The 288,358-nt window shown below is 42.7% G+C and overlaps 4 protein-coding genes across 8 annotated transcripts in view; 3 read left to right on the top strand and 1 right to left on the bottom strand.

Annotated features, from left to right (window-relative positions):
• The window catches only part of camk1da (calcium/calmodulin-dependent protein kinase 1Da), a 423,644-nt gene extending 401,642 nt beyond the window's left edge, over positions 1 to 22,002 (top strand). The window contains exons 9-11 of the mRNA XM_059654830.1: positions 13,958 to 14,045; positions 16,235 to 16,373; positions 19,208 to 22,002. Of these exons, the coding sequence (XP_059510813.1) occupies positions 13,958 to 14,045; positions 16,235 to 16,373; positions 19,208 to 19,335 (355 nt within the window). The 3' untranslated portion in view covers positions 19,336 to 22,002. The remainder of the gene's footprint in view (positions 1 to 13,957; positions 14,046 to 16,234; positions 16,374 to 19,207) is intronic.
• A 75,365-nt stretch (positions 22,003 to 97,367) lies between these two features.
• ccdc3a (coiled-coil domain containing 3a) lies at positions 97,368 to 173,553 on the bottom strand. The gene is made up of 3 exons (XM_048554330.2): positions 172,921 to 173,553; positions 166,046 to 166,223; positions 97,368 to 98,277 (listed from the first exon to the last, which is right to left on the bottom strand). The coding sequence occupies exons 1-3, from the start codon at positions 173,277 to 173,279 to the stop codon at positions 98,008 to 98,010; spliced, it is 807 nt and encodes a 268-aa protein (XP_048410287.1). The 5' UTR covers positions 173,280 to 173,553; the 3' UTR covers positions 97,368 to 98,007.
• An 8,602-nt stretch (positions 173,554 to 182,155) lies between these two features.
• optn (optineurin) lies at positions 182,156 to 224,373 on the top strand. Of its 2 annotated transcripts, XM_048553933.2 has the most exons (15): positions 182,156 to 182,202; positions 185,252 to 185,423; positions 188,671 to 188,864; positions 189,911 to 190,081; positions 190,830 to 190,906; positions 194,433 to 194,567; positions 195,065 to 195,260; positions 196,926 to 197,041; positions 203,341 to 203,511; positions 204,110 to 204,203; positions 212,340 to 212,474; positions 212,919 to 213,071; positions 215,006 to 215,148; positions 221,186 to 221,268; positions 222,769 to 224,373. In XM_048553933.2, exons 1-15 carry the CDS (start codon positions 182,194 to 182,196, stop codon positions 222,888 to 222,890), a joined length of 1,971 nt encoding a protein of 656 aa, XP_048409890.1. In that variant the 5' UTR covers positions 182,156 to 182,193; the 3' UTR covers positions 222,891 to 224,373. The 2 variants fall into 2 exon arrangements, with proteins under 2 accessions (XP_048409890.1, XP_048409892.1); XM_048553935.2 differs by lacking the exon at positions 212,340 to 212,474.
• A 6,213-nt stretch (positions 224,374 to 230,586) lies between these two features.
• Positions 230,587 to 287,716, top strand: mcm10 (minichromosome maintenance 10 replication initiation factor). Of its 4 annotated transcripts, none has more exons than XM_048553707.1 (20): positions 230,587 to 230,647; positions 234,135 to 234,185; positions 234,522 to 234,839; positions 235,818 to 235,943; positions 237,050 to 237,190; positions 241,986 to 242,178; positions 244,736 to 244,901; positions 248,300 to 248,467; positions 250,448 to 250,564; positions 253,170 to 253,366; positions 255,991 to 256,088; positions 257,811 to 257,927; positions 258,122 to 258,248; positions 258,762 to 258,990; positions 260,065 to 260,209; positions 267,382 to 267,500; positions 271,640 to 271,753; positions 277,423 to 277,568; positions 284,954 to 284,996; positions 287,133 to 287,716. In XM_048553707.1, exons 2-20 carry the CDS (start codon positions 234,179 to 234,181, stop codon positions 287,214 to 287,216), a joined length of 2,655 nt encoding a protein of 884 aa, XP_048409664.1. In that variant the 5' UTR covers positions 230,587 to 230,647; positions 234,135 to 234,178; the 3' UTR covers positions 287,217 to 287,716. The 4 variants fall into 4 exon arrangements, with proteins under 4 accessions (XP_048409664.1, XP_048409665.1, XP_059510812.1 ...); XM_048553708.2 differs by lacking the exon at positions 230,587 to 230,647 and adding an exon at positions 231,896 to 232,232; XM_048553709.1 differs by lacking the exon at positions 230,587 to 230,647 and adding an exon at positions 232,542 to 232,562.
• The last annotated feature ends 642 nt before the right edge of the window (positions 287,717 to 288,358 follow it).

Here is a 288,358-nt window from a genome sequence, read left to right as displayed (position 1 = left end):
ACACTTGCCTTCATTGCTCAGGCCTTTGAGTGTAGGAGTTGGGACATCATGTTGAGGCTGTACAGGACATTGGGGAGGCCTCTTCTGGAATACTGTTTACCAATTCTGGTTTCCCTGTTGTAGGAAGGATATTATTAAGCTGGAGAGGACTCAGAAGAGATTTACCAGGGTGTTGCTGGGTATGGAAGGTTTGAGTTGGAAGGAAAGGTTGCATAGGCCGGGCCTTTTTTCACCGGGACATAGGAGGTTGAGAGGCGACCTTACAGAAGTTTATAAGATAATGGTGGGTTTAGATAGAGTTGATGGTACTTGTCTTCTCCTGAGGATGGGAGCATTTCAAGACTGAGGGCACATTTTTAAGGCAAGAGGAGAAAGATTTAAATAAGACATGAGAGGCATTTTTTCACACAGAAGGTGGTTTGTGTGTGGAATGAACTTCCCGAGGAAGTGGTGGATGCTGGTCCAAGTGCAACATTTAAAAGACACTTACATGAACAGGAAAGATTTGGAGGGAGACAACAAAGTGTGAAGCTGGATGAACACAGCAGGCCAAGCAGCATCTCAGGAGCACAAAAGTTGACATTTCGAGCCTAGACTCTTCATCAGAAATGGGGCACGGGAAGGGGATTCTAAATAGGGAGAGAGGGGGAGGCGGATCGAAGATGGATAGAGGAGAAGATAGGTGGAGAGGAGACAGACAAGTTAAAGAGGCAGGGATGGAGCCAGTAAAGGTGAGTGTAGAAGGGGAGGTTGGGAGGGGATAGGTCAAGGGGGTGGGATGAGGTTAGTAGGAAGGAAATGGGAGTGCAGCTTGAGGTGGGAGGAGGGGCAAATGAGACGAAGAACAGGTTAGGGAGGCGGGGACGGGCTGGGCTGGCATGTGGGGTGAGGGGAGATTTTGAAGCTAGTGAAATCCACATTGATGCCATTGGGCTGCAGGGTTCCCAAGCGGAATATGAGTTGCTGTTCCTGCAACTTTTGGGTGGCATCGTTGAGGCACTGCAGGATGGACATGTCATCTAAGGAATGTGAGGGGGAGTTGAAATGACAACCATTTTAACTCCCCCTCCCATTCCCTAGATGACTATTTCAACTCCCCCTCCCATTCTTTAGATGACATGTCCATCATGGGCCTCATGCAGTGCCACAACGATGCTACCCGAAGGTTGCAGGAACAGCAACTCATATTCCGCTTGGGAAATATTGAGACCGATGGTATCAATGTGGATTTCACCAGCTTCAAAATCTCCCCTCCCCTCACTGCATCCCAAAGCCAGCCCAGCTCATCCCCGCCTCCCTAACCTGTCCTTCCTCCCACCTATCCCCTCCTCCCAGCTCAAGCTGCACCTCCATTCCCTACCTACTAACCTCATCCCACCCCTTGACCTATCCGTCCTCCCCGGACTGACCTATCCCCTCCCTACCTCCCCACCTACATTCACCTTTACAGGCTCCATCCCCGCCCCTTTAACTTGTCTGTCTCCTCTCCACCTATCTTCTCCTCTCTCCATCTTCGATCGGCCTCCCCCTCTCTCCCTATTTATGTCAGAATCCCCTTCCCCTCCCCGTTTTCTGATGAAGGGTCTAGGCCCAAAACGTCAGCTTTTGTGCTCCTGAGATGCTGCTTGGCCTGCTGTGTACATCCAGCTTCACACTTTGTTATCTCGGATTCTGCAGCATCTGCAGTTCCTATTATCTCTGATACTAGATTTGGAGGGAAATGGGCCGGGAGCATGCACATGGGGCCATTTTAGTTGGGGATATATTCGGCATGGTTTAGTTGAACCGAAGGGTCTGTTTCTGTGCTATATGACTCTATGACTCTATAAATGTGTGAAATATTGGAACAAATGGGATGTTGTTACATTTTCCCTGAGTACATTCAATATTAATACAGAGAACTGGGCTTATCTTATGAAGAGAGGTTAACTGAGCTCGGACTTTTTTCATTGGAGAAAAGGAGGAGGAGAGGGGACCTAATTGAGGTATACAAGATAATGAGAGGGATAGATAGAGTTGATAGCCAGAGACTATTTCCCAGGGCAGAAATGGCTAACACGAGGGGTCATAGTTTTAAGCTGGTTGGAGGAAAGTATAGAGGGGATGTCAGAGGCAGGTTCTTTACACAGAGTTGTGAGAGCATGGAATGCGTTGCCAGCAGCAGTTGTGGAAGCAAGGTCATTGGGGACATTTAAGTGACTGCTGGACATGCATATGGTCACAGAAATTTGAGGGTGCATGCATGAGGATCAATGGTCGGCACAACATCGTGGGCTGAAGGGCCTGTTCTGTGCTGTACTGTTCTATGTTCTATGTTCTATGTTCTAAATGTACATTGTTTGATCTTTTCTGTTATTTATGTAGAAGCCACTCCACTCGGAGGAAAGCTTAACCCAACTCACGAATACAGAGCAGGTTCCACAACACCGAAGCAATTCTTTATCCTGATGATTTGGTTGTTTGAGATTTGTGCTTACAACATTTATCATTGATTATGTGGGCATGCTTTGTTGTGAACGACATATCCTCCATCATCACCCTCCACGCAGACAGCTTCAACACCGTGAGCTCAATACCTAATTAATTCAGTGACAGCTTATTCTGATGCTACTTCGCCTTCACAGCACTCGATCCTGATTACTCTGCTTCTGACTGTGCAGGCACAAAAAAATTCAGCAAATCAGTAGAGGCGCACGTTGCCAGAATTGGATGTAACGTAAGCCTCGCTCGCGCTACCAGATATCTCCAGTGCTTAGCTTGGCGTCAGCTACCGGAGGATTGAGTGGGTTTTTAATTGGGATCTTCAGGCGCTGCTACTGTGTGAATGTGACAGAAACTGGGGCTACAGAGGCTAAGAAACCACATAATTGAACAGGGAGAACATTTAGCTTCTTGTGGTTTGGTTAGGAATCAGCTGTTGTTAATTTTCTCTGTGTTACAATGGATGTGCACAAGAATACTTTCTGCACCTGCACTAAGGACTAAATTATTGCCTTAGTTCTACTCTTTCCACTATTTCTGAGTAACAGACTGTGATAGAAATCATTTATGTTGAGCACTGGGTCATAGGTCACCTCATATCTTTACTGATCCCAGAGTTATTGCTGAATGAAAAAAAAATAAGGAGTTTTGATGCTGACAAAAAGTAGCAGCTCAGAACCTGTTACATCTTGAACTTTTCCCAGTTCTGATGATAGGACATCGACGTTAAACCTTTTGCAGGAGTTTTATGGCGAAATGCATTGGGAGAAGGAAGAACGTGGGACTAGAGTCTCCTGCTGAGATCCTAGCATGGCCCAGATTCTCAACCACTTGCCAAGAGGTCAGATCTGGGATAGCTACCTGCCTATAAACAGCAGGTAACTTATTGAACCAAATAAAGGAGGTATTAAAGCCCAATTTCCAGTTCAAAGGCAAGACCTTTGGAGTGACAGAAATATTGGCTGAGAACAGGCATGCTGCTAGTGGCAGAGGACAGACAAGATTTCTTCAAAACTTCTTGGCAACCTTTGGGTGATCAAGCTATTAATATTCAACATGGTCAGACTAAATTCCCGTGTGTTAACGCAGAGCTGATTTCTGGACAATTTAGGATTTGTCCATTAAGATACTAGCAACCAAATGTTCAGATTCCCAGAGGATCTTACGTGATTGACACTTCGAGAATGTCCCCATTAGATTTGGAATGGAGACACAGTCTCAGATGAAGGGACAAATTTCCCAAGCAAACATTTCTTTTCTAAAGGGATCCGAATCTTTGGAATTCTCTCCCCACCCCCTGGAGAGTTGTAAATGTTTGGTGTGGACGGGAAGGGTTGAGAGGAAGGGTCTAGGTCCGAAACATCAGCTTTTGTGCTCCTGAGATGCTGCTTGGCCTGCTGTGTTCATCCAGCCTCACATTTTGTTGTCAAGGGTTGAGAGGGATATGGGCCAAATGCAGGGAATTGGAACTAGCTGAGTGGGCACTATGGTCAGCGTGGACCAGTTTGGGCCGAAGGGCCTGTTTCCATGCTGTATTACTCTATAAGCCTATGACTATAATTAGGTCCTTCCTGAAATGTGGTGACCAAAAATGCACACAATTTTCCAAGTGTGGCTTCATCACTGTCTCATACAGTTTCATCATGATATCTCTACTTTTGTATTGCACACCCTGCCAATGGAAGAGAGCCTCTGTTATAACCTTACCTATCTGTACTGCTGCCTTTAGGCACCTGTGCACATGCACACCAAAACCTCCTACTTCATCTACCCGTCTCAGTATATTCCCTTTCTTTAAATTTGACAGATTTATAGTCACGTGCAGTGAATGTACAATGACAGTGGGAAGTGTGTACCATTGCTGTACATACATGCTGCCATTCACATTAATTTGAAATAAGACACGAAAAGAAATATAACTTAAGATAGCCCAACTTTCCTTTCCACTGCCACAGTCCCACTCCGGGCTTTCCAGCCTTCACCATGCCACTGCCAGTGTCTCGCTCTGGGCTGCCTCACCGTCCCACTATCACCGTCATTGTCTCACCGTCCCCACTCCCACCATCACTGTCTCACCGTCCCCGCTCTCACTGTCACTGCCTCACCGACCTCACTCTCACTGTCACTGCCTCACCGGCCCCACTCTCACCGTCACTGTCTCACCGGTTCCACTCTCACCGTCACTGCCTCACCGGCCCCACTCTCACCGTCACTGTCTCACCGTCCCCCCTCTCACCGTCACTGCCTCACTGGCCCCACTCTCACCGTCACTGTCTCCCTGTCCCCACTCTTACTGTCACTGTCTCACTGTCCCCACTCTCACCGTCACTGCCTCACCGACCCCACTCTCACCGTCACTGCCTCACCGACCACACTCTCACCGTCACTGCCTCACCATCCCCACTCTCACCGTCACTGCCTCACCGGCCCCACTCTCACCGTCACTGTCTCACCGGTTCCACTCTCACCGTCACTGTCTCACCGTCCCCCCTCTCACCGTCACTGCCTCACTGGCCCCACTCTCACCGTCACTGTCTCCCTGTCCCCACTCTCACTGTCACTGTCTCACTGTCCCCACTCTCACCGTCACTGCCTCACCGACCCCACTCTCACCGTCACTGCCTCACCGACCACACTCTCACCGTCACTGCCTCACCATCCCCACTCTCACCGTCACTGCCTCACCGACCACACTCTCACCGTCACTGCCTCACCATCCCCACTCTCGCCGTCACTGCCTCACCGTCCCCGCTCTCACCGTCACTGTCTCACCGTCCCCACTCTCACCGTCAATGTCTCACCATCCCCACTCTCACTGTCACTGCCTCACCGTCCCCACTCTCACCGTCACTGCCTCACCGTCCCCCCCTCACCGTCACTGCCTCACTGGCCCCACTCTCACCGTCACTGCCTCACCGACCCCACTCTCACCGTCACTGCCTCACCGTCCCCCCTCTCACCGTCACTGCCTCACCATCCCCACTCTAGCCGTCACTGTCTCACCGTCCCCACTTTCACCGTCAATGTCTCACCGTCCCCACTCACACCGTCACTGCCTCACCGTCCCCACTCTCACCGTCACTGCCTCACCGTCCCCACTTTCACCGTCAATGTCTCACCGTCCCCACTCGCACCGTCACTGCCTCACCGTCCCCACTCTCACCGTCACTGCCTCACCGGCCCCACTCTCACCGTCACTGCCTCACCATCCCCACTCTCGCCGTCACTGCCTCACCGTCCCCGCTCTCACCGTCACTGTCTCACCATCCCCACTCTCACTGTCACTGCCTCACCGTCCCCACTCTCACTGTCTCTGCCTCACCGTCCCCCCCTCACCGTCACTGCCTCACTGGCCCCACTCTCACCGTCACTGCCTCACCGACCCCACTCTCACCGTCACTGCCTCACCGTCCCCACTCTCACCGTCACTGCCTCACCGTCCACCCCTCACCGTCACTGTATCACCGTCCCCACTTTCACCGTCAATGTCTCACTGTCCCCACTCGCACCATCACTGCCTCACCGTCCCCACTCTCACCGTCACTGCCTCACCGGCCCCACTCTCACCGTCACTGCCTCACCGATCCCACTCTCACCGTCACTGCCTCACCATCCCCACTCTCACCGTCACTGCCTCACCATCCCCACTCTCGCCGTCACTGCCTCACCATCCCCGCTCTCACCATCACTGTCTCACCGTCCCCACTCTCACCGTCACTGTCTCACCGTCCCCACTTTCACCGTCAATGTCTCACCGTCCCCACTCGCACCGTCACTGCCTCACCGTCCCCACTCTCACCATCACTGCCTCACCGGCCCCACTCTCACCGTCACTGCCTCACCGTCCCCCCTCTCACCGTCACTGCCTCACCACCCCCCCTCTCACCGTCTCCGCTCTCACCGTCATTGTCTCACCGATCCACTCTCACCGTCACTGCCTCACTGGAGCCAACGTCGACTGTGACCTTATTTGGACAGTAGAGCAGGCTCTGTGGCAAAATGATGTCGACTTCAGCTCATGTTTCTCATGTCATAGAGTCATAGAGCTGTACAACACGGGAACAAGCCCTTCGGCCCAACTTGGCCGTGCAAACCAGAAATCCTGAATTAATCTTGTCCCATATTCCAGCATTTGGCCCTATCCCTCAAAACTCCTCTTTTTCACGTACCCATCCAGATGCCTTTTAAATGTTCTAACTATACCAACCACCACCAGCAGGTCATTCCATACAGACCATCCTCTGCGTGCAAAAGTTGCTCCTCAGGCCCAGTTTAAATCCCCTCTCACTTAAACCTATGCCCTCCAGTTTTAGGCCACACTATCTGGCGAAAAGACCTCGATTATTCACTCTATCCATGCCCCACATGATTACATTAACCTCTGCGAGGTCACCCCTTGGCCTTCGATTCAGGAAATATAGCCCCGGCCTGTTCAGCTTCTCTCTGTACCTCAAACCCTCCAACCCCAGCAACATCCTTGTAAATCTCTTCTGAATCCTTTCAGGCCTCACAACAAATCCTTCCCACAGCAGGGAGACCAGAACTGAATGCAGTAATTCAGAAGCGGCGTAACCAATTTTGTGTCATTGTGGAACCAATGCCTGGCATGGGATAAGGAAGCAAGATGTTGACAGTGGCAGTTTTGTGAGATCGGTTAATGTTTCAGGCAGATTCTGGCAACGGGGACAGAATGTTAACTCGGTGGGTATACAATGAAAGGCTATTGGGCGGGCATGAGCTTCTCTACTCTCCCTTTTCTGCTCCCAAAGGCATTGAGGTTTGTGCTATTATAGGAGAGACTAGGACCCAACAGCAGAGGCTGAGAATGAGGGGAAGGGTCTCTAGAGCTGCGATGTGGATTAGTTTCTTCACCGCAGGGTGTTAACCCGTGACACTCATTGCCACCGACTGCAATGGAGGTCAAGTCATTGAGTATCTTTGAGTCAGAAATAGATAGGTCCTTGATTAGTAAGAGGATCAAAAGTTATGGCAAGAAGGCAGGAGGATGGGGTTGAAAAACATATCAGCCAGGACCAAAAGACAGAGCAGACTTGATGGGTTGAACAGCCTAATTCTGCTCCCTTTTCCTGATGGTCCAAACAACTGCCCACCTGAAATAGGCAGAAGGAAGGAGGCAAGCAAGTTAAAGTGGTGTGCCCAGGAGACTGATTACTGGCTGGAATAAGTGCCAGGATGAAGATTAATTTGGGAATGTGGGCGTTGATGGGAATGTGACTGGAGTCACGCAGCAGGAACTGAGATTTGTTTTATTTCCGCTTCTTTGGGCCCCACAATATAAATGTCAGAAAGTGAGCCAACAGTAACCACACCATCCCCTCTCTCATTTAAAGTGATTTGCAACTAGTGAGGGTCTGGAATGCACAGCCTGGAAATTTAGGGGAGGCAGGTCAACGGAGGTATTCAGGAGGTGCATTGGAGGATTAACAGGATATAAATTGTGTTTGGTGGGGGGTATGGAGATATTTGCACTAGGTATGAGAGATAATAGGAACTGCAGATGCTGGAGAATCTGAGATCACAAGGTGTGGACCTGGATGAACACAGCAGGCCAAGCAGCATCTTAGGAGCACTAAAGGTGACGTTTTGGGCCGAGTCCCTTTGTCAGAAATGGGTGAGGGGAAGGGGGTTCTGAAATAAATAGTGAGAGAGGGGGAGGCGGATTGAAGATGGATAGAGGAGAAGATATGTGGAGAGGAGACAGACAAGTTAAAAGAGGCGGGGATGGAGCCTGTAGAGGCGAGTGTAGGTGGGGAGGTAGGGAGGGGGTAGGTCATTCCGGGAGGGATGGACAGGTCAGGGGGCCGGGATGAGGTTAGTCGGAAGGAAATGGAGGTGGGGCTTGAGGTGAGAGGAGGGGATAGATGGGTGGAAGGACAGGTTAGGGAGGTGAGCACAAGCTGGGCTGGTTTTGGGATGCAGTGGGGGAAGGGGATATTTTGAAGCTTGTGAAGTCCACATTGATACCATTGGGCTGCAGGGTTCCCAAGCAGAATATGAGGTGCTGTGTCTGCAACCTCCGGGTAGCATCATTATGGCAGTGCAGGAGGGCCATGATGGACATGTCGACTGAGGAATGAGAGGGGGAGTTAAAATGGCTTGTGACTGGGAGGTGCAGTTGTTTAGTGTGAACCGAGCGTAGGTGTTCTGCAAAGCGGTCCCCAAGCCTCCGCTTGGTTTCGCCAATGTAGAGGAGGCCACACCGGGTACAGCGGATGCAGTAATGATGCTCAATTTAAGAAGCAGTGTGGGTACAGTGGACTGAATTGCCTCTTTCAGTGCATTAATGCTTCCATGATTCATGAGGAGTCAGTGGGCAACCAATTGGGTCCTACTTCCAGCATTCAACCTGTACATTGCGCTCAATCCATTTATATAGCACTTCTTGGGTTTTCAAAGCCACTGGACACCTCAAAGTGCTTTGTGACCAGCAAAGTATTTTTGGATTATTGTACCCACAATTTGTGCACAGCAAAACTCCCCCAAATAACAAAGTGGTAATATCCAGGTAACCAGCATTTCGAAAGTTGATGAACAGCTAAATAGTGACCAGGATACCTGCGAGATCTTCTCTGTTCCTCTCCTATGTGCTTGATCAGAATCAGATTACTGATCTCCTGGGATACAGATGTGAGTCCTGTGTATGATTCGTCTGTTTCCAACTGAGCATCTGGAAAACAAATTGAACAGGCAAACTCTTTGATGTATTTATTTAAAACTCTGTAATGTTACTCTGTTGTTTGATTTCCTCTTCCAGAACCTCCTCCCAGAAGAGTACAACATATAGTCCCTCTATTTCTGGAGGGAACCAAGCCAAAAGTGACCAAATAAAATTCTTAGCGAGCTAAGGATGAGAAACGCAGAACATTGATTTCAGGTCCAACAGGGCAAGAGACCATCGATTTATCACAGTGAGGGGTTCAATTAAAATAGATGCCAGGAAGTATTCCCTTGCACACAGGCCATTTAACCAATTTTCCTGAGAATTTCAGGTATGATATTGACGCATGTTTAATGCACAACACACAAAAGAAAACCAACAGCATCTGGTTCTTGTATTGAAGGAAAAAGGTTTTCGTTCCGTTTGTCCATGAGTCCATTTAAGGAGCTGGAGAAATGAAATACTTTTCAATAGACGCACTTGAAACTGATCCCTACCCCATGGAGTAAATCTGAGATGAACAGCATTGTGTTAAGGAAATATGTTTGCGATGAGAAGTTTTAATCATATGAAAACAATTAGAGATAACAATAGAAGACCTTATCCAAATATTATTTTTCACATGTTGTACTTGTTGGCTGATATTTAAGATTTAATTTCTGCCAAGCTCCAGTTGTTTATATTTTAGAAACAAAGCCATGTTGAAGTTCAGTGGTTTGTTCCAATAGAAAATAGTAGGAGGACCAGGCTATTCGGCCCTCCGAATATTCCACCATTCAGTACCATCATAAGCCCATAAGACATAGGAGCAGACATTACTGCTGATCATCCAACTCAGACCCTCGTTCCCGCTTTCTCCCCTTTTCTCCCTTTAGACTATATCTAATTCTTTCTTGAAAACATTTAGTGTTTTGGCCTCAACCGTTTCCTGTGGCAGAGAATTCCACAAGTTTCTGATTCCCTGGGTGAAGAAAACTTTTCAAAAGACACAAAGCTGAGAGCCCAGCTAAAGCAAGAGGGAAGACAGGTAGGAGGGTTACCAGCATAGTCAGCTGTCCAGCCAAAGCGTTGGGTTTGAGAAAGCTTTTCAGAGCAAACAACACACGAAGGGCCACTCATCCCAAAACGTTAACTCTGATTTCTCTCCACAGCTGCTGGCTTTTCCAGCAATTTCTGATTTTGTTTCCATTGTAGAAATCTTGCCTCAGGATTGAACATTTTCAATCTGTGAAAATCTTGACTTTTTGGAAACTTTGGCAACGTGATGAAGAAACTGAGATTTTATGTGTGAACAAACTCACTCTCGAATACTGGAGCTTGCTTTTTGACATTATTCATCCCACTTTATCATTGTAAGGAAGTGCAGCTAATGAATCAGAAATGACAGAACAGTGTGAATGGAACATTAAGAGATATTAATCATGAATACTGGAATGGCATACACATAGATATAACGTACAGGCAAGAAATGAAGGCTTGTTGAACGTGTCTTTATTTCGAGAGGAAGAAGCTGCCAGGTTATGGAGACAGAACAGGGAAGTGTGACTAATTGGGATAACACTTTCAAACTGTAATGAATATAATGAGCAAGATGGCTTTGTCTGTGACCTATCTCATACACAATTAGTCCTGGACTTGACAGTGATCCTCACATCCCGGAATGTATCATTAAACAAATATGAAGAGCCATCTTTGGGGCTGGCTGACTTTCACAGGCAGGATTACTTTATCAAAGTGTGCAATAAAGGAATCTGATTATCAGGACTAAATTTGGTGAATGTTTACATGCTAATAAATAGTCTTTCTGTCTTTTCTCCCATCATCGTTCTTAAAGAGTTTTGAGTGTCAGCAATGACAACCTGTCCCATTCTGTCACCTTTCACCTAATTTATGTTCCAAGTGCATATCATGAAGGTGGCTCAGTGATTAGCACTGCTGCCTCTCAGCGCCAGGGACCCGGGTTCGATTCCATCCTCAAGCGAATGACTGTGTGGAGCTTGCACATTCTCCCCATGTCTGTGTGGGTTCCCTCCGGGTGCTCCCGGCCTCCCCCCACGGCCCAAAGATGTGCAGGCTAGGTGCATTAGCCATGCTTGATTGCCAGTAGTGCTCAGGGATGTGCAGGCAAGATGGGTTAGCAGGGTTAGGTTGGGGGATGGTCTGGGCGGGATGCTCTTCAGAGGGTTGGTGGGGGCTTGATGAGCTGAATAGCCTGCTCCTACACTGTAGGGATTCTATGATTATATGCAATGAGCAGGAGGATCTCATTTATCACAGAAATATCCTGAAATCCTAAAACATTTCCAGTATTATTTCTACCGTGGAATGCCAGAATTGTAACAGTGCGGAATATGGCTATTCAGCCCATTGCATTTGTGCTGGCTCAACTAAGTAAACAATTAAGTTCAAGTCATATCCCAACTTCTCACCGTAATTAGGTTAACATTCATTCGGTTTGCTCTTGATAATCATTTAACATAGGCAAGGAAGCCTCCTGCTGATTACCACGTACTGTCCCCCCTCAGCTGATGAATAACATTCCTGCATGCTGAACAACACTTGGAGGAATCACTGAGGATGGCAAGGATGCAAAATGTACTCTGGGTAGGGGATTTCAATGCCCACCGCCAAGAGTGGTTCAGCAGCAGTACTACTGATGGAGCTGGTCGGGTCCTAAAGGACACAGCTGCTAGACTGGGTCTGCGGCAGGCAGTGAGGGAACCAACAAGAGGGAAAAACATACTCGACCTCATCCTTACCAATCTGCCAGCTGCATTTACATCTATCCATGACAGTATCGGTGAGAGTGACCATCGCACAGTCCTTGTGGAGACGAAGTCCCGCCTTCACATTGAGAGCAACCTCCATCATGTTGTGTGGCTCTATCCCCGTGCTAAATGGGACAGACTTCGAACAGATCTAGCAACTCAAAACTGGGCATCTATGAGGCGCTGTGGGCCATCAACAGCAGCAGAATTGTACTCCAGCACAATCTGTAACCACATGGCCCAGGATATCCTCCACTCAACCAGTACCATCAGGCCAGGGGATCAACCCTGGATCAAAGGAGGGTGCAGGAGAGCATGCTAGGAGCAGCACCAGGCAAACCTGAGGATGAGGTGTCAACCTGGTGAAGCTACCAAACAGGACTTGCACACCAAACTGCAAAAGCAGCATGTGATAGACAGAGCTAAGCAACAGATCAGATTTAAGCTCTCTAGTCCTGCCTCTTCCAGTTGTGAATGGTGATGGGCAATGAAACAACTCACTGGAGGAGGAGGCCCCACAAATATCCCCATCCTCAATGATGGAAAATCCCAGCACATCAGTGCAAAAGATAAGGCTGAAGCATTCACAGTAATCTTCAGCCAGAAGTGCCAAGTGGATGATCCATCTCGGTCTCCTCCAGTGTCCCCAGAATTACAGGTACCAGTCTTCAAGCAATTTGATTCACTCCACGTGATATCAAGAAACGGTTGGAGACACTGGATACAGCAAAGGCTATGGGCCCTGACAACATCCCAGCAATAGCACTGAAGACGTGCTCCAGAACTTGCCACTCCCCTAGCCAAGCTGTTCCAGTACAGTTACAACACTGGCATCTACCCAACAATATAGAAAATTACCCAAGTTTGTCCCATACATAAAAAGCAGGACAAATCCAGCCTTTTCTGATGAAGGGTCCAGGCCTGAAACATCAGCTTTTATGTTCCTAAGATGCTGCTCAGCCTGCTGTGTTCATCCAGTTTCACATTTTGTTATCTTGGATTCTCCAGCATCTGCAGTTCCCATTATCACTGATCACAAATCCAACCCGGCCAGTTACCGCCCCATCAGTCTCCTCTCAATCTCAATAAAGCGATGGAAGATGTCGCTAACAGCACTATCAAGCAGCACCTGCTCAGCAATAACCTGCTCAGTGACGCCCAGTTTGGGTTCCACCAGGGCCACTCAGCGTCTGATCTCATTACAGCCTTGGTTCAAAAGAGCTGAATTCCAGAAGTGAGGTGAGAGTGACAGCTCTGGAAATTAAGGCTGCACTTGATCAAGTGTGGCATCATGGAGCCCTGGCAAAACTGGAATCAATGGGAACTGGGGGGTAAACGCTGCTGTGGCTGGAGTCATACCTGACACCGAGGAAGATGGTTATGGCTGTTGGAGGTCAGTCATCTCATCCACAAACAAAACAAAGGATTTGACACAAATATTATGAGTAACGAGATAGAGTGAGCGAAAACAATTTCTGTAGATTAGCTTTTAAAATGTCAAGGAATGGAGAGTCTTCCTTTCTGACTGTCATTTAGTTTTAGTAATGATGATACAATGTGGTCTGCACAGCAATAGTTGACCTTCATTTCAAGTAGTTGGTCGGATGGACCTGGGCCCTTTTTTTGAATTAGAATTCTTTCTTTTGAGTCTTTAAGTTTTTTTGACGACTCGTTTAGACAGAAAGGAGAGAGAGAGAGGTATTCCTGTCTGCAGGTTTCTGAATATCTCTAGCAACACTGTAATCACAAGTCTTAACAAATCACAGCTTGACCAATCTGAAGGCTTTCAGTAGACAAACTATCCTCAGCTTAAAGGCTCCTGGTACCAGTGTTATATTGTACCAACCTCACTCCTCCAGAAAGTAATGTAGTCTTCAAAAGGGTATTCCATACAATCCCACTTGATTTTCAAGTTGCAGTATGAACCCTCCTAGTACTTCTGGCAGCTCCTATTTTTCCAGTTTACAGTCGGAAGTGTGGTCCTTTACGGAACCTCTTTCACGAATACCCGATGCTGATTGTTTTGCAGGATTGCTGGAGACACAGCGTTGAACAAGAACATTCACGAGTCCGTCAGTGCACAAATCCGAAAGAACTTTGCTAAAAGCAAGTGGAGGGTAAGTTGCTCCTTTTCCCACAAAGCAATGCAATGGTTATAACACAGCTGCTGTTTGGTTTAAAAGTTACAAATGGCGCCACATGGAATGCTGTCCCATTTTATACCTTCCCAGCTTTCAGACTTTGGTCCATACATTAAAATTCAACAGATGAATGGTCCAATCAATGTAGGACAACGAGGTCATTTCAAAAAGAGATGTTTGTCATGATTCAGGATTCTCCAGCACCTTGTGTTTTCCTGTGAGCACGTTGATGATTGTTAAAACAGATTGTGTTACCCAATAACTAATCCATTCATCTTTTCTTGACTACTGCCCGGTAATGGCAGGATCCAGGCCTGTCAGTGAAACGCTGATAAGGGCGAGATCTCGACAGGATGGTGGATAAAATGCACAAATACGTCCCCTGTTTATTCAGGAAGTGAAAATTGTTCACAACAACCCCAGCTTTCACCTCTCTAGTGCCTTCAGCACAATACAATGTCCCAAGACATTTCATGGGAGCATTGTAGAGCATGGCAGCATGGTGGCTCAGTGGTTAGCACTGCTGCATCACAGTGCCAGAGCCTTGGGTTCATTCTAGCCTCACTCTGTCTGTGTGAAGTTTGCACATTCTCCCCATGTCTGTGTGGGTTTCCTCCAGGCGCCCCTGTTTCCTCCCACAGTCCAACGATGTGCAAGCTGGGTGAATTGGCAACAGGAAATTGCCCATAATAACCCATCATGTGCAGTCTAGGTGGGTTAGCCACGGGAAATGCAGAGTTACGGGCATAGGATAGTTCTTCAACAGGGCTGTGCGGACTTGATGGGCTGAATGGCATGCTTCTGCATTGTAGGGATTCTATGATTCAGTGATACCAGTGATGGATGAATTAAGCATTTGATTATTTTGTCGAGGTTGAAACAGCAGAGAGCCTTTTTACAAGTGTGGTAGAGCAGAGAAATCAGTGAGTCAATCCTGTATCAGGCTTCCTTGAAGGCAAATCATAAGTGCCCTTCAGCTGAGACAAGGATTTGTCTGTTTGAGAGGAACTATAGGTGCAGATAAAAGAGAAGCCAAACCAGGACTTGCTGGCAAAACTCAGCAGTCTCTCAGCATCTGTGGAAGAACACAGAGTTAACATTTTGAATTGACTGAAATTTTTCTTCATTGAGATCTGATGAAGAGCCCCTGGACATGAAACATCAACTCTGCTTTATCTCTGTCTCCACAGAAGCTGCCAGACCTGCTGAGTTTCTCCAATGATTTCTGTTTCTGTTTCAGATACCCAGCACCTGAGTCGGCTAAACTGTCTGCATATTAACACGGCTGAAATCTGTGTTGTTTCATTCTAAATGCATTCAAAACATTGGCATCTTTTGATTATTTGGGTTCTGTTTTTAAGTTCCTGCTTTAGACTGACTGGAATAAACTGCAATGAGTTTGTGATAGACCAGGGAAAATGAAACAATGCCGTTTGCTACATTTTAGGTTTCCTGGTTTTTCCTCCGTCTCTTATCATCATTACCCTGTTTCGTCTGAGAAGGTCATTTTGTTCATTCATTGGATGGGAGTGTCACTGAAGACTGGCATTTATTGCCCATTTTTAGTTGCCCTTGACAAGGTGGTTATGAGCTGCCTTCTTGAACCACTGCAGCCTGTGTGGTGTCGGGACACCCATAGCGCTCTTAGAAGGGGAGTTCTAGGATTACCATCTGGTCAGTATGATTGGAACCAGTGAAAGCGATGGTTACAGTGATGCCATTTCCAGTCAGGATGGTGTGTGGCTCAGCGAGGAACCTGCATGTGCTGTTGCTCCCATGAATCTGCTACTCTTGACCTTCTAGATGGTACTGATCAAATTTGGAACGTGCAATCAAAGGATTCTTTGTGAACTTTTGCAGACTATCTGGTAGATAGCACACACTGTTGCTACTGAGTATCAGTAATGGAGGGAGTGAACATTTAAGGCAATACAATCAAAATTATTAATTGATTTATTCAGCAATTTTATGGAACAATTTATAGTGTAAATCTTCAGAATTATTCATGTGCTTTATGATGGATTTTCTAATGGAATACCTTCTCTGGTCTCTATCATTTGTACTTTATTCCATGTCACTCTAAATTAAATGTACTGTTTCGGAAAATTGGACCCAAACAGTTTCCTTTCTGTATATTACGGAACTAAATGTGAACTTGATTGCAGCAAGCGTTTAATGCCACAGCTGTTATAAGACACATGAGAAGGCTGCACCTGGGCAGCAGTCAGGATGGATCGAATCTGAATACACAAACCAACCGCACGCCCAGCAATCCACTGCCAGATGTCACATCTCGTAAAGAGTGTAAGTACAAAGAGTTACATTTATCCGAGGGGGAGGGAAAGGAGACAGCTTTTTCCAGACTTACTGAATGCACCAAACCTGGAGCAGCATCCTGAGAAAACATCCTGGGGGTTTCGACCTCCCAAAGTTTTTCAGTTTCCCAAAATACGTTTAGACCCCTGATGAAGAGTTATCTAGAACAAAACTTTAGCTTACTGTCTCTCTATGGATGCTGCCTAACCCATTGTGATCTTGATGTTTTTAGTAGATTTAGACAAGACTGTACAAAAAAAGAATCATTTTCCAACTCTGTATGGCCAATGGGCATCTCATTCACAGAGAGGGCACAGAAACTATTTGGGGGGGCACTGCATCCAAAACTTTGTTTCCCATGGGCATTAAGTGGTGAGAGAACAGCGTGCCAACACTGCTGAGCACATTTAAATTCACAACTCACATTCCTGCTGGTTTGGATCCTTGCTGCCAGAGAATAGTCATGAAATCAGCCCTTTAGCATACAGTGGGTGCAATCTCCTTAAAACACTGCTACAGCCTTTCTGCTTCTGTTCTGTCACCAGTATTGGAGCAGATCCACTTATTCTCACGTGACAGCCTTAAAACAAATACTTTACCAATCATCTCGTTTCACCTTGTATGCATGTCACTAACTGCAGCCAGGAAGCGAAACATTTAATAGAAAGGCAACACATACACAGAGATTTATTTTTAATTGCACGTAAGATAACTTATAGGCTGCTCGAGTCAGTAAAGACACTATCATACCAATCACATTGCATATACATACAAAATTCCTTCTGATCTGACATGGTAACATTCTTCCAGCCATGGACCCTTCAAAACCCATTCAATCACAAAAAAATTCACAGAAAGATCACAGCAGGGAAGGAGAGCATGAGTTCACTGTGCTAGCTCTCTGCACGAACAATTTAACTTCCCCACTCCCTGCATTTTCTCTCTTGCTGCTGTTTAAATTTCCCTTGGTCTTGTCCAAATTCCCACCTGAAAGCTTCAGTTGGACTCAGCTCCACCACACTCTCAGGCAGTGTATTCCAGATTCAAATCACTTGCTGCCTAAAGAGTTTTGTCCTCGTGCCATCTTTGTATCATTTTACACCCATCTTTAACCAATGCTCTCTGGTTCTCAACACATCCATCAATAGAAACAGATTAACTATTCCGAAACCCTTCAAGTTATTAAATCCTTTGATTAAGTATCCACATAGCCCTCCTGCACTTACCTGTAATTTCTGCTTCTTCCAATGCTTCTTGAGCTCCCTCCTAGATATGAGTATGGAATCTATCCATCTCCCCATCAGATGGTGTATTCCAAATCCTAGCCACCCATCTGCAGAAGCACTTCTCCTTTGTGTTGCCTCTAGTTCTTTTGATATTGATGTTACATCTGTGTAATCATCCTTTGGCAACCATTTCCCTCTCCTTACCGTGTATGAACCTTTGTAGCTTCAAGCATTTCCGATGCGACTTCTCTTAGTTTTCTCTGCTCTGCAGCCGGAGAGCAACAGCCTGATTAAACACCTCATTCCTGAAACAGTTTGAAAAATTTATCTTCTATGTTCTCTCCAAAACCTTCACATCCTGATAATTTCACTGGTTTCGTAGATAATTGATTTTTGTGTGAACTGTGAGAAAACCATGTCAATCTTATTACAGTTTTTGTCAGATTATGAGTTATTAAATGTTGCTATTGCAACAAAGTTCACAAAGATAGAAATTGTGGAAAGACTCAGCAGGTCTGGCAGCATCTGTAGAGAAATATCAGAGTTAACGTTTCAGATCAAGTGATCCTTCCTGTAGTTTTTGAAACAAGGAAGGTACCAGAAGTGAACATTTCAGTCCTCTTCTCCCAAAGTCTGCAATTTTTACCAAATCAAAATTTGACGTAGAGACATAGCACTCTGCTAGCTCAATCACTCTTGCAAAGGAGCAGCATAGATCTAAAAGGACCCAATGACCTCTTTCTGTGCTGCATCTATTCGGTTCTGTGTGTCATTGACCATAACACATCTCTCTAGTGATGACTTTTTGATCTGCTCTCTGTGTGCAAGTAAAGATGGTTTTATTTACAATTGTTAGAAGTTTCCTTCAAATTTACCGCATCATTCTTATGGATTTCTGACAATGTAAATATCAATTGTATCCTTTGAACAAATAATCAAGGATTTTTTGAGGCTGTTAAAGTTAACCATAGGAATATAGGAACAGGGTGGGCCATTCATCCTCGAACCTGTTTTGCTTTTCAGTGGGAACATTGCGAATCTGTGACGCAATTCCATGTACCTGCCTTTAGCCATTATTCCTTAATGCCTTTGCTTAACAAAAATGTATTTATCTCAGATTTAAAATGATCAATGGATCCGACATCCCCTGCCATTTTTGGAAGAGAGTTCCAAACCTCTGCCACCTTCTATGTGTAGAAATGGTCCCGAACATCTGGAGAAGGCATCTGAATAAGTGCATGATTAGAAGAGTTGAGAATGATATGGTCAAGTGGGACTTGGTTAATTTAGGATATCTGGTTGGCATGAACAAATTGGACCTCAAGGTTTCGTTTCTGTGTGGTACATCACTATGACGTAATCTCTCCTGAGCTGTCTGATCCTAATTCTCAGACTATGTCCCTAGTTCTAGAATTGCCGGTCAGTGAAAACAGTTTGTCTTCCTGTATTTTTCTGTTAATATCTTGAAGACTTGAATCAGCAACGATAGGTGTGTTAATTTTTAAACTGAGTGCTGATGCTAATTGTTGTTCTCTCAATGCTTACATCTGCCTTTGTCTTATTGTTTTCTTCTCTGCCCTGATGGGTTTCCTGTAGGTGTGTCTGCATCCACTGCCTGCAGTATAGTGTCATCTGTGTCTTCTCCTTCTGGGATATCTCCATTAGGATCAGAGGGGAGAGCAAGATCGACTTCAGTAACCACAGTGCACACTGGGAGCAAATGACAAGCTCCTTCAACAGATTCAAAAGTGGGAAACAACATCACTGTGATGCAGCCCAGAATTCAAATGATTTCACCCTGTCATGTGCACTGAAGCCTAGAGGGATCCCAGGAAAGATTTTTAAAGGCCATATTTTATACTGTAACTCTTATACAATACATGTATCATAAACATTGAGCCATGTGCTGATGGATTTAACAGTATCTGGTGCTGTGCATATGAGTCTAGCAATGCTTTGTTTCACTTTGTATAAATTCAGCAGTTGAAAAAGAATCATTTTCCCAGTAATTGTGCAAAATGTTCCTCCAAAGTAGCATCATTTCTCCAGGATGTATGTTTTCTGAGGAATGAGACATTGACTGGACTGCACAACTCATTGCTTATTTATTGTACCATTGCCGACTGCTTTATTTTACATGGAGCTGCTTCCTTTTACAGAAAGTGCAGAGCCCCTTATACTGTACCAGTGCGATAGACAGCATGGAGCTGACAGAACCGATAACAGAAATGCTGTGATATTAACCTATCGGGGTTTAAAATGTTGTATACTAAAACATTTTTGTCCTAAAACGGACAAGGACTTTTAACTATTTCAGGGCTAGAATCAAACGCCATGCTTGCTACTTCCAGCTTTGGTGAATGTCTCTAGTTGTACATAAAGGAAGTCATCTTTAGTTGAGTTTGTAGATTATCTGCTGACACAGCATTGTTATATCGCATCTTTTTAATCATGTCTTTCTGTTTCCAGTTAAAGTTTTTGTAGCAACCTTCGGTACAATTTGGTTTGTCTGAGACAGACGAATCCTAATCAAATTAGATAGATAGATAGACATATTGAAAAGTATGGTACCACAAGGCTTACTTACACCTTTCTTGTTAAAAATTTCTTGCAGACAGAAAGGTAATAGAAACTAGCTAAACAACATTAACACCTCATTAAAAAATAAATAGACAAATGTTTAAAGCATCCCCAAGGAAAGCATTGACCTGTTAAATCTTAATCTGTTTAAATTATTTCAGTATTTTAATAATACTTTTCAATTCCAGGACATTCCCTGAACCATGTGGCAAGATTCTTTGGCATAGGGTTTCATTTTTATACTTCTGGTGGGTCTGGAACGTTTTAAAAGCTGTTGTAGCTTTCTTTTTGGCTGACACAGAACGTGGTTATTAAATGATATCAGAGACGTAAAGATGTACATATTTCTGCGAGTAGTTTATCTTAAGGGGACATGGAGAAATCTTTGATAATTTTGCTTCAACAAGAAAAAAAAGTACTCAACAACATAGCCTCAAAATTAGTCCTGGTGAACGCATAAAAAGTCAGACGTGTTTATATAACATTCTTCTGTCTACTACTGAAATCAAAATGTTATCATCATAGTCCTGCTCTTATTAGAGAGAGAGAGAACTGGTGACGGTTAAACTTGAGGGGCACCATGCCTCAGGTGAGGGGAAAGGCTCAGATGGCGTGTCTTTCATGGTAACTTCAGCTGGCGCAGCAATTGAACACACCCTGTTGATGCTATTGTACATTGCATATCAGCCACCTAAGCGAATCAACTTCCTATTCAAGCTGATAAAGTACTCTCTAACATTTCAATATTAGACCATCATTCATCAATATTTATCAGCATTTTCAGGATGGCCTGACAGAAGATTGAGTATTGCTGCTGCAGTGGTCGCAGATTTCTCGCTCGTGGGATGTGGGCATCGCTGGCTGGGCCAGAGTTCATTACTCTAGTTGCCCCTTGAGAAGGTGGGAGTGAGCTGCCAACTTGAACCCCTGCAGTCCTTGTGCCGTGGTTTGACCCACAATACCCTTAGGGTAGGGAATTCCAGGATTTTGACCCGGCAACTCTGAAGGAACGGCAATATATTTCCAAGTCAGGATGGTGAGTGGATTGGAAGGGAACTCGCAGGTGGTGGTGTTCCCATGTATCTGCTGCCCTTGTCCTTCTAGATGGAAGTGATCATGGGTTTGGAAGGTGCTGCCTGAGGATCTTTGGTGAATTCCTGCAGTGCATCTTGTAGATAGTACACACTGCTGCTACTGAGCGTCGGTGGTGGGGGGAGTGGATGTTTGTGGATGTGGTGCCAATCTTGCAGCTGCTTTACCCTGGATGGTGTCGAGCTTCTTGAGTGTTGTTGGGGCTGCACCCATCCAGGCAAATGGAGAGTGTTCCATCACACTCCTGACTTGTGCCTTTTAGATGGTTGACAGGCTTTGAGGAGTCAGGAGGTGAGTTACTCACCACAGTATTCCTAGTCTCTGACCTGCTCTCGCAGCCACTGTGTTTGTGTGGTGAATCCAGTTGAGTTTCTAGTTAATGGTAACCCCCAGGATGTTGACAGTGCGGGATTCTGTGATGGTAACACCATTGAATGTCAAGGGGCAGTGATTAGATTGTCTCTTATTAGAGATGGTCACTGTCTAGTATTTGTGTGGTGCTCCAGAACTTTAACCTGCTATATCCAGAAACGTTTGGGAATCGTAGCACAATGGCTAGGTAATTCAGATTGTTGACCTTAAGACAAGAATTCAAACCCACCATGAAATTTCAGTTGAATTCAGTAAATAAATTTGGAACAGCCAACTAGAATCAGTGACAGTAGGAACTGCAGATGCTGGAGAATCTGCGATAACAAGGTGTAGAGCTGGATGAACACAGCAGGCCAAGCAGCAGCAGAGGAGCAGGAAAGCTGACTTTGCGGGGCTAGACCCTTCTTCAGAAAAAATGAAGAATTGAAATGAAGAAATGAATGAATTTTTCTGAAGAAGGGTCTAGGCCCACAACGTCAGCTTTCCTGCTCCTCTGATGCTGCTTGGCCTGCTGTGTTCATCCAGCTCTACACCTTGTTATCTCTAAATTTGAATCAGTGATGATAGCTTTGCAACTAATGGATCATTATTAAAACACAACCAATTCACTTCAGGGCTGTAATCCTCTCTCACGTGTACGTGGTTAACTCTTGTATCAGAGATAATAGGAACTGCAGATGCTGGGGAATCCAAGATAACAAGCTATTTCCTACTCCTAAGATGCTGCTTGGCCTGCTGTGTTCATCCAGCCGTGCACCTTGTTATCTGTGGTTAACTCCTGTCTGCCCTCTGAAATGGCCTCATAAACCATTTCTAGCTGTATTCAAGAACAAAGTTTACCAGCCCTTTCTTGAGAACAGTTAGTGAAGTGTGATAAATGCTGGCCTTTCCTTTGAAGCCAACATCCTGTGAGTTAAGAATGAATAAAAGAAAGTACATGCCACCTACTTGTCGCCCGTGATGGACTTCCTGATGCCAGTCCTAAAAATGCCTTTGATTATTTGAATTCTTATTCACTTGTCCCACTCTCACTGTTGAGTTCAAGGTCTCATTCCATTCATAGAACATAGAACACAGAATGTAGAAGTGTACAGCACAGGAGCAGGCCCTTTGGCCCATGATGCTGTGCCGAACATGACACCAAATGAAACTGATCCCTTCTGCCTGCCCTTGGTCCATATCCCTCCATTCCTTGCGTATTCATGTGCTTGTCTAGAGGTCACCTAAGCACCATTTTCCTGTGTACATTGCCAAGGTCAGTTCCCAGTTGCATTTCTTTAAAAAATGTAAAACCATGTTTCTCTAGCTGATCCTTATGGGCTAATGATCTTATTCCGGCAATTAACATTGTGGCGCCCCCCCCCCCCCTCAGATTGACTTCCTCCATACAGTTGAGTATGCTATTCACTTTGTAACTACGGGTTCCACAGCGGTTAGATTGTTGACCATTGAATTGATTAAAACTCTACTACATCTTTCGGCTCCATACTCAGCACATTTCATACCATTCATGTTGTACTTACGTCAGCTGATTCTTTTTTCCTCTCTTCCTGTGTGCAGTATTACACATGTGTCTGCGTTATACTTCATCAGCCATAATTCTGCCAAACTACATATTTTGTCTAACTCAGTTTATAATTCCCAAGCTGCCCCTTCAGAAACAGCCGAGCGACCTAGTTAGCCATCCTGTGTTGCTGTCTGTATCTGAATAGTTTGCATTCAGCAACATCCCAACCTCTAGGACACGCAACTTGCTAACTGTTCCTTTTTTTATCTACCCTTTATGACAGCTACCCACCACCGTCTACTTTATAGCTAATCCCTCCTCCATTCTCAGACTTGGTTTGAAGCGAAGTACTTACATTTATACGGAATTTATTTCTCTCAATAACATGTTCAAACTCATTGTACAATGCACTGGAGATGTTACTTACTCAAAAGAGCCAAAGAGGCTAGCCAGACAGAATCATAGCCCCAAACCTGCTGTTCCTGGATTGGGATGGGAGAGGGGAAAGTCACACTTTGCAGCATGATGGATTTCACAGTATTAACAGTGGGAACATTTGCTGGATGCACATAGGAAATTAATGTCTGCAACAAATTCATTGCCGTGAAAAGTGATTCTTTAAAAGCAAGTTGTTAACTTGTCATTTACTGGAAGGGTTCAAAAACCAGATGGTATAATTCAATAACATAGGACATTTGTTATAGAAAAGAAAATTGCGGAGTGTCATTACACCAGGGCAATATTCCTGTAAAATCAGTTACTGGGGAGGATCATTGAAGCAGACATTATTGGTTCAAGAAACAAGTTGGCATGTTACTGTGGGGAGAATGAATTGATGGCTATGGCAAGATGCTGAGTGGGTGGGATTGTGACCATTTGAAAGTAGCTAGGCTCTTATCTATCATAAAAATTCTTGTGCTGTAAGACATTAGCACAGTAATCAGTTACTGTGATGTGACTGCCTTGTTGTTAAATACACTTTCAAGTCCTCTTAAAATAACCTTTCTTGACAATTTCTGGCAGCGGAAATGGTAAAACTTTGCCCACCAATATTTTCTTTGGACCATTAGCTTTGGACAAGTTGCAGATGACCTCAGTATGATGGAGTCTCAATATCCCTGGGAAACCATTGAATCAACGAGGGACAGAGAGCAAGCTCCTGCTTTCTCCGTCGAAGGAAAATTTGTGCTCAAAGATAACACACGGCTCCCCATTACATTTCAACCACCTATAGTATCTTATATGGCTAAGATCAAACAGTGCACGCTGTCAGTGTATTACCCAATCAATACAAATTTTAGAACTGATTGAGATTTAACTGTGAATTGAAGCCTGTGTGCAAATGCATGTTGCACTGCATTGCATGAATGGATGGGGTGTTAGAACGTTAGCTACCTACCCCTTCATTAACCTGTTGATTTTTTTCCCCCCAAAACCCATTATCAGAGCAAAGTGTCAAAAAGGTGGCTGAATGAGTTCTAAACAATAGTTGACGTTCAGAAATGCAAAGACAATATCTCCCATGCAATTGACTTGCTGCCCATGAATTGTAATGTTGCTTGACATGAAGCATCCTGTGTGTTTCTTTAACTGAAAAAAAAGACTATCAGCTGGTAATAGAGTAGGCAGAATCCATCACTAAATGATCTAGTAGGATTTTTCAAATCTTTCAGATTGGTGAAAGAATAGGTGAGAACTTTGGTGTGCGAGTGAGTCACACGATAGTGAGAGAGGTATGTAGGACATTGGGGGAAGCAGCGCAGGGAAGTTTTGTTTCCCTAATAAACAATTCTTGGGCTTGTCCCATTATCCATTTATCGGGTAGTTTCATATTGGCCTTGTAGCAAGTTACTGGCATGTGCCATCCTGGCTTGGGAGTAACAATCCTTGCCATAGGCAGCTCAAAGGAAATGACAATGAAGGGATGAAAAAAAAGCAACTAAAACAGCTTACTTTGGAAATTGGAAATTTAAAAACTCTCATTGAATTGTACAACAACGTGCAGGATGTGCAGTTTTACACATTGGAATGAGCAATGAGAGGATTTGTTGAAGTTTTCAATGGAGATTTTCTTAGCAATTTAATAATTTCGTAACAATCAAGCAATCCCCATGCAAAATTTAACTGAGGGAAATTCTAATTGCAGGCATTCACCTTCAGTAACTATAAGATTATCAAGTTTGTGGGCATGTTTTAAAAGCTTCAAAATATACTCTTTAAGCCCGGGAATGTCTGTGTGGCAAATATTACTGCAAGTTTCTCAGTCAGTACATTTTTTTTCACTATATTTTGTCCAATATGTACTTGTAATGTGCATGTAATGAATTGATTGCAAAAGTTTACACCTTCCCTAATAATTCTGATCATTCTAATAATTCTGGTAATGGTTTAGCAGATTGAATATGGGGCCTGTATAGCAAGTGACTTGCCCAGGTTCTCTGCCTTTGACAATCATGTATACATAATTTAAATTTCTAATGTATTGGGAATAATGCAAATAAATTGTTTCCCTGGAATAAATTAAGTTTTGATCGTCATAACTATAATTGTCTGGTGTGCTGATTGTAATTGTTTGTGGCATAAATTGTTGAATGAGTTGTTAAGCTAAGGGCATAAATGTTTTCTTAAATTGGCATAAAAGAGCAGTAAGAAAATGGAAGAGAATTCTCCCAGGTGTCTGGGATAGTATTTATTTATCACTGAAGCAGATTATTATTAAATTATATATCAAGTCATTATTAAATTGGCTTTTATGGGAGATTGCTGTGTACAACTTGGTTGCTAACTTTTAACCATTACTAAGAAGACTACACTTCAAAATTATTTCTTTGACTGTGAATTGCCTTGTGGAATCAATGGTCGTGAAAAGCGCTATGTAAATGCAAGTAAGGTTCATTCTTTCTTCCCTTATTAACTTTTGATGATGCGTTTCACATGCTTTCCTGATTTCTGATGACTAAAGGCCTTAATTCCTACAGTCACAAATCCCACACCTATATAATGTGTGTATATGTTTATACAATACATAAATACCTAATGACAGCTGTATGTGTCTCTTAAGGATGTGATAATGGGAACTGCAGATGCTGGAGAATCCAAGATAATAAAGTGTGAAGCTGGATGAACACAGCAGGCCAAGCAGCATCTCAGGAGCACAAAAGCTGACATTTCGGGCCTAGACCCTTCATCAGAGAGCTCACACTTCACACTTTATTATCTTGTGTCTCTTAAGGATTGTGATTGTAAAATATGACCTTAAAGAAAATAATGGTCCTACAAAAGCTTACGTGAAGCTGACTCCCGCACTGCATTTCTTTGTCCTGCAAATTATCTTTGAAGTCAGAGGTTCAGTCCACATGACCACCGAGCAGCTCTCTCCAAGTATATTTCTACTTGACCAATGAGAGGATAAAAGTTCAAAAGCAGCAGAGCATTTAAGACGGGATTTGGAAGGTTTGACCTAAAGTTGATTGTATCTTGGTAAATGCACCAGGTAGGTAGCCGAACGAGATTCCACCTGCAGAGAAAAAGAACCATGGAGTGAAGGGATCTCCCGTACCTGTGCATGTGACTAGCTGTGCAGCAGTGACAGGAATATTTCTAGAGCTTGTACACTTTTCTTCACTAAATCCCAACATGTAATAGTTCCACGCAAGTTAACAGTGCACTCACTCACCTAGAGATGAGCTCTTTTCAAGAAGAAGTTAGATACAGTTCCTAGGGCTAAAGGGATCAAACAGAATGGGGGTAAAGCTGGAACAGGAGACTAAGAGATAGCAAGAACTGCAGATACTGAAGTCAAAGGCAAAACAGTGTGGAGCTGGAGGGACACAGCAGCCCAGGCAGCATCAGAGGAGCAGGAAGGTCAACGTTTCAAGTCAGGACCCTTCACCAGAAGTAGAGACTGAGTTGGATGATCAGCCATCATAATATTGAAAGGTTGGAAGGGCTGAACAGCCCACTCCCACTCCTGTTTTCTTTGCTTGTTATTCCCATCACACAGTGACACCATCTACTCCAGTTTTACTTTACAATAGCAGTTGGAAGAAGTTATGGAGTCTATGAACAGGAAAAGGCCAAAAGGCCCATCTGTCATGTTTGACTACCAAGGGACCATGGCTGACCTATGACCTAACTCTGTGCAGCTAGTCACATGCACAGGTACGGGAGATCCCTTCACTCCATGGTTCTTTTTCTCTGCAGGTGGAATCAATGGCTTTTGTTCCCCATCCCGTAATGCCATTGGTTAGCAGAAATCTATCAATCTCAGTTTTAAAATAAACAATTGATCCAGCATCAATTGCAGTTCAAAAAGATTTTTAAACGTCTACCAGCCTGTGTGAGCAGGGCTGGCATCTAATTTCACCATAAAGCCATGGACTGTGCCTCCCCCCACCTCAGTTCGACATTCTGCTGACCAGCAGAAACAATTTCCGTCTATCAACCCTACCTGTTCACCATAAAATCCTGAAAATCAAATTATCACATTTCCAACTAATTTTCAGGTGAAATAATTCTACATTGTTTCATTTCTCCTTGCTATTAGCCCATTCATTCTGTAAACCTACACTGCACTTTCTAAGTCGAAAATGCTCTATAGAACAGCTCATAGTAACTCTTTGTGTGGTCTAATCAGCGACTTGTCTCACTGGAGAATGTCTTCACTGTAAACACCATTGCATTCAATTCATCCAAACATCTCACTATTCTTCAAATTATTTTCCATATCTGTTCATGACATTTGAGTTATCTATTTCTCTGGACTCTAGAGTCTCTCTCTTCTATACTTCTCAGCACTTTGAAGATTTGGTGAAGGAATGTTCATTCCAGATTTCAGCTATCCTGTGCTCTGCTATCAAACACCATTTAATTATCATTATAAGCAAAATAGACCAGCTGTAGACATTTCTCTGAACATTCTTCCAGAGTACTCAGGTACATTCAAATCTTAAATAGTACCAATTGTGTCCAAAATAGTGAAACCTACAAAAGGCTAATACAGCTCCTATTAGGCTGTCATTTCATTTCAGCGTACACCAAAAGATGTAGAAACAGAAGTAGGCCATTTGGCCCATCAAGTCTGCTCCGCCAATCCACAAGATCATGGCTGTTCTGCTAATCCTCAACTCCACTCTCCTATCTTTTCCCCATACCCTTACTGAGTAAAAGTATATCTATGATAGATAATGGGAACTGCAGATGCTGGAGAATTCCAAGATAATAAAATGTGAGGCTGGATGAACACAGCAGGCCAAGCAGCATCTCAGGAGCACAAAAGCTGACGTTTCGGGCCTAGACCCTTCATCAGAAAGGAAGGGTCTAGGCCCGAAACGTCAGCTTTTGTGCTCCTGAGATGCTGCTTGGCCTGCTGTGTTCATCCAGCCTCACATTTTATTATCTTAAAAGTATATCTATCTCAGCTTTGAATAAACTTAACAGCACAGCCTCTACAACTCTCTGCGAAAACGAATTCCATGCATTCACTACACTCTTCCTCATCTTGTCCTAAATGAGTGATCACTTAGTCTGAGACTTGCTTGCTCCATAATGCACTAATACTTATACAAATATAAAATGCTTTGATCTTTGAGGCCTACAGCTTTTAATTTCAATGTGGAATTGTACCACATCGGGAGTACATCCGGTTCAGCCCCCATCTCATGAGACCTTTGCATTTCTGCATGTTATTATTGTAACTAGGGCATGAGGTATTTTGGGAAAACCTGCTTGCAAATTGGGAGTGTGAAACCAGGTCACAAGCCCTTCACAATTGTCCAGAGGTCTCCAGACATGTTATCACTGACTAGCACAACAGAAGCAGGCTCGGTAATCACCTGTCTCTATACTGCGTGGAGGGGTTTGTCGACATGAATTACCTGTTGTATTTGCCTCCCAAACAATAAGGGCTATGTTATTGGAAATATATTTAACCATTGTCCATGAGGAGCCCATGGTATCTCTGTATGTTAGAGAGAGAAAAGTGGTTCCATAGCTTACGTATGATTGTGTGGAGCGGTTCCACTTACATCAACAACTGGTTAACAAAGTGTGGAGCTGGATGGACACAGCAGGCCCAGCAGCATCTCAGGAGCACAAAAGCTGACGTTTCAGGCCTAGACCCTTCATCAGAGAGGGGGATGGGGAGAGGGTTCTGGAATAAATAGGGAGAGAGGGGGAGGCGGATAGAGAGGAGACAGACAAATTAAAGAGACGGAGTTGGAGCCTGTAGAGGTGAGGATAGGTCGGGAGGTAGGGAGGGGATAGGTCAGTCCAGGGAGGACGGACAGGTCAAGTGGGCAGGGTGAGGTTAGTAGGTAGGAGATGGGGGTGTGGCTTGAGGTAGGAGGAGGGGATAGGTGAGAGGAAGAACAGGTTAGGGGGGCGGGGAAGAACTGGGCTGGTTTTGGGATGCGGTGGGGGAAGGGGAGATTTTGAAGCTGGTGAAGTCCACATTGATACCATTGGGCTGCAGGGTTCCCAAGCGGAATATGAGTTGCTGTTCCTGCAACCTTCGAGTGGCATCATTGTGGCACTGCAGGAGGCCCATGATGGACACGTCATCTAAAGAATGGGAGGGGGAGTGGAAATGGGTGGCGCAGTTGTTTATTGCCAACCGAGTGGAGGAGTTCTGCAAAGCAACGTCAACAAAACCTCATCCCACCTCCTTGACCTGTCCGTCTTCCCTGGACTGACCTATCCCCTCCCTACCTCCCCACCTACACCCTCTCCACCTATCTTCTTTACTCTCCATCTTCGGTCCGCCTCCCCCTCTCTCCCTATTTATTCCAGTTCCCTCCCCCCCTCCCCCTCTCTGATGAAGGGTCTAGGCCCGAAACGTCAGCTTTTGTGCTCCTGAGATGCTGCTTGGCCTGCTGTGTTCATCCAGCTTCACACTTTGTTATCAACAAAAGGTTAATTGTTTTTATTCATTCACAGGATGTGGGTGTTACTGTCTAGGCCAACAGTTAATGCACATCACTAATTGCCCAGAGGGCAGTTAAGAGCTGACCACAGTAAAGATGGAGAGCAAGGGCTATCACAGCTATTCTAGAGACTGATCCCTATCCTTTTGGCATCATTGTGCACCTCATAAGCCACCCAGATGACAGAGCTAACCACTCAGCAAGAATTGTAATTAGTTAACTGAAATAATTGACACACCCTGAGTTCATTAAAGTGTTATACAAAGGCAAGTAATTTGTTTTTTTCTTCTCTCATATAATGCCTCCTCAAAACACCAGCTGTCACTCACTCAGTCAACAGATATTCACTCACCATTGCCCAGCCATTTCCTTAAATTAAATTCATTTGTGATTCTCTCTGCCCTCACAAATGCTCGCCCTGTGAGGATTACCTGATCATTTCTTTGTGCAGACAAAGTGCCATGCTTACTCTGAAAACACTTGGAGGTGAAAGTTACGTTTTCAATTATTTTACAGAAGGTCACTGAACAATACAAAACCAATTTCTCATTCTCATACTGCCTTTTGTTTTGGACTAAATTGTCAACAAGATCAATTTGACACATATAATCCCTCATTATTTTATGGCATTCAGTCAGTGCCATCAAAAATTTTACACATGGCTTCAGTTTGGTGTCCAGAATTTGGAAACAAGTATTTCATGTTTCAGTAAAACTTTGGTAAAATGTTAGGTTCAATGTAAATTCTAATTAATCATGGCCTTCTTTATCCCTTCAGTTGCTGCTTTGTAACCAGCAATGAACAGAACTTAAACAGCTGAACTGCCAGGGACCGTGGTGAGAGAGATCCTCATGCGAGAGGAGAAGGAATGAAAAGAGACAGTCACCACCTCGGACTGGTGATGAGGTGGTATTAGTGGAGGCCTAGGAGCAACTTGACATGGATAAGTGTGAGGTTATTCATTTTGGTTGGAGAAATAGAAAGGCAACATTACCTAAATGAAGCGAAACTTCAGAGTGTTTCAGTGCAGAAGGACCTGGGTGTTCTTGTGTATGAATCACAGAAAGTTAGTATGCAGGTAATAAGGAAGCCAATGGAAAATCGACATTTATTGCAAAAGGAATGGAGTATTAAAATATAAATATAAAAATAGGGATGTGTTGCTGCAACTGGAGTATTGCACACAATTCTGGTCCCCCTTATTTGAGCAGGGATGTAGCTGTATTACAGGCAGTTCGGAGAAGGGTCACTTGATTGATTTCAGAGGTGAGGGTTTTGCCTTATGAAGAGAGATTGAACAGTTCAGGACAATATTGTCTGGAGTTTAGAAGAATTAGAGGAGATCTAATTGAAGTAAATGCTAAAGGCAATTGACAAAGTTGACATGGAGAGGATGTTTTCTCATGTGGGGCAAGCTAGAACAAGAGGTCATCGTTTGAGGATAAAGGGTAGCAGATTTAAAACAGAGATAAGGAGGAATTACTTCCCTCAAAATGTTGTGAACCTGTGGAATTCATTTCCCAGAGTGCTGTGGATACTGGGACAGCGAGTAAAATTAAGGAGGAAGTTTAATTAGTGATAGGGTGAAAGATTATGGGGAGCAGGCTGGAGAGTGGAGTTAACACCAAGATGGTAAAATGTGAGGCTGGATGAACACAGCAGGCCAAGCAGCATCTCAGGAGCACAAAAGCTGACGTTTCGGGCCTAGACCCTTCATCTCTGCACCTCCCAGTCGCAAACCATTTCCACTCCCCCTCCCATTCTCTTGATGACATGTCCATCATGGGCCTCCTGCAGTGCCACAATGATGCCACCCGAAGGTTGCAGGAACAGCAACTCATATTCCGCCTTGGAACCCTGCAGCCATATGGTATCAATGTGGACTTCACCAGTTTCAAAATCTCCCCTTCCCCTACTGCATCCCTAAACCAGCCCAGTTCATCCCCTCCTCCCACTGCACCACACAACCAGCCCAGCTCTTCCCCCCCACCCACTGCATCCCAAAACCAGTCCAACCTGTCTCTGCCTCCCTAACCGGTTCTTCCTCTCACCCATCCCTTCCTCCCACCCCAAGCCGCACCCCCAGCTACCTACTAACCTCATCCCACCTCCTTGACCTGTCCGTCTTCCCTGGACTGACCTATCCCCTCCCTACCTCCCCACCTACACCCTCTCCACCTATCTTCTTTACTCTCCATCTTCGGTCCGCCTCCCCCTCTCTCCCTATTTATTCCAGTTCCCTCCCCCCATCCCCCTCTCTGATGAAGGGTCTAGGCCCTAAACGTCAGCTTTTGTGCTCCTGAGATGCTGCTTGGCCTGCTGTGTTCATCCAGCCTCACATTTTATTATCTTGGAATCTCCAGCATCTGCAGTTCCCATTATCTCTTTAACACCAAGATGGGATCAGCCACATTGGTATCAAGTGGCTCAGCAGGCCCAAGGGGCTGGATGGCCTCCTCTTGCATTTAGTCCTTATGTTATTGCTGAATGGGTTGCTACACTGGCCCCCGGTAATTTCATTCCGGAAATGTCAGGCAGTGTTTGTCCTTGCGTAGAGGAGACATGACCAGTGCTGTCACCTCCCTCACATGTTTGTTAACTCCAAATAAAGTAGAAAGCATATTCAGAGATAAAATGATTAGATCAGGACTGTCATTTATAAAAGAGAGAATAATCAACAGTCTTGAGACAATGATACTCTCAGAAAAGCTAGAAATTAAACACCACATAGAAGGCAATTCTCATTTCAGTGTAACAATTAAGATTGCTAAAACTGACCCATTCCATAACTAAAGAGAACCAAACACTCCCGACTATGGAAATCAATAAAACCAGGTACCACTGGGAACGCACTGCAGTTTCTATTGGAGAAAGGGAGTTAATGCTTTGTGTTGTTTATGATACTGTTTCAGACATTGAAGAGACCAGGATTGGAGGAATCTGACTTTTTTTGGAGGGTACAAGGACTGGAGAAGGAGTGCAGTACTAGGACTGCAGGAGTGGGGAGATGATGGAGGGCTTTGAAAGCAGGAATGAGAATTATAAAAGTGGGGCACTGCTGGGTGAGGAGCCAATGTGGGTCAGAGGAGTGCTATATTGTCACAAGGATATGACCTACTTTTAAAATGCCATTTCTAATTTTCCATCCACTGCCTAGGCTTGTAAAAAAAACTGAGACTCTCCACAAATAATTCTGTTCTTTAAAGCAGAGAATGCTAGACATTGCATATCACACAATTTGACATCCCACCAAGTGGGATGAGAACAGTGAAGCCCCTGGAGAGTGTGAAATGCCTCATTTCATATCGATTCACACTGATATTTTTCAAATTATTCTGAGATGAAATATCAAGATGCAATTATCGGTTTTGAAGGAATAACTGCTGCAGATACAAACTGAAATGTATTAGCAGAGTACAAAAAAGGGTCTTAGTGAACAGAAGAGTGAAGACAATGCTGAGATGAAGACGTGGTGTGAAATTGTGTACATGTGTCTTTCTCTCAGGGGGGATATGATGCCTAGTTCTGCAAGACCATTCGTGAGAGAAAACCATCTGCAAACTGGGATCATTTGTAACAGGAAAATGTACACCATTCAAAAAATACATTCAGGAGAGAGCAGAGAAACAAAACAAGCACATTGAGGCCAGCCAAGAAGCAGGTCACCACGAACACCTCTGCAGCAGGTGGCAGTTGGACCTAAGTCAGCCTGAACAGATTGGAAAATATTTTACATGGTTTACTTTTAACTTGCATGGACTGAAAACCTTTAGACAGATCTACCCTCTTGTACACGTGTGAAATTGTGTGTGTGTGTGTGTGTGTGTGTGTGTGTGTGTGGAGGTGTGTGGGGGGTGTGTGTGTGTGTCTGTGTGTACACGTGTGCATGTGCATATGTGTGTGTGCGAATGTGCATGTATGTGCGTGTGTGTATGTGTGTGCATCTGTGCATGTGCGTGTGTGTCTGTGTGTATGCATGTGTGCATGTATGTGTGTGTGTGTGTGTGTGCGTGTGTGTCTGTGTGTATGCATGTGTGCATGTATGTGTGTGTGTGTGTCTGTGTGTATGCACGTGTGCATGTATGTGTGTGTGTGTCTGTGTGTCTGTGTGTATGCATGTGTGCATGTATGTGTGTGTGTGCGTGTGTGTGTGTCTGTGTGTATGCATGTGTGCGTATATGTGTGTGTGTGTGTCTGTGTGTATGCATGTGTGCATGTATGTGTGTGTGTGTCTGTGTGTATGCATGTGTGCATGTATGTGTGTGTGTGTGTATGCATGTGTGCATGTATGTGTGTGTGTGTGTGTGTGTATGCATGTGTGCATGTATGTGTGTTTGTGTGTGTGTGTGTGTATGCATGTGTGCATGTATGTGTGTTTGTGTGTGTGTGTGTGTGTGTGTGTGTGTGTGTGTGTGTGTGTGTGTTTGTGTGTGTGTGTGTGTGTGTGTGTGTCTGTGTTTATGGGAGAGTGTGGACATGGTCCTAGTTTAATGTGTGAACTGCATGATTGGTGCAGTGTTGCCTAGTCTTTGTTAGCTTGAGAAAAATAGTTTCAATGAATTTATCTTGATTTTCATTCAACTAAAGAAACCTGACTCAGTAAAATCTTCATAAACTTATAGATAAGCAATAACATCCTTACCAAATTGGCAAAATATTTCCTCTCTATATTCTAAAGTGAAGAAATCATCTGCGGTCACATGGGGAATGGGAGAATGGAGTCACTTTAACCCTGCTCACCTGGTCATAACAATATGAACTGGAGTCCAGAGATAATGGGAACTGCAGATGCTGGAGAATTCCAAGATAATAAAATGTGAGGCTGGATGAACACAGCAGGCCAAGCAGCTTCTCAGGAGCACAAAAGCTGACGTTTCGGGCCTAGACCCTTCATCAGAGAGGGGGATGGGGAGAGGGAACTGGAATAAATAGGGAGAGAGGGGGAGGCGGACCGAAGATGGAGAGTAAAGAAGATAGGTGGAGAGAGTATAGGTGGGGAGGTAGGGAGGGGATAGGTCAGATCAGGGAGGACGGACAGGTCAAGGAGGCCTCATCCCTCTCCCTTGACCTGTCTGTCCTCCCTGGACTGACCTATCCCCTCCCTAACTCCCCACCTACACTCACCTTTACTGACTCCAACACTGTCTGTCTCCTCTCCACCTATCCTCTCTTTTATCCATCTTCTATCCACCTCCCCATTTCTCCCTATTTATTTCAGAATCCCCTTCTCCTCCCCCATTTCGGAAGAAGGGTCTAGACCCGAAACGTCAGCTTTCCTGCTCCTCTGATGCTGCTTGGCCTGCTGTGTTCATCCAGCTCTACACCTTGTTATCTCAGATTTTCCAGCATCTGCAGTTCCTACTGTCTTCTTAATCCTCTGCTGCGTTTGTTTCCTAGGAAGCTGTACTTCAAACAGTTTTTGCTGAATGTGTTGCACTAATTTTAAATGTATTTATATTTATCATTGAATAAAACAAAAATAGCTAATTTTGCAGTACCGTAGAGAGAATGCAAAATAAATGTCAGACATAAATCAATATTGAACACACCCTTTGGCACTGGGCTGTTTATGAAGAATTTTATATAAAAATGTTCTAAGTCTACTACAAGAAATCAGCAATTAAACAAACAGTTTTGTCAGAAAATGACACAAGAGTTTACCAAGAGAAAGACCATCATAGCATGTTGAACAGGGAACAATTACATTCTATTTCCACATGCTAACGGTATCTAGTAAAGTCAAAAATTGAACAATTAAATTTAAATTATAAAACAGGGAAACAAAAATAAGTCAACAGAATTCAATTCTGTGGCTAAGTACACAGAACAAGTCAATAATATCTCAACATTTCTAAAGCTCATCTTTAAGTTTTGCTGTGTCAGTATAGGAAGCAATCCCTGTGCTCAGCCAGGCTAGAATAAACAAATTATAGTCTTTTAAATAAAAAGAACCACCAGTCAAAACAAGCTCAAAGCTTATTTCAAAATGGAAAGAACTGTGGATGCTGTAAATGAGAGACAAAAACAGAAATTGCTGGAAAAGCTCAGCAGGCCTGGCAGCCTCTGCGGAGAGAAATCAGAGTTAACATTTTGGATCGAGTTTCTCTATTCCAGGTTTCATAATATTCACGAGTATTTCCTTATGAGGAAAGGCTAGACAGGCTGGGCCTGTACCTTCTGGAGTTTAGAACAGTCCGAGGGAACTTCATTGAAACTCGATATAAGATCCTGAGTCGGCCCACAAGAGTTGGACAAAAAGGTTTGTTTCCATGTTTGTGACTCTGATGCCATGATTGTGTGGATGTGCAACGGATGTTTCCCCTTGTGGAAGAATCTAGAACTATGGGTCGCTGTTTAAGAACAAGGTGGGACGCTTTTAAAACAGGGATGAGGAAACTTTTTTTTCTCTCAGAGGATTGTGAGCCTTTGGAATTCCCTTCCTCAAACGGCAGTGACATGGGTCAGTTCCTGTGTCTAGTTTATCCTGCAACAACCTGACAACCTCTAACTTGAGGGATTTACCGTCAATAAATTAACACATTTTCAATAAAAATGCGACAGTCCTTAATAATAATCAGGAAATTGGTGGGTTGTTGTAAACACTCATCTGGTTTGCTTCAGGGACCCAAATCTGCTGCCAGTACTCGGTCTGTCTTAGGCCTGACTCCAGACCCAGAGCAATTAGGCTGGCCCTTGACTGTCCTCTGAAATGGCCAAGCCATTCAAATTTTTTAAAGCGCTTCTTTATTATTTAGTTTCATTTACTTACTGTTTTTCTTTCTTCTTTCTTTGTTATAATAATATTATTAAGCTGGAGCGGGGTTCGGAAGAGATTTATCAGGATGTTGCCAGGAATGAAGGGTTTGAGTTAAAAGGAGAGACTGGGTAGGCTGGGAAATTTTTCACTGGAGCGTAGGAGGCTGAGGGGTGACCTAATAGATGTTTATAAAATCATGAGGGGCATGGATAGGGTGAATGGTGGGTGTCTGTTCCCTAGGGTGGGGGATGTCAAGAGTAGGAAGCATATTTTTAAGATGAGAGGTCAAAGAAAAAATCACAGTTGACCCTTCCTTAGAACTCACCAGATCCGAAACATTAACTCTGATTTTTTTCTTCACAGATACCACCAGACCTGTTGAGCTTTTCCAGCAACTTCAGTTTTTGTCCCTGACTTCAGCTGGTTGCTGACTGTGAGGAGCCTCCATGTTGCTGTGCACCCAGCAATATCTCCAGGCACGCGCCACTTCCCCTCTTCCCCAGACATTGGCATCTGACATTCACCAACCCTTCACAGCCAATGGGCAAGCTCTCTGATGAACCTGCAGGTGGTAGTATCATACACTCGGGAAGCAGAGAGCCGCATTGCAGGGTGCACCAGCGACTGGCATTGTCAGACGAGGAGACTGTGCACACAGCGACTGGCACCCAGCTCACAGGTTAGGTCTGGCCACACCTCAAGGCTGATCTCTGGCTTTCTGGGTGCCTACCTGCACACATCCCTGCCTTGCCCCACTTTGCCCTACCGTGCCTCTCCAGCCACAAAACGAGGTGGCACACCTTGCCACCCAGTAGACATTGTTCAAGGGACACGCAGCAGGGATGCATGTTGCTCACCAGATACCCAGTAAGTGGCAAATTGTTCAAGGAATGGCACGGGGTAAGGTGAGGATAGAATCGAAGGAGGAGCTGCCATGGGGTGGGGTAGGTAGTTAATGAAAAGTGTTTGGCAAGACAACATGAGAAATGTCACAGCATGAATTCCTCCAAACAACTTAAGCCAAAAAAGTAAGATTCAGGCCAAAGTATTTAATTCCCATTGTGTAAATGCATCCTCCACTTCCCCACAGCGTCAGGTTTATTCTGTCAGTGCAAGAGTACAGGCTTGATCCTGTGGGATAGTTTGGAAGACCCTGGTGAAAACTATGCTGCCCCAACCTGCTTTCAATTAGCATAGCAACCACATGCATTCATGGCAGTGTCTCTGAACCCTCCCACTCAGTCATTACATGGTGGTTTCACCACCATTTACACCATCGCACTGAGCTCAGCACATTCACCAACCACAGCGAATATCAAGGCCAACAATCTATTTAATTTCATTAACAAGCCAGACTCTGAACTCCGCTAAAGATAATCACAAACAAGATTCAACGTTTTTTGATGTTTCCATTTATTATCTTGCCTTTATTAGCTTCTTCGGTGGAAGGTGTTTTCTCCCAGCCCGGGGCCCAGTGAAAGGGAGGTTGCCAGCTCAGCATGGTGGTCTCAGCTTGGCGTGGCGGTCTCTAGGTTCAGCGGTCTTGTCCCAGCACACAGTCCTGGTTAGTGTGGAGGTCCTCTTCGGCAGCTGCTTCCGGGTATTCCAGCAGCCTGACATGGCGCTTGCATCCAGTCCCAGAGTGAACGTCCCATCGGAGCATGGAGGTCCCATCCCAGCATGGAGGGCCCATTGCAGAGTGGAGGTCCCATCCCAGCATGGAGGTCCCATCCCAGTGTGCAGGTTCCATTCCAGCATGGAGGTCCCATCACAGAGTGGAGGTCCCATCACAGAGTGGAGGTCCCATCCCAGGGCGTAGGTCCCATCCCAGTGTGGAGGTCCCAGCCCAGCGTGGAGGTCCCCGCCCAGCATGGAGGTCTCAGACCAGCGTGGAGTTCCCAGCCCAGCATGGATGTCCCATCCAAGGTTATAGGTCCCATCCCAGCGTGGAGGTCCCATCCCGGCATGTAGGTCCCATCCCGGTACGGATGACGCATCCCGGCACGGAGGTCCCATCCCGGCGTGGAGGTTCCATCCCAGCATGGAGGTCCCAGCCTACATGGATGTCCCATCCGGGCATGGAGGTCCCAGCCCAGCGTGGAGGTCCCAGCCCACATGGAGGTCCCATCCAGGCATGGAGGTCCCAGCCCACATGGAGGCCCCAGCCCAGCATGGAGGTCCCAGCCCACATGGAGGTCTTGTATTCCAGCCTGGAATGGCATGTTCCTATTGTGATGGCCTTGCCCTGGAGGGACGGTCTCGGCTTGGCATGGGGGTCTCATCGACATGGAAGTCTTCTTTGGCAGCAGCACTTTCCGGGTATTCCAGCATTCATCATCTTAATTCAACTTTTCCCAAACTGCAATTGATCTGAGATGAACTATCCCTTAATTTTTACATTTCTGTTCTTATCTCTGACTTATGTCATTAATACAGGTGTATGGCAACTTATAGAACTTTTCTCTGTACTTTTTTTGTAAAAATATATATGACAAAATAAATTGCTATTCTATTCTAGTCTAATCAGAGATAGAATTAAGTATAATAGTGTTTGTGCCATCTGCTACAAGTGGATTAAGATGTAAAGATCGTGTCTTTTTGTTTTGTGCCTCTTTTTTGATTATGGCTGGAATGGGGAAGGATTGCTTTTAAGTCAGTGTTTTGAAGGATTGCTGCATGTTTTGGAACTGAAGTCACCTGACCCTCATAGCAAGCAGTGTGTAAATAGGTGCTCGAACAAGCATCAGCTAAAGGTGGTTGGAGATAAACTGGAGCCGAGGGGTTCTGTGTTCCGGTTCAGCTGGGTCCCAACAAGAAGTTGATTGGTCTGTGGACAAGAGACCAGTTACCAATGACAACAGCCTTTTGCTTGGCAACAGCCATGTGATTGGTTCTGAGGGAACTGAGCAGCTTGGGGCTGGGAACAAGATACAGAGATGAGTTTTGATCTCCACCAGCATGGGAGCTGTCCCTCTCTTCTCTGCAGTCAAAGCCCATTTCAAATCTGAAGAAAACCAGTTCATCTTTGCTTCAGCAGTTGTTGTAAACTGTGACTTAAAGCTAACAATTCAATAAGTGAACTAGCCACCCTGTGTGCCTTTCAAACCAGTGGACTCATTCACCTTAGTGTTTTAATTTGTAGTGTTATGTGCCAATATCTTATAACTTCAGAATCCATGGTAAAGAAACTGGAGTCTGTAAAGCAGAACCCAAAAGAGCTGAGTTTGGCGTATAATTTACCCCAGGCTTCAGTCTCTGCATTGGCCGGTGTCGGGAAATGAATGAAAACTTTGTTTTGCTGTGTTTTATATTTCACTAGCTGTCTTCTATATCTAAGTTCATTTTACCCGATTTATATTATGTAATAAGCTTCTGTTCTGTTGTTAACAAAAAATCTGAAGACTCATGTAAGTGGGGGACTCAATTACTAGGGGTCATGAGTTCAAAGTGAGAGGAGGAAAGTTTAAGGGAGATATGCGTGGAAAGTTCTTTACACAGAGGGTGGTGGGTGCCTGGAACGTGTTGCCAGTGGAGGTGGTAGACGCAGACACGTTAGCATCTTTTAAGATATATTTGGACAGGTACATGGATGGGCAGGGAGCAAATGGACACAGGCTGTTAGAAAATAGATGACAGGTTAGACAGAGGATCTTGATCGGCGCAGGCTTGGAGGGCCGAAGGACCTGTTCCTGTGCTGTAGGTTTCTTTGTTCTTTGTTTAAATACATTTCAGTGACTAACCAGCACAATGACCAACGTATAAAGGAAAACACATCTGATCTATCAAGTCAGCATTCATTCCAGCATACGTCTTTTTATGACTGTTATGGAGTCATAACAGCGGAGCATTAAGTATAGCACAAGCATGATGTGGAATTAAGTTGGATTTGTACAACATAGAATTGAATTGAATTCACTTTAATGTCACATGTACTCCAATGAGTACAGTGTACAGTTTATAAGTCACTATTTTCCGCACCATTTTCAGTACAAATGTACCTGGGTACAGAATAGAGAAATGGAGAAAAAAATGTTACATTACAGCTGTACACAGTAAATCCATAGGTCAGGAAAAAAAACGGGAAGCAAAGTTAAAAAGACAAACATCACAGTCTCTCCCCAAAGGCTGTCTGCAGCTGACCAATGCAGGGGACCTGCACATTTTCTGAACACCAGCTGCTGCCACACTCCCTCACCGAGCCGCAAACCCCTGGGCCACTGGCGTGCCCACCTCGGGCTGCTGGTGTCTCCACCAACCGAGCTTCAGCAGCTCGGAGTCAGAGGCCGAGGCTGGGTGTCTGAGGCTGAGGGAAGGGAGGAGAGAGGGGCGGAGAGAGGGGGAAAAAACGGGAAAAGAACAGGTAGAGGAGATAACACAGTGTGGAGCTGGGTCAACGCAGCAGGCCAGGCAGCATCAGAGGAGCAGGAAAGCTGATGTTTCAGGTCGGAATCCTTCTTCAGAATTGGGGAAGGGAACGGGATTCTAAAATAAATAGAGAGAGGCGGCAGTGATGGAAGGTGGATTAAGGAGAAGATAGGTGGAGAGGAGACAGGAAGGTCAAGGAGGTGGAGATGGAGCCAGTAAAGGTGAGTGTAGGTGGGGAGTTAGGGAGGAGTTAGGTCAGTCCAGGGAGGACGGACAGGTCAAGGGGGCGGGATGAAGCTGGTAGGTAGGAGGTGGAGGTGGGGGTTGAGGTGAAAGGAGCAGATAGGTGGGAGAAAAGACGGACAGGTCAAGAAGGCGGAGAAGATCTAGGTTAGTTTTTGGGGGGCAAGGGGAGATTTTGAAGCTGGTGAAGTCCACATTGATACCATATGCCTGCAGGGTTCCCAAGCGGAATATGAGTTGCTGTTCCTGCAACCTTCGGGTGGCATCATTGTGGCACTGCAGGAGGCCCATGATGGACATGTCATCAAGAGAATGGGAGGGGGAGTGGAAATGGTTTGCGACTGGGGGAGGTGCAGTTGTTTATTGCGAACCGAGCGGAGGTGTTCTGCAAAGTGGTCCCCAAGCCTCCGCTTGGTTTCCCCAATGTAGAGGAAGCCACACCGGGTACAGTGGATGCAGTATACCATATTGGCAGATGTGCAGGTGAACCTCTGCTTAATGTGGAAAGTCTTCTTGGGGCCTGCGATAGGGGTGAGGGAGGAGGTGTGGGGACAAGTGTAGCATTTCCTGCGGTTGCAGGGGAAGGTGCCGGGTGTGGTGGGGTTGGAGGGGAGTGTGGAGCGGACAAGGGAGTCACGGAAAAAATTGGCCCTCCAGGAAGCAGATAAGGATGGGGAGGGAAAAATGTCTTTGGAGTGGGGTCAGATTGCAGATGGCGGAAGTGTTGGAGGATGATGCGTTGGAGATGTGGTTGAGGGCGTTTTTTTACCACTGTGGGGGGTAAGTTGTGGTCCTTGAAAAAGGAGGACATCTGGGATATCCGGGAGTGGAATGCCTCATCTCGGGAGCGGATGCGGCGGAGGCGAAGGAATTGGGAATAGGGGATGGCATTTTTGCAGGAAGGTGGGTGAGAAGAGATGTATTCTAGGTAGCTGTGGGAGTTGGCGGGCTTGAAATGGATATCGGTTTCCAGGTGGATGCCAGAGATAGGGACAGAGAGGTCCAGGAAGGAGAGAGAGGTGTCAGAGATGGTCCAGGTGAACTTAAGGTTGGGGTGGAAGGTGTTGGTGAAGTGGATGAACTGTTTGAGCTCCTTGTGGGAGCACAAGGCGTTGCCAATACAGTCATCAATGTAACGGAGGAAGAGGTGGGGTTTAGAGCCAGTGTGGCTTTGGAAGAGGGATTGTTTCACATAACCTGTAAAGAGGCAGGCATAGCTTGGGCTCATGCGGGTACCCATGGCCACCCCTTTTGTCTGTAGGAAGTGGGAGGAATTGAAAGAGAAGTTGTTGAGGGTGAGGACGAGTTCAGCTAGGCGGATGAGGGTGTCACTTGAGGGGGACTGGTCTGGCCTGTGGACAGGAAGAGCGGATGGCCTTTAGGCCATCTGCATGGGGAATGCAGGTGTATAGATGAGGTGTCGGGGACCAGGGAATCAGAAATTTTGGAGGTGGAGGGCATGCGTGGTGTCACGGATGTAGGTGGGGAGTTCCTGGACCAAGGGGGAGAAAATGGAGTCAAGATAATTGAAGATGAGTTCGGTGGGGCAGGAGCAGGCAGAGACAATGGGTCAACCAGGTTAGTTGGGTTTGTGGATTTTGGAAAGGAGACATCCATTGCCTCCACATTTCCACCCCTCTCCCCCACTCCAACCTCTTCCCCCATAGAACATGCAGCCCTCTGCTCCAAACCTAACCTCATCATAAAGCGCATGGACAAGGGTGGCGCAGTGGTAGTATGGCGCACTGACCTCTACATCACCAAGACCAGGCGCCAGCTCTCCGACACCTCCTCCTACCACCCCCTTGATCATGACCCCACCTCCAAGCACCAAACCATCATCTCAAAACCAGCCATGACCTCATCACATCAGGTGACCTCCCAACCACAGCCTCCAACCTCATTGTTCCCCAACCCCGCACCGCCCACTTCTATCTCCTTCCCAAAATCCTCAAACCTGACTGCCCTGGTCAACCTATTGTCTCCACTACCAAGGATATATTTCCCTCTCCACCCTTACCTGCCTTCTGGGGTGTCCGTTTTCCCCGTGACTCCCTTGGCAGCTCCACACTCCCCAGTAGCCCCACCACCACCAGCACTTTTCCCTGTAACCGCAGGAAGTGCTACACATGCCCCTACACCTCCCCCATTACCCGCATCCCAGGCCCTAAGAAGACTTTCCACATCAAACAGATGTTCACCTGCACATCTGTCAATGTGGTATACTGTATCTGCTGTTCCTGATGTGGCCTCCTCTACATCGGGGAAACCAAGCAGAGGTTTGGAGACCGCTTTGTGGAACACCTACGCTCAGTTTGCCATAAACATCTGCACTTCCCTGTCACGAACCATTTCAACTCCCCCTCTCATTCCTCAGACAACATGTCCATCCTGCAGTGCCACAATGATGCCACCCAAAGGTTGCAGGAACAGCATCTCATATTTCGCTTGGGAATGCTGCAGCCCAATGGTATCAATGTGGACTTCACAAGCTTCAAAATCTCCCCTTACCCCACCGCATCCCAAAACCAGCCCAGCTAGTCCCCGCCTTCCTAACCAGTCCTTCTTCTCACCTATCCCCTCCTCCACCTCAAACCCCACCCCCACCTCCTACCTACCAGCCTCATCCCGCCCCCTTGACCTGTCCATCCTTCCTGGACCGACCTTGCCCCTCCCTACCTCCCCACCTACACTCACCTTTACTGGCTCCAACCCCACTTCTTTGACCTGTCTACCACCTATCTTCTCCTCTATCCATCTTCTATCCACCTCCCCTTCTCTCCCTATTTATTTCAGAATCCCCTTCCCCTCCTCCATTTCTGAAGATGGGCCCTGTCCCAAAACATCAGCCTTCCTGCTCCTCTGATGATGCTTGGCCTGTTGTGTTCATCCAGCTCTACACTGCGTTACCTCTGACTCCAACATTGGCAGTTCCTACTATCTCCAGGTAGGACACAGGAGCTCTGGCTGGAGCATCATACTCCACTGCCATCTTACCAGGTAATGCCAATTGATCCAGGTAGTCTGTGTCATTACACTTGTTTATATCTTCTTTCCAAAGATTTGTTTGATTACTGGCAGCGACTTGTACATCATTTATCTGGCACAAGTTCCTGCAAGTCACTCTTGCAGGAGGGTTGGAAAGTAACCTGTAGTAAGATCACGAGCAGAGCAGAACAAAGGCTTGAAGCAGATTCCATGATTATTTCTGAAATGCTAAAGCTTTTGCAGTCGCACTACAATGCTTGCTATTTGTGGAAAAGCCTGCCTTAGACATTTGACAAAGCTTTAAATACCATCCCTCCCACCCCATTGCATCTGAAGATAGGTCACCAAGGCTTGGAACGTTCATATTCTCTCCGCAGATGCTGCCAGACCAGTTGTGTTTTTCTCCAGCCCTTTCTGCTTTTGATTGGTTCCGATTTCTAGTATCCACATTTCTTTGTTTTATTATCCATCCCGGATAATTCAAAGACTCTATCAGTCACTGCTCTTACACAGCGCCCCATGTGCCCAAATCTTAGTGGATTGAGAATCAGTCTTTTCAGTCACATGGAGCCCTACCGCTGAAACTCACAAACCTGAGGGGGTTCAAACCCCGAACCAAAGGATAGCAAATTACAGCAATTACAATATCATGTGCTGCTCACGCCTGAGCCTGAAATCCTTTGGTGTTGTCCATCATTCCCACTATCTCTGAAGGAAGAAATTTTCTCTTTATAAATACAGACTGCACTTCTCTCAAATATTAGTTCAAGAGACTGGTTTCAGTTCATTTTATTTCCTGTGTACCCCTACAGGACAGAACACTGGAAGCTGTTTGAGCTAAACTGCAATGAACAATTTGTTAACAATGAGCTGAACTGCTCTGACATACGACAAACATCTGATAATCATACAATCCAATTTCAGCAGTCAGCACATCATTTCAATTTTAAGTGCAGAAAATTCATCCACTTGTAACAGAAATTTAATTAAGTTGTATTCTACACTGTCTATTTTCACCGTAATAACCAATGTTGAATTACTTGTTAGTGCTTTAGTTTCTAATGACTGGACAGCAATTTTAAAATGGCAGGTTTTTAAGTTTTATTCAAATGTTCATCACAACTGTGCAGAAAAATACATTAAAAACTGGTGCTTCTGTGGAAAGACTTCACCATAAACATATTAGCATAAGGAGCACAGGGTCTCAGTGCACTGGTATCATATTGTTATCTCTGGTTGGGTACCTTAGCTAAATTATTTACAGATAAATAGAATCCCTACAGTGTGGAAGCAGGGCATTTGGCCCATCAAGTCCACACTGACCCTCTGAAAAGCATCGCGCCCAAACCCAACTCTATGCAATCCTTGTAACCCTGCATTCCCCATGGTTAACCCACCCAACCGTCATATCTCTGAACACTATGGAACAATTTAGCATGGCCAATCCACCCTAAACTGCACAGCTTTGGACTGTGGGAGGAAACGAGAGCCCCCGGACGAAATCCACGCAGACACGGGGAGAATGTGCAAACTCCACACACAGTCACCCGAGGCTGGAATCAAACCCAGGAACCTGACGCTGTGAGGCAACAGTGCTAGCCACTGAGCCACTTAAGAGAAAGTAGTGCCCCTCTCTAGGATAGTCAATAACTTTTCACTCTCCTTTGTTCCCTTATCTCTCCTTTTCGTGGATTCAGGATTTGTGAGGCAGTGGGCATATCATCTTGAAACCCAGGCTGACGCTTGAGGAGATGAGTTTGAATCCCACCACAGCAAGTGGTGAAATTTAGATTCAATAAACCTAGCAGTCTAATGGGGGATAGCAACCACTGCTGGCTGCTGTAAAATTCCACCTGGTTCACTGATGCCTTATAGGGAAGGAAGTCTGCCCAACTTATCTGGTCTGGACTGTAAGTGACTCGTTGGCCAACATCAATGTAGTTGACTCCTAACAGTTCTCGGTAAATGCTACTGGGGAGACAATCAATTCAAGGGCAATTAGAGGTAGGCAACAAATGCTGGCCTTGCCGATGATGCCCACACCTCATACAAGAAGCAAAGCAACAATGACGGTACACTTTCGAAAAAGGCAGATGCAACTCTAACATTTGCCTTTGTTATTAGCCAGTGGACAAATCAGAGAAAAGAGATTCATTTCGCACTTCTGTTATGGACCAAGAGCAACCAAGGATAGACAATCATTGCTGGCCTAGGTAGCAACATTTGAATCCCATGAGTGAATTGTTAGAATCTCAATGATTTTTCAATTTCTTTTGCTATTCCTTTACCTATTGTGGTGGAGCTGTGATCTAGGAAATGTGAGCTAAAGATGATTTTTGGACTGTGGATAACACCTTCTGCTAAAAGGAAAACAGACCAAACAAACGTCTGTTTATTTGTGAGACCAGGTCGAGAAATTTATTGCTCGTTGGTTCCTGATCAAAAAGTTCTGCAGGTACTTCATTCCTGGAGAAAGAGCATGAAGTTTAAACAGAGGGCAGAAGCTGGCTGCTAACAACATTAGTATCTGGGAATTGGTTCCAACCAGTCTGGAAAATACGTTGTGCTCAGGCAGATGACTGATGTTGCATGGTGGCCGAAGTTGGAACTGATATGTCAATTGTGTTTTCTTTGATAAAACGTGTTTGGCAGTTGATGCTACAGTATGAAGATTTGAAAGCTTCTTGCCTAACCTCCCATAAGCGGCTCTTGGAAGCTCAGAGAACAGAAAACTAAGTTATTCATATTACTGCCTTTATCTGAGTCAATTGTACAGGTGACCGTGATTGACATCTTCATGTAATCAACCAAGAAACCATTATCTCTGCCCATGGAACAACATATTGTGAAAACCATTTGAGCAATCTGGCCAGCTTTATTACTTTCCTTTATCTATCGCTTACTTACATTTGTTTTTCTGTGTGAATGGGCCTGAAAATAAAGGTTGTTGGATTTAAAGAACACATCAGTTAGATTACTTTGGTCTTTAGTTTTTTCTTTGATAAAGTTACTGTGTTGTTAATAAATTGCCACTGTTTTTTGTTTACATTACAGACTAGTGTCGAGAATTGATTATTCACAGAGGCTGGGATTGGTTATTCAACACAACAAAATGTGAGGCTGGATGAACACAGCAGGCCAAGCAGCATCTCAGGAGCACAAAAGCTGATGTTTCGGGCCTAGACCCTTCATCAGAGATGCTGCTTGGCCTGCTGTGTTCATCCAGCCTCACATTTTGTTGTCTTGGATTCTCCAGCATCTGCAGTTCCCATTATCTCTTGGTTATTCAACAGTCTGATTAGGAACCATTGAAGTCAGGTCTGGGGGGTTTTGACGACTTTACCTTTACTATATTGCAAATACAGAATTAAAAAGACTGATTTGGATTAGCTGCGTATCTCTATGTCATAACAAATTTTTTTAAAAGACTCAGATGCAACAAATATAGATTCAAATTTACTTTAGGCACTAGGTACATGTCCCTGAACTGACTTATAATTGACAAGGCTTTTCTCACAGAGGGTAGAAATGCACCGAATTTATATGATAACAATTGCACCCTGGAAGGGTTAATGCCTCCAGTTCTTATGCCATGAAGCACCACTTGCTCCACCTAAGCCCCTTGTCTCTCCGGGAATTGGACTAGGAGCGAATGGATAGCCCTTTCGATGAGTTCTGGGATGAAGATTCCAGGGCCAGGATCACCCGTTAAAAACATGTTAATGGATCCCGGAATCCAACAGTGAAGAAGCTCATATAACCCTCCCCACCTGCCCCCTTCTACAGCAGTGAGTGCGGTATTCAGATCCTAAAATGTGCAGCGGACAGTTTGAAAATATTTAAGTGAAGGGGTAGGTGGGAGGGAGTGGGTGGTAGGGAAACAAGTGGGGAAGGTACCAGTTGATGAATTGGGTAGAGCGCTAACTGTGGATCTGGTACTTGGATGAATTCATAGCTCGGTTAGAGGGAGGGTTCAAGGTTGAGTATCTGGTGTTGGGGAGGGAGAGGTTTGTTGGGTTTGCAGGAACGTAGATTCTGTCTGAGTCAATTTGGGGTGGGTGTCATGTAAATGGGGGTCATGTAAATGGGAGTGTCTTGTTGAAGGGGGTGTCAAGTCTGACAGGGCTGGGCATGGTGGGGGTATTTTTCAGGAGCATTGGGTTCAGGGTCTGGAGGTGGAAGGGGTAAGGAGGCTGGGGAGTGTGGCTGGAAAGGGTCAGTTGTAAATCAGAGGATCATTTTAACAGTTGGTGAGGACTTTGAGCAGGTATTAAATCCTCCAACCTTCCCTATCCAAGTGTTAAGCTTTAATGAGATAGAACCCTTGGAATTGTCTGGCTTTCAGAAACTTTTTCAGAGGGTTCCTGTTGCAGGAGAATGGTCCGTCATTGTGCTCCTGAGATGCTGCTTGGCCTGCTGTGTTCATCCAGCCTCATATTTTATTATCTTGGATTCTCCAGCATCTGCAGTTCCCATTATCTCTGATATCAGGAATTCTGCAGTGTCCCAACAAGTATCTCCAATAAATACTGATTTAACAACACTCTGGCAATCTGAATATCTGCAGCAATGTTTGTGAGTTGGGTCTGGAACATAATACAGTTTGTCATCTCTATACATTAGTCAGGGATAGTGAACAGAGCAGAACAGGCAAAATACAGCAAAATTGAAGTCACGATTGCATAGTTAGATAAAGCAGGGGTAGCCTAATTATAATTGATACAGGACTGGATTCCATGCACAAAATTACAGCATTCCCATGGCATTACAAACCTCTGTTCAGCTGCTGTATGATCTTTTACTGGTGTAATAAATCAAAGAACTGCAGATGCTGGAAATCTGAAATAAGAACAGAAATTGCTGGGGAAATTCAGTGGGTCTGGCAACATCTATGGAGAGAAAGCAGAATTAGCCCTTTGAGTCCAGTGACCCATTCTGAAGAGGGGTCACTGGGCTCGAAACATGAACTCTCTTTTTCTGTTGACTGATGATGCCAGACCTATGATTTTTACCGCTAATTCCTGTTCTTTTATCATATTAGGTCTTTAGCTTTCCAAACTTTCCACTTGAAACTTTGGAGCATGAAGAAATAAACAATAGCAAGCAGTCTTTATCACAACACTGTTAAGAACATAATTACGAATATCCTTAAATATCTTTCTGGTAATAAACTGGTGGAATTTATATGGTTAATGCTTGTGTTGCCAGCTCATCGTCTGTGAATGTTTCTGAGGTTCCCCAGAGATTGCAACCTGACACGTGGAGAACATTAAGGCACCAAATTGCCCATATGCATCTGTCATCACATTTATAATGTGCAAATGTGCATATTGACCCTATTCAACATCTAACAGCGCTGTTTGTCAGTCAGGTTCATATGTTTACATCATGTCGAGGGGAGGCAATGGCCTCGTGGTGTTATCGCTGGATTTGAATCCCACCATGGCAGATTTTGAATTCAGTAAAAATATATCTGGAAGTAAGAGTCTAATGATGACCATGAATCTGTTGCTGACTTGGAAAAACCCATCTGGTTCACTAATGTCCTTTAGGGAAAGAAACTGCCATCCTTACCTGGTCTGGCCTATGTGTGACTCCAAACCCACAATGTGGTTGACTCTCACTGCCTCCTGGGCAATTAGGAATGGACAATAAATGATGCCTAAAAAAGAGATGCCCTCATCCCATGGATGAATAAAAATGTTTGCATTGACAGTGTGGAGTGGCCCTGTTATACATTTGAGATCCAGATGCAGGTAGCTATGAACATATTAGAACACAACTATTTTCTCTGATCCCATGAATGAGCAACATATTCCATTCAAATAGCATAAACTTAGCACCCATTTTAACATTTCTTTCTCTCTTTAGTTTTCTTTTGTTCTTTCCCACATGTTAATGCTATTTTAGAATATTTATTTATATTTATCTTTAATGTTCCCCCCTGAGATTTTTCTTCCTCATTGCTGCCCACAAGCTGTTACATTCTGCCCTTCAAAAAGAGATAGAAGGGTCCACTGGTCAGCTCCGGCAAATTCAGGAAATCTGAATCAAAAACAAACAAAGATGCAGATCGGAGTTAAAATTGGACTTATTGCTCATAAGGTTTTCTCTGCTTCCGTCGCCACAAATGCAGCCTGACCAGCTGAGTATTCCTGGCATTTTCTCTTTTTAACACATCTGCCTTCAGTTCCCTGAATGATCACCCGCGAAGTGACATCTACTCAGTTATTATTGAGAGAGATGAGGAAAGAGTGAGAGAGAAACATTGCTCTTCTGTCACAGTGACCTGATCTGGAATGTGGAAAGTTTAGAGATTTAGGGCAAATAAAGTTAAGTTCACTGAAGCAATATGCATTGAGAGGTTCCCACCAGCGAGTGACCGACCCAGTCATTTTAAATGCTTTTTGTGCCTTCAACTTAAGTTGCTTCAAGATTACTCAATGCTCCTCATAGTTATTCCAAAATATGTTCAGGAATCTTTTGGAAATTGATGCACATAAGGTCAAAAGGAACAAAACATAAACATCCTATTTCAAAAGAAGTCTTGAAAGATGGGAGGCTCAGATTAATGAGTACACCAGTCAGTCTGCTAAACTCCACCAAGTGTTCACCATAAACTATTGCGCTGAAGCTTCAACAATTCCAGCTGTTTGGTTGCTTCTTGACCAAGCTTCTGACAGATACTTTGAATGAGTTCACTGAACTCATATCCTACAGTGCTCACTCCCCAAATTTGTAAAGGCAATGCTTAACCATGTCGTCTCCAGCAACCCACAACTTGAAATGTTCAGGTTAACCTCTATTAGTTGACTTTGTGATGTTGGGGGACGATGGGTTTTGGTCTGTAACCAATGACATTGAGGCCAATCCTTGACATGAATGTTTCCATGTCCTAATGCTTCCGGCCCACTTTAAGTTACATTCTATGTTTTTGATTAGCTGGCACTTCTTTAGCCCTGTCAATGCCACAGAGAGTAGTGGCACTGCCAGAATGCATTTTTTATTCATTCACATGGTGAGGGCATCACTGGCTAGGCAGCATCTATTGTCCGTCCCTTAATGTCCAGAGGACCGTTCAGAATCGATCACATTGCAATGGGTCTAGAGTCATTTGTTTGCCAGGCCAGTTAAGGATGGCAGTTCCCATCCCTAAAGGACACTAGTGAACCACTTGGGTCTTCCCAACAATTGACAGTAGATTCCTGATCATGGTTTTAATTCCAGATTTTTCTTAAAAATTGAATTCAAATTCCACCATCTGCTGCAGCGGGATTCAAACCTGGATCCACAGAACATTACTGGATTAGCAATAATACCACTAGGCCATTACCTCCCCACCTACTGCTAGCCCCTTGAGTTCTCTGCACAAAGAGACCAGGACAAGTGTAACCACAAGGGTTTTCAGGGCGAAGGGTGGAGGGGAAGCACCAGTAGGAGGACAGGCTATCACATTGGAAAGGCAGGGGTGTGAACAATGCACCTGGGCTGGGTGCAGATCTCGCTCGGTGGGGATGTATGGCATAATCGATTCTTGCCTCAACCAGCACTCTAACACAGACATTTCACTATTTCAACTTATGTTTCAATTTTTTATATTCATTCACAGGATGTGGGCATTGCTGGTGAGTCCAGTGTCTTTTTGCCCATTCCTATTTGCCCAGAGGGCAGTTAAGAGTCAACCACAATGCAATGGTTCACATGTAGACCAGACCAAGCAAGGTCAGCAGATTTCCTTCCCTGATTTCCTTTCCTTAGTGAACCAGGTGGGATTTTCCAAGAATTGGCAATGGTTTTGTGGTTATCGTTAGATTCAGAATTCAATTCTAAGAAAGCAAATTACCTGGGAAATTATTTTGTGATGATTTCTGATTGCATCAAGTCTGCCATGTTGTGACAGTGAACATATTTCAATATTTCATCAGTCGTAGAGCATTTGGGGATGTGCTGAAGTCAGGTAAGTATTGAAATGCAATATTCTTCTTAAAAACAACAATCATTTAATTGACTGCCTATGAAGCAAAAGGTCTTCAGCAGAGATTTATACAAACTGCCATCTTTAGTCGCTCAGGTGCCAGACTACAAAACTCCTGAGTGATATTGTTGGGGTAATATAAACTTGGTCAGTTAGTGTACGGATCGTCTGATTGCTGTAACTAGAACAAGCTGCGCTTCATCCAGGATGATGTTAACACATTACTTTACAAGTCAAGGAATGCAAACTTAAACAGGAGCAGACCCTTCAAGTATTAATGCATTTCATGTGCACTGGGTGTATTTCAGTTTCATTGGATCCAATGTCAGATCTGGACATTTAATTTATTCTCCTAAAGCATTAAAATGACAGATTAACTGGGAAACCATGGTCTGAGATATGGTGCCAATTGGGATTTACAGCTTTGAAGGGGCTTATCTCATTCCTGGTTGATCTATGGATCCTGGATAAGAGTTGCGAGCAATTCTGTTCAATTGGTTCTTCTGCTGGATTGACAAATCGGTTCTCCCTATTGAGATTAACCATTCCTCTGTCCCATGGTGAAGAATATTTAGAGAGGGCTACTTCTGGGAGCAATGGCAAAGCCATGAGATAGCACAAAGCAAAAACAAAGCATACGCAGAGACAATGAATGAAAACTGGACAGGCTGTTGAGGAGAATCGGAAACAAATAGCTGCCAGGCAACAGCAGGGGAATGGGATTGGCTGGACTTGCTAACGTGGATGATTCTTACATTTTTCTTTCTCTTTCTGGTAAGATGGCAGTAGAGTAGCGCTTCTGAGCCCAGGTCTCGTCCACTCAATCCACTTTACTTTTCGTTTCTTTTCTTTCTTTATTTAACATCTTTTCTCATTTTGTTTTACTAATCTCTTTTTAAGGAACTTGATTGTGGCAAAGGCATCAGCAGTGAGGGGGCCCAGCAGCGCAAACTCGAGAGGGCCCAGCAGCGCAAACCCAAGAGGGCCCAGCAGCACAAACTCGAGTGGGCCCAGCAGCGCAAACTTGAGAGGGCCCAGCAGCGCAAACTCGAGTGGGCCCAGCAGCACAAACTCGAGAGGTCCCAGCAGCGCAAACTCAAGAGAACCCAGCAGCACAAACTCGAGAAGGCCCAGCAGCGCAAACTCGAGTGGGCCCAGCAGCGCAAACTCAAGTGAACCCAGCAGTGCAAACTCGAGTGGGCCCAGCAGCGTAAACTCGAGTGGGCCCAGCAGCGCAAACTCAAGTGGGCCCAGCAGCGCAAACTCAAGTGAACCCAGCAGTGCAAACTCGAGTGGGCCCAGCAGCGCAAATTCGAGAGGGCCCAGCAGCGCAAACTCGAGTGGGCCCAGCAGCGCAAACTCGAGTGAACACAGCAGCGCAAACTCGAGTGGGCCCAGCAGCGCAAACTCAAGTGAACCCAGCAGCGCAAACTCGAGTGGGCCCAGCAGCACAAACTCGAGTGGGCCCAGCATCGCAAACTCGAGTGGGCCCAGCAGTGCAAATTCGAGAGGGCCCAGCAGCGCAAACTCGAGTGGGCCCAGCAGCGCAAACTCGAGTGGGCCCAGCAGTGCAAATTCGAGAGGGCCCAGCAGTGCAAACTCAAGAGGGCCCAGCAGCGCAAACCCGAGTGGGCCCAGCAGCGCAAACTCGAGTGGGCCCAGCAGCGCAAACTCAAGTGAACCCAGCAGCGCAAACTCGAGAGGGCCCAGCAGCGCAATCTCAAGAGGGGCCAGCAGCACAAACTTGAGTAGGCCCAGCAGCACAGATTGGAGTGGGCCCAGCAGCATAGAATCAAGTGGGCCCAGCAGCACAGATTCGAGTGGGCCCAGCCATGCAGCCGTGCTGGGGGCAAGTTTGAGTTTTGGTGGTTTCTAAATCATTGAGACTGTCCTAGCGTCGACTCGTGGCTGAAGTGGAGGAGGCGAGTTTGTGCCCAGCACGAGACCCAGCACCATCAACAGTGGCTGCATTTGCAAAGTGGATCAAAGTGGACTCCTGGCAGCTGCAGAGCTAAGTTTGGACTGGCAAGAGCATCAGAGCCATCTGTATTGGCAAGGTCCATGGAAGACTCAAAGTGGCAATGGGGTGTCAGTGTGGGCAAGATGGTGCTAAAGACTGGCCCATGGTGGAGCACCTAACCAGAAGAACTGTAAGGTTGAACACATTTTCTTTATTTCTTCATATTTCTGCCATTCTGTTCTATGTTTTGGTTTATTTTTCTGTGTTTTAATATGGTGCTGGAGAGTGGCTGTGTTTCACTGTGTTTTGTACCATGATAATAAATAAATCAAATCAAATAAAATCAAATAAACCAAACCAAATTTTAATCCTCTATGATACAGTAGCTACCACCTGTTCACAGCTCACCATAAAGCAACGGAAGTAATTGTTATGCTACTGTACTTGATAAAGAGGAACATTGTCTTGAGAAATGATACAAGCTTTGCAGATATAGTGTTCTCCCAAGCAACTAATCATCTAAAGGCAGGCGTAGTATTCTTGAAGTTCAAGGGGCTTTTATCAGCTCAAATTTTAGGGCCAGGAAGGGAAGGTAATTGACCTTAATAGGTAAAGATTAGAGGGAAGCTGAAGTATACAGTATCTGACAGGAATTCCAGCTAGACTTTTATCAGAAAATCTCTTTTACAAAGGCCCTTTTCTGTGCATGATTGCATGCTTCAGAACAAGCATCCTACTACTCCCAAGGCCTCCAGACAAGCCACTCACTGTGTTTATAAGAATCTGTCCTGCCATTTCATGTAAAATTGATCTCTTGCTCTTTGGTACTGTAATGAATCATTGTGCTTTCACAGATTCCTACGATTTCAGGATTGACATGCAATGATGAGTTATCCTTCCTCTGGACGAGTGTTGTGCCCCAGAGATTTCTTTGTCATAGATAAAACACTGATTGATTTGGGAGATTGGGATTTTATTTTAGCAACCGGGCATTTCTCTATGCAGAGAACCAAAGGGGGAATGAGTTAGAAGAAAATTAGGGAACAAAAGCAAGAAAATGAGGGTAGGGGAAGATTCATGTGAATGTCATGTACAATCAAAGCAGAGCAAAGGTGTACTGAAGGTCAGAGTAAGTAATATAGACTGCAGAAATATAGCTAAAAGAAACATTAAATGTTCATCATTTTTGGTTCTGATTAAAGTGAACATTTCAGCTTTAAGGTTTAGTTATAGTTGTAGACATTGCACTATATATTTATATTATATTGTAATAGTCATATTCACAGATCTTTAATTGATCACTGCCCATCACCAGCACTTACAGAGCATTTGTTATTGCACCCAGCTCATGTTACTTATTGCTTGTTATTTATTGCAGTTTCTAATATAGTAATTACGTATGTGCTCCTTTGTAATGTGCAGATTAGAACTTCCCTCCCTAATGACATTGTGGGTTTAATTACGCCACATTTTGTCCCAGCCAGTAACTCTTATATCCCATGCACTTTTCCAGACTGTACTACCTTGATAGGTTAGTAAATTGTCTGTAAACTCATGTTAAGAAATCAGATGCAACCATGATTCCTAAAAGCACTTTCACTGCAAGTCCTACTCAATCATACGTGTCTCATTATTAAAGAGAAAGATTTTCCAAAAACTAACTAATGAACACATGTTTTCAAATGCCTGTGCTTTTCCAAAGAATTCCGTACAAAATATTCACTACTGGATATGAATCTTCCTCTGATTGTTAAGGTTCCGCTTTGAGGATTGGAAAGACCAGGCTAAAACAGTGAGTTCTTCCTTCATTGCTGCAGCATCTTGGCTGAGCTTGGAGGTGGCTTCGCGTGCTTTAGACACATCGCAATCTGACCTGAGAGTGTTTCGCTTTGTTAAACTAGAATGGATTCTCATGATTTAACTGTGTTACCCTTTAAGTATTAACCACAAGCTAACCAGTGAAACCTCCCAGCCATACTCCGCAGGAATTATACCACATCAGGAAGCCCGATTTTAATGGAATTACAGCTGCTCCAGAAGCTGATAAAAGCCTTATGGAACTTTTATTAATTACTATTTAATCACACAAATGATGCACTTTAATTTAAGTCAATCTGCCTAAGACATAACTGAAAGAGCTAGGCTTTTTTTCACAGGAACGGAAAACAGTGGCTTAACAGCAACAACAATACATTGCAATTTATCGTAATTTTAACATACTGAAACTTGCTAAAATGCCTCACATGAGCATGGTGAAATAAATTTGGACACATACCAGGCTACATAATGGGACGCTGCATCAGATGGCTGCTAGCTTGGTTAAAGAGTTAGATGGATTTGAAAACAAGGATAAGAATCGTAGAACCAAGATGTTGTTTGACTGGCAGACAATGTAGGTGAGGGGAATAAGGTTTGCTGTGAATTTATGTACGGACAGCAGGGTTTTCGAGATTTTTAAGTTTATGGAGGGTAGAATCTAAGAGGTCAGCCAGGAGCATGTTGGAATTGACAAGTGAGGAGGTAGTGGAGGTATAGATGATTGAATATCAATTTTGCACTTTCACGAACTGAAGTGACAGCTTGTGGTAGTAAAAACTGCTGATGATGGAGTCAGAGATAATACAGCGTGGAGCTGGATGAACACAGCGGGTAGGGCAGCATCAGAGGAGCAGGAAGGCGGCTGTTCAGGTTGGGACATTTCTGAAGAAGGGTCCCGACCCAAAACGTCAACTTTCCTGCTCCTCTGATGCTGCCTGGCCTGTTGCGTTCCTCCAGCTCCACGCTGACAGCTGCAGAAGTTGCTTTATTCATATATCTGTCACACAGGCTTTTAAAAAGGAACATGCTACACATCAGAGCATTGTTTCATGACATCGTCCTGGTGGTTGTCAGTCCCAGGATTGACCTCTGCTCTATGCACATGGAATGATGAAGCGGCTTTCTTGCTGAGCTGTGGGGTTGGTAGGTTCAGTTGGTTCTGCAGTGGTTTGTGACGCCATACAGCATGGGTTCAATTCCCACAACCGTCTGAGTCATCATGAAGGACTATTCCCTCAACCTGTCTGTGATGTTGATCTTCAGATTAAACCACCGGTTGTCTCTATCACCTCAACGAGAAAACATCCACGTGGCAGCTTTACTTTAGGTTTTGCTAAATTCCTGCCAATTCCACTCATGAAGATGTCAATGAAATCGGAGAATTGTAGCTAAGAGGAGGGATTGGAGAAGTTGAGGTTGTTTTTTCCTTGGAGCTGAGAAGGCTGAGGGGTGACATGAGTAAGCATGAACTCTAAGGAACAGAGATGGGGTAGATAGGGCGACCCTGTCTCCCTTGGCAGAGAGTTCAAAAACCGGGAGTCATTGATTCAAGTTAAGTGGCAGAAAGCTTTGGTGAGACTGTGAGGAAACATGTTTTTACACAGAGGGTGCTGAAGGCTTTGAAGTCACTGCCTGAGGTAGTTATGGGGGTAGAGACCCTAAACTCTTTTAAAATGTACCTGGATCTGCAGTTTAAGTGCCGTAAGATGCTGGGCTATAGGCCGTGTGCAGGAATGTGGGATTAGGAAGGGCACCTGGGTGTCTTTGGGTCAGCACGGACATGATAGGCCAAATGATCCCTTCTATGCTGTATCGTTTCTATGTTTCTAAATTGAAAAGCCTTCTCCCAGGACTCTGTGCTGTTGGTTTGCCACCGATTCAGCAGGGGGAAGATTCCTTTCATGGGAATAGTTAAGAAAAGGTAGAAGTAGAAAATACTGCAGATGTTGGAAATCTGAAGTTCAAACAGAAACTTCTGGAAATAGTCAGTCAGCCCAGTAGCCTCAGTGGGAATGGAATCTGTGATAATGGCCTGGATCTTTGTAGAGGAGATGGTAAGGTGAAGTCGGGTAAATATTTTTCTTTATTCATTCATGGGATGAGGGAGCCACTGACCAGGCAGCATCTACTGCCCATCCCTAATTGCCCAGAAGGCAGTTTGGAGTCAACCACATTGCCTTGGGACTGGAATCACACATAGGCCAGAGCAGGTAAGGATGGCAGATTTCCTTCACTAAAGGACGTTAGTGAACCAGATGGGTTTTTCCTGACAATCAACAATGGATTCATGGTAATCATTAGATTCTTAATTCCAGATATTTTTTATTGAATTGAAATACCATCACGTGCCGTGGTGGGGTTTGAACCCGGATCCCCAGAACATTAACTGGGTCTCTGGATTAACAGTCCAGCAATAATACCAGTAGGCCACTGCCTCCCCCATTTTTCCTGGAGCATTGGAGGCTGAGGGGTGACCTTATTGAGGTTTATAAAATCATGAGGGGCATGCAGAGGATGAATAGACAAGGTCTTTACCCCAGGGTGGGGGAGTCCAAAACTACAGGGAATGGTTTTAAGGAGAGAGGGGAAAGATTTCAAAGGGACCCAGGGGGCAACTTTTACACACAGAGGGTGGTGGGTATATGGAACGAGCTGCCAGAGGAAGTGGTGGAGGCTGGTACAGTTACAACATTTAAAAGGCATCTGGATGGGTACATGAATAGGAAGGGTTTAGAGGGATATGGGCCAGAAGCTGGCAAATGGGACTGGAATAATTTAGGATATCTGGTCAGCATGGATGAGTTGGACCGAAAGTTTTGTTTCTGTGCTGTGCAGCTCTATGACTCTATGGTTCAGCAGACGGCCATCTTTAAAAGGTCCCTGGCCACCATATCTTCATTTGGGGCCTTTGAGAGTAGAATGGTGTCATCAGAAAACCCCAAAATGTGGCAGATGCTGAGGCCCAGTTTTAAATTCATTATTAATGTGTTATTACTCCCGGCAACACCTTTACCAGTGTCCACTTGCCTACCAATCAAAACCCTCCTTTCAAGCAGTTAAAATGTTGGTTTTCCCCTTGAATTTGATTCTTGCAAATTGTCCTGATCAGTGCAAGAAAAAGAACTTTGGGAAAAAAACTCAGCAATATTTAAAAGTAGAAACTGTAAGAAATATTCAGCAGGTCCCACTGTGTTTGTGAAGGAAACAGGGTTAACAGTTAGAGTTGAACATGATACTTTTTCAGAGGTTCCCCTCAGTTTTAACAATAAAATTTTAAAAATTGTATCAAAGAAACATTTTTGTGTGTTTCAACAGATACCAACTAACTTTCCGCTAGATACTTAACAAGTGCGAAAATAATACACTTCCACGGCTCACATTAATAGATGTTAAACACATAAATATGCATTAAAGAGTGTTATTGATTCATGCTTAATAATATCAGTTATTCCCCTCTCCTAAGCATTACTCTCAAACAAGCCTGCAGATATGTTAGAGAATCCCTACAGTGTGGAACCAGGCCGTTCAGCCCATTGAGTCAGCACCGTTCCTCCGAACAGCATCCCACCCCCATATTTCGCATGCCTAACCTACCTAGCCTGCACACTCCTGGACACTATAGCCTCTCTAGCTCTCCTGCACATCTGTGGGCTGTGGGAGGAACCTTATGCAGACACAGGGAGAAGGTGCAAACTCCACACAGAGAGTCACCCGAGGCTGGAATTGAACCCTGGTCCCCGCTGCCATGAGCATAGAACATGGAACATAGAACAGTACAGAATCGTACAGGCCCTTCGGCCCACAATGTTGTGCCAACCTATTATCCTACTAAGATGAAACTACCCTGCATACCCTACATTTTACTATCCTCCATGTGCCTATCCAAGAGTCGTTAAAAGCCTCTAAAGTATCTGATTCTACTATCATTGCCGGCAGCACATTCCATGCACCCACCACTCTCTGTATAAAGAACCTACCTCTGACATCTCCCCTATACCTTCCTCCAATCACCTTAAAACTATGTCCCCTTGTAATAATCATTTCTTCCCTGGGAAAAAGTCTCTGGCTATCCACTCTATCTATGCCTCTCATCACCGTATAAACCACTGCCAAGTCATCTCTCATCCTTATTCACTCCAATGAAAAAAGCCCTAGCTCCCTCAACCTTTCTTCATAAGACCTGCCCTCCGGTCCAGGCAGCAGCTATGCTAACTATTGAGCCACTGTAGCAAGGATCTCCAGCACAGCAAGGTGGTAATCCATGGAAAGATAGCAAAGGCATTACATTGATAACCAGGAGGTATTGTTATGCAAAACCTGTGTGAAGATTGGCAGTAATAATTGAAAACAGAACAATACTAGGTACAGAAATTGCTGGAGAAACTCAGCAGGTCTGGCAGCATCTGTCAAAAGACTTTAAGGAGTGGCCTGAACCCTTTCCAATGTGAATTCAACAGTACACACTGCTGTCAGCGTGCTCCAGTGATGATGGGAGATGATGTCGGAGTGCTGTCATTATGATCCTAACAACATTCCCTTTATGATCACCGTGACAGGATATTTGACTAAAAGCGAAATATTGCGGATGCTGGAAATCTGAAACAAACACAGAGACTGCTGGAGAAACTCAGCAGGTCTGGCAGCATCGGCTGAGACCGAGTTAATGTTTCGAGTCCAATGTGACTGACAAAAGGAATCAAAAGAACTGTGGATGCTGTAAATCAGAGACAAAAACATAAGTTTCTGGAAAAACTCAGCAGGTCTGGCAGCATCCGTGGAGAGAAATCAGAGTTAACGTTTTGGGTCGAGTCTGAGGAAGGGTCACTCAGCCCAAAACATTAGCTCTGATTTCTCTCCACAGATTGCTGCCAGTCTCACTGACCTTTTCCAGCAATTTCTATGTATGATTCAGACGAGGATTCATACATAACTTGAAACATTAACTCTGTCTCTAGCTCCACAGATACTACTAGGCATGCTGAGTTTCTTCAGCATTCTTGTGTTCATTTCACATTGCTTTCAGCATTACTTAGTGGACTTCACTTAATGAATGAGCAGCATCTAGTCTCTGCTTTTGCCTTCAGCTACACAAGAAAAGAGCTGAAATGTAGGTTTATCATTGAGTCTCCCTATTGTCTGTGGCACAATTTCAGTCCGAGGCTTTGTCACCCTCAGGTTGCACTTTGATGATTAAAATAAAACCACAAATCATTCTTCCTGCAGAAGTCTAGAATGGTAAACATAAAGAGTAACGCCATGTTTGGCGAAGGAACAGTGTATCTTGGCTCACATCTGTACGTGGATTCATTGAAAAGATGGCTAACATCATACCAACGGACAGAATGGCCTTCCCCATGGTTAACAATCTCACCAAGAAACTGTGCTCTGACAGATATGGGAATATCAACGTTCAGCTCTCCACCCTCCCCCAGTTACAGAGCAGAGCACAGACACAGTGTTGGAAAACCTGACCAGCATGTCAGATTTCATTCATGTGTTAACAACATATGTGAAATGGCAACATATCAATTTCTCAAAAATGTTAAAATACAGCTTGGCCCACTGGACTTTAATTTAAAAAGTATGTACTCCCATGTCACATCACAAGTGATGAATCAAAATTCCCATATTTACATTAATGTAAATGATTTATCCATAACCTAGCTATAGCTGAAATTTGACATAATGGCTTTGTCATCATAACTAATGGAGAGATGGAATTTATCAGCATCAGCACAGCAACATCAGAGGGAGAGATGTGCAATTGGACAGATGTACGAATGTTTGATTAGGAGCATGTTTAGGTCATTCAGCCTGTTCCTTCAGTCTGATGGCTGATCTGACTGTAAGCTCAATTCTGCATTCCCACTGACCCCTGATAACCTTTCACTTCTTGTTTACCAAGAATCTATCCGTCTCCGACTTAAAAATATCTCAGGATTCTGCTTCCCCCACCTTCTCAGGAAGGGAGTTCCAAAGACTAAGAAATCTCGCCCAATCTCCTTTTCAAAAGGGCAACCTCTGATTGTTTTTTAGGAGTGACTCGTAGTTCTAGGTTCTGCCAAAATTGGAAACATCATCTCCTCACGCACCCCTCAGGATCTTATATGTTGTAATTAAGTCACCTGCATTCCAATATTCTTTAAGTAAAGTCAATTTAAAAATAGATGAGTGAGGCGAATGTGATGTAACAAAGTGTAGGGCTGGATGAACACAACAGGTCAAGCAACATCAGAGGAGCAGGAAAGCTGACATTTCGGGTCTAGACCCTGCTTTCTGTAGGGTCCCAAAACGTCAGCTTTCCTGCTCCTCTGTTGCTGCTCAGCTGAGTTCATCCAGCTCTACGCCTTGTTATCTCTGATTCTCCAGCATGTGCAGCTCCTACTATCTCCTGAGCGAGGTGAAAGTGCTTTTTAAGAAAAGTTTTGGGAAGTACAACGGATTTGTAGGTGATCACAGAATGAAAGGAAAACTGCAATGGCTGGAAGTACGATCAATATATATTCGCCGGGCAGTTCAACAGCGATATCCATAGGCTCTCTACAACGTTGTAGGTGTGAAGATAGGATGCACATCTGCAACACCATAACCTGCTCACTCTTCATACTTATTTATAAAATGTCAATATCATCTGGTGAAAGCAAGTTATTAACAATATAACCTGGGAGGTACAGAATTCGGGAATTGAATTAAAATAAGAGAGGCAAGGAGAGAAAGCACTCAAAAAATCCCTTAAAATGGCAATCTTCCTGAAAGAAAATAATAAAAGTACTGTACATATTGATAGATTAGAAAGAAGGGAGATAGAGTCATAGAGTCATGGAGTCACAGCACAGGAACAGTTCCTTCGGTCCAACCAGTCCATGCCAAACATATTCCCAATGAAACTAGTCCCACCTGCCTGCTCCTGGCCCATATCCCTCCAAATCTCCCCTATTCATGTACTTATCCAAATGCCTTTTAAATGTTGTAGCCTTACTCATATCCACCACTTCCTCAGGAAGCTCATTCCACACACAAAACCCCCCTGTGTTAAACATTTTCCCTTCATGTCTTTTTTAAATCACTCACATCTCACTTTAAAAATAGGCCCCCAGTCTTGAAATCTCCCGTCCTAGGGAAAAGGCACCTATAAAAACAAAGTTGCTGGAAAAGCCTGGGATGTTAAGTAACATCAAGGCTGAGATTGGGACATCTTTAATCAGCCAGGGAATTGAGGGTTATTGGTAAAAGGAAAATGAGGTCGAGGATTATCAGATCACAAATGATCTCCTTGAATGGCAGACCACATTCAATGGGCTGAATGGCCTACTTCTGCTCCTTGATCTCATATGGTCTTATAAAACAAAATGGTGGCTGACAGCAGAACAATAAGTGGATAGGCTATCACGGGCCTAAAAGTAAAAGAACTCACAAGTTTATAAAATTGGGATTCTAAATTTCTAAAAGAAAAAGGCAAGCTTTCCACTAAACCTGGGAAATGATACATAATCTGTTCCCTATGGCAGTTCTCAAAAGCAAACTAGAGGATGTACTGTAGACCCCTGTCAGCACACCATTCCCAAGCTGAGACGAAAGGTTGTGTTGTAGCATTTGGCTAACCTTGTAGTACAACAGAATTGTTATCTCTCATGCATTCATTGAGAACCTAATGATTTTTGTTGACAGGGAAATGAGAATATATTTTCCCCATTACACATTGATTTTTGATCTCTCATGCTGAGGGGTTGCCAAAATACAGAGCTTTAATAAGGAGCTGTCATTCAAAGACAACGTAATATTTGCAAAGCCTTTACTCGCGGTAACTTGAACAGTCCAAGGATCTACAGTTGGACGCCATCACCAACTCACAATGCAAGGAAACAGAAAAGAAAAACAAAGCCATGAAATTACTGTCAGTGGTAACAACTGATGAATTCTTTATGTGACATTCCTGTGTCTGGCGATCATGGCGATAGCTTTTATGTACATCGTAATGTCTGAAAGACGAAAAAATGGTTGGCATTGACCCAGTAAAATAAATATTTTAACACCTGCATTTTCTAAAGGCGATGGAGGAATATTATGTGGATGTGCTAAGTGTTTGTCCATTATTATTTGCTGAGAATTCAAGTTTGTTATCAATGATAAATTTGAATTTGAAAGCTATGTAAGTGTAGACATCAAGATTTGTTTTGTAAGATTTTTGACTTAGTGAATATTTAACTCTGCCACCAGGCATTGTGGTTTATAATAGCTAATAACTGACTATTTCAGCTGTTAGGGAGACAAGTGTTTACTGAAAGAGTTTAGGCTCTGCCAAAGCGTAAAATCACTTGGATTGAATAATTAATATCACTTTCTTTCCATTGTTTTTTATTCTTTAAAAAAATTCCTCCACTGCTCTTCCTTTTATTTCTTTGTTATGAAGAGGATGATTCACTTGAATTTGCTCTTAGATCATTGCAAGTCAAGTATGGAATTAGACTGGATAACGCTTTTGTAACCAGAGCTGAAGTGAAGGGCAGCATTTCTCCTTCTGTAATGTAAATATTTGTAATTCTCTGAGCAATTGTACAGTATAGTTCTGCAATTGTCTACAGCCCTTCAGTACTTCACAACATGTGGTTCACTCATGTCCCTTCGGGAAGGAAATCTGCCATCTTTAATGGATCTGGTCTACAAGTGACTCCATCAATGAGGCTGTCTCCCGACTGCCCTCTGGCTAATTAGGGCTGGGCAGAAAATGACATCGATGTCCCTCTGCCCTGGACAAATACATAAAAAAACACAAGTACTTCTGCTTTGTGTGCCTACATCGATAGAAGTATAAATAGCTCTGGACAGGCATTGTGTTGGACTGGAGTGGACAAGGTCAGAAACCAGGTTCTGGTCCAACAGGTTTATTTGAAAACACAAGCTTTGGGAGCCTCACTCCTCCTTCAGGTATTAGTGAGAGAACTGGTATCAGACACAGAATTTATAAGCAAAAGACCAAAGGGTCACATCGCTGATGCTTACAGTTCTTTAGAAATGCGGTGTCTGTGTCAATATGAGTGATCCTGCTTGATTTACATAAGACCATAAGACCATAAGACATAGAAGTGGAAGTAAGGCCATTCGGCCCATCAAGTCCACACCGCCATTTAAATCATGGCTGATGGGCATTTCAACTCCACTTCCCTGCACTCTCCCCGTAGCCCTTGATTCTTTCTGAGATCAAGAATTTGTCGATCTCTGTCTTGAAGACATTTAATGTCCCGGCCTCCACTGCGCTCGTGGCAATGAATTCCACAAGCCCACCACTCTCTGGCTGAAGAAATGTCGTCTCATTTCAGTTTTAAATTTACCCCCTCTAATTTTAAGTCTGTGCCCACGGGTCCTAGTCTCCCCGCTTAATGGAAACAACTTCCCAGCATCCACCCCTTCTAAACCATACATTATCTTGTAAGTTTCTATTAGATCTCCCCTCAACCTTCTAAACTCTAATGAGTACAATCCCAGGATCCTTAGCCGTTCATCATACGTTAAACCTACCATTCCAGGGATCATCCGTGTGAATCTCCGTTGGACACACTCCAGGGCTAGTATGTCCTTCCTGAGGTGTGGGGCCCAAAATTGGACACAGTATTCTAAATGGGGCCTAACTAAAGCTTTATAAAGTCTCAGAAGCACATCGCTGCTTTTATATTCCAACCCTCTTGAGATACATTGAAGCTTTGTTTTAAAAATTCTTCCATTGGTATTTATTGTCCATAGTTCAATTTTGTCAACAAGAAGCTGGGTGGGCTGTGAGAATTCATCACCCTCTACCCCTTAGTTTTTAAGCTATTGGTCGATAAGGCAATTCTTCCCTTGTGTGTTTTTTAAAAGATTCATCTCAGCAGAGTTGTCATTCTCCTGAGTGTGTCTGAATGTGTTTGTTTGGGATGAAATTCTGGCCTAAAGTTTGGAAATGAATCAGCATTATCACTTTTTTAAGAATACGTTTTATAATAAATGAATTATTTTGATGTTATTGAAGCAGCCTGTTGAAAATCACTTTAATTATAGATAACCGTCCCACTTATACAAATGGTGTGAATTATGGCATAGTGAAACTTGATTATCCAAGCACTCTTCCCATCTTGGTTGCAGCAGGAATTGATAAAGATAGTTTGACAAGCTGCCAAGGTATTTAAATCTCCTGCCTTTAAATATTGGAAAAGAGAACTCTTCAGTGTTAAAAAAAGTCAACGTTTGATATTTCACTCAGTTGGTGTACACACGGGTTATTATTACAGGGTTAGTGCTGCAGGATTAATTTCACAAAACAATTATTATTGCAGTGCGCTTTTTTTAAAATCAATTGGAGTGTTACTTTTTCTAAAATAGTGAAGTTATCAATGCACACTTAAGAGCTTTAGTTAATCTCTGCATTACCCTTGGTGAATCCTGACTAAGTTGATATGGTTTGAATAAGGGTTAAAGGTGGTATGTGAGGAGCATACAATGAACAGATCTGGAGCTAAGTTGACATAGGGAATTAAAAGGGTAAGTTCGGATGCATAGAGGGGCACAGATTGTCATTGAAGCTGTGAGGGACCCTGGGGTTGTGTTGGAGGCATGAGGTGCCATGGATAAGTGTGGAATAGAGAGGGGACACGCTGGTTTTTGTCTTATTCTTTTCTCTCGTGGTTTCAGCAAGGTGCCAGAACACAGAGGCCAGACTTCTGCCCAGCCATCTCTACACCCAACATGTTTCTGAGGTCAGTATCCACATCTCATATTTTAACCCAAAACGTTCTGTTGCACCCCACACCTGCCCCCAGACTGAGAAACCAAACTGCCAGCATACTATCTACTGGGCCATGTCTACAATCAGGATTTTACATTTTGAAGAGTTTCTGAGAACTAAGGACAGTTAGTTGGGAATTGCATTGAGGCTTTGCAGAGTGGAACATGCTGTACTGAAGGAAGCTAAAACCCCCTGCATTTTTCTGCCATTTGCACTTTGAAATGGCTTGCTCTCAGATTGTGTGCCTGGACTTAGAATAAATACTTTAAACATTAAGAGTTTTACAACTGTATCGAAGTAACAAAAGGATATGCTGTATGGAGACAAGTTGAATTTTATTGTGATTTTTGAAATTATCGATTATCACATCAAAATGTTTTGTCATGTGCTTTTACAAATTGAATAAATTCACTTGTTTCCTAGTCATAGAATCATAGATGACTGAATGGTGGCTCAGTGGTTAGCACTTCTGCCTCACAGGGCTTATCAATTCCAGTCTCATGCAACTGTCTACATGGAATTTGCATGTTCTCCTTCTGTCTGTGTGGGTTTTCCCCAGATGCCCTAGACTGCTCCCACAGTCCAAAGATATGCAGGTTAAATTGTGCAGGCTGGGTGGATTGACGATGGGGAATATAGGCTGGGTCTGGGTGGGATATTCGTCAGAGAGTCAGTGTGGACTTGATGGGTTGAATGGCCTGCTTCCACACTGTAGGGATACTCTGGTCATTCTTCTAATGCTGTCTGGACAAACTGGACACAGTGTTCACCTTATTTCAACGGTAATGAATTGGCTACATGCCTGTAAAGGCCATCTGACAGATGTGAAAGGCTCCATTATAAATGTATGTTATACTTTCAAAGTAAAAGCATCCTGAATTTTTCCCTTTCTCAATCTCTGTTTTATTTCTACTTCTTCCAATAACCCCATAGATTGCTTTTCTTTCTGATTTTATAATCACTGACTGATTGTCTCTTATTTTTTTCCTCGCCCTTGGCTATGTCCCCACACACCATCTAAAGTGATGAGGGGTATTTGTGTTTTGTCGCTGAACAGCATTGAATGAAACCAATAACCTGCTGCCACATTTCTGCTTTCTGGTTAGTTTCACTCATGTCAGGCCTGTCATTTTCCCCACTGCACAGCCGAGTAAATCCCTGTTTCTGACATCCAGCTGAGTTTCACTGGGAAATGTTAGCCCGTGATGAGGGTTAATAACAGATGCAGATTTACATCCCTTTGGTACATCTGTCTTGCAAAATAAATGGGGTGCTCTCCCAATTTGTTCAGGCATCGCAGCACGTATAAATTTGTTTGTTCGCTAAGCTTCAATGTCTGCTTTTCTTCCTTGTATCTGATCCTTTTCACATCCTTTTCACTAACCCCAATGCAGTCAGCATAGGCCACGACTCACACCCTTCACACTGTCACTTTGGACTCAAGCGAATCAACTGGCAAGAGATACATACACTCAGTGAGCAGGGGGCAGAAAACATTCGTTAGAAAAAGAGCTCAGAAAATTTGGGAAGCTGTAGCATCTTTTATGGCTAAAAATGGTGAGAGCAACAAGATTGGTAATGTTTGCTCACCAACACAAATTAATCCATTCTCCAGTTTTATTTCCTGTTGAATTACTGCGTTATCAGAGCTGCTATGAAAGGTAACAATGATGAGCAACTTGGTACTCAATGTAAAAACGGCTGATTTGTCCATTCCAAAGGAAACCACAATACTACCACCAGCATTAACACAAACTCCAACCACATCGAGCATTACCGGGTCGCAGTGAAGGAGAGACACTCCTGCCTGAAAAGCATAAGCACTTGAATTTGTGTAGCACCTTTCACTACCACAGAGAATCCAAAAGCACATTGTAGCCAATGAGGTGCAGGCACTGTTGCAATGAAGGAGACAGAGCAGCTACGATGAACATAGCAAACTCCCACAAACAATAATGCCATAATTATATGCGGTGATGTTCACTTCCCATAAAGTAATTTTTAAAAAGTATTATCTCCGCTGGAAACATCCAAAGTATTCTTACCAGCAGTATGTGGTATGCCTGGTGGCAATTGTTGTCATGAAATTAAGCTGTGAATTTTCCATCTTTATTTAGGGGCTGACAGCTAACTGATAGTGCAGAACAGGTCAGAGAATGGATCATGTAGACTGCTTTACAACAAATTTAGATTTACAGGGAGGTGACATTCATCTGGAATTGCTTGAAGGATACAATAACTCAACGGATTCTCGACAGTATCCCCTTTAGTCAATCAGTGGAGGTTTTCTGAAATATAAAATAGTTCAGTCTATTTCATAATCTCTTGAACATAAATTTCCGCCTGCAAACCCTGTAATGCCAGAAGCTGTTTGCAGAACATTACTCACAAAGTTTACCATCAAGCTGAGCAGGCAGTACCATTGCTCTCCAGGATAACCTAAAATTCTAATCAGAGAGGATGTCGCCTAGTCTTAAAATAATGTGAAACAAGCCAGCTGGATGGTCAGGAGGGTAAATCAAGGCAGTGCTATTGGAATCTGCGAGGAGAGAAGTTATTTCTGCCACTGTAACAGGGATGGCAAAACTATGCACCTCGGCCCTCTGTTTTTTGTTACACATCTCCAAGATTTTTCAGATCATTTTTCTCCCTCTTGTATTCGCAGACATACCATTTCCCATGTCGCCTAAGGTATTTTTCAATCATTTTGTTCTAAAGTCTTTCATTTCCTAAATGGTTACATTTCTGATAAGTTTTCCACCAGTTTTTAATTCCTGCCAAGTCTTCAAAGATACTTTTGCCGATCATTAAATCCTTCATATCTGTATGGAGTCAGTATTCTTGCTTTTTCCTTCCTTCTCGCCTATCCTCTCATCTTTTATTCTCTCCCATCCTATTTGCAGTTATTCAATTGTTTTCCAGGGGCTAGTTGCAACATTGACCTAACTGTGCTCTTTACTGCGACCGATGGGCTATGCAACTTCAGCTTTTCACTCCATTTCTCCAACATGTTACTTTTTATTAGGCTGTAATATTCGTGAGCAGGCACATCTCAACCACTGTGAGCAGTTTTGGCCTTCCTAGAGACGGATGTACTGGGAACCCAGGGTTGCAAACAGGTTCTGGTTGAATATTTATTTTATTCGTTCATGAGATGAGGGCATCGCTGGCTAGGAATGCCTAGACCTAAATGCCCAGAGGGCAGTTAGGAGTGAACCATGTTGGTATGGGCCTGGAGTCTCATGTAAAAGGCCTAAGTAAAGATGGCAGATTTCCCTTTTTGAAAGGCATTGTTGAGCCAGATGCATTTCTTTCTCCCCCAACAATCAGCAACAGATTCACAATCGTTATTAGAGTCTTATCTTCAGTTTTTTTCATTGAATTCAAATTCAACCAGCTGCCATGAAGGGATTCGAACCCAGGTCTCCAGAATATTACCTGTGTTTCTGGGTTAACTGTCCAGTGATAATACCACTAGGCTGTCATCTGCCCTGTGCACAAGGTTCACAAGTCAATTTGTACACATCAGAATGCAATGCAGAACAATGTAAGGTCGCTGCTCTTAAATACAGAAAACATTCGTAGATTGGATGTTTAAATTACATCCCTGTAAGACATCATATTCGTCATAATTCAGACATTTGTAAATCAGTGATTTCCCTAGACAAGGTACAAAAAAGGTTCACTAGACTCCTGGAATGAGAAGATGATCCTATGAGGAGACATCAGTTTGACTGGACCTACATTCCTTAGGACAATGAGAGGAGGCCTCACTGAAACATTGAAAGGGCTTATTCTGACAGATGCTGAAAGAATGTTTCCTGTGCTGGGAATCTAGGACACAAGGTCAAAACTCAGAATGAGGGGATGACTGAGCTGAGGAGACATATCTTCATTGAGTGGGATGTGAATCTTTGCAGAAAGCTACAGATCCTCTGCTGCTGAGCATTTTGAAGGAGAGGATTTTTAAAGCGAGATGGAGATGGTGTGGGAAGGTAACATTCAAGCCGAAGATCAGACAGTATCTTGAACGACAAGGGGACTTGAGGAAGCCAAGCGTCACCGTCCAGCTCCTAGTACTTGTGTTCTTATGATCAGGAAACCTAAGGTTAAAGATTAGGATACAATGATCCTGTGATGCTGAGGGTTTCCAACAGGAGTTTGCTTGGTCAATGCAGCAGATGGATTTTTCCCAAAGTAGTTTTCGCAGTAAACAAAGAACAATGTAAGCTATGTTTAGTTCGAATGAAATAAGAGACAGAAAATTAAAAGAAAAATGGAACTCCACACTTGTGAAACTAAGTTTATGAACCAAGAGAATGACAGCAAAATGGACTATTATTTAAACAGGGAAAAATTGCAGCATGCTGCTGTGCAGAGGGACCTGGGTGTCCTTGTGCATGAATCACAGAAGGTTGGTTTGCAGGTACAGCAGGTTATTAAGAAGGCAAATGGAATATTGTTCCCCCACTGTTAGAGGGATGGAACTGGAAAACAGGATAGTTATGCTGCAGCTGTACAGGGTGCTGGTAAGGCCACACCTAGAGTACTGTGTACAGTATTGATCTCTTTATTTGAGAAAGGATGGACAAGGTGCAGAAAAGATGCACTAGGTTGATTTCCGAATTGAGAGGGTTGGCTTATGAGGAATGGTTGAGTAGACTGGAACTATACTCATTGGAATTTAGAAGAATCACAGGGGGATCATATAGGAACATATACAATTATGAAGGAAATAGCTAAGACAGAGGCAGGGAGGTTGTTTCCACTGGTGGGTGAAACTAGAACTAGGGGGCATAGCCTCAAAATAAGGGGGAGCAGATTTAGGGCTGAATCTTCATCCAAAGGGTTGTGAACTTGTGGAATTCCCTGACCAGTGAAGCAGGTGAGTCTTCCTCATTGAATGCTTTTCAGGCACAGTAGGTTTTTGAACCATAAAGGAATTCAGAGTTATGGTGAGCGGGCAGGTTGGTGAAGCTGAGTCCACGAAAAGATCAGCCATAATCTTATTGAATGACGGAGAAGGCTCGATGAACCAGATGGCCCACTCCTGCTGCTATTTCTTATGTTCCTATGTTTAGCAGTACTTATCACTTACTACATGTTAAAAATTTACTTACTGCTGAATGCACCTATCCTTATCTTTTTCCTGTTCTCTTTAGTGGGAAACTAATAGACAGATACTTCAACTTTACACCATTGTATTGACTTTTGTACAGCTTTCAGATTTCACATTTAATCGCATGAGTGTGGATACCAGAAATCAGTGGTCCTGATTATTACCTCCCCACTTATAATGCGTGCTGTTAGCCTCACACTACACAAATTCCAAGCTACTTCAATTTTGAATCATACCTAGTATAATATTACAGCTATTGTATGTTGGATCTAATTAGTTTAGAATCTGCCTGCGATGGGTAAACAGAATAGATTTCACAACTGCATCCAAGGTTATCGAGCTGCTGCAAACAGGCGTGGTTCAAAAACATGGATTTAAAATTCTAAACTGTCCAAATTGAGTTTAAGTCTCAATGATAGATATTGATTCATCTTCCCCAGAACTTCTGTAGCTTCCAGACAATCATGGCTTCTCCAACATTGAATATTCACTGGTTTCCAAGCCCCACTGTTTATTCACAGTGTGTAGCTTCACTTGATCTATCACCCCCTGCCAGATCTTTCACCGTTAAAACATGCCTCCAGTCAGCCTGAAACTTGACATCTATTTCTAGATGAAAATCACTCACGCAGAGCTCTGATTCTTCACTGTCCCAAAGCAAGTGTGGCATTTTTCAAGACAAATTGAAATTTCTGGAAATTCTCAATAGTAGTATTGATATCCGAATTGAGAGGGTTGGCTTATGAGGAATGGTTGAGTAGACTGGAACTATACTCATTGGAATTTAGAAGAATCACAGGGGGATCTTTTAGGAACATATAAAATCATGAAGGGAATAGACAAGACAGAGGCCGGGAGGTTGTTTCCACTGGTGGGTGAAACTAGAACCAGGGGCATAGCCTCAAAATAAGGGGGAGCAGATTTAGGGCTGAATCTTCATCCAAAGGGTTGTGAATCTGTGGAATTCCCTGACCAGTGAAACAGTTGAGGCTTCCTCATTGAATGTTTTTAAGGAAAAGTAGATTTTTTGAACAACAAAGGAATTAAGAGTTATGGTGAGTGGGCAGGTTAGTGGAGCTGAGTCCACGAAAAGGTCAGCCATAATCTTATTGAATGGTGGAGAAGGATCGACGAACCAGATGGCCCACTCCTGCTGCTATTTCTTATGTTCCTATTTTTAGCAGTACTTAACGGTAGGACATTCAGAGAGAGAAGGCCAATTAATGTTTTAGATTCTTCATTTTATTTCATCAGACCTGGAGAAATGATAGTGTTGTAACAGGTTTTAGGCAAGTACAGATCGAGGCAAGGAATGAAGGCAGTTGGAGGGGAGAACAAAAAGATGGGGGAAGATAGGAAAGATTATCTTTCGAGAATGGACAGCATGATACTTCTTAATAGTATTTTATGATTTTATTTTCCTTGCATTCTAATACATCTCCAGTGAATCTAAGCCATTATATATTCACTATACCTGACTAATCAGCAATAATGAGGGAAATACTTTAAACTGTCAGTCTATACAGTTAAAAGAACTCCGAGCAAATGTTTGAGTACCATTCTGACAGAGAGATCTAATGGCTTTGCTGACTCAAGCCATAATAAATGTTAGCAATTTTGCATTAATGTCTTTCTTGGCTTGATCTGATATCCTGCGGTCTGTTCAATTTAATATGCTATAAATCCTCAAGCTGTATGATATGATCTTTGTTTTGCTGGCGCTTAATCTTTATGCAAGGCTAAAGCAAAATATTATGGGCCCTGGAAATCTGAAGGATAAACAGAAAATGCTGGAAGTACCCAGCATCTGTGGAGAATTTTTTTTTGGTTCTATGCACTGGACATTGTGGAAAACATTGCAAGGTTTCAGCATGGAAAGAAGGAGAAGTAAAAGTGAGGAGAAAGAAGAAAAGGGTGGTCAGTGTCAGGGGAGCAGTTAGAGTCAACATTTAACGTCCTAAAATACAACAAAGAACTGTGGATGCTGGAAATCTGGAGCCGAAACAGTCATTGCTGAAGAGATTGACCTGGTCTGGCAGCATCTGTGGGAAGAAAGCAGGGTTTACCCTTTCAAGTCTGGTATGATGTTGTTAAACTTGAAAGGGCGCAGTAAAGATTTACAAAGATGTAGCTAGGAATAGCTGATTTGAGCTACAGGGAGAGGGTGAGTAGGCTGGGGTTCTTTTCCATGGAGAGTCAGGGGTTAAGGGGTGACCTAAGAGAGGTTTATAAAATCAGGAGGGCCATGGACAGGGAGAATAGCCAAGGTCTTTTCCCCAGGGTAAGGGAGTCCGAAGCTAGAGGGCATAGGTATAAGGTGAGAGGGTCAAGATTTAAAAGGAGCCTAAGGGGCAACTTTTTCACACAGAGAATAGTTGGCGTATGGAATAAGCTGCCAGAGGATGGAGTGGTGGCTGGTATAATTACAACATTTAAAAGGCATCTGGATGGGTACGTGAATGGGAAGGGGTTAGAGGGATATGGCCCAAAAACTGACAAATGAGACTAAATAAATTTAGGATACCTGGTCAGCATGGACGAGTTGGACAAAAGGGTCTGTCACCATGCAGTACATCTTTAGGATTCTATGTCTGTTCTCCAGAAGAAAAGTCACATTAGAATGGAGATGTTCACTTTGTTTCTTTCTCCGCATATGCCACCAGAACTGCTGAGTTTCATTTCCACTAAATGCCTTCCTAAAAGTCGCAAGGGTGATGGTGCCAGGTAAGAGGAGATGGTGACGCATAAAGGAGCAGAAGTAGGGGGTGGAGAGGTGTAAATGGGCAAAGACCAGATGTAATACTGTATACAGAACATATTTAAACTGAAAGATCCTTCAATCCTTGCTCTTACAGGAGACTTCATGCTCAGTTGAACTGCAATGTGCTATTTGTGTCGCTCTTTTATAATGGAGGTTAAATGCTGACTGAATTCTAAAGATCAGTTGTTGTTGCAGTAAAATAAGAGCTGATCCAGTTGTAACATACTTGCATGTAATTTTCAAAACAGCTCCTGTTTAGAACTTTCCCATCTCTCAGGGTTACCCCAGTGCGGCAGTGCTGAGCCAGGGAGATGCTTGGTCAGGACTGGATTATCTGTCACTGGCAAATCTCGTACCAATTACATGTCACCCCTGTTTTATGAAATGGAAGAGCATCACACATTTGACAGTAGACGCCAATTCTTCAGAAAAGTGGAGTTGGACTTTCAGTCAGTGACATACCAAGTAATGCAGAACAGTTGGGAGAAGGTGGATCACACATCCTCTCCCCCAGCAGTCAGTTCCTGTATTCTGGAATTTAAAGACAAAATTGCACAGACATCCACATTGAAATCTGCTGAGGAAGGTTAAGTCCAGAAGGCAAACGCGTGGACTGGAGCTTATGAACAAGAAATGCCGGCCCAGCCTGCAATGCCCACAATTCATGAGTGAACTAACAAAAGTGTGAGCTAAATGTGGTGGGTGGCTGGACCTTAGACATAAAAGTAGATGTAGGCCATTCAGCCCACTGAGTCTGCTTCATCATTCAATGAGATTATGCCTGATCTGATCATCCTCAGATGCATTTCCCTCCCATTTCCCCATAATCCTCATTTCCCCTATTGCTTACAAATCTGTCTGTCTCAGCTTTGAATATACTTAATGACCCAGACTCTACAGCCCTCTACAGTAAAGAATTCTACAGATTTTGTCCCCTTCAAGAGAGCAAACTGTTCCTCATTTCAGTCTTAAATGCACAACCCCTTATTATGACCCCAGTCATAGACTCTGCTACAAGGGGAAACCATCTTTCCACACCTTCTCAGCCCAGTCTCCAAAAGAATCTTACATGTTTCAATCAGATCACCTCCTATTCTTCTAAATTCCAACTAGTACAGGCCCAATCTTCTCAATCTCCCCTCATAAGATTCCCCTCCATACTGGGAATTAGCCTAGTGAACTTTCTCTGGACTGCCTCCAAAGCGAGTATATCTTTCCCTAGATAAGGGACTTAAACTGTTCACAGTATTCCAGCTGTGATCTGACTAGTGCCTTGTAAAGTTTTAAAAACACTTGCCTGCTTTTATATTCTATTTGCTGTGAGGAAAAAAAGGACAACGTTTCATTTGCCTTCTCTATTACCTGCTGAACTTTGAGACAGGTTTTTTGTGATTTGGGGTCTTTGCTCATTCGTTTAACCTGTCAATACCCCTCTGCAGAATCTTTGGGTCATACTCACCCATTACCTTTACACATTCATGTAACATCTGCAAGCTGTACATTCATTCATTTACCTCGCTCAAGTCACTAATTTATGGTGGGAATAATTGTGGTCCCCGCATTGATCCCTGGTGCGCTCCACTAGTTACATGAGTTGCCAGCCTGAAAAGTTCCCCATTTATGCCAAATCTCTGTTTTCTATTAGTTGGCCGGTCCTCTATCCAACCTAATATACTCCCACAAATATCATAGCTGCTACCTTATTACATAGCCTAATGTGTGGTACCTTATCAAATGGGCTTCTGATAATTCAAATGTATTACATCTATTCCTTTCCCATTTATCTGCCATACATGTTCCTTCCTCAAAAAATTTTAGTAATTTTTTCAGGCAAGATTTCCCCTTCATCAATACTCGGTCTGCTTGATGATATTATGTATTTCTCAATAACTGCTCTTATGCTGTTTATAATTGATTCTAGTGTTTTTCCAGTAGCGGAGGCTAAGCTAACTAGTCTGTTATCCACATTCTGATCACTTATCCTGCAATATCAACACCCTTTCTCCTTCAGCACTCCAACACTAACCCCCCACCACCCAACTACTAAATTAATGCTGAGCCCCTCCACACATCACATCAGCTCTGTTGAAGAGTCCTCTAGACTCAAAATGTTAGTTTGGTCTCTCTCCATGGATGCTGCTGGGCCTGCTGTGGTTGCCAGTATTTTTTGTTTTCAGTTCAGATTCCCGCATCTGCAGTAATTTGCTCCCACCTGGCCTGTTATCTGTCTTTTGTTTCTTTTCTTTCTAAAATAAATGTGTTACTTGGCAGTATTCCAGTCCTCCGGGACTTTTCCCGAAACTAAGGATTTTTGGAAAATTATTACCAGTATACCTAATACGTCTGTAGCTACTTCCTTCAAATCCTAGGATCTAACCCATCAGGGCAATGAGAGTGTGTTAATCTTTAGCCCCCAGTATTCACTCCAGCACCTCTTCTCTAGTGATCATTATTACATTAATTTCCTCTCATCCTATTGTTCCATGAAAACTTAGTCATTTCGGGATACTACTTACATCATCTACTTAAAGACTGATGCAAAGTATTTATTCCTCTCCTCTGCCATTCCCTGGTTCCCCATTCTGATTTCCCCAGCTTCATTCTCTAAGGGGCCAATGTTCACTCTGGCTTCTCTCTCCCTTTTTACATATTTAAAGAAACTCTTGCTGCCTGTCTTGATATTACTTGCCAGTTTAACTTCAAAGTTTATTTTCTCCTTTTTTTGGTTTTCTTTCATTCTTAAAACTTTCCTAAATCTCTGAAATTTCCCTGAATATTTAATTCTCCTTATGTGCATGTCTCCATAATGTCTACAAGATCATACCCATTAACCTGTATTTGTACCGTGAATTCAATTATTCTGCTCTGAATACTACACACACTCCAGTTTAAAAAAGTTTATTTTGCCTTTTACCATTGTTTCCCCCTTTGATCTTATTTACTGATGCTTTTCTATGTTTGTATACTCTTTCCCTTCTTGTTCTACTCTGGGCACCATAATCTAAGGCTCAGTGTTTAACTCTGCTGCCTCACAGAGCCGGAGATCCAGGTTCAATTCACCCTCAAGCGACAGTGTGTGTGGATTTTTTTTGCACATTCTCCCCGTATCTGTGCGGGTTTCCTCTCAAAGTCCAAAGGTGCACAGCTTAGGTGGATTGGCCGTGCTAAATTGCACACTGTGTGCAGGGATGTGCTGGTTACGTGGATTGGCCGTGGGTTATAGGGTAGCAGTGTGGGTGTGGATGGAATGCTTTTCGGAGGAGCAGTGTGGAATCAGTGGACCGAATGGCTTGCTTCCAGTCAGTAAGGATTCTATAATTCTATGGCCCCTTAACGAAGCCACATCCTCTTGCTTTGTAAACCTACATTTCTGCTCTCCCCCCTCCCCCCAAAACCACTATGGTGCTGTACACCATTTTTATATCAGATTTGAGGCAATCTGTAGCTCATGAGGGACGAAATCCATTCTGTTTGAACTCTGATTCTGTTTAATGTATGATTTACATATCACAGCCAAGTTACATCAACACTTGTATCATCAAGTGCCAAACAAAAAAGGCCCAGAACTCCCTCTCCAGGAAAAATGCAAAGAGCTGTTTTAACCTCTTCAGGCTTGTTATATTGTATACTAAACTATTTGCTCTCATTTGTCAGCCAAGACATTAGGACAGTATGGGGCAGCGATATTCTTAATCCCACTCCATCAGTGAATAACAAGAGACATGTTCCCACACTGCCTTTTACCCAAATGATCTCAGTAATGACCTTATCCTCGGCTAAACATTTGGGCAATAATTTACTGTATAATCCTCAAGCATGGCCAAATACTTTAGTTCCTGCTTAGGTACTGAGCTAAGCATTACTGATACTATTTATTTAATTCTATTTACCAACCGGAAGCTGCTCTTCACAATGTTGTGTCACAGTGTTTAACTATTTATTCCATGCCTTCCCACTGCTGCGTTAAAGTGAGTGAGGTGTTGGGAGTCAGGTTGGAATAATAGCCTGATATCCTCTAACATCAAGCATCGGGACCTTTCATTCCAATGATAAAGGAAGCTGTGCTGAGGTGAGAATTACCCAGGCAGTGCTGGATGACTGAATCATTGGATTTAAGTGCATTCAAAGATTTACTAAGGAGTGGACTATTTTACACCTTGACAAGTCTGATGGAGTATTGCAATAACAAAAGTACAGCTGAACTAATGGCTCTCAGGTCATGCACATTACCTTAAATCCCTCCTTCTTCTGCCACAGATCAATGGGAGAAGACCAGAAGGCAACTTACTCACATTATGACAAAATGAGTTAATATCATGGAATGCAACACCAATACCTTGTTATTGAATTAAAACAGGAATAGGATTGAGTCAAAGCAGCACTGTCAGTCTTTTTTTGATAGTATTTTTCTTTGTAAATAGTTACCTTGTGCCTAGGATGGTGCCAGGGAAGGTGAGTTTGTACTTTTCACTATACTCCTGTATTTCTGTACACATGACAATGAACTTACTTCTAATTCTAACTCTTAATTCAGAACACTTCTCATCTTCAGCAGGAGGGCTGTTGACACTGTGTCATTAAGTCTACTCAAGGTCAAGATAGATTTTTAATCAGTAAGGGAACTGAGGATATGGGGATAAGGCAGCAGAGTGGAGCTGAGGATTATCAGATCAGCCATGATCTCACTGAATGGTGGCGAAGACATGAGTGAGAGGAAAGGAGAATATCTTGTTTCTTGAAGTCTCCTTGGTCTGAGGCAGACCCTCAGGATCAAGGGTGATGAGCTCCCCCTACTGGATGGAGGGATCTGAGCTGTTTGGTCAGGCCCATGCACCATCTACAGGTTGCCACTTGCAGAGTGAAGGGTGTTTGAAAGTCACATAGACAGGCTTGTGGCAGGTTTTTGTGCTCCCTCCATCACCCCAATATCAGCTCCACAAGTTGTTGACAAAGACCTGTGCAGTGTTTAGGGGTTTTCCAAAAAGAAGCTTCTCCATTTTGACTATTGAACTCCCATGAGTTGAAGGGAAATGTTTAACCCTCAAGGTCACCCTGAGGACTTCCCTAAATCATTTTCACTGCCCTCTGTAACTGATTTCTTAGGAGATCATTTGCTACAGGAATCTAATGTTTCGTAGGAATCTGAACAAGATGTTTGAAATCTGTCTCATTATTGAGGGAATCAAGGACCATGTGGAAAAGGCAGGGAAGTAGTGTTGAGGATTATCAGTGCAGCCATGATCTCACTGAGCAGCAGAGAGATGGGCCAAATGGCCTGCTTCGACTTTTACATTTTATCATCTTATGGTCTTCCGTTTTGACCAGTGAGGCTGGTTTCAAGTGATTTTCAAGTAATTTTGCAACATTGTATTTTTACATCTCAGAACTATTATGCCCTTCCCACTATTTTTCAATCACGGCTGCGTATGTCACTGGAAGACACAACATTTGCTGCACATCCCTAATTCCCCTGGAACTGAGTGTCTTACTCAGCCATTCCCGAGGGCAGTTACCTGCTGTGTGCCTGTTGTCACTTGTTCACCAGCCTGGGCAAACATGGCAATTCTCCTTCCTGAAGCTACAGCAACAAACTGATGGGTGTTGTCACAACTGATGACCGCTTTCTCATTGCTTCCAGTTCCCGAATTATTGAATTGAATTGGAATCCCAGTTACTGCCATGATAGGTCTCTCATTGCCTCCTAGTGCAGGCACAGTGATCAGAAATCGCTGAGCAATCTGCTCTGACATCTGTGCATCCTACCTAAAACAAGAATCAGGAGACCATTCAGCCCTTTGAGCCTGCTTAGCCATTTGAGAAAAATTTGATCTGAGCATGTGCTCAGCTCCAGCATCCTTCCTATTACATCTTAGCTCTTGACTTCCTCATAGATCAAGAACCCTTCAGATAAGATGGTTGTGTAAGATCATCCTGCAACACTCAGAGAAGGAACAAGACTGTTGGCCAAGACATTGTGGGTTCACTCAGTGAATATTATGCTAAAAATACATGAGCAGATTACTCAACCTCACTGCCTTTTATGGAATGTTATTGAGTTGGGGTGGACTGCCTTCTCAATCTTCAGACTGTTCAACAGCACAAATAGCTCTGTCTTAATGTATTCATTTCTTCATCTGCCCTCAACTTAGTTTCATAATACTGCACAATGTGGCCAAACAATAAACATTCCATTTACATCTGGGGACACAGTCCTGATTTATATTGTTAAACGGATTGTCGTTTTTTTTATATAAAGGACTGCTGTGCACCAAATCCAAATTTACAGTTGATTTATTGTTGGTTTACCAGTAATATTTATGTGGCAATTCAAAGTAAATTGATTCCAGTCACATTTCCATGTATTCGCTCAACAGTTTTATTATCGCAGAGGATCCACTTTGTAAAATAAGAGTGTGCTAATTCTGGTTATTTTTAGTATGCTAAAAGCAGTCAGCGATTGGAACTAGCACTGATATTGGATATTGGTGTTGACTCCATTAGGTTGGTTTCTGGCTCCTGACTGCCAAAGCAAGTCATCTTCACCCAGCTCAAGGAACACATTCAAACAGGAGGAAGCAAAAGGAAGCATTTCACAGACTCCCCAAAGACTTCCATCCAGACATGCAGCTTAGATATCAACGTACACAATAAACCAATTGGAGGAAGCTCCTGCATGAAGGGACGCAGTTCTCTGAGATGATCTGGTGACAACAGGAAGTACAGGGATAGTAGGAACTGCAGATGCTGGAGAATCTGAGATAACAAGGTGTAGAGCTGGATGAACACAGCATCAGAGGAGCAGGAAGGCTGACTTTTCGGGCCGAGACCCATTTTCAGAAAATCATAGGTAGCTCTGCTATAACACGTGTTTCCTTAATGCCAATTGGCTGGAACACATTGATGAATAGTGGATGCTATTTGGATAACACGAGCTCTCTGTTGTACAGGTGTAGCAATTTTCTACAGCACAGGGGTACACAACAATACAACAATTGTGTTACAGGAGAAGTGTCTGAACAGGAAAGGAACTGGAGAAAGAAATGCCAACAAATCTCAAGGACCAGTTCCACCTCCCGAAAACAGCTGCCGAAGGTGTGGTGAGGGATGTGGCTCTAGGATCAGGCTCATCAGCCACAGAACCCCAGGACCAGTGACACCGAATGCCCTCAGTGGGACATCAGGCTCGTTTGAGAGTGATTGCCAATGAGAGTAACAAATGTTGTTGAAAGAAAATGTTCTCAAGAAGAGTCATACTCAACTCAAAATGTTAACTCTGTTGCTCTCTCCTCAGATGCTGCCAGAACTGCTGAGTTTTTCCAGAATTCTCTGCCTGTTTCAGATATTGCTGTCATTGTTGAAAACAACCCAGCCAGTGCCAAAACCAGTCCTCATACCTAACATGCACTGTCTGACCTAAAACGTCACCTCCTCTTTACACTGATAGAACCTTTAGTGCTCTAAGGGCAGTGACTCGAAAGAAATTCAGGGATTTACATATACATATTAATCAATTAAAACCTTTAACTAATTAAAGATTCAACAGCACCTTAGGCTTGTTTAATACATCCTCATCTGTTGATTGACCCTTTGATCTTTTACTTATGTCTTCAAGGCAGAGATTGATCATTTCTTGATATCGCAAGGAATTACAGGCTCTGGGGAGAGTGCGGGTAAGTGGAGTTGAAATACCCATCAGCCATGATTAAATGGCGGAGTGGACTCGATGGGCCGAATGGCCTTACTTCCTCTCCTATGTCTTATGGTCTTATAAATTCTGTGTTCTGTGTCCTGTGTGCTTCGTTCTCACTTCACCTGATGAAGAGACTGAGTCTCCGAAAGCTTGTGTTTTCAAATTGGACTATAACCTGGTGTCGTGGGATTTCAAAACTCGTCCCAGCATTTCCAATGAGAGATTATAGATTCAGGGAAAGATTACAGCAAACGAGAAGGCTATTTGACCTATTATGTATGTGCCAGCCGTCTGCAAGAGCATTTGAGCTAATCCCACTCCTTTAGGGTATTCCCTGCAGTTTTCCCCTCTCATTTGTTTATTCAATTCCATTTTGACAGTAATGATTGGATCTGTCTCTGTCACACTCTCAGGCATTGCATTCCTGATCCTAGCCACTCTCTGAAAGAAAACTGTTCCCTGTGTCACTATTGGCACTTTTTCCAATTAACTGGTTCTCCATCAGGAATAGTTTCTTCCTATCCTGCCTGCAGGGTCCAAAGTGGAAAATGAGGTGTTGTTCTTCCAGCTTGCATTGAGCTTCGCTGGAACGCTGCAGCAAGCCTGATGTAGAGATGTTGACCAGGGAGCAGGGTGGTGCGTTAACGTGGCAGGCAGCTGGAAGCGCAGAGTCTTTTTTGCGAGCAGAATGTAGATGTCCAGTGAAGTGGTCACGCAGTTACATTTCATTTCCCCACTGTGTAGGAGACCACGTTCTGAGCAGCACAATGATATACAGCATCCGCAGTTCTTTCAGTTTATAGAAGGTAATGGCCATGCTGGGAACAATCCCGAACCCCAAGCTAATGCTCTGGGCAAGTGGCTTTGAGTGTCTCCAAAGCAGATGATGGAATTTGAATCAATTTTTAAAATCTGGAATAAATCTGGGAATGGCACGGTGGCTCAGTGGTTAGCACTGCTACTTCACAGCATCAGGGACCCGGGTTCAATTCACAGCCTCAGGCAACTGTCTGTGGAGGAGTTTGCACATTTTCCCTGGGCTTGCATACCTCCCCGGTTTCCTCTCACAGTCCAAAGATGTGCAGGCTCGGTAGATTGGCCATGCTAAATTGCGCTGCAGTATTCAAGGATGTGCAGGCTAGGTAGATTTGAATGTTTCACTGAAACCCACAGCTGTCTCACTCCCTGGTTGTTTGACTCTCTGTTTCTGTTCTCCTTCATTTCCTCCATCTCTGCTCCCAGACCCCAATTCTTCTGCTAACCTTGAACCTTTAACCATTTTATAGCGAAGCAGTTGCACAGGTTGGAGATTTACTTCACATTGTCTATCCAAACTTCACATTCTCTGTAGTTTATGTGGTACCTTGATAGATTATGCGAAGCTCAATTTTAACGAGGGCTGATGACTTGAAGGGTTACTATTTCACAATAGCAAAATGGCAAAACAGAAAGCCAGTCAGATTGTAGAAGACAGAGGGATAAAATTAACCAAGAGTGACAGACAGATGGGTTCAGAATACCCTAACTCCAGGTTATAGTCCAACAGGTTTATTTCAAATTAGGATTGATGTCTCCACTAATGGACATCGTATTGAGTTGCCCATGTTGGACTGGAGTGGACAATGTCAGAAATCACACAACACCAGGCTATCGTCAAAAGAGGTTTTTGTTGAAAACCCTCATTCCTCCTTCAGGTGATAGTGAGAGAGGTCAGTAGCAGACACAGAGTTTATAAATAAAAGATCAAAGGGCCACACCACTGATGAGGATGTACTAAACAAACCTAAGATGTTGTTAAATCTTTAATCAGTTCAAAGGTTTTAATTGATTCATATGTGTATGGAAATCCCCAAATTCCTTTCGTCTCACTGCCCTGAGAGAACTAAAGGTTTCTGTCAGTGTAACAAAGAGGTAACATTTTAGGTCAGACAATGTGTGTTAGGTGTGAGGCCTTGTTTAGAACCTGTTTGTGTTTTAGTTTAGAGTCAGACTGGCTTGATTTCTAAAGTAGGAATATAAAATAAAATGTATCCGCAAATACAAATTCACCCTATAGATACATGTGCTGTTTGTGCACGTGTGTGTGTGTGTGTGTGTGTGTGTGTGTGTGTGTGTGTGTGTGTGTGTGTGTGTGTGTGTGTGTGTGTGTGTGTGTGTGTGTGTTTGTGTGTGTGTGTGTGTATGTGCACGCATTGGTGGGAGAGAGAGAGTGTGTATGTTCACATGTGTGTATGCATGCGTATGTGCGTGAGTGTGTACATGTGGCAGAGTGTGTGTGTGTGTGTGTGTGTGTGTGTGTGTGTGTGTTTGTGTGTGTGTGTGAGAGTGTGTGTATACAAGTGTATGAGTGTGTTTGTGAGTGAGTGTGTGTCGGGGTGTGGTGGGAGCAGAGATGGGAAGAGAGTACCAAAGAACTTGGGAACGGAGAGTGACAGGTGAATTGGGAGCAGAGAGTGAGGGAGAGAACAGGAAAAGGGAGTTATGGAGAGACTGGGAACAGAGAGTGACAAGAGAGATGGGAATGGGGAGTGAAGAAGAGATAGAAAAACAATAACAGAGAGATAGAAACATAGAGTGACAGGAGACTCAGAACAGAGAGTGATAGAGAGACCTGGAACCGAAAGGAAGATGGTCAAAGGAGAAGAAAGGTGATGGAGCAGGAAGGAGTCCACAGCAGACAGCAGGAGAGCTGATCTTGTATTTAAATAAAATGTGACCTAAATGTTTTGCCTTATATGGCAGTTAGCCTTCTTGTTTACCTTCTTTTAGAAACTTTTAAATTCTTTGCCTCAAGCACCACAATCAAGGCTCTCCTGTTTATTCTCGATATCATCATTAATTCTTAAACTCTATGCATCGAACAATCTCAAGGACCCAATTAGGAGTTGGGCTGGTGAGGCAGTAAAATCATATTCCACAGCTGGTTGCCATGTGTTCCCTTTATACCCTGTTTGGTTCTCCAAATATTTTGTGGATCAAGAGGTTCTTTTGCACTGGATAACTTTTATACCAGAGCTCCAAGAGTAAACAGAATGCCCACCCAGATCAGAGAGTACAGGAAATTTGTTCTTACCTTCACCCTTAAGGGGTCTATAAGACCAGAATCTGATTTCCTCTTGGATTTTAGGATGAGTGTGTTTGGTTAACAATTAGACCTGCTGCAGTGACACTTGGGAAGAGGTTGGAGGATTGGTAGAAGTTTAGGGTGAGCTAAGATGAGACCAAGGGGAAGTAGCTAATGCTGAACTGGTTGCTTTCATAGAGTCCCTACAGTGTGGAAACAGGCCGTTCGGCCGAAAAAGTCCACACTGACCCACAGAGCATCCCACCCAATCTCTAACACTATGGGCAATTTAGCATGGCCAATCCACTTAGCCTGCTCATCTATGGACTGTGGGAGGAAACTGGAGCTCCCAGAGGAAACCCACACAAACACGGGGAAAATGTGCAAACTCCACACAGATAGTCACCTGAGAGTAGATTCGAAGCCACTTCCCTGGTACTGTGAGGCAATGGTGCTAACCACTGAGCCACTAAATATTCATTTTGTTCCAGAACATATCACCATTTTTCAAAAAGACAATTGCTAGTTCTGATGGGTACATTCAGAGATTCTTTTCACCCAGCAACTCTGGCCACAGTTTGGCTAAGGTGTTCAGAATCTGAAGTCTGCCATCCTCTTTGGAATTATGTCCAGGAGATGCCACCTACTATGTTTGCTAGTTTTGATTTCTTATTCTGTTTAGTATTTGTCTGCTTGATACCACAGGGAGAGTGAACATTAGTCCACAGGCACACTGAGGGGCAGACATGCATTTGGTCCTATTCATGAACGATAGCCCGGACTGGTAAACAGTTGGAATCTGAAAATGTTGCAAGTACAATAAAATGCAACAAGGTATTAACTAGCTGAAACAGCTTGGAGATGATGAGTAGCTGATTTCTATTTTTTAAAAAATCACACGTAGGATGTAAATATCTCTAGCCAGACCGGTATTCATTGAGAGTCAAACATGTTGCTGTGGGTCTGGAGTTACATGTAGGCCAGACCAGGTAAGGGTGGCAATTTCCTTCCCTAAATGGCATTAGTGAACCAGACAGTTTTCCCAACAACCATTTTATGGTCATCATTAGACTCTGAATTTCAAATCTTTACTGAATTCAAATTCCACCGTCTGCCAGGGCAGGATGTAAATGCCAGCCCCCAGGAAACTAGCAGACTTTCTGGATAATACTGCTGGACTGTTGCTAAGGACACCAACCTCTGGCTGTAGTACAGGTGGCTTCCTTCAGAACTAAAGTGATCAAACTGAATTAAGACATCCACCTCTCAGATCTAACCAGAAGAGGCTTGCTGAGTAAACAATATGAAGAACATTAAATTACCACAACTATTTACACATTACATGTGTATGATCTGCACTAAATCAGAGACTGCTCAGAGAACACCAGCCCCAGGTCTGTCTCTAACAACCTCCTTTCTTACTCAGACCAAGCTGATGGGATATCCACACAGTGGATGGTCCTTACTGCGCTCCATGAAGTATTAACTCTTTTAGACACATAAACAACATCTGCTTCAGGCTCAGAGATAATGGGAACTGCAGATGCTGGAGATTCCAAGATAATAAAATGTGAGGCTGGATGAACACAGCAGGCCAAGCAGCATCTCAGGAGCACAAAAGCTGATGTTTCGGGCCTCTCTGATGAAGGGTCTAGGCCCGAAACGTCAGCTTTTGTGCTCCTGAGATGCTGCTTGGCCTGCTGTGTTCATCCAGCCTCACATTTTATTATCTGCTTCAGGCTGTTGTGGCATAGTGGTAGTGTCCCTGCCTCTCATCCAGAAGGCCTGGGTTCAAGTCCTAGCTACTCTAGCGAGTTACATAGAACATAGAACAGTACAGCACAGAACAGGCCCTTCAGCCCACAATGTTGTGCCGACCATTGATCCTCATGTATGCACCCTCAAATTTCTGTGACCATATACATGTCCAGCAGTCTCTTAAATGACCCCAATGGCCTTGCTTCCACAACTGCTGCTGCTGGAGTTGATTTGAAAATATCTACAACATCTCTCCAAAGTGTCATTTCCCTCAAAATTATGATAACATACATTTGTTCAACTATTTACAGACACCAGTATCCCATCTCCCCAGCCTATTGAATTTTACAAGTTCAAGTGGTCTGGAAGCTTCACCATTCTGCTGCAACGATTTCGCTTTGGATGAGGAAGAACATCATTTGCTTAGTAGCAGATATTCCTGTCAGTCTGTCTTCCTGAAGGGCTGATGGTTCTCTGCTGTTCCCAGGCTAGCCATTTGGTTCATCCTAATAAATAATTTGTGCAGATATTAACCTAAGTGGATGAGGAATCCCTAGAATGACTACATAGTGATATTAACAAGTTTCATCCCACCATCAGACTTACCATGGACTACTCTTCAGAATCAGTCTCATTCATACATCTCCTTCAAGGAAAGACATCTCAGTACCTACCTCTACCGCAAGCCCACGGATAACTTCATGATGCTGCACTTCTCTAGATTCCACCCTGAACATCTTAAAGAAACCATCCCCTAAGGAAAACCCCTGCTCAGATGAGGAGGAACGCGATGGACAGCTAAAGATATTGAAGGACACTCTTAAAAGAACAGGATACAATGCTCAACTCATAGATCACCAGTTCTGATGTGCCACAATGAAAAACTGCAACGACCTGCTCAGAAGACAGACACAGGATATAACCAATAGGGTACGCTTCATATTCCAGTACTTCCTCAGAGCGGAGAAACTAAGCTATTTTCTTTACAGCCTTCAACATGTCATCGATGATGACGAGCATCTCACCAAAGTCATCCCCACGCCTCCACTTCTCACCTTCAAATAACCACCAAACCTTAAACAGACCATCGTCCACAGCAAACCACCCAGACTTCAGGGCAACATCGACCACACAACCGAGTCATGGCAACCTCTGTAAGATCGTGGACATGGATACTACCATCACAAGTGGGGACACCACCCACCAGGTGCACGGCAGGTCGTCATGTGACGTGGCCAACGTTGTCTATCTCACCCTCTGCAGACAAGGATGCCCCGAGGCATGGTATATCGGCATAGCCATGCCGATGCTACGAAGACGGATGAATGGAATCACCAGACAGGAATGTTCCCTCCCAGTTGCGGAACACTTCAGCAGTAAAGGGCATTCAGCCTCCAATCTTTGGGTACGTGTCCTCCAAGGCGGTCTTTGAGATAGACAACGACACAGAAACGCTGAGCGGAGGCTGATAGCCAAGTTCTGTAACCATGACAACGGCTTCAACCGTGCCCTTGCGTTCATGTTGAACTACGTGACCCCACTGCACTGCTCTATTTCCGGAAAACCTTCCTTACTGCCCTGTTTGGTCACCATCACCTGGATAAAGTATTATGATCTCACTACCTTAATTAGCTTGTACTGTTTTGGATTCCTTGTTATTTTAGTTAGACCCTCAGCATGGGACTCATACCTATCGCGTTATTCCAGCCATTTAGTTTGTCATCAGCACCAGCTTATTTTTAATTTTTTGTAATTATCTCTCTGCCTCATTTAATTGGATTGTACGTCATCCTTTTGCTGGTTATTCAGCTGTTGACACTTTACTCACACTGTCTAACACTTTGGATCACCACAGGGACTTGTTATTCCACACTCCACTCACACCATTTGTATGATCTTTTGATCACTCTGCCCATAAATTCTGGGTCTGTGTGTGCTTCTCTCTCACTACACCTGACAAAGGGACTCTGCTCCAAAAGCTTGTGATTTCAAATAAACTTGTAGGACTGTAATCTGGTTTTATGTGACTTTTGACCTTCTCAGGCCACCCAGGCTGATAGTGCTGTTAAGAAGGCGTGCAGTGTGTTAGGTTTTATTGGTAGAGGGATTGAGTTTCAGAGACACAGGTCATGTTGCAGCTGTACAAAACTCTGGTGCGGCCGCACTTGGAGTATTGCGTACAGTTCTGGTCACCGCATTATAAGAAGGATGTGGAAGCTTTGGAAAGGGTGCAGAGAAGATTTACTAGGATGTTGCCTGGTCTGGAGGGAAGGTCTTATGAGGAAAGGCTGAGGGACTTGAGGCTGTTTTCGTTAGAGAGAAGACGGTTAAGAGGTGTCTTAATAGAGACATACAAGATGATCAGAGGATTAGATAGGGTGGACAGTCAGAGCCTTTTTTCTCGGATGGTGATGGCTAGCACAAGGGGATGTAACTTTAAATTGAGGGGTGAAAGATATAGGACAGATGTCAGACGTAGTTTCTTTACTCAGAAAGCAGTAAGGGCGTGGAATGCCCTGCCTGTAACAGTAGCAGACTCGCCAACTTTAAGATCATTTAAATGGTCACTGGATAAACATATGGATGATAATGGAATAGTGTAGGTTAGATGGGCTTCAGATTGGTTTCAAAGGTCAGCGCAACATCGAGGGCTGAAGGCCCTGTACAGCGCTGTAATGTTCTATGTTCTATGTTCTATGTTCTATGTTCTCCAACATGGAAACATCTCCCCTGTTAAGCCCTCTAAGAATTGTGTTTGTTTCAATAAGGTCACCCTCATTCTTCTAAATTCCAAGTACATGCCCAACCGACTCAGCTTTTCCTCACAGAAAATCCCTCCATATCTGGGATCAGCCAAGTGAAACTTATCCAAAATAAAACCAGAAGTTGCTGGAAAAGATCAGCAGTTCTGGCAGCATCTTTGAAGGAGAAAACCGAGTTAACGTTTCGGGTCCAGTGACCCTTCCTCAGAACCTTTCCTCTGAACCTTCTCTGGGCTGCCTCCAATGTCAGAATATCTTTCTTTTGATAAGAGACGCAAAACTGCTTTCATCAGCTTTCTGCCTATCACATCTCTGAAGATGCTCTGCCAGTCTGGGGTAAGGGGCGGACCTATGGTCTAACTTTGCTGGCCGGATATCAGAACTATCCTCAAAAGTTGCTTACCATGTTCTGGCTCACCATTAGACTGTGGTACTGAACTGAGCTCATAACATGCTCAAAGTGATTGGAGTATTTGCAAATGATAGCTGATGTTTGAAATGACCACATCAAGGATGCTGTACGCAGAAAAAAAATCTCAGGTAGGACTCAGATAACTGCTTCCTTGCTGGTGGTGTGTAAACTCTTAACCTGGATTCATTGGGAGAAATCACTGCTAGGTCAAAATTCTGGAATTCCCTCCCTAATGGCATCGTGGGTCAACCCACAGCAGGAGGACTGCAGTGGTTCAAGAAGGCAGCCCACCCCCACCTTCCCAAGGGGCAACTAGGAACAGAGCTATAAATGCTGCTCCAGCCAGCGATGCCCACACCCCACAAAATGAAGTTTAAAAATTAACACTTCCCATCAAAAATGGGTCAACATGCACATATTCTCAGGGTCTGGTATATTTGGTGTGTATCAGCAGTTCTGTGTGTTCTTTGTTGCTCTTGCTGACCTAAGTTAGTTCCCAGTCTAGCAACACCTTGGTTTTAAAATGCTCATTTCTGTCTTCAAATCTGTCCATAAGAATGCAATTTACTCCAGCCCCCTGACCCTCTGGAGACACCGACAATCCAATAATTCTAGCGTTTTGAGCATCCCTAGTTGTAGTTGCTTCACCATTGATGACACAGCATCATTTGAGGAAGCTCCTAGTTCTAAATTCCCTCCACAACCCTCTGCACCTCTCTTTAGGGCACATCTTAAAAACCTGAACTTATGGCCAAGCTTTTGATCATGTGACATCATCTCCTTTCATGACCCAGTGTTATGTTTTGTTTTACAACGCTCCTGTGAAACTTCTGGATAGACTTTAATACGTGGAAAGCGCTATACAAATACTTGTTTTCAATGTTGTTCATCGATCATACAGCAGTGGGAAAGTGTTATTAACAATTCCCCCTGCACTTAACACTTTGTATTTGCTACATTATATCTCATAATAAAACAATAAGAAATAGGGACAGAAGTAAGTCATTTGGCCCCTGAAGCCTACTCTGCCATTCGCTAGGACCATGACCCTCAAGACATTCCCCACATCCACCTCCCTGCCCTTTCCCATTAAACCTCGATTCCCCAACTGATCAAGAATCTGTCTCAGCCTTAAGCATACACCAGGGCTCTGCCCGCAAAGCTTTCTGTGGCAAGGAGTTCCAAAGACCCTCAATGCTCAGGGAAGACATTCCTCCCCATCTCTGTCCTAAACTGGCACCATTTTGTCCTGAGATTATGCCCTCTGGTCCCAAACTCATATCCCCTTCCATGTGGACAAGTAGAACTGCCATTTCAGACAGTCCTGGCCAGTTAAATGCCAAAGTAAGTTTGTATTTAGAATTCTCTACAGGGATGTTCAGTCCTCATATACAGCTCTGGATCTGTTGGGGGAAATGAAAAAAGAGTGAAATCTGGTCTTCCCCTTTGCAGATTGTTCAAACATGACCCAACCAAGGACTAGCCAGGCTGGTACCCATGCGAGGTGAGCAGGCTGACATCATCCTATGCTACCTGCAGAGGAGAACTACCTGGAGACTTTGGATGACAGGAAGTGCACTTGTTGTGAAGCTGAGGGCTTGTCTGTGATTTGCGGCTAAAATACAGCAGCCAACATTTATACAGCAGGTTCACCCTCTTAAAGTGCCAGCAAGGCACTTCACAGCAGCAGCATCAAACTGAGCTGAGTATTAAGCCAGATGAGAGAGAGAATGGTATACAGTGAGTCCCTGATTTACAAATATCCAACTTACACACACTCGTACTTACAAATGCAATCTCATTCGCGGTGTAACTTTAAAGATCCAACAGACATTTTACAAACAGCTCCTTTTTATTGTCTTGCACATTGTTATGACTTGCGAACAAGTTTACCTGCAGATGTGCTCCAGAACAAAACCCAGCCGCAGCCCAGGGACTAAGATAATAAAACGTGAGGCTGGATGAACACAGCAGGCCAAGCAGCATCTCAGGAGCACAAAAGCTGATGTTTTGGGCCTAGACCCTTCATCAGAGAGGGGGATGGGGGGAAGGAACTGGAATAAATAGGGAGAGAGGGGGAGGCGGACTGAAGATGGAGAGTAAAGAAGATAGGTGGAGAGAGTATAGGTGGGGAGGTAGGGAGGGGATAGGTCAGTCCAGGGAAGACAGACAGGTCAAGGAGGTGGGATGAGGTTAGTAGGTAGATGGGGGTGCGGCTTGGGGTGGGAGGAAGGGATGGGTGAGAGGAAGAACCGGTTAGGGAGGCAGTGACAGGTTGGACTGGTTTTGGGATGCAGTGGGTGGGGGGGAAGAGCTGGGCTGGTTGTGTGGTGCAGTGGGGGTAGGGGACGAACTGGGCTGGTTTAGGGATGCAGTTGGGGAAGATTGAAACTGGTGAAGTCCACATTGATACCATTAGGCTGCAGGGTTCCCAGGCGGAATATGGACTGCCTGGATAATAAAACAAAGAACCGCAGGATCTGAAACAAGAACTGAAATTTGTGGGGAAACTTAGCAGCATCTGTGGGGAGTGAAAAGATTTAAATAAAGAGTTACAAGACTCAAACTGCTAACAGCGTTTCTCTCCCCACAGATACTGTCAGACTTAGAACATAGAACATAGAACATAGAACAGTACAGCACAGAACAGGCCCTTCAGCCCACAATGTTGTGCCGACCATTGATCCTCATGTATGCACCCTCAAATTTCTGTGACCATATACATGTCCAGCAGTCTCTTAAATGACCCCAATGACCTTGCTTCCACAACTGCTGCTGGCAACGCATTCCATGCTCTCACAACTCTCTGCGTAAAGAACCTGCCTCTGACATCCCCTCTATACTTTCCACCAACCAGCTTAAAACTATGACCCCTCGTGCTAGCCATTTCTGCCCTGGGAAATAGTCTCTGGCTATCAACTCTATCTATGCCTCTCATTATCTTGTATACCTCAATTAGGTCCCCTCTCCTCCTCCTTTTCTCCAATGAAAAGAGACCGAGCTCAGTCAACCTCTCTTCATAAGATAAGCCCTCCAGTCCAGGCAGCATCCTGGTAAACCTCCTCTGAACCCTCTCCAAAGCATCCACATCTTTCCTATAATAGGGCGCCCAGAACTGGACGCAGTATTCCAAGTGCAGTCTAACCAAAGTTTTATAGAGCTGCAACAAGATCTCACGACTCTTAAACTCAATCCCCCTGTTAATGAAAGCCAAAACACCATATGCTTTCTTAACAACCCTGTCCACTTGGGTGGCCATTTTAAGGGATCTATGTATCTGCACACCAAGATCCCTCTGTTCCTCCACGCTGCCAAGAATCCTATCCTTAATCCTGTACTCAGCTTTCAAATTCGACCTTCCAAAATGCATCACCTCGCATTTATCCAGGTTGAACTCCATCTGCCACCTCTCAGCCCATCTCTGCATCCTGTCAATGTCCCGCTGCAGCCTACAACAGCCCTCTACACTGTCAACGACACCTCCGACCTTTGTGTCGTCTGCAAACTTGCAGACCCATCCTTCAAATCCCTCGTCCAAGTCATTAATAAAAATTACAAACAGTAGAGGCCCAAGGACAGAGCCCTGTGGAACCCCACTCACCACTGACTTCCAGGCAGAATATTTTCCTTCTACTACCACTCGCTGTCTTCTGTTGGCCAGCCAATTCTGTATCCAAGCAGCTAAGTTCCCCTGTATCCCATTCCTCCTGACCTTCTGAATGAGCCTTCCATGGGGAACCTTATCAAATGCCTTACTGAAGTCCATATACACCACATCCACAGCTCGACCCTCATCAACCTTTCTAGTCACATCCTCAAAAAACTCGATAAGGTTTGTAAGGCATGACCTACCCCTCACAAAGCCGTGTTGACTGTATTTGATCAAGCCATGCTCTTCCAGATGGTCATAAATCTTATCCCTCAGAATCCTTTCTAACACCTTGCAGACGACAGACGTGAGACTTACCGGTCTATAATTGCCGGGGATTTCCCGATTTCCTTTCTTGAAGAGAGGAATTACATTTGCCTCTCTCCAGTCCTCAGGTACGACTCCAGTGGAGAGCGAGGATGCAAAGATCTTCGCAAGTGGCGAAGCAATTGCATTTCTCGCTTCCCAAAGCAGCCGAGGACAAATCTGATCCGGGCCTGGCGACTTGTCAATCTTAATGTTTGACAAAATTTTCAGCACATCAGCTTCCTCTATCTCTATCCATTCCAGCATGCACACCTGCTCTTCAAAGGTTTCATTCACTACAAAGTTGGTTTCTTTCGTAAAGACAGAAGCAAAAAACTCATTTAGGGCTTCCCCTACCTCCTCAGGCTCCACACACAAGTTCCCTATGCTATCCCTGATCGGCCCTACTCTTTCTTTGACCATTCTCTTATTCCTCACAAAAGTGTAAAATGCCTTTGTGTTTTCCCGGATTCCTTCTGCCAAGCCTTTCTCGTGCCCCCTCCTGGCTCTCCTCAGACCATTTTTGAGCTCCTTCCTTGCCTGCATGTAATCCTCTCTAGCTGATCTTGACCCTAGCTTCCTCCACCTTATGTAAGCTACCTTCTTCCTTTTCACTAGAAGCTCCACCGCTCTCGTCATCCAAGGTTCCTTAATCTTACCCCTTCTTGCCTGTCTCAGAGGGACATATTTACTCATCACTCCCAACAACTGTTCCTTAAACCATCTCTACATGTCTATAGTTCCCTTACCATGGAACAACTGCTCCCAGTCCATGCTTCCTAACTTGCTGAATTTCTCCAGCAAAGTCTGTAGCTGAGATAGAGATGGCCAAAAGTTTGAACAAAGTGGGTAGGTTAAAGGTGGAGAGTGAGTTAGGGTGACAGGTCTAGAGGTTCAGCAACTTGGCAGCTGAATGCAAGGTCATGGCGGAGTTCAAAAATAAGGAAAAGAATATTCAAGTTGAGGCATTGCCACTAGGGGAACCAATGCAGGTCAGTGACAGGCATTTACTGTGAGTTAGGATACAGGCAGCAAAGTTTTAATGTGAACTGACAATGTTCTCTGTTTAAATAAAATTACAGGTCTAAATAATGTCGACAAAGTGAATTTTAACCTCCATCCCATTAGAGTAGAATGATCCCATGTTCTCCGAAGTTCAGTAGAACAGGAGATCTCATTGACAAACAGGAGGCTGGAAGAACACAGCAGGCATGGCAGCATTTTGAGGAAAGGAGCTGTCAACGTTCCGGGTACTCTTCCTGAGGAAGGGTAATACCCGAAACATCGACTGCTTCTTTCCTCCGGATACTGCCTGGCCTGCTGTGCTCTTCCAGCCTCCTGTTTGTCTACCCAGGAGATCTCATTGAAACCTATAACACTAAAAAAGCATTTGGCAATGGGAGTAGAGAGATTGATTGCACTGGTCAGTGAGTCTAGACTGACGCTGAATGTCAGAACCAGGATGTGGGCTAAGCCCCTTAGGACTGAGATGAGGAAAACTTAATCTATTGTGAATCTTTGGAATTCATTACGCCCACAGAGCTAAAGATGTTCAGTTGTGGAATATATTCAAGATGGAAATCAATAGATCTTTGGATACTTGGGGAGGACAAGAAGGTATAGGAGCCAAAAAAAAAAGGCAATTCAGCCCATTGAGTCTGCTCCACCATTCAATCATGGCTGGTCAAATCAAGTGATATGGGGAAAATGGAGAGAATGAGGAGCTGACGACTAGAATTAGGAATGATCAGATTAACTAATGGAGCAGGGTCAAGGGACCCAATGGGCTGCTCCTGATTCTAAACATGTGTGGTACAATTCGGAAGCACAATAAGTATTAATAAAGTTTCAACACACAATCTTACACAGCAGGTTCAGACAGCAATAGTCTCAATGGTCATCATCTGATCAAAGTGTAGAGTAATAGGAATCATATTGGATGCATCCGATATAACTAGGCTGACCAAAGATTAGAAAGAAACCATGGCAACAGAAGAGTTAACGGTACATCTTGTTTAAAGTCAAATGATCACTCAAACAGTGTGTGCTATTTTCTGGGAATTTTTGGGCAAGAGGATATGAGCATGCTCAGGTAGGCCAGCATTTATCGCCCATTCTTAACTGCCTTAAAGGCAACTTTCTCATTGTGTGACATGTTTCGATATCATGGACACATTAGAGCAGCTGATGACACTAAAAGGAGGAAACAATTTTGTATTCTATAAAATACGTGCTTTGTATTACATTAGCAGAAAATTCATAATAGATGATGTCTTATTGATTAAAAAAAATTCACAGTGACCACTTTATTGGACTTCGCCATATGGAAATTGGAATTGAGATGGTGGGGGAAATTCAAATATTACCTTGACAGATCTTTCAACCTCAATTTGGCTTCCACTTCGAGTGAACCATTATTAGGAAGTAATCACAACAGGAACCCTTTGAAGTTTGCTAAGGAATTTTGTGCATGGATTGTAGAACACCAGGCCAGCAATTAGACCACACAACCAAACATCAAAGTTGAGCAGCTGTCAAAGCAAATAGTTTCAACAGTTTAATCATTTTTGTTCTCTGACAACATGTAGAAGCCATTTTACTTTCAATACTTTTGTTCCAGCCAAGAAAAACGTCACGCTGTTATACTGGCAGTCCTTATATTGTCAAAGGAGAGTTGAAATAATCTGTAATCTTTGAAACACTTTGTCATTAGTCAAGGAGATTGATGTGCTCGATTACAATTCGAATAACTGTAATCACAAAGGCGTAATTAATCTTATCCAAAAACTGAGAGATTTTCTATGTTTGTTCTTTATAGACTTTCCAGACTTGGTATGGTTGGCTTAAAGTAAGAAATCAAAATCATGATCCACCACCAGAAGCAAAATAATTAGCAATGTATATGTTTTTATTGAGATATGTAGAAAACATCCTACAAGTAGATCAGAAATCAGATAAAGGCCATAGTTGTGAAACTGTCTAAACTTAGTTACACTTGCTAATGTACAAGATAACTTCACCATTAAAGGCTTCAAAATTCATATTGCGTGTAAATGTGTCAAGAAGTTTACAGAGGACTCAAGAATAGCCGTGCTTTCTGCAGCTTCACTGTCATACTGTTGTCCACACAAAGGAACCCTGTGTTTCAAAAGCATTAAACAAATGGATATTGTCTGCACTTTACATACCAACAATGGTGCTGCTAAGTATGGGGTCATTTATTCCTCAATTACAAGAATAAACACAAATAATTCTCAAAAGGCATCAGTGCAGCAAAAGCAAGAAATACTCAGCACATATTGACCTAAGTAAAATAGTGATTAATACTGTGCGCAATAACAAGTCCTGGTTTTCCATTCCTCTCCTTAAAGAAAGTGATGAGGTTATAAACTATTCATAGCTGGCTGAAGGGTCTCCTAGTGGCCTTTGGTGACCATCGCTGACATGTGTACAGTGATTGAGCTATCTGAAGTGCCCAGCACCTCCCGTGTTAGCTCGCTGAGTAATGTACGAGGCAAGCGAAAGTAGGTGTAACAAATTCAATGCCCTGTGCTCTGCCCAAATGTTATGCTCTCAGAGTTGGAGTCGGGTTTGACATAATGCGGGGTTGCTGTTTTCTCCAGCAGTTTTTTGTTCAGTTGCTCCATGCGACGGCTGTTCTTCTTCACCTGCCGCAGGGTGCGTTTCACTCTCTTAACCTTATCTTTCAGCTGCCTGTTGCGGTTCTCCAGCATGGCGACCCGGCTGATCAATTTCTTCACCCGGTCTTCCTCTTCAAAAAGTGCCTTCTGCACCGTAGAACACATGAGCTGCAAAAGGAGCACAAGTTTAATGCTATTTCTTTATTTGTAATCTCTTCCTTGGCACTTAGAGAACTATATAACCGTGGTGGAACTCGGCCTTCACAAATAGTCAGTGTGCTGGAGTTTAGGAGAATGAGAGGCAATCTTATTAAAACATACATAATTCTTAGAGGGATTGACAGGGTAGAAGTGGAGGGGTTATTACTCCTTTGTGGGAGAGTCTAGGACCAGATGGCATAACCTCAGATGAGGGGTCGCATATTTAAGACAGAAATGAGGAGGAGTTTCTTCTCTCACAAAGTAGTGAATCTGTGGAATTCTTTACCGCGGAGAGCTGTTGAGGCTGAGTTGTTCAGTATATTTAAGGTATATTTAACCAGTAAGGGAATCAAGGGTTATGAAGAAAATGCAAGAAAGTGGAGTTGAGGATTATAAAACCAGCTGTAGTCTCATTGAGCAGAGCAGATTTGACGGGCTGAATGGCCAGTGACAATTCCTACGTATCAGGCTACGATCGTATAAACAAGGTCTAGAGTAGGCCACTTGGCTCATCGAGCCCGCACTGCTACTCTGTAAGAACATGGCTGATCTAGTTTTAACGTTACTTCTACAAACCCTTCATATCCCCAATGATCTTTCGTTCCCTTGGAACTCAACAATCTCTCTGCCTCTGTCTTCAAAATATTTAAAGATTCTCCATCTACTGCCTTTTGAGGAAGGGAACCCTTGGAGAAAAAAAAGTTTCCTCAACTGTTTAAAATGGACACTTCCCCCCCCCCAAACTTATTTTTAAACAGTGACCCTAATTTTAGATCCTTCTAGAAGAGGAAACATCCCCTCCATACCCACCCAGTCAAGTCCCCTTTGGGTCTTACAAGTTGCTATTAAGTCACCTCAGAGATGTTGATTGGTTCGCTGAGCTGACTGGTTTTCGTGCAAACACTTTGTCCGCCTTCTAGGTGATATCTTCAGCGCTGTGTGGCCTCCATTGAAGTGCTGGTGTTCTGTCCCGAGCTGAACTTATATGGCCTGGTCCGTCATGGTGGGTAGTTCTGTTTCCGGTTTAGTTCCGTACTGGTAAGTAGATGGGGTCTATTTCAGCATGTTTGTTTATGATACCAGTGCTTGAAAACCAGGCTTCCAGAAATTCTTGCGCTTGTCTTTGCTTTGTTTGTCCTAGTACTGCTACATTGTCCCAGTTAAACTGATGCCCTGCTATGTTGGAGTGAGTGGAAACAAGGGAGAGTTGGTCGCGCCATTTTGCTGCGAGTTGGTGCTTGTGTATCCTGGTGACGAGTTTCCTGCCCGTCAGTCCAATGTAACGCTTCTTGCAGTTGCTGCATGGTATTTTATAAATCACATTTGTCCTGCTCATTGTGGGTATGGGGCCTTTCATCAATGACAGTAGCTGGCAAAGTGTTGGTTAGTGCCCTATCCTTATTCTAAGACAAGCACGAGAGTTCCTGGAGGCCTGGTTTTCAACCACCAGTACCATAAACAAACATGTTGAAATAGACCCCATCTCATACCACTACAGTACAAAACCAGAAACAGAATGACCCATCATGACAGACCAGGCCATATAAATTCAGATCAGGACAGAACAATAGTGCTTCAATGGAGGCCACACAGTGCCGAAGATATCATCTAGAAGAGGGAAAAAATGTTTGCACGAAAACCAGTCAGCTTGGCGAACAAACCATCCCGAGCTACAGATCATCGCTAAAATGTTAAGTCATCTCGGGCTGTTCTAAACTCCAGAGGATATAGGCCCAGCCTGTCTACCCTTTCCTCATCCGCTCATTTCAGGTATTAGTCTAGTAAACCTTCTCTGAATGTATTAACATCCTTCTGTAAGAATGGTGACCAGTCCCATACGCAGTACTTCAGGTGTGGTCTCACCAATGCCCTGTATACCTGAAGCATAACCTCCCTAACTCTTGCACTACATTCACAATAAACCATAACATTCTATGAGTTTTCCTGATTACTTGCTGTACCTGGAGACTGTGGTTCATGCACAAAGACACCCAGATCCCGCTGCATTTCAGAGCTCTGCAACCTATCACCATTTAGAGAAATATGCTTTTTTTTCATTCTTTTTGGAAAATGAACAACTTCACACTTTTCCACATTGTACTCCATTTGCCAGACCTTCACCCAATCACTTAACCTATCAATGTCCTTTTGTGGTCTCCTTACATTCTTTCATAACTCACTTTCCTTCTTTATGTAATATGGGTGTTATGGACGTGGTCTGTCAGTCCATAAAGTTTATGTGTAATTCATGAAGGTGTGACACGTCAGCCACAAATGTAACAGTTATCCCCCTCTGCTGCTGATCCTAGTTGAATTGTGTATTTCATATCTAACAATGACAGATTTGTGCTAATCAAAGGTTCTACAGGACGGCTTCAGGGCAAAATGCAGATATATGGAAGGAGCAAATTACTGCAGATGCTGGAATCTGTACTGAAAACAACAAATATTTAGGATCACAGAGGGTCAGACAGCATCCATGGAGAGACAGTGAGTTTGATTTTGCTCCACAGGTTGCAGATATATGGAGTTAGTAGGTACATCAGACATGATTTCACTGAATGGTGGATCAGACCTGATGGGCCAAACAGCTTCCACTTTGTTCCTATGTTCCTTTCCCTTTTCACTTCAGATTTTCTCCTTCTTCCTGGCATATAAGAATCAAGCTTATTGTTGGAAATATCCTTGTATTGCCTCTTATTACATTTGTACCAAACTCTTCTACTTTTACATGAGGGACCATAAACTATTTACCTTAAACAGGTTAACAATAGTTAAAATAGCAGAGAAGACTTTGATACAAGCTTGTTAAGTATTCAAAAAATAAACACCACCTACAGTAATTTTACTCACATTGTTTCTCCATCATCACCAAGCCACTATCTCACCAGAACCGACCATTATTCTTTTTGTTTAATTCATTCACGCAATGACAGAGTTGCTGGCTATGCCAGCATTTATTGCCCATCCCTAGTTGCCCAGAGGGCAATTGCTGTGAGTCTGGAGTCACATGTAGGCCAGACCAGGTAAGGATGGCAGTTTCCTTCTCTAAAGGGCATTAGTGAACCAATGTGAACAAGAGCGATCATTAGGTTTCTCAACTAAGCAGAGGGGTGTGACAGCTAAATCATATCCTATCTTTACCTGACATGCATTTACATGAGCTTTTACTGATGGCCACAGGTTAGGAATCTGAATTTCCAGGATTTAGTTTGCCTAACCCAGGGGCCAAATCTTGTGCCCTTACCACTGCCTTGTGTGATCAACCAACCCAGCACAGATGGAGGATTCAACTTGGGATTGCATTTGCATGTCTAAACTACTCACTGCATCATCACATCCAGAGTCATTATGGGAGTGACAAATGTCTCTCTTTTTTTTAAAGATATAGAGATTTTTTTAACCTCTCTGCCACTTGCAGTCAAACCATTCCAGGTCGTGACATTTTTTTCAGCGGTGCTACACTTTCAGAACATGGTCTAGTGGAATCCTTACAAACAGAATGATGGAATTGTAAAAATAATTATTATTTGCTTTTGGTCTAAAGCATCATTCACACACACTGTCCAATTCCACTTTGACAGAAATACCTAATATCTCTGAGAGTTTTGGACAATTGAAAGTGAAATAACCAAACAGTAACAGAAACATTGAAACAGGTGAGTGTCAATTGTAGTAAAGGCCAAACAAGAGAATAGAGTGTCCTGGCCATCAGCCAGAATGTCAAATGAATCATAGAATCCATACTGTATGGAACAGGCCATTCAGCTCATTCAATACATACTAACCATCTGATGAGCATCCCACCCAGAACCACCCCTCTACCCTAACCTTGCATTTCCCATGGCTAATCCACCCTAACCTGCACATCTTTGGACTGTGGGAGAGAACTGAAGAACCCATGCAGTCACAGAGAGAACATGCAAACATGTGAGCAGTTGCCCAGGGATGGAATCAAGCCCGGGCCCCTGGTGCTGAGAGGCAGCAGTGCCAACCACTGAGCCACCGTGCCACAAACAGGTGGAAGAACAAGAAACATGTAGCAGATGTGGACAAACAATTGTAAAAAGAGGGAAGCTGAGCAGGAGCCAGTATCAAGCAGAGGAATTGAACAGAAGTCTTTCACAAGATATTTAAACCGAACAATCAAAGGTAGTCATCTCTGATACACTTCTAATCATGCTTAACACATGAGGAACATTTGAGGGCTCTGGGATTATACTCATTGGAGTTTAGAAGGGATGAGGGGGGATCTAACTGAAACTTTCAGAATACTGAATGACCTGAACAGAGTGGATGTCAGGAAGATGTTTCCATTGGAAGGAAAGTCTAGGACCTGAGGGCACAGCCTTAGAGTGAAGGGAAGACCAATTAGAACGGAGATAAGGAGAAACTTCCTCTTCCAGAGAGTGCAGAATCTATGGAATTCACTGCCACAGAAGACTGTAGAGGCCGGGTCACTGAGTACATTTAAGACTGAGATAGATAGGTTCTTGATTATCAAGGGCTACAGGGAGAAAGCGGGAGAATGGGGTTGAGGAACTTATCAGCCATGATTGAATAGCAGAGTAGACTCGATGGGCCAAATGGCCTAATCTCTGCTCCTATATCATATGGTGTAATGGGTCTTAAGACTTAATAAGTGACCAGAAAGCAATTCTAATTTGATTTTAAGTTAAATTATTAAACTATGTACTTAATATTGTACTGTTCAACTTTCAATTAAAGTTGTAAACTACAGACTAATTATAAAATAAACCTTGTGTAAATCATTTAGAATATTGTAGCTCAGTATTCTATCATGTAATTTTTAACCTTCTAGTCATAAATATCTGTTGATTCTGCAGAAAACATGGAACAGAGAAGAATTTTGGCTCCTTCAACTCTGCATTTCCAGCCACTAGTATCATTACAGCAACTTTTATTCTTTCGTCTCTCCGAGGCAATGCTCAGCAATAGAATTGATCAGTAATGGTTATCAGTAAAAAAAAATACTGAATATCAAATCCATCCCCATGTATCCACTCTGTACTGCTTTTATCACCCAAGCAACACTCTCACCTGAATTCTTCCAACCCAAACAAGAATTTCCTAATTTCTGTTTGTACCTTCATAGCTCCCAAGTAACTCTTTATTGTTGAAGTCTTTGAAGAAATTAATTGAATGCCAACTGTGCTCAGATACTGTTCCACCATGTTTCTTCTGAACTATGGTTTAATTTCATTTTTGTGTATCTACACAATGTATTTCTCAGCATTTTAAAGCCTTGAATCATGTTCCTTCTTAGTCACCTTTTCTCCAATAGGTTGGAGCACAAGAATCAAGGCTGTTTGTCCAGTGCAGTGCTGAAGGAGTCATCTTCTGCAACGAGATGTTATCCACCTGCTGGATGTAAAAGGTCTCCAGGTGCTATGTTAAACAAGAGCAGGCCTGTTTCTCAAGATGTCCTAGCCAACATTTAACCCTTAAATCAATACCACAAAAACATTCAGTTCTGAGGAATGGTCACCGGACCCGAAACATTAACTCTGTTTTTCCTTCACAGCTGAGTTTTCCCAGCAGCTTTGTTTTTGTCACAAATACATTATCGGGTCAGGGTCACGTTGCATTTTGTGGAACCTTGCTGTATGCAAATTGCCTACTGCACTCCTCACGTTAAAAGGGTCAAAAGTAGTTCATTAGTTGTAAGACATTTTAAATTCTACTGGTTGCAACAAGTTTGATATAAAAGCAATTCTTTCTTTCCTATATTTCAGTAAAATAAATTATTATTTATCCTCACAAGTTAGCACTTGGTGTCCTGGCAGTATTAGCTTCTGGAACTAAGGGAAATAAGCTGGCAGAACCCCAAAAAATTAGTAAATCATAAATAACTTTGAATAAATACCTATAACATCTGAAGATCAGTGGTGAGACACCAGCATGTAGCTTAAGCTGCAGGTATATGTTCTTTCAGATTTAAATGCTTTATATCCAAAACAGAACATGAGTAGAGATAGTAGGAACTGCAGATGTTGGAGAATCTGAGATAACAAGATGTAGAGCTGGATGAACACAGCAGGACAAGCTGCACAAAAGCTGACATTTCGGGTAAAGACCTTTGGGTTCAAATCCAAAACGTCAGCTTTCCTGCTCCTCTGATGCTGCTTGGCCGGCTGTGCTCATCCAGCTCCACACCTTGTTATCTCATGAGTACTGAAAGCTTGCCTTTAACCCCTGTTGTGAAAGATGTTCTCCCTAACAATGTGGTGCTCCCTCAGTATTACACTAAAGAATTAGTCTCGATCTTGCGCTCAGATCAATTGGAGAAAAAGGCGACTGATATGAAAAAAGCACCATTCAGGTGAGAAATACATACTGTAGATGAAAGACTGACTTTCTCGTGCAGTGAGTAGCCAGCAATTCCCGTACAATAATGCCAACCCTGCCATTTCATATATCAAGAGTTAACAACTGAGAGATTTGGTCTGAAATATTGTGAATGCTCCGTTGTTGAACAGATTTAAATCAACAGGTTTTTGCTGTCTCAGGGAAAGAGGGAGATGGGTATTGGGCAGGAAAGTTGGGTTGAAGCTAAAGATCAGATTGAAGGGGAGAGCAGGTTCAGCGGGCTGAATGGCCTTCTCCCATACTCTTTTCCACCCTCATCTGTCAGGTAGAAGATGTAAAAGTGTGAATAAACGTACTAACAGATTCAAGAACAGTTTCTTCCCTGCTATTATGTAACTTTTGAATCAACCTCTCAACTGTTAATGTTGATCTCTCTCTCTCTGAACCTTCCCTGTGGTTGTAACACTATGCACTCTGCACTCTGTTCTGTCACCCTGATGCACTTTGCTGAGCACACAAAACAACACTTTTCACTGTATCTTGGTACATGTGACAACAATAAATCAATCAAATCAAATTTCTTGTGTTCTCATGTTCTGGATTACTTCCATTCGTAAAATCTTGAAATAATGTAAGTGGACACATTGAATAATGAATGTTTAATGAACTGCACAAACACACCATTTCTCCCGTGCAGTAGGGTTAGCGTTATGTTACAATTTGACACAATCTCTAAGTGCCTCACATCAATGGGTTGGATTTAACAGCATTCCCCCCACCCCTGCCACCCACACCTCTCCCCTCCCCCACCCACTTACAGGTTTGAAAGGTGAGGGATTGTTAAATCCAGTGGGAGATCTGCCCTGCCCCTCACCTATCCTCCCGTCACTCTGCCCCCGGTGCAATGGTACCAGTGGTGACAGCAATAATAAACAGTTTGCTTATTAGAGAGACAGCTGCCCCTAATGTGGGCAGTTAACTGGTGGCAGAAGGACCCCCACTCCAAGCACTGGATCAACGGGACTCCCAGGGACATAGATGTGGCCCTCCATAACTGCAAACGCCCCCACAATCATATCAGATTGTCCCTCCCAAGATGTTCCCACTCCTCCCATGTGGCCTCCCAAAACCCAAATCTTCATTGGCCTACCAGCTTCTAGATTAGATTCCCTACAGTGTGGAAACAGGCCCTTCGGCCCAACAGGTCCACACCGCCCCTTGAGGAATCCCAGCCAGACCCACTCCCCTATAACCCACACACCCCTAAACACTACGGGCAATTTAGCATGGCCGATTCACCTAGCCTGCACATCTTTGGACTGTGGGAGGAAACTGGAGCACCCGGAGGAAACCCATGCAGACACAGGGAGAATGTGTAAACTCCACACAGACAGTCGCCCGAGGCTGGAATAGAACCCGGGTCCCTGGCGCTGTGAGGCTGCAGTGCTAACCACTGAGCCGCTTCGTGTCTATTAACAGCTGATTGACCCAGGAAGCAGGTTTGGGACAGTCACTGTGCCACACCATAAGCTTTCCCTTGATATTTTAGGAAGAGCAGTGGGGAGGCAGAGAACCTACTACCTCGTAAATCCACCCTCTCCCCTCAAACAAAAGCAAAACAGATGACACAAAGCAGGAGACTAATGTTTAAGCCAAAAAAAAGTAGGTCACACGATGAAAAGTTCAATAGAATCACCTGAAGAGAGGCAATGGCTGCATGGTATTTCAGTAGGTTTATTCATCCAGACACCCAGATAACCTTCTAGGGACCTGGGTTTGAATTCCATCCAAGCAGATGTTGGAATTTGAAACTATTGCCATGGTTGGAAAAACACATCTGGTTCACTAATGCCCTTCAGGGAAGGAAATCTGCCAATTACATGATCTGGCCAAGTGTGACTTCAGACCCACAGTAACATGGTTGACTCTTAGCTGCCCTCTGGGCAATTAAAGATAGGCAATAAATGCCAACTCAAGACACCAACATCCTTTAAACTTCTTAAATGTTTAAAGTAGGCAAGGGAGAGACAATTGAAAGGAGAGCACCGTAGTTTGCTCAGTGACTATGAAAGGTGCTACATTAATGCAAGTCTTTTGTCTCACTTCTCTCTTTTAAAAAAAGGTAGTGGCAAAGCCAGGATTTTGCAGAGCAGCTCTCTGTATTCAAGTTGCAGATCATGATACACCAACTGGATCCCAACATCATTCCTCAGGTAAATGATAACAACAGGAAAAGTGGCAAGATTTCATAAGCACCTTACAAAGTTGCCAGTGAGGCTAGATTTGATTGAGAATCTGGGGAGTTTATGTCCAGAACATAATCCAAAAAAAAACAGGAAAGAAATTAGGCAACACTTTGACAGACAAAACACGATAGGAGTTTGGAACTCTCCTCCAAATGCTGGCGATCAATTATTGATTTTAAATTTGAGGGATCTCTGAGAAGTAAGAAAGGTATTAAGGAATATGAGGTAAGAGTGGAGTTAGGTTACAGATCAGCCATGATCTCACTGAATAGTGGAACAGGCTCAAGGGGCCGAATGGCCTGAGTCTATGGTGGTAAATCATATCTGTTTGATCAGACTATGCAAGTTGATATGTTTGTTTATCTCACACCAGCAAGGACCACTCCTCACACTTCTGTCTCCACTCCAATCCCTTACAGCTTCCTCTGCCTTCTGCTCACTTTTGAACTCTTCCACTCTGCCATCCCAGCCATTGCTATCGCTCACTTCCCCTCTCTCTCTCCCCCAATCCCTTCCCAGATACGACAGCTGCTGACACCTCTCTCCCTCTGCCTGTCTCCACCCACAGCTGCATCTATTCATCAAGTTGTCACTTTAATCGTTCTCCCTCCACTCTCCAGGGAATTCTGCAAAATTCCTGTCTCCGGTGTGTGATTGATGACACTTTAGACTGAGCAGGATTCCCACTCTCATAAAACCCATGCCCAGTGATGCTTTGTGCCATTAGGGTATTTGTTCAGCACTAATCAACACAGCATTTCATCTCTGGATCCCCACCACGGAGAAGGCTCCCACAACATTTAGCAGTGTCATACTATGTGCGGATCATACCAGCTGCTTCGATCAGAATAAAGTCAGCTGTCCCATGGCACCAGGTTATAGTCCAACTGGTTTATTTGAAAACATGAGCCCCTTCATCAGGTGAAGTTTATCAGAACGCCCTGTGACACACACGCACAGAAGTGTTACAGTGCAGAAGGAGGCCATCCAGCCCATCACCTCTGCACTGGCTCTCTAAATGGGTAATCGACTTAGTGCCATTTCCCACCTTCTCACTGTGACCCTCAACATTGTCCCTTTTCAGACAACAGTGTAACTTCCTTTTTGAACTGAACGCCTCCACGACAATCACCACCAGCCAATTCCAACCCTAACCACTCGCTGTGTGAAATAGTTTCTCCAAATGCCTTCATTGTTTCCTTCGGTAATTGCCTCGAATCTTTACCCTCTTGTTCTCAATCCTTCCACTATTGAGAATTGTTTATCCTGATCCACTTTGCCTCAAATCCTCATGCTTCTCAACCCCCTCAACCTTTTAATCTCCATGGTAAATAATCCCTGTTTCTCCAATTCATTCACAGAACTGAAGTGTCTCTTGTGAATTTTTAAATCTATATTCAGAATCAACAAGGTGTGCTAAACTGCACACACATTTCAGATGTGGTCACACTTGCACAGCTAAAATAATTCCCAAATGTCCTCAAGATTACTACAGTGTTGGAATGATTTTAATAACATCAGTTGCACGCACGTTAACACATTGACAGCTGCCACTAGAGACAATGTAACCACTAGCATTAGAAATAGCCCTCAGTTCTTCATCTTTTTCTTACACAGGTACTCCCCAGGTCATCAACAGGGTCCACTCATTTGTAAGTTAATTTGTATGCGAGTCAGAACACAAATCAGCACAGTACACAATAGCCATTAGGAAGATAATAAAATGTGAGGCTGGATGAACACAGCAGGCCAAGCAGCATCTCAGGAGCACAAAAGCTGACGTTTCGAGCATCTCTGATGAAGGGTCTAGGCCCGAAACGTCAGCTTTTGTGCTCCTGAGATGCTGCTTGGCCTGCTGTGTTCATCCAGCCTCACATTTTATTATCTTGGAATTCTCCAGCATCTGCAGTTCCCATTATCTCTGAAGCCATTAGGAAGAGTTGTCAGTGTGTGGAACTAACTGCCAGAGGAAATGATGGATGTGGGTACCGTTACAATGTTTAAAAGACATTTGGATATGTTTATGAAAAGGAAAGGTTTGGAGGGATACGGGTCAAATGCAGGCAGGTGGGACTAGTTTAGTTTAGGAACATGGTCAGCATAGACTGGTTGGACCAAAGGGTCTGTTTCCATGCTGTGTGATTCTATGAATCTACAAGGAAGCATTCACGTCAGATCATTAAAAACAATATCGATACAGGCCTGAATGGGATTTCATTCAAGTTTTTGTAAATCAGAAGTTTGTATATCAGAGATGCCTATATCTGCTCTAGCAATGCTACAGTTTTCTGCTCAGCCTCCTGTTTGCTAACACATCTTACATAGCGTTGGTCCAATGCTCCACGTAGCCACATCATTTTCTTCAAGGTCACTGAGAGACATCCTTGTGATGACACATGTGTTATTGGTCTTCAGCGCCTCACTGTTAAAGGGAAGCCAGTCACTGATTCACATGTTACCACACTCTTCCTCCACACAGATAGAACCAAATGCTTTGGGCTCTTGAGCTACCTGCATCTCTGGGCCTAGGAAGCTTTCTGGTCCAGTACCTATAGTGTGCAATGGAAGAATACATGTGCATTCCAGACGTTGCATTTACTTAATGCATGACAAGAGGAGAAATGGTGGAGAATATATAATCAGGAGGATTAATTTAGATCAGTGATAGAGCAAGTTGGTGTGTGCTTGGAAATGCATTTTAATCTTTAACACTTCCTAGCCTTTAGGAGTACATATTCATCCACGAAGTCAAAACTTTACTTTTAAAGATTACTAAATCAAGATGCCAGTCTTATATTTTAGTGTGGCCCACTGGCCAGCTCTGCTGTCTCACAGCACCAGGGACCCAGATATAACATTTGTACATTGTCCCTGTGTCTGCATGGGTTTCCTCTGGGTGCTCCAGTTTCTTCCCACAGTCCAAAGATGTGCAGGCTAGGTGGATTGGCCATGCTAAATTGCCCGTAGTGTTCAGGGATGTGCAGACTAGGGGTTTAGTCATGGGGAATTCAGGGTTACAGGGACAGGGTAGGGGGGGTGGGTCTGGCTGAGATGCTTTTTGCAAGGCTGGTGTGGACTTGATGGGCTGAATGGCCAGTTTTCACACTCTAGGCAATCTATTCTATGGTTTTCCTAAAACAAAGGTAGGGGAGGCATTATTTTAACATCTAACAATAAGGTCCAACATGTCTTGTATCAATTGACAGTCTACATTACAACTCGCCCAGTTTCCTCTCTACTAGAGCCATGGGGAAGCAAAATGGAGCAAGGTGTAAACAAGTTGTGAACTCACTGTCACAGGCTTCTCACTGGAGCCGTGGTTTCGTGAGCTCATCTTTTAAAAGGCGAACTGACTGTAAGAAAGCACAACAGCTACCACAAGCAAAGAATGAAACAACTAACGTTCTTCAGTTCTGAAGGAGTCATACTGGACTCGAACGGTTGACTCTCCACAGATGCTGTCAGATCCACTTAGTTTCTCCAGCACTTTCTGTGTCTATTTCAGGTTTCCAGCATCTACAGTATTTTTGCTCTTATTTAAGGCATCACAAGTTTCTCATTGAGGTCCAAGATGTCTTGTTTTTTAATATATCTTTTAAAAATTAAGTAATCCACCTTGTTTATTGTTTGGATGAATTGAAATTGCCATAACATTACTTGCTCTGTGTGTTCGCAGACTTCTTTGGGGAATAGTTGGAATGATTAGCAACCCGCTGAATCACATCATAAATGCCCCTTCTGCAGCAAATAAATCCTGGACTGGAATTTCAACCTGGATCTTCAGTTGGTGGAAGTAAGCAGCTTACACCTACCTTGCCACAAGACGTTCACTATTTGAATTTTCACTATGTCAAAAATGCTACTACAGATAAATAGCCAATTTAAACTACTCATACAGATTAGACATAATGGAGGCTTTATTGAGTTTTCTATATCGCAGTTTTTGGGAGTAGAAAGAAACAGAGACATAAACCTGGCTGCTCCCAATGTCCAAAGTAATATCATACTTCATCTATTAAATCTTGCTTTTTACTTTTCATATATAAAGCTACCCGCATCCCCCTTTAATTGCCAATGCTATCTAATTCCAGGGTCACAGGCACCCATTGTGTTATGTGTGTTCATAACCACCAGGGGAGACAGTGCTGGAGGCTGTCAGCCCCAAAGTTGTAATGGCTGGGCTCACAGCTCGTGTGGTTTCAGGGTCATTGGCGGTGAAATTGAGTTGAAAAATTGTAGCACTGCACAAAACGGTGAACTGTGCGTGTGCGTGTGCGTGTGCGTGTGCGTGTGTGTGTGTGTGTGTGTGTGTGTGTGTGTGTGTGTGTGTGTGTGTGTGTGTGTGTGCTGGTAACACCAGAAATAGACAAATGTTGACATCTATTCAAGGCACCTCTTTCAAATATGACTTGAATCCACAGGTTGAAGTCAAATGTTAATCACTTGGGTGATCAACTGCACAACCTTCTCTCCCAGCCCCCAACTTGATTACTTTTTGTCCCAGATATGCAACGTGGTTGGGGGTGGGAGTTGGTCCATTTGATTTTGTTCCATTTGATGCAGTGTGTGATGTTTGGTTAATGATATCAACAAAATTAAAAATATTTTTATTTAAGGCTAAGAAGAAAAGAAGTGCTGTGTAATAATATCTCTGAACAGATTGATTAGAAAATGGAAGGTAAATATTGGCCTGAGAGCGCTTGTGGTACAGTGGTAGTGCCCCTAACTCTGAGTCAGGGGGCCTGGGCTCAAGTTCCATTCCTGAACAGGTTGGTTAGGCAGCAAAGACTGAGGTGTGGATAGCTGTGTGACTCTGTCCACAAGGATCTGGAGTCTGGGATTCCATTTCACCAGCAGGTCTAGAGCCAAGTTGTTGCAATGGCTCATTTGTGCTTTTCAAGTGGTTAAGGGATGAAAATGAGAAATCTGTACAGAAGGCTTTGCTCTCCATGGATTTTAGGAAGCACTTCTAATAAACCCTCCACACCCAAGAGCAATGTCTAAAGTGCTCAGATCCAATAAGAAGGTGATCACAAAACTGTACCATCTCTCACGCCCAAAACCAAATGCAGGGTAACATTCAGCTAGGTATTGCTGACCTTTGCTCCCAGCTGGGCAATAAAAGACCATTGGTGAAAACAAACCAAACCACCAATCCAGCCATGAAGATAAACTGTCTTGTCTTTGCTTAGATTAACTTAACTCCCAGGAATTTCAGGAAACTCCATTCTCTCCATTGAGAATATATTTGTCTGCTTTATTGCATTCCATTCAAGGGTTAATAAATCCATCAAAATTCTTAGCAGTGGTTTAGGTCTCAAAAACAGTCTGTGGGACGATTGTAGACTTATGAGCAGTTTCATGTACACTTTATGCCTCATCCATAATTTACTCAAAGGACCTGTTCTTGACATGAATAATTTGGCGCCAGATGACTGACATCTTGCTGACCCTGCTTCCAATGCAGTCAGCTTTTTTTTTTGGCCAACTGGTATGATGGCTAAACTATTAATGCAGAGACCCAGCTCAATATTCTGAAGACCAAGGACTGATTCTCACCAGGGCAGATGGTAGAATTTGAATTGAACAAAACTCTCAAATGAAGAGTCTAATAATAAGCATGAAACTGTTGCCAAATGTCAGGAAGAGAAAAATCTATTTGGTTCACTAAGGTCACTTATAATCTGGAAACTGTCATCCTTACCTGGTCTGGCCTACATGTGACTCCAGACTCACAGCAACATGGTCAACTCTTAACTGAGCCCTGGGCAATTGGAAATGGACAATAAATGATGGCCAATCCAGTGAATGCCCACTTCCCGTGAACGTATAAATAAGGAAAAATTAGTTAGGACACGTTCTGTCCGTTCACTAATATGAGACAAGATCAGCAGCAAACTGCAAAGAAGATGTTTAAGAGTGTCGCATAATCTTACCAGAGAAAGAATAAAACTTCAGGAGAGGCTCAGAATCTGGTGTAATTACAGAGACGGTTCCAAAACGCCATTTTGACAGAGTTTAAACTGTGAGCTGTTTGCACAACACTGTAGATGTGGGTTTTTAAACAAGATTCCAGAAACAGTCAGTGATTGCACACATTACCAGGGCCTCCCCTGTCACCTCTTAGGGATGGATAGAACAAAAAAAGCCCTATGCACTATGGCATAACACCCTAGTGGTAATATCACTGGATGTTAATGCTCTGAGGACACAGGTTCGAATCCTGTCATTGGCAGATGGTGGAATTGGAATTCAATAAAAATCTGGAATTAAGTGCCTCATGATGACCATGAATCCACTATCAAATTGTCAGGAAAATCCCATCAGGTTCCCTTTTAGGGAAGGAAACTGCCATCCTTAACCTGCTCTGGCCGACATGCGACTCCAGGCCCACAGTAATGTGGCTGACTCTGAACGGCCCTCCAGGCAAGTAGGCATGGACAATAAATACTGGTCTAGTCAGCAAAGCCCTTATCCAGCGAAAGAGTAGAGGAACCATTTGATCATCTGATCTGCTGAGGCCAGACGTCAACTCTCCGACACGTCCTCCTACTGCCCCCTGGAGCAAGACCCCACCCCGGAGCACCAAACCATCCACAACTCATCATCTCAGGTGACCTCCCACCCACAGCCTCCAACCTCATCGTCCCCCAATACCATACCGCCCACTTCTATCTCCTTCCCAAAATCCACAAAGCTGCCTGCTCTGGTTGACCCACTGTCCCCGCCTGTTCCTGCCCTGCCGACCTCATCTCCACCTATCTGGACTCCATTTACGCCCTCCGCTTCTTCCCGTCCCGCAGGCCTAACCAGTCCCCCTCCACTGACGCCGTCATCTGCTTAGCTGAACTCGTCCTCACCCTCAACAAATTCTCCTCCAATTCCTCCCACTTCCTACAGACAAAGGGGGTGGCCATCCCCTATTCCAAATTCCTTTGCCTCCACCACATCTGCTCCCAGGATGAGGCATTCCACTCCCATACATCTCAGATGTCCTCATTTATCAAGGACTGCAACTTCCCCTACAACGCCCCCTCCCCATCCCGGCAATGGTCGAGAACGCCCTCGACCGTATCTCCCGCATCTCACGCAACTCATCCCTCAGACCCCGTGCCCGCAATGCCCACCAAAAGAGAATCCCCATCGTCCTCACATACCTCCCCACCAACTTCCAGATCCAACGCATCATCCTCCGACACTTCCGCCATCTGCAATCCAACCCCACCACCAAAGATATTTTTCTCTCCCCACACTTGTCTGCCTTCCGGAGAGACCACTCTCTCCGTGACTACCTTGTCTGCTCCACACTCCCCTCCAATCCCACCACACCCGGCACTTTCCCCTGCAACCGCAGGAAGTGCTACACTTGCCCCCACACCTCCTTCCTCACCCCCATCCCAGGCCCCAAGATGACTTTCCACATCAAGCAGATGTTCACCTGCACATCTGCCAATGTGGTATACTGTATTCGCTGTCCACAGTGTGGCCTCCTCTACATTGGGGAAACCAATCGGAGGCTTGGGGATCACTTTGCAGAACACCTCCGCTCGGTTTGCAGTAAACAACTGCACCACCCAGACACGAACCATTTTAACTCCCCCTCCCATTCCTCAGTCGACATGTCCATCCTGGGCCTCCTGCGGTGCCATAATGATGCCACCCGAAGGTTGCAGGAACAGCAGCTCATATTCCGCTTGGGAATTGCAGCCCAATTGTATCAATGTGGATTTCACCAGCTTCAAAATCTCCCCTCCCCCTACCGCATCCCAAAAACAGCCCAGCTCGTCCCTTCCCCCCACTGCATCCCAAATCCAGCCCAGTTCGTACCCGACTCCCTAACCTGATCTTCCTCTCACCTATTCACCCCTCCTACCTCAAGCCCCACCCCCATTTCCTACCTACTAACCTCTCCCCGCCCCCTTGACCTGTCCGTCTTCCCTGGACTGACCTATCCCCTCCCTACCTCCCCACCTACATTCACCTTTACTGGCTCCATCCCTGCCTCTTTAACTTGTCTGTCTCCTCTCCACCTATCTTCTCCTCTATGCATCTTCTATCCGCCTCCCCCTCTCTCTGTATTTATTTCAAAACCCCCTTCCCCTCCCCCATTTCTGATGAAGGGCCTAGGCCCGAAACGTCAGCTTTTGTGCTCCTGAGATGCTGCTTGGTCTGCTGTGTCCATCCAGCTCCACACTTTGTTATCTTGGATTCTCCAGGATCTGCAGCTCCTATTATCTCTGATCATCTGACCTGCCTCCTAAGTAAGGAGTTGAAAATTTTGAGTGACAGTTGTGTGCCTTCAAGAAGCCCAGATTCTGAATGACATTGGAATAGGTGCTTTGCCAGATTTTTTTACATCCTATTTAACCCCCTACACATTCTCAAGCCAAGGAAGTGGGATAAAGCCAGGCAGGCTGGGAGATGCTCCTCTCCCACTTACTATGGTGTGCAGCTTGACAGGGAGTGCAGCCTTCCTCCTGCACCACTGTCCCCCAGTCGCAAATATGCCAGCTTGGGGGTGTAGGTGGCATGAAGAAACCTGCCCCTCTCACTGTCTTTCTAGTTACTGGAAGCCCATTCCAATATAAAGTTTAAAGTTTATGCGAGAACCACACCAATTACTATAATTCGAAACGAACGCACAATGTGAAAGATTTTCTGTCCTTGATCTTTCAGCTATAGCTCCTGAACTGCGCGATAAGCAACAAAAACAAGGCAGATATCTTATCGGAATTAATATTCAGGTAGAGGCTCCAGCAGAATTTTTAATGTTGAGTTTTTTTTTTAAATATCATTGATGGAGGATGAAAGGTTTCAGCAATTTCATGAGATAGGCCCCCGGGCGTATTTGAAGCAAAATCCATTATCACTGGAGCCAGAGATAGTGTGAAGCTGGAGGACCACAGCAGGCTAGGCAGCATCAGAGGAGCAGGAAGGCTGACGTTTCAGGTCAGGATCCTTCTTCAGAAATCTTTTTTAACTGAAGACTCACTTGTGTAGACTGTATTGGTGTACTTACACGATGTATTGGAGGCAGCTACTAAGAACAAAACCAAATGTTGCTGTGAATTGAGCATAGGAGTTGGGGGGGTCATGTTGAGACTGTACAGGATCAGCTCTCTGATGAAGGGTCTAGGCCCGAAACGTCAGCTTTTGTGCTTCTAAGATGCTGCTTGGCCTGCTGTGTTCATCCAGCTTCACACTTTGTTACCTTCTCTAGGATATTAGGTCATCATGGAATACTGCATATGATTCTGGTCTTGCTTTAGGGAAGATGTTGTGAAACTTGAAAGGGCTCAGATAAGATTTACAGCCACGTTGCCTGGACTGGAGAGTTTCAGCTGTTTTCCCTGCAGATTTGGAGGCTGAAAGGTGACCTTATAGAAGTTTCGAAAATCATGAGGGCCATGGACAGGGTGAATCGTCAAGACCATTTCCCAAGGATAGGGGAGTTCAAAACCAGAGGACATAGGTTTAAGATGAGAGAGGGGCTTATACAAAAGGAACCTAAGGGGCAACATTTTCACACAGGGAGTGGTGTGTGTATGGAATAAGCTGCCAGAGGAGGTGGTAGGGGCAGCTATAATTACAAAATTTTGAAGGCATCTGGATGGGTACATGAATAGGAAGGGTTTAGAGGGATGTGGGCCAGATGGGACTAGACTAATTTAGGATTTTTTAAAATTCATCTGTGGGATGTGGGCATCACTGGCTGGCCAACATTTGTTTTGCCCTTGAGAAGGTGGTGGGGAGCTGAAGTCTGGCATCTGTGACACTGGAGATCCCTGGAGGAAGCTGAGATGGATCAGCTAGACAGCATTCCTGGCTGAAGATTGTTGCAAATGCTTCATCTGAGTAATGTGTAAAGAGTTTCTGCTGCCCTTTGGGAGCTTCCTGCTATAACCAAGCTCCAAGTTAAACAGTTCAGGAGTCTGACATCAGACATACAAACAACATAAAATGGAGACACCTCCACACCAAAGGTTCCTTCCATAATCAAATCCAGGTCATTTCACTTTGAAACAAGCTGAAGCTTACAAAGGCTCACAGAATACCACAGGATCATAACGTAAGTTAAAATAATAATACCTGCTGTTTATAGGTTCCACATGAAGGGCTGTAAATGAATATTGCCTGGCTGCCCTTTTCAGTAATTCTTGATTCGTGCTTCACATGAAAAAAAATCTACTGCAGGACACGATGCATGGGTTATTTAAGGCACAAAACCACCGCGAAATCTGAGTAGCTTCCTTGTTTTCTTACCAAACTTCAGCAATTCATAACACAATGCAGCCAAGTATTCCCAGTTTGTGTAAAAATAATAAGTGATGAAGATCTTTATTTTGCAAAAAGCCAAACAGTTTGCGAGATGTTAAGTTACACAATAAAAAGATGGAAAGTAACTCAATACCATTGGCATTCTTATAACAATAAATCCAGAAAATATTGCTCACCCATCATCTGCTGTGTAACAGGGAAGATATTATTAGGATGACTGATTGGAGGTAACTGAGTGAACAAAATTCCACGTTAACTACAGCGTTACTACATTTGAAGAATGGCAGGTGTACTGGCTTTGGTCACGTCATTGTGTCCAATCATTAGGATCTTCCAGTGGGTTCAGGCAGAGATAGGAGGATAAATTAAAAAAAAATAAAAAACTGAGGGTTCTGGGAATCTGAAACAAACCCAGAAAATGCTGAAGAAACTGTGGAGAGAAAGCAGAGTTTCAAGTCCAGTGAAGTTATGAAGAAAGGTCACTGGACTCAAAATGTTATTACTGTTTCTACCTCTACAGATGCTGCTAGACCTGCTGAGTTTCTCCCGCACTTTCTGCTTTCATTTCAAAGATAAAAGGACTCAGTTAGAGGAAAGAGCAACATTGAGCTAAGCCTTAAGTGTGACAATGGTGCTCAATAGAAATTGTGAGGCAGAAAAGTGTTTGAGGAAGTAAACGTAATAATGCCAGTCTCTATTGGCATTATAAACATCAGGAAATGCCTTATATATAATTACATGGTCTGTCTATTTTTCTCAATCATCAAATCACAGAGCAGCTACAGCACAGAAGGAGGCCAGACATAGTAGGAACTGCTGATGCTGGAGACTGCGATAACAAGGTGTGGAGCTGGACGAACTCCCCGCGATGACAAGGTGTGGAGCTGGAAGAACTCCCCGCGATGACAAGGTGTGGAGCTGGAGGAACTCCCCGAGATAACAAGATGTGGAGCTGGAGGAGTTCCCCGCGATAACAAGGTGTGGAGCTGGAGGAACTCCCCACGATGACAAGGTGTGGAGCTGGAGGAACACTCCGCAATAACAAGGTGTGGAGCTGGAGGAGCTCCCCGCAATAACAAGGTGTGGAGCTGGAGGAACTCTCCGCGATGACAAGGTGTGGAGCTGGAGGAACTCTCCGCGATGACAAGGTGTGGAGCTGGAGGAACTCTCCGCGATGACAAGGTGTGGAGCTGGAGGAACTCCCCGCGATGACAAGGTGTGGAGCAGGAGGAACTCCCCGCGATGACAAGGTGTGGAGCTGGAGGAACTCCGCGCGATGACAAGGTGTGGAGCTGGAGGAACACCCCGCGATGACAAGGTGTGGAGCTGGAGGAGCTCACCGCGATGACAAGGTGTGGAGCTGGAGGAGCTCACCGCGATGACAAGGTGTGGAGCTGGAGGAGCTCACCGCGATGACAAGGTGTGGAGCAGGAGGAGCTCCCCGCGATGACAAGGTGTGGAGCAGGAGGAGCTCCCCGCGATGACAAGGTGTGGAGCAGGAGGAACTCCCCGCGATGACAAGGTGTGGAGCTGGAGGAACTCCCCGCGATGACAAGGTGTGGAGCTGGAGGAACACCCCGCGATGACAAGGTGTGGAGCTGGAGGAGCTCACCGCGATGACAAGGTGTGGAGCTGGAGGAGCTCACCGCGATGACAAGGTGTGGAGCTGGAGGAACTCCCCGTGATAACAAGGTGTGGAGCTGGAGGAACTCCCCGTGATGACAAGGTGTGGAGCTGGAGGAACTCCCCGCGATGACAAGGTGTGGAGCTGGAGGAGCTCCCCGCGATGACAAGGTGTGGAGCTGGAGGAACTCCCCGTGATAACAAGGTGTGGAGCAGGAGGAGCTCCCCGCGATGACAAGGTGTGGAGCTGGAGGAACTCCCCGCGATGACAAGGTGTGGAGCTGGAGGAACTCCCCGCGATGACAAGGTGTGGAGCTGGAGGAACTCCCCGCGATGACAAGGTGTGGAGCTGGAGGAACACCCCGCGATGACAAGGTGTGGAGCTGGAGGAACTCCCCGCGATGACAAGGTGTGGAGCTGGAGGAGCTCCCCGCGATGACAAGGTGTGGAGCTGGAGGAACTCCCCGCGATGACAAGGTGTAGAGCTGGAGGAACTCCCCGCCATGACAAGGTGTGGAGCTGGAGGAGCTCCCCGCGATGACAAGGTGTGGAGCTGGAGGAGCTCACCGCGATGACAAGGTGTGGAGCTGGAGGAACTCCCCGCGATGACAAGGTGTGGAGCTGGAGGAGCTCCCCGCGATGACAAGGTGTGGAGCTGGAGGAACTCCCCGCGATGACAAGGTGTAGAGCTGGAGGAACTCCCCGCCATGACAAGGTGTGGAGCTGGAGGAGCTCACCGCAATGACAAGGTGTGGAGCTGGAGGAACTCCCCGCGATGACAAGTGTGAAGCTGGAGGAGCTCCCCACGTTAACAAGGAACAGACCTCCAGCTCCACAGAGGTGGAGGCCAGTTGGCCCACATCAGCCCACTACAAGAGCAATTCACCTCGTGTCAGTCATAGTGATAGAGTAATACAGAATGGAAACAGACCCTTCGGTCCAACTCGTCCGTGCAGACAAAGTTTCCCTTTTGCCTCCATTCAGCCCATATTCCTCTAAACCTTTCTTGTTCATTACTGTCCAAATGTATCTTAAACATTGTAACCATACCTGCATCTACCACTTCATCGGGATGTTCATTCCACATACAAACTCTTTGTGAACAAGCTGCCCCTCTGGTCCCTTTTAAATCCTTCTGCTCTCGCCTTAAACCTATGCCATTTATTTTTGAACTCCCTAACCTAGGGAATAGATCTTTACTATTCATCTGATCTGTGCCCTTTATGATTTTATAATTTTCCTCTACTCCAGTGAAATTAAGTCCCAGCCTATCCAGCCTCTCCTTATAACTCAAACCCTCCAATCCCAATAACATCCTTGTAAATCTTTTCTGTATCCACTTCAAATTTAATATCCTTCCTATAGCAGGGCGACCAGAGCTGTATACCATACTCCAAAAAGTGGCCTCAACAACATCCTGTACAATCGCAACATGACGTCGCAACTGAATGGGCTGAGCATTGAAGGCAATCGTGCCAAATGCCTTCTTTACTATCCTGTCTACCTGTGACACGGCTTTCAAAGAATTATCTACATGAACTCCTGTGTCTCTGTTTGACAACATTCCCCAGGACACCATTATTAACTGTGTAAGTCCTGCCCATGTTTGTCTTACCAAAATGCAATACCTCGTATCTACCCAAATTAAACTATATATGCCATTCCTGATCCCATTGGCCCAACTGGTTGAGATCCTTTGTAATCTTGGGTAACCTTCTGTCCACTAAACATCAATTTTGATGTCATTCACAAACCTATTAACCATACTTCCTGAATTTTCGGCCAAATTGTTTATATAAAGTGAAAAACAACAACGGTCCCCAGAACCCGAACACTGGCCCCCAGTCTGAGAAACAACCCTCCACCACCACCCTCTGTCTCCTACCATCAAGCCAATTTTCTTATCCAATTGGCAAGCTCTCCGTGAATCCCACACAATCTAACTTTACTAAGAGCCCACCATGTGGAACTTTTCAAAAGACTTTATGTAGACAATGTCTAACACTCTGCCCTCATCTACTTTCTATGTCACATCCTCAATATACTCCATCAAGTTTGTGAGACGCAATTTCCCACACACAAAGCCATGTTGACTATTCATAACCAGTCCTTGCCTCTCCAAATGTACATAGTTCCTGTGCTTCAGAATCTCCTCCTTACCCTTCACTGATGTCGGGCTCACTGCTCTCAAGTTCCCAGGCTTCTACTTGCAGCCTTTCTTAAGTGAAAGCACAACATTAGCCACCCCCCAGTCCTCTGGCACCTCACCAGTGGCCATAAATGATACAAATATCTCTGCTAGGGGTCCGGTAATTTTTTCCTTAACTTCCCACAATGTCCTGAGATACATCTGATCAGGTCCTGGTGATATATCTACCTCTATGTTTTTTGAGACCTCCAGCACATCCTGTTTTGTAATTTGTCCTCAACAATTCTCCATTGGATTGCAAATTATTCCTCATCAGATGATAATTTAAGTCCCTCTCGAAAGCCACTATTGTATCTGTCTCCACCACAAGCTCAAGTACTCCACTGGTGCAGTGATAGCCTTGCGGTCTTATTACTGGACTGTCAATCCTGAGAACCAGCTAATATTCTGGAGGATCCAAATTCAAACCCCACCACAGTGGATGATGGAAGTTGAATTTAATAAATATCTGGAATTAAGGGTACAATGATGCCAATTGTCAAGAAAATCCCATTTGGTTCACACATTGCTCTTCAGGGACTGGAACTAGTCTAGCCTAACTATGACTCCAGACCCTCAGCAATGTGGCTGAATCTTAACTGGCCTCTGGAAAATTAGGGACAGGCAATAAATTCGGGGATGGCACAGTGGCTCAGCGGTTCGCACTACAGCCTCACAGCGCCATGGACCCAGATTCGATTCCAGCCTCTGGTAACTGTCTGTGTGGAGTTTGCACATTCTCCCCATGTCTGCGTGGGTTTCCTCTGGGTGCTCTGGTTTCCTCCCACAGTCCAAAGATGTGCAGGCTATGTGGATCGGCCACGCTAAATTACCCGTAGTGTTCAGGGGAGTGTGGGTTATAGGGGGATGGGATACTTCAACGGGCAGTGTGGACTTGTTGGGCTGAAAGGCCTGTTTCCACACTGTAGGGAATCTAATCTAATCTAAATACTGGTCTAGCTAGTGATATCCACATCCTATGATAAGGAAAAAATTCTCAGCCAAACTACTCGCTGAATAAAAAGCGTCTTTTCTCATGTTGTCAGTCACCTTAAATGAGTGTCTTTTGTTTCAGAACATAAAAGAAATGTTGAAATGTTAGTCAAGCACTTATTGATTTAAAGAGCATACATTACAGATAAAAAAGCACTTAGGGAGACGCTTGCCACTTGCAAAGCAAACAGCAGGATAATGACTAGGTTTTAATAGTGTCATTGAGATTTCAGCATTCATACTGAACAAACTCACATCAACCAACTAAACTCCCCACTCTTCAACTGAGCAAATTAATCGGCTTGCCTAGTTACTTTTGTTACTAAATCACATGCAACAATTAAATTGTTGTCTGACCAAAGCTGACATTTAATTCTGCATCAGTGTCCAAACTTTAGGTTGAAAGAGATCAAACACATCGATAACAAAGTGTGGAGCTGGATGAACACAGCAGGCCAAGCAGCGTCTCAGGAGCACAAAAGCTGACATTTCAGGCCTAGACCCTTCATCAGAGAGGGGGATAGGAGAGGGTTCTGAAATAAATAGGGAGAGAGGGGGAGGCGGACATCCCGCCCCCTTGACCTGTCCGTCCTCCCCGGACTGACCTATTCCCTCCCCACCTCCCCACATATACTCTCCTCTCTACCTATCTTCTTTTCTCTCCATCTTTGGTCCGCCTCCCCCTCTCTCTGTATTTATTCCAGTTCCCTCTCCCCATCCCCCTCTCTGATGAAGGGTCTAGGACCGAAACGTCAGCTTTTGTGCTCCTGAGATGCTGCTTGGCCTGTTGTGTTCATCCAGCTCCACACTTTGTTATCTTGGATTCTCCAGCATCTGCAGTTCCCATTATCTCTCAAACACATAGATGTTCTCTTCTGCAGGACTGACTTGCATTCTTGCAATTCGTAGCGAATATAGCTGCCTCAAGTTTGGGATTACACATTAGACCTTCTTCAATTAGGTTTATACCATTGAGACATATCCTCATCCAGTGATTTCTTCAGTAAAGCAACATTACAAGTGCCGGCACAGTAAGAGTCTCAGTTCAGTGGTTAACATCTTAGAATTGCTGTACAATTTCACATCTGCAACAGCAATTCATTACCCCAGGATGTTTCATGTAAGAAACAGACTACCCTATTTAACGAAAGTTAAAAATTAACATTAATGCAATGCCAAGTCACGCCAGCAGTAAAGTCCTTGGTTGCTCTGATTGACCCATTCCTAACATAAATTATGAATGAAAACAAGAAAAATGTTACAGAAACTCAGCAGCTCTGGCATCATCATAAGACAACGAAACAGAGTTAGCATTTCAAGTCTGCTGTCGCTCCATCAAAACTGCAGAGGTGTGGAAATGAGGTGGGTTTATGCTGTTGAAAGAGTGGAGGAGAAGATGCAAATAATCATTTTAGAATAATTGGATATGGTTCATTTAAAATACTATTGGAGTATTTGGCTACACTGAAGCAGTGAACCATGGACAGGAGGAAATACCCTGCTCTGTGTGAATGCAATTACTCTTTTAAAGAGATTTCTTTTCACCCAGTTTGACCTTTCTCGAATGCTCCATTTCATTGAAACACATTTTACACTTTCTTTCTTTCACCCCCAAATCTTCCTGCAGCTTCATCTATATAACCCAAACTAAACTGCAAACCTAGTGACTAAAATTAGGGCTGAATCACCTTTATAAACCATTGAAAGGAGTTGAGAACAACGATGTTTGTGTGTGAGAGAGAGTGGGGTCTGGGCGGAGCCTATATTTATTAAGGAAAATAATGTAAAGTCACGTCAGTTCTATCAGATCATGGGGCTGTTCTCTCAATATAGAGAAAGAGATGACTGGTGGTGGTTTAACCAGAGGGTCATCATGCCTCAGGTGAGGGGAGAGATTGAGAAGGAGAATCCTTCATGGGAACCCAGACTGTGCAGGAATTGAACCCATGCTGTTGGTGTTACTCTGCATTACAAACAAGCCATCCAACCAACTGAAGATAACAAAGTGTGAAGCTGGATGAACACAGCAGGCCAAGCAGCATCTCAGGAGCACAAAAGCTGATGTTTCGGGCCTCTGATGAAGGGTCTAGGCCCGAGTTTTTGTGCTCCTGAGATGCTGCTTGGCCTGCTGTGTTCATCCAGCTTCACACTTTGTTATCTTGGATTCTCCAGCATCTGCAGTTCCCATTATCACTCATCCAACCAACTGAGCTGACTAACTAATCCTCTTTTTCTATTGTGCATCATGACTCTGAGACTTTGATGAGGTGACGTAAAAAAGCCTTTTGTGTTCGGGAAGGCAGGTTTGGAGTTTTGCTCATCTTGTGTACACCCCACACTTTAACACAGAGTCCATTTAGGACCAACAAAACACAATTAAAGTAGATGTTCAAATACTGAAAACAGCTCAGACAAGAACAACTATGTTGGTGTCCACCATCTATTGACTAAAATATAGACATAAGAGAAATGCAAACTTTTTAGCCATGAGGAAAAGTGAGGTGAATGGCGTTGAAACAGTGGGGAAAGGGACCTGGAAGCTATCCCTGGTCGTATGGTGGCTCGGTGGTTAGCACAGCTGCCTCACAGCGCCAGGGACCTGGGTTTGATCCCACCCTCGGGGGACTGTGTGGAGTTTGCACATTCTCCCCGTGTCTGCGTGGGTTTCCTCCGGGTGCTCTGGTTTTTCTCCCAAAGTCCAAAGATGTGCAGGCTAGGTGGATCAGCCATGCTAAATTGCCCAGTGTTCAGGGATGTGTAGATTAGGGGGATGGGTCTGGATGGGATGCTCTGAGGGTCTTGTTGGGCACACACTGTATGGGTTCAAAAAAAAATTACCTTGAAACTAAGTTGTTGCTGGAGATTAGGGAAAGTAAATTCAAGCTTGATAAAAGGGTAACACGGTGGCTCAGTGGTTAGCACTGCTGCCTCACAGCATGGGGGACCCAGGTTCGATTCTACCCTCAGGTGACTGTCTGTCGGTGTATAGTTTGCACATTTTCCCCGTCTCTGCATGGGTTTTCTCCCACAGTCCAAAGATATATGGTTTAAGTGGATTGGACATGCAAAAGAGTCCAAGGAGGTGTTGGCTAGGTGGATTAGCCTTGGGAAATGTAGGATAATGGGATATATGTTGGTGAAATGCTTTTTGGAGGGGCAGCAGGCTGAATGGCTTCCTCTATATTGTAGGGATTCTGTAGTTCTAAAAAGTAGTCAGGAAACCCCTCACACAAGGAGTAATCATTCCACAGAACTCTGAAGCAGCAGAGGCAAAATCCTGGAAGTGGTTTTTTTAGAAAAACAGTTGAATTCTGCAATAGGGTTAATTGGATGGAAGAATTAAAATGTGCTGAAATAGTCTTCCTCATCTGTTTTTAATGAGTGTGCCCTACAGTTCCATAAATGGCCTGTAGTTTAAAGAGAATCAAAATAGTACGCATGAGTGAACCAAAGTATAGCGTGTATCAGGAAACAGCAATTCATTCCTTCTATCTACATACATTATTGCAATGAGAAACAGCCATGTTGAATAAGTGAAACTTCAAAAGAGTTTCTATTATTTCCAGGCCAAAATCATAAAACCAGTGACACTGGATAAGTTCTTTCTCAACTTGTGAAGCAAGCTTTGTGGACTAAAACAGTTTGAGACATCAAAGCAGAGGGGAACTGTGCAATTAAAACATGTGTGAATGTCCGCAACACTGCTTAACAGCTGATAATAAATCACTGCCCAAACTGACCAGAGCTAATGATGGCCAGAACACTCCATTAACAATCAAATGTGCTCTTTAAGGAAGCACTTCATTTACTTTACTGCATCCTTAAATAAATTAGACAATGAGATATTATCGACATAATTTTATCAAAAACAGCTTCCTGAAACTGTTTCAAATGACTCCTGAAACTCTAATTAATTCCATAACTCAAATTCAGTAAAAATTTCAGTCTTACTTATTATTTGAAAACCTCAGAACTCAGAAATCACAAGATTAAACTCTTAAATTTTTGCACGTGTTATAAAATAAATTGCAGGTTCTATTGAAGAAAATGATTAGAGATTGATCAAGTTTACTAATAAGAAGTCAAGCTGCATTTTATTCTGATGGCAGTAGCATGCAATCGAGAAGCAAAAAATATTTGTACTAACAATATTTACAGTGATTTTCTTTAATAAACTGCCCCAAGGACCCACTCAAGATTTGCAGATGAATTAAAGTCAGAAGTAAAGGTCGGGCGTTATGCAATTATTTCACTCTTTGAAAGTTAGGGTGTATCACTAAGATGTCAAGAGACAAGTGACTTTCTAATGTTTCAGATTCTGGTTTACAGTTACATTATCTTCTGGATCAGCTGATTCCGCTGTGTAATTTTATAAAATTTGTCTCATACATAACAGTACACACCCCACCCCTTCGATCTCAATCGTGTTAGTTTACAACAACAACAGCAACAGCTTATGCTTGCGTAGCTCCTTTAATACAGCATGACATTTTAAGGCACTTCACGGGAACAATTGTCAGACAAAGATCTGGCACCGAACCAAGCAGGGTGAAGGAAGGTTGGATAAGCTCAGGCTGTTTTCTTTGGAAGAGAGAAGGCTGACGGGGGGAACCTGGTTGAGGTGTGGAAGATTCCATGGGGCATGGGTGGTTAGGAAGCACCTGCTCCCCTTAGCCCAAGGGTCAAGAACAAAAGGGCACAGTGTTCAAGTGCAACTCAGGAGGCTTAGAGGAGATCGTTGGAAAAATACTTCCACCCAGCGTTTTGGAGGTCTCGAATGCACTGCCTGGGTAGAGGTGGTGAGGTGAAGGAAGGGAACTCCGAAGCTTCAAGCTCAGGCAGCTGAAGGATACTGTCTTACTTCAGAAATTCTATAAAGGTCGTTACATTACAATGCAGAAACGGACAATGCTGAATCTTTCAGAATAATTCCTTGACTGATCTCCCAAATTTCCCCTGGTGAATGTTTCCAAAAACTAAAGAAGTCTTTATATTAATACCTTTCAATGTCAAATGTTTCTCTGGTAGAAAACTCTTCATCTTGTACTTTAAAAATGCACATTGAGATCCTAACATGAAGTACCTTGGGCTGTGAATGTCGACACATACGCCGCGCCTGAGGTTGCTTGCTCCTTATCATTAAGTATGGCACTTCTCCTCTTCATGCACTGTAACACTTCTTCATTTTTGCCTGGGCAGTGTGGGTTATCCAATACCACACTCTAGTGCAATGTCTAACACCCTCCCCCTTCATATCTTCACTCCAGACTGGAGTCTTCTCTCTTGTGGATTCAGTCATGTGATCACTTCACCTCACCATGATTTAAATGAAATCACATGGATCTCGTTATATTACAAGAGGCATTCCTCTTTCATAAAGCTCGCCTTCATTGCAAGGCCCCAGCGGCCTTACCACTCACTTTGATAAATGTTAGCAAGAAGCATTTCAGATCCAGAGGCAGTCTTCAAAAGAATCAAGTGTATCCCTTTGTAGGTTAATTCACTTTATTTTCATGGCCTCAAAGCAAACGGGCTGTGATTTAAAGTCCACCCACCAGTACTAAGGAAGGGTCACTCAACCTGACACATTAACTTTGATTTCTCTCTACAAATGCTGCCAGATCTGCTGAGTTTTTCTGTTTTTGTTTGTGACTTAATGTGGCTTAGCAAAACATTCAAAAACTGACACAATCACTGAAATCAGCAGAACTTTTTATGAAACTTATATATTCATCAACTTAAGATTAGAAAGTGTAGTTCATCTTGGATCACCTTCGAAATGCAAGTCAGTCCAATTTTTTCTCTCACAAATCATTGACCACCTGTTGAAGATCGCGATGAGAAAAGCCATTCAGCTCAATCAACCCGGGCAACAGGCTCATTGCAGGAAAGTGAGGGTAGTGAATGTGGTAGTATATTTTTGACAGTACAGGCTTGATGGACCAAAGGGCCCCTTCTGTACTGTATAATTCTAAGATTCTATCCTCACTCCAGTTGTCCTCCCACAAACAGTGGTGTCTGAAACAACTCCAGGGTCCTTGTTTTAGCCATGTTTACTCTCAAACAGTTCCAGCTGTCAATAACCCTCTGGTCTAAGGAATACTTCCTGACATCTGTCCTAAATTTGTACATTACAGATTCTGAACCAGTGCCCACTTTGCTAGCTCACATCATATGTCCGTAAACAATTCTTCAGATTTTCTCTTTTGTTGTTGAATATATCTCCAGACAGTGCCCTGCTTTTTTAAGATTGAACTGCCCTCACTTATTAAAATTGTTCCCCATAGTTGTTCCCTCGGATATTATTCATTCTATTATTATGTCGCATTTCTCAAGTGAGCCTTCAATTTAATCTTGTCCTTTACAGCTGTGTGTTCTGCAGAATTATTGAAATAACATTCCAGGCTGAGTATTATTGTTGAATACTTCAGTGCTATTTTTTAAACAATGCATTTTAGCTATTTTAAATGAGGAATATTTATCTAGTATAAGAAATGGTTAGGTTCTAGAATACAGTGTCCAAAGAATGTTGTAGAAGTAGATTTGATCAATAATTATAACTTTGAATTATTGCACAGTTATAATATTCATAATTGGAGAATTATTAGAAGAGCAACTGATCCCAGGGCTATGGGAAAAAGGCAGTGGAATGGGATTGGAGTTGCACTTGAGTAAAGCCAGCACAGATATGATGGGCAGAATGGACTCTTTTTATTCTATAATGAGGCCATGTTAAGCCTTAATACTTCCCTATGCACTACTCTAGTGCTGAATTGCTGCCCGTCATGGTGTGGTGAACTACGCACAGTTCCGCAGGTCCCTAGAGATTTCCTCAGGGCACTGCGCAGAATAATGTGGGCTTGGTGAGCAAGATCAGCCTTTCCAGATAGCTGGGACAGGACTAGGGCGTCACCACTACTGGCTGCTAATCTCACCAGGGAGGGGAATATATCTGGAGGTACCTCGAGAACAGTAAGAAGATTCCTCTGTCTGTAAATAAAACCTTTTTTCTTAAAAGGCGCTATAAAGACAGACAGTCCCGAAACACACAACTTTCAGATGATGCACGTTATGCGGTATTATGGTTTAGATAAGGGGAATCCTGTGATTATTAATTGTTTGTAGAGCAGACCTTCAACCCAGGCATTTCAAGAAGCTCTGCTCTCAGCACAGATTGATCCAGGACTCCACAGTATCCATGACCTCTGGGGATCTCAACTCAATCGTTTTGGTAACAGGGAAATGATGGCCTAGTGGTTCATTGATTCTTGATCTGTAGGGGGTCAAGAGTTATAGGGAAAGGGCAGGAAAGTGAACGCGAGGAGTGTCGGATTAGCCATGATCTTATCAAATGACACTGAAGGTTGAAGGGCCCAATGTCTTACTCCTGTTCCCATTTCTTACAGTCTTAAGTGTGTTTTATTGCCAGACTATTAACTCAGAGACACAAGTAATGTCCTGAGGATCTGGTTTCAAATCCTACGATGGCAAATGGTGGAATTTGAATGTAATAAAAGTCTGGAACTAAGAACCGAATGATGACCATAAAAGCATTGTCAATTTTTGGGGTAAAGCCCAACTGTTCCACCAATATCTTTTAGGGAAGGAAGCTACCATCTTTCCCTGGCCTGGCCTACATGTGATTCTAAATCCACAGCAATTAAGAATGAACTATAAATGCTGACCAAGCCAATGATGCCCTCATTCCAAGAATAATTTTATCATATAAAGCCCAGCATGCGATTTGTTTGATATATTGTTGCCTCATATTGCTTAAATATTTGTCACAAAATCTTGCATTACTCAATAGATGTAATCTAGAAATGCTTCCCAAAGTACCAGGGTATTGTTAGAGAGAGGAAAAAAGAATCAATGAACATTTCTTTCTCTTTGTTGCGGTTAAACTTTATCAAGATTCAAACATAGATTACAAAGTGTGAGTCTAGATGAACACAGCAGGCCAAGCAGCATCTCAGGAGCACAAAAGCTGACGTTTAGGACCTAGACCCTTCATCAGAGAGGCCCGAGAGGTCTAGGCCTGAAACGTCAGCTTTTGTGCTCCTGAGATGCTGCTTGGCCTGCTGTGTTCATCCAGCTTCACACTTTGTTATCTTGGATTCTCCAGCATCTGCAGTTCCCATTATCACTCATTCAAACATAGATTGTTGCTTCTAAAGCACGGTCTGTATGCTTGCCCAGACTGAGCCTCTAGCACTCATCAGCTGAGGTGCAAATCCAAGCTAGGACGTTTTGATCAAATGCACCAATGGTCCAATGAACTCCTCATGCCCCAAACTTTAACACCGTCCGTAACTTTACCTACTTTATATTGAGACTGTGATTGTGTGTAGTGGATAAGGGCACAAAGCAGAAACTCAGAGCCAAAAGAACCAGGTTCAATCTCGGCTGCATGATCCAAGGAGACCTTAGCAAGAGGAAAAGGGCAGTAACTTCCCATGAAAAATACCTAACTGGAAACAATTCCGCAAGTTAATTTTATTATAGCTTCTTTTAACCACTGAAGCAGATGCTAAGGTGGCTCACAAAAGAGAAACTAAACTTATCCATTGTACAGATCTTCATTTTTTTTTGCTTGAATAAAAGTACCATCCTTCCTTTAAAGATTAACTTTTGATTGCATTCTCATGATTTTGTTGCAGACAGTTCTTGATGGTGACATTCTCAATACAGACTAATGGCCTTCAAAATGGACTGTATGATATCTATCTAATGTTGAAATAAATTCAGACTGCAGAAGAGACATTGCTAAACTAAATTATCAATCTATGACAGATAATACAGTTTTCAAATTATAGAATTACACATGCAAACTGAACAATCTCAAGCCCATCCCAGAGCCTGTTTGATTCCCTACCCAATTGGTTTAAGTGAACTTTGAGAAAAGAGGGGAGAAATTTTACAATAAAATCCTAGAGACGCCAATGAAATGCAATGATGCATGTAATAATGCTGCATGGAAATTGAAGGTTGCAATTCAATATGTAATTCCACAATTTCAAAACTGTTCTATTTGTCATGGATCAAAACATTAATAATGTCTTTACTGCAGACTGAATTTAATTCAATACAAGAGAGACATTGCATACTCCAATTTTGAAGGACACAGTTAATAGTCTTTGGCCTGCATGAGCATGTTAATTTGAATCAGAATCCAGAAATGGGACAACTGTTAAGTATTTTGTTGTCAGCCAGATATCTAACAGATGGAAACCCAACACCATGTTTGAGAATCTCTGGAGTGGGGCACAGAGAAACTGGACCTGTAGAATTTGGGACAACCTGATATGAAGTGCACAAACTCACCCATTGGCATGGAGCTAATTCAAAACCCATTAGCCCAGGGAAAAGACATCGAAATCACCAAGTACGCTCAGGACACTGAAGTACAATCAGCTGCAATCCAAGAAAATTACTGGCTCAGAGCTTACTGCTGCTTGTGCTGATAGAAAGAGCCCAGCTTCAACAATGGCTTCAGTGTTACCAGTAGCCTATAAGTTGTAAGAATATTAGTAACCAGTAACCAGGACAACCTTCCTGTGCCAATTCTATTGTGACCCAGTCATCAGTCCTGCCCAGGTATATTTTAGACATGTTCATCTCCGCTAGTGGGCTAAGCTCTGTCACAGGAGCCAGCTTATTTTTATTCCTTCATGGGATGAGAGCATCACTGACTAGGCCAGTATTTATTGCCCAAGCTTAATCGTTAGGGCTCAATCACATTGCTGTGGGTCTGGAGTCACATGTAGGCCAGACCAGGTAAGAATGGCTGTTTGGTTCTCTAGAAGGGCAGTGGTGAACCAGATGGGGTTTTAACAACTGACAATGGATTTATGGTCATCATTAGGTCCTTAATTCCAGATTTTTAATTGAATTCAAATTCACCATCTGTCATGGCAGGAGTTCAAACCTGGGTCCCCGAACATTACCCAGGTTTGTCGATTAACAGTCCAGCAATAATACCACTAGGCCATCACCTCCCCTTGCTTCTGGACTTAAAGCACAAGGCTTATTTTAAATGTTTGTTCAAGGAATTTGAGTGCCACTTTCTGGGCCAGCTTTTATTGTCCATACCTAAAGCTGTGCCCTTGAGAAGGTGGTGGTGAGCTGCCTTCTTGAATCACTGTAGTCCTTAGTGTGCAGGAAAACCCACATCACCGCTAGGGAGCGAGTCAATCCAGGATCCCAGGTGGCTCAGTGGTTCGCACTGCGGCCTCACAGCACCAGGGACCTGGGCTCAGTTCCAGCCTCAGGCAACTGTCTGTGTGGAGTTTGCACATTCTCCCAGTGTCTGTGTGGGTTTCCACTTGGTTTCCTCCCACAGTCCAGAGATGTGCAGGCTGTGTGGGTTGGCCATGCTAAATTGTCCCCTGGCGTGCACACTAGGTGAGTTAGTCATGGTAAATGCAGAGTTACAGGGATAGGATAGGGGGCTGGGACTGAGGGGGATGCTCTTCAACAGGTTGGTGCAGACTCAATGGGCTGAATGGCCTCTATCCACAATGTAGGGATGCTATGGTTTTGACTGAGCAATAAATGAAGGAACACAATGATAGATTCCCAAGTCAGGATGGTATACAATTAGGAGGGCACCGTGCAGCGAGTGTGTTAGTCTGCTGCCCTTGCCTTTCTAGCTGTTAAAGGTCACAGCTTTGGAAGATGCTGACCAAAGGAGCTTTGGTGGGTAGCTGCAGAGCATCTTGTACACTGCTGTTACAGTGCATTGATGGTGGAGGGAGTGGATGTTAAGGTGTTGGATGTGGTGCCAATCAGGTTGGCTGCTTTGTCCTGAATTGTGTCAAGTTTCTTGAGCATAGTTCGAGCTGAACTTATCCAGACAAATGGGGAATGTTCCATCAAACTCCTGACTTATCCAGACAAATGGGGAATGTTCCATCACACTCCTGACTTATACTTTGTGCCTCAACTTTACACAACTTTCACGGGTGATAGTTACTGGTTAATTATTAGACAAGTAACTAGCATTATTTACAATCCTTGCTAGTCAATCTCTTCTGATATCACTGCCTAACCTCCGATCAGAGAAATAAATGGGAGATCAGAGTTATTTCTCAGGTCCTGGCTATCAGGCCTAGCTTAAGCAAACAGATGAAAAACCATATATCTTTGAATTAGGAGAAAAACATCAACATTTGGCCCCTCAAACCTGCTCCACCATTGGTGATGATCACGGCTGATTTGCTGCATTTTGAACTCCACATCCCACCTCACTCAATAATATTCGACCCAGTTTATTTAGAATCTATCTCCCTCTAACTTAAAAATATTCAATGACCCACCTCCACCATCTTCTGAGACAGTGTTCCAAAGTCACACAACTCTGTGACAGAAACATTTCCCCCTATCCCTGTCCTATAAGGGCAACCTATAATTTTTAAAACAGTGATAACAAGGTGTGGAGCTGGATGAACACAGCAGGCCAAGCAGCATCAGAGGAGCAGGAAAGCTGACGTTTCTAGACCCTTCTTCAGAAATCTAGGCCCAATATATCAGTTTTCTTGCTCCAACGATGCTGCTTGGCCTGCTGAGTTCATTCAGCTCTACACCTTGTTATCTCAGATTCTCCAGCATCTGCAGTTCCTACTCTCTCTGAAACATTTTTAAAACAGCGTTCCCTTAGTTCAGAACTGACCCTCAAGAGGAAACATCCTTTCCAGCTGCTCCTTGTCAAAAACCATTCAGGATCTTATCCACTTCCATCCAATCACGTTTTCTGATCTCTGATGGAAACAAGTCCAGCTTATCCAATCATTCCTCATAAAAGAAAGCACATTTAATCTCAGTATCATTCCTATAAACCTCCTCAGAACCATCTCCATTTACTTCCTTCCTAAAGGCCAAAGTTGCACACAATATTCAAGCTATAGTCTCACCAATGCTCTGTATAACTGAAGCAGAACATCCTTATTTTTATATTCAATTCCACTTGTGGTAAAAGGATAGCATTCCATGCTCACTACACAAAGGCAAAGTCACCATTGTCCTCTCAGGCTGTAGGCTTCTCTTAGATGGGGGAAAGACAGTCAGTCAAACAGACAGACAGACAGACAGTCAGACAGTCACACAAAACAGAAAGACAAACAACAGAGCTGCTTATCTCTCTGAAACCCAATCTTGAAAATGTTTTCTTGTGATTGTCCTCCAGCTTTTATCTAACTTTCCATATACTCTCATCATCTCTCTGACTTGATGTTTTAGATCTCCAGATCTAGTTCTAAATCTGAGACTTAACGATCACTAACTGAAAAATAAAGGTGTTTACATGAGACTCTGTGACAAGGGCTCTGACCGTAAAGTGACATCCAGGCTCTCAGTAGCTAATGAATGTTCCTGGGAAACTGATTGTCTCATGGTAGTATCACTGAACTAGCAATTCAAGACCCCCAATTAATGATCTGGGGACTTGGGAGTTCAAATCCCACCATGGCAGACGGTGAAATATAAATTTAAGAAAATAATCTAGAATTAAACCGCATCTAATGATGCTCATGAACCATTGTTGCTTTTTTGTAGAACCCCATTTGGTTCACTAATGTCCCTTAGGGACAGAAATCAGTCATCCTTCCTGGGTCTGGCCTACATGTGACTCCAGATGCAGAATATGTGGTTGACTTCAAACTGTCCTCAGAAATTACCTTTCAACTTTTTTTTAAATTAATTCACGGGATGAGGACATCACTTTTTCAGTTAATACCTATTTATTACACATTTATTACCTATCTCTAATTGCCCAGAGGGTAGTTGAAAGTCAATCACATCACTGTGGACCTAGAGTCACATTAGGCTCATAATTCCAGATTTGTTGCGTTATTGAATTCAAATTTCACCATCAACCGTGGATGGGATTCAAACCTAGATACCCAGAACATTACCTGGGCCTCAGGCTTAACTTTTCAGTGATAATGCCACTAGGCCATCTACTCCCCTGAGCAGATTGCTGGTCTATGAGGTTGAGTAATGAACACTGGCCTTGCTAATAATCTCCATATCCCACTGAAGAATGTTTTTAAAAGTGCTTCTACTTTTTGGCACAAATTTACTTCAGAGTGTGATGATTGGCAGACATTTCCCACCACTTGCTTGAGTGCGCCAATCCATGAAGATATACTGTTTTGAATACGCATCTCATGTGGCACAACCCTATTCTGATAAAAGCAAAATATTGCAGATGCTTGAAAGCTGAAACAAGCACAGTTAGTGCTGGAGAAACTCAGCAGGTCTTACAATATCTTTGGAGAGAGAAACGGATTTAACATTTCAAGCCCAATGTCACATCCTTGGGACTCTGAGGAGGCGTCAAGCTTCACTTAAAACCTTAACTCCACTTTCTCCATTCTCAGTTACTGCCCCAATTTACTGAGTTTCTCCAGTAATTTCTGTTTTTATTTTACAATCTTATTCCACTCTGGGACCTTCACGTAATTCCACACTATATCACCATGGTCCTAAGAGACAAAATCTGAAATGAAGCTGGGATCCACTCTGCCCAGGTATCATAGCAAACTAAAAAATTGGGCTGACACCTTTTGTATCTTTCAATCAAATCTTTCAAGTATCTCCTCTCAGTTGAAGTAAAGCTATAACATCACACATGGACACAGCCATTACCATATTCCGTCAGCTCCTTCAGAAAACATTTAGCACGGTATGGTTTCTTTCCAAATATAATTTAGTTAAATCTGTCTCAAACCACAATGGAACATTAAAATATTCACATTTGTTATCTGGCTAGATACTTCACAGCTGCTCCCGCTGTGTGAACTTGGTTGAATCTATAATAGTTGCCATCTTATCTCGTTCTGTGCTATTTATGCCTGAGCACTGTCCAAAAAATAGGTTTAGATTGTGAACCTGTTTCACTAGTGGAATTTGACAATGAGGGACTATTTGTACTTAACAGCACCAGCTTACTTGAACAATATAAAAGGTACACTAGAAAACAGCTGGGGAAATGGTACCCTCTAAATTATTTTGAAGAGTTTGGTCAAAAGGTAAATCTTCAACCTTAGAACACTCTAGGAAATAAAAGTTACATCGAAGAGGTATTCAGAAGTGCACTTACAATACCAAGGCATAAAAGGCTATAGGCCAAGTGCTGGAAAAGGAGATTAAAATAATTTGGTGGTTGTTTTTGACCAGTGCAGCCTCAATAAAAGGCCTTTCTTTTTTGAGCTGTAAGCCTCTATAACTCTATAACTCATTCTAAAACATCTGGCCCCTGGGTTTTACAATTGTTTTTTCTCCAAGGAAATATTTGTTCAGTTATTTGAAAGAAATTCCACATTCACACAGCTTATCTTTTTGTGGCTAGGTAGTACTACACGGGTGAAATTCTCCTACTTGCTCATAATCAGAATTAGAATTAGCTTTATTGTCACATGTATTCCAATGAGTATGATGAACGGCTGAGGTTCCTGGGATTGTACTCATTAGAGTTTAGAAGGTTGAGGGGAGATCTAATAGAAACTTACAACATAATGTATGGTTTAGAAAGGGTGGATGCTGGGAAGTTGTTTCTGTTTGGCGGGGAGACTAGGGCCCATGGGCACAGCCTTAGAATTAGAGAGGGTAAATTTAAAACTGAAATGATGAGATATTTCTTCAGCCCAAGTGTGGTGGGCCTGTGGAATTCATTACCACGGAGTTCAGTGGAGGCCGGGACGTTAAATGTCTTCAAGGCAGAGATTGATAAATTCTTGATCTCACAAGGAATTAATGTCTACGGGGAGAGTGCAGAGAAGTGGAGTTGAAATGCCCATCAGCCATGATTAAATGGCGGAGTGGACTCGATGGGCCGAATGGCCTTACTTTCACTCCTATGTCTTACAGAGTAGGGTGAAAAGTTTGCAATTTGCCACTTATGGCACCATCTTAGGTATGAAGGTACCTGGGTACAGGTTCTTAAGTACAAATTCTTGGGGAAAAACAAAATTAGAAAAGTAAAGAAATAAAAAGTTCAGAATGACAGTTTTTCCAATGCAGGCCATGCTGACACCAAGCCTCTAGACTGCACTGGTCCTTGACTCCAGACCGAGTCCTGCAAGTCCAGGAGACCGCTCTGGAATCATCACGAGTCTGAAAATCCACACTGAGAGTTCCCCCCCCCCACCCGCCACGCTGAGGTCACCCAGAGACCCCCACCCTCCCCATGCCAAGGTCACTCAGAGACCCCCCATCTCTGCCATGCCGAGGTCACCCAGAGACCCCCCCACCCCGCACGCCAGGGTCATCCAGAGACTTCCCCCCCCCAATACCGGCTCGCCGAGAGACCCCCAACAAGGTAGCTGCTGTAGACTGTACATTTACAGCAGCTTCCACAGTAATACAACAGACTGGAGGAGCTTCATTTCCTGGCTACTTGTAATTTAAGCTTGTTATATTTCAATCGGACAAACAATTTCCTGCAACTCCCTGTAAAATATAATTTAGGAATTAATGCATCAAGCATTCTGGAGCATCAAAGTTTTACCAGCATTAAGAAACAATATCGATCACAGTTCCACATGTAAAGGGAATAAATAAGCAATCACTGGGGAGTCAATGGAGCTGGTTAGCTGTGGAGTCATTAAGGTCTGCAGGACGAAAACAGGCCCTTCAACCCAACTTGTCTATGCCACCCAGTTTTTACATTTTAATCTAGCCCCAATTGCCTGCATTTGGTCCATATCCCTCTGCACCTATCCCATCCATATCCATGTCTAAATATTTTCTAATTGACAAAATTGTACTCACTTCCGCCATTACCTCTAACAGCTCATTCGGCTCACCATACACTGTGTGATAAAGTTGCCTGTGTATCTTTCCCCTCTCACCTTAAACCCATGTCCTCTAGTTTTAGAGATAATGGGAACTGCAGACGCTGCAGAATCCGAGATAACAAAGTGTGGGGCTGGATGAACACAGCACGCCAAGCAGCATCTTAGGAGCACAAAAGCTGACGTTTCAGGCCTAGACCCTTCATCAGAAAGCATCCAGGCCCAAAACGTCAGCTTTTGTGCTCCTGAGATGCTGCTTGGCCTGCTGTGTTCATCCAGCCCCACACATTGTCCTCTAGTTTTAGACTCCCCTACCAGCTCAGTTGGTTATAGCATGGTTCAGAATGGAAAAGGTAGAAACCAGGAACGGAGGGTTGGCCCTTCAAGACTGCTTCACAATTCAGTATGATCATGGCTGACCCCTACCATATTCCCACTTGCTCTCCATACTCCTTGATACCTATAATATCTAATTTCATTATCTATCTCTCGAGTCAGAGACCCCAGCCTCCATTGCCTTCTGTGGGTGAGCATTGCACAGCTTGACCAGCACCTGGGTGAAGAAATGTTTCCTCATCTCAGTCTTAAATGGTCTTCCCTGGATAAATCCAGCAGGCAGATCAATCCTCATTCCAGCCAAAGTGGACTTAGGACCTGGCCTCCCCACTCTGTCCCACGAGTGCAAGGCAAACCACTGCTCAGGAAGAGACAAACAAGCTCAGGATGAAACATCAACTGCTGAGAACTACCTTCAGGTAAGGAATCAGCAAAGATCGATATCAAGCTGCAATATAGGTGGTTGTTTTCGGAGCTCGTTTCACTGTTGGAGCGCTTCCTATCAATGGGGTTAACCACAGATGCACTGCCTGCCACCAACATCCCATCCATTCACATGGTCCTAGCGATGGCTGATAGAGCCTAAAGGAAGTGATAGCTTAGGGGCAGTGCCACCGGGCTAGAAATCCTGAACCCTAGCTTGATGTCCTGGGGACAAGGGTTCAAATCCCAGTTTGGCAGCGGGTTACATCTGAATTCAATAAAAATCTAGGCAGGGGGAATTAAAATGCTCGTCTAAATGGTGACGATACAACCACTGTTATACAGATTTATAGCACAAGGCCCTCGAGCCCATTAAGTCTGTACCAGTCCAAAACATGCACCCAACAATTCTAATTGAACTGTTGATTGTTGTAAAAACCCATCTGACATCGTTGACGCCATTTAGAATAATTGTCCACAGATCTCCTTTTGTCATTACCCAGTTTGGCCTACATGTGACTCCAGACCCACAGTAATGTGGTTGACTCTCTGGCAACAAACATTGACCCAGCCAACAACATCCCGCACTGTGAACAAATAAGGAAAACACTTGCAAGTGTTTCCAAACTATCCCTCTGTTTGTGCAGAGAATGTGCCTGGGAGCTACTCAGGACCCACTGCTGATTAAACAACATTGAAGAACATGTTAAGGTCATGAGCTGGTGTGATGGCGCTGTAAGACACGGGGTTTTGGCACTGTATTCTGTACGTGGAGCTAAGGGCTTTTCAAAGTGTCAGATCACACAAATTAATGAGGAACCATTAAACATGTTTTTCTCCCATTGTCGTTATAGACTCATGGGGCACAATTTCATGCAAAAAGCAGAGTCTTACAGCATATATTTTGTGAAATTCTCTAGGGTAACATTTATTGGACATTTTTCCCTTACTCCTATTTATTGGACCAAATACACAGGTAATTCTATTGTAGGAAAAGCTCATTCCTCTGACTATAACTCGGTTTGTTAGTGCCTAAGTCTTCATTGGGACATAATCCCCAGGGAAAGTAACATCGAACAATTGGCATATTATTATTCTAGACATCTGATACTACAGGCTTTCACCTCCTACATTCTGACCTTACAATCCTCTTTTGTTGATGCAGTTCTGCTCCACAATAATCAATTCAACCTATAACACTAGCAAAAGTTGCCATAAATGTCTCAATGATACATAAATTCAAAAATACCATAAACACTGAATGCAAGCTCATGATTGTAATTTTAATCTTAGGTTCTGCTGACAATTGAACTTCACCCATGTCAATAGTAGGAGAACCTAATCGAATTACTATCTTGCAGCTTACTGACAACTAGCAATTCTGTTACATGTGTAGAACAAGCATTTGGCAAATGAGCAGAAGATAGAGATCCCTGGAGAAAAAATATATCAGGAATAGTATAAAACTTCGGGATTTCTGAAATCAGGGACCCTTTAAAATTTGATCACCACACTTTTCCATTTTGTATGGCTCTGTCAGGGAATTTAAAGGATCAGGTTAAGTCTATTTGACAGCTGAAATCTTTTAAAGTTATCCTTTTGTGGGATATGAGTGCCAACATTTATTACCCATCCCTAATCAGTCTTGAACTGAATGCGTTGTTAGGCGATTTTCAGAGGGCACTTGAGACTCAACATTGTTGTGGGTCTGGAGTCACACGTAGGCCAGATAAGGACAGTAAGCTTTGTTCCTGACAGGGCATCGGTGAACAAGATGGATTTCTAGCAATCAATGATGCCACAATTGCCGTGGCTAATCCACTCAGCCTGCACTTTGCTGCACACTTCATGGCAATCTAGCACGGCCAATCCACTATTTCTGAAGAGCTCATCAACAAGTTCTAGAGCTCATCAACATCCAATTGTCCACAATTTTACATCACCTGCTAGATTTTATCCAGTTTTAGATCAAAGAGAAAGGCTTTTACACCAGCTCACCCAAGGTTAGCAGGAAGGAGACAGCCAGGAGACCAGAGCTGAAAGGAGAAACGGATTTTGCTGAAGGACGTGACGACATCTCTGCGGCTTTTAATGTTTTTTTAAAAAATCTCCTTTGCATCTTTAAAATGCTGAATTAAGACTGATTCTGGGACCACAAGCATTGTACAATTCTAACCATAACCATGACATTGCCCCAGACCCATCTGCTCCACTGGCCCACAATGTTGATTTTCAGGACCCTTGTACCAAGGTTAAATTCATATTACAACACGCATGTAGCTGCAACAAAAAAAAAATCAACTCAAACTTTATTAATTACAATAATCAAGTCAGAAGAGCTAATTGTGGTGTGGCATTTGCAAATAGGCATGAGATCCTGGCCATGATACCGACTGTGAGCTTCAAGAAGGGCAAGGTGAAGGGGTTCTCGGCCAGGTAGCTGACTTCCTCTGTGCAAGGCAAGGAATAATCGATCAACCAGCAAAACGAGCAAATAACATGTACTGGTCCATCTCGTCTTGTGGAGATTGAAGCAATAGATGACAGGATGAGTCAGCTCAGTTGGCTGGAAGGCTTGTTTGCAATGGCAGCAATGTAGGTTCAATTCTCACACAGGCTGAGGTTACCATGAATGACTGTCCTTCTCAACCTCTCCCCCTCACCGAAGGCCTGGTGACCCTCAGCTGAAACCAGCTGCCGTTGTCTCCCTGCAATGACAGACCAGCCCCATGGCCTGGTAGAACCATGGGGACATAACATTTTCCTTTTAGCATGGAAACCAGATCCTTCTCTCTCATTAGAGGGAAGCAAAGGATGTTGGATTTAACCTGGGGGTCACCTTCCCTCAATGGAGTGGTGCAGCTAAGATGGTGAGATCTTATTTCGTATATTTCAAAATGGGGCTTCTGTACATTTGCTGAAGTCCTTCCCTGGGACTTCTGTTTTAAAAGCTTGTTTTTCACAATGGAACACGACCAGTTTCCCACCATGTGGTCAATTAGCTGCTCATAAAAACAAAGTCCTAGAATACTTTTAAGCAGACGTTTTTCCCCTTTTTCTTTTATCTGTTTTAATATTGGACTTTTATTGGAGCTTTGTGTTCATCTCAAGGGGATTATTGGTAAGCTGTACCAATTTATGACCAAACCCTCCCAGGACAAGTACAACACTGTTGTGTGGAGTTTGCACATTCTCCCCGTGGGTTTACTCCGGGTGCTCCGGTTTCCTCCCACAGTCCAAAGGTGTGCAGGTTAGGGTGGATTGGCCGTGCTAAATTGCCCCATAGCGCATAGGGTAAATGGGTTACAGGGGATGGGTCCGGATGGGATGCTCTGAGGTTTGGTGTGGGGCAGAAGGGCCTGTTTCCACACTGTGGGGATTCTATGAAGCAAGTGAAAGGTTATCAGGGATTAATGGATTTGAGATTACAATTGGATCAGCCATGATCTTATCAAATGGGGGAGCAGGTTTCAGAACCCGAATAAGGCAGCACAGTGGCTCAGTGATTAGCACTGCAGCCTCACAGCACCAGGGACCCAGGTTTGATTCCAGCCTTGGGCTGTGTGGAATTTGCACGTTCTCCCAGTATCTATGCGGGTTTCCCCCGGGTGCTCTGGTTTTTCTCCCCCACTCCAAAGATATGCAGGTCAGGGTGAATTGACTATGCTAAAAGTAGTGATTAGGATGTGCAGGCTCAGTAGATTTGCCAGGGTAAAAATGTGGGTTTATGAGGATGAAGTTGTGGGCTGGGACTAAGTCTGGTGGGATGCTCTTCGGAAATTGGTGCAGACTCGATGGGCTAAGTAGCGTCTTTCTACCCCATAAAGATTCTATGATTCTACTCCTGCTCCTGATTCATTTGCAGGATGTTGTGGTATTGTTCCTGCCCTTCAGTGGAAGATATTGGTGCTTCTCTGTGTTGGGGCTGGGGGAGAACTGAGGGAAGAGGCTGCCGACTGGGTGGAAGGTTCCCTTTACCCAGATGAGTAGGAGGGAAAAGCCATAGCGACTCCATAGACAACACATGAGGAACAAAGACAAGGTCAGCGACTGGACACTGTGGTCTAGTCATTTCTGGATCAGCTTCCTGCTCCTGGTTGGAAAATTGAAATCTCCCATTTCCCCTCACCCATCACCCTCCCACATCTGACTTTCACTCTGCTAACGCCAATCCATTTCATGTCTCAAATCCTTGTCTTCCAATTCCCACAGTGATCAATAGTCCCCTGCTGGTCAGTCTCCTTTTCCCAACTTCCACGCTATGTAGTTGCTATCACATTCGGATATCATTCTGCAAACAACAGGAAATACACCAAGGACCATACCCACAAAGACAATATTGAACTCTCTGACAAAAGCCCGAGGAAGAAATGAACACACACTGTGTTTATGGAACATTTACATTATTTATCCTTTAAACAGCAATGACTTCCAACTTGTATTAGTTCAAAGGCCGCTGATATCCAACCTCTGTCTCATACTTATCCTGAAAGCATCAACCTTACAATCTAATCATATCAAAAACAGTGAGCATACTGCATCCTAAAAGCAGCTGCATTGTTAGATCTGAACTGGGTTTAAAAGTAACCATTTTCCTTTTTCTAATCAGATTCTTCCTTTATATTTCAATAGAACTACAGTCATCTCTAATCTCCCGTAAAACTCTGCTCAATTGTAAATGCCACAGTGTCTATACAAACACAGCTAGCTGTAAGACTGCAGTCCTCAGCTTTACATCACCAGTAGGTATCGCTAGCACAGGTAGGCTGCTGAACCCTGTTGTGCACCTGGCTGAATTTGCAAACTCAGCACAAACTGGATCAAGATAACAAAATGTGAGGCTGGATGAACACAGCAGGCCAAGCAGCATCTCAGGAGCACAAAAGCTGACGTTTCGGGCCCGAAACGTCAGCTTTTGTGCTCCTGAGAGGCTGTTTGACCTGCTGTGTTCATCCAGCTTCACCCTTTGTTATCTTGGATTCTCCAGCATCTGCAGTCCTCATTATTTCCGAAACAAACTGGAACAAGCCTGCCTCTGTTACTCAGATTCACATGCCCTTCCCACCCAGTTCATACACTTCAACAGCACTTCACCAATGGGTTTCCTTATGAAAACATTGGCAAGAACTGTTGGAAAACTGGTAACATTTATCCTCGATGGAATAGAATGTCAGATCCCACAGTGCTTCTATTTCTGGGCAGAGCTGTAACTATTGCCAAAATTCAGAAATTCCCCTTGCAATATGCAATACCTTTTTTTGACAATAAATGGTAATATTGTCATGACATTGTTATTATTTTAATGTTATTTGGTATTTCAAATGATCTAGCTTTACCACAAGCCTACTTAGTGGTAATGCAATAGCTTTTAAAATCAGATGATCTACAGCAGATCTTCAATCATTTGAACCCCTTTCAGATGTACACCCTAAATAGCAGTAACATTTAATATTGCAACCCCCTTAGTGCCCAATGATGGACAGTGTACTGATCGAAATGCACATATACAATTTAAACAATGGCTCAATAGGATTAGTCGCCATCAGCGTGACAGATGAGATAGTTTGAGCATAGGTGCAAATATTTTATGAGTGACAGTTTGAATTGTCTGAACAAAGGTGCTGGTGACATGTTGGTATTGTTCCAGTGAATGCTGGAAATATATTCAGATGAACTGCAGGAGAGAATGCAGGGCTAACGTGGCCAGACTATTAATCTAAAGATTCAGGCTAACAGCAGGGGACATGGGTTCAGGTCACAGCACAGAAGCTAATGCTATCAAAATCTGATTAATAAATCTGGATTTGTAAACTAGTTTCAGAATGGTGAGCATTGAAATGATAATCCATTGTAAGATAAACCCCATTACTAATGCCCTTTATAGGTGTGTTACTCCTACCTGGTCTGACCAGACTACATAGGAATGCAATTGACTCTTAAAATGCCTCTGAAATGGTCAAAGAAAACATTCAATGGGCAACACACATTGGTCTTGCAGATAATGTTAATTTCCCACAAGAGAGAAAAAAAAAGCAAGACTTTGTTCAACAATTTGGGAAATCTGCCCGTATTTGAGTCCGAAACCCACTCAGCTACTTTCGTTAGAATGGAATTGAAACTCTGACTTCACTTCAGATTTCCAGAAGGTTCTTAGGATCTCTCTTTAGGAAGTCTTCAGCATGAGTACACCAGAAGAAACTGTGAACGGGTAGTAGACCTGGCTATTTGTGCTTTTTTTTGATAGCAAATAAATCTACTTCCACCCCCATCACCTGCCAGCAGTTTAACCTCAATCTCCCATTAATATTGACAAAGCACCCCCCCAACCCAATTTTATTAATTCCTTCCCAATATTTCCCAGAGAGAGATTTAGTTGCTGCAAAGTTCAAGAATACACAAAGCTCTCAGAAGCAACGCTTACTCTGTGCTGGCTTCAGTAAATACAACTTTCACCACTGTTCCTGCAAACTAAAAAGGGCCAACCCTTAATTTGTTTCAAATTGTATCCCCACAGCTTGGAAACAGGCCATTCAACCCAACAAACCTGAAGAGCATCCCACCCAGACCCATCCCTACATTTCCCATGGCTAATGCACCTCACCTACACATCCCTGAACAATGTGGACAATTTAGAATAGCCTAACCTCTGTGGGAAGAAACTGGAGCACCCAGAGCAAACCCACGCAGACACAGGGAGAATGTGCAAACTCCACAGAGACAGTCACCCGAGGCTGGGATTGAACCCAGGTCACTGGAGCCATGAGGTAGCAGTGTGAGCCACTGAGCCACCCTAGTGAACTATTCTCTTCTTCCAAAAACATTGCATCAAACTCATTAAAATTTATTTGCACGCTTGCTTTAAGTATTTTCTTTTCCACAATGTACTCGCATTTTTAATTAAAACACTTCACATTTAAATGCCCTTTTAGTTGAGTTGTGTTTCAGAATTAAGTTGGGATTGAAGCACATTTAAAAAAAAAACATCAGTTTTGCAAAGGGACTAGGATCCATGGATACATGCTGCTGATGAAAGTGAGATAAGAATTTCTCCATAAAATGAGTATTTTCAAAAAGGAAGATGATTTGAACTCCTCCCAAAAAGCCTCGTACAAAAGTCCAAGGGGAGAATTTTACAGACCAATTTGCTGACAGAATGGAGGTTCAATTAAATGTAAGGGATTTGACAGAATGATTACAACTAGGTAATCAGTTTAGTAAAGAACATTCCTGTGTCTAAGTCTGGCTTTCAAATTAGTTTGATGAATCAGCATCAGAAACTGAGCTGAGTATCACAAGATGTACGTGCATTGTTGAGGAATTTATTAATTTTCAATCATGTTGATTTCACTGAGGCATCAACTAAATGTGAACTTGGCATCATCTTGTGCTTTAAGCCAATACTGCTCGCTGTACACTAAGATCCCAGCTCGGAGGACTGGCTGTGGCGGTTCACACACACTCTGTCAGTGAGGTTGTTTGGGCTATCACTAAATAAGGCTTTTCAACTCCACACATGCTGTAAACCTGCTTCATTTACTCCTATAGAGAATAGGTTATTACAGACAGCTCTCTAATGAAATGCCCAAGACCGCCCTCATCACATGATCATTCTAGACATCTCTCCTCCTGACGTTAGTGTCTGAGTAACCAAGCAAGTAAAGCTTGACCCCAAAACAATCTTGCTCCTTTTACCTCACTATTTTACAACTTAACACAGAAGATAGTTAAGATACATATGCATCCACTATGCAAATAAGAGTATTCATATCGCAGTCAACTCAGTTAGGAACAGAGGGGAGGCCATTCAGCCCTTTCAATTCTGTTCCATAGTCAATAAGATCACAGTTGGTCATCCACCTAGCTCCATAGCCCACTTTTGCCCCATATCCTGTAATATCTTTGACCAACAAAAATCTGTCAATCTCAGACTTCATATATAGTATTAAATTAGTATTTTAAATATAAAATTAGTATAGTATATTTATATTAAATTACTATAAAATTAATATTAATTGCCATTTGTGAATGAGAGTTTCAAACTCCTTACCACCCTTTGCATGATTAATTGTTTATGAATTTCACTCCTGAAATGTCGGCTCTAATTTTTAGACTCTGTTCCTTATTTCTAAATTCCCAAATTGGAAGAAATTTCTTCCAACCTACCCCAACTGTTCAGCTTAATATCTTGAAAACTTTGATCAAATCAGCCTTTAATCTTCTAGATTCCAGGATATATGGTCTTAGTTTGTTAAGGGCCTCTTCATGATGTAACCCAGAGTCCAGACATCGTTCTGATCAATGGACACTCTCCACTCCATCCAAGGCTAGTACATCCTTCACAAGTTCTGGTGTCCACGACTACATATAGTCTTCCAGGTATGGTCTATTAAGGGCTTCGTGTAGCTGAAGGATTGCTTCTACCTCTTTCTGTTTTAATGTTCTGTAATAGAATATCATATTTGCTGCTAAATAAAATGCAGTAAATCATATCTGGATCCTCAGTTTGAATAGGTCACCAAACACATGCTTAATATCTAAAGAAGCAAAGAAACAGGAGGAAGATATAAATGAAAATCTCTTTTTCCACCACCTAATGTATTGGGCAAGACTATAAAAGAATCCGATAATCTCCCTGAACATTTACTTTCCCCTAAGAAGAGCCTAAGATGTTCTTAGAAACATAGAAAATAAGAAAAGGAGTAAACCATTTGGCTCTTTGAGCCTGTTCCACTATTTAATATGATCATGGCTGATCAGCCATCTCGGTCCCCTGTTCCTGCTCTCTCCCCATACCCTTTGGCCCCTTTAGCCTTAAGGACTATATCTAACTCCTTCTTGAAAACACTCAATGTTTTGGCCTCAGTCACATTCTATGACAGAGAATTTCACAGCCTCACCACTCTCTGGGTAAAGAAATTAATCATCATCTCTGTCCCAAAAAACTTATCCCTTATCCTTAGTCTGTGACCCCTGGCTCAGAATCCCCTGTTATTGGAAACATTCTTCCTGCATTTTTTTCCTTTATTCATTCACAGAATGAGGGTATCACTGACTAGGCAGCATTTATTGTCCATCCCTATTGCTCAGTTAAGAGTCAACCACATTGCTGTGGGACTGGAGTTACATGTAGGCCAGACCAGGTAAGGAGGGCAGAGATAATGGGAACTGCAGATGCTGGAGATTCCAAGATAATAAAATGTGAGGCTGGATGAACACAGCAGGCCAAGCAGCATCTCAGGAGCACAAAAGCTGACGTTTCGGGCCTAGACCCTCTGATGAAGGGTCTAGGCCCGAAACGTCAGCTTTTGTGCTCCTGAGATGCTGCTTGGCCTGCTGTGTTCAGGTAAGGAGGGCAGTTTCCTTCCCTAAAGGACCATTAGTGCACCAGATGGGGTTTTCCTGACAATTGATTCATGGTCATTAGATTCTTAATTCCATTTATTTATCGAATTTTATTGAAATCATCTACCAAGGCAGGATTTGAACTCAGGTCCCCAGAACACTGTCTGGGTCTCTGGTTCAACAGTCCAGCAATCGTACCACTAGACCATCACCTCCCCCTAACTAATCCTGTCGGAATTTCATAGTGTTCTCTGAGTTATAGAGTCATTCAGCACAAAGACAGACCCTTCAGTCCAACTCATTCTCTGCCAAGCTCTTGTCTGCCTTGGCTATTTGTTTTTCTCCCCTTATCTACTGGACCAAATCCACCTGATTCTTCTAAACTCCAGACTTTTCTAACTTGTTGTACTCCGGCACTGTCTGACAAACACTTCATGACTTGCATTTGCTCAGATTACATCCTGCTGAGATCTTTAGCAGATTCGGGGTCTGCTGCCTGCATCCTACCTTGCTCCAAGTGTCAATCACCCATAAGCCCTATGCTCAGTGAACCACAATCATTCATAGTTAAAAGCAGTGCCTGGACTATAAAATTCCCAGCTTTATTTTCAAATCCATCCATGTCCACACCCCTCCCTATCTCTGTAATTTCCTCCAGGCTACAACCCCCAAACAACTGTCCTCTTCTAATTCTGGCCTCTTCTGCATCTCCGAGATCCACTATTAATGATCAAGCTTTTCCGCCACTGCCAACCTCTCTCTGTGTACGGTTAGGATTCTTTTCCTACACCCCTCTGCACCTTCCCTCTCTCCTTTAAGACACTCTTGAACCCAATGTCTTTGACCCAGTATCAGTCTCATGTACTGATTTCTCTTTATGTGTTTCAGTGAGATGCTTAAGTTTATAGCATTTCTGTGAAAAAACTTGGGCTGCCTTACTACACTAAATGCTTGATATGAATATAACTTGTTATTATTACGGTCCAACACTGAATTTACATTTCATCATTGGACTCCCATCAGCAGATTTTTTTTAAAGTTCATTGGGCACTGCTGGCTTGGCCCAGCATTTGTTGCCCATCGAGAAAGTGGTGGTGAGCTGCCTTCTTGAATTGCTACAGTCCATGTGCTGTGGGTTGGCCAAAATGTCATTAGGGAGGGAATTCCAGGACTTTGACACCGTGATAGTGAAAGAACAGTGATATATTTCTAAGTCAGGATGGTGAGTGGCTCGGAGGAGAACTTGCAAGGGGTGGTGTTCCCATGTATCTGCTACCCTTGTCCTTCTAGATGGAAGTGATCATGGGTTTGGAAGGTGATAGATATAATATGAAATTTGGTGACAAGGCTTTTGGGTAATAAGGTAGTTTATAGCTCATGGTTATTTTAAAATATGTGTTCCCTCACTTCACACTCACCATTCACACAGCTGTTAAGAGAATAGAATCAGTGCATATAAAAAGACCCTCATAAATGTCCATTTTCTTACCAGACACAGTTTTGTAAGATTCATTATCGTAAGAATGATGGCAGACAAAGTATACACAAGAAAACCCAACCAACTCATTTTCAATGCTGTTATAAACAGATTCAGAAACAAGACAGAACAAAGTAATGATTCAGTTCAGAGTATAATTATGTGTTGGCTTCTTAATTTCCCCTTTGTAGTATGACCCATAGGATCACACACCACGAAAGCCGAAAGTTGCTGAAAAATAACCTAGATTTTAGCTTTTGACTTTGCACAAGGATCCAGATCTGAAGCCACTTAAGGAGGGAAATGTTACAGGTTCCAGTTTCACAATGGGGACCTCTGGAAAAGCAAAGACAAAGACCAGCTTTATCTTACTGCATTCTCTCTATCTGTGAACAAGTGCAAGATAAATGCCTTTAATTGGCCTGGAGTCAGGGATTAATAATGAAGGACGTGTTAATAACAAGAAAACTCAAACTGCAATAAGGAAAAGCTCACAAGATATTACATTCTGTCCAATTTCCTGTCCGTTTCAGAAGCCTGGACAATAAGTAAAGGTCTGTGGAAAAAAATTAAATCCTTTGAAATGTGGACGCTGAGGGATCTGTTTAAAATTTCACATGATGTGGGGGAGCCGGTGTAGAGCTGAGGCAAGTAAGGTCAGAAATCATACAACACCAGGTTATAGTCCAATGGGTTTATTTGAAAACACAAGCTTTCGGAGCCTCAGTCCTTCTTCATGTGTTAGTCTAGCACATGAAGGAGGATTGAAGCTCCGAAAGCTTGTGTTTTCAAATAAACCTGTTAAACTATAACCTGGTGTCATGTGATTTCTTAACTTTCACAAACAGACCGTAAGGAAAAGAATAGGTGTTTGAGATTGCAACTGCAAAAATGAACTCTGAGAAACGGCTGCAAGGACAGAAAGTGTCAGTATTTCAGTTATTTGATCAGAGTTGAGAAGTTACAGAAATCCATTCTAGAGATCAAAGTAGAGGACAGCAGGAAGAGGGGCTAGTCCCAGTGTATGTGTGGCTTCCTCTATATTGGGGAAACCAAGCGGAGGCTTGGGGACCGCTTTGCAGAACACCTCCGCTCGGTTCGCAATAAACAACTGCACCTCCCAGTCGCAAACCATTTCCACTCCCCCTCCCATTCTTTAGATGACATGTCCATCGTGGGCCTCCTGCAGTGCCACAATGATGCCACCCGAAGGTTGCAGGAACAGCAACTCATATTCCGCTTGGGAACCCTGCCGCCCAATGGTATCAATGTGGACTTCACCAGCTTCGAAATCTCCCCTTCCCCCACTGCATCCCAAAACCAGCCCAGTTCGTCCCCTCCCCCCACTGCACCACACAACCAGCCCAGCTCTTCCCCTCCACCCATTGCATCCCAAAACCAGTCCAACCTGTCTCTGCTTCCCTAACCTGTTCTTCCTCTCACCCATCCTTTCCTCCCACCCCATGCTGCATCTCCATTTCCTACCTACTAACCTCATCCCACCTCCTTGACCTGTCCGTCTTCCCTGGACTGACCTATCCCCTCCCTACCTCCCCATTAATACTCTCCTCTCCACTTACCTTCTTTTTTCTCCATCTTCGGTCCCCCTCCCCCTCTCTCCCTATTTATTCCAGAACCCTCACCCCATCCCCCTCTCTGATGAAGGGTCTAGGCCCAAAACGTCAGCTTTTGTGCTCCTGTGATGCTGCTGGGCCAGCTGTGTTCATCCAGCCTCACATTTTATTATCCTGGTCCCAGTGTAACTGAGTGACAGATATCACAGGGCAATTGTAGAAACAACCAGGATATCATCATCTGGAAATTTGTATGTGACTTGATATCGAAAGGAGGAGATTCTGGACTTTAGCGGGATGGTGGAGTAAAGGTTTTCCTGGGACAGGGGGGCCCTGCTGAGAGAAGCTGTCAGCATAGCTGGCAAGAAAAACACCAGCAAAAGCCAAGCCTGATCATCTCGTGTCTAGAGTAAACCTTTCTCTCTCATATAATCACCAGTAATTATCATGCTTTTCTGCCAGAGCAATAAATTTGCAATTGGACAAGATGCTTAAACCTGGACTGTGAGGAATCACTTTATATGTAACAGACTTCCTTATAGTAAGTCAATGTTATTGTAGCCGTTAAACAAAAAAAGCTCTTTAGGATTGATATAATAATTTCAATTAGTTGTTATTAGGAGGCCACAACTTAAACTTCAGGCAGGTGAGAGAAATGAATGACAATCCGTTTAGGTAATTTTTAAAACATATTTAAGTTTGCTGTCTGGTCACTTTACTTGTGGCGTTCAGAGTTCCATATTCACTAAATATTTTTGGCTGTGATTTAATTTGGCCCCGAATGGAACTGTACACACATTTTGAGAGAAGTAAAAGCACAGCTGCAAGAACAGACGACATTTGATATGTCACATTAATTTGCTCCGTCGCAGTGCTTCCAATATTTCTGCGGACTGCTCTGTATCACTGGGCCATTTCGTAGCTAAGCTGTATCTACAGTGGTGCAACTATTTCAATGTCTTTCTAGTTTATTATAATATCTGATTTAATTAGATCTATATCGATCAAAGTCCAGTCAAAATAAGCATGCATTCTCTCGATGTGCCACTAATATTTACATGTACTAAAACAAACAGAAGTTGATATTTAACTTGGCCAATATAACTGAAATCTGCTCACAGTACTGGATTAAATGAGTTGTTTTAACTTGTCTTAATTTCCCTGCCTTTAACTCCTATTTTCTATTATCACACCTCCTGGCTGTTTAATGAGGCTTGGAGAACATACAGCGATGACGGTCCGTCAGTTACACATATGGAAAGAATATTTCCTCCGCATGGTGTAAAATTAATGTTGCACTTTGGGTTCAAAAACCTCCTAAAATCACGTGAGACATGTCAGAAGAGTGGGGGGCCCACATTTGCTGGATCTCAACAGCTCAGGAGCACAAATACCATTTAACTACCATTGTGTTCCTCAAACCTTCCTCAGGATAAATTATAAAATCATAAAACCCTTCAATTTTAAGAGGATGTGGCCATCTATTGCAAATTGGTATGTGTGGAAGCAAATATTATTCAAGGCTTTTACACACCTAAAACCTGTCATAAAAGGCTGACAGCATACAGAGAGGGAGGAGGTGTGAAACTCAGAGATAAAATTATGGAAAACCCAGCTATAAACATCCACTAAAATTGCTGGAGAAAGTCAGCAGATCTGGTAGTATCTGTGGAGAGAGAAACAGTTAACATTTCACATCCAGAATGATTTTCTTCTTCAAAGTAGAGTGATACCAGACTGAAGTGTTAACTGCTTCTCTCTCCACAAATGCTGCCGGACCTGCTGAGTTTCTCCAGCACTTTCTGTTTTTGTTTCAGATTTCCATGATCCACGGTATTTTGCTTTTATTTAACCCAATTATAAAGACAGAATGCAGTACGCAGTTCCAAAATAGAATCAGGAACATGCAAGATAAAGAAGCTTTGAAAAACATGGAAGTATTAGAAACATAAGAAAGCAATATACAAAGTGTTACAGTAATGTTAAATATGGACTATTGATATTTACCTTCTATCCTCAAACTAAAATACCTGAGACCATGATGGTCAAATGCTGACCTAAAATGGCTGCCATGATTACCTGACCACAGCATGAAGCTTTATGAAATCAGTGTGAAACATACAAAACCTGTCAGAGCTGAAAATTTCATTTCACCAAAAGAAAGTGAAACCAAACTGAGTCAAGCTTTAAAACATTTGCATTTCCTGATTAATTTGAAAATGCACGGTAAATGTTTTTTTTCTGGAGGATGCCTGCAGAGTAGTCAGCTTGGAAAAACAATGAAGGCAGACTCAGGAACTCACAAATGGACCTTTAATCAACAGTAGCTTTGAACAACCAAGAGAGAAAAATTAAATGTGAACTGATAACAGCAAGGACACTGCAAGCTTCTCTCTCTCTCAGTCTCTCTACTTTGAAGTCAGTGTCCAGTGTAAAAAGTAACTTAGGACAACCACCATTAACTAAGAACTCAAGATTTATAAACTTTATCACTGCAGCAGAATCAGCTACTAAACAACTGGCTTCAGGGTTAAAACCTAACTTTTCAAAGGCTCCATGTGTATTTAAGAACTGACAAATCTATTCTTCCTATCCATACCAGGCTCCTTTTTAAACATATTACCTGTAATTTAATAAGTATTTGATGTTATGCTTTTTACTGGTCTTTTTTGGGATTAGGGATTAATAAAATTCTTCATTCTTTCACTCAAGAGAACTTTAATTCTGTTGCTTCGTTTTAAACTGGTTAATCAAGTTTTAGCTGAAGTGTGATGGCTGTGAGCTAAAAAATGAAATAAAAGCATTTATTTCAATCATCTGAGGTGTCTTTTTTGGATTATATTCACTGACTTCGTGGGATGTGGGGGTCTCTGACTGGTCCAGCATTTATTGCACGTCCCTAGTTGTCCCTTCTGAAGTTGTGACTGAGCTGCCCTCTTGAACCACTGCTGTCCAATATGCCATGGGTCGACCCACAGTGCCCTTGGAGGGTGCGGGGGAATCCCAGGATTTTGACCAAACGACACTGAAGGAACGCCACAATATTTCCAAGTCAGGATGGTGAATGGCTTGAAAGAGAACCTGCAGGGGACAGCGTTCCCATGTATCTGCTGCCCTTGTCCTTCTGGATCAAAGTTGTTGTGTATGTGGAAGCTGCTGTCTGAGGATCTTTGGTGAATTTCTGCAGCAGATCTTATAGATGGTACACGCCGCTGCGACTGAGCACTGGGGGATGAAGTGTAAAATGGCGGTGAGCCGATGATCTCATTTCATTTTGCTATAACAATAGCACATAGCAACGTAGGAGTGGATTCACACGCGGGACTGTAAAGGCTCCAAATGGATCAACAAAACAGTGTCATCAATCTCAGGAAAATGAAAAGCAAAAGGGGCTCAAATTGGAAGCCCATTTGCCACTTTCAAACAACTAATTAACAAGCTAATGAATGTGTAAAGGAGTGATTATCTACAAAGTTTCATTATCTTCCTCATTATTTACGCATTGGACAACAAACATTTCGGGAGGGCTTTGTGGCAGGTGTACTGAGGTAACACAAGAGCAGAGGTAATGGTTCCTCAAACCTTCCTCAGGATAAATTATAAAATCATAAAACCCTTCAATTGCTACAGGACACCAATGAGCAATAGTTGGATTTTCTCTAGGAGATGGTCCGTGTCTGGCACTCACAGACGCTACTCGCCACTTGTTAGCTCAAGCCTGATATTGTCCGGCCCTTGGTGCTTTTGGACATGGACTGCTTCAGTATCCAAGGTTGACGCTGAACATTGCCGGCCAATGAATGCACGTTCCCACTTCAGACCTTATGATGGAGGGGAGGTCATATCTGACGGTGAGGACAAACAGAATCTCAGCTTAATATCTGAAGGATGGCACTTCAGAAGGGCAGAACTCCCTCAGAACTGCCCTAGAGCGCCAGCCTTAATAACAGCTGAAGCAGTTGCCTCACAGGAATCTGTTGGAAATAGAACCTCAGCTGATACTAAATGTAGGTGCACATGGAGAGTAAAGAGAGTAAAAATGGAGTAAATGCCAGAAGATTGCGCTCAATATTGTAGATTAAGGTAATGATTCCAAAGGGGTGAATTCTGAAGACACGTTTGAGATCCAACCAATCTGATGACATCCAAAGACTTAGGTGGGAAAAAGCCAGAGAGGCCTGTACTTCGAAGGAGAAGATCTCCCATGTAGAGCACCACAATTTTAGAAACAACAGGACAACAAAGTGTATCATATCAATGTCGCTTGTATCTGATTGCTTTTAAGTAATGGATTACATCCAGCTTAAGACAAGAACCTCATCTCATTGCAGTACCATGGAGTTCCTCTATTACATGACAGCAGGGAAACCCTGCAGATTCCAATGCTAAAAAGGAAGATAGTGGTAATAATTCTGCCTGATGGAGACGAAGAGCCCAGTTCATCCAACACAATATGGCCATCTGAAGGTTTATGTTAGCCCCACCATTACAACGGACACTTACTGAAATGTTTGGGCCACAAACCCAAGGCATAATCAGACTGAGGCATGATTGGCTAAAAGAATTCTCAGTGATTCACAAAATGGCAGCCTTGTCAGAAACTGCAACAGAACTTATTCCCCTGATCTTTCCATTATTTTTGGCAGATTGATCAGAAAGTTAGTCCTTTCTGAGTAATGATATTGTGAACACATTTATAAAAGTATACTTTACACTTAACACAAAAAAAGGAAGTATCTGCTCCTGGGGACTTCCTGCTTATTCCATATCACAGTAGTAGATGACTACAGAAGCACAGTTGAGAGGCAATTTTTTCCACGGAGAACAACCAGTGAAGATTCTAAATATAGGTAAGCTCACCGTGGCTGTATTATTCAAAGAGCTTCAATCTATACAGTGAGTGGAATTTATATTTATTTTATAAAATAGAATCAGATCATTAAAACAAAGTTGAATAGGGAGGCGTTCACCATTTGAAGTAAGGGTTTAAGTAAAGATGGGACGAAAAGCTTTCTCTCATGGGGTTCCAAGCCTTTGGGATTTTCCACAAAGTGGTCAGGGCAGAGCCTTCCTATACCTTGAAGGCACAGGTGGTTAGATTTTTGGTAAGCAAGGCAGTGAAATGCTATCGCGGTAAGTAGGAGGGAGATAGAGCCGTGATCTTGTTGAACGTTGGAGAAGGCCCAAGGGGCTGAATGGCCTACTCCCAATCCCAACTTGTGCGTTTGCATGTGTGTATGTATGCACGTGCCAAGGATGTGGGGGGTGGCCGGAGTTGGACTGGCGTGGACAAGGTCAGAAATTGGACGACACCAGGTTATAGTCCAACAGGCATTTTTAAAAGCACGAGCTTCCACGGCACTGCTCCTTCACCTGATTAAGGGGTTATGCTCCGAAAGCTCAGGTTTTTAAATAAACCTGTTGAACTATAACCCGGTGTTGTGTGCTTTCTGACCTTTTATGTACCAAATTCTACTTGGCACTTGCCACATTTATGTACATGGACTTTACACATAATTAGCACATTGGCTTTGAGCATTGTTAATATTAACCAGGTACATTTTGAAGAGCAGTATACATTAAGCACTGTTGGCTGTCAGCCTTTACAGTGCATCATGCAGGATGCATGACCCTGTAGCACAGTGAAGCTCTGATAAGGAGGACCATGTTATTATAAATACCAGCCAGCCGCTGATAACCAAATCCCACAATATATTTAAAAAAAATTTGTTGCAGAGGAAATAAATTTTTTAAAAAGGAGCAAATGAGCAGTAAACCCTCAATCAGTGTAGCAGTGATCCATGTACATGTAGGCTGTAAACCTAACAGGATGACCAATGAGGTTTCCACAGGCAGAGTATAACATTCCAGGATTCCGCTGCAAGCAATTTAGGAGAAAAACCACACCCCCTACTTTTTTTTAATAAACATTTCACTCATTATATAACACATTAAACATAAGAAAAAAGGCTACTTCTTTGAGTTTTATTTTACCAATTGATGCAGCATCTATTCCCTTTCACATGACAAAGTTAACCACAACATTAATACTGCAGGCTTAAGCGAGAAAACAATTTGCTGTTGATTGCTGCAAGATTCTTTGAACAATAAACAACTTTGATATGTGTTCAAAATAATCTTTCAAATACTTCTATGCTGTTAAAGTACTTTTGTGCTTGCTTTGAAATTTGTTTTTTGCTGAGCTCTTTTTGCCTCTCTGGGCTGCAGAAAATGTGCAAGCGGAATATTAAAATCAAGTTTTTTTCACAGAATGCCTTCCTGAAGACCACATAAATAGACTCGGTTTTTCTTGCAGTAATTTCAGAATGTAGCTACTGGGGTGGCTCAGTGGTTAACATTGCTGCCTCACAGCGCCCGGGACCCAGGTTCGATTCCACCTTCAGGTGACTGTCTGTGTGGAGTTTGCACGTTCTTCCCGTGTCTGTGCGGGTTTCCTCCCACAGTCCAAAGGTGTGCAGGTTAGGGTGGATTGGCCATGCTAAATTGCCCAGGATCAAGCAGATATGGTAAAGGACATGTGTGAAGCAAGTTTTTTTTTACACAGAGGTTGGGAGGTGTCTGGAACAGGGGAGATGGTAGAAGCAGGCATGATAGCAATGTTTAAGAGGCCCTCAGACAGATAGATGAACAGGCAGGGACTGGAAGGATAAGGACTACGTGCAGGCAGATTCAATTAGTTTAAAAAAGCATGCTGGTCAGCACAGACTTCGTGGGCCAAAAATCCTGTTCCTGTGTCCACCCCAGTTTGGGATCGTGTGCATGAGTGTGAGTTTGTAAGTCAGGTGTTTGTAATTCAAATCATTTATACACATTATAAACAACAAATGGCCCCTTGCAGAGCTCTACTGGTCACAGAGCTCCAGTCAGAAAAACACCTCTCTGCAACTATTCTGTGTCTCTTATGACCAAGTCAATTTTAAATATAGAATCACTACAGTGGGAAAGAGGCCTTTTGGCCCGTCAAGTCTGAACTAACCCTCCAAAGAGCATCCCACTTAAATCAAGCCGCACCCTGTCCCCAGATGTCTCACAGCTAACCCACACAGCCTATACATCCCTAGACACTACAGGTAATTTAGCATGGCCAATCCACCTAACCTGCACATCTTTGGGCCGTGGGAGGAAACTGGAGCACTTGGAAGGAAATCCACGCAGACGCAGGGAGAATGTGCAAACTCCACACAGACTGTGCCCCCCCCGAGGCTGGAATCGAACCCGGGTTCCTGGTGCTGTGAAGCAGCGATGCTAACCACTGAGTCAACATACTGTGGCTCCCATGTGACTTAGCCTTCCGACCAGCCTCTCGTGAGCATCAAAATCCATGTGACTTAGCCTTCCGACCAGCCTCTCGTGAGCATCAAAATCCATGTGACTTAGCCTTCCGACCAGCCTCTCGTGAGCATCAAAATCCATGTGATTTAGCCTTCCGACCAGCCTCTCGTGAGCATCAAAATCCATGTGACTTAGCCTTCCGACCAGCCTCTCGTGGGCATCAAAATCCATGTGACTTAGCCTTCCGACCAGCCTCTCGTGGGCATCAAAATCCATGTGACTTAGCCTTCCGACCAGCCTCTCGTGAGCATCAAAATCCATGTGACTTAGCCTTCCGACCAGCCTCTCGTGAGCATCAAAATCCATGTGACTTAGCCTTCCGACCAGCCTCTCGTGGGCATCAAAATCCATGTGACTTAGCCTTCCGACCAGCCTCTCGTGGGCATCAAAATCCATGTGACTTAGCCTTCCGACCAGCCTCTCGTGGGCATCAAAATCCATGTGACTTAGCCTTCCGACCAGCCTCTCGTGGGCATCAAAATCCATGTAGACAACATCTATTGTCCTACCCTCAATCATTTCTGTCACTTCCTCAAAAACAGCAACCAAATTTGTAAGAGAAGACCTCCCCCACACAAAGCCATACTGATTATCCTTAATAAGCATTATTATATTAGACTGCATTAGATATCATATTCATACTAATTTTAACGATCCAACATATGAACATTTTATCATACCTACAAATTGCTATCATCCTGCTTGTGCACAAATCAACTTGTGATCATACGCAGAAACAGAACCAATCATAACCCAGGGACTACCTGTATCCTCATTTATTCAAAGGTCACAGAATCCCCAACTGTTTAAAGCCTTTACTCCCTTCAAAGATTAGAGCATATCTGTTAATCTCTTTAGCAATATTTGTTCTGTTTGATCTTGCAGGATTAGTCACAGGCACTATTAATAAAGCACAGTTTAAAGGCCATCTGTGTTCTCTTTGCCTGCCTGCAAACAAAAATATTTGGTTTCCAAACATCCTGACGTGTTGACCTCTTGCAGAGCCTTAGTGTCATCATGTCATTTGCAGCAACGTGTAGTCGGCCCAGGAATGGACTGTTGTCAAGTACTCTGGGTCTAATCAGTTCTGTGAGTGCTAGTTTGACAATGCTGTAATTTGGGAAATGGACTGAGCTATTACAAACCGTGTGAAAGCTTTAATGTTCCTGGAGGGACACGTCATATCCTTTAACTCAGCTTCTAACATGTAATTGTTCTCATGTTACCTCAGGCAGTCGCCGTGCATTAATATATAAAATTCAGATTAAAAACAGATGTAATATTTAAAAGTGACAAAAAAGTTAAAATTTGGAAAATTGAATTTGAAACAAAGGTATATTGTTTTGGGAAAGGAAGACATTGTGGCGAGGGAGGAGAAAAATTAGATATTGTTGAAATGGAATGTCTATTGTTACACAATCCACTACAGACAACAGGTTAATTGAAAACTATAAGACTATTAACAATCTAAAATTTATTCTTCATTAATTCAGGTTAATGAGAAATAGATCACATTCATGTTAGTTACAGCATTGATTTTTGACATCATTAAATAATATTACTTCTGAAAAACTGAAAAATTTAAAAACTTTTACTTCTAGCCGATTAACAATTGGATTCCAGCGTAATTTTGTGATTTTGAAAGACAGGCACTTTATCCAAGAATAAACTATTACTTCTAGAACAAATAATACAAACTTACTGCCAAGCCAAATTATGACTATGCATAATGACTTATTTTATTAATAGATACTTTTCATGAATTCATTTAAAGTACTGAAATGATGATGATGATGATGATGGAAGATTTAGAATAATTAGACTCCTCAATCATTGTCGAAGTGTTAATCAGTTAGCTGTTTGGTGGTAGTACGTGGTTTTTCATTTTTTAAAATCAACTAACAGGTGAACAGAAGCAACTCTCAAACCATTTTGAACATTACCTCTACAATGCACAACCTCCGCGATCAAGTATGACAACAGTGGCAGATACATGGGAACACCACCGTCCGCAAATTTCCCTTCAGGACACTCAGCATGCTGACTTGTAATATTATTCACTGTCGCTGGGTCAAAGTCCTGGAATTCTCTCCCTAACAACATTGTGTGTCTATGTGCAGCACATGGACTGCAGCAGTTCAAGAAGGGCAAAAAAATGTTGGCCAGTCAGTGATGCCCACAATCAATAAACAAGTGTAAAAATGAAATGCAGTGGAGATAAACATTGTCTTCAGTTCTTCCAGCGTCCATTTTGATTTTGTTTCGTCAGGCTTCCAAGGATTTAGGAAAAAATAAGGGAGTGTGATCAAGAGTTATGAATCTTTACAATGAAAACTGATTACAGTACCTTTGGGGAGGAGGGGCTCATAGAATCATAGAATCCCTATAGCGTGGAAACAGGCCCTTCAGCCCAAAAAATCCACACCGATCCACAGAGCATCCCACCCAGACCCATTCCCCTATAAACCCACCTAATCTACACCTCCCTGAACACTACGGGCAATTTAGCATGGCCGATCCACCCAACCTGTACATCTTTAGACTGTGGGAGGAAACCTGAGCACCAGAGGAAACCCACTGGACGCGCGATCAAAACCCCAGACCAAGTAAGGATGGCAGATTTCGCGGAGATTAGAACTGAATGCTACAGCGGCAGAAAACAGATGAATTCAACGAAATCTGGAAAAGAAAGCTAACCACATGGCGACATACAACCACTGTTATTTGTCCTTCAGGAAAGCATTCCCTTTCCTGGTCTGACCTACATGTGACTCCAGACCCACACAGTTATCTGCCCAACAGCCCATAACAAAATATTTTAGAACTTTTCTTGCAATCCTTCACAATGGAATAACATGCACATGCAGTGATTTTAGCAAATCACAGCTCTATGAATTATATTAAACCTGCTGGTACATACCTCCAAATTGAGCAAACAATAGAAACATCAACCCTACTGCCTTTAATGGCACCATTTCTAGGGAGGTTTTGTGGCGTAGTGGGTAACATCCTTACCTCTCAGCTCTGGCTTCAAATCCCACTTCAGGACTTGGCAGCTGAGGAGGCTCTGCTCCAAATGTGGCCAAACAGGTTGGCTATCCATTTGCAAATCCATCCAATGTACATCACTGGCAGATGGTAAGAATGGGAGAAATTCTGCTCAATCAGGTGAGGGAAAGAAAATGGAATCTCAAGACTGTAACATACATGTGAAAGTGTCCATTGGCATTGCAGCGCACAGCATTGAAGGTGAAAGTGCCAGGCTCAGGCATTGCGGGGTTAGATTGGTGCCTTATGGTGAATTCAGGGCCTGTACCTTTGCTGTAACTGTAGAGGAGAATCAAGCATTCTGCATCAGCTCTTCCTGTCGGCAGAGAACTGATGAAGAAAGCACTTTTATACTTGATGCTTTTGAAATTGTCTAATTCATGGATTTTACCCCACCTTTGAAAGATGAATCACCATTGTCATACTACACATTGAACTTGGAGTAAAATCAAATCATATTGTCATGGCCTGCTGTGTCAAGGCTGCATTTCCTCTTCACTTTTACCCACTTCTCTATTTATTATCAATATCCACATTATGCATGACATTCATCCTCATTTTAAGGTTACCCCCATAACATGAGATATAGCTGCCACAATATTTACAATAGTTTCTCATCTAAACATCCATAAATATCTCTCTTTGCTCATTGACCCAAAAGTTCCAGCTATTTAACTATAACCCTATAACCATCACCAGTTCATCTTCCACAGCAACACAGACCCCTCTGAACAAGCTCGGCTTCCAATGCATCATACTCACAACAGAAAGCAAAGTGAAATTTATATTAACTTTCCGCTATCCTATAGCAATGATGAAACTTAAGTGGTAGAACGTTGGTTGTAAAGTGCTTTGGGATATCTTGCAATCATAAAAGTTGCAACTCGAGTTCTTTCTGTTTGGAGTTTGCCCGAGACATGTACAAAGCAGTCACCCACACCTGCTGTAGTTTGGTGGCCCAAGGCTCAGTCTCTGGTACAGAACTACAACTGCTCAAAGTGTAGCCCTCCTTCCTGCCTGTCATATTATTGTTTCTGTCTACTCCCCTACATCTCCAACCCCTCTCTCAATGTGTCTATGCTACTACCAATCAGAAGAGGAAGCGTTAATGGAAGAAACGGGCAATGGAAAAGACTAAGGAAAGGACAGAAACATGAAAGGAAGCTCTAGAGAAGAGAAAAGAAGCAGCAAGGGAGGGAATGAGTTAAGGAATTGGCAAGACAGCACAGTAGGCACTCCTGGAGAAGTCCATAAGCAGTGAAATGTTTTCTCAGCTGCCCAGGAATAGCAGACAAAAGTGAGAGACAGAATGATAAACTTTATCCGGAGAACAAGGAAGAGAACAGACCCCATAGTTTGTGGAGGGTGGGGGGAAGGGGTATATTGTGACGAATGTTGTGGGAGGAGGGAGACACAAAATGGGGGAAGCAGGGAGACTCACTTGGCACTCTCATAAAGGGGTGTAGTGCAAAGAGACCAACAGATGTCAGGGTATGGGTAAGGAGAGAGGTAGGGGAACAGATGAAATTCTGTTGGAGCTAAGGAGCGGCATCCTTCTGAACAGAGAGTGAAAACGGAACAGTACATCCTTCTATTGGAGAATGGAGAGAAAGATTGTTTTGTGGAGGGAGATCAAATTAAAAAAGGGAATGGACACAGGAGCGAAAGGCAGAAGTGGGACAGATTTGAGGACGGCAAGGAATTGCTGTGGGGAAAGGCAGAGGAAGGAACAGTGTTGGGTGAATGGAAGAATTTCAGAGCCAGCAGTAAACAGACAGACATGCTGCACAGTGTGGAGCACAAGGAAGATAACGCCAATATTTCAATCCTTCACCTGCGGCAGTATTCTAGCGAAGCCTGACACAACTTACAGGGACAGTACTCAATTTCCAGTGTTATATTTTACAACTTTCCAGGCTCACCATTGAGTTTAACAACTTCAGAGTGTAGTGTTTGGAACAAAGGCCAGGTCGATCTCATAGAATATGAGATTCTTGATTGGCTCAGGTTAACATTCCTAATCAGGGAGCACTGGCTGAGATTCCGAGACACTCTTCATTCTAGAGGTTGGCTTTGAGCTGGCTGGTCAGAGCCCGTGCACAGTGCACACGCAAATAAAGGGAGATTTACTGCTGGGATACCAGCCTCTGTGCTGTTATTTCATGAACATGAACACAGCCCTCTAGTTTGGATACATCCCTCAATTCCCCACTCTCCCACTGTGATGTAGACTGAGCTAGAACATAGAACATTACAGCACAGTACAGGCCCTTCGGCCCTCGATGTTGTGCCGACCTGTCATACCGATCTCAAGCCCATCTAACCTACACTATTCCATGCAAGTCCATATGCTTATCCAATGACGACTTAAATGTACCTAAAGTTGGCGAATCTACTACCGTTGCAGGCAAAGCGTTCCATTCCCTTACTACTCTCTGAGTAAAGGAACTACCTCTGACATCTGTCCTATATCTTTCACCCCTCAATTTAAAGCTATGCCCCCTTGTGCTCGCTGTCACCATCCTAGGAAAAAGGCTCTCCCTATCCACCCTATCTAACCCTCTGATTATTTTATATGTTTCAATTAAGTCACCACTCAACCTTCTTCTCTCTAATGAAAACAGCCTCAAATCCCTCAGCCTTTCCTTGTAAGACCTTCCCTCCATACCAGGCAACATCCTAGTAAATCTCCTCTGCACCCTTTCCAAAGCTTCCACATCCTTCTTATAATGCGGTGACCAGAACTGTACGCAATACTCCAAGTGCGGCCACACCAGAGTTTTGCACAGCTTCACCATAACCTCTTGGTTCTGGAACTCGATCCCTCTATTAATAAAAGCTAAAACACTGTATGCCTTCTTAACAGCCCTGTCAACCTGGGTGGCAACTTTCAAGGATCTGTGTACATGGACACCGAGATCTCTCTGCTCATCTACACTACTAAGAATCTTACCATTAGCCCTGTACTTTGCCTTCCGGTTACTCCTACCAAAGTGCATCACCTCACACTTGTCTGCATTAAACTCCATTTGCCACCTCTCAGCCCAGCTTTGCAGCTTATCTTTGTCTCTCTGCAACCTACAGCATCCTTCGTCACTACCCACAACTCCTACTATTACTACCTACCATTAACACCTATCCTGCATCTATAATCACTCTATTGTGTGCATTTTAGAAGGTCTAATCCAGTTGGAAAATGAATGGCAGAAGCTTTAGGAGTACTGATTGGCAGAGGGATCTGGGTGTACAGGTACACAGGTCACTGAAAATAGCAACACAGGTAGAGAAGGTAGTCAACAAGGCATATGACATGCTTTTCTTCATCAGCCGGGACACTGAGTTTGAAAATTGGCAGGTAATGTTGCAGCTTCATAGAGCCTTATTTAGGCTGCATTTGGAATAGTGTGTTCTATTTTGGTCGCCACACTCCCTGAAGGATGTAGGGGCTTTGGAGATTTTACAGAAAAGATTTACCAGGATGTTGCCTGGTATAGAGGACATTAACTTTGAGGAGAGGTTAAAGAAACTTGGGTTGTTCTCACTGGAATGACAAAGGTTGAGGGGCGACCTGATAGAGCTGTACAAGATTATGAAGGTGGACAGAGCGGACAGTCAGAAGCTTTTTCCCCAGGATGGAAGAGTCAGTTACCAGGAGCCACAGGTTTAAAGTGTGAAGGGCAAGGTTTAAAGGTAATGTACGAGGCAAGTTTTTGTTTTAAACAGTGGGTCGTGGGTGCCTGGAACTGACTACCAGGGAAGGTAGTGGAAGCAGAGACTGGTGACCTTTAAAGGGAGTTTTGACAAATGCATGAATAGGATGGGAACAGAGGGATACGGTCCCCGGAAGGGGAGGGGGTTTCAGTTTGACGGGCGCTATATCGGTGCAGGCTTGAGGGCCGAAGGGCCTGTTCCTGTGTTGTAATTTTCTTTGTTCTTTGTACTACCATTAACACTCTCTTTTTCCTTTCTTCTTGGCATTGTCACCATCTGTTCCATTTGCTCCTCCCCACCCGACCCTGACTTTGTCAACACCATAAGAACCATCAGTTCCCAATCCCATTCAGACCTGAAGAAGTCATACTGGACTCAAAAGATTAACTCTATTTTTCTCTCGCTACAGATGCTGCCAGACCTGCTGAGTTTTGCCCACATTTTATGTTTTCGTTTCAAACTTCTGGCATCCATGGTATTTTGCTTTTCTCACAATAAAATTAGTTTGTCTCGTATTTTTGCCTATACAAAACATCCCAAGATAACTTACAAAATTTAAGCAGAGTGCACATGTTCGATCATAGTTGCAAATTTCAATGGGAGATCTGCCAAACACTTACAATTTTTTAATATATGCATTAGAAAGCACAATGGATCCCTACAATTCATTAAGACAGCACAATTTTGGTAAACAAGATACAGTAGTCTCTTAAACAGAATCGAATTACCTCCAGCTTAATGCAAGAACCAGGAACAGAGCATAGACAAGAATGCCATATTGAAACAATTTAGTTTTTATACTCATAAATGATATCCTGTTTCAAACTACTAAAAAGCAGTTGACATTCAATCATTTCCATTAAAACATGCAGGCATTCATCAGATTTACAGATTGGAACTTTAGAATGAAACAACATGTACATTTGGCTTCCAAACAATCATAATGATTTCAAAGTATTATTCTGCTACCAAAAATCTTCAAAGCCCTAATGAAGATGACCAGTAGGTGGCAGCCTTACCCTATGATCCTCCTGGATTTCCCAGTCAGAAGCATACGTTTCGAGTGAATGTTGCCCTTGTGTGCAATTAGAGAATTGGAAGAGACTGGAAAACATCTTCATGTTCTCAGTTGTGTCTGGAAAAATGGCATCCTGAAAATTAACTCCATGGGGAATTATGTTATAATTGTCATCCATCCTACAACAAAAAAAACAAGATAGCAGGTCTTCAACACGAGCATAATAGTTGCAGGAGCTCTGCACAAATATTCCAGCATAGCCCGTTAACAATATATTCTTCACTCTGTTTACACAGTAACACCACAAAAAATGGAATTAAAATGATCTTGCACGAAAGCAGGGTCTGTCAGCTAACAGCAGGATGGTATTGTCGCCTGGCATCAGTTCTGAGGGAGAATCACTGGACCGGAAATGTTAACTCTGATTTTCTCTTCACAGATACTGCTGGGCCTGCTGCATTGTTGTTGTAGTCATCACTGTATGAGTCTTCCAGAAATCCAGGCTCATGTTCTGCGGACATTGGTTCGAATCTGACTATGACATGGCGAAATTTGAATTCAATAAAAAGCTAGATTTTATAAAAAGGAATGGCAATTGCAAAACTGTAAATTTTATATAGTCTTAGCAGATGATAGCACTGCTCTCTCATTAGACAGACAGGACTGGTGGTGGTTTAACCTAAGGGCCACAGTGCCCCGGGGTGAGGAGAGAGGTTGAGAAGGAGAGTCCTTTCATGGGAATCTCAGCCGGAGCAGGAATTGAGCCCACGCTGTTAGCATCCCTCCGTATTACAAACCAACCATCCAGACAAGTGATGGTAGGAACTGCCAACGCTGGAGAATCTGAGATAACAGGGCGTGAAGCTGGATGAACGCAGCAGGCCAAGCAGGAAAGCTGACGTTTCGGGTCGAGACCCTTCTTCAGAAATTCAGAAATTTCTGAAGGAGGGTCCCGACCCGAAGCGTCAGCTTTCCTGCTCCTCCGATGTTGCTTGGCCTGCTGCGTTCATCCAGCCAAGTGAGTGGCTTCACCTTTAGTCTACAATGATCACTCGAATCTTTCTACAATGGAGCTGTCTCCCTCTCTGAAATCCAGGCATGGCATGTACTAAAAATATTTGAGAATGTTTTCTTGTGATTGTCCCGTGGTTTATGTCTCAGGTTTCAAGTACCCACCTCATCATCATCAGCCAGTTTGGCAATTGAACCTACACTGGTGGCATTACTCTGCATTTGCTAATCAGCTGTCCAACCATCTGAGCAAACCAACGCCTAGCAATCCCTGTCGATTTCTGTAAAGACCCATCTGATTCACTCATGTCATTCAGGAAGGAAATCTGCCATCCTCACCTGATCTGGCCTACGTGTGACTGCAGACCCACAGCAATGTGAAAGATGCTTAACAGCCCACTGGGTAATACAGTGGACAGCCCACTGGGTAATACAGTGGTCAATAAGTGCTGACCAGGATTGTTGAAACAACATTGACAAATAGCATTGCTCACTGTTCATTAATGTAAGCACGTTTTAACCTTTGGGTCAACAAATGATTTGGAAGAGAGCCATTAGATGTGGACCCCAGGAAGTATAACAGATCCATAAATCCTTAAGGGAGCAGGACACACAGATAAGGTGATTCAGGAGTCATTTGGGAAGCATGTCTTTCCTAGTAAAGGTACTGAATACACGAGCAAGGAACTTATAATGGAGCTGTTTATAACATTACCTAGACCACAGCTGGAGTGCTGTGCCCAGTTCGAGTCTCCAGTCCATAGGCAGGATGTGATTGCACTGGAGAGGGTGCAGTGGAGATTTACCAGCATGTTGCCTGGGCTGGAGTGTTTCAGTTCTAAACAGTTACTACATAGGCTTGGGTTGTTTTCCTCAGAGCAAAGGAAGCTGAGGGCATCTGATTGAGATCTACAAAGTTCGGAGGGGCACTGACAGGGCAGTTAGGGAGAAACTTTTCACCTTAGTAGAGGTGACACAGATTTTAAATAAGGGGCACCAGGTTTAAGAGGGGATTCAAGGAAAAATGTTTTCACCCAGGAGGTATTGGCTGGCTGAAACACACAGCCTAAAAGCTTGGCAAATGTAGGAATCCTGAACCTTTTCTCTCATTAGACAAATGCGCTTGCTGATGGTTTAACCTGAAAGCCACCACACCTCAGGCGAGGGGAGAGATTGAGAAGGAGAGTTCTTCGGGGGGATCTCAGCCAGTGTAGGAATTGAACCCACGCTGTTAGCATCCTTCTGCGTTACCAATGTATGACATATTTAAGTGAATACTTGAAACACCATTGTGCAGAAGGCTGTGGGCCAAGTGCTGAAAAATAGCTTTAGAATAAATAGGTCCCTAACGACCAGCATGGAGGTGATGGGCTGAAGGGCCTCTTCTGTGTATAAGAACTATATGACTCCAAATTGCAAGATCATAGCCAGTGATTGGAACCTCCAAAAGCCAATGCAACAATGATTGAAGGGATATTACACAGGGAACCTGAGCTGTTTACATCCATGTGGTAGCCTGGAGCAGTGGACAGTGGGAGGGACAGCTGACCAGGAACCTCTCCTGCTCTTACAACGCGCCCCCCCCCCCCCCCCCAACAAGTGGCATGTGCTAAGGATCAGATTTGGCAGGTTGGTGCCCAATCTGTTTAGACACAACCTGAATGCACCTCCCTTGGGCGGTGAGTCCTGGAACTGAACCTTAGAGCTCGGGAGGCAGGGACTACCAATGCATTACAATAACCACAAAGAACATTAAGATCACAGAACCCCTACAGAGTGGAAACAGGCCTTTCGGCCCAACAAGTCCACACCGACCCTCAGAGCACCCCACCAAGACCCACCCCCCTAATCTACACATCCCTGAGCACAATGGGCAATTTACCAATGGCCAATCCACCTAACCTGCACTTCTTTGGGCTGTGGGAGGAAACCCTTGCAGACGCAGAGAGAATGTGCAAACTCCACACAGACAGTCGCCCGAGGGTGGAATTGAACCCAGGTCCCTGGTGCCGTGAGGCTGCAGTGCTGACAACTGAGCCACTGCATTTAGACAGCAATTCAGAAATCTAAATAATGATACAAAGGCAGGGGGAAACAGTCTGTTGAAAGGAAGTTTTTGGGCACAAACTGCACCATCCACAACATTGATTTTTCTTTGTTCTTCGGGATGTATGTAGGCATTGCCCATCCCTCATTACCCTGGAGAAGGTGCGGATTTGTCATCTTCAGGAACCATAGCAGCCCATGTGCTGTAAGGTAGCCCTCAGTAGCTCACAGTATTGTCAGGAAAGGTGTTCCAGGATTTCATTGAATCATACAGGACAGGAGAGGACCTTCAGCTCATCAAGTCTGCACCCTAAATCTATCTTAGTCCCACTCTCCAGCACTTGGCTCATAGTCTTGAATGTTAAGGCATTTTGATTTCTCATCTAAGTACTTTTTCAAAGATTGAGGTCCAGTCTTTCACTTTAAAATATGTACCCCTTATTATTAGCCCCTCAACCAAGGGAATACTTGCTTTCTATACCCTCTGTCTATGCCCTTCATAATCATCCAAGCTTCCTTCAGGTACCCTCTCAACTTCCTCTGCTATAAAGAAAGTAATTCAAGCTAATCCAACAAGAAATGCCATATAAGATAACAAAGTGTGGGGCTGGATGAACACAGCAGGCCAAGCAGCATCCCAGGAGCACAACAGCTGACGTTATCGGGCCTAGACCCTTCATCAGAGAGGGAGATGGGGAGAGGGAACTGGAATAAATAGGGAGAGAGGGGGAGGCTGTGTTCATCCAGCTCCACACTTTGTTGTCTTGGATTCTACAGCATCTGCAGTTCCCATTATCACAAGAAATGCCATATAGCTATTTTCCACAAAACTGTCGTCTAACATACGCCTTTTTTCCATTCATTTTTGGGATGTGGGTGTCACTGTCCGGGCCCAGCATTTATTGCCCGTCCCTAGTTGCCCTTTAGAAGGTGGGGGTGAACTGCAGTTCACCATCTGTTGGTTGATCCACAGTGCTCTTAGGGAGAGAATTCCAGGATTTTGACCCAGCGACAATGAAGGAACGGCGATATATTTCCCAGTCAGGATGGCGAGTGGCTCGGAGGGGAGCTTGCAGGGGGTGGTGTTCCCATGTATCTGCTGCCCTTATCCTTCTAGATGGAAGTGGTCGTGGGTTTGGAAGGTGCTGACTGAGGATCTTTGGTGAATTTCTGCAGTGCATCTTGTAGATAGTACACACTGCTGCTACTGAGCGTCGGTGGGGGGAGGGAGTGGGATGTTTGTGGATATGGTGCCAGTCGAGCAGCTGCTTTATCCTGGATGGTGTCAAGCTTCTTGAGTGTTGTTGGGGCTGAACCCATGCAGCTGAAGATGATTGGGCCAAGGACGCTACCCTGAGGAGCTCCGCAGAGATGTCCTGGTGCTCAGATGACTGACCTCCAACAACCACAACCATCTTTCCATGTGTCAGGGATGACTCCAACCATCAGATTTTACAAAAGTTTGATTGTTATGACATCTCAATAATACCCTGTTTGCTACCTTCCATTTGTATCAGACTGACAACTGGTGCCCGCTCTCGAACATAGAACAATACAGCGCAGTACAGGCCCTTTGGCCCTCGATGTTGCACTGGCCTGTGACCTAATCCCCCTACACTATCCCATCATCATCCATATGCTTATCCAAGGACTGTTTAAATGCCCCTAATAAAAATTAAATATTTGAGCCTAATTGTTTTGGCACTGAATGGAGCTCATGAGCTCCAATCCATCGCGACACGCCAGGACAGAGATTTCTGCAAATCTACTCATGAGGGCCAAATATTTAAAAGTCACTTGGAAACCTGCAGTATTAACTCAAAAAAAACCTATTAATATTTTTCAGGAAAGGGAGCCGATCTTGCATCAAGTCCCAAGGAGACATCCACAAATGGCTGCCATCACTTCAACATGGCCAAGTCTTAATCATCTGAATGCAAGCCAGGAGGAAGATGACAAAAGACTAACTATGTGTAACCAATAATGGAGGAGTGTGACAAAATGTCTAGAAGTGAACAAATGTTAGGATTTAATTTGAGCCTGAAGATCCACCAATGTAAATAAAGTGTTTCAGCATTGCTAGATGATGCTGTCTTCCAAAATCATTGATTGAATTGAAGTTGGAGGTGAGAAGGGTGAGACGAGATCTCACATCGAAGCATTCAAAATGTGGAGGGAGTCTAAAGGACAGTCCTTCGTGGCAAGCTCAGCTGGTGCAATGGTTGAATCCAACTTGTTAGCATCGCTCTGCATTGCGAACCAGCTGTCCTGCCAACTGAGCTAACCAATCCCCTGGGTTAATGTTAAAAGAAACAGTTGTTTAAAATAGCGTTTAGTCAGATAACATCACAACGTTTCATTCAGAAAAGACTACTTTGCGGAGTAAATTAGGAACAGAATATTTACAAAAATGTGGATATAAAATTGTCCAAGGCACAGAATGTAAACAGTAGGTGAGTGGTTTTCAGACTGGACGGCGTTGTGTACTGGTGTTCCCCTGGGCTTGGTACGAAGACTGCTGCAGCTACTGTTTTGGATTTATATTGGTGCCCCAGACCTCACTACACTGACAGCATTTCGAAGCGAAAAGGTGCTACAAAACTCCCAAAACATAATTGAAAGAAGATAATGACAGAGCTCAGAAGGACAAATTGGTAAAATGAGCGGACATGTGGTGGTCATATTTTAACACAAAAGGTGTGAACTGAAGTGATGCATTTTTGTTGTAAGAATGAGGATAGAGAACATAAAGGGCACAGTTTGAAAGGACGAAGCAGGAACTGGGAGAGAAGGGATGGACGCACACAGATCTTTTGACTGTGGCGGGACAAATTGAGAAGCCTGTTGAAAATAAAGATACAGAATGCCTTTAGATGTTTGAAGTCATGCATGGCCTGAGCAGCGTAGAACAGGAGAAACAATTCCCAGCTGTTGACGAGAACGCAACATTAAAGCAATTGGCAAGAGAACCAAAGTGAACAGAAGTGCGGAAATAATTGAGCAGCAAATTGTCATGATCAGGGACTTGCTGCCTAAAAGGGTAGTGAAAGTAGATCCCATAAGAACTTTCAAAAGATGATTGGAGACACACTTGCAGTAAGGAACAATAAAACTTACAGGGCTAGGAGGAACCAGCAGGGGAGAGTCCCAACTGGCATGAGCAGTATGTGCCAGATGGCGTCTTTCTGTCCTGTGTCAATTAAAAATATCTCCCAGGGGATTAACCACGTCCTCAGGGGTAGCTTGGGTCGATTATCCAGACTGAGTCAATTAGAAGTGGGGAATTGGAAATAAAACAAAACAGCAAATTCTAGCCCACATAGATGAAGCAGATTTAAAGGGATGAATGGTCTATTTGCTAATGGTCAATTAACGCTGTTTCAGAGGAAAATATTTTCCTATTCAACCTGGTTACACACCTCTGGAGCAGATGGGGCTCAAACCCAGACCTCCTGATTCAGAGGAAGGGCTACTACCATGGTGCTACATGAGTTCTCCCAGTTCAGTGGAAAGATATAGGCTTCTGTTCCTTTCACCTGAACTGTAACCCACAGGATGAGAAAATTGTTTAAATATGAATGAGCGAAGGTGGTGATTTTCTCACAATCACAATCTGAGCTTCTAGAACAGAAACCGCAATCCACATCTTACAACAACTAGAGATTGTTGATAATAATCAATACTGGCACTAAGTCAGAACGTCCAACCAATAAAGAGAGGAAGAACAGTGTTTTAAAGGGAAAATAAAAACACAGTTTCAGGCCAGCAACCAATCCCTGCGTCTGGTGGTCACTATCCCTGTTTTCGGGTGTCCTTTACCTGAGGAAGATGAAATAGCTGTTGTTCTCAATGACTGTGTGGGACTGACAGGAGAAGTAGCCCAGACCGGTGAGGTTGAGACGGGATCCTCCAGGTACCTCCAGCATGCTGCCCCACGCCTGGTCACACAACATCTCAATCTCTGCTGAGTAGAACAAACTGCTCTCGTACTGCCATGGGAGGTAGTTATATACACTGTACATGTCCTGGTGAATGGCCAGGACCCGGGCATAGACTATAATCTCAGCCAGTTCAGCCCTGCAGCCTTCACTCATGGGTCTCCAGTCGGTTGGAAACTGACAAGTTAAAACTGGGCTATAACCTGTAGCAATTAGGATTATCACAGATATAAAGACCATGCTGATGAGTGAATTGGAACTTTTGACTTGCAGTGAAAGTTCTTTTTTCCTCCACCCCAAGGCTCCTTAACTTTTGAGCTTGTTTTCAAACTTTCCTGCCCCCAGGATGATGAACTGAAATGCCACAGAATCAGTCAGCCAAGAGTAATTGACTCTGAAAATCAGCACAGCTGTCCACATTCTCCACTGCCGGCTTCCAGTGTGAACGATTCACTGCTGGGCGAAAGGAGAATTTGAATGGAGTTGATGCTTCAGACTTTAGAGCACAGAGAGAGAGAGTGTGACAGAGAGAGAGAGAGAGAGAGAGAGAGAGCCAATTGTGTCTCAATCAGCCAGAACCAATCAGCTCTCCTGTGGTGGATGAGAGCTAATCACAGCACTACAGCGAGAGAGAACCAACTGGTGTGCTGTAAGAATTGTTAACCCTTTCTCCCTTCAAAACCCTCCCCTCCAGCCTCAGCAATTCGACAGCTCATTTTGAAAAGTGGGTCTCCCTTCAAAGAAACGTGTATCTGGTTGCGTTGAGAGAGCATTGATACCATCAGTGACAATATGGACACAGCACACACCAATTTGTTTTCAAATTGACTTCGAGGTTTAAAAGAAAATATGAAAATCGTCCTGCCCTGTGGCAAACTCACTTACCTGGCTGGAGAAAGGAGACAAACTGCTCTTAAACCCATGGGAAAAAATCGCAATACTCAGGAATGAAGATATTCTTGGAGTGTTGAAGCTCCAGGTATAAGGTCAGAAATCACACGGCACCAGGCTATAGTCCAACAGGTGTATTTGAAAACACCAGCTTTCTGAACCTCACTCCTTCTTCGGGTGTTACTGAGAGAGATAGTATCAAACACAGCGTTTATAAGTAAAAGGTCAAAGGGTCACACCATTGATGAGGATGTACTAAACAAACCTAAGACGCTGTGAAATCTTCAATCAGTTCGAAGGTTTTAATTGATTAATATGTATATGTAAATCCCCGAATTCCTTTCAAGGCACTATCCTGTGAGAACGAAATGTTTTATCAGTGTAAAAAATTTGTGACATTTTAGGTCAGACAGCGCATGTTGGTGTGTGACCTTGTTTGGAATTTGTTTGAGTTTAGTTTGAAGTCAGACACTGTCTCTCACAAACACGCACACACTTACACAAGTGTGCATGCATACTCGTGTGCATACACAATTACACACGTGCACACCTGCACACACACACTTACACACACAAACACAATCACTCTCCCTCTCTATCACACACACACTCACTCTCCTACATACATATGCACACACACTCACTCTCTCTCCCTCTCTCTCATGCACACACTCACTCTCTCTCCCTCTCTCACACACACACTCACTCTCCCACATACATATACACACACACTCACTCTCCCTCCCTCTCTCACACACACACTCACTCTCCCACATACATATACACACACACTCACTCTCTCTCCCTCTCTCACACACACACTCACTCTCCCACATACATATACACACACACTCACTCTCTCTCCCTCTCTCTCACACACACACTCACACTCCCACATACATATACACACACACTCACTCTCCCTCCCTCTCACACACACACTCACTCTCCCACATACATATACACACACACTCACTCTCTCTCCCTCTCTCTCATGCACACAATCACTCTTCCTCTCTCTTGCACACACAAACACACACACTCTCCCACACACATACATGTACACTTACCCCCCCGACACACACACACACACACACACACACACACACACACACACACGTGTATCTACAGGGTTAATTTGTATTTACAGATACGTTTTATTTTATTCAAAAGCACACAATTCATTGACAGTCAGTCAATGGGGCATTTTATAAATTCCTACTTCAGAAATAAAGCCAGTCTGACTCCAAACTAAAACACAAACAGGTTCTAAACAAGGCCTCACACCTAACACACATTGTCTGACCTAAAATGTTACCTCTTTGTTACACTGACAGAAACCTTTAGTTCTCTCAGGGCAGTGAGACGAAAGGAATTCGGGGATTTCCACACACATATCAATCAATTAAAACCTTTGAACTGATTAAAGATTTAACAACATCTTAGGTTTGTTTCGTATATCCTCATCAGTGGTGTGGCCCTTTGATCTTTTATTTATAAATTCTGTGTCTGCTACTGACCTCTCTCACTACCACCTGAAGAAGTAGTAAGACTTTGAAAGCTTGTGTTTTCAAATAACCCTGTTGAACTGTAGCCTGGTACAAAAGCAAAGTTGCTGGAAAAGCTCAGCAGGGCTGGCAGCATCTGCGAAGGGAATAAACAGAGTTAACGTTTCGGGTCCAGTGACCCTTCCTCAGGACAGGAACTTTATTTTTGCTCCTGATTTACTGCATCTGCAGTTCTTTCATTTTTTTTATGAACTATAATGTGGCAATGTGTGATTTTTGACTCATCCACCCCAGCCCAACACCAGCACCTCCACATCCAGGTAAATCAGCTAAACTTGAGTGCTGTCAGATCTGCTCAGACAGTTAGTGTATGGTCACAGGTTCAGTCCCAATGCTGCTGGTTTATAAAACAAAGAGCCATGGATATAGTATCAGAGATAATGGGAACTGCAGATGCTGGAGATTCCAAGATAATAAAATGTGAGGCTGGATGAACACAGTAGGCCAAGCAGCATCTCAGGAGCACAAAAGCTGACGTTTCGGGCCTAGACCCTTCATCAGATGAAGGGTCTAGGCCCGAAACGTTAGCTTTTGTGCTCCTGAGATGCTGCTTGGCCTGCTGTGTTCATCCAGCCTCACATTTTATTAGCCATGGATATAGGATATTTTTGTTTGCGGTGAAGGCTAGAGCAGGAATTATTTGGGAAGGTCTGGCAGCATCTGAGGAAGGGTCACTGGACTCCAAACATTAACTCTGTATTCTCTCCAATGTTCCTGATTTCTCTGCTACCTCAATACCAAAACTCTTGTCACACAGTGGTAACATTCTAAACCAGGAGGCCTAGGTTCAAGCCCTGGCTGCACCAGTGCTGTGCTATAACCTCCCTGTATGGGTGGACTAGTAGACACCTCCAGGATAAATTGGACTGCAATGTCTCAGAGTTGGAAATTGTTTGTTTTACAACCGCTGTAAACCATCCTAACATTTACAGATCTTACATTTATTTAGCTATAATTGTATAATTTCTTGACTTGATGTTGATGTAAAGTCTAATCAAGATTCATTCAGCATCTTGGATTTATGAAATTTCTTTACTTTATTCAAATGCATTTTACAGAAACATTAAATTATTAAATGTGGCACCAGGCCACAAAAGGAGATGGTCAGTTGATGGCACAAAGCTTGGTCAACGAGGCAGATTAAAGGAGTGTTGTTAGGGAGTAAAGCAAGGTATTGAAACAGAAAGGTGAAGGCAGGAATTTCATGAGTTTAGGTCCAGGCAGATGAAGGCATGGCTGCGAAAAGTCTGGGGATGCACAAGAGACTAGAGTTGAAGCTGTGCTGATATTTCAAAAAGTTGTGGGACTGGAGGAAGTTACAGAGCTGCGGAGGGGTGAAGCCACAGAGGGATTTGAAAATGATGGTGGGAACTTTAAATTTAAGGTATTTGCTTTTTTAAAATCGGGGGCCAAGCCCAATCGGCGAGCACAGGAGTGATGGGTGAACAGGATTCCAAGGAGTCTGTAAGAATAAAACATAAGGGTAATTATTTTTTCAACCAAATCTAAGCCTTCTATCAGGCATGCAAAGCTTCCAAAATTAATTTATATCATCCAGCAGGAGCTGTAATTTGAGCTGATTGTGTTCATCATGTGTCCAAATTATACTCCTGTAACCACAATGGAAAATGCCAAATTCATGGCTGATTGGTGCCATATCACTCTCGGGGAAAATTCACTAAGCACAAATGATAGGGTCTTCAAAGTGGAATACGTGAATAACATGTGGTAATGAAAGCTGTCAACCAAGCTCAGTAGCTGCAGTGTATCTTATCTATATAGTGAACTCGAAGGTTTTTGGAGAGATAATGTGAACTGCAGATGCTGGAGAATCCAAGATAACGAAGTGTGAAGCTGGATGAACACAACAGGCCAAGCAGCATCTTGCTCTCTGATGAAGGGTCTAGGCCCGAAACGTCAGCTTTTGTGCTCCTGAGATGCTGCTTGGCCTGCTGTGTTCATCCAGCTTCACACTTTGTTATTGAAGGTTTTTGGAGTAGATTTGTAGCTTGGGTTGCGGGTGTTGAGGTTGGTTGGCTCGCTGAGCTGATTTGTTGTTCCGCAGACGTTTCATTACCGTGCTGGGTAACATCCTCAGTGCAGCCTCTGATGAAGCGTCGGTGTGTTTTCCCACCTGGTTTTTAAACTCTGGGGTCCGTTGCGATGGATTGCTTCACTTCTGTGTTTCCTCCGTAGTGGAATGTATATGGGAGTCGAGTTCAATGTATTTATTAATAGCCTGCTTCATGGAGTGCCATGCTTCCAGGAATTCTCATGCTTGTCTCTGCCTAGTCTGTCCCAGGATTTTGGTGTTGCCCCAGTCGAAGTGGTGGTTCTCCTTGTCCATGTGGATTGAGATGAGTGAGTATTGGTCGTGTCTTTTTGTAGCCAGTTGGTGCTCATGTTCTCTTGTTGTTAGTTTCGTTCCTGTTTGTCCGATGTAGTGTTTCTCGCAGTCTCTGTAGAGCTTGTCGATGACATTGGTCCTGTCCGTCGCGGGAAGTGGGTCTTTAGCTCGGGTGAGCATTTGTCGTAGGATTGATGTGGGTTTGTGTGGCACTCTGAAGCCCAGCGGTCGTAGAAATATTGTGGTAAGTTCTGATGTGTTCCTGATGTAGGGTAGTGTGATGAGGCACTACAGGCCTACAGGAACAGCATCAGAAAGTCTACTCACCCCGACACACTCATCACACTACCCTATATCAGGAACACGTCAGAACTCACTCCCACAACTCTTACAAACCCACAAGCACTTCCATCCAGAAGGGCAAGGGCAGCAGACATATGGGAACACCACCCCCTGCATGTTCCTTTCCGAGTCACTCACCATCTGGACTTGGAAATTTATCACCATTCCTTCAGTATCGCTGAGTCAAAATCCTAGAATTCCCTTCCAGGGGCATCGAGAGTCTACCTATGGCACATGGTTTACAGTAGTTCAAGCAGGCAGTTAACCTCCATGTTCTCAAGGGGCAACTAGGGACAGGCAATAAATGGTAGGCCAACCTGTGACATCTACATCCAGTGATTGATTTTTTTCTAAAAGGTATGTTAAAACCTTACTCCAGAAACTGTGTCAAAGCTCTAGTTCCCAAATTGAATCTGTGCATTTAGAAGTGATCTCTGCATTTACAATGTTCAGTGTGTGCATGTACACTGGCATCCTCCACTGAAATTTCAACAAGTTTACGCTGGATCAATCTGAAGGAGGTAGCTGAAGAAGACGAGAGATGATAACAATAAACCTGCCGTAAAACTTATGCATCTTTTGTGTAGTGATTTGTAATGAGGTCAGCTAGGTGGGCCTCAGAATATGAGATCCCTGATTGGGGCTGTTAACCTGGTCCGATTAGGGAGCTCTGGCTGATGGTTATAAACAGGAATGTCAGAGTTTCTGTTCACTCTGAGAGCTGGCTCTGAGGAAGCCAGACCAGCGTCAAGCACTACGCATGTGTAAATAATGGGTGACTTGGTGATGGGATACCGGCCTCTGTGGAGTTATTTCATGTTGCACTTTACTAAGTGAGCTCAGCCAGAATTATAACTGAATATGACAACACAACATCTGATGGCCAAGGTGCCCAGTCACTGACTGTTCTCAGCTCTAGAAGATGCCCCATTTTACATTGACACCTCTATTTTGTGTCTTGAGAATAACAATTGTTGTTACCACAGAAATTTAAAATGGGATATAAAGTAGCATGTGAATATTTTCTTCAATTTTGGGATTATGGAATTAGTGGTGTGGGAGCTCCATCTACTGGATATGACATAGAGGTAAGACTTAAAATCAGATTCCCCAAGCCCCGACGGGTGTGATATAAGGGGAAATATACACATGTTAACTGTCCCTGCAGCCATTTAAGAAACAAGAGCTGAGCGGTTCGGCAGAGACTGGAGTTAATAAAATCTACACCTTCTAACCTGTGTGCAGCGAGTATAAAGTCCAGCCCCTATTAGAATAGACTGATGGATGAAGAAGGCTATTCAACCCATCTGATTCATTCCTTTAGATGCAGTCTACAGTCTGTTCACTGCTGCAGCTATTTCTTCATCTTATTATGTTAGCTGCACATTCATGTTTTTTCCTCTTTAGAGAATAGTGGGGACGTGTTAGCAGGTTTCTAGCATCTGCAGTTTTTTTTAATAATCTGTGGAGCTGCATAATGAACACTCTGTACATGATCGATAAGTTCTGGATTCAGAATGTAAGGGGAGAGATGGGCGGCAACTCCCCTTAAGCAGAGAGTCAACAGATTCAGAACGAGCCTGCCACTCAATCATAATGTGGTGTGGGAGGTAAATCAAACAGTCCCTCATTCGGAAATGGACCCACATTCTGGAGCTGTTGTCCAACCTGACTGGGGAGATGGTAATGTCATGAGACCAGTAATCCATGAGACCTAGGCTGCTTCTCTGGAGGTACAGCTTCAAATATAGCTGTGATCGCTAATGGAATTAATCCAACAATGGTGACCATGTAACTACCACAAATTGTTGTAAAGGTTCAATAATGTCTTTCAGGGAAGGAAATCTGCCTTCTTTACCTTGTGCCTCCAGACCCACAACAACGTGGTTGACTCTTAACTCTTGTCTTTTGAAATGTCTGAGTGGTTCACTCAGTTCAGGGGCAGTTAAAAATGAGAAGCAAATGCTGGTCTAGCCAGCAACGCCCACATCCCATGAAAGAATTAAAGTTGCTCCAACAGTCCTGGCAATACCAGAGATTGGCAGTGGGTACCATCTGGACTGCAAGTAGGCCCATGAAGGTACTGCCCCCACCAACCCCCACCTCCACCCCGCCACCATGGAAACCCAGATCCTGATGTATTTCTCCAACATTTTCTGTTTCTATTCCAGGTATGTTGCGGGGGGGGCGGGCATTGGTCAGTCAGTGGGTTGTTTGATAGGAACGGTGAATGGTGTGGAATATTTGGTCTTAATTTCTTTACAGTTAGTTAAGGATATAGAATATTATCCTTTGAAGGGAGGGCCTTTGACAGCAGAAATAGAATTCAAGTCCAATTTTTTTTATTCATTTGTGGGATGTTGGCATGGCTCGTTGGGTCAGAATAAGTTGCCCAGAATAAAACAACTCTGTAGAGATCAGATATTTTTACAGAAATGCCCTTTATGCTTTTAGAAGCGCTTCTGTGTTAAAACTTTTATTGGAGTTTCAAACTCCAACAGTACAATCTTAAACTCATTCAAGTTATGAGAAAAAATACAATATCACAGCAGATATTGTCAAGAGCTTAGGAGTTAACCACATTGCTGTGGTCTGGAGTCTCATCTAGATCTGACAGGGAAAGGACAGTAGTTTCCTTCCCTAAAGGACAGTAATGAACCAGATATTTTCCCCCCAACAATTGACAATGTTTCAGTGGTCATCATTAGAGTCTCAAATCAACGAAAATAAAATTTTCCTGGGACTCTAAATATTGTTTTGTTGCCAATTGTAATAGTCATCATCATCAGCAGTCCTTCACAGGTGAGGATGATTCTTCTTCCACTCTCAGAGTGAGTTCACAGGTGGCTGTACAGACAGATGCAGCTACCACAAGCTCTGTTACACCTGGGGCAGAAGATTGCTGCGGGAAGGGATGGGTGGGGCATTGGTGTGGTGGCACGCTCCTTTCTCCTGCCTTCTATTCTTTTCCAACAGCAAGTCTCATGGTATTTGACACCTTCCCAGATGCTCCTCCTTCACTTTGGACGGTTTTGCGCTAACAATTCCCAGGCGTCTGAAGGAATGCTGCACTTTGCCATTGAGGCCTTGCTGTTTTGAAGCTGGGAGTAGAGCACCAGCTCAGGGAGGCAATAGTCGGTCATGTAGATGACACACCCAGTCCATCATTGCCAATTAGAGGTGGTGAATGCCTCCATGCTGGCGATGTAGGCCAGGCCAAAGTGACAGATGTTGGTGCCTCTTTCTTCCCAGCAGCTTTGCAGGATCTTGCTCATGCAACATTGGTGGTACTGCTCCAATGCCTTGAAGAGTCTGCTGTAGACAGTCCACATCTCAGAACCATATAGGAGGGCAGGAACTCCGACAGTTCTGTATATGATCTTGGTTCTGATGTTGTTCTCCAACATCCTTTTCCATAGGAGGCCAAAGGCTGTGCTAGTATACTGGAGGTGATGCGGAATTTAACAATAATGTTGGGTGGTAATCCAAAACCACTGCAGAGCTTCACCTTCAGACTATTACCCTCTCCCCTTACCAACATGGCGGCCGTTGAGGTCCGGTTTGAGGTCATTGGGGTTCAGGGACGTGCGACGTTGGGCATGTGACGGCTGCTTGCTGTTGAAGCTGCGCAGTGATTACAGGAGAAATGCGGATGCCGGTTGTTGCGGCTGCGCAGTGTGTCTTCATAATGCCGGCATCGGGCGGCTGCGTTTCATTGCGAAGTTGGGGAGGCGGTGGCTATTGCGGCTGCGCAGTCAGGGGTCCGCTTTTCTTCAGAGGGGCCGCGGGAACTGCTGCTGCGGCTGCGCAGTGAGTACATGTCCCCTTTTCGTTGGAAGGGGGCGGGGATAGCTGCTGCGGCTGCGCAGTGAGTACATGTCCCCTTTACTTTGGAGGGAGGCGGGGATAGGTGCAGCGGCTGCGCAATGAGTACCGGTCCCCCTTTTCGTTGTAAGTGGGCGGGGATAGCTGCTGCGACTGCGCAGTGAGGCACGGTGTTGGTGTTATGGCGGCGGTGAGTGTTTTTGTTCTGGGAGCTTTCTTTAAATATAGACGCCGGTGGCGTCGCGGGGTGGGCTGGAGTGTGTCTCCTGTGACGGGGGAAAGTAAATGTCCCGGTTCACCCTCCAAAACGTGGAGTTTGCGCGCACCGTTCTCTTGCGGGGAGCGGTTTTAACCGGTTTGGGCGCAACTTTCTCGCCCGTTGTTCAGGCCCGGGAATTCGGGAATAACGCTGTGCAGTGGCGGGGTTCCGGGAGCGGGATTGGGTAGTAGAGAAAGGAAAGTGAAAGTGATAGTGATAGTGATAGTGAGAGTGAGTGGGGAAAACGAAAGTGCTGGTTAGGCTCGGGCTGCTTGTTTTGAGCGAAGGATCCCAACCCAAAACGTCAACATTCCTGCTCCTCTGATGCTGCCTGGCCCCCTCTGTTCCTCCAGCTCCATACCGTGTTATCTCATAGTCCTCTTGATGTTTGGCACATTCCTTCATTGCTCGTGTATTTCCTTGTGATGGCAGCACTGTCAATTTTTTAGAAAGTCATGTGGAGATAGTGCCCAGTACAGTATTAATCCTGGGATCAAGGGTTAAAATCCTGCCGCAGATCCTTACTTTGAGAGTCCAACTCTCAAAGTCTGCAATATGAGAGACAGTTTTCATTAGTGTTGTAAACTATCACCTGATTCACTCCTAGAAATCGGCCTTTCTCACCTAGTCTGGTCTAAATTTGGAGTCTAGACACACAACAGTGCAGTTGATCCTTAACTTTCCTCTGAAATGGCCCTACCATGTTGCTCAGTTCAAGAATGAGCAAACATTAAAAGCTATCATTGAGAATTTCAACATAAAATCTAGATTGGCATTCTACTTTAGTACTGAGGGAATGCTATATTTCTAGAGGTGTTATCTTTCAGATGAAATGTTAAATAATCTTCTGTGACCCATTGCACGTGAATGTTTAAGATCCCCAGTACTAATTTGAATAAATGGATCTGGAATCTGTTATAAGAATGGGAAATTCTGGAAATGCTGAGGTCAAACATCATCCCTGTGGAGTGAAACAGACTGAATATTTCAAGAGATAATGGGAACTGCAGATGCTGGAGATTCCAAGATAATAAAATGTGAGGCTGGATGAACACAGCAGGCCAAGCAGCATCTCAGGAGCACAATATTTCAAGTCTGTGTTTTGTGAACTTTGAAGGTGTAATCAGTCAGTTTAAAACAAGGTGAGGGTAGGAAAGGAAGAGCAACAGGGAACTCTTGATAGATTGGACACCAAGATTAAATGGCAAAAAATGTCAGAATTTTGTGATCTGAAATTGTTCGGCTCAATGAGTCCAGAAGGTTGTAAAATTTTAAATCAAAAGCTGGTATGCTGTTCGTTGAGTTTCACTGGAAGAGTCTAGGACAGCAGAGTCAGAGGTCTGAGTTAAGGAGGAGTTGACATGACAGCACCAGGAAAAGTCAGGTTTACGATAGTAAACTAAATGGAGATGTTCCATAAAACGATCACTATTTTACAATGTAAACACAGGACTGTGAGGGAAAAAAAATACTGTATGTAACATCACTCTCGAATGGAAAGAGTCTTTGCAGTCTTGGTAGTGAGAAGGTGGAAGGGAAGGTGTTGCATCTGCGCTTACATGGAAAATACCTTAAGGGGTATTTGAGAAACAGATTAGGGTGTCACTGAATGCATGCTCCCTTCCAGAAGGTTGATGTTAAAATTGCAAATTTGGTAATGACACTGTGCTGGAGGTAGTAGAAGCGGCAGAGGGCGATTCATAGAGTGAAAGCGATTGGTGGAAGATGAGAAAAGAGAACCTGATTGTGTGGTTCTGGGAAATAAACAGGTTGGGAACAGAAGTGTGTGGAAATAAAACAGCTATCACTGAAGGCCAAGGCAACCACAGTGGGAGCAAGTTGAGGAAGATACTCAACTTAATTGAGGTTTTTTTCATGAAGTAACCAGAAAGATTAATGAGGGCAGGGTAGTATGTGTTTACTCGAACTTTAGTAAAGCCTTTGACAAGGTTCTGCCTGGTAGACTAATTAGTAAACTTAGTCAAGTCAGATCACGTGGGATTCAGGGTGAGCTCTCCAATTGGATATAAAATTGGCTTTATGGCTGGAGACAGAGGGTGTTGGTGGAGGGTTGTTTTCTTGATTGGAGATCTGTCACCAGTGGTGTTCCACAGAGTTTGATACTGGTTCCACTTTTATCATTTATGTAAATGACTTGGATGAGAATATAGGAGATAACAAAGTGTAGAGCTGGATGAACACAGCAGGCTAAGCAGCATTTTAGGAGCAGAAAAGCTGACGTTTCGGGCCTAGACCCTGATGAAATGTCTAGGCCCGAAATGTCAGCTTTTGTGCTCCTAAGATGCTGCTTGGCTTGCTGTGCAGTTCCTATTATCTCTGAGAATGTAGGAGGCATGGTTAGAAAGCTTGCAGATTACACCAAAATTGGTGGTGTAGTGGACAGTGAAGAAGGTTATCTAAGACTACAAAGACATCTTGTCCGATTGGGTTAACAGGCTAAGGAGTGTCTGATAGAGTTTAATTTGAATAAATGTGAGTTATTGCAGTTTGGTAATATAACTAAGGCAGGACTTGTACAGAAATGGACCCTTCAATCCAACTTGTCCACGTCGACCAAATTTCCCAAATCAAACTGGTCCACTTACCTGCAATTGGCCCATATCCCTGTAAACCTTTCCTATTCATGTACCTATCCAAATGTCTTTTAAATGTTGTAACTGTACCCTGCATCTACCACATCCTCTGGCAGTTCATTCCACATACGAACCACCCTCTATGTGAAAAAGTCGCCCTGAGGTTCCTTTTAAATTTTTCTCCTTATCTTAAAATTACAGGCCCTAGTTGTGAAAAGCACTATAAAATGTAAACCTTTATTATTAAATGCGCAGTAAAACAATGCTGTATATGTTAATACTGATGTCGTGGGTATTATAGTGCATGTCCTGTACTGTCAACTTTTGTACTTGTTTAAATATTAGCTTCTTCCATAGTGAAGAGAGACAATGGTGTGTTCCAACAGGTAAATACTTCTGCCCTTGGACAAACGACACAGAATTTGAATCAAGGATTGCATACTGTGAGTGGGGTTCCTGCCATGAGTATCAATGGCCCCCATATGCTGGCAACCTTCACGCCAGAAGATACCCTACAGCAAATGGATGAACTGATTAAAGAGAACAATGAGTTAAAAGGTTTGGTCCCTCTCTTAGAATTAAGGCAAAAATGTAATCAGCTCTGTAATACATTCACACAAAGTTGTTTAGATTCTGATGTTGATGATTGATTAAATTATAAGGCTTAGTTGTATAGGCACATCACAGTAATGTTTTATCACTTAATAACACTTCACAGCTCTATTGTGGAAATGTATTTTCTAGATCCTATGAAGTTAAATACTCTGGATATCCAAAGAGACATTGGGTTCAGATGAATAGATTTTTAATACATCACAAAAAGATGTAGAAAATAATCAACAAAGCAAAATTGAATGGTGGCCTGTATATCTGGAAGACTGGAGTACAAGGTTGCAGAAATTATCCTGCAGCTGTACTAAGCCCTGGTTAGAGCCCACATGAAGTACTATGAGCACATCGGAGCACCTTACCTTCAGAAGGATATATTGATCTTGGAGAAAATGCATGTAGTTTTATAAGCTTCACTGCCTAATAGTGACCATAGAATTATTATCGATTGTCACAAAAACCCCTTTAGTTCACTAACATCCATTTTGAGAAGAAAATGCATCATGGTTATCTGGTCTGACCCACGTGTGACTGCAGACCACAAGTAACTCTTAACTGCCCTCTTGACATAACTAGGCACCATATATGTGTGCAAGTTATTTTTTCCTCATAAAAGACAGGTTTTTTAAATAAAAATTTCATCTGTAAATTTTAGTTCTAAATATAGATTCCTTAAAAGTTATATTTACAGAGAGTTTGAAATATTCTTTGTCAACATAAAGCTGAAGCAATATCAAATGCGATAAAAGCAAAATACCGCAGATGCTGGAAATCTGACGTGGAAACTGTAAATGCCGGAGAAATTCAGCAGGTTTTGTAGCATCTGTGGAGAGAGAAGCAGAGTTTATGCTTTGAGTTCTTCAGAAGAATCATATCAGACCTGATGTTAACTGTTTTTCTCTCTCTACAAATGCTACCACACCTGCTAAAATATCAAATGCACCTTGCAGTGCTGGCATTCTTCCAAGAAGCCAGACAGAGTTGCCCAATAACCCCGTCAACTTAGTAATGATGAGTCACAGGGGATTTTAAATGGAAGAATGAAGAAATATGATTTTAATTTTCTGAAAGGTTGATGGTGGTAAGAGTACGAGAAAAGTAACAAACAAAAACAAATAACCTACATAAGTGGCCACAATGGACTACTTGTTATCTAGCCTGCATTTTCAAGAGATCGTGTACATTATTGATCTCATGGTTTTCAAACTTCTTTAGTTAACTGTGTGTGCAAATTGATATGCAGAATCTTTAAATTTATATATTTGTCCACATTTCTGCTAGTTAGCCCTGACCTCCTCAAAACAGGACTATTTATGTCCTATGCAGTGTTTTGATGATATAAACTCCTCTCTGCTTCTGTAACTTTGAAGCACAGGACCATCTACTTTTTTATCGGTTGCCAACATGAGTCATATAGCACTCAAAACAGTAATTCTGTTGCTTCCTCTGCAGATGCTGCCAGACCTGCTGAGTTGCTCCAGTATTTTTTTAACTTCAGATGTTTAGAAAGCTGTTTCACAGAGGACTTGTTCAAGGTAACATAGTTAGATTTGGTTCCGGATTCACCACCTGAGAACGGCAGAAGTTACTGCCAGAACATGATTTAATTTAAAAATTTGGTCTGTTAATTGTTTGCTAAATCAAGACCATCCCTAACTTTTCAGCCTTCTGGAAGTGGAACCATGCAGTTTTAACCATGCAGAAAAATGATGTCAATTGAACATCTCAAAAGCCACAATAACTTCTGGATTTAGCTTAGGAATTTATATCTTGAATGTAGTTGCAGCCAGTTGCACACCTACAAATAAGTAAAGGTACAGCCAGTTCCTGGGTTGCAAGTGGATTCCAAATCTGAGTCAATTTGCAAGCCGATTTGTATTCAAGCCAGAACACCATGTAGGACACAATAAAGCAGACATTTCTAAGTACAGGATAACATCTGTTGGGTCTTTAGAATTACACACCTGTGTGGTACAGTAAGTGTGAACATTTGTAAGTTGAACGTTCATAAATCAGGGATCCCTTGTATAAGGAGTTTAGTATTTTATCTGGGTGATGCAATTTGAATTATTGCACTAAAATTGGAACAAAAATGTATCAACTGTAGACGTTTCAATTATTGTAAACTTTGCATTATTGTCTTAAAAACATTTCTATCATTCTTTATGAAGTTGTAAAATATTTAATGAAATTGAATCCTTTATCTTGTGAAATCCCCCTAAAATTCAATGACCCAGAAATAGACTTATTGCTTGGCTATGAGAATGGGCATGAGAGTCACATCCTTACTTAGAACTGCAATGGTTAATTATTAGTCAAAAACCTGCCTGTTAGAACAAAAAAAATTGTAGTAATATTTGCATGACCCTGGAAAAATTGTTGCAGTAATGGAAAAAAACTGTTACAGAGAAAGTTTCACACAGTAATATCTGGTACTTTCTACTTTGTTAATAGACAACCACAACACACCCTAATTAGTTTTGTACCTTCTACATTTTTTGTTGTAATTTAAATGGCAATGCTTTCGATTATTTTGAGCATAGTTAAATACAAAAAAACTTTTAAAAAAGGAGAGCTATCAGTTTTGTACTTTAGAATGTTTTATTCAAAACACAGTCTACTGATCTAATTTTTTTGCACCCACTTGAAGAGATGTTAGTTCAAAGTTCTTCTGTTTTACACACCTGAAGTACCACCTGATCAAGAGCAGTGACCCCATTTCAAATAAATCAGTAATTACAGATCTGCCTCTAAATTGGAGCTGGAGGAACACAACAGGTCAAGCAGCATCAGATGAACAGGAAAGTCAACACTTCATGTCGTGACCTTTCATCAGAATCCCTCCAGACACGTTTTCAGTTCCTTCTTCAGCACCATTTTTGGTTTGACAAAATCTTAAAGAAAATAGTTCAAAAGCTTTTGTATGAATTATATAAAAATTGCAACGAAAAATACAAGCAATGAAATGAACCTCCACCTCTATAATAGTTGTATATTTCTAACTTTTAGTGCAGTAATTTTAACATATGACAAAACTATTTTTAGTAAATCAATTTAGTCATTTTGAGTCAGCCTGTAATGAGTGGCCATGATATTTCACTAAATTGTAAAAATATCCTATTAGATTTAACTTACAGAGCAGTTCTATATCTACTTCATCTTCTTGCAAGTAAATGTCAGTGATTTTGCCTTGCAGAAGCAATCAAGCAAACAAATCATGCAATGAAAGAACGTTATGAAGAGCTTGCAACTTGGAGGGAAAAGCAGAGGGAAGAAAGGGACTATATTCAGAACAAGTTTGAAGAGGCCAAAACCCGATTAACAGACCTTAGTACAGAGAATGAAATTTTGAAGAGCAAAATACAAGAATTGAATGCTGATACTACACAGGTATCCTAAGCAAGAGCTGAAGGTTTTCAGCTCTGTTTGTACACCTATCTCATTGCGGATATGGAGGCTGAAATTTTTTTAATTCTTTCACGTTAAAGGGAAAGCAAGAAGAAATGTGATTCAGCTTTTTAAAATGTTGAAAAGCAATTGTACTGCATTGCTAAATTTCTGTTTTTTTTAAAAAAAAGTCTTTACCTCTGAGGTTCTAATCTTTCAATAAATATTTACAATCTGTGAATGCCTCCACTGGATCATGGTGTTAATAAGAGATGTTAACTGAGAAATGGAAAAGCGTGCACATGCAGTGAATGGAGTGATTTCCAGATTTGGATTTTTCACGCTGTTAATGAAAAGAAAGTATAGAATCATTTGAACCATGATTCATTGTATCGGGAATTAGTTAATATTGGCAGTAACTACTGAAAAAGGCATTTTTGTTGTTTAGGAGTTATGTTCCACATTCAAATGTTTAAAATCAAGCTACATGATGGTGTTGTAAATAGGCATTAAAGTTAGACTCCTGGGTAATATTCCAGCATTCGGCAGACAAAAACTGACATTTTTTTTAAGTATAATAGACTGTTTAAAATAAGCTTCTGTTAAAATCAATTAATTATATTTTGGTTTGACATAGAAATGGCCAAATACCAGCCTCCAAATGAGTGTAATAGTAATAAATATTACTCTTATAATTATTGTTGTAAATTATAATGAATTGAGGACTGTAGTATCTAACAATCTTCCAGATGTTTCTCATGGGCCATAAGGATGTAACATAATGTACAACTAGTCAGATATGATTAAATAAATTTAAAACAATGTTTGATATACTAGATTACCCTGTGAAGAGGAGAGCCTCACAATTACAATTTCAATCATATGCCTTTTTTGAAATATTGGAATCCATGATTACACAAATTGTGCTTGATTTGTGGGAAGTAATGGACTTTATAGGTATAAGTTTGCTCCTCTCATTCCATTCTGTGTGCTGGTAAGTAATTAATTGAATATTATTTTTTAAAACCATAATTTTTATTTTCTAACAGGAAGTACCCAAAGGTGCAATCTCTAATCAGATGAAACAAGATATTCAACAACTGAAAGCGCTTGTTAGCAGGCTACAGACAGAAAAGGCTGATTTGGTTGCCATGAATTCAGAGCTTCTGCTGAAATTGGGTGCCTCATCATCTGATGATTCATTTGTTGAAATTCAAATGGTATGTGGGAAAGCTAAATTTTAAAAATGGAATTCCAGTGCATGTTAGTGCCAGAAATTGGTTATTGTTACAGGGCGCGAATTTACATTTCTACATTTATCAATTTCCTAAAAACAAGATAAATTAGTGGTTTGTTCAGGCTGCTGTCTAATTTATGAATCAACCCTGTGCTAACTTCATGAAAGTGTGAGCAAAACACACCAATAAAGTTGAAAAAACTGTATCATGAAGTTACAAAATGCATCCTAATTGCTGTGATGTTATACTGTGACACTGCTTCTGAGAATTTTGCTTCTTAAAAGCAGTAAGCACAAAGGGTTTGGATGCAAGTCAGGGTCGGGTGTTTGGATAGGGGGATGGGGGGAAGGTGCTGGGAAGAGAGAGAGAGAGAGGTCAGTAGAGGATTAAAATAGAGCAAATCAACCTCCCCCCAAGCCCAGGCCTCTAACTCGAGCAATGGAGACCAAGGCTTAAGAATGCATTGATTGAAATATTGGTTGGGCCATGGAACATTGCATAGGATTTAAAAGTAGGGATGAAATTTAACATTGAAAATATATTAATGTATATTTTAGTAAGTTGAAATCTTCTGGAACTGTTTGGTTTTTGTTAGCTTGGTAGAATGTCAATTTTAGAGCATAGTGTATGTTTGAGCAATTATGTACATTTAAAAATCTTAACTTTGAACAATGAGCATGTAGCAGTGTACGATGAAATTCAAACGCGGTAATACTATCTAATTATGTAGGAGGCTGCAGATGATGGTGAACTGAAAGCAGGAAAGGAAATGCAATGCAAGAGTGTCGACAGCCAAACAGTCTACACGCAAGTATTTCATTTTATTTAATTAAAATTTGAAGTAAGTTTATATGCTGTTTAAGCTTTCAATTGCAATTTAACTTATTTCAAATTAAGATTTGATTACTTCCATATGTAAAGTTCCATGAATCCAAATAGCATTGTGCAAAGTATATCCTTTGAAATAATACACTGAAGCTTTGTTGCTCACAACATACTGCTTCTATCAAATGCAAATTCCTATGTTGTACTGGTAAAATACACAAATTTAATTTCATTGCCATGATCAGTCTTTGAGAGTGTTTGTTTTGAGAATGTGGCTATTCAGGAGTATAAAGCTCGCTAATTATTGGAAGAAGAATCAAAAGGCAATAGAGTAAATAAAAGAATACTTTGAGTCAAGATATGGCACAGAATTTGAAGCTCAATCTCCACCTAACTGAAAATGAGAGAATCACCACTAATTAACAAAGAGCATTGCAGATAAACTCTTAATTTATGTGAATGTTTGCTGAACTAATTCAGGAAAATTAGAACAGCCATCTACTTGAAAAATATAGTAATTCATCATGCAATGTAGGTCATACACTTTTGCGCCAGAGAGCATTGATTGATTGAAACATAATCATAGTGAAGTTCAAGGCCAACTGTAAGAAATAGGAGGAGCTCTTCGAGCCTGCTGTGTCATTGAGCAACTTAATGACTGATTATCTACTTCAAGCCCACCTTCTGACACCATCCCCATATCATTTAAGAGACAAGGAGAGGCTGGTGATATTCCTACAGAAAAGCCTACCAACTGAATCATTAGAGATAACAAGGTGTAGAGCTGGATAAATACAGCCGGCCAAGCAGCATCAGAGGAGCAGGAAGGCTGACGTTTTGGGCCTAGACCCTTCTTCAGAAATGGGGGAGGGGAAGGGGGTTCTGAAATAAATAGGGAGAGGAAGGAGGGTAACTTCTTCAGGGTTGGCAACCTTAGGCTGAATAATTATCTCCTTTAAAACAAGTGCATAGGCGAAGGCTTTTCTCCCTGGAGCGTGGGGGGGCTGAAGGGGTCCTTTTGTAGAGAAGACTAATAAAATCAGGGAGGGCATGGACAGGATAAATAGCCAAAGTCTTTTTCCCAGGGTAAGGGAGTCCAGAACTCGACAGCATAGGTTTAAGGTGAGAGGGGAAAGATTTTAAAAAGGATCTGAGGGGTAATCTTTTCACGCAGAGGGTGGTGCATGTATGGAACAAACTGCCAGAGGAAGTGGTGAAGGAAGGTACAATTACAAAATTCAAAAGATTTTTGAATGGGTATATGAATTGGAAAGATATAAAGGGATATGGGCCAAATACTGGCAAATGGAACTAGGTCAGATTGGGGCATCTGGTTGACATGGGTGAGTTGGATTGAAGGGCCTGCTTTTGTGCTTTCTGACCCAATGACTCTATCTTTAATGCCAATGTAAGATGTAGCTTTTCCATTTCACCAAACTATGGAATCAGAGATTCTTTGGTCCCACGACATTTAGTTGTAATAGATATTTTAAGAAGTCCTGCCCAAACCCAGGACCCATAAAGTTTAGCCAGTGGATTTTTATTGTTTGTGTTAAATGCACGTAAATTATTTTACTGCAGGATAGTTGCCATCCATGAGGCCAAGGTAACATTTTCATTGGGTGTACTGCAGGAATTGGGGAAAAAAAATAGATACACAGAAGAGTCAAAGCTGAAGTGGCTATAGCAGATGGTTTTGAGTGTTAAACATAAGTGTCAATAGATTAAAGCACTATTACTGAGCAGCCGTTAGTTTTTTGGCTTCTTGAAAATATCACCTGTGGAATTTTGTTAGTCATGATTGAATAATTTGATATTTTGTAATTCTGCAAGGGTAGTTTCAAGGCTTGTGACAATTTTGACAAAAAGTTTTTGTTTTCAGAATTTATACTTAATTGATGCTCTTCTTACTTGAATGCATAAATTAAACTAATCACTGTTTCATTAAAGTGCAGTTTTCAAAATGAAAGTAGTCTTTTTCAGTAACACAAACAAAAATAGCTAGAGAAACTCAGGTCTGGTAGCACCTGTGGAGACAGAAAGTGAAGGTTTTGCATCCAGTGACTCTTCTTCAAAACTGTAGCCAGTTTGGTGTGTGTATATATGCTGAAATTGAAGACAGGGAGACCAAGTGATAGGTGGAGTTGGAGCCCACAGAAAGAGAGGCTTTTGGGCAGACAAAGGAATGGGTAATGGTGAGCCAAGGGGAAAGAAAAGCTGCTAATTGGAGGGGTACAATTAGTGGGTAACAGTAAGTTGGCTGTAGTGAAAGCAGCCCATGTGATGATAAGGCCTGAGGGTTTGGGGATGGACGACATGGGACAAGTAGCTCAGCCCTGAAATTTATTGAACTGAATATTGAGTTCTGAAACTGCAGGGTCCCCAAGGGTAAAATGCAATGCTGTTCAGTTTGTGCTGAGCTTCTCTGGAGCATTGCAGAAAGGCTGAGACACGGATGTTGGCCAGGGAACATTTGAAATGACACGTAACTGGAAATTGGGTAGAATGTAGGTGTTCCACAAAGCAGTCAACTGTTCTGCACTTCATCTCCCCAGAGTTGAGGCAATTGTGTTGTGAACAGCAATTACAGTTGACTAGATTGAATCGAGTGCAGGTAATTAGCTGCTTCACCTGGAAGGTGTGCCCAGTGCCTTGAATTGTGAGGTGGGAGGAAGTAAGCAAACAGAGATTACATCTTCTGGGATTGCAAGGGAAGATGATTTGGGAGGCGTCAGAAGTGGACCAGAGTATTCCAGAGAGAATGATCCCTGAATGATCAAGGCTGACAATGGAGGGAAGCAGAATATGTCTCGATGGTAGAAATGACGGCTTATAGTCCTTTGGATGTCGATGCTGGTGGAGTAGAATGTGAGGCCCTTGGGGACCTATTATTGTTGAAGGAGTGAGGGCAGAAGTGCAGGAGGTAGACATAGCTGAGGATTCTCAGTGAGGGCAAAGATGGACATTGCTGAGTCTCTGCTATGGAAGATGGCATCATCAGAGCAGATGAAATGGAGACAGAAACTTAGAGAGTGGACTGGAGCCCTTGCCGGAAGCTGGGTATAAGGATGTACAGTCCAGCTAGCGCTGGGAGTTGGTGGCTTTGTAGTGAATGTTGATGGCTAGCCTACTCCAGAAGTGGAAAAAGAAATATCAAGGTAGGGAAGAGAGGAGTCAGAGTTGGACCACATGAATGTGAAATTAGGGTAAAGCAAAATTGATAAATTTTCCCAATTCTGAAGGGAGAGGGAAGCAGCACCAATGTTGTTGATGCTGAAATCAGTTCTAAAGAAAGGTTCCTAAACCCAAAACATTGACACTGCTTTCTTTCCACAGATGCTGCTAGACCTACTGAGTTCCTCTAGATTTTTTCTGTGCTGTTTCAGATTTCCAGCATCTGTAGTTCCTTGTTTTTGTTTAGCCTTTTCTGTGTTATTTTATCATAGGGAGTAGTTTGAAATAATAACATACCAAAATTTATTTTAAATGTGCAATCATTGAAAAGCAGGTCAGACGTACGTGATAGTACTGGAAAACGCCTGCTGTCAGAAGAGTTAACAGTTAGCCAACTCCTTCATATGCTGAGGGACAAGACTCTGAATTTGGAAAAGCTTGAGCATGAGCTTCAATCTTCAAAACAAAGGTAAAGAATTTTGAGGATATGCAAATGCCTCTAGAACCAAACTTTTAAGCGCTTTGAATTCAATTTCAGACTCTAATACAGTGAGTTGTTTCATGAATTCTATATACGTTTTGGTCCATGCTAACTCTCATGTTCCAAATTTCGATGTTGTTGACCTTTGATTTGTTGACCTTCTATCAACTTGACTGATATCATACTGGTACGAAAGGTGAAGTTTTGTTCCCTGTGATACAATCGAAGAAAGAATGCTGCCATTTATTGTTGGTCACATGATAAATGCAACTGAATTTGTGAGGAAAAACTGAAGAAATGGCATTGATCGGTTAAAAGTTGAGAGACTTTATCCAACTTTTTTGTTAATAAATATGACTTTGATTACAATTTGCCTGGTACTTAGTAAAATAATAATATTGTTTTGGGTGCGTTTATCATTAGAAATTAGCTTTCATTATGTTCCTTCATGGTAAGCATTCACATAATTTGACAATGTTTGTCAGGATTTCAGAGTTGGAGAAAGTGTGTGAAACAGCTGAGCTTGCGAGGCAGACTGAGAAAAATGCAGCAGAGCAGCTTTTGTCTGTTACCAGACAGGAATTGGCGCCTGGGACAATGCTGATTGATGTCAGTATAGAGCAACAGAATACTGAAACAACAGCTGCTCCAGTAGAAGGTTTGAATAATCCGAACAATCAAGTAAGTGATTTATTACTCAAGTTTATAAAATGGATTCCATGCTTGTTATAAAGGGGTTTATTTCAGCATTGCAAGTTGCACAGTGCGAAAAGACTGAGGTATGCATGAAACAAGAATGGAGCTATTGAGCCACCATAATACTCAATCTTTTTCATTAGTCTATAACAGACCCATTCCATGAGCCGAAGGAGCCCACCATAGTAGAAAAAAGCACTTGCAAATACATATCTGCATTGGTGCCTTTTCTGATCCCAGATTATTTTGGGACATAATGTTTCTTTAGGAGGCCATAAACAATCTAATTTATTTCAGATAAAATGAAGAATTGTTATGGTGCACTTGGCCCATTGTGTCTGTACTGGTTGTTCAGTGAATGTCATGACTTAGTGCCATACCCCTGTTTCTCTATTGCTTTACATTGTCTGCATTCAAATAATCATTCACATCTTCTTGAATGTCTCAAATGCCCCCTTCTCCTCCACACGCCCAGGCAGTGCATTCCAGACCCATCACCGGTTGTGTGAAAAAGCTTTTTTGTTTTGCATCACATTTGCTGCATTTGCAAGTCACTTTAAGTCTTTGCCGACTCATTGTTCATTCTTTAACAACCAAGAACAGTTTTTCCCTTTCTTCTCTTTCAACACCTGTTTATGATTTTGAAATCTTTTATTAAATCTTCTGTTGATAGCCTTCTGTCTAAGAGGAATATTCCCAGCCTTTCCAGTCTGTCCTCATAATTTAATTCAAATCCCTACAACCTTTTATTTTTTGTGAATCTGTTCTGCAAGTTTTATAAGTAAGCTGACATCAGATCTATTGAATGGCATCCAGAACTGTATGCAATATTTTGCCTGAGGTCTGACAAGTGCGTGGTATAAGTTGAGCATAACCTCCTTGCTTTTGTAGTCTATACTGCTATTAATAGAGCCCGGGATACTGCCTGCTTAATTAACTACCTCTCCTCCATGCCTCGGTGATCTCTGCACGTGTACACCTATACCACTGTGCTTTGGCATTTCACTTCACTAACTGTTGTACTATATTTAATACTGTCTGTCACAATGCATTGGCTCACTTCTCTGCGTTGAACTTTGTATGCCAACTATCTGCTGTCTCCACCAAACTGTCTGTCCTTTGGATTTCCATATTGTCCTGCCCAAAGCTTATAATGCTTCTTATGCTGTCCACTATCTGCTCTATAGATTTATCACACTTCCTGAAACATTGTGAGGGGTTAGTTTTAAATCTATCCCTTCTTCAGACGTGAACTAAACATCTTTACTGAGCACATACAAACCAGATTTTGCGTTTGGAATGGAACCTCATTGACAATTAATTCTGTGGAGGATATTGAGTAAAGCTTTAGAAACTGTTAGTTGTTTAGTCCTTCCTACACTTACCATTTTCACTATCCAGCATTTCTTGGGCTATTTTAAAAAGTAATGCAAATTAATGTTTTCTGACAGTGAAGAGGGATTCAATAACAGCTTCAGTCATCTAAGCTGTAATGGTAATGCATTCGCTTAGCAATGTAGACTACATCATAATGTTTGTAGATTTAGCAGTTTAGCATAAAATAGGTTTGATATCTGCAGCATTATTCAGTTATTTTACTACATGAAGTTACTAGTCAGGTTAACAGTGCAATTTGTTGTGTATCTACAGTCTTCAAATGAAGTTGAAGCATTGAAGTCCCAAGTGATGTCATTAGTAAAAGATTTGCAGGAAGCCCAGAAAAAGCTGGATGAAGCTGAACTTATAAAGAAATCACTTAATGAGAGGTAAGAAATAAGTTTTTGGAAAATGGATAAGTAAGTTGAATCTTGGGAAACTAATTTTAATGCTTGAGGTACAGGTGAATATAATCAAAATTGAATGGGGAGCTGCTGCAGATTACCCAAGCGACATTTGAGCAGAACATTATTGCATTGTCCTGTCATGGGTATCATTGAAAAACAAATTCTCTAATGATTTAATAATCTTCAATATTCTGCAAAAGAAGAAAAATCCTTTCCTAGATGAAAAGAGTGGAAATTGTTCCTGAACTTCATTAACAGTTGATCATGAAGTATTACAATGAAAGTTAAGTCTGTGTGGATTTCGAACAAAGGGCGTGGACATAAGGACACTAGTGGACACTAGTCTTCCCAGTGCAGTATCATCCATGAAGTAAATCTCTATCAACCTTACACCACTCTGTAAATAACTTTAGCTTTATCTGTTTCAAATCTCTTGAGTGTAATCTTGTATCCACAGTCATTGGCTTAAGCTTCTTATTACTGAAAATGATCTGTTCTTTACCTGTGCCACATAATTAAACCAGTTTTTAAGATGAGTTGCTACCTTCTCTTTTTAATTTTGTACCTGATCTTCAGAAAGCTTCTGGGGTGTCTTGGCAAAAGTTTCGAATCCATTTAGAGAAAATCTATTTAATTTTTGTCATCTGCCTGCAACTTCCTCAGTCATAATTCTGAAATCCTGTTTACGTCTGTATAAAATCTGTGCTGTGTTCCTCTATCTTCAACTTATCTAGATAAATGATTGTTTTAATTTCAGAGGATGTGTAACTTTCCCTGCTAAAAGTGTTGCATGTCCTATAATGACCTAGATTAGTTCCTTCTTTTCATATGCGATACACTGTTGGCCAAGCTTCAATCTCCTGTTGCACATGCAACTCAGTGGATGAAGTAAAACTCAAAAGGCCTCAACAGTGCCCTCTTTAACCTCTGAGAGGTAGTAAGAACTACAGATACTGGAGTCAGAGATAACACAGCCTGGAGCCGGAGGAATACAAGTCAGGCAGCATCAGAGGAGTAGGAAAGTTGACGTTTTGGGTCTGGACCCTTCAGAACTGAAGGTTTAACTTCTGTCGGATTTCTAGGATATAACCCATTAGGCCCTGGTGTTCATTATCCTGCAGCCTAATTTACAATTTTGCTCTCGACCATCATAATATTACTGGCTTTTCTCATTCTAATCCACCAATATTCACTTTTGTCTCTGACATCTTCCTCGTTAGTGACTTTTTTTATTGATGATAATTCTCTCCCTGTGGATCCCATCTTCTCAATTGTCTTGCCACTGATATTGTTGTAGAAGTAAACAAAAAACAATTCTGGAGAACACAACTGGTCAAGCAGTGAAGTTAATCAAGGTAAACAAGACAATGGGAAATCATGTCTGAGAAAAGAGCAGAACTTGTAAGATATTGCACTTTCGGATTTATTTTCTCGTACTGTCTTATTGCTGTTGTTTTCCTGCACTTAATATTATTTCATGTGTTATATCTTGCTTCAGCTTTTGCAATATTGTACTGATGAAAGACTATTTTCCACGAATTTAATTATTTTTGTAAATTTCTTCATCCGTGCCATCCTAAACCAAGTAGCTGTTTTATTAATGAAACACATTTACTTCGTACTCTTCTCATTAGGAAGGGCATTTGAGGGATTGAGATTAGCCCTCACTCTCACTGCAACTGTCTTTAATATGCTGTGGTATAAATACACACTACAATTGTAGAATGCCAAGGACCAGGTCACCTCATGGCTAGAGAGTGCTGTGTGTCAGGTGACATTCATGTAAATATTTAACATTTTGTACATGTTAATCATTGGAAGCTTTTTATTGGTTTTATCTATCAGAAACAATATTTGAACACCACTGGTGTAAAGCAAATTCTGCATCCCCTTCAGTTACTACGTTCGGTATAGAATATTCCTAGAATTCTTAATGGGGAAAACCACTGAAGATACAATTATTTTAAGACGTTGCCATTTATTCTTGAGACGCTATTAACAGTTCTCAGTAATTTTTTAATGTCAGAACAAGTACTTGATCATTGCTCATTCACTATGAGCAGAATATTATCTGATACTACTTCATTGTGGATATTTCAAAAAGTAATTAAAAGTTTACCATGTATGTGAATAAATGGGCAATAAGTAGCATGTAAATTTCAAAAGAGATAATGGGAACAGCAGATGCTGGAGAATCCAAGATAATAAAGTGTGAAGCTGGATGAACACAGCAGGCCAAGCAGCATCTCAGGAGCACAAAAGCTGACGTTCTGGGCCAAGACCCTTCATCAGAGAGGGGGATGGGGTGGGGGTTCTGGAATAAATCGGGAGAGAGGGGGAGGCGGACCGAAGATGGGGAGAAAAGAAGGTAGGTGGAGAGGAGAGTATAGGTGGGGAGGTCGGGAGGGGATAGGTCAGTCCAGGGAAGACGGACAGGTCAAGGAGGTGGGATGAGGTTAGTAGGTAGGAATTGGAGGTGCGGCTTGGGGTGGGAGGAAGGGATGGGTGAGAGGGAGAACAGGTTAGGGAGGCAGAGACAGACTGGGCTGGTTGTGTGATGCAGTGGGGGGAGGGGATGAACTGGGCTGGTTTTGGGATGTGGTGGGGGGAAGGAGAGATTTTGAAGCTGGTGAAGTCCACAGTGATACCATTGAGCTGCAGGGTTCCCAAGCAGAATATGAGTTGCTGTTCCTGCAACCTTCGGGTGGCATCATTGTGGCTCTGCAGGAGGCCCATGATGGACATGTCATCTAAAGAATGGGAGGGGGAGTTGAAATGGTTTGCGACTGGGAGGTGCAGTTGTCTATTGCGAACCGAGCGGAGGTGTTCTGCAAAGCAGTCCCCAAGCCTCCGCTTGGTTTCCCCAATGTAGAGGAAGCCACACCGGGTACAATGGATACAGTATACCACATTGGCAGATGTGCAGGTGAACCTCTGCTTAATATGGAAAGTCATCTTGGGGCCTGGGATGGGGGTGAGGGAGGTGGTGTGGGGGCAAGTGTAGCACTTCCTGCGGTTGGCCTGCAGGGGAAGGTGCCGGGTGTGGTGGGGTTAGAGGGCAGTGTGGAGCGAACAAGGGAGTCACGGAGAGAGTGGTTTCTCCGGAAAGCAGACAAGGGTGGGGATGGAAAAAATGTCTTGGGTGGTGGGGTCAGATTGTAGATGGCGGAAGTGTCGGAGGATGATACGTTGTATCCGGAGGTTGGTGGGGTGGTGTGTGAGAACAAGTGGGAACCTCTTTGGGCGGTTGTGGCGGCGGCGGGGTGTGAGGGATGTGTTGCGGGAAATGCGGGAGACATGGTCAAGGGCGTTCTCGACCACTGTGGGGGGAAATTTGCAGTCCTTGAAGAACTTGGACATCTGGGATGTGCGGGAGTGGAATCCCTCATCGTGGGGGCAGAGGCGGAGGAATTGGGAATAGGGGATGGAATTTTTGCAGTAGTGTGGGTGGGAGGAGGTGTATTCTAGGTAGCTGTGGGAGTCGGTGGGCTTGAAATGGACATCAGTTACAAGCTGGTTGCCTGAGATGGAGACTGAGGGGTCCAGGAAGGTGAGGGATGTGTTGGAGATGGCCCAGGTGAACTTGAGGTTGGGGTGGAAGGTGTTGCTGAAGTGGATGAACTGTTCGAGCTCCTCTGGGGAGCAGGAGGCGGCGCCGATACATTCATCAATGTAACGGAGGAAGAGGTGGGCTTCGGGGCCTGTGTAGGTGTGGAAGAGGGACTGTTCCACGTAACCTACAAAGAGGCAGGCATAGCTGGGGCCCATGCAGGTGCCCATGGCCACCCCCTTTGTAGGAAGTGGGAGGAATCGAGAGAGAAGTTGCTGAGGGTGAGGATGAGTTCAGCTAGGCGGATGAGCGTGTCGGTGGAGGGGGACTGGTCGGGCCTGCGAGACAGGAAGAAGCGGAGGGCCTTGAGGCCATCTGCATGTGGAATGCAGGTGGATAGGGACTGGATGTCCATGGTGAAAATGAGGTGTTGGGGGCCAGGGAATTGGAGGGCGTGGGTGGTGTCACGGACGTAGGTGGGGAGTTCCTGGACCAAAGGGGAGAAAATGGAGTCCAGATAGGTGGAGATGAGTTCAGTGGGGCAGGAGCAGGCTGAGACGATGGGTCGACCAGGGCAGGCAGGTTTGTGGATTTTGGGAAGGAGATAGAAACGGGCTGTGTGGGGTTGGGGAACAAGAGGTTGGAGGCTGTGGGTGGGAGGTCCCCTGAGGTGATGAGGTCATGAATGGTGTTGGAGATGATGGTTTGGTGCTCGGGTGTGGGATCATGATCGAGGAGGCGGTAGGAGGTGGTGTCGGAGAGTTGGCGTTTGGCCTCGGCGACGTAGAGGTCAGCTCCAACCCCAACCTCCCCATCAAACCCGCAGACAAGGGTGGCGCAGTGGTAGTATGGCACACTGACCTCTACATCACAGAGGCCAAACGCCAACTCTCCAACACTACCCCAGAGGAGCTCGAACAGTTCATCCACTTCACCAACACCTTCCACCCCAACCTCAAGCTCACCTGGGCCATCTCCAACACATCCCTCACCTTCCTGGACCCATCAGTCTCCATCGTAAGCAACCAGCTTGTAACTGATGTCCATTTCAAGCCCACTGACTCCCACAGCTACCTAGAATACACCTCCTCCCACCCACCCTCCTGCAAAAATTCCATCCCCTATTCCCAATTCCTCCTCCTCCGCCGCATCTTCTCCCACGATGAGGCATTCCACTCCCAGACCTCTGGGATGTCCAAGTTCTTCCAGGACCGCAACCTTCCCCCCACAGTGGTCGAGAATGCCCTTGACCATGTCTCCCGCATTTCCCGAAACACATCCCTCACACCCCGCCCCCGCCACAACCGCCCAAAGAGGATCCCCCTCGTTCTCACGTACCACCCCACCAACCTCCGGATACAACGCATCATCCTCCGACGCTTCCGCCATCTACAATCCAACCCCACCACCCAAGACATTTTTCCATCCCCACCCTTGACTGCTTTCCGGAGAGACCACTCTCTCCGTGACTCCCTTGTTCGCTCCACACTGCCCTCCAACTCCACCACACCTGGCACCTTCCCCTGCAGGCCAACCGCAGGAAGTGCTACACTTGCCCCCACACCACCTCCCTCACCCCCATCCCAGGCCCCAAGATGACTTTCCATATTAAGCAGAGGTTCACCTGCACATCTGCCAATGTGGTATACTGTATCCGTTGCACCCGGTGTGGTTACCTCTACATTGGGGAAACCAAGCGGAGGCTTGGGGACTGCTTTGCAGAGCACCTCCGCTCGGTTCGTCATAAACAACTGCACCTCCCAGTTGCGAACCATTTCAACTCCCCCTCCCATTCTTTAGATGACATGTCCATCATGGGCCTCCTGCAGTGCCACAATGATGCCACCCGAAGGTTGAAGGAACAGCAACTCATATTCCGCTTGGGAACCCTGCAGCCCAATGGTATCAATGTGGACTTCACCAGCTTCAAAATCTCCCCTCCCCCCACTGCATCCCTGAACCAGCCCAGTTCGTCCCCTCCCTCCACTGCATCCCAAAACCAGCCCAGCCTGTCTCTGCCTCCCTAACCTGTTCTTCCTCTCACCCATCCCTTCCTCCCACCCCAAGCCGCACCTCCATTTCCTACCTACTAACCTCATCCCACCTCCTTGACCTGTCCGTCTACCCTGGACTGACCTATCCCCTCCCCACCTATACTCTCCTCTCCACCTATCTTCTTTTCTCTCCATCTTCGGTGTCCTCCCCCGTTTCCCTATTTATTCATGAACCCTCACCCCATCCCCCTCTCTGACGAAGGGTCTAGGCCCGAAACGTCAGCTTTTGTGCTTCTGAGATGCTGCTTGGCCTGCTGTGTTCATCCAGCTTCACGCTCTATTATCTATAAATTTCAAAGAAACAGTTTGGTGAAAACTGGGAGAAAAATGCAAGCTTTTTCGACTTATCGTTCCGCTCCTGTATGGTTCCACTTTATAAATGCTCTTCCAGATAGATGTTCTTGTGTGTAGAAAATAATTGGATGGCTTAGCCAACAAATACATTTAAGAAATTATGTGTCTGCTTCTGCTGATGTTCTATCAAAACGTTTTGTTGGAACAAAATATTAAAACTAAGTCAGACTGGTTTGAAGAATGCATTACTTTGGCCCAACACTAAATTTAATCTAAAATTAAGACTTTAACCACTTGTAACCTTAAGAATTTGAATTGTTACGTTTTAGTTTTGATTAATTTTTGTGGCTGTTTATGGTTATTAACCACTTGATCACTTTCAGATGCCTTGATTTGGAACAACAGCTGGCAAACAGCCAGGTGGCAGTGGAGGAGACAAGGCAGCTTGGATTTTCCAATGAAAAGTTGAAGCTGCAAGTGGAAAGCTTACAATCAGAACATCAAATTGAACAAATGAAATTAGCAGATGAAAAAATAAAATTAGCAGAGGAAAAGTAAGTTTTTTTTTCATACTTCTCATGTTCCAAATTTGCAGAGATTTTGGCACTCCTACATAAGCTGAGGTTGCATAATGCTATTTCACCTCAATATATTTAAAAAGTGCTTTTGCAATAATTTATGAAGTTGTAATGCAGCATTAGGCAGCAGGAACTTGGTTCTAGCCATGTCCCGCAGATGTGTAATAAGAATGAGATGAATGAATAATTTGAGATGAAAATAACATAGGGCAGGGTATCAGGAAGATCTCCTGGTACGTATTACCGTGTGATCTTTAACATCCACATGAATTGGCTTAAAAGTCTTATCCAAAACACAGCATCTCACTGCCACAGTGGGCTATCAGTCTGCCTGATGAGTAGAAATCCTGGCTTGAAGCTTCAGTCTTCTGGCCAGCTGGTGAGCATGCTGACAAACTTGGTAACCTGAAGTGTAAAGAACAACAGATTGGCATTAATGTTAGAGCATCTTTGAAAATAACTTTTATTTTCAAAATTGGTTCCTTTTTAATATTTATGTAAACAAAATAATTTGAATAATAGTTAAATCAAAAGATAATTCATCTAATAATTTATTTTACTGCTATCTAAACAGAAGAAAACTTGCGCAGATCCAAGAGGCCTATGAACATTTATTTCAAGATTACAACAACCTTAAGAAGTCTAATGAAGAAGTGAAAGTTAAAGAGGTACGTTCATTATTTGGGAAAATGTGATTTTTTTGGCTTTTTTTCGTGTGCTGCACACCTTTTTTAGAATTCAGCACATTTATGTTTCCTTTTTTTAGCTACGATTCACTCAAATTTGGAGTTTCCTCGTGTAAATACACTGAACAGTTCTGAAGTCCTAAGATGAATGCCCAGTGTAAATGTCTAGTGTTGAATCTCTCAGAATCTGGTGTTGCATGTTAACTTTAGCATTTCTTCTGTTAGGATGCTGCTGCGTACAGTGGCTGTGAAATGTTTTTCATGTAATTTATATCAGTTATAAACTGAAAACAGAATAACTTGCACTTTCTTCTGTCAGTATCAGCTTCAATGAAGTGTGCTCTGGATAACCAGTGTGGGTTAACTAGTTAAGTACGAAACTCTGTTTAAGGCAGCGTACAGCAGAACTAACACATGATGTCACAAATCAGTGAAGTACAGCATGGTTTTCCCCTATGTCAGTTTCTGATCTCGACTTCACTCCTGAGGCACAATGTCAAGCAGAGATCAGTGCATCTCCACAGAAAAAGGGAAATTTAAAGGGCATGGAGCTCGAAAGCTCCAGTTTTACTGGTCTTGAATGTGTCTTCTTAATACTTGGCAAGGAGCAGCATCGACAATCCTGGATTGGGACATATGTTATTTTCCCATCTGCTGGAATTTTAAGTATCTTCATGGAAATGTCTATCCAATTCCTTTTTCTATTGAAAACCATGGCTGAAACGATAGGTCCCTTGAATGCAATAGGCAGTAAGGTATGATCAGACTGAAGATGGTGCATTATTAATGATGCTGGTTGGTGTCACTACGTCAGTGCCAAAATGCTTAATTTCAAAGCTTAATTTGTACCTTCATTGATTTCTTTCTAGTTTTGGAATTGATATGCTATGTCTCCATTTGCTAGGTAGGCAGACCATAGTGCAACAGATTTTGTGTTTTCATTTGAAATTGGGTGTTTTAATCCATACATGTGCAGTCAAGCCTGTGGCACAGATGTTAATAGTATAATATCTTCTAGTAGTTTCTCGAATCTGGTTCGGTGCCTGAAGGCCTGTATTCTGCGGTTTACAATGGTGATGATTTGTTGAATCTCAGACGTACGTTCCACCTGGAATAGCAATCCAGTTTCAATTAAATACTAGGTAGACAAACGAGGCTGAAAGAACACAGCAAGCCACACAGCATCTGGAGGAAAGGAGAAGTCAATGTTTCCAGTATTACCCTTCTTCAGGACTGAAGTACTATTTGTTTCTCTGAACTCCACTGTATAGAGCAGAAAATGATGTGTATCATTCTTGTTCTGACTTGACAATTGCGGCAAAGCTAACCAGCACTTATACACACCCAGTTGTAAATTGGCATTTTATACATCAAATAGGTTTTTTACACTTTTGCTTCACTCAAATATCTGAATATCATTGTTCATGGTAAACTATTTTTTAATATAGCATAGATAATACAGATTTCTAACAGATTGTTTTATTTTACATCTGGAAGGCAATGGACTATCTTAGCTTGGACCTCAACATTATGCAAACTCAACAAGTACATGATTAATTTAACAGAGTGTAGTAGACCTTCAAAATCTCACTCTGATTCCTGAATTATGAAGGTTAGGACAGCCGAGTATCATGCTAGTCTGAGTGGCATCAGTATGGTTAGCTCATAATGTTTCACAGTCCCACTTGTGTTCGGCAATTAATGTATCTGCCTGTGGTGTTGAACAAAATGGAACATATGCGTTGAAGTATGTATGCCACAGGTAAGATCAAGTTTCCATGTTTTTTTTCGCTTACTCCAACCAATCAGTAAGCAGAGTTTAATTCAGTTGTGAGTTCTAGTTCATGAAAATCAAATTGGAAAGTCTCAGTTAAGTTCAGATTTTAAAGCTGAGATTTTTCTGGGATTGTGTCACTGGAATGGATGGTATTAGGAAACGTGTTAAAACCTTATTTTGATGTTTGTGTTTTGTTATAAGTATAATATGTAGCTCTGTTTTCCTTTCTTTTTGTTTGTAATAAAATGATGTTCTGTGCTAAAGAATAGCTACAGCTTCGTATGAAAATCTTCAGGAGAGGCTGTGGCCTGATGGTATTATCGCTGGACTGTTAATTCAGAGACTTAGATAATGTTCTGAGGACTTGGGTTCAAATCCTGCTATGGTTGATAGTGGAATTTGAATTCAATAAAAATCAGTAATTAAGAAGCTAATAATGACTATGAATCCATTGTCAATTGTCGAAAAAGTCCATCTGGCTCTCTGACGTCCTTTTTAGGGAAGGAAACTGCCATCCTTACCTGGTCTGATATACATGTGACTCCAGACCCACAGCAATGTGGTTGACTCTGAACTGCCCTCTGGGCAATTTAGGTTCCATTTATTCCCCATCCCTAACTAGTGACACCCCTCATCCTGTAAATGAATAAAGAAAACAAACCTGCAACAATTAAATATATAACAAGGTGTAGAGTTGGATGAACGCAGCAGGCCGAGCAGGAAGGCTGATGTTTCGGGCCTGATCCCTTCTCAAAAAGGGGTCTAGGCCCAAATCGTTAACTTTCCTGCTCTTCTGATGCTGCTTGTCCTGGTGTGTTCATCCAGCTGTACACCTTGTTATCTCAGGTTCTCTAGTATCTGCAGTTCCTACTATCTCTGAAGCAATTAAATATTTAACATGTCATTCTGTGTTAACAGAGTAAACTCTTCAACTGCTGACATGAGAAATTCTAAAACAGAAAAAGCTGAAATTACTCAGCTTTTCAAGCATAGTGTCTTTGAAAAGATTTGACAAATCATTTATCCAGTAAAATCTGGCCTTTTTAAAATACAAATTAGCTAACTGGTTCAGTGGATTGAAAAGTACACAAAGTTTCTAGACTCCAGAGGTTTTTGGTCAATTTATGTTGGTTTCAATTGAACCCCAGTGTTTAATATTGAAGTTCAGCAATCATTGTTTTTGAGTTTGCTCTCCCATCTTTAATGCTTATTTTCTCCCTTCTGTAATGGCCATTGCACGCAGTTTGCTGTGCAGTCTCCTAAACACAGGCTGAAAGATAATTTTCTTCCAAAATATAAAAGCTTTATTATATGGCACTGCAAGAAATAGAAGTTTGTGTAATTGTGCCATTGCAAACATTCAAAAGCAAGATATTTTGATGCAGCCTAATTCTGATGTAGTTTTGTGGTAATCAGATTTAAATGACCAATCTGCTACTTGAGCAGTTGACCTTTATTCCAAGAAAACATACTATCCTAGTGTTAGTTTGTCTGTATAATCAACTCTTGCAAGATTTTGGTCACCTACAGGCCTGTATGTCAATTGATAGGTGTTATGCCAGAGGCTATCTGAAGTCTACGACATGTTCCAGAGGCTACAAACATGATAATTCTTACAATTTCACCTTCTCGTAAAAGTGAAATAACAGTCTGGAGACAGGGTGCCTCATGACGTGGACTCCTTGAGGAGCACTGTTCTCGCAAAATCTAAATAATCTTTAGCTGAATGAATGTTGTTGATATCAAAAGGCCATTTATCGTCATCAGCTGTAAAATTGCACTTCCAACAATTAACCAGAAGGAAACAGTTTGAGTGGTATTGTACATTTTTAAAAAGTACCTTTTTCTGTTAACGTTTCCGTAAAAAGCGATCTTCAAATCTTTCCATCTCCTTTCAGAATCGCCTTTTTGTGTTCAGGAGCAGAGCTACTTTAGGGATCTGTGTTTTGCAATCTGCATAAAGCAAAGAAAAACTTGCATTTCTGCAGCCTCTTTCACAACTTACAGGCATTTCAAAATGTGAAAGCCAATTTGTACACAGCAAACTCCCACCTACAACAATGAACTAACTAGAGGAGAACATGTGTGATGTTGATTTAAACGATAAATATTAGATTAGATTCCCTACAGTGCGGAAGCAGGCCCCTTGGCCCAACAAGTCCACACCGCCCCTTGAAGCATCCCACCCAGACCCATTCCCCTATAACCCACACACCCCGAACACTACGGGCAATTTAGCATGGCCAATCCACCTAGCCCGCACACCTTTGGACTGTGGGAGGAAACCGGAGCACCCGGAGGAAACCCACGGAGAGAATGTGCAAACTCCACACACGCAGTCACCCGAAGCTGGAATTGAACCTGGGTCCCTGGCGCTGTGAGGCTGCAGTGCTAACCACTGAGCCACCGTGCCACCCCAAATGGTACTAATTCCCTTGCTCACCTTCAGAATAGTATAATATCTTTTAAGTCCACTTAAGAGAAAGGGATGGCGTCATGGCAGTGTAACTGGAGTGGTAACCAGAAGCCTAGGTCTATGTTCTGAGGACGTAGGTTTGAATTTCATCATGGGCGGTAGTGAAATTTGAATTCAATTTTAAAAAAACTGAAATAGAAATCTAGCTTAATGATGACCATGTATCTACTGTCGATTGTTGTAAAAACCCAACTGGTTCATAAGTGTCCTGCAGAGCAGGCATCTGTTATCTTTACCTGGTCTGGCCTGCATATAATTCTTGGTCCGCAGCAGATTTTCAGCACTGTGCAGTGTAGATTTTTGTGCTCAAGGTCTGGCTTGGGCATGAATTGTACCAGCTACGCCACGGCTGAAACTTGCCTCCTGTCCATTCTGTGTTGATCCACTAGCTCCTGTTGCTTGTCATTTGAAATCCACATACAAATAGCATTTGCTTTTTGGTGAACTATTTGGTAGATTATGTTAATTAATTTCTCCATTTCTCAGAAAGAAGCCTGACATTATCTGCCTTGTGGGATCTTCGACTGAATTTGGTGGCGACGATAGTTTGACTTACGCACTTCACAACTCGTATCCACTTAAAAGACCCACTCTCGTTCAACTTAAAGTCAAATTGAGTCTTTAATCTAGTGGGTGTCTTTTTTTTTGCAAAAGAAGTGCAACTTCAGGCCATAAAACTTTTGTTGCTGGAGAAATAAGTACTGGAGGCAGTATTTGTTGAACTGTCCCATGTTTTCTATTTTACAGAGTATTAATGCTGCAGAATTTTTTAGGCACTTATTTCAAAGTTGGTCTTTTTTAAAACTCAAACTAATCCTCTACTTTGATTAAATTTCTTTAATAAGAAGCAAAATGTTTCTTCATTGATTTAATTGACTGCAGACTATTGAATAGCAACGCAGTACTATATCACACAGGACTCATTGGCTTTCTCCCTTCTGCCAGTACCCTATTCACAGGCAGTTAGCCAAGCATCGAAATGCATTCATATTTATGGGGAACTGTTGAGCAAAAGCTGCAACTTTCTGAAAGGTTGAAAGGAAATTTTGAGTTGTCGCCATGTGAAGAACACCATTAAGCAGAATTTTACCAGCACGTTGCTGTGAAAATAAAGGAAAGGATGGCAAGATTCAGGAACCTCAGACAACAAGAATAATTGGGATCTTAATCAGAAAGGAAAAGGAGCCCTACATAAGGTTTAGGAAACTGAAGACAAACAGATCTCTCAAAGAATATAAAGATAGCAGGAAAGAACTCAAACAAGGAATTAGGAGATCTAAAAGGGGCCAAGAAATATCTTTGGCAAACAAGATTAGGGAAAATCCCAACTATTTTATAAGTGCGAGAGGGTAGCAGGGGAAAGGGAAGGTCTGTTCAAGGACAAAGGATGGAATTTATGCATGGAGCTGGAGGAGGTGGACAAGGCTATTAACAAGGGGGAAGGACGTGGTGGGTGATGAGTCTTAGGAGGAGAATGTAGATATTCTAGCATATGTCAACATTAAAAACATATTTATATTTGTATTTTGGAATATAAAAGCAGGGATGTGCTTCTGAGGCTTTATAAGGCTCTAGTTAGGTCCCATTTAGAATACTGTGTCCCATTTTGGTTCCCACATGTCAGGAAGGACATACTAGCCCTGGAGTGTGTCCAGCGGAGATTCACACGGATGATCCCTGGAATGGTAGGTTTAATGTATGATGAACGGCTAAGGATCCTGGGTTTGTACTCATTAGAGTTTAGAAGGTTGAGGAGAGATCTAATAGAAACTTACAAGATAATGTATGGTTTAGAAGGAGTGGACGCTAGGAAGTTGTTTCTGTTAGGTGGGGAGACTAGGACCCGTGGGCACAGACTTAAAATTAGAGGGGGTAAATTTAAAACTGAAATGAGACGACATTTCTTCATCCAGAGAGTGGTGGGCTTGTGGAATTCATTGCCGCAGAGTGCAGTGGAGGCCGGGACGTTGGATGCCTTCAAGGCAGAGATTGACAAATTCTTGATCTCAGAAGGAATCAAGGGCTACGGGAAGATTGTAGGGAAGTGGAGTTGAAATGCCCATCAGCCCTGATTTAAATGGCGGAGTGGACTTGATGGGCCGAATGGCTTCACTTCCACTCCTATATCTTATGGTCTTAAAAGGAGGAAGTTTTGGGTGTTTTGAAAAGCATTAAGGTAGACAAGTCCCTAGGACCTGAGGGGATCTATTCCAGAATGCTGAGGGAGACAGGTGAGGTAATTGGCAGGGCCTTGTCTGAAATATTTGTATCCCAGATAGTCCAGGAAGTTATAGCTGGTGACCCTTACGTCACGGTCCAAAAATTGTTGAAGATTAGGGATAGGATTTGCTCATCTGGAAAAATTTGGACTAATTAGCCATAAGCAGCATGGCTTTGTGCGGGCAAGGTCACATCTCTCAAACTTGATTTAGTCTTTCTGAGGAAATGGCAAAGATGATTGAGGGCAGGGTGGTAAATGTTTGTCTAAATGGACTTTAACAAGGCCTTTGTAAAGGTCTCTTGTGCCAAGCTTTACAAAAGATGATGTTACATGGGATCTGCATTGGGCTGTGAAGATGGATATAGAACTGGCTTAGTCATAGAAGACAGAGAATAACAGTGGAAGGATGTTTTTCAGATTGGAGATCTGTGACTAGTGATGTTCCACAGAAATCATTGCTGGGATCCCTGTTGTTTGTAATATATGTAAATAATTTGAAGGAGAATGTAGATGGCCTGACATGTTCGCAGACGACTCGAAGTTTGGGGGAGCTGCAGATAGTGAGGAAAATTGCCAGAGGATGCATCAAGATGCAGGCTTGAGTCTGGGTCAAAGAAATGGTGGATGCAGTTTAATTCAGACAGATGCAAGGTGATGCATTTTGGGAGATCTGATGCAGGAGGGAAGTATACAGTAAATGGCAGAACCCTTAGTAGCATCAGAATAGAAAGAGATCTAGCCAGACAGGTCCGTAGGCCCCCAAAAGTGGCAACACAAGTGGATGAGGTGGTTTAGAAGGCAAAGTCGCATGTTTGCCGCCTTTGGTTGGGACATTAAAAGTATGAAAATTGGCAAGTCATGTTGCAGCTATGTAAAACTTTAGGCCGCATTTGGAATGTTGTGTGCAGTTCTGGTCACCACACTGCCAGAAGAATATGGAGTCTTTGGAGAGGGTACAGAAAAGGTTTACTAGGGTGTTGCCTTGTTTGGAGGGCTATAGGAGAGATTGGACAAACCGGGTTTACTTTCCCTTGAACTTCGAAGGATGCGGGGCAGCCTGATGGCATAGACAGAATGGATATTCTGAGTTTTTTTCCCCAGGGTAGAAATGTCAGTTACTAGGGGACACAGGTTTAAGGTAAAAGGAGGTGTGATTAAAGGTGATTTGAGAGGCAAGTTTTTTTTACACAAGGTGTTAAGTGCCTGGATGTGCTGCTACAGGAGATGGTGGAGGCAAATGCATTGGGAACATTTTAAGAGGCATTTTGGCAGATATGTTATAGAGGGATACAGATAGCATAGAGGCAGAAGGTTTTTAGTTTAGAAAGGCATCATGTCTTGGTGGGCCGAAGGGCCTGTTGTGCTGTAATGTTCCTTGATTGCCACCCTGTTTCCATTACACTTTCCCTTTAATCCTGAACCTCCATTGCACGTCCATCAGTACGTGATGTGCAATAACAATTGTTCTGGGAAAACAATATCTGATCAAATATTGTAATTTATTCTTTATATTGAAATATTACTTGAAATTCTTTACCTCTGTGGTTGTATCACCTGCAAGTATCAGCCTGGAAGCAGTTGTCGTCATTTTGTAGCATCAACTTTGTTGTATTTGAATCCAATGTGATGTGTTAATATTCACAGAATAAAAACATGGAGCAAATCAATGAACTAACTGTTGACCTGGATGTAGCTAAAAAAACAATGGAAGCAAATCAGCAAGCTATTGCTGAACTGACGAGGACTGTTGAACAGCAAGCATACGACCTGAAAGTACAGGTTAGGTTTTGAAGTTCCCTTTTTGTTTTGGGAAGATATCCACAGTTAAGATGTACCAGTAATTATTTTTGCCTTTTGAGGAATGTTTTGTGAGCCGCTCCATGTCTGTTTCTGATTTTGTTCATTAAAATACAATTTGCACCTTTAAAATTTCCATCTGTTTGTATTGTTTGCAGCACAAGAGGACCTCAGTTGTTCACCAGCTAAACAAAGGATTGCTAAAAGGCAAAGCTAAAGAAAGAGTGGAATAATTTAAAATTATGTACTTTTGTAGCACTTAGGTCTATTTATAAAAGGAGAAGGGAAGGCATTTTCAGTTTTTACTCCCAATTTTATTTGCCATTGTTGATTGGTTGGATTGTTTCAAACGTTTACATTGGTTATTACCAGAAATCTATTTCCGAGTTATGTATGCATGTCTTTTGTCTTGCTGTCTTTATTCAGAAAGCAAACACTGCTGGTTTAGCTGATCTCTCTAGTCAGTTAGACATGGCTGAGAAAGCCCTGGCGGAAAAGCAGCAAAAGATTGATGAAATGAAACAGACGATTATAAAACAAGAAGAGGAAATAGAAACTGTGGCTGTGTTCCGAGCACAGGTGAGGTGGCATTCTGCTTGCTTAGAAACATGAAATTATATTGAGTTTCACTTTTTAATGTTTGAGCGGCACGATCACTGTTGAATCTCCTTCCATTGATATCCCAGACATTACCAATAACTCGAAACAACACAGCCAAATGTATCAGTACTCTCACTGCAAGGTGAGATGCTGGAATTCTGTGACCAGTAGCTCACATTTTGACTGCCCAGCATTTAAAAGGGACAAGTTAGAATTGTGACAGAACATTCTCCACTTGCCTCGAAGTTTACCATCGTCCAGAACTAAGCACGCCCACTTGAATCGCAAGTTGTTCACCGCCTTAACATTCACTCCTTTCACTGCTGACAGACTGTGGCACTGGTGCATCCAGGCAGAAGCTGCACTGCAGCAACCCATCAGGTTTCTTCAACAACGTCTTCCAAAGATTCGAGCTGTTCAACCTAACAGAAGGGGGAGCAGACGCCCAGGAGAAGCACCACCTGAAAATTCACTTCCAAGTTGCACAATATTCTATTGCAACTAAATTTCCATTACTTTAATGACACTGGGTCAAAATTCTGAAATTCTCTTTGTCAGCACTGTGGATGTCCCTACATTACGTGAACTGGAGTGGTTCAAAAATGTCACTACACTTGAGTGAAATTAGGAATGGCAATAAATATTTGCATTCCCTACGAACACCATGTTCCAAGAATGAATGAAAATGGATACTTATCTTGTACGTGATGCCAAAAGCGATCCCTACCCTCCAATTGAGCCCTCCCTCCCAGTGAACAAAATGTGACCTTGGGTGGAAAACATCTGGAAATGTATCATTATTCCAAGATTAAACTGCTCCTGTAATGTTCTCATTGGAAATGATTGTGTTGTAATGACAATTGTGATTTTTCAAAAATGCTCATTACCATGAGTACAACACTGCAAACCTATTGGTTAGTAGAATGTCTACTTAATATCCACTTGCCAGGGTTCCTATCGGCTTGTCTTTTGGGTTTTATTCTTCCATTTCCTTTTAACTTGGAATGTCAACAGTGTACCTGTTTTCAATACATGTTGAGCAGTATTCTGTTGAATATTAAATAAAAGGTAAGTACTGTTAATGCTCATTAGACATCAGTTGCACACCCAAATGAAGTGAAATTATTGACGAAGTAGCCAGTTATGGCTATTGAACTTTTTTAAAAAATTCAATCTTAGGTTGTGGGCATCGCTGGCTGGGCCAGCATTTATTGCCCATGAGTTTATGTTTGAAAGAGTAAGCTGCCTTCTTGAACTGCTGCTCTCCATGTACTTTGGTTAGAAAAAATATAGGTGCTGTTCATGAAAGAGGAAAACTTGTGCTGTTGTAATAGCTCTGACGTATTATGATGAGAATAGTCAAAATGTTTGGAAGCAAGGAAGATACTGTTTAATTAACTGTTCAGAGCTAGACCAGAATCATATTGTCGCACAGTAGCTTAATACAATTCTATGTTTCATGTCAATTTTGCAATTAAATGCCAGCAGTGAATACCAAATTAGAAGCTCAATTCAAGTATTTATTCGGCATGTGAAGATTGCTGGAGTCTTAAGAATTACAGAAGTGTATAAGCATTACTTATTCATTTTGCTAATTTTAGTGAGGTCAATAAGCCAGTGTCAAAACTGACAGAAGCAAAACAGACAGGATCGTTATTATTCAAGGTGAGCACTTTCAAGTATTAATTTTGAAACACCTCCATTACAGTGACCAGAAATTCAAGCAGTCAAAATCCTACAAGACTGGAATTTGCTAACTTTAGGATCATAAGAAATTGTGTGCAAATTATATTTTCTAAATCTAGGTAATGCAGATTTAAATTAGGTACTAGTTGGCTAGTGTGTTGGTTGATAATATTGAATGAGTGTTTACAATAATCGTTGTTGCTGTTGCCATTTCTGTTTCCTGGTAGGCTGACGTTTATAGTGCAGATTTCCATGCAGAAAGAGCAGCTCGAGAAGCAATTCATGCAGAAAAGGAGTCACTGGCTGAAAGGGTGAACTTGCTAATGAAAGAAAACACAAAGATGAAGGAAGAACTGGATGCATTTAGCAGGTATTTAATAATGTCCTGAAGAAAAACTTGGGTCAAAAATATATTACAAGATCTTGCCTTAACTTTACAAGATACAAGATCAGCATTTGTCCTCTCTGACTAATTGCCCTCGAGGGGGTCATGGTGAGCTACTATTGTGAACTGCTTCAATGTTGAAGCACCCTTTGCAATTGTAGTTAAAGTTGTAAGAAATCTCAATATTGTAATGAAACCATCATTCCAAACCTTGTCAAAAGTCCTAACAAATATTTGTGTGACCACTATAGCATATCCACAAGTGAGAATATTTGAGAAAGTAAGTGTGTAATTTTGAAGTATTAGGTTGACTCCTTAATGCCCCAGGGTGTAGCCATTTTCAACTGCTACATCCATAACCTTTTTTTTCATTGTAAGGTTGGAAACTGATTGAATAATGTTCAGCAGAATTCATAGCTCCTTGGATTCTGAAGCAGCCCATGGCCATATGGAGCAAGACCTGGACATCATCCAGCTTGGACTCATAACTGGCAGTAACTGCACAAATGCCAGACAATGACCATCTCCAATGAGAGAAAATCTAACCACAGCCCCTTAACATTCACTCACTAGCATTGCTGTATTCCAGCTACCAACATCCTGGATGTTACTATTCACAGAAACTTTCGTAAACAAAATGGATGAAGTCAGATCTAGACTTGCCTACTAGAGGGAACTGAGAGACTATTGTGTGCTCTGCTTCAGGGAGAGCTGGCTCACCCCAGCCATTCCCAACTGTCCCCGCAAGTTGATGGGTTCTTCACACAACATGGACCACATGACGTCCTCAGGTAAGGCAAAGAGCAGTGGGATATGCTTCCTGATCAACATTTTCTGATACTCCGATGTACAAACCCTGGCAAGTCATTGCTCCCCGGCAATGGAATATGTTGCAGTAAAATGCCATCCTTACTACTGACAGTGAGAGCTCACTTCGGCCATCCTACATACTACCCCATGTGGATGTCAAGAATGCCCTAGACGTGATCTACACCATCACCAACACTCTGAAGTCAAAATTCCCTGAGGCCCTATTCATTGTGGCCAGCAACTTCGACTAAACCAACCTCGAGTGAGTGGTATCAAAATACTACCACCATGTCTCCTGCCCCACCAGGAGACCGAACATTCTGGACCACTGCTACATAACCATCTCAGAGCTGGTCTGAGGCAGCGAAAGACAGTCTCTGGGACTGCTTCAAATCAGTGGACTGGACCATGTTCGAGTGTTCAGCACAAAACTGGGACAAGCATGCCGTCATGATCATGGACTTTATTAGCAAAGCATGGAGGACTGCAAACCAAAGAAGTCAATCCAAGTGTTCCTCAACCATAAACCTTGGATGAACCAGAAAATCCACTTACTCCTGAAGTCCAAACGTGTGGCATTCAAGTCAGGTGACCTGAACCAATACAGAAGATCCAGATATGACCTCCGCAAAGCCATCAGGGAGACCAAGAGCCCCAGAATTACCAAAGAGGCACCTGCTGTCTATGGCAAGACCTAAATGACATTACGGGATACAAAATGAAGCAGTGCGAGATAGCGGTCAAAGACACATCCCTCCCTGACATGCTCAGTGCTTTCTGTGCTCCATTTTGAGCAAAATACCAGTGGCTCAGCCAGGCCTGACCCCGATTAGCTCCAGATACACCTGTTCCCTCCATCACCAATTCAGACGTCAGATCAGTCTTCCTGGGAGGCAACCCAAGGAAAACGATGGCACGGATGGTGTCCCTGACCAAGCACTTGGATCCTGTGTGGACCAACTGGCAGAAGTATTCACCGTCATCTTCAACCTCTCCCTCCTGCAAGCAAAAGTCTCCACCTGCTTAAAGAAGACCACCATCACTCCTGTACCTAAGAAAGTGCAAGCAACGTGCCTTAATGACTGCCACCCAGTGGCTCTGACCTCAATAAACGTGAAGTACTTCGAGAGGCTGGTCAAGGCCCACATCAACTCCGGACTCTCAGCACGCCTTGATCCCCTACAATTTGCCTACTAATGTAACAGGTCCACAAAGGATGCCATAGTCCTAGCCCTACACTCATCCTTAAAACATCTGGACAACAAAGACACCTACATGAGACTCTTGCTCATTGACTGCAGCTCTGCTTTCAACACCATTATCCCCTCCAAACAACTGATCTCAAAACTCTGTAACTTTACTCTCATCTCTGTCCTCTGCAACTAGATCCTCAGGCCACAATTGGTGAAGATTGGTAACTGCACCTCCTCCACAATGAACACTGAAGCCCCCCCCCCCACCCCAGCCCACAGGGATGAGTCCTCAGCCCCCTACTGTACTCCCTTTACACCTACAATTGTGTTGCCAAATTCCAAATGAGCATCATCTACAAGTTCACTGATGATACCACTGTAGTAGGACGGACATCTAACAATGATGAGTCAAACTGCAGAAGAGAGAAAGGGGGCTTGGTGACGTGATGCAATGAAAATAATCTGCCACTCAACATTGGCAGTACTAAAAAATTGATCGTTGCCTTCAGAAGGAAAGGAGGAGAACGCTCCCCCAGCTACATCAGTGGAACTGAGGTTGAGAGGGTGAAGAGCATCAAGTTCGTCAGAGTGATGATAACTGACAACCTGTCCTGGACTTTCCACATAGATGCGACAATCAACAAGTCACAATAATGCATCTTCAGGCAGCTCAGGAAACTTGGTACATGTATAAGGTCCCTCTCTGACTTTTACAGGCGCACAACGGCTTTGTACAGCAACTGCTCTGCCCAGAACCATAAGAAACTACAGAAGGTGGTGTGCACAGCCCGGACCATATCAGAAGCCAACCTTTCATCCACGGACTCAAATTACATGGCTTTCTGCTGTGGAAAGGCTGCCAAAACCATCAAAAACCAATCGCACCCCAGTAATGATCATCTGCAACCTCTTCCATGAGGTATAAGATACAGAAACCTGAATACATGCACAAGGACATTGAAAAACAGCAGCTTCTTGGCAGTTATCAGACTGATGAATGGATTCTGTAGCCTCAGAAAAAACACTGATCTTGCTAATGTTGATCTTGCCTAGCTCACACCCTGTGCAATGTAATCTATACACCTCTGTCTAAGCCTTTTTGATCTATACATCCTTTGCCTACTATGATCTGCCTGTAGCACACATAAGCAAAGCTTTTCACTGTATTTTGGTACACATATATCAATCAGTTGGTCAATCTGTCCTAATTGTATACATACTATGACTACAACAGCAGGACAGAAGCTAGGAATTCTGCACTGAGCAACTCATCCTGGCTCTCCAATGTTTGTCCACTATCTAAAAGGCAAAAGTCAAGAGTGTGATGGAGGTTGCTGTACGTACTAGGATCGAGGCAGAACAACACTCAAAGTCACACTATCTAGGACAAAGAAAGTGTCACGGTCAATACTGATTTCCTTCATCAGTGATGTATACTGCCTACAAGATGCCCTGCACGAATTTGACAAAGATCCTGAGACAGCAGTTTTTGAGCCCAACTCTACCACTAAGAGAGTCAAAGGCAGCTGATGCATGAAAACACTGTTGTCTGCAAATTCCCCTCCAAGTCGTTCACCGTCCTGATTTGGAAATATTTCGCTGTTCCATCACTGTCAGTGTGTCAGAATCATGGAACTCTCTCCTTCATAACACTGTGGACGTCAATAAAAAGTGCACGTCACTAATGCACAGCACCATGTCTGAGGCCAATGCGATAGGTTAGGCCGAAAGATTTGCCTCCATCATTCACATGGTGTCACACAAACCAGCCAGCCGCCACGTGGAAACCAAACCACTTCAGTGTCAAATTATAACCCAGACTTAGATTAGACTTGATGTAGCTTGATTAATGTAAGGTAAGCATTGGTATCTCAAGGCAATTACTGTGTTAATTTTGTAATGCCAATTAGAATATGTCAAAGAAACCTGTTTCTTGCATTAATGTTCATCACATGAAAACATCTGTGCTTGTTTCCGGCATGTATTAATATAATATTTTTTAAAATGCATATACATTTACGGGGTGGCACGGTGGCTCAGTGGTTAACACTGCAGCCTCACAGCACCAGGGACCCGGGTTCAATTCCAGCCTCAGCCGACTGTCTGTGTGGAGTTTGCACGTTCTCCCCCGTGTCTGCGTGGGTTTCTTCCGGGTGCTCCGGTTTCCTCCCACAGCTCAAAGATGTGCAGTCTAGGTGAATCGGCCATGCTAAATTGCCCATAGTGTTCAGGGGGTGTGGGTTATCAGGGGATGGGTCTGGGTGGGATGCGTCAAGGTGGGTGGTGTGGACTTGTTGGGCCAAAGGGCCTGTTTCCACACTGTAGGGAATCTAATCTAATACATTTATCACACTTAGTGAGAGAGAAGCAGCAAAATATAAGTTTCCATAAGCTCCTTTATTTATGATGAGTATTTTTTTAGTAGCAGATGAAAATGGGAGATGGTCTGTGGGCTCTCTTGGCCTGCCTAAGTGGGGATGAAATGGTTTGAGAATCACTGATCTGCACCAAATTGCATTGTTCTACATAATTAATTAAATGCTAACCTATTAGCATTGTTTGCCCATAATTGTAGCTCTTAATGAAAACAAGATTTTGCAGAACAAACTAAAAAGTTGTCTTATGCTCCAGAAATCAAGAACAAACCAGCAACATAACATGTTACAGCAGTTCCTCTCATATAGAATTGCTTCATTACATCCATATTTCACTATCTAATATGTATAGCGAATGTATAGAAAGCACAGTGTGTGGAGCTGGGTCACTGAAATATATAAAGAGGTGGATAGAATTTTGAAATATCGGAGTTAACAACAACCATGCTGAGCTGGTGCGGAACAGGAGTTGAGAACTGTGGCAGATCAACCGTGATCTTGTTGAATGGCAAGGCAGGCTTGAGCGATGAATGGTTTACTCCTGCTTTGACTTCTTATAGTCTTACATCATTCACTAAGATCTCTTGGGTAAAAGAAATTATTTAAGGTGTAAACTACAAATTTAGTCAGCCACTCAAACCTATTAAATTTCTATTTAAGCTCTTGTTTATCTTTATACTCAATACCCTTTCCTATGAAGGCAAGCATACCATTATCCTTTTTTACTGCCTAATCTACCTGCACTGCCATTTTCAGTGATCTGTGAACTGGCACACCCAGATCCTTCTGCATATCATTACTCTTAAAGGTTTTGCCATTCACTATATCATTTCCACCTGTAAAAGAACAAATAACAATACCGTTCAGGAACAGGCCAATCAACCTTCCAAGTCTGCACTACCACATTTCACCCTTCTGTACTAAAACTGTCTTCACTTACAGGATCTGTATCCTTATATTCCCTTCCTAACCCTGTCTTCGTCCAGGTGCTTGCTGAACGCTGCTGTTGTATCTGCTTCCACCACTGCCTCTGGCAGTGCTTTCCAGGCACACTCCATCCTTTGTGTGAAAAACATGCCTTGCACATCACTTTTAAACTTCACCCCTCATACCTTGAACCTATGTCCCCTAGTAATTGACCGCTCCACCCTGCGAAAAAGCCTCCATTTTTCCACATTATCCATCCCATTCACAATCTTAAACTTCTATTAGGTTGCCCCTGAACATCCTGCATTCCTGTGAAAACAAACCCAGTCTTTCCAATCTTTCTTCTGCCATATCAGGTAACATCCTGGTAAACCTTTTCTGCACCCTCACCAAAGCATCCATGTTTTTCTAGTAGTGTGGTGACCAGAACTCTGTGCAGTATTCCATTTGTGGCCTAACTAAAGTTCTATAAAGCTGCATCATAACTCTGAACAAAATTGAAATGATTATTTATAATCAACGTGGCTTTGAAGTATTGACTAATACCATTTTATGTTCAACATTTTGAAATACATTAAACTGTGATTCAAAATCACATATACTACGCTGTTTAAATGATCTGACTATGTTAATTGTGAACTTCAAAGACTATCTCATAATCTTTGTTTCACTTACACCTGAAACATTGATTTCACAAATGTTTGTTTGAATTTACAGACAATCTTTGTTTGAACTACAGCGCCGTCATAGCAATCTAGGGGCTGAGGACAATGTAGCATTGCAGCAACAGGTTCAACAAGGTAAAAGCTTTGTTTTAACTTGAAATAAGCTGTGATCCTATATATTACGAAGGAAGTAAGTGCTTGTCACAATCTTATAATTGTGTTTGATATAGTAAATCAGACAACAAGACCATCATCAATTTAGAATGTTGGAATGGAGGTTTTTTAAAATTTCTTTCATGGGACATAGGCATCATTGGCAAGGCCAGCATTTGAAAGGAGTGAGATGTTGATCATTTCACCTTCAGCTACATTGATGTAAATCTGGAATCACTTGTAGGTGACACTAGGCAACGACTGTAGATTGCCTTCCAAAAGGGCACTAGTGAACCAGATGAGTTGTTGTACGGCCCCTACTTGGCAATGCTTGTTGATTGTTACTGTTCTATTGTCCTATTAGCTATTTTGGTGCTGAGTATTCAAAAAAAAAATTGATTTCTGAAGAAGGATCTTGACCCGAAACAACAGCAATTTTCCGGCTCCTGGCCTGGCCTGCTGTGTTCCTCCGGCTCCACACTCTGTTAGCTCTGACTCCAACGTCGGCTGTTCTTACCGTCTCCGATTTCTGGTCAAATGGGTTAGTGGTGAATACAAAAAAACACCACAGTTATAGGTGATTTTATAGCGGGTTTTCCATGAAAAGAGCTGGCTTCTGGGTGTACTGTGGTCATGTCCTTAATTAGATACAGGAGGCCAGGGTTCAAGTCCCATCTGCTCCAAAGATATACAACAACATATCTGAACAGGTTGATTTTTTTTAAAATCTGAATTCTTTGGCTGATCTCTGTGCCCAAAGTTTTGTGTCTTCAAGAGGCTCTCATGGCACAGTGATAACGTCTGGACTAGAAGGCATGGGTTTGTATTTGCGTCATAACATGTCTGAATAGGTTGATTGAAAGTATGAAGAGCTGGGTTCTTTGGTGTCTGTGGCACTGTTTCTACCTTTTGAGCCAGCTTCAAGTCCCATCTGCTCTGTGTTGTAACATGTCTTGAATAGGTTTGAATTTTCGCTGTTGTGGCACTGCGGTAGAACCCCTCCCTCTAGGTTCACATCCTGCCTGCTTCAGATATGTCACAATATCCCTGAATTGGTTATCATAAAAAAAGTTCTTGCCCTCAAAGATTTTAGATAGAAGTGGGTACTGCAGGAGCTACAGTGTCTTATCTCCCCCTCTGACATAATTTGATTTAACTCCCTCCCTTGTTTTCCTTGCCATTTTGATTGTAATTTCTTTGTTTCGTTGATTTATTTGGGTGAGTTGTTGGTGGGTTTTTCAAAATGAAAAGAGGTAGGCTGTTCCCCACTTCCCTTCTGGAAAGGGAATGCATTCCAAAGGGAACGATGGAAACTGGTGATTTTTCTAACTATGTAAATCTTTTTTGCCGCAGAATTCAGCAAATGAATATTGATTTGTTAAACGTGCTCATCCTGATAATTGCAAGCTGTATGTGATGATGTGTTGTCACATGTAAAACATTCTACAATACTCTAACTGCTGTTTTAATTCTGCTCATCAGGACCTGACAATCTTGCTTGGGAGCTGCAGGGGGTTCTGCCAGAACATGCTTGTCCAAAGTGTGGTACCATCTTGCCTGACATAGATACCCTACAAATACATGTCATGGATTGTATCATATAAGAAGATCTAACTAACCACTGATGTGGTTCTTATAGCTATGCAAACACGTTGGATTTTCTTTGCCTTTATTGGAGGATGGAGAAGAAAGGATGCTAATTATAACTACTTTTATCTAATTTCTTCTCAAGCTTCTATTTGTGAAATTGTACAATAATTCCCAAACTTGTTCTTGCATTGACCTCATTTCAGTGTTTGCAAATTGTTGTGACTTTTATGGGAGCTAAGAGGGGGTGGGGGTGTACACCTGTTATAAGTTGGTGACCATTGGTGCGTCAGAGCTTATGACCCACTTGGGTCCTGACCCCTATTTTGGCAAGCCCTGATCTCATACTGCCTTTATTTGCTTGTGTGAACATAGTGTTCATTTATCTTTAGGAATGTAATTCTAAAGAAAATGAACCAAAGGACTTAACATTCTGAACAGTAGCTTCAGAGGTTGCATATTACAGTGCTATTTATTTCCTACATGTTTGTTGATGAGTCACTGAACATTGTGTTTTTCCACAAGTACTTTGGGTTATAAGTAAAAACAGTTTGGTAAAATAGGGCAGACCTAATCTAGACTTCAGAGGAGAGTTTCAGAATTGTGCTAAAGGAAATTGTACCATTCCAAGTCTCTCAATCTTTCAGTATATAATTGCAGTCATAATTAGGCAGGGGCTAAAATTGAAGCGATGCAGTTTCCTGACTGATGTGATAGGTTAATTTCTTTGCCAAAGATAAAGGCTAAATATTCTAGTTCAGCTCCACATGAAGAATTTATTCATCAAGAATAAAACAATTGTACTGCTTACAGTGTGTATGTTGAGTAGCAAACTGGGTTATATATTGATCAGTATTTCTGGGCATAGGTCTTATGAAGAAAAAGATATTCCTCTCAGGGATGCCTGCTGACTTATTCCAAGATAAAATTAATTTAGGCATTTGTTATCCAGTTCTCTTTTTCGACCACCTCACTAAGTAGAGCTACAGGAAGGTCCAGAGGACAAGGAATTTTGTGCAGGAGCAGAAATCATTTTATGACTAATCCTGGACTTCACTAAAGTAACTATTTTCAGAGTTTAGGAGCATTAGTCAAAAATAATTTTCAGAGATATTGGGTGGGAGGTTTTAAAAAAAAAAGCAAAGTAGCTGAGATAGTATATTGAATGGGGGTGAAAAAACCACAAAATAAGTTTCTGAATGTTACATTTGGCAATTGTATTGAGTCAATGCTTTTTTTTGAAAAGATTGTAATTATTGTCATGTCAGGATTTTTTTATTTGCAGAGATTATTTTAGTGAAGCTAATCTTTTGGCTAATTCAATTATATTAAGCTGGATTCATGCTAAGATTAAGTCGTTTGTCTACAAAATACAATGATAATTAGGCACTTTATTTACTGTATTTACATCAGATAAATGCAAGCAGTTTCAATCTGCAAAATAACTGAATGTCAAAGCCTGTTTCAAGAATTGAAATAAATATTTGTTGTGGCTGTTCACATTCTGGTTTGCTTTATGTCATTTAATTTGTCATTGGACAAGCATACGGACGTACGTGGAATAGTGTAGGTTCGATGGGCTTCAGATCGGTGTGACAGGTCGGCACAACATCGAGGGCCGAAGGCCCTGTACTGTGCTGTAATGTTCTATGTATTGTTCCTAAAGTGAAATAGGCTTTCTCCAATATATTAGACTGGAGTGATCAAGGTTAGAAGTGGCTTTCAGGCTGCGTAGGTTGTTTTCTAGTGGTTGTTATGTCACCCAAGGGAATTAATGGAAATTACACCAAAGGAGCTTCTGTAAACGTTACTATACTCAGCCTTGTGCTTTGGCCAAGGAAGAGTCTGAATGCAGAGCACATTGAAAATAGATGATTCTGAAGTTCTTAAAGTGTGAAAAGCAGGTTGCTGAGAATTTCAAAATGCTGTACTTGACCAATTTTGTGATATTTGTTTTAAGTAACAGCAATAGCAAAAAGAATTGCAGTGATAAGTGAATATAATCAGCATTATCTTCCCATTGGCTCATTCAGAAAACAAACATTCTTTATCATTTTCGTACAGCTCAAAAGGTAACAATTAATTGTGGTCCAAGAAGGAATAGACCAAATATGATTTTCTGAAACTTGTGTGGAAAGAAAATATGTTAAGTGTAACATGTGTTTCTTCAGTATCATTTTGCACCCAGGCTTCTGTCCAATTTGTCATTTCTCACTCCCACTTCTAATATTCTTCCATTTCTCTTCATTGTGTAGCTAGCATGACTATAAGTAGGCCATTTGGTCCCCTCAAGCCTGCTGTGCTATTCAATAAGATCATGGCTGATCCAAAATTCCTCACATAGACATTCCTACGTTTTCCGCATAACCCCTGATTTCTCTGATCAAGAACCTATCTCAGTCTGAAATATCCACAATAACTGTCCCCACATGTGTCTACAATATGGAGTTCCAAAGGCTCCCAACCGTCTGAGAGAAGAAATTCCTGTTCATCTGTGGTTTCGTGCCCCTTTGTTTGGAGACAATGCCTTCTGGTCCTAGACTCTCCAATGTGGGGAAACATCCTCTCTGTCACAACCGTTAAGAATCTTGTATGTTTCAATGACATTCCCTGGTGAGTTGAATTCCAAACCTATGTAGTCTTTGCTCACAAGATCCCTCCATATATAAAACTTCTCAGAACTTCCTCCAATGAAATTATATCTTTCCTTAAATAAAGGAATCAAAACTGCTCACTGTACTCCAAATGTAGTCTCATGACCACCTTGCACAATTGCAGTAAATTTTGTAAATCTTATCTCCCACTCCATTGAAATAAGGGTAAAAATTTGATTCACCCTCCTGATTATCTGCTGCATTCTTCGTAACATTCTATTATCTCCCTTTGTGCACTCTTGATATTAACATTGTTGTAAATAAGGGTTGATCCTATGAGCCAGGTTCATATCAAGCTCTAGGTGTGACAAGCTGTTCACATCGATTTGGCTGTGCAGGGTTTGGTAAATGTGTCATGAAACCTCAGCTACCCATAGAACTCTTGTGTGGGAAGTCAGAACCCACTAAAACAAAGTGGAATGTTCTTTCCTATAGTGTAGATTCTTGACCCAGATGTACTGATATGAATTATCCATCTGGTGACTTAGAATCAATGATTATCTAACTTTTAGCAGCGAGTTAATGGGACCCAGAATCACAGGTTCAGGAGTTCAGCAGGAATCTTTCAGGTAACTTTTCCCCAATGTTTCACTTTACATTTGGAAAACCATTGATCTGAGCTGCACGAAGAAATAGGAACAAGCAAAAGTGAAAAGTTAAAACTTTAAAATTTATTTCCATTCATGGGATGAGGGTGTCATTGGCTAGGCCAGCATTTATTGCCCACAGGGCAATTGAGAGTCAACCACGTTGCTGTAGGTCTGCAGTCACATGAAGGCCAGATCAGGTGAGGATGGCAGTTTCCTTCCTAAAAGTGCACTAATGAACTAGATAGGTTTTTCCTTTTTCCTGACAGTTGTTTTATGGTCATAATTTGACTCTTAATTCCAGATTTTATTGAATTCAAATTCCACCATCTGCCATGATAGGAGGCATGGAACCCAGGATATCACCTGGATCTCTGGATTAACAGTCCAATGATAATACCAGTAAGCCACTGCCAGCCCCAAAATGGTCACTGTTAGGAGGACAACACAAAGACAGGTCCTTTGGCCCAACTAGTCTCTGCTGGTTGGTTGTTCCATTTGAGCTTCCTCTTGTCTGTCTTCACCAAATTCCATAAACATTCATCCTCCCCTTGTCCTTCATGCTTATCTAATTCTATACTATTCACTTCAGCTACTCCCTGTGGAAGTTAGTTTCACCTTCTCACATCTGAGAGTATAAGTTTTGCTTCTAGACTCCCTTTTTAAGTTCATGTATTGACCTCCAGGTTTTCCCTGTTCTCTCAGGTTCTCCCTCAAGAAGAAACAGGCTGTTCACAGCTACTTTATGAATGCTTCTCATAATTTAAAGACCTCCATGGGGGCTCTCTTTAGCTTCTCTCAAGAGAAATGTTAGCCAGCCTGTTCATCCACTCCTCACCCTCAGGTTTGTCCCTCTCCACTGTTTTTATGTCTTTATATAGAAAGCCCAGTATTGGACACCACTCCAGAGTTCCGAAGAGGAATAATTGGTCTTGCTCCTTTTAACTCTTTCTTTCTACGCAGATGCTTCCTGCTCAGTTTCTCCAGCCTTTATGTTGTGTCTCAAATGTCTAGCATCTGTGGTGCGTTGCTTCCCTCAATACATAAATCCTGGTGCTTGGTTTGTTTTTTGCCTATGACTTTGTTGTCCTATGTTACCAGTTATAGCGACTTGTGTACTTGTTCTTCCCCGTGCTCATCAACCCAATTCAGATTCTTGTTCTTTAGGCAATAACCAATCTGCTTACTTTTCTTGCCAGGTTCTAATATTTGTAATTTTTGCACACAGCAATTCCAATTTTCCAGTTATATCTATTCTGCAAATTTGTATCCTGAAATTTGTGACAGTGCCCCTCAAACTGACTATCCAACATTTTCCTCCTCCCTAACATTTGGTGGCAGATTTAGAAATTTGTGTTAAACTAAGAAGAATTCCAAAGTACTCAATTATTTTTGTCAAAATACATGATCTGCTCATCATATTATTTGTGTGAGCTTTCTTTGTGCAAATTAGCTACGTTTCCTGCAACAGTGACTACACTTGAAAAGTACTTTGTATGCTGTAAGTCTTTTAGGAAGGTCTTGTGGTCAAGAAAGATATTGTATAAAAGTCAACTTTTTATTCAAATTGCAATCACTTGCTACTTAATTGTGTAGGTATTTTGCTCATGCATCAGGGAAGGTGCAATTAATTGTATATGCAGTATATCTCTGTTCAGTGCCTGTAACTAAACTGCTAAGAGGACAGACAGAAGTTGCAACAGCAAGCCTGTGATTTGATGTTTAAATTTCTGTGCTGTGTTGTGGATCCACTTTATATGATCTATGTCTTCCACTCTAATAAATCAAGTCTGGGATCCTTTACAATTAATTTTGGGATTTACTGTGATTCAGTCTCTGATCCAGTCCATATGATCACACATGGCCCAGTGTCTGTGATTTAGCATGATCCAGTTTATGATCCTTGCGATTCAGTCTGCTATCTTGTCTCTCATGATCTAATCTGTGAGATCTACTCCATATGATCACAAATAGCAAGAGGCCATTCAGCATGCTACATAATTTAGTTAAATCATGGTTGATAATCCACCTCAGTCCCACTTTCCCTGATCTCTTGATGCCATTCATCTCCAGAAATAAATCAGGCCTGACTGCTAGGCCCGCGTGACAATCCCCCTCGGTCCAACTCCGTCCCACTCCCTACAAGACCCATTCACCCAAACCTTCCACACACCCAGTTACCTGAAATCCTACCCATCCTTACCCTGCTGCCCCCCCCCCCCCCCCGCCAACCCTATACCTTACCAAACTCCTCTTCCCCTCTCCCCAACCCTGACCCATGTAGCTGTTCTCTTTCTCCACCTTTAGCTTACGTGCTCACTCATTCACAGCATTGGCTATGCTGCTGTTTGTTTTAAGTCACAGAACACTGAATATTGGAAAATGGAGCATGGTTTTGATAACAATCCTCTCTGCTGGCTCCAAGCATTAATGATCAGAGTTCCATTGTTTTGAAACCAGAAGTGTCCTGTATGGGAATTTGCAGACTAGAATCTATATTGTATTTTTTTTAATCTGATCAAGGTCGATAATAGGGATACTGAATTTTTAAAATTCACTTCTGGGATCTGAGCCTTGCTGGCTGGGCCAGTATCTATTGCCCATTTGTACTTGCTCCTTGAGAAGGTGGAGGTGAGCTGCCATCGTGAACTGCGATCCACATGCTGAAGATAGACCCACAATGCCCTTAGGGAGGGTGTCATAGAATTTTGATCTGAAGGATCGACAATATATTTCCAAGTCAATGTGGTCACTGGTTTGGACGGGAAGTTGCAAGTAGTTTGCAGAATTTGATTGCAATTTCTGGACCAATATCTTTGTTCCTATTATTCTTTGAACCCGTCTCTGTGACCATTCTGTATGATCATCTGCCTCTGTTCCATTATGTAATTTGAGTATATGTCATGTCGTTTTCAAACAAAGTGTGATCCACTCTCAATGACCTGCACTCTGCTGGTTTGAGAACCTAGGTGATCAGGTGACAATTCACCCACTCTCCTGGTGATCCAGTCTCCAGGCATTCCACTGCCCATGTGATCCACTCCCTAGTGATGCCGTGTCCAAACAAAACCCAGACTGATCCATGCCCCAAGTGATCCTGTGTCTGGATGATCCAGTCAGGGTCTAACATGTTCCTGGTGATCCAGTATACGGATTATTTGCTTTCCCCAGTCTCCTGACGATTCACTCCCCGATAAGCCACTTCCTCCTCCGGAACATAGGCCTCGTGTGATCGAGTCCCTAGGTGATGCTGTTGCTTGGGTCATCTACTCTCCTTATGTTCTGGTCCAAAGTTGATCTGCTGTCCTAGGCTATTTACTCTCTCTAGTCAACTTTCAGCCCATCGAATTCCTGGTTAACCTGCTCACTTGGCTGATCTACTCATCAGGTAACCGATCCACAACGTTTCACACTCTTGGAGACCCAGTCTCTTGGTAAATCCAATCGCTGGGAGAACTGATCTCTCTGATCCAGTCCGTGGGTGATCCACTTAGTGATCTGCTCTTGCGATGCTTCCACTCCCCAGAGCAATCTGCTCAATTGGTGGATCCACCCACCATGCAACCCACTGTCTCTGTGATCCAAACCCCAGGCAATCTGCTCTTTCAGTGATCCACTCACTAGGCGATCTGTGCTGTCAGCATTCCAATACCTGGGTGATCTGAGCTCTCTGATGAAAACTCTGGTGCGGCCGCACTTGGAGTATTGCGTACAGTTCTGGTCACCGCATTAAAAGAAGGATGTTGAAGCTTTGGAAAGGGTGCAGAGGAGATTTACCAGGATGTTGCCTGGTATGGAGGGAGCGTCTTACAAGGAGAGGCTGTTTTCGTTAGAAAGAAGGTTGAGAGGTAACTAAATTGAAACATTGAATCAGAGGGTTAGATAGGGTGGATAGGGAGAGCCTTTTTCCTAGGATGGTGACAGTGAGCTCGAGGGGGCATAGCTTTAAATTGAGGGGTGAAAGATATAAGACAGATGTCAGAGGTAGTTTCTTTACTCAGAGAGTGGTAAGGGAATGGAACGCTTTGCCTGCAACAGTAGTAGATTTGCCAACTTTAGGTACATTTAAGTTGTCATTGGATAAGCATATGGACGTACATGGAATAGTGTAGGTTAGATGGGCCTGAGATCAGTATGACAGGTCGGCACAACATCGAGGGCCGAAGGGCCTGTACTGTGCTGTAATGCTCTATTCAGTCCCTGGATGATCTGCTGTCTCGGTGATCCAGTCCCCGGGTGGTCCGCGTTGTCAGTGTTCCAGTCCCCGAGTGATCCCTGCTCTCGGCGATCCAGTCCCCTGGGTGACCCCCCCCCCGCTCGGCGATCCAGCCCCCCGGGTGATCCCCGCGCTCGGTGATCCAGCCCCCCCGGGTGATCCCCGCGCTCGGTGATCCAGTCCCCGGGTGGTCGAGCCCCTCCTGAGGCGGGTCTGGGAGGGGGTGGGAGTTGCAGCGTGATGACGTCAGTGGGTGACGCTGTTTAAGGTTTTGGCGCGAACGCGGAACAAGCGGAAACCGGGAGCTGGAGCCTGAGGTAAAAGTGGCGGCCCCTGGGTAGGGAGTGAGGGGCTGTTATAGGTTTAATAGAAAGGGATAGTGTTTGTCATAAACACCGGCGATGAACCGGGGCATACAGAGAGACAGCAGACACCCACTGGGCTCGCCCGGGGAGGGGAGGGGAGGGGATTCTCCACCGTGCGGGAACCGCCTGGCAGTCTCCTCAGGGACAGAGCGGGGGTGAGGGCGGTGCTGGTGCTGCTAGGGCCTGGCGTGCCCCTTGCTGTCATTCTACAATGTTTCACCATTGTAAATGCCCCACTAAAGCTGGGCTGGTGGCCATTACAGAGACTTGTCTGAGAGGGGGGACGGGACTGGCTGCTTCTCATTACAGGGTTTTGCTGTTTTTGACCAGATAATCAGGAAGGTGGAGGAGTTGTGTTACTAATGAGGGAGAATCTCATAGTTACGCTCGAGAGGGCATACTGGAGGCCTTAGGTGTGCACCGTGGCTCAGTGGTTAGTACTGCTGTCTCTCAGCACCAGGGACCCAGGTTTGATCCCACCCTCGGGAGACTGTCTGTGCGGAGTTTGCAAATTCTCCCCGTGTCTGCATGGGTTTCCTCTGGGTACTCCGGTTCCCTCCCACAGTCCAAAGATGTGCAAGGTAGGTGGATTACCCGTGGGAAATTGCCCTATAGTGTTCAGGGATGTGCAGGCTAGATAACAAGGTGTGGAGCTGGATGAACACAGCAGGCCGAGCAGGAAAGCTGACGTTTCGGGCCTAACTCTCTACACCTTATTATCTCGGATTCTCCATCTGCAGTTCCTATTATCCCTGCAGGATAGATGGGCTAGCCATGGGACATGCAGGGTTACAGGGATAGGTATAGACAATAGGTGCTGGAGTAGGCTATTCGGTCCTTTGAGCCAGCACCACCATTCATTATGATCATGGCTGATCATCCACAATCAGTATCCTGTTCCTGCCTTATCCCCATAACCCTTGATTCCACTTTATCGGAGTTTGGTCTACATGGAATGCTCTCCGGAGGATCAGGATGGACCCATTGGGTCAAATGGCCTGCTTCCGTGCTGTAGGGATTCTGAGACAGGTGCGATCACTCTGATAGGATTATACTATAAACCCCAGCCACCGAGACACTGAGCAGTAGACATATAGGCAGATTAGGGAAAGATGCAGAGTTGTCATAGTGGATGACTTTAACTTCTCCAGGATTGACTGCAACTGTCTTAGAGGAAGAGATTTAGATGGAGCTGAATTTGTTAGGTACATCAAAGAAAACTTCTTGAAATAATATATGGACGTCCAACTAGAGGAGGTCCATTCTGGACCTTGTATTAGCTAATGAGCCTGGCCAAATGAATGACCTTTCAGTGGGAAACATTGATCACGACCCCTTATGTTTTAAGATCGGCATGAATAAGTTAGGACCTACTAAACTGGAGGATGGAAAATTACGTTAGTATTAGGCAGAAACTAGGGAGAGTGCATTAGGAGGAACTGTTACCAGGCAAGTCTACATTTCTTATGTGGGAGTTGTTTCAAGATCCACTGAGCAGATTATGTTCCTCATAAGGAAGAAGGAAAAGGATGGCAAGGTAAGGAATCCCTGGATAATGAGGGAAGTTGTGAATTTAGTCAAAAAGGAAAGAACATAGAACATTACAGCACAGTACAGGCCCTTCGGCCCTCGATGTTGTGCCGACCTGTCATACCGATCTCAAGCCCATCTAACCTACACTATTCCATGTACATCCATACGCTTGTCCAATGACGACTTAAATGTACCTAAAAGTTGGCGAGAAGCATATGTAAGGATTATGAAGCCAAAATATGAAGAAAGCAGGAAATATCTCAGACAGGGATTTAGAAGAGCAAGGAGGAACCATGAAATGACCTCAACAAGTAGGATAAAAGAGATTCCCAAGGTATTCTATGCACACATTAAAAAATAAGGGGATAACCAGGGAGAGGATAGGACCAGGATAAAGGAAGGAACTTATGGTTGGAGGCAGAGGTTGTGGATGAGGTCCTAAATGAGTACGTTGCATTGGTATTCACCCAGGCGAAGGATATGGAGTATAATGAGACTAGTGTGGAGCATGCTAATATACTAGGGCATTTTGAAATCAAGAAAGAAGTGGTGTTGGGTCTGTGAAGAAGATTAAGTTGGTTAAGTCCCCAGGACCTGATGGGATCTACCCCAGGTTATTGAGAGAGGCAAGAAAGGAGATTGCTGGGGCCTTGACTAAGATCTTTATATCCTCGCTAGCCACTGGAGAGGTCCTAGAGGACTGGCAAGTAGCTAATATTATTCCGCTTTTCCGGAAAAGAAATAGGAATAATCCAGGAAATTACAGACCAGTGAGTTTCACATCAGTGTTTGGAAAGCTATTGGAGAGAATAGGGTGGTAAAGGAGGCACATGAAATGCTTGCCTTTATTGGTTGGGGCATTGAGGTACAAGGGTCAGGAAGTGATAGCAGCTTTATAAACACGTTAGCTAGGCTGCGCTTAGAGTATTGCGTTCAATTCTGGTTGCCACATTACAGGAAGGATTTGGAGGATTTGGAACGGGCACAAAAGAGGTTTACCAGGATGCTAGATAATAAAATGTGAGGCTGGATGAACACAGCAGGCCCAGCAGCATCTCAGGAGCACAAAAGCTGACGTTTCGGGCCTAGACCCTTCATCAGAGCGTCTCTGATGAAGGGTCTAGGCCCAAAACGTCAGCTTATGTGCTCCTGAAATGCTGCTGGGCCTGCTGTGTTCATCCAGCCTCACATTTTATTATCTTGGATTCTCCAGCATCTGCAGTTCCCATTATCACTTTACCAGGATGCTGCCTACATTAGAGGATATGAGCTATAAGGAGAGGCTAGAAAGCCTAGGGTTTTTTCTGGAGTAGCAGAGGCTGTTAGGAGACTTGATAGAAGTCTATAAAATTATGACGTGCTTGGATAGGGTTGACAGTCGGAATCCTCTTCCCTGCGTTGAACATCCATAAAACTAGGGCCATGCATTGGTGAGATGGGGAAAGTTTATTTTACACAGTGGTAGGTGTCTGCAAAGTGCAGCTAGGGTGGTGGTAGAGACAGATACAATAGAGGCATTTATGGGCCTTTTAGATAAGGCTTCAAGAATACGAATGGACCAAGGGCAGGCAGAAGGGATTAGTTTAATATGGTGTCATGTTCAGCACAACATCATGGGCCAGAGGGCCTATTCCTGTGCTGTGCTGTTCTATCTTCTAAATGCCCTCTACTTTTTAGACCCAACACTACAAATAGGGTCTGTTGGGTTGTTGAGCATTGAACCCTGCTGAATCTTCATTCTGTTCCCATCCAGGACCAAGATACCTTCAAGTCATTGCACAGATTGCAAAAGAAAGTACTGTGTAGTAGCTAATGCATAAAATATACAAATGTATTGGGATTGTGCCTACAGTTTTTTTCAGAAAGACTTGTTTTCACTGTTAATACTTTTTTTTTCAATTTTCAGTGTGACAGCCTTTTCTGAAGTTGCATTCTTGATATTGTCATAATATGGAAGGTAAGAACGTTCCAATTCACAGCATTCTAGCATTGAAAAGATTGTACTTTTTACGAATAAATTGCATTTCCAAAACTTTGCTGGAAAACGATCATACATTAAGCTGGAACAAAAACAGGAATTGTTAGAGAAATTCTGCAGTCTGGTAGCAGTTGTGGAGAGAAAGCAGAGATAACATTTTGTGTCCAGTGATTCTCCTTTAGAGTTTTTCCAGCAATTTGTCTTTTTGTTTCCGGTTTCTAACATCCATAGTTCTTTCTGTTGTACGTTAAGCTGGGTTGCTTTTGAAGCTAGAAGCCTAGTTGCAACTCTGATACATATGAATCTTGGTGACAGGTACCGAAGACCTGGATCTACTGGCATCTCTTTTGGATGAGAATGAGGAAGAAGAGATAATGTCAACTGTAGAATGTTCTCAGGATGGACAGAGCGCAGAGCAGAGATCACTTGATAACACTGATGAATGGGACGAGCTCTTTGATAGGGACGATGAAGACAATGGCCAAGCTATGGAAATTAATGCTCTGTTTGGAGATGTGGAAAACATGATGAAGGAAGAGGAGGAGGAGAGTGAAACAAACGCAGTGGAGAGAACTGACCAACTGTATCTCACTTCTCATCAAAAGAAAGAAAAATCAAAAGTTGAATTGGAAGGTATTTTGCAAATAATGCACTATTAAATTTGTTTTCCAACTACCACTTATACAGAAAAAGAGCAGGATTGGATTACTGTTGCTAAGGAAAGGCATTTGAAAGAACAACTAGTTAAGAAAATCAGGGAACTGTGATCTATTTGATAGTTCGACTGGTGCTGCAAGAGCTGAGAATTGAACAAGCCAAATGCAATAAACTGATTTTTCTCTATTGGCAGTCAAAAAACATTGATAAACTAATAATTTCCCCTATTTAAGGGAAGGTTGTGACATGTCACTGGAGTAGTGATCCCGTGATCCAGACCAGTGCTCTGGGGGGCAAGGATTCAAACCCCACCCTAACAAGTGGTGGAGTTTAAGTTCAGTGAATAAAATCCTACATTGAAGGCTGATGGTGACCAAGAAACTCTTATATTACAAAATCCCATTTGGTTGTCCTTTTAAGGAAAGTAATCTGAATTGACGATGTTGACTGAGGGTTAAATATTTTACTAATCTGCCACATGAAATGTTGCAATATTTTGCAATTTTATTGTCCATTTTATATAACCAACTGTACCAATTTCTTACTTTTGAAAAGAAAAAGTTTGTACAGTGAGTATTTTGAATATAGGTGTGCAAAATAAATGCATCCTGTAGGATGTGTTTTAAAAGAATGAATAGGAGGTACAAATACACTTTTTCTTGGTTTTTTGCATAAATGCAAAGAAATATTTAACAAATGTATGTGATGTTAGACCTGCATCTTGAGTAAGACTCGTGAAGTTGCATTTATTTTCCACTACTGGTGAAAAATTGTAATCAGAATTTTTTTTTTCTATGAACTAGAACTTACTCGTTTTTGATTTATGGAGATAGCTTTGCATTGAGTAGACAGAAGGTGAAATCATAAATACTAAAATCTTTGTAAAATCAAATAGAATGTAAATTTGTGATTTGAGATTTGATGCCTTTTAAGTAACATTTTTATTAAACAAAGCTGAACTGGAACTGATGAAGGAGCAGATGGAAAAGTTACAGAAGGAATTGGCAAAAGTTGCAGGTGGTCCAAAATCCGTCGTTCGTTCTGCAAGAACTTCACCAGAAAACAAGCTGAAAACATCAGGTATGGTGTGGGTATAAGATGGCATGCTGAGGAACTTCCTGAGTGGTCCCTGTAAAGGAAATTTGATAGAGTGAAACAGTGCTGAAGGGATTCAGATTTTAGACACCTAATGTTACTTTATTCCATCAGCAGCTGCCAGAATATTGTTTATAGAAATTGGTGTGTGGCCCATTGATGTAATCTAATTCTACTGTAGGAGCATTTCAGATAAGACTTGAAATTTGTATTTTTGGAGAAATGGCCTGGACAGAGTGGATGTTAGGAGGATGTTTTCATTTGTAGGAGAGTCTAGGACCCGTGGGCACAGTCTTAGAGTAAAGGGAAAACATATTAGATTGGAGATAAGGAGAAACTTCTTCAGCCAGAGAGTGGTGAATCTATGGAATTCACTGCCACAGAAGACTGTGGAGGCCAGGCTATTGAGTACGTTTAAGACTGAGGTAGATAGGTTCTTGATTATCAAGGGTTACAGGGAGAAAGCGGGAGAATGGGGTTGAGGAACTTATCAGCCATGATTGAATGGTGGAGCAGACTTGATGGGCTGAATGGCCTGATTTCTGCTCCTATATCTTATGGTCTTATAAGTTTTGTGGTATTTTAAATTACAGACCAGCTCTTAGATTCATGATAGGAATGTCACAACCTTCATGTGGGAGTATATGGCTGTCAGCAAATCTTAACTGCTCTGTTTTTACTCAATTTTTGCGTGGCCACCTTGTTCCATTGTGCATTTAGAATAATCGTCCCACACAAGTTGTTATAAAATTCATGATTAGTTTATAGTGTTACTTGGGGGTTGCCGGAAAGTCAACATTTTTCAGAAGTCAGACTTTGACCTCATAATTTGGGTAGAATTTTAATCCCAAGTCTGAACCAGTTCTGTAACAGTAGGATTTATCACTGAATGAACTGACCAACCAACATAGTGGATCCTGCTATCGTGTATGTATAGAAGATGCATTTATGCACATAATCGACTGTGATACTAGTCAGGAAAGCTGTGCTCTTAGTGGCTCTATTCCCGTTACTTCTTTTGCTGTTCCAATCACAGACTTTTATTTGACCAGTTTAAAGTTATTTTGTTTTAATTGTTTTCTTTTCAACAGGTAAAGCTGCATGTACACCTCAAAGTATAAAGGAAAGCACATCTTTTCAGGAAGCTCTGTGTATGCCCACTCCCAGACCTAGAAATGGCTTATTGAAAACCAAGTCTCTCAAAACCCAAGAATCTACATATCCAATAGCAGGTAATTGATCCACTGATTTCTTGCATGGTGAAATAATATTTACATATGATTGTGTAAAAATGGCAAGCATTAAAATATCATCTGGTCCATTAGGCCTGCCCCACGTTGATGTGGGAGGCCGTATGGTTAGAAAGCTTGTAACCACCAGCAGCTTTGTAATTGCCAGGGAATAGTGAAAACCTGCTTAAAATCCCCAAGAGCAGATGAGATGCAGAATCTGGAAAAGCCTCTACAACCCTCCTCGACAGTTAAATCAGTCCAGAAGACTGCACTGACGGAGACTGTAGTACCATACTCACTTACTATAAGGCTGATCCATCTCTCTTTTTTGTGAATGGATTTTATGAATGCAGCACTGACTGAAAATATGCTTTCAAGATTCATTATCCACTGAAAAGAGAAGAGCTATCTAACATTTTGCCTCTACTCCTTGGATGTATTTTATATCCAGGCCAAATACAGTAATGTAATTCTCAGTATATTACGTTGAGATTATGCAGTAGCGAAACTTTAATTCATTTATGGTAATGCTGTATGTTAGCCTGAATGCAACATGCATCTTGTAGCTTGGAGCTATGGATAATGAGGTTGGAGGCTCCGATTATATTTCATATATCACAGTGCTGGCCAGGAATCTCTCCAACTCTTTCCACTTGCCTCATGTTAGAAGGATTTACAGGTTGATGCTTGGCTGCATTATGTATGCATTGTTCTTGGTCATCAAGTTCTAGGGTGAGACTGAAACCAAGATCTCCTAGTTCTGAGGCAGGGATATTACCCACTCTACAGCAAGACCTTCCAATTAAACTATTTAACTCGTTTCAGGTCAGCCATAAATCTATGCTCTTCTAAATTGAATAGACCCAGCATTCTATTCTGTACACTGCCTCTATTAATTCAGCAGCAGAAGCTGCATATGTTTGAACAAAACCCAATGCAGGCTAGACTGAAGTTATCAATTTGACATTTTCTTCATGATGGAGCATGTATTGTTTACTTTACTAACAACGCAGGATAACATCAAAATAAAAGTGCTGAACAGTTGTCTGGGCAGCTGCTTTGCTCAGAAGCCTTTAAAAATGAAGCATTTTGAATTTTTTTTTCTCGAACAGGGTAGCAATGACTAGGTGATTAGTGTGTGTTATGGGATGATGCCAACAGCACAGTTTTGATCCTGAAACCCGCTACAATAATTTATGGAAGACATGCCTTCTCACCTTGTCCCATGCTTGATGTTGCCCCTGATGCTATACAACTAATTGTCTCCATCTAATGGAAAAAGATGCCTGTGCTCCGTTATGTTCTATACTAATCACCTTTGAAGGACTCAAGCTGTATTGTTCTTTATAGGATGCAAGGTAGTTGCAAATTTAGCTGTTTCAAATTTGATGTATTGTTGAGCTGGTGATAAATTTTAATCTATTGTTAGGAAATTGTGTCAAAATGGACCACTTGGATATATTTTATATGTCTGTAAAGCAATTTAGTGTACTAAATAGCAAAAAATTGGAAGTCTGGGTCATCGTTAATACCTTTTGTGTTAGTGCAACCCTTTGGGTTCGTCTTTGACCTTTTTTAGTTATTTTTGTGAAGTTAATATTTTCTCATACATTTCATCAGCTTCCCAAAGAAGTCCTTACAGATGATTTTATTTTAAACACTGAATTGCAACTCTGCGTGCAAATATTACAAGTGGCTGTCTCTGATGCTTATACGCGTAACTGTTAGATGATGACCATCAGGGACAGTGGTTGCAGGTGAGCTCTATATGATAATCACCAAATGGAAACCTTTGAAGAAAAGGTTGAACGACTGAATCAATTTGGGTACCCGTTTAAAACTGCAGGGTGTCAATTATACTCCAGATAATCTGATTCTTGTACGGATATTTCTCAATTTAATAAAATATATTGCACTGTTAAAATTAAGCAAAATTATTCTGAGTGATAATGGGAACTGCAGATGCTGGAGAATCCAAGGTAATAAAGTGTAAAGCTGGATGAACACAGCAGGTCAAGCAGCATCTCAGGAGCACAAAAGCTGATGTTTCGGGCCTAGACCCTTCCATCAGAGAGGGGGATGGGGTCAGGGTTCTGGAATAAATAGGGAGAGAGGGGGAGGCGGACTGAAGGTGGAGAGAAAAGAAGATAGGTGGAGAGGAGAGTATAGGTGGGGAGGTAGGGAGGGGATAGGTCAGTCCATGGAAGACGGACAGGTCAAGGAGGTGGGATGAGGTTAGTAGGTAGGAAATGGAGGTGCGGCTTGGGGTAGGAGGAAGGGATGGGTGAGAAGAAGAACAGGTTAGGGAGGCAGAGACAGGCTGGGCTGGGTTTGGGATGTAGTGGGTGGAGGGGAAGAGCTGGGCTGTTTGTGGGGGGAGGGGACGAACTGGGCTGGTTTTGGGATGCAGTGGGGGAAGGGGAGATTTTGAAGGTTGTGAAGTCCACATTGATATCATTGGACTGCAGTGTTCCCAAGCGGAATATGAGTTGCTGTTCCTGCAACCTTCGGGTGGCATCATTGTGGCACTGCAGGAGGCCCATGATGGACATGTCATCTAAAGAATCGGAAGGGGAGTGGAAATGGTTTGCGACTGGGAGGTGCAGTTGTTTATTGCGAACCGAGCGGAAGTGTTCGGCAAAGCGGTCCCCAAGCCTCCGCTTGGTTTCCCCAATGTAGAGGAAGCCACACCGGGTACAGTGGATACAGTATATCACATTGGCAGATGTGCAGGTGAACCTCTGCTTGATATGGAAAGTCATCTTGGGCCTGGGATAGGGATGAGGGAGGAGGTGTGGGGGCAAGTGTAGCATTTCCTGTGGTTGCACCTCCATTTCCTACCTACTAACCTCATCCCACCTCCTTGACCTGTCCGTCTTCCCTGGACTGACCTATCCCCTCCCTACCTCCCCACCTATATCCTCCTCTCCACCTATCTTCTTTTCTCTCCATCTTCAGTCCACCTCCCCTCTCTCCCTATTTATTCCAGAACCCTCACCCCCATCCCCCTCCCTGATGGAAGGGTCTAGGCCCGAAACGTGAGCTTTTGTGCTCCTGAGATGCTGCTTGGCCTGCTGTGTTCATCCAGCTTCACACTTTATTAAAATGATTCTGAAATGGGTATCTGTTATATGTTAAGCTACAAAATGGACAGTGTTGTATGGAAATGATATTACCACTTCAACTATACATCAAATTTAATTTAGCTAAATTAGCAACTTCTTGCATCTTATGAAAAATGCTACAACTTGGGTCATTCCAAGGTAATTAATCGTATAACACAACAGAGGGCAGGCACCTTTCTCCATTCAATAGAGCCTTTTAGTTGTATTGCTCCAGGGGCAGCACCCTGCATCAAGCATGGGACAAGTTGAGCTGGCAGGGCTTCCATGAACTATCACAGCAGTTCGAAGATGTGTTGGTATTGTGGCAAAGTGCTGTATGTGTTGTGCATGTTGCATAGTTGTTCCTTCTGCACTGTTTACCAAAACACATTTCGTAAGCCGTCTAAACAGGCTCAGCATTTCTCAGATTGGATATGTTTTATTATAGATAACACATGTGGAACTGGAGGGACACAACAGGCCAGGCAGCATCAGAGGAGCAGGAAAGCTGGTGTTTTGGATCAGGACCCTTCTGCCTGGCCTGTTGTGTTCCTCCAGCTCCACACTGTGTTATCTCCGACTCCAGCACTGGCTGTTCTTACTGCCTTTGTATGATTTACTATAATATTGTTTAATATAATCATGAGTATGGATAGGGTGAATAGCAAACGTCTTTTTCCTAAGGTGAGGGAGTTCAAAATTAGAGGGCAAAGATTTAAGGTGAGGGGTGAAAGATTTTAAAGGAACTTAAATGGTACTTTTTTCATGCAGAAGGTGGCACACATGTGGAACAACTTGCCAGAGGAAGTCGTGGAGGCTGGTACAATTACAACATTTAAAAGACATCTGGATGGGTATATGAATAGGAAGGGTTTAGAGCGATATGAGCCAAATGCTGGCAAATGGGACTGTGTCAAATTTGGGTATCTGGTTGCTGTAGACAAGTTGGACTGAAGGATCTGCTTCTGTGCTGTATGACTCTATAACGCTGTACATAATGCTTAGCACTGTAGTGCACATACCTGTTCATATCTGTTTATTGTATGTCTTACAGAAGTTTGAAACAGCATTCATATAGTATTTATTATTTACTGCCTGGCTCTGTATCCAGCATGTCACATGCAATACAGAGTTCATGCAATTTGATTGTACTACTTGGGACTATACAACTTAAGAGTTGAACACTTCATTTGACTAATATAGTTCTTATTGATAACCAGATAACATAGAGGTTTAAAAAAAACTGTACTCCATTGATGGGCGCCTCATTTAGAAAATCTGAGTCTGTTTCTTGTACGCTGCATCCTATGGAATGGAGATCATATCTGTTTTGTGGAGGGGGAGGAGAAGGAGAAACATCCCCTTGAGGATGGAGGAAAGAAATAGAAAAAGTAAACACCTGCAGGAAACAGTAAGAGGAAGAAAGAAGGCACCCCTTTGAAGGTGAATAGAGAGCCTTTCAAGCGTAGAGGAGTTCTGAAAAGATAGTGAGAAAGGGATGCATACACTGGAGACGAGTAAACTCTGACAGCAAGAAATCCTGTTCTGATGGGCACTGAACCTTCTCTGCCAAGGGAAGGACTTGTTGCATTTGAGTCTTAGGCAATCCACTTCGAAAGTAACATATGTTGTGACTACTGTTTTATGAGTTTAATAGCAGATGATTGCATTTAATGATATTCTTCTCCTAGTCACAAAGATAAAAGATTCAACCGAACCACAGCCTGGAGGTAGGCCACTATTTCAGCCTCTGAAAACCAGCAACAAATCCAATACTATGCATCAGAAATTTCCTCCAGCAGAAGGAGATTGTGAAAGGCCAGGAACCTCAAGGTCTACAAATTCAGACATAGCTGTGGATAAATTCTCTGGCTTGAGGCTGAGGTACAGTAATTGATTCTGTATGTGGTTTCTTTCTCAAATGTTAAATATTATTATTTCTTTATTTGGGTTTCTTTGAAAAATTACTCCACTTTCTAATTTAGTTTTCTTTGACTGTGCCCTTCGTGTCTTTTGAGGCAGCCAGACAGTGTAACTTGGATTTTTTACACATTTCCCAATATTTTTGTTACCTGTCTGTATGCTTTCTCAGAGTAAAGTACTATCCAGTGTTAAAAATGCAAATATTTGCTTGCAACTGAAAACAATTCTTTGTTTCAACATTTAATTGTGGAGGGTAACTGGTAACTAATCCTAAATGTCTGAGTCCACATTTTGCCCTTACTGTTTTCTGCAGGTGTTTACTTTTTCTATTTCTTTCTTCACTAATTTAGTGAGGTTTGCTCGTGCATTTCTACGTGCTGTGATAGATCATCCTGCAAACTCAATGAGTTAAATTCCTGTTGGTAGCATCTTGGATTATTTAAGCATGGATGATTCCAGTCCTTTTTGTGGCCCACAAAAAGTGAGGCGTGAATGTCTGTCAGCAAGTAGAACGTGCTGCCTCATATAGGGCAGAGTATACTAACAGATCCGTGGGAAACAGACAATTTTCTTTTAAAGGAGGTCCTTGTGAGAAAAGTATTACTCTCAAAAGAGGATATCCAATTTTAGCATTATTATGGAGCATCTCTGCTGTAATCTGATAAATTGAAAGAACCCAAATATTAATCTTGGGGCATGCACAATCAAGCAATAACATAAGCATTAAAATAAACACAATGTGAATTAAATGAAACTGAATTTGAACTTTAAACAGCTTTCTTATATCAACCATGGAAAATTGATGTACTGAGGCAACTTCAAAGTTTTTGGACAATACTTAGAAATGTTGTAAACTTTAAGCCAGACAGTGTATAATTTCAAAAGACCATTGGCAAGTTGTTGGTGTGGAAGATTGAACTTCATCTACCATCTATGTGAAGAATTGAAAGATAATACAATTTGGTAGAAAGAATTTAGAGAGTGCAAAATAAATGATACAACTCTGAAAGATATGCAGACATGAGTATACATGTGCATAAGTCATTAAAGTTTGTAGGATAGGTGGTGAGAGCCATTAATAAAGCATACATCTTCTGAAGTTTTATTAATAGCGTAGATTATAAGAGTTCTGGAGACATGGATTCAAATCCCAGCATAGCAGGTGTTTGAATTCACTGAAAATATCTAATAAAATAAGCTAGCCTAATGACAACCATTGCAACCACTGCTGATTGTTGTAAAAACCCATCTTATTTAGGCAAGGAAATTTACCATCCTTGCCTGGCCTGGCCTGGCCTGCCCTGCCCACATTCCAACTCCACAGCAGTGGGGTTGACCCATAATCCTTTGAGTGTTTGGGGGTAGATATTAAATGCTGGACTAGGCAGCAGTACCATCATTTCATGAACGAGGAGATTATGCTGAACTTGTATAAGACATGAGTTAGACTTCAGCTGGAGTATTGTGCACTTTCTCAGTGTCACTTTTGAGAAAGGAGGATAAGAATACATTAGAAAGTGCAGAGTTTTATGAGAATGGCTGCAGGGATGGGAAACATCAGTTATGGTAATAAATGATGAAATTGTGACCGTTCTCCTTGAGGAAGAGAAGCCTAAGAGTACATTTTATTAATGTAAAATTATGAGGACAGAACAGATAGGGAGAGACTATTCCCACTCATGAAAGGATCAAGAATGAGGTGACACAGATTTAATTTAATTTCCAAAAGAAGCATCTGTGCTGTGTGAGAAATTTTTCACAAGGCATGTGGTTCAGGTGTGGAGTACACTGTCTGGAATTGTGATGGAGGCAGGTTCAATTGATGCATCGATGAAGGTGTCACATGATTAATTGAAGAGAAATAGTGTTCAGTGTTCCTGAGAATAGGTTGGAGGACAGCAATAAATCATAGTGTTCATTTGGAGAGCGAATGCACCCCAATGGACCAAATGGCCGCCTCTGCACTGGCAATTTGTGATTGGCACAAAGATGTGTCTGGTGAGAATTTAGTAAATGAGAAGGTGGACAGTTTGAATGGAAGTTGTGAAACTAAAAAGTCAGTAATTACCGGACATCTGAAACATCTGGAGCGTACAGCTTCTCAGTCATCATAATTTGTCTTGAGTGATTTCCCAGGATTTTCTGTTTTATTTACTTCCCTGTCAAAATTTATGTTAAATTCTGTGTTGGTTTTGTTCATTAAATGTTTTTCCAGCCCTTCACACTGTCACTAGATGGAGCACTAAGCTCAAGAATAGTGAGCTTGCATTTACACTTTGTCCTTTAGAATATTCCACTACACTTCTCATTCCACAGATTAGTTTGGCATCTAGTATGCAGAGTCAGAAAAGCAACCTTCAGTGCATTGGTTACAATTCAAAGTTGTTGCTGACTTTCAAGATGTCTCTGTCCTTTGGCATTCAAATTGGTCTCAGTCACTGTGACTTAATTAATGTACTTAATGAAGTAAATTGAACACTAACATACAATTAAATTGAAATATTATTTCTTTCATCAGGAATCCCATTGTTTCATCAACAGAGATGGAGAGAAAGATGCATGGCCGAAAGCTGATCCGTGTCTCCCAACTGCGTTCAAAACTTGCAAATGAAAAGCTAGAGGACACAGATTGGGTTACCTTTGCAGTTATCGTTAAGAAAATTACACCGCAAAGTTCTAACAATGTATGTATGGTATCTGAAAATGGTTCAATATTTGAAGATATGTTTAACTTCCTGTAATTAGCTTACATATTACAACAGTGGATTGATTTTGTGAAACATAATCCTTCCACTCGATTCTTAATTGTAAAGATTATTGAGGAAAATAAGTTACCGTGGTGTATGGGATAACTTAGTTGTGGATAGAAGATTGGTAGTAAATAGAGAACGGAGAATTAGCATAAATAGGTCACTTTCTGGTCGGCCAGATGTAATGAGTGATGTGTCACAGGAACCAGTACTGGGGCCTCACATTTTACAATTTGTATAAATGACTTAGATGAAATAATCGAAGCTGTGATTGCTAAATTTCATGATGACAAAGACAGGAAAGTAAATTATGAAGAGAACGTGAGGCTACAAAGGGATTTAGATAGTTTAAGTGAATGGACAAAGATCCTATCAAAATCTTCCAAGATATAAACAGCAAAGACTGGATAGATAAAGATAAAATATTTCCACTGGTTGGAGATTCTAAATCTATGTTTGAGAATTAGAGCCAGCATATTCAGGAGAGATGTTTGGAAGTAATTCTACGCACAAAGGGTAGGGTAGAGGCTTGGAACGCTCTTCTACAAATGACACTGTTTGCTAGATCAGGTACTAGTGTTAAATCTGAAAAAAGTGCATTTTGTTAAGCAGAGGTATTAAGGGATCTGGGCTAAAGGCAGCTATACGGAGACAGGCCACAGATCAGCCATGGTCTCTTTGAATCGCGGAACAGTACTATCAAAATGTTGAGACCTTGGAGAACTCTGAGGTGCACAGGGATCTGGGTCTCCTGCTTTGTATATCACAAAAGGTATGTGTGTTGGTGCAGCAAGTAATTAGGAAACCTAATAGCATTTCATTGTTTATTGTGAAAGAAATTGACTTAAAAAACACAAGGGAGGTTGTGCTTCAGTAATGTAGAGCATTGGTGGGATCACACCTGGACTAGTGTTCAGTATTGGTCTCTTTATGGAAGAATGTGAATGTGTTGGAAGCTCTTCAGAGAAGACTTGCTAGACTAATCCTGGAATGGACAGGTTGACTTAGAGGAAAGGTTGGATAGCCTGGGCTTGGATATTTGGACCTTGGAAAAGTCAGAGGTGACTTAATTGAAATATATAAGATCCTGAATGGTATTAACAGTGGATGTGGAGAGATTGGTTGGCCTTGAGAGAATCTAGAACTAGGTTGTCACCATCTAAAAATAAGGGGTTGCTTATTTGAGACTGATGAAAAGAACTTTTTTCTTGCAGATGCTCCTGAACCTTTGAAACTCTTATTCAAGAGGTGGTAGAAGCAGAGTGTGAATATTTTTATGACAGTACCAGATAGGTTATTGACGAGCAAAGGGACAAAAGGTTATTGGGTTTAGGCAAGAAAGTGGAGTAATCTGATCAACTATGATCTTGTTGAGTGCCAGGGCAAGCTTGAGGGCCTGATTGACCAAAACCTGCACCTAATCCATTTGTAGCATGAAACTCCCACTTAATATAAGAGCTGTAAGTATAAGTAATATAATTAGCAGTTAACTGATCTTAGCCTGAACTGCTTGCTGAGCACTGCTGTTTGATTCAATCCCTTACATTCAGGAATAATCAGCTAGAGTTAGCACGTCTAATCACTGTCTAATGACTCTTGCTAGATATGCACATGTTTGGACAGGGCTTAATGCATTTTATTGCACAGTGCAGTTGCTTGCAACTGTTTGCTCTGAAAGCTGACAAAAAAAACACAACAAATGAGTATTTGAACCAGCATCTATGGAGACACAGAATGAATTTATAAGTCAGTATCTTTGCACCAAACAGGAAGGTGGACAGTTTTTTTGTATATAGCTAGGGAAAAGGTGGTTGAGATTCAATAATTTCACAAAAGGAATAGCCTGACAAAAGCAATGTTAGTGCAATGACATCCTGAGGAAAAAATTAACTTTCTGCTTTCTACAACAATAATTTCTCTGGCTTATCCATTGTTAGCTAGTTAGTACTAAGTTTAAACTGTACACTGGTGTCCAGGAGGAACTATATTGAGGCTGTACAAAGTGTAGAGCTGGACGAACACATCAGGCCAAGCAGCATCATAGGAGCACAAAAACTGACGTTTCAGGCCTAGACCCTTCATCAGAAAAGGGGCGGGGGAGAGGGTTCTGAAATTAGTAGGGATAGTGGGGGAGGCGGATCAAAGATGGATAGAGGAGAAGAGAGGCAGAGAGGAGCCGGACAAGTTAAAGAGGTGGGGATGGAGCCAGTAGAGGTGAGTGGAGGTGGGGAGGTAGGGAGGGGATAGATCAGTCTGGGGAGGACGGACAAGTCAAGGGGGCGGGATGAGGATAGGAGGAAGGAAATGGGGGTGCGGCTTGAGGTGGGAGGAGGGGATAGGTGAGAGGAAGATCAGGTTAGGCAGGTGGAGACGAGCTGGGCTGGTTTTGGGATGCAGTGTGGGGAGGGGAGATTTTGAAGCTTGTGAAATTCACGTTGAAACCATTGAGCTGCAGGGTTCCCAAGCGGAATATGAGTTGCTGTTCCTGCAACCTTCAGGTGGCATCGTTGAAGCCCAGCTCGTCCCCGCCTCCCTAACCTGTTCTTCTCACCTATCCCCTCCTCCCACCTCAAGCAGCACCCTCATTTCCTTCGTACTAACATCATCCCACCCCCTTGACCTGCCCATCCTCCCCGGACTGACCTATCGCCTCCCCTGCCTCCCCACGTACACTCAGCTCTAGTGGCTCCATCCCCACCTCTTTAACTTGTCTGTCTCCTCTCCACCTATCTTCTCCTCTATTCATCTTTGATCCGCCTCCCCCTATGTCCCTACTAATTTCAGAACCCTCTCCTCCACCCCTTTTCTGATGAAGGGTCTAGGCCTGAAACGTCAGCTTTTGTGTTCCTAAGATGCTGCTTGGCTTGCTGTGTTCATCCAGCTCCACACTTTGTTATCTTGGATTCTCCAGCATTTGCAGTTCCTATTTTCTTTGAGGCTGTACAGATGCATTTAACACTGAACAATACACCATTTCCTGAAGTGATGGGCCAGTACAGGCAATCACCAGATACAAACAGGTTTCATCCTTGAGTACGTTTGCAAGTTGATTTGTATGCAAGTCAGGACGCAGTACAGGACAATATACAATAGCAGATTAGAAATATGAGCAACATTCACATTAAATCTTGAGTATTAATATTAAAATAACCCTGGATAGGGTCTTATTCGTAGTTAGGAGCGTTAGTATGTCAGACATGCACAAATTGGGGGCCATCTGTATTTCAGTTACCACCAATGTATGTTTCTTGTGTGTGTATTTGTAACTAGTTTTCATAAACCTGAAGTTACATTTTTGCAGTAATGTTGAGGTAATATATTTGCTGTTTCAGGGTAAAACATTCAGTATCTGGCACTTAAGCGATCTGCGTAGCAGCAACCTGAATTTATCTCTCTTCCTCTTTGGAAATGTCCACAAAGAGCACTGGAAAACAGAGAAAGGGACTGTTATTGGTCTACTGAATGCCAATCCTATGAAATCCAAGGATGGATCAGATGAGGTGAGTGAACAGAACTTTCCCCAATAAGGCAAATTTAAAGCATTAGGCACTTCTCCTTTTTCTGTATAATTTGATGCTTTAAACATGATGCCAAGCACTCAATTGAGGATGCAAACTTGTTTAGAAAACTTTATTTAAAATAAAGAAACTTTAACAAATTGCATAAAATATTATTTTTACGTTTTTGTTGGAGAGTGATAAAACAGTGTGGATGATTGATCCGTTACAGTCCTTGAAGTTTGCTGCAAGCAATAAGCTTCAACAATTCATATCTGCTCTTTTGTGATTATGGAAGACTATAGGACAGAAAGGGGCCCTGTGGGTGATTGAGTCAACACCAGTCAAAAACAAGCACCTGCCTATTCTATCAGAGATAATGGGAACTGCAGATGCTGGAGATTCCAAGATAATAAAATGTGAGGCTGGATGAACACAGCAGGCCAAGCAGCATCTCAGGAGCACAAAAGCTGACGTTTCGGGCCTAGACCCTTCATCAGAGAGGGGGATGGGGGGAGGGAACTGGAATAAATAGGGAGAGAGGGGGAGGCGGACCGAAGATGGAGAGTAAAGAAGATAGGTGGAGAGGGTGTAGGTGGGGAGGTAGGGAGGGGATAGGTCAGTCCAGGGAAGACGGACAGGTCAAGGAGGTGGGATGAGGTTAGTAGGTAGCTGGGGGTGCGGCTTGGGGTGGGAGGAAGGGATGGGTGAGAGGAAGAACCGGTTAGGGAGGCAGAGACAGGTTGGACTGGTTTTGGGATGCAGTGGGTGGGGGGGAAGAGCTGGGCTGGTTGTGTGGTGCACTGCCACCATGATGCCACCCGAAGGTTGCAGGAACAGCAACTCATATTCCGCCTGGGAACCCTGCAGCCATATGGTATCAATGTGGACTTCACCAGTTTCAAAATCTCCCCTTCCCCCACTGCATCCCTCAACCAGCCCAGTTCATCCCCTCCCCCCACTGCACCACACAACCAGCCCAGCTCTTCCCCCCCACCCACTGCATCCCAAAACCAGTCCAACCTGTCTCTGCCTCCCTAACCGGTTCTTCCTCTCACCCATCCCTTCCTCCCACCCCAAGCCGCACCCCCAGCTACCTACTAACCTCATCCCACCTCCTTGACCTGTCCGTCTTCCCTGGACTGACCTATCCCCTCCCTACCTCCCCACCTACACCCTCTCCACCTATCTTCTTTACTCTCCATCTTCGGTCCGCCTCCCCCTCTCTCCCTATTTATTCCAGTTCCCTCCCCCCATCCCCCTCTCTGATGAAGGGTCTAGGCCCGAAACGTCAGCTTTTGTGCTCCTGAGATGCTGCTTGGCCTGCTGTGTTCATCCAGCCTCACATTTTATTAACCTGCCTATTCTATTCCCATTTTCCAGGACTTGGCCTTGGCATTGCAAGTGCACATGATCATAGAATAGAATCCCTACAGTGTGGAAACAGGCCCTTCGGCTCAACAAGTCCACACCGGCCCTCATAGCACCCACCCAAACCCATCCCCCTATAACCCACCTAGCCTACACGTCTCTGAACACTACGGGCAAGTTAGCATGGCCAATCCACCTAGCCTGCACATCTTTGGACTGTGGGAGGAAACTGGAGCACCCGGAGGAAACCCATGCAGACGTGGGGAGAATGTGCAAGTTCCACAAGACAGTCACCTGAGAGTGGAATTGAACCCAGGTCCCTGGTGCTGTGAGGCAGCCGTGCTAACCACCATGCTACTGTGCCGCCAAAATCCTAAATACAATTTAAATGTTGTTAGAGTCTCTGCCTCTACCACTCTACAGGCAGACTCCATCACACTCTGGGTGAAAAGAAAATCCTCAACTCCCTTTTTTATTGTTTTATTCAGTTTTATTTATATTTAGCCACTCCATAAGAAGAACCAGCAGTGGAGTAATTTTGAATAGCTCTGGTAAGTTATGCTATTCCAGTACATTTCAGTGGCTTCACCCATTCCTATTTTTATGAAACAGGTTTGTCTGTCTGTCGATCACCCACAAAAGATCCTGATCATGGGTGAAGCCTTGGACATGGGAACCTGCCGAGCTAGAAAAAAGAATGGCGATCCCTGTACCCAGATAGTAAACTTGGTGAGTCTGACTTTGTAACTGATTCATCAGCTAATTGTAGTTTACTAATGAGATGTAAATACATAGCCAGTTTTCAACTGGAGTACTTCCTCTGGTTGGTATACCAAAATACATTTCATTCAAACGGATGTTTTGATTTTGTGTTGAATTGAGATAAGAGTACTCCTTGTTTTGGCAATTTGACGAGACCAAGTGGTGCATCGAACCTGTCTCCATTAGATATATTCACCAATGGGACGTGAAGTTGTCTGGTTTTATTTTCACTTTTGTAAAGGAGGAAGATGCTTGCAACATTCTAATGACATGTTACTTGTTCTGCTTGTGTGTAAATAAACCAGAGAGGTAAGGGCTGTGCTTTATATGACAATCTGGGCTGCAGTGGGAGCTGTTGATGCTGTGATGTGCTTTGACTAGTCTCATAATTGCCAACCCGTATTTAAGAGGCAGAATAAATATTATTCCTCAAAACTAAGGATCAGAATTCAGATAATCTTCTTGAAATTTTAATTTTATCAGTAGATATATGTTTGAGGACTTGTAAATGTGTATTTTTATGGCAACAGGATAACTATTCTCATCAATCCACTGTTCTACTTACATCTTTGAAAATGAAAAGCTTTGAAATTTCAGTGTAGGAGAACTCACTCCAGGCAATAGATTAGTAAATTAACAATTAGCAAAGTTGCAAAAGAAGTTGGATTGCTTAAATTGCCCCTGTTATTTTCTCAGAGATGTGATGTTAAGTTTTCATGATGTCTCATTCCTCATGTTTTCTTCCAGTCAGTTATCATTAGCCAGTTTAGTTAACCGGTCAGTTATATGTACACAAAAAGTCGTCATAGTTGTACCAGACCATAGGGCTGCTCTGAGAAAGACAACTGGTGGTGGTTTAACCAAAGGGGCACTATGCATTACGGAAGGGGAGAGGTTAAGAAGGATGTACCTTCGTCGTAACCTCAGCCAGTATGGGAATTGAACCCGTGCTATTGGCATTGGTTGGCTTGCAAAGCAAAGTATTCAAAGATAATAAAATCTGAGGCTGGATGAACACAGCAGGCCAAGCAGCATCTCAGGAGCACAAAAGCTGACGTTTCGGGCCTAGACCCTTCATCAGAGAGGCTAACTGAGCTGTCTGACCTCCACTGAGCAACAGTGCCTTGTATTCTGCAGTACCTTTTAATGTAATGCAGTTGCTAAGGTGCTTAACCAAATATGGCTGAGTGACGTAAGATATGTCAGAAGTCATCTTACATTCAGAAGACCAAAAGCTTGCCCAAAGATGCTCAAAGGAAGGTCCTAAAAGGTGAAAGTGAGATAGAGTCAGAGCAGGGTGGATCGTGGAAAGAATTGCTGAGATTAGGGGCTAGGCAACTGAAGGCACCGCTGTTAGTGGAGCAGTTAAAATCTTCAAGAGAGCAGGCTTAGATGAGTGCAGATGTTTCAGTGTGTTGTGGGCCAGAAGACATTAGAGGAGGGGAGGAGCAAGCCACAAAATGGTAAGCAAATTAGATATGTCAAGTTTAAAACTGACATGTAGTAGATCTGAAATAAATGCCATTTTGTAGAACTTTATCATTATCACTAATTGTCTCTCATAAATATGTTCCAGTCTACTATTGCAGTGCATTATATTGGTGTTGTATGGGCTGTAATGATTATTTAGTTTGACGTTTACATTTGGAAAACAATCATGTACTTTTTAATGAAATAGCAACCAGGCCTATTTTGTGGGCACGCTTGCTTCTAAGTTGGAAGGTTGTAGATTCAAGCAACACTCCAGGACCTAAGCACAAAAATCTGTACTTGACATTCTTGTGCAGTAATGGGGAAGTGCTGCACTGTTGAAGGTAGCATCTTTCCAATTCATCATTAAACCAAGACCTTGTCTGCTTTATTGATCAGATGTAAACGATCCCATGATACTAACTTAGAAGAAAACCAGAGGAGTTATCCTCAATTCTGGACAATATTTATCTCTCAATTAGACTAACAAAAACAGATGATCTGGAATTACTGCATTGCTACTTGGGAAAGCTTTCTTTGTATGAATTGGCTGCCACATTTCCTATTTTACAACAAATGATCCACTTTCATTTGCTGCAGAGAGTCCTGAGATGATGAAAGATGCTATGCAAATGCTACTCATTTTCTTAAAGCAGGCTGTAACAGTTGGAGCTGAAGAGATTTTTATTCTTTATTCTTGGTACTCAGTTTGAATTGGTTCAATTTTATCAACCCAGCAGGTGGTGGCATTGGATTTACTTTTGCTGGAAAAAATATATCATAAGTAATACACGAATGGAGTCATTAGTATTTCCAATAAGGAGAGTGTGAATTTATTTTAGACTTTGCCTAATGTCAACAGTTGCTGCTTTTTAATGTTACCAGTCATATTTTATTGATTTTTAAGTAGGAGCTTGTTTTGCAGCAAGCATGGAATGAGGGAAGTTAAACAAGTGATTAGTTCCCATTCCTAGATGAAGGTTTTCACCCCTGCTTCTTTAATTATATCATTAACTGATATTGAGATAGGCTTAACTTGAACTTTGTCTTTTTACACTAACTTTTTATGTACCATCTGGAATGTACCATCTTTGTTTTTCAGATGGACTGTGAATACTGTGAGTACCATGTCAAGGCCCAGTACAAAAAGCTTAGTGCTAAGCGAGCTGACTTGCAATCCAGCTTCTCTGGCCGCGCTCCTAACAAAATGTGTGGCAAGGGTGGCAGTCTGAAAGAGAGGCTGTGCCAGCAGGGATTCCATTACGGAGGAATAACATCAGCATCATATGCAGCCTCAGTGTAAGAAACTACTTCTCACAGTGATGTTGGTTACAAAATTAAATATTTGTCTGAACAATGATTTCTTTCTCTGGATAAATTATTGAACTGGATTTGTGCTGGATGGAATCATACCTGGCACAGAGAAAGTTGATTGTATTTGTTGGAGATCAGTTGGGCGTCCATGACGTCTTGACCGGAGCTCCTCAGAATAGTGTCCAAGGCGAAACCAACTTCAGCTACTTCATCAATGACCTTCCTTCTTCCATCATAAGGTCAGAGGCAGTGATATTTGCTGATAATTGTACAATGCTCAGCATCATCAGTTGTCCATCTTACACTGTGCAGAAGCCATGATGGAATGTTCCCCACTTGCCTGGATGAGTGCAGCTCCAACAAAACTCAAGGAGTTTTTTTTTATTAAACTCATTCATGGATGTGGGCGCCTCTGGCTAGACTAGACTTAAGAGGGCAGTTAAAAGTCAGTCACATTGCCGCAGGTCTGGAGTCACATAGGCCAGACCAGGTATGAAAGACAGATTTCCTTCCCCTAAACAATATTTATGAACCAGATGGGTTTTTTTGACAATCGACAATGGTTTCATGGTCATCATTGGACTCCTAACTCCAGATCCCTTATTGAATTCAAATTCTACCATCTGGCATGGGGGGGATTTGAACACAAGTCCCCAGAACATTAGTTGAGTTTCTAAAAGAAATAGTCCAGCTATAACACGATTAGGTCATGGTCTCCCCGTTGCTTGAAGCTTTTCACAATCCAAGACAAAGCAACCCGCCTGATAGGCATCATGACCACAAACATTCACTTTTTCCACCACATGCTCGATAGCAGCATTGTGCCCCATCTACAAGATAAACAGCAGAAACTCACCGAGGCTTCTTAGACAGTACCTTCTCGTTTACGTGACCACTACCATCGAGAAGGACAGGGGCATCAGATAAATGGAAACACCGCCATCTGCAAGTTGCGCTCCAAACCATTCCCCATTCAGTCCTGAAACTCCATCCATGAATAGTATTGTGAATGAATTAAAATGAATATGCTGTGTAAGTTGGGCTAAGGATGGAAATAGAAACTGACCATAATAAAAACCAAAAGAACTGCAGATGCTCTAAATCGGGAACAAAACCAAAGTTGCTGGAACAACTCAACAGGTCTGGCAGCATCTGTGAAGAGAAAAACAGAGTTAATGTTTTGAGTCCAGTGACTCCTAGAACTGGTTCCAGTTCTGAGGAGGGGTCACCAGACCCAAAACATTAACTCTTTTTTCATTCACAGATGCTGCCATACCTGCTGAGTTTTTCCAGCAGCCTTTTTTTTGTTATAGAAGCTGACCTTGTCAGTGATACCCACATTCTGTGAACTACATACAAGCAAGTTGATTTAGCTGCTATATGGTGCTGCCATGTTTTCAGTTCGCACTGGGGAGAGCAAGACCAGACAAAAAGGGTGAGAAAAGACCATCAGGATGGTGTACAACAAGTTACACAATTTCTATCTTTCTAACTATCCAAACCCAACTCCTCCACCCCAAAGTATCTTTTGAAAGCCTACAATATCTTCTGATGTAACTGATGTCAAATTCTCTGTTTGATAATGCTGCAATGAAGTGCTTTATTGTGTTAAAGGCACTACGTTCATGCAAGGTGTTATGCAGGCACCCCAGGAACAATTTGATTAATCCTCTGCCACATTCTAATAGTTTCTAATCAACCTGTTCAAAAATGTTATTGCATACCTCTGCAGCAAGTGCAACTTGAAGCCTGACCCCTTAGATCAAAGGTAGAGTCACTATGTTGCACCACAATATCCCTGTGCCTCATGTTCTAAATGATTGCAACTCCCCTTGAAACCCATGAAGTCCTCATACTTGCTAATAAATTGACAGGTTATCATTTGTAGCTAAGAGTACTATAAACTATTCAGACTCATCGTTCAGTGGACTGCGACCGAGGAGGAAAAATATAGATCATCAATATCTGTGTGCTATACTTACACTTTAAATGTGTATCCTCTAACTCTATGATCTCACATAAGTACAATAATCGGGTTGAATGAAATCCTTTCAGTTAACCAATGGGTATTATTTTCTTTTCTGAGCTGAAAACTATAACATGAGTGCCAGAGCAGGCAGCAGCTTTCTTGTGTGATCTTTGATAGTGGCTGTTAAGCATTGTAATTTTGCTGAATACCAGCATGGGTGCTGTTCACAAAGTATCACTGATCACGATCAAGATTAGAAAAGTCTTTGCGATAAAAGCACCATGAGGTAAATTGTGATGGCCTGAATGCTTCTTTCTAACTGAGCAGCATAGTGTGCAGGAAATAAAACGTGAGATCCTCTAGCTTCAATCCATTCCCTTAAGGACCAAAACGATTTAATAGCATTTCATTAAATCTTTAATAATAAATGCTTCTTGCTTGTGATTGAAGCAGCTGAAGCCATATTCAGTGACTTTTTTAAATTTGGTTTGTCCATACACAAATGGGGAAATAAAAGCAAATCTATACTTGACAAAGAATGCAAACTGAAATGCTTTTTAAGGTCATAAGTTCTTTTGGTTTTAATTTCAAGTTAATAACAGTTTTTACAGTTGACTTTTGTTTCTTTTTGTTTTCACAGTAGAGCAGCAGGCCCTAAGAAAAGTGTTCAGACGACCCTGACGCACATGGTAGTGAAAGGAGCAGATGATATTGTCAGAGAAACTAAAAAGAAGATTGGTAACGTGAGATAGAATTATGAAGTTTTACTATAAAGGGCATAGCACTCTTGCAAGAGAAGAACTTAATGTACACTTTCCAGAAATAGAGAGCAAAAATAAGCTGCAAAAAGCGTTTTTTTGTCGAAGAGAGGATAATCCGTTTTTGAGCAATGTCTGGAAGCACTGTGTCTGATCTCTATGATATGAACATTATGATCAGGACAAAGAGTTCAAGAAGGATCAAATTACTGCAGGTGCTGGAATCTGTATTGAAAACAACAAATGCTGGTGATTTCATGGAGAGAGAGCCAGCTAACTATCCACATCCATCTCCACCCCATCACTTCCAGTCCCCCATCCCATCCCCCAACTATAGCATTAAGTGCTGCACCCTCTACACTTAGGCTCTGATGAAGAGTCATCTAGACTCAAAACGTGTGGATGCTGTCTGACCTGCTGTGATCTCCAGCATTTGTTATTTCCAGTTCAAGGAGAAGGTATACTGATCATTTCCAGAGCAACTAAGGTTTGCTTTTCAGATGTGACGTTAAACAAAAGCCTTGGCTGCCTCCTCAGGTAGGCAGTCCAGGTCTCGCACGATGTGGTAGAAGAGCAGGGGAGTTCTGCCTTAGTGTCCTGACCAAACTTTATCCCTCAATTGACATCCCTAGTCATTATCTCATTGTTGTTCATGGGAGTTTGCTGTGTGCAAATTGAGACAACAAACTCTCGACCTTGCCGAAGGCACCTGTGTCTGACAACAAAGTTCTTATTTTCAAACAAACCTTTCTAGCAGAAAAATCCTGTTTGCAGAAGATGACATTTTTTAAAATGGAAAACATAAACGTTGATCGTAGCTTGTCTTGTGAATCAGTCTATATGTTCCTTAAAAGTGTCCACAATTCCTGTATGCAAGTAAATCAATTAGGGAAGATATTGAGGCAGAAAGAGAAAATATTATAGTTCTACAAGACTTTTGTCCCACTAACACTTAGCACTCACCATAGCCAAAGATATCAGAGTCCAAATTTGATCAGGCTGGTATGTTGAGTAACTTAGATCAAAAGAATGAATGAAACCAGGAACAAGGTTGAGAATGCAATTTTCTTGAGCAAAGTGAATTCCGCCTTCCATCGCATCACTTTTATTTGGCTGCCACTTAGGTTATCTACTTTGCCTCCTTATATTGAATGAACCTGAAGTGTTTTGTGCCAGCACTAATGTCAGTCTCAGCCTGTTTATGATAAACGGAATGTTCCAAATCTAGAGGAGGCTGTCGGGGAAGGGCCATTAGAATTAGGCATTTTAAAAAAAGAGCTGAATTGGGAAGCACGCAAGAATTAGGGAATTAGAGTCATAGAGTAACAGCGAGTTTTGAGAAGATTTGTAGCCCAGGTTGAGTTTCTGGATGTGAGTTTGCTCGCTGAGCTGGAAGGTTAGTTTTCAGACGTTTTTGTCACCATTCTAGGAAACATCATCAGTGAGCCTCCGACGAAGCACTGGTGTTATGTCCCGCTTTCTATTTATCTGGTTAGGTTTCCTTGGGTTGGTGTCATTTCCTGCGTTGCTGATGTCATAGAGTAATATAGCATGGAAACAGGTCTTTTGGCCCAAACTGACTGTTTTATTTTTCAACATCCTATAAAACACTTTAATATTCAATGTTATTTTGATGTTCTAAAGTGTAAATAATAACTCTGAAGTGTCATAAGTCACTAGTAGATTTTCTGTGGAATTACAGCAATTGCAAATGGGAAAGTGGTGGCAGGCTGCTCAGAAGATTTCAAGGATTTAATGGAAATGCCTACAGTTGGAGCCCTTAACCTAAAGAAACACTTAAGCAAGGTGCCTATGAAAGGTCAGCTTGCCACTTTTATTCTTCTTTTAATGAAACCTTTTTGTCTGAAAAGCTCAGTGATCAACACCATCCCCCTCAAAACTGTAGTAATACTTACACCAAATGTCTCTCAGCAGTTCAAGAAGGCAATTGACCAACTTTAAACAATCAGTACAATTGAGCAAGTTGTCATTCATTGTTACTTGATTTTACAGGCAAACCAGTTAATAATGCACAGTCAGGACCTTCCATTCTGTCGATATCTGCATCTGAATTATTAAAGCAGCAACAACGTAAAATGTTAGAATCACGTAAAAAAAGAAAGGAAGAGTTACAAAAGAGGTACTGTTGACAGGCCAATAGTTGGACTGAGCAATATAAACTATACATTTATTTGTTAACTAGCTTTTTCTTTTGAACTTATTAAATGAAAGTTAAAATTTTATGGTAAGATTTTTGATATAGTGAAAAATATCAGAATGTAATAAAGAGTCTTAGCAGTGTAATGATTCTAGAAAATGCTTCAGTGTAATTTTTGTTTTGAGTGACTGTTATGGATTAGTCCGTTACCTAACCGATACCATAGTATGCCACACACAGCTAACAGTTAGTTTGGTTAATTTTATCACTCACAGTGAAGCACATACAGGGGGAGGGCATCAATTGGATTCTTACCTGTGTGCCTAATGACATTTATTGACTCGAGTTGAATGGTGTCAGGAAATACATATCTGTAATGTTATACTCTGAATAAATCTGTCCGAGAAATAATGGCTGACTTTCAATTGTTCCTTCATCCACTAAGCATCAGGAGTATTACAAAATTTACAATCATAATGAAACTTCTTCCTCCAGGTTTATGCAGAGCAAAAGTGAAAGTACCAGTCATGCATCTGGGCCTGGAGGGTTGTCTTCTCTCTCATCACCTAAAGTTGGAGCAGAGTTTCCAAAGGAGCAGAAATTGGCAGCAACACCACAGTCACCAAAACTCGGCAGAGGCTTTGCTGAAGGCGAGGATATCCTATTTTTCGATACATCACCACCTTCAGCACCAAAATTGAGCCCTAGTACAGATCCCAAAAAGGTAAATTCTACCATTCTTGTGCACTTAAATATAGCTTATACCCACTATTGTCATCTATCAGTGAGCGGACCTTGTTGCTGTATTATCTTGAAAGTATATATGTTTTTATTTAAAATGATTGACTGTCTAACATCTCCTTTAAGTTTAGGAAATGGCACTTTGAGTTCAACTAATTCATATACTGCATTTTAAACTCTGAGCATATCCAATATCAAATATGGCATGTTTTTCTCTGACAGTAGAGATCTGAGACAGAACCTTACATATACTGTTTGTGTGAGGGTTTTTTCTTTGTTATTTTCGATTCTACACTGTGCTGATCTCATCATCAATGCGTGACTGGCTTGATGGAAGTCTAGCTTAAGACACATTTATTTTTCTCTCATTTGCCTGCCTTTACTTCCCTGTCCAACAATGCTTTATCTCTCTAATTTCCTTTAATTTCATTAATATTAGTCAGACTAAAATATGTGAATATTGGAGGTTCCCCAAATGAAGTATTTAATCATTTGGAACCAAGTTGTATTAATGATGGGCCCCAGTTTTATCCCTGCTCAATGTAATTCAAGTTAGCTGACCACAACCTGGTGTAATTATCCACAAAGCTCCTGGATGGCAACAACTGCCATGAAGCCCACTGCTGATGCTGTATGCAACATGATTTCTTGGATAACTGCATGACGATTGGGATTGACTGTAATGTTCCTCTGACTCCACAAAGAGCACTAATGAAATATACTATTCAAGCACAAATTATCCAAGACAAAATGATCCCTTCAAGAAGGGTTTAACAATTGAAGGCTGATGCCTCAAGTTACAATCAAAAGTGTACTTGTTATTTTAAGCCATTAGCTACTTGTGCAAGTAGGGCATTCGCTCCTATTTTCTCCGTGCCCTGTAAACTTGTCGTCTCCAATCCTGATTCTTTTCTTATTAACTTACATCTGCTAACTGTTTACTGACCTGTCAATGCCAAACGGTTGGCTAAAACCCATAACTAAATTTTCAATTTACATTCTAGTTACTATGACAAACAAGAATTATCACTAGATTCGGCTTTGTGTTATTTTCTAGATGGCAGCTATCATTAAGTTACATAAAAAAGGTGAAATTCTGACAAAGGAGGATCCCAATAGTGTGAAGAGGAAACTGTCCAACACAGGAGAAACCCCTGTGAGGATGTTGGAGCGTATAGAGAAAAGTCTATCTTCCACACCTGGTGAGTTGCAGCTGAGAGACATTCAGAACCTGTTGTCCGCTATCCTTTGATTTCTCTTCAGAATAGTCAAAATGAAGAGTGTTGCAAAGTTATTTTGCTCTGCCAGCTCCTGATGGTTTTCTAACATTTGATATTTTCCCTATAATGTTAACAGTTAAGCCAGCTTTTTTTATTTTAAGTAAAAATCTTACTTTAAATTGCCAGATGTTATTGATGGCACTGGGCTTACCATGAGAATTAAATGTATCTTTTAAGGAAGAAACCTTCACACAATTATGGAGTGAGACTGCTGAGGTTACTGTTCAAAAAAGATGACAGAAAATTAATGAAACTCAGAAAAGGAGATGGTAGTATCGTCCATTTAGGTGTACGAAATGATCAGACGTATAGATAGAGTGGACAGCGAGAGACTTTTTCCTAGGGTGGAGGTAGCTATTACGAGGGGGTATCGTTTTAAATTGAGTGGAGGTAGATATAGGGGAGATGCCAGAGATGGGCTGTTTACTCAGAGACTGGTAGGCCTGTGAATGCATTGCCAGAGAGGGTAGTGGAACCGGCCTCATTAGGGGCATTTAAATGGCTATTTAGATAGGCATATGGATGATAGTATAAGGTAGGGGTGAAGGTTAGATAGATCTTAGGTTTGGGGTAAAAGTTCAGTGCAACATCGTGGGCTCGGGGGTCTGTACTGTTCTATGTTCTAATGTCACTCTGCAGGCACAGATTCCAATTCTACTGTGTTGGGTGGTGGAACTTACATCCAATTAACAAATTTGTAGTTAGTATTAGTAACGGTGAATATAACAACATCAATGGTCATACAAACCCATTTAGTTCACTTATGTCTTTTAGGGCAGCCTATCTGCTGTCCTTAACCAGTACGGCTTACGTGTGACTCTAGAGCCACAGCAATGCCGATGAATGAAGCGTGCTGCTGATTTCGGTGTCACTTAGGGATGATTGACAAATGCTGATCTTGTCAGTGATGTCCACAACCTGTGAAAGAATAAAGAATTTCATGAATAGTCCCCTTCTATGCTGGGGGGATGATTCTAAACTAATTTCAAATTGGGGATTGAGCATGGAGGAGATAAGACTGATGTAACCAGGTAACAACTCACAGAATCATAAGCTCGCTGACTTTAACTGTGTGATTGGTATTCAATTTATATTCCTTTCCTAAAGGCATCGATTTGCCTCGAATTTGACTTCTTACTTAAAGGCCTTGCTTCATATATCAGTAATCTTTGTGAAAGCAGAAGATCATCTCACTACATGAAGGATCTGTGATTGTAATGTAGTCTAGTTAGCTTACATTGCATATCTTGCTGTGGTAAATTGATTCCTTCCCTCCAAATTTATCTTCAATTTATCTTGTTAATTTTCAAGTAGACTTTTTCCCAACCCAGAATTGATTTTGATATTTTTTGCTACATTCGTATTACCACTAAGATCCAGTTGAAAGTTGGTAAATGGCAGCTGCTTGAGATTTTGAGTCATGTTTCATACCAGTAAATGCAGCTGAAAGCAATGGGGAAGAATTATTAAAGAATACTGGTCCAAAATTACCAGATAAATGAGCTGTTATCAGACAAACCAGTATTAAGCAGCCTGTCAAAGAGCAAACACTGATTCAAAAGTAAATTAAAATGCAGCTGAGGGGGAAAATTGACTGAAAATTTTCTGAAGAAGGGTCCAGACCCAAAACATCAGCTTTCCTGCTCCTCTGATGCTGCCTAGCCTGCTGTGTTAATCCAGCTCTACACCTTGTTATCTCAGGTCTCCAGCATCAGCTGTTCCTATTAACTCAAAATTACAACAGATTGTTTCCTCACAACTCCTGCCATCGTAAGAAATTCTCCCAGCAGTGCCTTACATTCTTGTCAAATCAATTTTCTTAACCATTAATTGTACTGATCTCTACCTGCCAAATCCACATTCCATTCAATTGTTCCAAATCCTGACAGTCAAATCAAAGTAGTTCAATCATGAGTCATGTCAGCCCCCACACTAGATTTTGCACATAGTTTCAGGAATGAAAAGTCTGAATAGTTACCATTACATTGCTTTAATGACCAGCTTCATTGTTCCAACATTTTTTACATAATGCTTTTAACACAATGTCCCCAGGAGTGTGCTCAAGCAAGGTGTGATAAGGAGATATTGAGTCAGACGGCCAAAATATAGATTTCAAGGAGCATCTTAAAAGAGAAACAAGTATTGTGTGGCGGAGGTGGATTTCAGAGATGAGGATTACGTTATAAACCTATTAATAATTTTATGAGTCTACCCAAGGCAAATTTGCATTCTAAACTTACTGTGCTTTACATTTATAACTTGAGAAATGTTGTCTAGACCAGGTACATTTTTAGTCAATAGATAAATACCAAAAACTTATCCGCTATCCAAATGGAAATGAACCATTTTGCTTCTAGCTTTGGATAATACATCAAGACAGAAAACCAACTTTGTATTTTTACTTAATATGGATCTGCATCAAAATATTGTTTGCATTGTACTGTACATTGTGCAGTCCTAAAATGTGTTGGAAAGTGATAAATGTTGAATTATAAAAAGACAACAATAGAAATGATTATTTGATAGTACAGACTCTGTACATTGTTTAAAAGAGTCAGGAAGTTGAAGCTCTTTACGTTGCACTGGTCAAGATTGAAATGCAAGAAACCAAATTTGGAAAAGTAACAAAAATTTATACAGCATGAGAGTGGAGTTCTGTTTGGTTGGCATGGAGATGCAAACCACTATTAACAGTCAACCTTCATTTACTAATTGAACTCAGGCCAAGTAGCTACAGTTATTGCTATGGAGTATGCAGCAGGGACTGTCTCTTTCCTCATTGAAAAAGCTGCAGAGAATAGACAGCTACTGTAAGAAAGGGGTCTTATGTGTGAATATGTGTAGGTTCTAGCACCATCTGTTGTGCAATTCCGAACACACTCGGGATTATTTATTAAATGCTGTCACAATATTAGAAGGAAGAAGAAAAACTGATTTGTTTTCAAATTATTCAATGTTTGCGGGGGGCTGAGAAAAAGTGAAAAAAGTTAATCTTGTTTTTCTTGGCCATGCCCATACCGCATTGGTTATGTGAGAAGCGGCGTGCCACATGTAATAATATTGCTAACCTCAAGTATGGAGCCACATCAACAACGCCATACCCTTAGTGATGGAAGAAACCACTAAAGTAAATATTGCTTAAGGGTTTACTTGACTCATGAGTATTTGAATGTTTCCATTTCTCAAGTCAATCTTTTTCCTTTAATTTCAGTGTTTCAGGATGTTCACATAGCCTTTAGCATCACCTGAGGTATCATGAATGATGCTAATTATAGAGATGACATGGTTTATTCATTATGTTACTACAATACTAAATTCAGTAGCAGCAAAGTTTTCGAAAAGTAATCAGCCACAACACCTGCTGTCTTCCAGTTTTCCTAAAAGAGCAGTGGTATTCACCAAAGAATGAAACCGTATCCTGCTGGGGCTTGACATTTGACTTTTCCCCCGCCCCAGGCCCAGATATTTATTCATCACCTTGTGTGTGGTAGTGTTGAAAGATCACACAATATTTCTGCTCCAAGCGAGAAGTGCATATTCCTACATATGCTGAATTGTTGAAAGCAATGCTAAAATAAATAAACAATATTTGCTTCTGGGCAGGAGTTAATTTTATGCCTGGGTGCTCATGTACGTTTGTTTTCACTGCTGTCCAGCAGTTATTTGTTGACATGCTCCCATTTTATCTGAATTTTCTTATTGAACTTTAATGTAGTTACAAACTAAAAAGCTTCTCACATGTGTGATAGAATTTTTTTAAGCTATTCACGACAATTGAATATTCTGTTTTCTTTAACTCAAATAATTCATGTTTTTGTGTGCTGACCTGTTTTGATTGAAGTGTAGTACTGTGCTTTCAGATTTCATTGCTTCACCCTACCACACACCTGTACTGTTAGAAGTATGTCCCAAGCTGTTTATCTTTACGTCTGCCTTTTCTCCTGTCCTCATTTCTGATTGTTACTCCATGGACCCCTGTGGTTTGCTGTTTCTTTGAGTGGGGTGGCTTTCTAGGAAAGCCTGTTTTCCTTTCCAGGAAAGCTCCTGTTTTCACCTCCTACCGTTGGGCATACCGGAAGCATTCGCAGGATGAAAATCAACCTTTTTGGCCATGTTGTAAATACACCTTACACGGCCAGTGAGACCTAATGTGCAGCATGAACCCAAAGTATCTTGGCCAGATGCAGGCACACTACTCACTGTGACACATGGCTTCCTCCGTTTATTTGCAGAAATTTGCTATAATACAATATTTAATTGCACTCCAAATCATGATTGTGGTTAAAAATCAGCTGTGTACATAACTGCCTCAAGTAATCAGTCCTTGGGGATTAAGTCACTGATGGAGATGGCATTCAGAATGAGTGTGTGCCATGTGAGATATCAGGAAGTAAAGTCAGTAATGTCATGAGAAACATCTGTCCCACAGAAGAATTGAAATTTGCTGGGAGATGCAAGCAAAAGTATTCCTTAACTCTACAAGGATATTTGCAAGGCTTTTTTTTTAAAAATTGTCTTTGGAAATGAGCATTCCTGGCTAGGCCATTAACATAGAACATTACAGCACAGTACAGGCCCTTCGGCCCTCGATGTTGTGCCGACCTGTCATACCGATCTCAAGCCCATCTAACCTACACTATTCCATGTACGTCCAAATGCTTATCCAATGACGCCTTAAATGCACCTAAAGTTGGCGAATCTACTACCGTTGCAGGCAAAGCGTTCCATTCCCTTGCTACTCTCTGAGTAAAGAAACTACCTCTGACATCTGTCCTGTATCTTTCACCCCTCAATTTAAAGCTATGCCCCCTCGTGCTCGCCGTCACCATCCTATGAAAAAGGCTCTCCCCAACCACCCTATCTAACCCTCTGATTATTTTATATGTTTCAATTAAGTCACCTCTCAACCACCTTCTCTCTAATGCAAACAGCCTCAAGTCCCTCAGCCTTTCCTCGTAAGACCTTCCCTCCGTACCAGGTAACATCCGAGTAAATCTCCTCTGCACCCTTTCCAAAGCTTCCACATCCTTCTTATAATGCGGTGACCAGAACTGTATGCAATACTCCAAGTGCAGCCAGAGTTTTGTACAGCTTCACCATAACCTCTTGGTTCCGGAACTCGATCCCTCTGTTAATAAAAGCTAAAACACTGTATGCCTTAACAGCCCTGTCAACCTGGGTGGCAACTTTCAAGGATCTGTGTACATGGACACCGAGATCTCTCTGCTCATCTACACTAATAAGAATCTTATCATTAGTCATTGTTTATTGCTCATTTCTAAAGTCCCTGGGGAAGTTGATAGTGAGCGCTCTTCTAAAACTGTTGCACAGGAACAAGAGTCTGATTTTTATCATCACTTAAATCATGGTTGGTAATCTAACTCACTTCCAATTTCCTGCACCACTTCCATGCCCCTTGATGTTGTTAGTCTTGCAAAATCTAGCAATTCCTGTCTTGAGTATGTTGCATGTTTGAGCTTCCACAGTAGAGAATTCAAAAGCTTCACCACCCACTAAGTGAAGAAATTCATCCTCATCTCAGCCTTAAAAGTCTTGCCTTTTTTTTCCCAGAAATTATATCTCTTGGTTTTACAATCATCCGCTGGGGGAAACATGCTTTTTACATCTACCCAGTCATGTCCCATAAGAATTTTTTTAGTTTTCACTGCAATCGCTTATCATACTCCAAACCAATAAAGATTATAAGCACAGTCGTTTCGTATCTTCCTCATAAGACATTCTGTCTATCCCAAGGATTAGTGGTGAACCTCCATTGTGCTCTTTTTAGGCAAATATATACTACCTTAGAAAATGATACCAAAACAGTGCACAATACTCCAGATCTGGTATCACCAAGACTTTTTACAATTGCAGTAAGACATCAATACTCTGTACTCCTATTTCTAATTCTAATTCTTTACTTTTGTATCCAAATCACCTTGCCATGAAGGCCAGTGTACCATTTGCCTTCCTAAGTATGTGCGACACCGACATGCTAGCATTTAATATTGTATGAACAAGGACACCAAGTCCAGACTGCCACTACCTCCCAGCACCACTGTCCATCTAAGAATTGTGTCTTTGTTTTTTTTGCAATAAAGCAGATAACTTCATACTAATGGCAAATCGAATATATTCTTGCCCATTCACTTACTTTGCCCATATAGTGTCAGTGCACCCACAGTGTAATGTCCTGGACTTACAACCCGGTGACAGTGAAGGAATGCTGCTATAACCTAAGTTAGAATGATGTGTGGCTTAGAAGGAAGCTTGCACGTTATGGATTTCCTATTCATCTGCCCTTGCTGTAGGCCTTGCAGGTCACATGTTTGGAAGATGCTGTTGAAGCAGTTTGGACAGGTTGCTGCAGTGCATCACTGCTGCCACAGTGCGTTAGTGGTGGAGAGGATGAATTGTTTTACGTTGCTGGTTGCGCTGCCGGTCTTGATGACCGCTTTGTCTTAGATTCTGTTGATCTCCTTTAGTGTTGTTGGAGCTGAACTCATGCAGACAAGATGGAGAGTATTCCCTTCCCTACCTGTACCTTGTCAGTGCTGGGCAGACTCTAGGGAGCTAAGTGATGAGTTACTGGTTGCAAATTTCTGGCTTGCTGTTTTAGATATGATATTTGTATGGTTAATCCAGTTCAATTTCTGGACAACAGTAAGCCCCAGGATGCTGCTGATAGGGGAATTCAGTGATGGTGATGCCATTGCATGTCAAGAGGAGATGATTAGATTCTTTCTTGATTAGTTGGCTCTTGTCATAAATGTTACTTACCACTTGCCCAAGCCAATCTGTGTAGTGGCAGATATCACCATTGAGACACAAAATCCGACAGAATGTAAAAACTTATTGGAAGAGAAATCAAGAATTGTTCAGGCCTCTGATAAACTGTTCTTAGCAGTCTTGCAGCACAGAAACCTTTAGGGGTTTAATTGGCTCTTCAGTGTGTACTGGTCATGTAATGTAGATCATCATAAATGGGGTAAGTAACTCAGACACTTTAAAACATAAAATTATTCATCTCTTTACACAGTTTTATGTGAAGCTTCTTAGTGCCCAAACATCTTTCAAAAACTCTCTCTCTACAGATGAGGGAGATGATGAACCAACTTTAAAGAAGCACCGTGCACAGCTGGAGTACCTGGACTCAGAAGAGTTTCAGAAAATACTGAATGCACGATCGAGACATGTTGGCGCAGTGCAAGAGGTGTGGCCAGTCTGTCTCTGTCTCTCATGTCTAACTGCAGGACTGTACACTGTGGCTTAATTGTGGTTTATGTTCAGGCCATGCATTTCTTGTTAAAACTCCACTGACTAATCATATAATGGCAGTCTGTGTTCCACTCTAAAGAGACAAGGAACTTAATCATATTTGCTTTTGCAACATTTCATGGAAGGCATTTATAATCTGGCACAGAAACGCCACTTAACTCAGACATCTTGCAGGCTATAAAATGCACATTTGCAAAAAACTCAGGACACGAAGAAATTGCTCAATGTGTACACCTACTACAGCCCATCAACATTATTGAACTTGTATCTCTGAAACTAAAAGTTCAGATCAGTCCTTTAGAATTGAGCAGTAATATCGGTACAAGGAAGGAAATGAGTGACGTTTTTAAGCACCTTATCATTTGTTAGTTGCAGACCTTTCTTCATGTGCATTTAAATGAAGGATCGTGAAAAGTTCAGTTGTAATTCTGCCCAAAAATGTTCATAAACTTCATAAGATTGTGGTACTTAGCTTAACACAATAAAGATATCCGTTGGATTTTGTGACAGAAAACCGGAGTGCATATATTTAAAAGATACTGACTTCTTAGGGATTGAAAGAATTTCTGTTTCCTTGATTAACAGATATTCAGCAAGATAAAAGCAAAATGCTGCTAATGTTGAAGATGTAAAATAAAAATTTAAAATGCTGGAAAATCTCAACAGGCCTGGCAAAATCTGTAAGGAGGTAAACAGAATTAGTGTTTGAAGTCCGATATGATTCTTCTTCTGAAAAAGAGTCATATCAGACTTGAAGTTAATTTTTTTTTCCCACTGAATGTTCTGTAAGCCCCTGTTTAATGGTGTGCCATTTTACATTATTTCAATTCCAATACTGCTCATCTAATGGGGCCTGTATCTCATGAGTCACGAGATTAAGTTTCAAGTCACTTTACGTTAGTATGAGACTGGGACACATGATCCAATCAGCACTTTTGCTGCAGCATATGCTGGCCCCTAAACCCATTATTGGTGTCGACCCTCTTACTTGAGGCCTCTCCCTGACAGTACAGCACTACCCCAGTACTTCACAGGAGTGTTAGCCAAGATTCTTTGTTCAAGTCTGGAGAGGGACTTAGTCATCGATTCATATAGCACGGAAATAAATCCTTTGATCTAACCATAATCTCAAACTGAAATATTCCCACCTGCCTGTGCTTAGCCCATATCCCTGCAAACATTACTTATTCATGTACTTATCCAAATGTCTTTTAAACATTGTAACTGTACCTGCATCATCATTTCCTCTGGAAGTTCATTCCATACACAAACCACTCTCTGTGTAAAGAAATTGCTTCTCCTGTCTTTTTAAATCTTTCTCCTTTTTACCTTAAATTAAACATATGTCTAGTCTTGAAATCTCTCACCGTAAGGAAAAGATACCTGCCATTCACCATATTTATACCCCTTATGATTTTATAAACCACTACAAGGTCACCCCTCAACCTCCTGTGCTCCAGTGAAAAAAGTCTCAGCCTATCCAACCTTTCCTTTATAAGTTAAACCCTCCATTCCCAGCAATATCCTCGTAAACTTGTTCTGAACCCTCTCCAGCTTCATAATATCCTTCCTATAACAGGGCAACCAGAACAGACCAGAGTACTCCAGAAGAGGGCTCACCAACATTATGTACAACCTCAATATAATGTCCCAACTCCCATACTCAAAGGTCTGAACAATGAAGGCCATCGTGCTAAATGCCGCCTTAGCCATCCTATCAATACATGATGCAAATTTCAAAGAATTATGTACCTAAACCCCTAGGGATCTCTGTTCTAAAATTCTAAACAGGACCCTACTTTTAATTGTATAAGACCTGTCCTTGTTTGTTTTATGAAAATGCAATACCTTGCATTTATCCAAAATTAAACTCCATCTCTCACTGTCGTAGAAATGACTAGTCAAGTGGCAACTTGTTGAACATTAACTAGTTTATTGCTTGCATGTAAGGAGAGTCAACAAACAGTGATGCTAGTAACCCTGCAAGACTAATCTAAAACAGGCAGTTACAGTTGCATTTTTTTGTACATAAATCATGTTTCTTCATTGTCCAGTTACATCTTGATCATAAGCCTTACCAACACAATACACCAATCACCTTATGACAATTGCTAATAACGTTATCTATTTTTGAGCTTAGCAGCCATCAGGTAAGTGTGGATTTTGAAGTTAAAGGCTTTCTGCTCTCTTCTGCAAAAGTCTTACTTTTAGAGAAGCCAACCCTCAGCATGTATATATATTTTTTTAAACCTTACTGTGTCTCAGAATTTTCCTGTTTTTGACTGACTGGACTTTTCTGTGGTTTTCAGTATCTAGAGCGTTCAGCTGTTTTGCTGCCATTGTAGTCTTTGCTTAACTGACTGGGGTATTTTGTCTCCATTTAACATTATCCTTCCACACCAGTCTTCAGCTTCTTTACCCAATTGATCAAGATCTCTTTGTAAATCTCAGATAATTTCCTTCGTTGTCCACTATATCACCAATCTTGGTGTCACCTGCAAACTTACTAACTATTCTTCCAATATTCTCATCCAAATCATTTATATAAATGACAAAGAAAAGTGGACCCAGCAGCGATCCCTGTGGAACACTACTGGTCATAGGCCTCCAGTCCAAAAAATAACCTTCCAACATCACTCTGTCTCCTGCCATTAAGCCAATTTTGTATCTAATTGGCACGCTCACCCTGAATCCCATGACTTGAATTCACAATTTTCTTATTCCAAGGCAAGATGCTACTGATTAAATGGAGGTAGCACTGTGATCCATTGCTGCTACATTGACTTGGTCACCACCGTTCAGAGCATTAAACTAGGGTCTAGGCCCGAAACGTCAGCTTTTCTGCTCCTAAGGTCTCCTTGGCCTGCTGTGTTCATCCAGCTCTCGGATTGTTTTCTCGGATTCTCCAGCATCTGCAGTTCCTATTATCTCTGATACAATTTTAACCCCAACTACACTCTGAGTTTGTTGTAAAAGATCCCTTTGCACTACTTAGTAAAACACAGAAGGCAAATATTTAGCCCTCGATCAAACCATCAAAACCAAATATCACATATAACCTTATTGCTTTTTGCAGTACCTGGTACATAAAATGGCTGCCATGTATCCCCTACACTACAACAGTTCATCACTTGATGGTTTACTGCTGTGAAGTGTTCTTTTATACCCTGTAACCATGGAAGACACTGTGTAAATGCACATTTTTTTAAATCTAAGTCGAAGTTTAAAATTTCAAAGCAATAGTAGGTAATTAATTCCTTACAGTTTCCTGGGTTCCCTCCTGGGGAGACAGTGGTGTAGTGTCACTGTCACCTAGGCTGATGCTGTGAGGACATGGGTTCAAATCTTACCGTGGTAGTTGGTGAAATTTGAATTCTACACAAATCTGTAATTTAAAAAAAGCTAGTGTAACGGCAACCATTGTCAGTTGTTGTTAAAGATCCATCTGGTTTGCTAATTGCCTTTAGGAAAGGAAATCTGCCATGCTCAGGTCTGACTTCAGGTGGCACATTGGCTCAGTGGTTAGCATTGCTACCTCACAGCACCAGGGACCTGAGTTCGATTCCGCCCTCAGGTGACTGGAGTTTACGCATTCTCCTCATGTCCTCCAGGTGGCCCAGTTTCCTCCCATAGTCCAAAGATGTGCAGGTTAGGTGGATTAGCCTTTGGAAATGCAGGGTTACAGGGATAAGGTGGTGAGTGGGTCTGGTTAGGATGCTGTTCAGAGGGTCTGTGTGGATTTCCTGCTTCTTTATAGTAGGGATTTAATGACCTACATGTAACTCCAGATCCACAGCAATGTGGTTGACTCTTCATTAACCATGTGGAGAATTGGAGATGGTCAATAAATGATGGCATAGCCCACATCCCATGATCAAATAAAAAAAAATTGTAGCCAGTCTTGCATTGGCTCATTTAAATACACAATCTAATAAGGTATGGTTTATGAAACATGTTTATTTGTGCTTGTTTTGCAGTTTGGTGATTCACTGATTTTTATATGAACATGTATAACAACAAAAATATTAACTGTGATCTGGTATAAGGATTGAGAATTGTTGTATATTTCAACAGGTAGAGGCAGAGCTTCAAGAGCAATACTTCGAGCCACTCGTGAAAAAAGAGCAAATGGAAGACAAGATGAGAAACATCCGTGAATTGAAGTGCAGAGTAGTAAGCTGTAAAACGGTGAGTGAATTTAAGAGGCCTGTGAAGAAGTGTATATGTGACCATTCTCTCCTCAGAATAAAAGAACTCAATTGTATCCCGCGCTACAAATTAAATGTTCCAACAGTATGATCATTTTGAGTCTATGTTTTTATACCATTGATAAACAAGGCATTTTGCAAATCTGGTATAACTTCCCACTAGTCATATTTTCAACAATGTATGAATCGTTTGGGTTAATGACTTGCCTGAATAGGAGAAGTACTGGTGGACATGTCTACTCCACTAGTCTGCTTTACAACCAATAGCATTGCACCCTAAGATTTATGAAACAATACCCAAAGAATACAATATTGGAAGACAAAAGTAGATATTAAAATAGATGAACTTTTCTTTAGGCTTGGAATGCATCCATTTTAACACTGGACTTTTAGTAAACCAACTTTCAACACAAGAGAGCTATAGGACAACTGCCATTCACCTATAACCATTGTATCCACTGTTATTTTGCCTCATGGCCCCAAATTCTCTCAGTTAAATTTCAGAACCGACAAATTCATGGTAGATGTGGGAAAATTTGGAGTTATGCACTTTGACAGGAAGAACAAAGAAGCTGAATATTACTTTAATGCAGAAAAACTTCAAGCCACAGTACACACGGATTTGGGAGTCTTGTATGAATCAAAAAACATCAGCAAGTTCAGTTGATAGGGAAGGCAAATGGAACAGTATGGCAAAATAAATTCTATTTTAGTTTAGAGGGAATGGAGTATAAAAACAGCAAGGCCTTTCTCAAACTATGCCAGACACTAGTCAGACCAGAGCAGAGTTTAAGGAATGATTGACTGATATTGGAGCAGTCTAGACAAGGGTCTTTCAACTGATACTGCGTATGGAGGGACTGTCTTATTAAGAGAGGCCAAGTAGTTGTACAAGTACTCATTGGAATTTAACAGAATCAAAGGTGACTTTATTGAAAAATACAAAATTCTTAAGCGACTTGACAGCTTACATGTGAAAGGGTCGGTTCCCCTTGTGAGAGTCTGAACCAGAGGATACAATCTCAGAATAATGGGTTTAAGACAGATGAGAATTTTCTTCTTGGAGGGTAGTGAATCAGTGGAATTCTGTACCCAGAGGGTTGTTGAGTCTGGGTAGTTAAGTATATTCATTCTTTGATAGACAGACTTTTAATCTGGAAGGAATCAAGGGTTATGGGGGGAAAGCAGGCAAGTAGAGCTAAGGATCGTTAGATCAGGCACGATCTAATTGAATGGCAGAGCAAACTCAATGGGCTGAATGGCCTACCTCCATTCCTGTTTCCAAAAGGTCTTAGACTATTCTTAGCTCATCTTCACCACATCTCTCTCTATCACTATAACCTCCAATCCTGCATCCTTATGGTACTTGAGATAATGGGAACTGCAGATGCTGGAGAATCCAAGATAATAAGGTGTGAAGCTGGATGAACACAGCAGGCCAAGCAGCATCTCAGGAGCACAAAAGCTGACGTTTTGGTCCTAGACCCTTCATCAGAGAGCTCTCTGATGAAGGGTCTAGGCCCAAAACATCAGCTTTTGTGCTCCTGAGATGCTGCTTGGCCTGCTGTGTTCATCCAGCTTCACACTTTATTATCCTTATGGTACTACTTGTCCAAAACCAGCTTCTAATGCATTGCTGTCGTCCTTCACTCTGTTAGCGGCTATACCTTTGCTTGTCTGGGTCGTAAGCTTCGGAATTTCCAAACTCTTTCTGCTTCTGTATCATTCCATCCTGTTTTAAGATCCTTCTTAAAGCTTACTCCTTTGGACTTGCTTTTGGTTACCTGTCCTGATGTGTACTACTTATGACTCTTCATTTTTTTGACTGATAACTCGTGTGATGAGCCTTCTGCCAGTTTGCTGCATATTAGTTGTTATGAAAATGTGAGTTGTTGACATGGTGCTTGATTTATTAGTCCTAATGTCTCATACCAACACTCTGATTGGATTATTCACCAATTATTGCAGTATCATTGAAAGCCTCCAACTCGGATCAGTTTGAGGCAGAGCCCTGCTGGTCAGATCAACCTTGATTGTTCCGAGGTGCAAAGATAAGAGAATGGAAGAAATTTTTTTTTTCCAAAAGAATCTCTGATTCTCATAGGCAACCTGAGTGGAAATACTGCATTTGCGAGGTAGAAGCATAGAAAATTGGAGAAAAGTTGACCATTCAGCACTTCAAGCCTGCTCCACCGTTCAGCATGATCAACGTTGATCATCCAACTCAGTCCTCTTTTCCAATTTTCTCACCATACGTTTGGTTTCTTCACCCCCACGAACTATATCTAAATCCTTCTTGAAAATAATCAAAGTTTTGGCCTCACCCACATAATCAACCAACTGTTCAGTTGGCACCCAGGTGCAAAATGCATATTTTCTTCAATAGTTTCAAATTTATTTAATTGTTTCTTTGAGATAGACCGCTTATTCTGTGTCTGTGTGGGTTTCCTCCAGGCTTTCCAGTTTCTTCCCACAGTCCAAAGATATGCAGGTTAGGTGGATTGGCCATGCTAAATTGACCATAGTGTTCAGGGATGTGCAGGTTAGATGAGAAATGCAGGGCAGTGGGTAGGGGTGTGGGGGGCAATGCTCTTCGGAGGGCCTGCTTCCACACTATAGGGACTCTATGATAAATTGATGGGGATCATAGAGTTTCTGTATAACTCCAACCATTGCAGATATAAAATATGCTCACTTCTTCAGTTGTGTTCAGCCAAGCAGTACATAATGATCAATGTTGTTCTAGAGGTGACCAATGAAAAATGGATTGATAAAAGCCATAGCTGTCAGTTTTGAATCAAATACCCTTGAAAGAGCTTTTTAGGATCTATATGAATATACATCTATACATCTGATCTATATATCTGGATTCTGAAGTAGAAATAATGATGATGTTATCAGCACTCACCGTATTAAAAATGTAAACCAGACAGAAACCTATAGCAGCCAGATGTACGTAAGAATCTTGTTAATCATTACATCCAGTTTTCTTGCTAATGAAAGGACTATCTCAGAGATGCAGGTGTAGATAGAAACAAGGCAGCTGAGTACCAAGATGTCCATACTTTTTTTTCTTGGTTTATTCTATCTTGGCATTGGAATGCTTATAAGCTGATAAGAGTTCAAGTGTGTGAAATCAGAGATCTCGAGTTTCTAGCCTGGTTTGGGTGGGCAGGCAGAAGGGTACATGGCATCTTTTCTAGTTGCTTATTCAAATAATAGTGAGGCTAACTTGGTGTCCAGCACACGTATGGTTGTAGGAAAAATGAGCAACTTTTTTCTTCTCTCTTATCTTTGACTTAATCTCATACACTTGGTTAATTCTGCTCATCAATTCTGTGTTCCACTTCCATCTTGCTTTTGTAGTTTAATTGAATTTATTAGGCCCACAAGATGGCCAAACTTGACACTGTCCAACTTATAACAAGTATGCAGGTGACTGGAAGCTTGAGCAGCCTGAAAGAGGAAGGAGTTGCTTATGGAGAGAATTCCAGAGTTTACAGTTTAAGTTGCTGAAGGCATGACAGCATTATCTGGTGATCACAAGAAGCCAGAATTAAAGGAGCATGAGCTCTTGGAGATTTGAGAAAAGAAACACAGCTCAAAATTAAACAAAAATTAACTGCATGATTCATCCTTGGTTGCAAAATTTATCATACCTCAACTTTAACTTTAAAGCTATATTTTTCTTGAAAGTGTGTGGAATCATCAAACCAGAAAACAGGAAAACGCTGTGTTGCTTGTACTGTGATGTAATTAAAATATATACTGTTTTATTTAGAGAACAGCGCATGTTCAGTTTAATCATTTGCAGAAAAGTATGCTTAAGAGTTCAGAAATTCCTTAATACTTTGAGAATATTGTTCTTAATGAGAAAACGGCTTTCTCATACCTTTCTATACATTTCTCATACACTCAGTCCAATGTCCTTTTTAAAATAACCCTTGTCCTCCTCCAGATGGCTCGAATTGTAAACCTGATTTCCACTCATCCAACTGTGTTCATTATAAATTCCAATGTTTCGTGTTTTTCTGCATTTTTGTGTCCCACTTTTCATAATAAACCAGACATTTTTAAAGTCATAAAAATGTGATAATAGGTTAAATCTGTTAGCAGGGAGGAAAACAAGGTTATGCAAGCTATTTAAATTCTGGATAAGGAACTGATTGTGTGACCCATTGTTGAATTCTAATATTTTGATCCATGCTTTGTGGAAACAAGAGTTTTTTTTAAACAGCCCAGATTTTACAGTGGTCAAGATGACAAAACTGTGGATTTATTCCCCATTGTGTGTGCTGTTGTGGTCACCAGAGGCTATAACCAATGAGGAATTATTGAGTATTACATTCCCATTCGTATTCTTAGTATTAAAAGCCCTTGAGAGAGGTGAGCCTTCATGAATGAAGTGCAACTGGGTTTTTAATTGAAGAAGTTCATACTCACTGCCTTAGTTTTCTTAGGGTATTTTAGCTTCCATTTAAAATACTGTGCATTTCTTCCAACATCTATTTAACTATGAGTGAAATTTTAAAATAAAAGCAAGGACCCATCGGTTTTTTCACTTTCCAATTTACTGTCTGTGAAAATGTTCCTGTCATTGACTGTGTATACTGCTGCTACGTGCCAGAGATCCCTTTGACTTGGCTCTAGAGTCAAGATGACAGCAGGAAAAGGGAAATCCACACCATAGATCACTAGATCTTTCTGGCCATCTTTTTTGAGATTTGCAGCATATGCCTTATTACTTAGTCTTGTTGCTGACCGCAAACCTCAAGCAATCAGTTTGGGATAATACCTGTTGATGTGAGGGAACTTGACAACATGGCCGAGTTCACAGGCCCATTAAATGCACGATATGTTACAGTGGTGTTTGTTTTTGCTACAGGTATGTTGTAACGTAGTTGTATATTAAAATAGTTGTGTGTTACAGGATTAATAACCCAGGGAATATTTAAATTTCATCCAGAATTTAAAAGACCCTGTCAGTTAAAAGGGCTGTGAAATTGTCAGATTGCCATAAATAAATAAATGTTTCACATGTAGAAATCTATCTGAGCTTTTCTGGAGTATATGTGACTCCAGTCTGATATACATAGAACATAGACCATTACAGCACAGTACAGGCCCTTCGGCCCTCGTTGTTGTGCCGACCTGTCATACCGAGCTGAAGCCCATCTAACCTACACTATTCCATGTACGTCCATATCACTGCACTTAAATCACTGCAAGCAGGCTGTTGCCATGTATCAAAGTACAGGAAGAAAAATAATTGAACGATCACGTGGTCTGCTTATCCAGCAGCACAGTGGGCCTATTTTCATAACACAGGCTGCAAGAGTTCATGGAGATAGTATACCACCCCGGACAAATAAAGATGAACAATAAATGCATTAACGTGTACATCTCAATTTTTTTTATTGCACAGCATGTATCTTGAAAGGAAATTATTTAATTGCTTACGTAAGTAGGTGCAGTGACGAGTCTTCCTTAAGTATTTTGTTTTGGTAATTTTATTGTTGTGAATTGTGTAATCCTATAAGAACTGAATTGAACTGTTTCCATGCTTCAGAGCAAGGAATTCTGTTACATTGTCTGTAAATGTTTATGCAAATATAAAGTAGTTAATAGTTCCCTCATTTTTTTTAACAGTGCAGATATTCATATTACAAACCGCTGGAGATGTGTGTTAGTGAAAACCATGATTACCATTGGCATGATGCAATCAAACGCTTCTTTAAATGCCCATGTGGTAACAGAGCAATAGCATTAACAAGATTACCAAAGAAAAGCTGCAGGTATGTATGTGGTAGGCCGGTGGATGAGAAAAATAAAAATGTTCTGAAATTATCAGTTCAAGATTTCAATTCACTGTAATTGAACTTGGTTCAATGGAAATTTTAAACAATATGTATTGAGTAATTTAGCATTAGTAATAAAAATAGTATACATCCAATGTTTGTACTGAACTATTCAGAACCTTCAAATATGATCCAGGTTGTCCACATCACTTCATTCAGTCTCTTTACCATGGATGTGTAATCCCTTTACACATCCATTCCCCACCAGGAGGGTCTTCGGGCTGTCTGCTTCTCCCTGGCTCAAAGACCTGAACCGTCTCAAGGTCCTCGTGGAAACACAAGGCAGTGCCAATACAGACATCAATGTAACGGAGGAAGAGTTGGGGTTTAGGGCCAGTGTTGCTACGGAAACTGGATTGTTCCACATAACCTCCCTAACCAGTCTTTCCTCCTACCTATCCCCTTCTTCCATTCAAGCCCCACCCCCATCTCCTACCTACTAGCCTCATCCCACCCTCTTGACCAGTCCATCTTCCCTTAACTGACCAATCCCCTTCCTAACTCCCCACCCACACTCACCTTTACTAGCTCCATCCCGGCCTCTTTGAGCTGACTGTCTCCTCTCCACCCATCTTCTCCTCTATGCAACTTCTATCCACCTCCCCCTCTCTCCCTATTTATTTCAGAACCCCCTTTCCCTCCCCCATTTCTGAAGAAGGGTCTGGGCCCGAAACTTGCCTGCTGTTCTGATGCAGCTTGGCCTGCTGTGTTCATCCAGCTCTACACCTTGTGATCTCGGATTTTCCAGCATCTGCAGTTCCCACTATCCCTGAACTACCTGTTACCTGCCACTTCAATGCACCACCCTGCTCACTGGCCAACATCTCTGTCTCTGGCTTGCCACAGTGTTCCAGTGAAGCCCAACGCAAGCTGGAGGAACAACACCTCATTTTCCGCTTGGGACCCTACAGCCCTCTGGATATTAAGTTCAATAATTTTAGGGCCTAAACTCTCCCATGTCCCAGCCCCCCACCCCACACACCAGGCTTTGTTACCACATAGCCTGCCATTACACAGCCCCTGTTGTTAGTCACTAACAGTCCCCATTAACAACTATTCACCCTCCCAGCCTGATCATTAGCAACTCCTTTGTCTGTCCAACTGCCTTTCTCTCTCTTCAGGCTCTATCCTATCATTTACTCCCTACCCCACCCACCTCCCTACTTTCTGCATACAAACTGACGTTTTCCCAGCCACTATCAGCTCTGAGGAAGCGTCACCGGACCTGAAACATTAACTCTGTTTTCTCCTTCACAGATGCTACCAGACCTGCTGAGCTTTTCCAGCAAACTTGTTTTTATTCCTGATTTACAGCATCCGCAGTTCTTTTGGTTTTTACTTCAGTCAGCTACACTGACGCTAGAAGAGTGAAGGAGAAGACCACATTTAGAACATAGAACATAGAACAGTACAGCACAGAACAGACCCTTCAGCCCACAATGTTGTGCCGACCATTGATCCTCATGTATGCACCCTCAAATTTCTGTGACCATATGCATGTCCAGCAGTCTCTTAAATGACCCCAATGACCTTGCTTCCACAACTGCTGGCAACGCATTCCATGCTCTCACAACTCTCTGCGTAAAGAATCTGCCTCTGACATCCCCTCTATACTTTCCACCAACCAGCTTAAAACTATGACCCCTCGTGCTAGCCATTTCTGCCCTGGGAAATAGTCTCTGGCTATCAACTCTATCTATGCCTCTCATTATCTTGTATACCTCAATTAGGTCCCCTCTCCTCCTCCTTTTCTCCAATGAAAAGAGACCGAGCTCAGTCAACCTCTCTTCATAAGATAAGCCCTCCAGTCCAGGCAGCATCCTGGTAAACCTCCTCTGAACCCTCTCCAAAGCATCCACATCTTTCCTATAATAGGGCGCCCAGAACTGGACGCAGTATTCCAAGTGCGGTCTAACCAAAGTTTTATAGATCTGCAACAAGATCTCACGACTCTTAAACTCAATCCCCCTGTTAATGAAAGCCAAAACACCATATGCTTTCTTAACAACCCTGTCCACTTGGGTGGCCATTTTAAGGGATCTATGTATCTGCACACCAAGATCCCTCTGTTCCTCCACGCTGCCAAGAATCCTATCCTTAATCCTGTACTCAGCTTTCAAATTCGACCTTCCAAAATGCATCACCTCGCATTTATCCAGGTTGAACTCCATCTGCCACCTCTCAGCCCATCTCTGCATCCTGTCAATGTCCCGCTGCAGCCTACAACAGCCCTCTACACTGTCAACGACACCTCCGACCTTTGTGTCGTCTGCAAACTTGCTGAGCCATCCTTCAATCCCCTCATCCAAGTCATTAATAAAAATTACAAACAGTAGAGGCCCAAGGACAGAGCCCTGTGGAACTCCACTCACCACTGACTTCCAGGCAGAATATTTTCCTTCTACTACCACTCGCTGTCTTCTGTTGGCCAGCCAATTCTGTATCCAAGCAGCTAAGTTCCCCTGTATCCCATTCCTCCTGACCTTCTGAATGAGCCTACCATGGGGAACCTTATCAAATGCCTTACTGAAGTCCATATACACCACATCCACAGCTCGACCCTCATCAACCTTTCTAGTCACATCCTCAAAAAACTCGATAAGGTTTGTAAGGCATGACCTACCCCTCACAAAGCCGTGTTGACTGTATTTGATCAAGCCATGCTCTTCCAGATGGTTTTATCCCACGGAAACTCAGTCTTTCAGTACGCTTGGTCTCCCAGCCCAGCGTCTGCTTCAGATATTTTTACTGTCTCTTTACTGAATTGATCCTGACTTCCAAGATAGGCTAATGCAAGATATTGAGCTGAGTTCCTTACAGCAGTGCTTCTCAAACCTTTTTGCATTGTCGGAAACAACATCAGAATTTGCTGAAAAATCTTAGCAGTTTTGGCAGCATCTGTGGAGAGAAAGCAGAGTTAACATTTTGCATCTAGTCACCCATCTCCAGAACTTGGGTTCAGAATGTTTGGCAAAGATATAGGAGCCGTTTGTGGGGAAAAGTGTGGAGCATCTGTCAACACTGTGCCCTCCCCCACCCACCACCTCACATCTCTTCTCCTTTCAACATCAACTCTCCATTTCTCTCTTCCTTCATTACCCTCAGCTCTCTCTCTCTCTCTACTTCTGCACATCTCCCTTAGTAAGGAGTAGTTGGTGACCCAACAGGCAGAACAAACACTTAACTTTTCACACAGGCCATCAAACAGAATTAGGCCTCACTGAGCAGCTGATTAGACCATTTCATTTGGTAGAAAAACCTATTAAAATGTCCATGAGGTGTCAGGGATCCCTTGAAGCTTCATGTAGTCATTACTGCTTTGGAGCTCATGACCCTAAAATCTCGGCTTGCAGCTCCCTGTTTGGAAAGCCCTACTGAAAGAGATACCTGACACATGGGTTTTAAGGTGAAATTTTTTGACACACTATTTTCATGTCCAGTATAGAATGGAGATGTCATCGATTGCTAATGTGTGCACATCACGCATGAGAAAAGGTAAGAAATAAGGACAGACAACACTAACAGATGTACATCGCCTCCTGTATTTGACCTGCTACGTTAGGTTTTAGCTCCATTTGTCCTGATAACATTTTACTTTACCTTGCATTTATCCAAATTAAACTCCATCTGCCACTTCTCAGCCCATTGCCCCAATTGAACAAAATGCCTGTGTATCAGAGATAACCTTCACTGTTGACCATACCACCGCTTGTAGTGTCATCTGCAAACTTACTAACCATGCCTCCTAAATTCTCATCCAAAACATTTACTTAAACAACAAGCACCAGTGGACCCAGCACTGATCCCTGCAGAACATCACTGGTCACAGGCCTCCAGTCCAAACAACAACCCCTTAGCACCACCCTCTGTCTCCTGCTGTCAAGCCAGTTTTGTATCCAATTGACAAAATTCTCCCTGAATCCAGTGGTGAATGCAGGCACAGTTACAACATTTAAAAGTTATTTGGACAGGTACATGAATAGGCAAGGTTTAAAGGAAAATGGGCCAAATGCAAGCAAGTGGGACAAGTTTCGGTTGGGAAACTTGGTCAGCAGAGACAGGTTGGCCCATTGGGTCTATTTCCATGCCGTATGATTATATGACTCACAGACTCCTATAGGTTTTTATTGCACATTTCCAAGTTTAGGATGTGGTTCAGTGTTTCTTATTATACAAGGATTATATTTCCTGTTTGGCTCTTCATAACACTTCAGTAAGTTCTTGTTTAAGAATGTAAGAACTAGGAGCAGGAGTAGGCCATTCAGCACCTCCTGCCTGCTCTCCATAACGCCTTAACCAATTATTCATTAAAAATCTGTCCGTCTCCACTTTACATTTACTCATTGTCCCAGCATTGACTGCAGTCTGGTGTAGTGAATTCCACAGTTTCACAACCCTTTGAGCGAAGTAAACATTCCATGTTTATCATTGTTTCACTTTAATCACACTAAGTTAACGGGGCACATTATCTTGTTGAACATTGCACAATTCATTTCAATGCCATTTTTTACTTGATTCATTTGGCACCTCCTCTGCTCCCCAACACACACAAACACTCACTCTCTCTAACTCTCTGTCTCCCGTACTTCTGTTCACACTGAATCCAATACTGCGACGCTGTGCAAGTGCAAGACTCAACAGTTCTCAGTGCTGGAGCTTTTATAATCCATTTTATTTTTTAAACTACATCCCCCACTCCCCTCTCCTGAAACTTGTGTGATTATTGAGAATTTGGGAGAAGAACAGTAAGGCAGAAGTAGTTTTGAAAGGCGTGTAAAGAGTATAGATGTATAAAGGCCCAATACTTAAGGGACTCGCACATCGACAATGTCAGTGCCCCAGCTTTGGGCTAAATCTAGATCTTAAACATGAGCACAAGTTCAGGCGAGGGGAAGCTGCACATGTGTGAGTCAGGGAGCATATGTGGGTCAGGGAGTAAGGAGAAACCTCAGCCTGGAGGGTCAGGGAATGAAGAATGCCCACTACTCAGGATTGAGCAGTAAAGAGGGTTGGCAGAGACCAGAATGATCAGAAAGCAGGATTGTCAGTGAGACGATGGTACTGTAAGTGGCACATTACGTTTTTCTTTCATATTTTTAAAGCTATTTTGTTTTTGAAAGTTACCTATAAGTATAGGAATTTAGTAGTGTGAAGTGCTTGAATACAATGTTTTAATATCTTTTTTTTCTGATAAGGTTGATATAGAACCTAACTACTGTTTTAACATTGATTCCTTTACCAATGTTTCAGTTAAGCTCACTTCACTTTAAAGTTGTAGTTACCAGAAATGCAATCATAACCTTAGGTGAGGACTTGCAGAGTAATTGAGAACTCCACCGGGTTTGTTACACTTGTTATTCAGGAAAGGGTTGGGAGTCCATTATGAAAATATCTTAAGTTTGAAACAGTTGTGACTGTTTAACAGACAATTTGTACGTTGTCTAAAAATTGTAGGTTAATTGATGCAAAGAAAATATCTGTTAGACCCAAATAGAGAGTGATTCAGACTGAGAAATACTTAATTTGATTGAAGCAACCTGTGTAATATATCCACAAATGTGTTGGAAACTTGTGGGGCATTGCATTGTGTACACATAGGGACTTTGTGGCCTCTAAACTAAACCACTAAACTACAACTGTAGCACCTGAGCAAAACAAAATAAGTTGTATTGAAAATATAGCCTAAATCCAGAGTCAAAGCTTACTCTGATTCTGAAAAAAATAATATGTGCTTACAATAGTACATCATTGGGAGTGTTATGATCCAATGAGTTGTATTTATCTCTGTGGCGATGCTATTGAATTTAGAAAAAGGAAGCTTTTTCTTGCCAATCTAAATGTTTATCATAAGTACATTTTTTTTAAGGGTGATCTAGTGCAGTGTCTAAGTCTTCAAAGAAGTCAGCTTTCCACTGTTATGATTGTAACACAGTTGAGGATTATTCACGTGGTTTATTCCTCTGGAAGGAGTGAAGATCACCCTCACGCTCAGTAGCATTTGTAAATTATTGAAGGAAAGGGGAAAAGAATTGATGTTCTTGATTTTTAACTCAAAAGCAAAATCTCTTCAAGGCCTGACGGTCATGTCTATCAGGTGTACCTGATTTCCATGAATTTGGAGCAGGAAGATCTTGATTTAAGCAGTGTGAAACTTTTGGCTCCTTATAATTATCCAAATACTAGATGTTCCATACATGGATATGACCTGACTCACTCAGGTAAATGGGCACAATGGCGTGTGTGGGTGTTAAGCATTATCTTCAGACCGTAATACGTAGGAGCAGAAGTGTAGACCATTAATTCTGTTAGGTCTTCTCCATTATTCAGTGAGACCATGGCTGATCTCATAATGCTGAACTCCACTGACCTGCCTTTTCTCCATAACCTTTTATTCTCTGTGATTAACAATCTGTTTCAGCCTTGAATATTAATGATCCAGTCTTGACAGCCTTCTGTGGTAAAGAATTCCACAGATTCATTACTGTCTGAGAGAAGAAATTACTTCCCTGTCTTAAATGTATCACCTCTTATTCTGAAATTATGCCCTCTGGTCGTGGACTCTCCCACAGGGGAAATGACCTTTCCACATCTACCTTGCCAAGTCCCCTGAAAATCTTTTTTCAATAATGTAGCCTGTCATTCTTATAAACTCCAATGAGCACAAGCCCTACTGACTCACCCTCTCCTTTTAAGAAAATCCCTCCATACTCTGTATCCACCTAGCAAACTTTCTCTGGTCTGCCTCCAGGGGCAGTATATCTTCCCTTAGATAGGGACCCAGTATTCCAGCTGTGATCTGATAAGTGCCTTGTATAGTTTCAAGAATTCCATATTTTTGTACTCTTTTGCTTTTGAAATAAAGTCCAACATCTGATTTTCTATCCCTATTACTTGCTGAACTGGTATGCTAACATTTGAAAGAAAATTGATAGAAAACTAGAGGAAAACCACGACCATTCCCCCCCGCCTTTCTATTTTGAGATTTTAAAAAGACACTTTGTGCTTTGACATAGTGTACAAAAGTTTCAACTTTGTGTTTGTCAGTATATACAGACCACAACAATGAGCACTTCCATTTTAAATCATCAGACTATTCTTCTAATTTTCTGCAATTTTGGAAACGCGAGTGTTTTCATAGAGTCATACAGCACAGGTCCAACTGGTCCATGCTGATCGTGTTCCCAAACTAAACTAGCCCAACTTGTATGATTTGGCCGATATCCCTCCAAGGGTTGATATATTTTAAACAAGTGGAATAATGAAATAAATAATAATGTATTTACTTGACTGACGTAATAGTAATTTCTTATGTTTGTTTTCAGTAACTGTGGCTTGTTTAAGTGGGAGAGAGATGGAATGCTGAAGGTGAGTTCATCTAAGGTTCTCATGTTTTGAACGGCTTGCTGTTTTGGTTTGGTTGTAAGTGCTGAATGGTATATGATAATGTAGTCAATAATGCATCTTTTGCAGAGTAAAATAAGGTAAAATGTTAAACTATTACTTCCAAAACAAACATTTTATTTGTAATAAGTTTTGACTAGAGACAGTGGTCCTCCCCTATCAGGAATTAAATGGACTTAAACAATTAAAAGAATAGAACAAAATTTGAGTTTTCATGTAATTTATTGACTTGATAATACATTTAGAGGACACATTAGATGACTGAAGTCTGGTTGTGGTCTTTAACTTCCGTGCAAGTGATGGATTGAAACAACATAAACAAACAAAACTGCCTTCTTCGTGTTAGGCAACCACCTCCAAGATTGAGGTCCAATTCAGTGATTTTAGCAGCATTTTATCTGATATAGTTCTTAAAGTTCCATCAGTGAGTTGAATAAATTAGGTTAGTTTTAAAGGAATGAAACTGTAATAAGTTCCCAAGAGCCTGTCTGCTAAGGTAATAAAATAAGTTAACAAGAAGGGAGTTACAGTGATGGAGGATGTGATGCTGGATGTCGGCATACGGATCAACGTTCGGCCATGCATGCTGACACTCATGAATTCACATGTGACCCTTGACAAATGAGGTGACATAGAACAAGAGGTAAGTATTGTACTGCTGTAGTAATGAGTGAATAGTATAAAAACGTAGTTTTAAATGAATCAGGAAAGTATCGGACAAAAAGTTGCCATTCCCAGTAGACATTACTAAACAAAGCTTCCAGCCACTGCTGTCTGTTGGGGGCCTTGAATCTTTTCCTTCCATTGGAAAATTCCATAACCCATTTGTGGTTTGGTATGATATTAGGTTTCAAAATCTGGTTATACGTGTTTATTTACAAAGACCAGTCTTTCAAAGCCCATTGCCCAGTTTATTCAGGGTTGATGAATATGCCTTGGTAGGAAATTCTATGAGGGAACGTCCAGTGGTGTCCGGGTTCATGAATAGTGTCTGGAATCTTAAACTGTTTGTTTGTCCAGGAACAGCCACTAGGAACCTCTAGCCTCTTTAATTTTAGAAAGAGAACCTATGTGCAGATGTGGATTTCTGTGACTTTGAAACCTTCCCCATGAGTGAGTTTCACACTGTGGATGAATCTCTACCCGGTATTACAAAATGGCACTTTTTCCTCATTGGAGGTGGGACCTTTGCAAAAACTTGTGCAAAGACACCCCAAATCTGGCTCAAGAAACAAACCTAACTAAATTTCTTTTTAACATTCATTCATGGGATTTAGATGACACTGACAAAACTAGAGTAAGTTGCTAAACTCCTGACTGTCCTCCGAGAAGGTGGGATGAAATGTTTGGATCAGATGTTTCTTGAGCTGGGTATAAGATGTATTTCCTCAAGGTTGCATGAGGCAGTTATGGGCCTCACCCCACTCTTGCTGCTCTTTTGCCCATCATGGGTGGGGGTTATCTCTCATGATCATCTCTAGATTGACTTGCCAGAGTATATCTGGCAGCCGGAACCCCCCGTTTGGATATCCTTCTGGGAACTCTCCCTTACACCAACCGTTCTTGTCAAGGCCATTCTGACCGACCTGAACACAACACACACACACAGCCTCTGTGGGTAATAATCTTGTCCTGAGACATGTCCGTCTAACCGTGGCCACTGCTCCTGGTGGTGTTGCTGGGTCTGGAGCGTTGATGCTGCCCACCCCCTCTCCGTCTGCTGTTAAGGAACCTTGTCTTGAAGGCCTCAGCGTCCCATAATGGCCACATGGAGTGGTCTTCCTTAAACCTCCCTTGAGTTCAGTCTGTATGTATGGACATGTAAAACTTTCCACATGGAAAATTAGGAGGGCGGAGCTGTTGGTTTTCCCAACTAAATGGAAGATAGTTGTTATGGGCTTTTGGAGATTATATCTAAATGATGATAGTCTCAACTTGGACAAACTGTCTGTCAGACATTTTGTTGCTAACAAAACTGTTATGCACCAAGATTCACTATTTTCTTTGCAGAAATTCTTCTTTGTGTAATGACATTTCCAGTGCTGCAAAATTGTTTCTTTTTTGTCTGCACATTGACGTTTCTGAATTCTCTCTGTCTAGGAGAAGAAAGGGCCAAAAATCGGTGGAGAGCTGCTGCTACCAAGAGGAGAAGAGCATGGCAAATTTTTAAGTAGTTCAAAATGATCCAGGAGTCAATGAGTGTAAGATTAAATGCTGTATTTTAAATCTCGCTGTATAGATGGTGCTACTTGAGAACAGTCTTATTTTCTGGTGTTAAACTTCCAGACGTAAAATTAACTTTTTTAATCAAGAATAAATTTACCACTTTTCTAATTTCTGCAAAAAAAATCTAATAGGTTGCAACTTACCAAAATCACGGCTATTTGGAACGCGTGAGGTTTGTTTCTCTTTAAGATCATGTCTCAGGTACTAACAAGGTTTGCCACTTACTTATGAACCTCTGGATCTTCACCAGCTTTAGTATGTCTAACCCAGTACACCCACCGTAGTAGCATTACTCACTGATTCAATAAAGAGGAATCTTGGAGCAAGGAGAATTAGACTTAATGATAGGGCATCCAAACCCTACCAGTTTACACAACAGATCTTGTATTTGCCGAGCTGACGTTCAGAGAGGTGGCTTGTTATTTCTGACTAATCTTGAATAAATATTTTTCTTGAAATTAGTGGGCTGTTTTAAAAAGTATCTCCTGCAGTTCACCAAATTTGCACAAACTGTTAACATTGGCTCATTTTCTTCCAGAAGCTGCATTTACAGTAATTTTTCTAATTTAATTTAGTATCCTGTTCAGATTTGTTAGTGGGAGAAATGCCTCCAGAAGTGTGAAGTGCAGCTTGTATTGCCCCACAATTTGTTTTAGAACAACTTTGTGACATTCTTCCATTTCCCCTTCCTGACAGTTGATAAGCACCGATTCATTGGAAGGCAGTATCCTGAATGCTCCCAAATTATTTTTCAGCAGAAGTTGGTTTCTTCCTTTTATATGACATGTCTCATAGCCTCATATTACTCATCTTCCAGATCTTAGCCAAAGCTCCACAAAAACCAACTATTGGGAATTCTGCAAAATTCTTTCAGTATAACTGCACCTTAGATTATTACTCAGTCCCTATAGGATCATCTGATCTGCATGATGCAATTTATGCTTTTCATAGATATACTGGGTGTGATTTCAAAGACCTGACATACAAATGGTCCTGTATTTTCAAACATCTCCTTGAAGCTGTCCTGTATTATGTTCCAATTTACATACAAATCAACTTGTGAACAGACTGCAGAATGGAACCCATTCGCAGCCTGGGGA

This window comes from Stegostoma tigrinum, chromosome 25, assembly GCF_030684315.1.
Source record: "Stegostoma tigrinum isolate sSteTig4 chromosome 25, sSteTig4.hap1, whole genome shotgun sequence".
NCBI lineage: Eukaryota > Metazoa > Chordata > Chondrichthyes > Orectolobiformes > Stegostomatidae > Stegostoma > Stegostoma tigrinum.
This window is presented reverse-complemented; position numbering and strand designations above follow the sequence as displayed.

What these genes read in the sequence shown, in the direction of transcription:
- mcm10 (XM_048553707.1), top strand. An exon ending in AAGTCTATCTTCCACACCTG is followed by an intron (nt 260,210 to 267,381) that starts GTGAGTTGCAGC and finishes CTCTCTCTACAG; the next exon opens with ATGAGGGAGATGATGAACCA. An exon ending in ATGTTGGCGCAGTGCAAGAG is followed by an intron (nt 267,501 to 271,639) that starts GTGTGGCCAGTC and finishes ATATTTCAACAG; the next exon opens with GTAGAGGCAGAGCTTCAAGA.
- optn (XM_048553933.2), top strand. An exon ending in AGAGAACAATGAGTTAAAAG is followed by an intron (nt 185,424 to 188,670) that starts GTTTGGTCCCTC and finishes TTTGCCTTGCAG; the next exon opens with AAGCAATCAAGCAAACAAAT. An exon ending in TGAATGCTGATACTACACAG is followed by an intron (nt 188,865 to 189,910) that starts GTATCCTAAGCA and finishes ATTTTCTAACAG; the next exon opens with GAAGTACCCAAAGGTGCAAT.
- ccdc3a (XM_048554330.2), bottom strand. Translation starts at nt 173,279, where the DNA reads ATGGTCTTTATATCTGTGATAATCCTAATTGCTACAGGTTATAGCCCA. An exon ending in AGCTATTTCATCTTCCTCAG is followed by an intron (nt 166,224 to 172,920) that starts GTAAAGGACACC and finishes TTTTTGTTGTAG; the next exon opens with GATGGATGACAATTATAACA. An exon ending in AAATCCAGGAGGATCATAGG is followed by an intron (nt 98,278 to 166,045) that starts GTAAGGCTGCCA and finishes CTCCTTTTGCAG; the next exon opens with CTCATGTGTTCTACGGTGCA.